The following is a 288,358-nucleotide window of genomic DNA, read 5'->3' on the forward strand; positions in this document are numbered from 1 at the left end:
TGGACTGTCTTATCCTCACTGTAAAATAACATCTGTTATACTCTATGTGCCCAAGCATAGATCTGAGAACACATTTTCACTAAAAGAGCCATAATTCATGTTGACTTGGTTATTTATCTTTTTGGCTCACCACCTTCTTAACCTGCAAGGTCAGAAATGAGTTCTCCTTTTTTTTCCCAGCCATCCCTTAGGGCTGCAAAGTGCAACGGGAGTCATCAATCAAGACACAAAAGGGAATGGAACTTTCCAGCCATGTTTTATGCTGAATGATACCTCTACTGGAGGATGTAAGATGAGAAATTAAGACATGTGAATGAGAAAACATTGTGGAAAGTGTTTGCAAATTTCCCTTAATTTTATCCATGGATGATCTCACCAGTTTAGATACTATGACGTCTTTGTGAAGTTGCTGCATTGCTGCATAATTTTAATGCAACACACACACGCTCACATATATATCTTCACATAGCTATAGATTCCAGTCCCATTAGTTTCTTATGGTCATTTCAAGTAAGAGTTGACACATCTAATGCAGAGTTTCCCAAACTCTACTCCTCCAGATTTTTTGGACTTCAGCTCCCACAATTCCTAACAGCGGGCAAGCTGACTGGGATTTCTGGGAGCTGAAGTCCAAAACATCTGAAGCACAATTTGAGAAATATTGATCTAATGAAAGGAACCCCGCTCGATGAAAATTATGTCGTGAGTATTTTGCAGCTCAGGGCGTAACCTTTCTGAAGGTACCAACTTTCATCTATCTGTCCTTGGAAACCAAGTAGGGTCAACCCCAGTTAGTACTTGGATGGGAGACCATGAAGGGATACCAGGTGCTGAAGATTGTATTTCAGAGGAAGGAACTGGCAAAACCATCTCTAAGTATTCCTTGTCTAAGAGAACCCTGCGAAATCCATTGGTTTGCCATAAGTTCACAAGTAATTTGAAAGTACCATATACACTTTATTGGTCTCTAACAAAACTCCTGGTTGTTTTCAGTCACAACTAAGTATATTTGCTAGTTATGGAAATGCAAGCGGAGTACCTCTTATCCAAAATTGTTGGGAGTAGAAACATTTTTGATTTCAGGTTCTTTCAGATTTTGGAATATTTGTATATGTATATATATATATACACACACACACACATAATTATGGGATCTTGGAGATGGAGCCCAAGTCCAGACATCAAATTCATGTATGTTTCTTACGTACCTTATACTCCAAGCCTGGAGGTAATTTTACACAACTTTTAAAATAATTTTGTGCATGAAACAAAGTTTGTGTTTGAAACATTGAAACATCAGAAAGCAAAGGTGTCACCATTTCAGCCACCCATATAGAAGATTTAGAAGTTTGAAGTATTTCAGATTTCGGAATTCCAGGTAAGGACTGTTTCCATATTTGTTTGCTTTTAATATTCTAAGCCAACTTCAACAAGCGTTTTTCAGAAAAGTGTCTACCAATTTCATAATTTATACCAGAAAATTAACATAGAATTTGCTGAAAGTCCCTCTGTGGAAATACTATTGAAATGTCAAGCATCCAAATGCCAGAAAATGGAACTGCTTATGTGAGGAATATCCTTGGAGGAGGCCTAAAGTAGCAGAGTTACTCATCAGCTTCATCACGGAGGTAGCTGGTTTTCACATGTATATCCCACAGAGTTCGGGGAAGCAGACATGGATGTGAGTTTCTTCAATTCATCCTCGAAACAAGTCAGGTTGAAAGAAGGTCACTGAATGAAGTTAGGTACATGAATGCAGAACTATCTAAATGCAACTATGCTATCTGAATTTAAATTCTCCTATTTGCTATCAAAATGCCTAGGTCAGCCCAAGATATTTCACTGCCTAAAAGCAAAGAGCAAGATGTTATCTCCCTCTCTTCTTCCACATAGAGAAGCCAGCTGAACTAGCAATTGAATCTTTAGCACTGGCGATTGGACAATATCCAAAAGGAAAGAAAAACTGGAGAGCATCCAACAAAAGCTACAGACAGAAAAGGGAAACAATTTAGCCAATGCTTGAGAATATCGATGAGGCAAAATGCATAGGGCTCTTAAGCTAATATGTGTACCATTTTCTAGTATCCTAAAACATGCCTTCTTTTTCTTTGGTGGGTAATATAACCTTTTCCACTATACCAGAGGCAGCTGAGTAGTTTAAATATCTTAAATGGTCTCCTTGGTTCCCAGTTTTCCTTTTATCAATGAGGGAAAATTGACAACTCAGAAATATTAGCTGGAGGGCTGCTATTGCTTACTAGTAAATGTATCCTAAGTCAGTCACCGCACCAACAGTAGCTGTCAAAAAACAAGTCATAAACTTGTTCATAAACTTCCTGCAGCCCCAGTAGCTTCATACCATCAACTATTAATTATTTATCCATTTTATAGGTTGGATGCTTGCTGTAGGGTTTTGTTTTACCTATTAGCATTAAGTATCACTGTACTGAAAAAGACATTTTCTCCCCAGGCTCTGTCCTAAGATGTGACAGTTGTTCGCTCATTCGTATCTGGTTTCGATGTCAAATTTAATCAATATCCTCTTCTTTTTTTGAATGAACATTTTTTCACAAAAGAAAAAAAAAATCAGACCTGAAACAATTCCCAGCCGATGACTTACCCTTTAGCTTATAGCTGAAACTTTTTGTGATATAGGACACAAATTACTTTTGGAGTGACAGCTGCTGATCGGGGAATCTTCTGTCTAGGCAGTTTATCACATTCCCACTGGCCATCAGCTTGTATCCTTCAACATATTGCTCCAGAGTCAATGTTATCCTTGAACACAGGAATCCAAACACAGCTACATACATGTTGAGCATTCCTTATCCAGAATACTGAAATCGAAATACCGTATATACTTGAATTTAAGCCGACTCAAATATAAGCCAAAGAACCTAATTTTACCACAAAAAACTGGGGAAAACTTATTGACTCAAGTATAAGATGTGGGTGGGAAATGCAGCTGCTACTGGTAAATTTCAAAAATAAAAATAGATACCGATAAAATTACATTAATTGAGGCATCAGTAGATTAAATGTTTTTGAATATTTACATAAAACTGAAATTCAAGATAATAATAAGACTTTAATAAGACAAGACTGTCCAACTCTGATTCCCTATATACTCGAGTATAAGCCAACTCGAATATAAACCAGCCAGGACCCTCACTCGAGTATAAGATGAGGGGGCTTTTTCAGCCCTAAAAAGAGCTGAAAAATTCATCTTATACTCAAGTATATTTAGTATTCTGAAATCCGAAATTGTCCACAAGGGTGGCTGAGATAGTGACACCTCAACTTTCTGATGGGTCAATTTACACACAAACTTTGTTTCATGCATAAAACTATTTCAGAATATTGTATAAAATTATATTCAGGCTAGATTTGGAAGGTAATATGAAACATAAATGAATGTTGCATATAGACCTGCGTTCCATCTCTAACCTACCTCATCATGTATGTATAGGCAGATACAGATACTCTGAAATCACCCCAAATCTAAAACTTCTGGTTCCAAGCATTTCAGCTAAGGAATATATTCAACCACTGCAACTTGCAGAAGGAAGCAGAAGGAAAGTCTTAATGAAATGAACAGCATCCAAATGATAGCAAATGGAGCTGCTGATATGAAGAATATCCTTGGAGGAGGCCTAAGATTGCTTATCATTTTCATCATTTTCACATGAAATTCTCACAGGGTAGTATACATAGCATAGGTTTCCTCATTTTATTATCACACTAGCTTAGGTACCCAGCATTGCCCAGGTTATTTGAAAAAGTCAGGTATTTACTTGTACAAAATGCATACGGTTATGGATTAACTACAACTGACATCATTCCAAGTTAACCCCCAGAAACTCCATCAGGACTTAAAGTTTGTTATGTTGGGCAAGTTTGCTCTGGATGCATCATTGGTGGGGTTCAGTATGCTCTCTGGCTGTAGGGTAAACTACAATTCCCACTAGGTGAGTCAGTCCCCTCAAATCTCTCCAGTAGGTTGAGTTAGACATGGGGGTTCTGTGTGCCAAGTTTGGTCCAGGTTGTGATATCTCAGGCACTTTTGGCCCCTGACCCTGTGGCCATTGCTGACCAGGACAAAGAAGACTTTGGTTTTCTCCCACGTAAGCAAGATTCAACTCCTTTCCAGATGCCTTCTATTGACATTTCCGAGCCAGCTCCAATTAAGGATGCCCTTGAAACAGTGCCGGCTCTCCCAGATTCTCCCGACGGGTTAGTGTTTGATCGAAGGGCTTTTTTGAAAACAGAGAGATTGCAGAGACAAAGCTTGAGGAGAAGCGCCAGATTAGCACAGCGTGGTGACTATGGCTAAGCTCAGTTCTCTTGGGAAGAATTAAGGAGTCAGGCACCTGGCTTGGGGGAGCTTATGAAGTTCAATAAAAGTATTGCTCTGGAAACTTTCCTTTGCGGTGTCAACGTTAATTCTTACTGAGAAGCATCATCGTCTCTAGCTCCTGAATTCCAAGCGGTCTGACGGTGCGCTTACTCCTGAGTAGACCGGGTGCTGGTCTACTTTCTTGTCCAAGTTTGGACTGCATTTCAGCTCCAGCACATCCAGCTCGTGTCTTGCCTTGAAATCTTGCTTTTGGACATTTACTCCAGAGAACTCATCTGTGCTACCTTGCTCCTTTTCCCCACTCAATACTCAAGCCAAATTTGAGTGTGTTTCGGTTTCTGGACTTTGGACCTTAATATTGGACATAAGACTTTCACTTATTGGACTAATTTTGATCTTTCCTGAAAGGTCAATTGCTTGTTCAACTTTTCTGCTTATTTTCTTTTGGAACTTTATTTGCTTCAATAAAGATATTATATTGTATTGGTCTCTGTGTTTTTTTTCAGTGCTCTCGCTGCCAGGGGTGTAACACAGGTCCATCATTGGTGAAGATAACAGTTTATCTGGTAATGGGTGAACTACAACTCCCAGAAAGGAATATCAGTTCCTCCCAAAACCCACCAGTAATCAAATAGGATGCCCGCTTTTATCTGTCTCTGCTTTATAATATTGGCCCGTTTCCTGAATTCTGCTTTCAAATCACTCCTGAGCTGTTTTGTTGTCTCAGTCTGAGACCTCTCTGCCCTTTCTTGGGACTGCAAGAGGCACGTGCAGCTGGGACCATGACAGGAAGAAGATTACATCTGATATTGAACAAACTGGGGTCAAGGACATTTTCTTCAATTTTTGGAGGGTGTTTTGGGGACATTAGCCGCACCTGCAACACAGTGTGTGTTATGTGTTATGTTTGTGCATGCTAAAATTAGGCAATTTAGAGATAAGACAGGATACATGATGGGAAACATCTTTAAATATCCACCTTGTACTTATCTTTAAATAGATTTTGTCAGAAATTGAACACTTGACTTACAAGAGCTTGGAGAAGGGAGAGAAAGAGGAGGAAGATAATACTAGACTAATACAGGTGCTCAAGGTTTTGTGCTTTTCAGAAGTAATTCAAGAGCTCTGCTTTAAGGAGACAATGGTATATGACCTCCAGTCCTTGTAAGCCCTTTTAAATGAATCCATTGGCTTGCTTTAATCTGTATTTGGTTGCATAATAGTCCCTATGCTATGATATATCTGTACACAGCACAAAAGAGGATAACTCCAGCGCTCCAGGTGCTTTGGGCAGTAATTCCTATAATCCTTTACTATTGGATATGATATCTACTGTTAATGGAAACTATAGGAAAAAACTTCTAGAGGGCCCAGATTACCATCTATGAAATAATGGAATCCTTTTCCACACACACATGCATGTGCACACTGGAATATAGGACTATCAGCCACAGATCATATTCATGCATACTGTATAACAATATAAATGTCAATGCATATTCCATTAGGTTGGCTGACACAGATCTTAAGAAAGTTACTATTTGGACTATAGTCTCCAAAGATTTCTAGTCTGTGCTGGCTGAGGCATTCTGACAGTTGCAGTCTGTAGCAGAGATCTTCTTGAAATTGGTGGATTGCAAACCTCTGTTGACATACCTGTACTGAGGACAACCGTGATCAAAGATGGAGCACAATAGCAAAAAACAAGTCATTCCTCATAATGCATAGCTTCCCAAGCTTTGGGCCTTCAAGTGTGTTGGACTTCAATTCCCAGAAATTCTAGCCAGCTGAAGTCCAAAACACCTGGAGGCACAAAGGTTGGGAACCACTGTCATAATCCATTGCTTCCAGAACTTAAATCATCTTGGTTATCCTTCCCTGGACATTTTTCAGCTCAGATCTGAGCCTGAATGTCCAGGTTTAGACTGTGCCAGGAGGGCATTTGCACAGTTAAAACTGGTGCATCAACTGTGCCCATCTCTTGATACACCAGATCTGGTTATGGCAACACATACCTTGATTATATTGTGTTTAGACTGTCATAAAACACTCTTCATGGGGCTACCTTTGGAAACACTTCAGAAACATCAGTGGATCCAAAATGACATGCCTAGGCCAAGTGCAAGGATCATGTCACTCTCCTATTAAAACAGCTTCACTGGCTTCTAGGCCATTTCCAGGGAGAATTCAGAGTGATGGTTTTGTTATTTAAAGCTCTATACTGTCTGTGCCTATGCTATTAGTCCTTTAAAGTCCTACACTGTTTGGGGCCAGGCTATCTTGTAGCTAAAATATCAGAAAAATTTACAAAACCAGCAGCAACAATAACAACAACAGTATGTACAGACATTATTCAAAACATCATTATAATTCCCTGATGAATATTATTCAGTAGCCCAGAAAAACAACAGATCAATGTTGATTTGGGCAGGATAACTCCACAAAGTCCTCCCCCTCTTCTCTGAAATGTTTTCCTGAGGCAACACTGCTGAGTTTTAAACCTTTTCACCATAGGTGCCTGAAAACAATCTACCCAGGCTATCAATTTTCATTCATTCTCAAATGGAGACAGGAATGTCAGCCAGAAAAGAACTAAACCCAAGCTTTAGCCACTCTGCTTCCACTGAATTATATGCATGCATGCGTTTTAGATGTGATTACTTTGTGTTTGCACTGACTTCCCTGGAAACATGTGCCTGAAAGATTCATGGGAAACTAGGATTCTTCATTCTGTGCAATATACACTGCTGAGAGATCACATTTGAATGAACTGCTGTGTGGCAGAACAAAATGAAAAATCATGTGGGTCCATGTAATGAGGATTCTGTTATTGTGGGTCTTATTATGAAATCAAGGGTAACCAACTGGTCTTTATATTGTTTTGGACTTTCTGCAGTGGAAACCTTCTTTCCAACTTCATTTTACCAAAGACTGGATTATTTTTACTAAAGTGATCATCACCTTTTGAAAAATTTCCAAACAACAGGAATGCAGAGTATTACACTTCTCAATAGATTCAGCCAAAATCAAAGTGCTGTAGTCTCTCCAAATTTGTGTTCTTCCTTGTGAATAATGTTTGAAATTTTGACTTTTCTCCCATATTGCTTGGCCACATATATCTTCAACTGTGAAGTATTGGAGGGTATGGAACTGGCTCTTGATGGATTTTGAAAGCAGGGTAAGTAAAGCTTTGGAAAATTCTGGATTACAGCTGCCATCATTTTCAACATGGGAGATATAAACAAGAAACTCCCCCAATCTCTGAGAAAAAGCAATTCAGTAATGTCTTTGTGATCTCCAGTAATGTATAAAGATTTGTACTTCCCTTCTTGTTTCTGGTCCATTTAACTGGTCCACTTTTGTGTGCTGCTGCTGCTTTATTGCAGTGAGCTTTTGGCATCTGTCGACTGTTGCATCGTACCATTTGCTAATGGGTTTTGGACGGCTCAATCTCTTTTCTAGATAGCCCATGGGTATTCAGAAGAAATACTGGGGCACAAACTTATTTTCCCTCTCCAATATTTTAAAGGCCAGGCGAGCTTTTATGTCTTCACATCATCGTCATCATTATTATTTCAGTGTCTGTGTTTGGGGTATGAGCGCTCCTTTATAATTGCCTCTCCTAGCTTCCCATTTCCAAAAAGTGTCCCCAGGCACACTTCTTTATTTTGCAAATAGGAGACAATAACCTGTATCAGACATTCTTGAAGTTTGGCAGTCTTATTTCCTGTCTCCCTTTTGCATTTAGACTGCACTTGTACCCAACAGGCATTTGTTTTCATACAGAGGGAATCAACTATAATGAGTTTGTGTATTTCCTCTCCTCTTATGTTCCATGTAATGACTGTATAAGTCAAAATAAAACAGTCAAGTGAAATTCCACAAAGGAGAAGATGACTGAAGTTCAGAACTGAGCTACCTAGACCCTACTTGGTATCAGGCAATTGGATAGATGTTGTCAGGTTGCCTTAAGAATTTATCAACTCTGAAAATGGGGCAGTATGCTAAGGTTTGGAAAAGTTAGTTGTTTTGAACTACAACTTCCAGAGTTCCCTGTCCATCAAACCAACTATCCAGACCTAGCTAGGAGACTGTGGAAATAATAATCCAAAGAAGTTTCAAACTTCCAAAAATAATGAAATTAATAACTATGTAAATGGCTTTTTCATGGCAAACAGCAGGCGTGGGGGGCAGCCCAGTGTGGAGCAAGATCCCATCTCCAGTTCCTGGATAAATATATTCTATTTCCCTTCTCTAATTTCTCATTTCTCCTTTATTTCTTTTAGGCTTACAATTTTTAGCTAAACATCTTTTTCTTTTCCCCTTATATCTTCTCTTCATTTCTCACCACACATTTGCTGTCACTTCTGTCCATCCCACATTATCTTCTCATGAAGGCATCTGGTTAGTCATTATGGGAACGCTGGACTAGATAGGCTTTGATCTGCCCCAGCAAGGGACTTATATTATTTAAACCCCTGTGTTCTTCTGCCAGATTCCTCCCTCCCAATGTATTTTTTTAAAAGTCATACACGCAAAGAACAGCTTTTAAAAAGACATCAATCAAATTGCTGTCTGTGTTTACAGCCTGGTGCCTAGCATACATAATTTCCAACTATATAGAAGTCCACTGCTATGCTGGCACTGGTGATGCTAACGAAGGATATTAATAGATGAAAATGGCCAGGACAGCAGAACGCTGCTCTCGTTCTCCATATTTCTTTCGCCTTCTATGCTGCATGGCATTCCATTGATTTCTCCTGGTGAGTTGCATTGATTTCCTTCCAATTAACTTCAAGGGAGAAAAATGGGCATTTTCATGTCACTCTTGGTACATTTCTTTTTCATATGAATAACAGAAGGTCAACCCTTCTAGGGAAATTGAAATTTCACAGCTTTTGGTAAATGAAACGAATATTAAGCATTACAGTCAGATAAGTGATTCATGTCTTTCTTTTCCAGCTTGGGTGTAAAAAACCCAAGAGTCCCACTGTGTTCAGTTGGACTTACATTCGGGTATTCACATTTACAATTACAGCCTTTCTGATCATGAACATACAGGTGATGTCATGGTTGCTTGCTCTGTCATTCCCATTGTATAGGTAAACTTGTTGATGCAAAATGTTTTGTACTTTTCCTCCAATCATTGACTGATGTTGCTGGGATTGCAGGCCAAAACAACACTGTCCTGATATAAAGTGCCCTGATAACAAACATTGTCAGATAACTAGTCTTAGAAATAAAAGTGCTATTGGTGGGTTGTTGTGAGTTTTCCGGTCTGTATGGCCATGTTCCAGGAGCATTCTCTCCTGACATTTCACCCACATATATGGCAGGCATCCTCAGAGGTTGTGAGGTCTGTTGGAAATTAGGCAAGTGGGGTTTATATATCTGTGGAAGGTCCAGGGTGGGAGAAAGAACTCATCTGTTTGAGGCAAGTATGATTGTTGCAATTGGCCCCCTTGATTAGCATTGAATAGCCTTGCAGCTTCAAACCCTGGCTACTTCCTGCCTGGAGTAATCCTTTGTTGGGAGGTGTTAGCCAGCCATGATTGTTTCCTGTCTGGAATTCCCCTCTTTTTTGAGTGTTGTTCTTTATTTAATGTCCTGATTTTAGAGTTCTTTTTAATACTGGTAGCCAGATTTTGTTCATCTTCATGGTTTCCTCCTTTCTGTTGAAATTGTCCACATGCTTATGGATTTCTATGGCTTCTCTGCATAGTCTGACATGGTGGTGGTTAGAGTGGTCCAGCTTGCCCTGAGTGGGTTGCATGTCCTCGCACAAGGTCTCAGAGGTGTTCTCAACTGTGTCTGGTGGTCCCTATGTAGACTTGTCCACAGCTGCATGGTATACACATGCATGGTATACATGCTCTCACTTCTAAGTGTGGGGTACCGTCTATCCCATCTGCTCATTCACATTTGTTTTCGGTGCATTGCTTTATGTCCCAATTTTTCAGAACAACATACAGCTTTGATGAAAAAATTTTGCTACTAATCATCATGATTTCACTCTACTTCAAATATCAGAGGTGGATTAAACTACAATGCTAAAACTATTTCAAATTTGGTAGATACAGTAGAGTCTCACTTATCCAAGCTAAACGGGCCGGCAGAACCTTGGATAAGCGAATATCTTGGATAATAAGGAGGGCTTAAGGAAAAGCCTATTAAACATCAAATTAGGTTATAATTTTACAAATTAAGCACCAAAACATCATGTTATACAACAAATTTGATAGCAAAAGTAGTTCAACATGCAGTAATGTTATGTTGTAATTACTGTATTTACCAATTTAGCACCAAAATATCACGATATATTGAAAACATTGACTACAAAAATGCATTGGATAATCCAGAACCTTGGATAAACGAGTCTTGGATAAGTGAGACTCTACTGTATATTTAGATTTTTAAAAGTCATATTTTTTCATTTCAGGAGTAACTTGAGAAACTGCAAGTCACTTCTGATGTGAGAGAATTGGCTGTCTGCAACATTTCCCAGGGCATGTTCAGATGTTTTGCCATCCTATGGGAGGCTTCTCTCATGTCCCCTCATGGGAAGCTGGAGCTGACAGATGGGAGCTCACCCTGTTCCCCAGATTCGAACCACCGACCTTTCAGTCAGCAGTTCTGTCGGCACAAGGGTTTAACCCATTGCACCACTGGGAGCTCCTGAAATGTCATATTAAGCCATATAGGTAAGTCATACAATTTTAAAGTATTGGCATTTTAATATGGTAGCTTATTTCAACTGTATATTATCTTTATTCCTACTAATCAGTTTGATTCATGTTCACCAAAGTAGTATTTGGCAGACAGTTTCACAGCTCATTTCTCCCTTTTTTCTCGGTTTCTAAAAGTCTCCAGTGAGGTCCCTGCCATACAGCTGTAGCTCCAAATACAGGTTATTTTTAAAAGGTTATCAGCATAATTATTTTTATGCTTTGAAATGTCAGTGCATCCATATGAAAAACGATGATCCCAGCACCATATATGGTAGATTCCTTTTTGAAGATGTCTCTGTGGAAGGTTTGCTCTTATCGAACAAGGATGACGATGTCCATTTCTGTCCATGAGGCTCAGTTCCACATGGCAACAGTGATAAAGCACAATTTCTTGCTTTTTTATTTATCACACATCAGATAACCCCCCCCCCCCCCAATTTCCAGCAATTCATATGCTCCAGTAGCTACAGAAAGGAAATGTGCGTGAAGAGAATAAGATGAAATGGAATAATGATGAGAAGGACTCACAGCAGATATAACTCTGGCATCTTACAATGGAAAGAAGAAGAAAAGTCCAGTTTGTTGTCTAGCATAGCCATGGTTTTGACACAACAATAAGGGAAGCTTAATCATCACAATAAAGTTACATTATTAATATTTATTATTAACATGCCCACAAATAGATAGTACCTTGAAGGTTATAGTCTATGTCTGACATCCAATTTCTCAGTTACAGTGCTCTAAATTGCTTTGTAGCTGCTTTGAATTCTAATGTGTAATTATCGTACTATGACTTTTTTGTCTGTGTCAGGAGCAACTTGAGAAACTACAAGTAGCTTCTGGTGTGAGAGAATTGGCTGTCTCTAAAGATGTTGCCGAGGGGATACCCAGATATTTTTGATGTTTTACCATCCTTTAGAGAGACACTTAATGGATTAAAAATGGAATCTTAAATTCCATTAATTCCATAGCATAGATGTACTTTACAGGGACCATGGTAGCGCAGCGGATTAAACCGCTAACTGCAGGAAATCTGCTGACTGAAGGGTTGGCAGGGTTGGGGTGAGCTCCTGATGTTAGCCCTAGCTTCTGCCTACCTAGCAGTTCAAAAGCATGCAATGCGAGTAGATCAATGGGTACTGCCTCGTCAGGAAGGTAAAAGGGCATGACATGCAGACATGCCAGCAACATGACTGGAGATGTCTACAGACAACAGGCTCCTCGGCATGGAAAAATTTAAAAAGAGCACCTTCTCATGGTTGGAGTTGAGTCTCGCCTCCAGATGCCGGAGATGAAAGAGGAGGCCTTTACCTACGTCTGTGTATTGTATGTCATTGTTGTTCACTGTGTAAAAGACATTGAATGTTTGCCTTATACATGTATACTGTAATCCGCTCTGAGTCCCTCCGGGGAGATAAAGCAGAATATAAACAAAGAGTATTATAATAATTATTAGAATAGTCAAAATGCTAGCAATATAAAACCATGTATGCCCAGAGATCTGTGTCAGCTTTGGCCAGCTGGTGGCCTATATAGGGGTTTTTTCATAAACTATTCCAGAGATTGCTCAGGGATTACAACAAATCCCAGGATTCCATAGTTAAAGTGGTGTCAGACTGCATTAATTCTACACCGTAAATGCACTCGTAGCTATGTCTCTTCTCCACGGCCCCACCACCCGGTCAATACAAATGTTGTGTACTGTCACAATACACCTTTATATGATCATAATTCAATTTATGATGACCTAATAACTTAACAGGAAGCCAGTCCTTATTTATTTGTTTAATCCTTAGTAAATGTTCTGTTTGGGCTGCAATATTTTAATTATTCAAGAAATTTCCTCAAATACTTATCTATGTCTTACAACACAGTTTTGTTTTAACATAACAGATTTAGCACTGCAGTAAGGATTCCTCTTTCAAAAGTTCCAGACTTCTACAAACTGAAACCACCCGATTACAGTTTTCCCTTGCAAACATGTTGAAGGTAATCTTAGAATTAATGGAAGACCTCCATCCCACAGCAGTTAGCAATGTGCAGCTGTTCGATCATTCTGGCCCACTTAATTTGCACTTTACTTTGATTAATGTCTCACAACCACAGCGTGTGCTTACAAACCTAACTTGTATTGCTAAGAAACCAATATTTTACTCCCTTTGTCTTAAGGCAAGATTTAATTCAACAGAGTCAAGTCAGAAATCGGTTTAGAATCAAACCCTCTGACCTTAACTAGTTTATGTGAGTCATGCCAGCTTTCTAACATCTTAACAGCTACAAAATTTAACTGTCATTCATGGTTTTTCCTCCTATGCTTATGCAAGAGAGGAAAACAGTGGGAGGAACTGCAAAGAAACCATAGTTCTATGGTAAGGCAAATGTTTGGCATGCCCCAGGTTCAGTCCTTAGCATCTCCAGTTTGAATATGAATTGTGTAGGAGGTGATGGGATAGACTCAGATCAAAAACCTAGTTAGTTAGGATAGGCTGCTGGTGGAGAGGAATACCATTAGTTTGGAGGCGTAATCTGGCCCACAAATGCATTCTCATTCATTTTAGCAGGGCTTTGGAAGTATGGGTGAACACCCAAACTCAGGACTAAACCAATGCCTTGCAACCTCAAACCAAGAAACTCTTGCTGGGCTCCCTCCCAATCACTGAATAGAAAAGACCCGTTCTGTGCCTTTGATGGGGATCTGATCATGTCAAGATGTGGGACCACATCCTCTGATATCACAGAACTTTTGGAGGGCTGCAGAAAGGAATTTCTCGCATCTAGTATGGCTTTCCATTCCTGTAGTGGACAATACCTGTTAGGGAGCAGGAAAGTGTTCATGAATCTGAGGGTGAGTTGGAATCTGAGAAGGAGACTTTACAAGTACCCACTTTTCAGGAGAGGCAAAAGGAAACAGAGCAGTTGTTCAGCTAGAATAGCTGCCAGAAATGCAGCTGAGTAATTAGGAACTGCCCTAGCAGCTGTGAGAGGACTCAGAGCTATAAAGCAGAAGCAGATGCAGCCAGCTCTTGCTGGTAACAAACTGACTCTAATGCCTTCGCTCTCCTTGTGCCTGCTTCAAGTCTGCATATGGGTTTATTGCTGTTTCTTTGTCTGAAGTAAGACTGCCATTTGATTTGGGAATTCACCAGAGACTAAGAACTGTGTTTACCCTAAGACTTCCTTGCTTCCTTTTGCATTATTCCACTGAGTGTGCTGTACTTTATGTTTTGCTAAAGTAAAGCAGTTTTCATTTACTTACCACAGTGTTTTAAGGCTGATCTTGAAAGACAAAACAGGACAATACCAGACTTCATGGATGCAAGAAATATGGAGACATTTGTCAAGAAATAAGAAGACTAGGACTTGGAAAGGCACCTATGATTTCCCAAAGCCTTTGGAGGGCCATGGAAATGAATCTGTCCTATCCATTTGTGGCTCTTCATTCTTGCAGTGGACAATACTGGACTCCATAGACACATGAAAGATGGAGACTCTAGTCAAAAAATTAGAAAATGTCTTGGAAGGCAATTCATGAAGGAACTAGGAAGGTGTAAGTATCCAGCATTGAATACCCAAATCTTTGGAATTGTATTCCTGATTTCTATGTATAGCTGTAAAGCTGAATAGTGAACAAAGCTAACAAGAGGAGAATCAATACATTTGAAATGTGATGTTTGGGGTAAATTCTATGGACACTGTGGACTACCAGAAATGAGTCCTACAGCAAATCAAACCCAAGCTCTTAAAGAAGCCAAAATTATCAAAATGAGGATATCATACTTTGGAGTTATCATGAAATGACAGATCCCATTAGAAAAAAACAATAACACTTGATAGAGTAGAAGGTAATAGGAAAAGAAGAATATTGCAGGTGGAATACAAATAATCAAGAAAACCACAAATGAGTGCGCAGGACCTGAGCAGAGCTGTTTGATGGCAAAGGTGCCTTGGAAGTGGCAAGTTGAAGCTGATTTAATGGCATTTATCAACAACAACTCTAGTTAGGATCAAATAGCAGGATTTCAGCCAATATGTTCATCCAACAAGGGTGAGAAATTGTACTGTGAATTGGAAACCTGGGCTAAGAGAGATATTGATTTCCCAAGGTAACTCTGCAAGTTCATGTATAGATTAGGTGTGTGGACATGAACTCAAGCTTTCTGTTATCTAGCAATTCAGTAAAGTAGAGAGAAATGGGCAAACTACAGCTCTCCAGGTGAAACGGAGTTCTCATTTTTTTCACTATTGGCTGGGCTGTTTAGGGCTAACAGGACATGAAGTCCAATAACATCTAAATGGCTGCATTTTCCTTACCTCTGCATTGAACCATACTTTTTGTAATGATGGGAAGAACAGAACAGTGGGTGAGAAAATAAGGTCTGGGAAATGTTTTATGGAGAAATTATGCAATGTGCACATGGCAGCACAATGTTTAATTGTGTTCCTGTCTCCCACAAGGTCATATTGTCAGCAAATCAAACAATAGTCTTTGGAGATATCTAAGAAGCTTTGCAGCTGCACTGAGATTACCCTGAGATGCTTTGTTATTTAAATGCTAATCTTTAGATACTTAAGGAAGTTATTATTAACTCTAATTGTATATTTTCCAAATGTTGAAATTACAGTTCTCCTCAACTGTTTGAATTATCAGAATTGAGAGTTGCTACCATTTATACCTTATCCACACCAGTGAACACCTTAAGAGAAGAAGCTTCCACCAAAGACGTATATATTGTTAGGGTTATTTTAAGTCAGTGGTTTTCAACCTGTGGATCCCCAGGTGTTTTGGTCTACAACTCCCAGAAATCCCAGCCAGTTTACCAGCTGTTAGGATTTCTAGGATTTGAAGGCCAAAACATCTGGGGACCCACAGGTTGAGAACCACTGTTTTAAGTAGATAGTGATGACTGTTGGGTGCATTTGGAATACAGATTGTTACAGTTTTCTCTTTAAAAGTCTCTCTTTCCCAATTTATTCATAATAATGATGTAATAATAATGAGGAAAACATCTAAATATTGCAAACTGTTGGTCTGCAATACAAAGCACTCTTCCCTCCCCCGCCTCATCATAATTTCAGCACCAACAAGAGAGCAGGAGGTGCAACACAAAGCAGAAGTTTAACTATGTAATATTCCCTTTCTCTATGTGTTACTGAAGTTACTTAGTCAGTTATGGATGAGGGAACAAGGCTCCTCTCTCCTCTTACAGCACAGTTATAAAGAGGAGTTTGAAAATCCAAAACTCTGGAACTGGATTTCACTTGGGGCATACACATCAATAACTCATGCTACACTTGCAGGCCCAAAAAGTCACAACAGATATATTCTGTTGATAGTGGCAGAGCTGTGCATACAAGATGTTCATCAATGCCGCAACTTTACCAGTTGAGCATTGCAGTCGTCCATTCTATACTTTCATTGTTGTTATACATTGTTTATCGTGCATTGCATACTGGTACGTAGCCATTGACATTTGCAGTCCAATGATGTTTTTCTGCATAGGGGTTGTGTAGTGCTGCTGCGGCATAGTTTACAAGTGGGTACGCCTACATGGAGTGAGACCATTATTTACTTTCTTGCCAGTGAGGACTACTGGCTGATAGCTCAACGGAGAACCAAATTTGCTCTGAATTTTACTCCAGATTGTGAAGAAGTCATTCAAGGTGCAAAACCTATTTTGGGTATATGGATCAGCTCCTTTGTTTTAATACTAAAACCTGGAGTGGAATCACTACCCCACTGTTGTGGAAGCCACCAGTTGCCACCGTGTCTTGCTAGGACCCTAATTCTTGATTTGCATAAAGATGGGTATTCACCTTCCATCCTCATAAACACACACTTGGCATTTAATAGGGACATGAGAACCACTGACCTATATGTCCAGATAAGCTGTATATTATGCTTCTTCCTTGCAGGACCTGAATTAACATGTTTCTATCTCTTGATTTTATTTTACTCTACATCATCCAATTATTCCCAAGCCACTTTCAGAATGAAGTTTTCAATTTACTTGACTACCATGATAGAAAACACCAAAGGCTGAAGATAACTACAGTTATCTAGCTAGCTGTTTTCATCTTGTAGATAATTGGTACAGGAAACTGTTCCTTCCTCAGCCAGAAATGAAAAATGCCATGCCGAAACTGTAGATGTGGGCATCACAAACGGCTGCTGGCAAAATTCATCATGGATAACTTCTTCTTTTTCCTATATGGAGCTGACCTAGGAGGAGAGAGAATTAAATTACTTGGACGGTTGCTTTTCTCATTTCAAAATGTTGTTTGTTCGCACTCTTGTATAACTCATACACCGTTGTCTGATTTCACAGCCTTTGAACTGCAGCTGCATTGGGAAATTTGGTCTAATTGTTTCTTTCAACCCTGACAAATAGCATTGCTTTGAAGATCCCCATCCCCACCTCCCAATGGAGGAAAAATATTCTTAATATAGTGCATATTTTTGCCTCCCAATGCAAATGTCACTTTTCAGATTCTTTTCCCTGCAGCTTCTGTTCACGCAGATTGCCAGCTAACTCCTGACCTTCGTGCCATCAAAAAGTCTTACAAGGTCCAGAGAGCATAAATTATTCTGATTTTTATTCAAGCTGCATTTCCAGCTATCAGGGAAATCAGAAGGGGAAAAATATCCAGCACATGTATTATTGCTTTTGCATTTAGTGCTCTCAGGGAGAATGTGCAATGTGCATCGGCTTTTATTTCTGATAACACCTTTCACATAACAAAGGCTAATCAAGGTGGTCAATTGCAACATTCACACTTTCCTCAAACAGACAAGAGTTCTTTCTTTCTCCCGCCCTGGACATTCCACAGATATACAAACCCACTTGCCTAGTTTCCAACAGACCTCACAACCTCTGAGGATGCCTGCCATAGATGTGGGTGAAACATCAGGAGATAATGCTTCTGGAACATGGTCATACAGCCCTGAAAACTCACAGCAACCCAATTAGAATCTTGACTTTTGGATTCTCCATGTCCCCCATTTTTCTCTCCAGTTTCCAACAACTGTGTGCTAAACCAAAATAGCTGGAAGGTTGCTCATTAGTCATTTTTATAGCATAGATAGACTTAATGTGTCATTGATTTATTTCCAGCAAAAGATAAAGAAGCTAGGAGGCAGGATCCAGAGCTGCTGATGGCTCTTGGGTCAGTGGGGCAACAAATCCATTTTTGGGTAAGAGGAGGCAAGTTAGTGGCTTCCCTTCCTTGCGACAGATGCAATGCTGTTCTATTTATGTTGGTGCATTAAGCAGAAAATCCCACAATTATTCCTTCACATCCTTGAAAATAAAAATATATGATAACAATGTAAAACATGAACAGTTAGCTACTTCCTAAGGCAGCCATCCCATGCTGCCTAATTATAGGTCCAGCTCTACTAGTTATTTGGAGATGAGTCAGAAGCTTAGAAATGAGAGCCAACCAATGAATAATGAGGAGCTGTAGGCCAGAAATAAGGGGTCAGTGGCAAGTATGGTTTCCATGCCTATTGAACAGCAACCCACTTTAGGTTCTTAGCCTATTTGGTCAGGAACTTGGATAGCTCTTTTAAGGTTATGAGTAAATGCTGGAATGGATTTGTTGCTTCTACTGACATGGAAGCCATCACTGTGAAGTAGGTGCTGGAAAACGATAGGCCCATCTATCCCTATACTCTGACTTGTAGGGGTTCTCCATAGTCTCAGACTGAAATAAGTCTTTCCTATCACCTGTTACATTACCCCTTGAGCTCGATTTGTTCAGGATTGAATTTATGGTCTTATTCATAGGAATTTTGGCTCCACCTTTCATGCTTCACTGTGAGAATTCAGAAGGAGGAAGAGTTATTACTAGTTGAAAAGACTGAGCAGATGGCTAAAGACCAGCTAAGCCCTACTTCTATTCAACTGATCAATTCAGGATCAGAAGAGCAAAGGGGAGAGGATTAGAAACCCCCAAATCCCAGGGAAAGCTGCAGGCTTAGATGTCTGCCTCAGTTCTGTGCCTCAGATGTGGTATGAGACTGTAGGAAAGAACCTGGGAAGAGCATAGATGATCTTAATCTATGCTTTTCCCAGGTTCTTTCCTAAAGTCTCATACCACATCTGATACATTTAACACTCTTGTTAAATGTAGTTGGAAATCTGGACATTTGTTGGATTTATTGGCTGGACATCTCTTCTAATAAAAGGAAAATAAGATTGTTGGTTCTTTGTTGAGAGCTACATCTCTCCTGGCACTCAACTCTTGGCATGTTCACCTTGTTTCTTGACAGATCTGTGACTTGTGCATTGCTAATGACTTGACTATGGCTAGCCTTTGAACATCTGGCTCTGTTTGATGGCCTTCTTGACTTCAGACTGGATGATGCCTGTGTTGACTCTTGTTCAAGCTTCCTTCTGAAAACATCTCACAGACTCTGGATACCTGAACTTTGTTAAAGCAGGACACAATCACTGAAGTATGAACTGCTAATAAGCCTGACTTTTGAAACTCCTCTTGTGTCCAGTGACTGCATTATGACAGACACAAGACAGCACTGTCTTTCCAATATGCTTTTTTCCAGCTCTCATTCCAGAAATCCCTTGGTACTGACCACTTTTAGAACTGGATGTAGGAATAAAGGTCAGATAGCGGGTTTCTTTCTTTCTGCTCTCTTCAAAGAAAGCTGTCACTTTTGAGAACTCTGTTTTGTCTCCAGCTGATCTTTTACAGAAGACTTTCTTAATTTGAAGTATCTGCTTGAAGGTTTTTGTCTTTCTGTGTTTTCCCAAGTTTCAATGGGAAGACAAAGAACTGGCTTCAAATACAACTGGAATAATGGACTGTACACCTGCTATAACTCTTACATTTTAAATTCAAATTACAATTTCAAATAAAAAATTGAAAGCATTAGATGCTAATAAAATGATCATCTCCTTTTATTGGCTTCTAAAATATGGATCCTTCTGAATGTTGTAAATTTAATTTTCTCGTCTCCTGGTACTGTAATAACTAGTGATTACATGACAATGGCTCAAGGCTAAACTACACACCACATTAAACTTGAGATCTTTAAGCTGAAATCTCACAGCATCTCAGCAATGCTGTTGTCTAACCATAGACTGGTTAAATTTCTCCTGCAGAATTTAATGTGGAAGCTCAAAGGAAGATGTTCTGAGTCTCCTGCAGGGAGAGAAGGGTGGGGTATAAATGTGGTAAATTGTTGTAGCCCAGCAGCAGTCACAGCAGTCAGGGGCTGATGGGTTCACTGATGACTTAGAGTCAGATGGGCTTGGGATTCATTCTGATGTAGGTCCTGGAATTCAGTCTAATTCAGGGCCAGAAAGTGAAACTGTTTTACATAGATACCGGCACAGATGCAGGGCTTGAGAATGTAATGGCCTCTGAACCTCAAGGCCAGTCATAGGAGTTGGAATCAGTCTAGCGAAAATGAATTGATGAGAAACTCTTATGGGAATGCACCTGATGTTACTAACCTAAGCCAGCAAACATGCCTGCAGATTAAAGGAAATAGATTCGTAGATCAACACAGCTTTGTGTGAAGCAGAAATTCCAGGGTAGATGTAATGCTTTCATTTCTGTTTATTAGGAGCTAACGGGCACTCTGATCTTCAGTTCAGGCAACGTAGCTTTCAAGTCACAGCCAGGCCTGGGTTTTCTAGTTCTTGCCTTGGTTTTGGGATTCAAGTATTCTGGGATTTTTCCATGTTCTTAATGTGTATCCTTGTTCAAGTTTTGCTTATGGAATTAAGCAGCATTTGGATTATGGGACTATTCTTGAACTGTCTTGCTTTTGGATTTACAAGATACAATTGATTGCTGACTTTTTGGATTCTACTCTTTGTTTCCTTTCCCTGCTTTGTACTATATATCTTTTGTGTGTTTTTGTATTAAACTGCTTGTCTCTACTCTGGACTCTTGTGTGATACTCTGGTCATAGGTGGCTCCAGGTCTGGGGTCTCATGTGATGTAAATAAAGACAGTGCAGAACTAAATCTGCTCATTGACTTAGACTCATAAAACCATCGCGCTGAAAAGGATTTCCAAGAGGCCAGTCCAACATTCAGCCAGTGAAGGAATCCATTGCTAGAGCATCCTTGAGAAGTAGCCATTTAACATCTCCAAGAAAGGAGAGTCTGACATTTTTTCTGGGTAGTCTGTTTCTCTGTTAAAGAGCTCTTATTATCAAGACATTCTCTTACTGTTTAATTCTCCTTCCTTGTAATTTGAATATAAAGGCTCCTTAGGATTTGGTAGGGTTTGGTTCCAGTAACCCCTGTGGATACCAAAGTATGCGGCAAGGTAATTTGGACCAAACCCCATTCCCCCGAATCCTCTCTGTGGGAGAATGATATATTGGACGTGCTTTGAAGAGCTAAGGCTGCTCTGCATGTAACATTTATGATTATTATATTCAGTATATTCAATTGCATGATGGAAATAATTTGGAGAATAGTTTACAAATGTCTCCTTTTGAGGCAACTGTTTCTATTTCCTAAAGACTCCCTACCATCACAATCACTATGATTTTATGTTCAACAAATGAAATGAATCTATATACTTTTTCTTCAGAACCAAAGATAAAACAGTTTGCATTAAACAACATGCACTTGAGCTTGTGAACTTAGCCTGAATTGAAAAGCAACACATTGATTGAACATTTCACAAATCCCACTCATTTGATCATATCTGTCCTCCATTAAACTCTAGGAGTAGAAGCATCAGATAAGATCCAAGATTATGAGTTGTCCATAGCTTTGCAAAGAAGGTCTTATTTCCCCAGGTTGAATTAGCACAGGCTTGTTCATGCCATTCTCTGCTTTCTTGTTACTCCGCCATATAATAAGCTTATTGGTGTCACTCCTGGTATTGCTAATGGGATTTTCTAGATAATGCTTCTGTTTGTCAAGATGAGAATAAGCTGTATTAGACAGTCTTGCTCAACTGGGCAGGAATCACATTTGCTGAAGTTCAAGCGGCTGGATATCTGAGCCTCGAATCTATTCTATTGTGGTCAACATTGTCTAGATCTAAGTGAGTTCTAACATGGCATCATCAACATGGTGTCAGTCAGCTAATGAGAAGAACTGGAATTCTTGATCAGACAAGGATAACAAAGATACAAAAGCTGTCAAAACAAAAGCAAGCAGATGATACATCACAGTTTGGAAGTCATAATTTACTTCCAATTTGTTACATTTTTGTAACATGACATGTCAAAAATCAGGTAATGGCAAAGCTCTTACATTGGGGTTGCCTAGCATAAATATCCTCAGCTTGGGTTGTACATTAATTGCACAAGGCAACCCTTGTATTGAGTGACAATGCTGGGCAACTATATTGGATGTGTTTACGTAAAGCTTTAGGGTATATACATTTAAATTGCAAATGCATTTGTCTGAGATTTCCATCTGAGCAAACCCACTTGTGACAAGAAAAGATAGAAACTTATAAAATTAAGAATGATGTAGCAAATATAGGAGAATATTTAGAATGGTGAAGAGAGTGATGCTGGGGAAAATGGAAGGGAAAAGGAAGAGGGGGCAACCAAGGGCAAGGTGGATGGATGGTATCCTTGAAGTGATTGGCTTGACCTTGAAGGAGCTGGGAGTGGCGACATTTGACAGGGAGCTCTGGCCTGAGCTGGTCCATAAGGTCATGAAGAGTCGGAAGCAACTGAACGAATAAACAATAACAAGCAAATACAGTAGAGTCTCACTTATCCAAGACTCGCTTATCCAAGGTCCTGGATTATCCAATGCATTTTTGTAGTCAATGTTTTCAACATACAGTAGAATCTCACTTATCCAACACTCGCTTATCCAACATTCTGGATTAACCAGCGCATTTTTGTAGTCAATGTTTACAATACATTGTGATATTTTGGTGCTAAATTCATAAATACACTAATTACTACATAGCATTACTGAGTATTGAACTACTTTTTCTGTCAAATTTGTTGTATGACATGATGCTTTGGTGCTTAATTTGTAAAATCATACCCTAATTTGATGTTTAATAGGCTTCTTCTTAATTTCTCCTTATTATCATGATGTTTTGGTGCTTAATTTGTAAAATCATAACCTAATTTAATGTTTAATATGTTTTTCTTTAATCCCTCCTTATTATCCAAGATATTTGTTTATCCAAGGTTCTGCTGGCCCGTTTAGCTTGGATAAGGGAGACTCTACTGTATAGATAAAGACACTGGCTGGAATCTTATATCAGGTGTTTAATTAGCTATAGAAAGGGGTCTTGTAGCACTTTTGAGACCTGACTAAGGGAAAGAAATTGGTAGCATCAGCATCCATAGATGTAGACCAGCAAAGTGGAAAATGGCATTGGGAGAAGTAGCTGGAGGCCAAATAAGCATGCCAATCAAAGACATGGGTTGCTTCCTCACAGTTCCAAAGCTTTGCTAGATGAATGGGAGGCCTTTTGATCTAGTGTAGTGGTTCCTAACCTGTGGGTCCCCAGGTGTTTTGGCCTACAACTCTCAGAAATCCCAGCCAGTTTACCAGCTGTTAAGATTTCCTGGAGTTGAAAGCCAAAACATCTGGGGACCCACAGGTTGGAACCACTGATCTAGTGGATCCGAACATGACCAAGTATGCTGCCAATCTTCTTCTTGTTGTTATTGTGTGTAGCTTCAAGTCATTTCTGATCTGTGGCAACCTCAAACTCAATCTGTTATAGATTTTTTTTCTTGACAAGGCTTGTTCAGAAGAGTTTGCCATTGACATCCTGTGTGACTTGGCCAAGTGGAGATTCAAACCCTGGTCTCCGGAGTCATAGCAGCACAAAGAGTGGGGCATCATAGATTTCCTGGGATCCCTGCCTGATTATGGTAATCATTGTCCCACCAACCCATCTCTTTGTAGTTGAAGAACAAGCAGTTACTTCTGACCAGTTGTACTTGTTGGTTAACTCCTCGACATAGCCACAGGGTTCACCCCAGTTTAAGGTTCTTCCCATGATCTCATAGCACCTTAACTTCCTTCATGTTTACAAGTTTCACTCAGTGCACTTTGCCCAGTCCATTGTATGATTTTATTGCTGTGTTTTATCATGTGCTTTATAATGACTGTGATTTTATTTTATGCTTTTTAATCTTAATTGTGTGTATTTGGTATTTGATACTCTGTATGATGGTTTTATATCTGTGAGCCGCCCCAAATCCGTCTGGGGAGATGGTGGTGGGGTATAAAAATAAAATTATTATTATTATTATTATTATTATTATTATTATTATTATTATTATTATGTGCCAAATCCAGTGGCCCTTCACTGTTGTACAACCATGGCCTTATTTGTTTTTCTCTGTGTTAAATTCTAGATGTTAATATCACTTATTTGAGGATAGTATTGCTCTTAGAACTTGGATCTCTTGCTGGCATTGCGGCTTGGCAGAATGCTCTCATGCAGAGATAATCACAAGGATATGTCATCAGACAATAACAATGTGTGTGTATGAGTATGCGTTACATTAATGTAGGCCAACATAAGCTGTTTCATGAAGCAAGGCTTGGTTCCTTGGCAACTAGATGTCAACAGCACAAAGGTTTCTGTCCATATGAAAAGTTTTATGACAAGGCGGCAGCAGAGGCGGTCCAACCATAAGGCGAAATAGGCATTTGCCTGTGGCGCCATCGTCCCGGGGGCACCATCGTCCTGGGAGGAGGGCACCACTCTCCACCTCCTTCTCCTTCGGGCCTTCCAGCGGCCGCGCTGGGCCTTCCGGCCAGCGCAGACCCACCTTCGCACCACGCAAGCCCACCTTTGGGTCCTTCAGAGATTGTGAGGTCTGTAGGAACTTGGAAGCTAGGTATGTGGGGTTTATATATCTGTAGAAGGTCCAGGGTGGGAGAAAGAACTTTTCTTTGAAGCAGGTGTGAATGTTATAATTAATCACCTTGATTAGCATTTAATGGCCCTGTGGCTTCAAGGCCTGGCTTCTTCTTGCCTGGGAGAATCTTTTTTTGGGAGGAGTTAGCTGTCCCTGATTGTTTACTGTCTGGATTTTTTCTGTTTTCAGAGTGTTGTTCTTTATTTATTGTCCTGATTTTAGAGGTTTTTTTTAATACTGAGGGCTATTTGGGTTATCTAAGTCCACACTGCCCTATATCCCTGTTCAATGTTTAGTGCTAAATTTGCAAATATAGTAATTCCTACATAACATTACCATGTATTGAACTGCTTTTTCTATTAATTTGTTGTAAAACATGATGTTTTGGTGCTTAATTTTTAAAATCATAATGTAATTTGATGTTTTATAGGCTTTTCCTTTATACTTCCTTATTATCCAACATTTTCGCTTATCCAACGCTTTTATTTTTCAGTGATTGGTTTGGGGGGCGCCAAAATTCTGTTCGCCTACACTTGAAAAATACCTAGGGCCGGCTCTGGGCGGTAGACAGGTCAGCCTACAAACACTGGGCCAATTGGCTTCCTAATTATCCATCACATTCTGGCTTCACCTCTGCTGCTCTTCAATCAAAGGGAAACAGAGGAAGGTTCAAGATGCATTTTTTCCTCTATTAAAGACAAGTGAACTTTAAAACTCTGCAGGCAATGAAAAGTTTGGGAGCCAAGTGCTGCAGGCACGGCCAATTAAAATACACTCTATCCAAGCTGACACAGCAACTCTCCGAACCTGATATATTTGTGGCTCGGTTTTAACCAAGGAAAATTGTAGAATCAAAGAGCTGGAAGAGACCGCCAAGGCCATACAGTCGAATCTTAAAGTGAACTTATCTCTTGACAAGAGGAGGGTTGTCATTGCCGTCCTCAAAGACTGAGCAGTTGTAATTTACCAAAGGTCACCCAATGGGTTTCCAATGTTGGCAAGGATTTGAACTTTGGTCTGCAGAGTAATATAGTCTAAACCAGGCATGGGCAAAATTGGTCCCTCCAGGTGTTTTGGATTCCAACTCCCACCATTCCTAACAGCCTCAGGCCCTTTCCTTTTCCCCCTCAGCCGCTTAAGCGGCTGAGGGGGAAAAGGAAAGGGCCTGAGGCTGTTAGGAATGGTGGGAGTTGGAGTCCAAAACACCTGGAAGGCTCAAGTTTGCCCATGCCTGATTTAAATCCTCACTAAGCCATGGAAATCCATTGGGCGGTCTTGAGCAATTCATGTTCTATCTAAAAAAGTACAGCCATGACATTAATGGCTTTTTTTTCAATATGTTAACTCATCATTCAAAGATTGATCCAAGAAACTTTCCTTGGATCAATCTTTGAATGATAAATTAACATATTAAAAAACCCATTAATGTCATGGCTGTACTGTAGTTGGGGCTAACAATAGGATGTAAGCTACTTTTTATCTTGTCATCCATTCCCCATCTTCCCAAGCCCATTTGGATGGTACATTAACAACAACAACAAAACAAAGATTTATGGTCCATTGCCTTATATCAATTCTTAGCCATCTTATAGCTTGCTAAAATACATTCTCAAGAACATCCCATTAGCGATCAAATATTTAAAGAGATATTGCCACCTACTGGTGGTGGTGCTTTTTACAAGTGTGTATGTGCCTTTAAGTTGATGGTAGACTTATGGCTACTCCATGCATTTCTTAGTGTTTTTAAAAGACAAGAAGTGGTTTGCTAGTGGCTTCCTCTGAAATGCAGCTTGAATTAAAACTCACCAATTGTCTTTGACTGGGGTTCAGAAGCAGTTCATGCCACTTCCAGGTTATTAGCTGAATTTCGACAGGATGACAACAGCGGTACCGTCATCTCCTCACCACAGCCATCCATTTGTTTGATGTCTCGCAGGCATTTTTCAATGTTGACCAAAAAGTGATGAGAAAAAAGAATTCCCCTTCTCTTTGCTGTGAATAAGCTGCCAAATGACTACCAGTAACTGGGGAGTCAAAACCCAGGCAGAATTGAGTCAAAGTCAAGATGCTTATTAAAAGCACACATTCAAAACTAAAGAGAGTCACATAATTCATAATATAAATCACACTCAAAGCAGAGGGACACTCATATAAGATCTGGCAGAAGCAAAAGGCGGGCAATGTAATTCTGCTGGAAGTTGTGAAATGATGGTCTCCAAGGAGAGGAAGAATTCCCAACATCTAAGTCTAATCATTACAAAGAGAAAACAATTCCAGTATGAATTCTTTGCACTGAAAAGTTAAATGTTTAAACAATTATGCTCTAGTTCTTAATATTACCAGTTCATTAAAGCAAAGCCTTTAAATAAGAGAGAGCCAGGTTTGAATGTTGAATTATAACTCTGGAGACCAGGGATCATTTTCCCATGTGACTTTGGAAATCCACTGAGTAACCTTGGGCAAGTCACCAACTCTCAGCCCCAGGAACCCCTGTGATAGGTTTTCTTATGAGTTGGGAATGACTTGAAGGTGCAAAACATCAACAGTTTTAGATAAAACCACCCCTTCAGAAATGTACATAGATTCTCCTTGGGAACATCTATGCACCTTGGGTTACTTGTCATAAAAGGTAAAGGTTTCCCCTGACGTTAAGTCCAGTCATGTCTGACTCTGCGGGTTCGTGCTCATCTCCATTTTTAAGCCGAAGAGCCGGCATTGTCCGTAGACACCTCCAAGGTCATGTGGCCGGCATGACTGCATGGAGCGCTGTTACCTTCCCGCCAGAGTGATACCTATTGATCTACTCACATTTGCATGTTTTCGAACTGCTAGGTTGGCAGAAGCTGGAGCGACAGCGGGCGCTCACTCCGATCTCGGGATTTGAACCTGGGACCTTTCGGTCTGCAAGTTCAGCAGCTCAGTGCTTTAACACACTTCGCCACTAGGGCTCCTTACTTGTCATATTTGCCATGTAAACCTTGGTTATCAAACCCTTAGGACAAATTGGTCATGGTTCCATTAAAACTTTTGCCAGAACAAATCAGCCTTCAGCTCCCAGCTGAAGAGAGCAGCAAAAAAAGTGAGATCACAGAAGCCTACAAGAGTCTGCTCTGTTTGGTTGCAGAAATAGCCCAGAAGGGCAGAGCTTTTACACCCAGCACTCCTGCTTTGAGTAACTTCTGGGCTACAGTATAAGAACTTCTGCCTCGAACCATCTTAGTCAGCAAACTGGGCATGGCTCCTTTCTAACTTCTACCCAAACAACCCAACACCCCTTCTTAGAGTTGGAGGACCTTAATATGGTAGTGCACACACTGGTAACCACAAGGTTGGACTTCTGCAATGGGCTTTACATTGGGCTACCTTTGTACCAATTTTGGAAACTCCAGCTGGTTCAAAATATGTCAGCCAGGTTGGTCACAGGCACATCCAGGAGTGAGCATATCACGCCTATACTAAAGTCACTCCACTGGTGAGAATTAGCTTCTGGGCAAGTATAAGGTGTTGGTTTTGACCTTTAAAGCCCTACATGGTTTGGGTCCAAGTTTCCTACAGAATGGCCTTCTCCCATACAATCCTCCCCTAACACCTCTGCAGGATGTTTCCTCCAACCAGCCAGAACTCAGCTGGCAACTGTCACTCAGAGGACCTTTCCATCAGCCGCCCCAAGACTGTGGAATGACCTGCCAGTAGAGCTCTGACAACTAAATGAGCTGTTGAAATTAAAAACCCATTTAAATACTTATCCCTTCCAGCAGGCTTACTCAGCCAGTTTTAATCACACATTTTAAACTTGTGTCTTATATTTAATCTTTGTTCTGTGTATTAATAAGTATTTTGTAGAAATACGTTTAATATGTTTATCTTGTAGAATGTTTTTAGGTGATTGTGTTTTTGTGATGTTGTAACCTGTCACGAGCCACAAGGAAAGGCAGATAAGAAAAAAACCCCCTATTATTATTAGGAATGTCCCTTGCTTTTCGGAGATGTTTGGCTTTGATGTTACAGCACAACCCAGAAGTGGACACAGTATTATTCCTGGTGAGACTTGATTAAAGCAGAACAGGTGGCATTATGACTTCCTTCGATCTAAACACTCCAGCGATGTGATGAGTGACATGATATAAAGAAAGACATCTTCCAGAAGCTAGGATTTAATATTGCCAGCCTGAGTAGGGAGGATTTTTCTCGACAGGTTTATGCCTATACTCACAACCAACGACATGACAAAGGAATGCCGAAACTTAAATCTTCTGTTAAATCTTCGTCTCAAAGGAATCCCACAGGGAACATTAAGGGTAACTTCCTTTGTTGCACACCAAACAGCACAATGCTCTTTCTTTGGGCAATTAATAACTCCCAGTTGGGTGGTGGCAGATCTGATTCACCGACTGATTAATGAAGAAGGAGAAAGATGAATTTCTATGAAGTTTTGACAGTTCAGAGAACATCTCTCTACTTACCAAAAATTCTGTCTCTTATGGATGGGGCCCCCCGCCACATCCTTGAAGTGTACATATTGTCTATTGCAACTGTACATATAGTAGAAGCTGGTAGCTTCTAGGTCATTGGGATGGTGAGTCCACTTTGGGTTTTAGTTTGGATTTTAATTATGCTCTCTAGAGTATTTAACCTATTCAGCATCTTGGATGGTTCCTTTAAGGCTAAACTCAGAGTGGGTTTACGTTAGACCCATCTGTTTCTACCACCTCTATATTTTGTTGGATTTTAGCTTCCATCAATGACATTGAACATGGCCAAAGCCACTTCAGATGCTTGCATGTAATTGCTATACATTATATGGTCATCTGCAGTTTGGCCCAGATAACTTTTATTGAAATGAATACCGGTAGTTCCATGATCCAGAACTTTTGAGTCTTGGAGTGTATATAATAGTGTCCCAAGTATGTGGTCTCACTGTCATTGCAGAAATAAGTATTTGATAAAATGATTTTAAAAAAAAAACTAGTCACAACCAGTGGTCCTTGCATGTCCAAGGAGGGAATTGCTGACTATTGTGTGGAGGGCTCTGAAGAACAAAGCCAATTCCATTTAAACAAGTGGTTCTCAACCACTAGCCCTGGAGATGTTTGGAACTTTAATGACCAGAATCCATATTTGTTTCTTGGAATTATGGCCAAAACATCTGGAGAGCTGAAAGTTGAGAGTTGTTGAGTGCCTGCCTATTGTTTCTGAGCAGAAAGTGGAACCTATCGCAAGGTGTTCTTGGCAAAATGAGTTTATTTTTCCTTCTCTGAGGCTGAGTGTGTGTGACTTATCCAAAGGCATCCAGTGGCTCAGAGAGGACTATATCCGTGGTCTCCAGAATCATATCTCAATGCTCAAACCATCATATCACAATGACGCAAAACCATAACTTGAAGGGAAATCTTGCTTCAGCTCCAAAACCTTTTCATCATTAGAAGGTAGTATGGCAGATTGAGGGTGCATCTGCACCAGGCATGGGCAAACTTTGGCCCTCTAGGTATTTTGGACTTCAACTCCCACAATTCCTAACAGCCTACCGGAGTTGAAGTCCAAAACACCTGGAGGGCCAAAGTTTGCCTATGCCTGACCTACACTGTAGAATAAATGCACATTTGACACCATTTTGATACCTATGGAATCCTGTGAGCTTTAGCTTGGTGAGGCACCAATGCTATGGTAGAGTAATTTTAGAAGGGGACTGATTAATTAAAATCACAGTGGATTTGTCCTGGCAGTATTGCAATCGGACTACACCGTGATACAGATGGAAGCATAATAGTATGCATATGAACCTCATTATCTAGTGGGAGAGCTTTGCCCTGTAAAATATATCAGAAATTTAAATGAAGCCTTCCAGATGTTTATAGACTTCAAATCCCATGCGCCCAGCCAATTTAGAATCATGGGACATTTATTCTTAAATCTTGAGCAGGGAAGAGGTTCTCAATCACTGCTTTAAATAGTAATAATTATCTCATATTATCTCAATTATATAAACCACTAGCTGTGCCCGGCCACGCGTTGCTGTGGCAAAGTAGTGGTGGTATTGGTTAAAAATTGTTGTGTAATTTTTATTTGACGTTATTTGCAATTTTTTATTAATTTTATTGTAAGTTATATTTTTATTTATTATATTTTATTATTTTCTTGTATTATTTTTAGTTATTTTCTGTAAATAGTATTTTATTGTATTAATTTTTAGTGTTTTTTATTATTTTTTATTGGGTTGCTAGGAGATCAAGTTGGAGGAGCTTAGCCTTCTAACTGGCAGCAATTGGATAAAAGCAATTATTCATCTCTCTCTAATTAGGACTTTATTTTTCTTTTCTTTTTGTTGTATCAACCTAGAGGCGTGGATGATGGGTTGTGTTGTCAAATTTCGAGGTTGGGGGGGGCTGTAGTTTTGTTGTTTTGTGGGTCGCCGTGATGCCATCACTCTTTTATATATATAGATGTATTTTCGCAGCCCCTATTTATTAAGGATGTTCCATTTTTTATGGAGTTTTTCATAGCATGGGGAAAATATAGCATTGAAAGCTTCATGTCTTTTCAATTTCAAACCAATATGAAAGAAGCTACTCTTGTGAAAAGAGAAAGCCGGCAAAGCAAAGACCTCCATCAACAGTGTCAGAAAAGCCCACTTTCCCTTCCGCAGCCTACGCAGCTCCAGCTAAATCAAGCAATAGCATCTTTCCATTTATTGCCAAACACTTATTGACAAGTCTGTTGACAGAATTGTGTGGTGAAGATGGAGAGGGAGAGCCTTACAAGATTTCAACAGAAATTGCTTTACAGCTGGCCATAGAGTTAAAAGTTTATTGCCTGCTATTTATTGTCTTTTGTCGTTGAGCCCATCACAGCCAAGAAGGGGAGCAGATAACTCTGCATTGACATCTCTCTCGAATAATCATCTAATCTGACAACAGAAGCTACATCAGAGACAAAACATAGCTTGCATCTACACTGCAGAATAAATGCAGTTTGACACCACTTCGATTGCCATGATTCAATGCTATGGAATCATGACAGCTGCCGTTTTAGAAGGTCTTTAGCCTTCTCTGCCCCAAAATCCTAGTGGTTCACCAATCTATGACTCCCAGGATTTCATAATATTGACCCATAGCAGTTAAAGTGATGTCAGACTTCATTAATTCTACAGTTTGGATGCAGCCTTGAGTCGGATACAGTGAGATGGTTGCTTTTCTTCTCCTGTTTTGATTGTGAATGCCCCTCATAATGTCTTTTGTGCTTTTCATCATTTGGCCCACTAAAAGTGTCACGGTCTTTGTTGATTTTGCTATTTTGCTGCATGGTAGGCTACCTCTGAATAGGATTTCTATGTTTGTTTCCCAAAGGAGAATCAACTCGTTATGCAGCCAGCAACAGATGTTCCCTCAAAGCATTTTTGAACGTTCTCTCTATTAGTTCTCCACTGATCTCCCTTTGAAAGCTTCATTTGCCATTGCTTTTCATTCCCTCTCATTAGTTGTTCGTGAGTGTACATTATGCTTGGTTCCTCTGGGCACAATGCTAGTCTTTGTCATGAATTGATTTGAAATGCAAGTTTTAAAAGGTTTGCTTGCTTCTTCATTTTTGTAAAAAAAAAAAATCACACTGCAAATGGAACAACAATACAATAACACTATGTCACACAATTTTTGTTCCTGGATTATAAATGTTATTTCCTAATTGGTTGTATCATAAAAACACAGGGAACGTTTATTAAACTGTAAAAACGTTGTTTTTGCAGGACATCCTGCAGCACATTTTGGTATAGATTTTCAATGAATATCCAATTGAGTTTCAACCAATTCAACATAGTATGTGGAAGCCACAAAAAATAAAGTTTCTGGAGTATAACAACTACTTTCAAAGTAGTTCAAATTGAACAATAACACTTTCAAACCACATTTTTTGTTACATAGTGTAATCAGTAGTAAAATTTTAAGAGAACTACCCCCCCCCCCGCAATAAAATACAAACAGACCACAATTGCAAATGATCATTTACACTGACATGTCATATAGAATATACATGCTAATCCTTTATATTGAGACATAATATCCATGATGCACTTTGCCACTAGTCTACAGCATATATGCATTGTATTGCACTTCATTGTGTAATGAATTTGCTCAAGTAGCACTGTTTTTGGATCACCTCACTGACATCATAACATATGCAGGTTTTTGTGCAAGGGGTCAACGTCCCAACAGCCTTTTGGCCACCTGTGGTCTGCATTCATTGGACTATAAATGGTAAAATATGGGTGTGGAATGTCCATTGAAATCACTAAAACATAAGCCACAAAACAAATAATCCCCAGTTAAATCTCTCAATATAATTTAAGCAAGCTCAGCTATACCCAATAATGATGTGATCCCTTGATGTGATTCAGTGCTCACAGATATCTTCTGCAAAGAAAAAAGCACCCCCCCATTCATTCCAGCTGAGGGGAGAAAGGCCCGTGTATTCTATGATGATGCTTATGAACGCCAACAAATATTGAAAAAAAAACTGATTTTGAGATGTTTGGGGACTGGAGTTGTCACATCTGGAACATGGCTGTATTTTACTTGCACATGCACAGCTGCAGAATTCATGCCTGTTGGCCATGATTAGAGAAATCTGGGTTTCAGCCTTCTTTATCTCTAATTTTGGCCCCAGGACAGAAAATCAAAAAGCCATGTTAAATAAGGAGTTTAATGTTAAGATAACATTTAAGATTTTAGAATATGTTATTCTGGGTACAAGCTGAGTGGTAGTGAGTGGTTAGTCTGGGCCATGATTTAGACACAAGTCTTCTAAGAGCCTCCTCCCACGACAATCCGACGGCTTATGGCACCAGGGAGAGTGTAGATGAAAAGCACCAGGAAGATAACCAGGATAAGCAGAATCAGGGCAATGATGATGTACTTCTTGTAATTTCTCCAGATGAGGTGGTACAGACACTTGAAAGGGTTCACAAACCAGGAGAAGGAGGTATCAGGCCGGCTGGGGAGAAAAAGAATTAGGAAAGGGGGAGAAACCAATGAGTGTTGGCAAAAGACATATATACCTGTATTAAAAAGCATTTGTTATTATCGTTTTAACCTTTGGAAAGTTACCAGAATTGCAGTTCTCCAAGTTTTCACTCTCATTGTAAACAAAGCTTATTAGTGTAGCATCAGATCAGACAACACAAAAGTTGTGTGCACATCAAGATCCCAAAACGTACTTGAGTTAGCAGTGCAGCATAATATGGTATAACCTTTTCTGGAGTTGTTCAGGAAAGAACTATCTTGGCTCAAAAACATGAGGATCATATAATTGGATCAAACCAAAAGTTCTATCAGTTGCCTGATCCATTACCCTGTTTCTAATACTATCATCCTTTGGGAATTTCAAAATGCATAAAGGCAACAGATCTTTCTAGTTATTTGTCCTCTGACTCTGGTATTCAGGAATGTAGTTAGGATCATCCCTATCATTAGTTCGAATGAGTCAGTGACCTCAAGAAGCAGATTCTGGGTATCCTAAAAAGGCAACTTTGCTATTATTTTATTTGTATTCCCAGAGATAGGGAAAGACAGTCTCATGTTCCAAAAGGGCTGGCTGTCCATCACTATGTCTGATGGCAACAGGCAGACTTACCGTACTCTGCTTCAAGGCAAAACAAGGCCTGTGTAGTTCGATATCCCATACATGGGGTATACATTGTAAATAGGGCTGGGCATGCTAGTCATGGCATTTGTGGGGAGGGTTTTCTGAGTAAAGCCACTGTTATATATCACCCAGTTTATATTCCTCCTCAATGCTTACCATAAGTCCCAGCAGGAGAGGAACCAAAGAAACACAAAACTTGTGCATGTGTGTGCTTCTATTTGATTCTTTAAGATGTGCATGCATGTGCATTTTTAAGATCTGGATGTGTGCCTTTTTAAAATTTATTGCTAGCTCAGAAAGGTAAGGCATTTTAATGTCATTCTGTTTTGAGTTTCCAGCATGAATGTTTATGAGGTATACTTTAGGGAAGACTCCCCCCCTCTATCTCATTTTTCTTGGACTCTAATTTAGTTAAGGTATGTGTATGCATTTCTGAGATAGTTTTTTTTTTAAATTCTTCTTCTTAGGTATATATTTCATCCAGCTGTTTTGGTTAAATAGCCACCCATTTTCAGTTGGGAAGAATTGTCTCTAAAGAGCAGTATGAAGTGTGTATAAACAATTTGGATCCACGTAATTTTATTCTTCAACTTTCACTAGCATGTTGTTGTGTGCCTCCAAGTTGATGGTTTTTTTTTTTTACTTATGATGATCCTAAACAACCCTGTCACATGATTTTCTGGAGATGAGAGCGTGTGACTCAACCCTAAGTTACACAAAAGTTTCCACGGCTGAGCAGGAAATCAAACCCTGGTCTTCAGAATCATAGTCCAACACTCAAACCCAGTGGTTTTTGTCTCTGAAATATTGCATTGCTTATTTGTCATGAATTTACAGGATTTTCTATTTAACAGCATTTTATATTCCCCCCTTTCCAATGATTCCACAATCCAATTTTAATATAGAAATGTAGTCACTAAATAATTTGGTAATCCTGGATTGATGAGATAAGGAAGAAAGATGTAAAGATTCAAACATCTTGTTTGTTTGGCAAAAAAACACACACACACACACACACAAGACACAGAAAAGTCATCACTGCTTAGATTTCCAATAGAAATGAATGGGAGGAATGGTGATTCCAAATCCAAATCATAATCCAGAGACAAAGTCTGGATTCAGATCATTCAAGTTCATGATCTATGGTGCTAATATGGGCTACATATCAGACCAAGAGGCTCATGCACAGCCCCAATGGTGTGTTACATCCTTGGAGAATGTTAGCTATTCTCCTTTCCAGGTTTTTGCAGATGAATAAATAAAACATGAAAATGAAAAGACTTTATCATGGCATACAATGGCTTCGTTTCCCCCTTTATGCTGATGTAGCTTCTAAATAAATGATAGGAAATGCCATCGAGGTCAGAAAGTATGAACTTAGATTTCTAAAATGCCTGAGGGAAATAAATTCATCAGACGGTACAATTTCTAACCATCTTGTTTTTATGAATGTGCTCATATAACCCTCAATTCAAATGATAATATAGGGATGCTGCATTCACATAGGATGGGATGGAGATGATACAATACATTTGGATAACCAAGAAGCTCCTCTCCAGCCATGAGATGGTAAATCCATTCTGGAGTGTGATTGTGAATGTTCAGGGAGCTATCCAAGGTACTGAATATACTTTATGTGTAGAATTTGGCATTTTGGACAGATTCTTCAAAGTTGAAGCATTCATCACGATACTGACATATAAATTAATAAATACCAGAAGTCACTGCTGCTCAATAATCTCCTCCAGACATTCCTGGATTTTGAGCAGATAGAACAGGGCAAATGTCAAGGACTAGGGTTGCATTAGCTACTTGGGGAATTTGGAGGGCTTTTCTCCTCCCCATCACAAACTACTAATTGTGTTTGGAATTTTTTTTGGGAAGTAAATGTTTGCCTCATCCCAAGTAAAAGGCAGGGTATGAATCCAATAAATCAGTTTTTGAAATGTCCCCTATGGGTCATGTACTAGAACAATTTTGCATGTTTTTGACTTGCTTTGGACCACATTAAATCCAGGAGAGGCTTTTCTACCCCAACATAATAACTTCCTCAACTTCTCCTGGGTCAAAGAAACACCTGAAGGGCAAAAACAAGAAGAAATTGCTTCTTTCTCTGGGGAAATCTGGGACCTCTTTACCGGAACCTGGATCATCCATGTATTAGTCACAGATCCTCAGGTCATAATGAAAACGGACACACAGCCAGCAAAGTTTACTCACTTGGGCTTTTCCAATGGTTCCGGCTCTTTACGAGCTTTGCCTACGGGATTCTTCTCAGCTTCCTCTGCAGTGACTAAATGAAATTCAGCTTCCACTTTGCCCTGGAGTGAGAAAGAACATCTTTTTCAATTCAGTGGATTTTCACACCTCTTAACAAGTCCTTAATCTACTGTAGTTGATGAACAATTCATTAAAACATTGGAACCACACACAAAAGTGAAACAATTAGATTTCTTTACTCATAAACATTATCTTTAGATGTAATTATAATAATATTAAGTATTGATCAGGAGACCTTCCTTCAGACAGGGTTTTAATTAGGGATAGATGAAAAAAATTACAATCCCTGATCTCACAAAGCAACGTTCAATTACGGTGAATCCTTGATATTTATTAGGGTTTGGCATTTGAAGTACTAAAAAGCAGCATGGATTAGAACACCTTTATGTTCAATGTATTGTTGAAGGCTTTCATGGTCGGAATCACTGGGTTGCTGTGAGTTTTTCGGACTATATGGCCATGTTCCAGAAGCATTCTCTCTTGAAATTTTGCCCACATCTATGTCAGGCATCCTCAGAGGTTGTAAAGTATACTGGAAACTAGGCAAGGGAGGTTTATATATATGTCGAAGGTCCAGGGTGGGAGAAAAAAACTCATGTCTGTTGGAGGCAAATGTGAATGTTGTAATTAATCACCTTGATTAGCATTTAATGGCCCTGAGGCTTCAAGGCCTGGCTTCTCCCTGCCTGGGAAAATCCTTTGTTGGGAGGTGTTAGCTGTCCCTAATTATTTCATGTCTGGAATTTCCCAGTTTTCAGAGTGTTGTTTCCTCCTTTCTGTTGAACTCTTATTGACTGCTTATTTATTCAAATATTTATTACACTTATTTCCTGCCTTACAGTCTTCAAAAAAGGTCAATTTAGTGCCTATGGCTCTTCTCCTCCATATTTTTTCTTAAGTTAGATCAGGTTGAAAAAGAGAGAAACTGTATCAAGATCACCAAATGGGCTTCATGGCTCATTGGCAATGTGAATCTTTAAAGTCCAAAGCCCAACATTGAAATGCACAACCACTACAAATCAATTGTTGCAATTGTATTAAAAGTGCATTGCAATAAAAAGGGACTTGGTAGTCCCCTTGAAACTGAGAGAAATAAGTTTGTAGTATAAGTTTTTGTAGACTGGCTCTATTTCATCAAAGACTTAAGTAAGGCTGCACAGAAGAATATCACATGGCTGATGATATCTTGGAATCTATATGGTAAAGAAACAAGATGACTAAGATTTATGGGGAGGCACTGATTCTTTGCTCAGCAACCACATTTTCTAGGCAGGGAATTGCAATCCTTCCCTGTCATATTTGAAATCTTAATTCTTTGCTTCAGGCTTCTGATATTTCGCAAACAGAGGTTTCCTCCATATTGGGGTGAAGTAGTACTTCAAATACATAGCATTTGAGATTTATTTTTAATATCCCCAAAGCGAATGGCAATCCCTTAGATGTATATTCAATCCACGTGTTTCTTCCCATTTCTTTTTGCTTGACTTTGCAATCTAATTAAGCAAAGCTATAAGAACTCTTAAGGAAATTACAGTGAGAAAAATAAATGCCAGAAGATTCAGTACGATGGGGCAGAGGACTCCCAGTTGTATATCCATGCAAAAAAACAGAGGTAGTTGCAAATTCTGGGCACATGATTTAATCATGATTTTTAAAGATGCTTCAGAAGTTAAGAAGAAAAAAAGTACAATACCCTGCATTGGTAGGATGGAAAGGAGGGGAGCAATGATATGACACTAGATGTTTTGAAAGACTGCAACTCCCATGAGCCCCAGCCAACATAAGCAATCATGAAGTATTGCACCGTCTGATATCATCTTTCCTCATAATTGCTCTAGACAGCATTGGAAATTGAATGTTTCTCTAAATGTCATGGATTGCAGCTCCCTATGTCTCTAGCAAGACCAGCCTATAGTGAAGAACTCTGGAAGTTGGAGTCTGACGACATTCAGACCCAAAACAACACAATTGCTCTAAAAATGAACAGTCAACAAATGTGCACAACTGGAGGTAGGGAGCATTAATTCTCAGGAAAATTTGGAAGGATTCCTCTCAAATCAAAATGCCCCTATGATGTGGGGGAGCATTTTCACTGTGTTTCTTGGGTTCCCTGGACCATTTTAGACCCAGGAGAGGTCTTTTTAATGAGAGAAAGTGACACACACACGGCAGAAGTTTACCAATATTTGTGCAAGTGGCTACAGTGTATAGACATGCATATTTCTCCATTACAGGTTATGGGATTTAAAGGCAAACACTTGAAGCACAGATATACATTTGTATTTCTTGTGTTACTTGGTCAAATTTGAAATTAAGAGGAATTGCATGGAAGAGATGCTTCAAGTCAAAACAGATAATCAGAAAAATACATTTTTCTAATGGAGGGCTGGAGGAGTAAATATTATGTGTCAGAAGACCACCTCATAATTTGTGTGATACTTGGCTCTTCACATCATTCATACTCTGCTGGAAGGTAGGTATCTTCTGTGTCAGTAGAAGTGAATGAGCTCCAGATTTTCTTCCAAACTTTGAAAAAGATTATCCAAAGTGCTGAATCCCGCTGTTCCAGTACCTTGAATAAACTCAAACCCAAAGGAGGTTCATCATCCCCAAGAACATGGAAGAAACCAGCTATCACTGCCTTTCTATATTTAAAATAATTTTAATATGTGTATTTGGTGCTTTGAATGAGATTGTCCTGTTTCTTGCAGGGGGTTGGACTGGATGGCCTGTGAGATCTCTTCCAATTCTACGATTCTATTCTATTCTATTTTTACAATATCGCACCCTGCACTTGCTCTATAAGCCTTATATTTCACCTGTCACATCAGCACTTTTAATCTTGTACCCATTACTCTGGCCCGGCCCAGTTTTATTGTGTTTTAGCGTAATGTTTACTGCTTGTTGTTTATACTGTTTTAATTGTTTTAATTTGCCTTTTGTTTTGTATTGTTATATTGTGTGTTGAGGCCTTGGCCTTTGTAAGCCGCATCGAGTCCTTCGGGAGATGCTAGCGGGGTACAAATAAAGTTTAATAATAATAATAATAATAATAATAATAATAATAATAATAATAATAATCAACCCACAAGGAGAGTCAGATAAGAAATAAAATTATCATCATCATCATCCTTGGTTATTATCAGCCTGAAATAATCTATTTCTAAAAGCAATCTTGGGTGATTTACCGTGAGTTCTCCAGCTTTGATGAAAGGCCACCAGCCTCTGACTCTCTTCTGCTGAAATATGGAAATCTTGTTCTCCTCGATGGTTGCAGTTACCATGCTTATGTCACAGCGCTTGGCTGTTTTGGCGGCTCGAGGAAAACCATTCAGGTTCATTTCAAGGGAGCCTGGGGGGGAATAAAACTTCCGCATCATTCAGATACCAACTAGGCAATGCAATGTTCCCAGAACAGCTCCCAGCTCAGATAAATTCACTGAAGCTCTAGTGCTTAGGAACATCATAATCTGCTTATACCGTCCTGTAATTGCTGTTACCACGATTAGCAGAGGATGAAGGATAACACATTCATAGGAGCTGACTGACTTGTTTCTGCTTGGGATGCCTCTTTAGGTAAGGATCAGAGTTTGGGAAAAGTTACTTTTTTGGATAACAGCTCATTGGCCTTGGGGAGTTATGTCCTTCAGAAAAAAATAGGAACTTTTCCAAACATGAACAAGTTTGACCTTGGTTACAGGAAAAGCTGTAGGTCAGTGGTAGGTCACATGAAAAATAGTCCCTGGCATCCCCGATCTCGGCAGGGAAAACTCTGGCATAAAATCCTGAAAATCCTGTGGTAGTCAATGTAAAAAATACTGAGCTGAAGGAAACCAGCTTCCTCTTCTTTATGACAATTCAATAAGTATTAATCTACCTGCTGAGTTAGGGTCAGGATGGCCTGAATTTCAGCATGCTGACTGGAGTGGAGAGATAGGGCATTTGCTTTTCCTTATTTCTCTGTGACTAAGCCTTGGAAAAACAGACCTAAAGGATCCAGGTATAATCCTCAAGTACTCTTAGGTAAATTCTTTTCAAGGGCAAAGATACAGCATCTCCTTCATCATAAAACCATTGTGTTTTCCTGGCTTTTGTTGGAACTTTCCTCATTTTAAGTCCTTGGTTACCAGCAATAAAAGTTTTAAGCAAAAAGCCTGGCAGCATTTTTGGTACCAACCTTTTGAATTTGGGGCTGCTCAGTATCTGGGAATTGTTATATTTCTCTAGGCACATACAATGTAGATGGTGAGATAATACATCTGCTCTAGATTATAGTCTGAACCTTAACAGAATTATATCCAAAATGGGTACAGCGTCTTGCATAGTTCCATTAAAGTTCAGACTAAAACTTATATTAGATTCACTACCTCAGTTGTAATGGATGCTGCCTGCATAGAGGAAGCAACCTGGAAAGCAACTGGAACACACTCTATTGAAGATGGCACTAAATAGGTGTTATCTGATTCCACTGGCACAATCTAGTGTCATATTGTAGATCCTACTCCCTTCCCCAGTGGCGAAGTGTGTTAAAGCGCTGAGCTGCTGAACTTGCAGGCCGAAAGGTCCCAGGTTCAAATCCCGGGAGCGGAATGAGCACCCGCTGTTAGCTCCAGCTCCTGCCAACCTAGCAGTTCGAAAACATGCAAATGTGAGTAGATCAATAGGTACTGCTCCGGCGGGAAGGTAACGGTGCTCCATGCAGTCATGCTGGCCACATGACCTTGGAGGTGTCTTTGGACAACGTCGGCTCTTCAGCTTAGAAATGGAGATGAGCACCAACCCCCAGAGTCAGACATGACTGGACTTAACGTCAGGGGGAAATCTTTACCCTTTACTTTGTATTCTCAGATTGCAAACAGAGTCTGGAAATTGCTGCCAAAATCAGCATCATAGAAAAATTGGCAAAAAAACTCTGCTGGCTTGGATTAAAATCCAATTAACTCTTCCCCTTGATCCAGAACTTACCCAGGAAGTCATCCGAAGACAGCCTTTCGAAGTCCCACACTTGAAGCACCAGCTCTGCTGGGATTTTGCGCTCTGTTTTATCCAAGGAAAAGATATTCTCCCTCTTGGAGACCACCATTTGCTTCTCAGCTGGGAGGTAATGGAATGGGAACACAAAGCGCCAGTTGAAGTTTCCTTCTCCGGTCAATGAGTTGTAATGAACATCTGTCTCCTGCTTATCATCTTCAAGGCCTTTCAACCACCTGTTGAAAAGCACCAAAGGATCAGATGGTGTTGGAAAGGGGACCTATGATAGGTAAACTGATCCTATCTCTCTTACAAGACAAATCACTATATCTATGCCTCAAACCAGAGTTTAAGGGAGAAATTGGAGCACAGTCAGTCTTCTAGGTTAGGGATGCAGGGTTCATGTGAAAGTGGAAAAAAACGTAAATAAAAATACTATTTTAAACCTGAGGGAACACTTCCCCTTATATTGCATTTACAATAGCTTAAGTTTTCCTGGAATTTCATGACAAACAGCAACATAAAAAACACCAAATAGGTTTGCAGCCCTGATAAAAAACACCCCTGAGTATAAATAGTTATTACACTGTAAAGTGTCTTCACAACTACAGGAATGAAATTATGTTTGCCTCTATTGCTTTGCTGCTTAGCACGTTTTGAAAAAGGTAACAAATTTTAAAACTAAAATGAGCATCTGAGCCTATATGACCGGTCCATCCCTGACTATAAAATGCTCTTTATAATGAAATAAAAGATGGTGTGGTTTGGAGGAGGAAACCGTTTTATGCAATAGCTACATGTCAGAATTTAATCATTCAACAGTTTTGTTATCACTCCTGGCACGGCTTAGATTTTACTACAACTGCAGAATGTAAGTAGTAGCAGACAAATTATGAGAACATGTTTCAAATTACAGCAAAATTGATCTTCAAACAGAGCTGTTCTCTACAAAGTAGGGCATATTGCCAACTTACGAGATACATATTCATCTTTAAATGGATTGTATGATGCAAAGTAATGTTCCATAATGAATGTTAGGAATGTTACCAAATTAGAGGATGGGCAGATAAACTCTGCTGGCCTCTAGTTTAAATCCAGGGGCTCATTCCCATTACACAATTACAGTCCTAAGGTTTATATTTCAGAATGCTTTTGTCCAAATACCTCAGATTCTAACTAATCTTCACAGTTAAACAAGGTCAACCTGGTTAGTACTTAGATGAGAAACAATCAATTAATAACAGGTGTTACAGGCTTCAGAGGAAGCAACTAGCAAAACCACCCTGCAAATCCCTTGCCTAATTAAACCCTATGAAATTCATGGGCCCACCATAAGTTGACAGGTGACTATAAGGCACATATTTACATGTTTCATACAGGGAGCTCTACCTGCCTCCCCAAACCACAAAGTTCAACAGGATGCAGCCTCAGGAATTAAAGTAAAACCATAGAACTGTAATTGTACAAAGGAAGGCTTATTAAAAATTCAACAAAGCCTTTCAAATGTCTCGATCATTTTAAGTATCAGAAACCAAAGTGATGTACAATGAAATATACAAAAACATGACAGGAAACAAATTAAAAAAAACAATGGCTTGACATAAGAGGGTAATTTTAACCATCTGTTGGAAGCTCATTAAGATGGAAGGTTACTGTCATGACTAACTTTTCAATAATTTTAAAGCATAGGTTCATTGTCATTTTTACTCAGCATTCACACACATGTACATGCATTCATGTTCATGCATCCAAATATTTCCATGTCCTTTCTCCCTCCTTGGAAAAGCACCTGCTTAGGCCAGGCCCTGCTTCCCTGCAGCCTGCCAACACATCGTTCCAAAACTCCTAAAATGCCAAAATGCCAAAACTTCTTCTTTCCTTAAGAACAATCTCAAGGATCAGACCCCTGTTTTCCATACAGCAGAACCTGACTCCCTGCAACATAAAATGACTCCAAAATTGTATTCTTTTCTCTTCCCAGGAGCTCAATCAATCAATCAAAAAAAAAATTATGGTTCAAAGACCCAATTTGCTCAGTGGTATAGGTGCACAAATGCAAACAGCCAGGAGCTGACACAGTATTTCTGGAAAGGCTTAGAATCACAGAATCATAGAGCTGGAAGACTCTATGGACCATCCTCAAGGGCCATCCAGTCCAACCCCCTGCTATGGAAGAACATTTAATTCAAGCTCTCCCAGCAGATGTCCATTCAACTTAGGTTGAAAAGCAAGATAGAATTGCATAGTGTCCCACTTTCCCCCCAATTGATGAGGCAACAGACCCACTGTTTTGCTCCCCTGCCTGCCCCAAACCCATCTATATATATAAAAGGGTAATGAAATTTCGGCCTAGGACAAAACAACAAAACTACACATCCCAGAAACACTAAACTTGGCAGCACAACCCCTCATCCATGCCTCTACGTTCATACAACAAAAAGAAAAGAAAAATAAAGTCATAATTAGGAGAGGAATAATTGTTTTTAACCAATTGCTGTCAGTTAGAAGGCTAAGCTCCGCCCACTTGGTCTCCTAGCAACCCACTCAGCCCAGGACACAGGCAGAGTTAGGCCTCACTTAGGCCTCTTCCACACTCCCTATAAAATACAGATTATCAGATTTGAACTGGATTATATGGCAGTGCAGACTCAAAGCCCTTCCACACAGCTATATAACCCATTTATAATCTTATATTATCTGCTTTGCACTGGATTATCTTGACTCCACACTGCCATATAATCCACTTCAGTGTGCATTTTATACAGCTGTGCAGAAGATACCTCATATAATCCAGTTCTAAGCAGATAATATAAGATACTTTATTTCCCATACCACCATACTTCGCCACAGCAACGCGTGGCCGGGCACACCTAGTCTTAGATAAATTAATTAAAAGAACAGTAACTCACACACTTTCTATATATTGAGCTTATGTATAAACTGGTCATGTCTAACTTCAGATTTCTGTTTTTTCACTCTTGGCAATGCAGGTCCTCATCTTCCCTGATTGCCAGTCCTGTGCCTGTTTAATTCTAGTCAGGGACCAACTTCCCGATGCGCCACAATGCCATGGCCACAGACTTGTCATCCATATTCACACAGAGGACTTGTTTAATACTACGGTGACTAATTTCTGATGGATGGCTGAGGTCATAAATTAATTCACCTGTCAATGAATAAATGGAGAGATTCACACACCGTGCCTGGGTCAACTTACCCTTTTACATAGATGTCGCTTGATTTTTGTCCTGTGAAGATATTCTCATCTTCCAAAATGACATCTTCAGTATTCCAGATGATTACTCTGAGTTCATAACTGAGTGGGGTTGGTAAGAGGGTTAGGAAAGAAGAAGAAAAAGGCCCCAAAATGAAATAAGATGTTACATTGGCAACATGTTGCAAGGTAATTTGTAGCCAAAGCTTTCAGGTTGCATTTGTGGAGACAAATTACAATACTACATTACATAAACATAATAAAAAATAAGTAGATTTTAGGAAACTGGAGCCATGTAATTTTTCTTTTTGATGTTTACAGTATATATAATGAATGCCTGAATCCTTCATAGTTTGTTTATGTGATGAAATGACTCAGGATATATCTATAGTGCAAGCATATATTCATTTCTAACTATTATAATGGTCCTACCATTATTGCTTGTGCAATGCTTCTGAAAAGTGTGTGAGATTTCCATAACTTTCTACATGTTCTTGAATTCCAGCTTCTATTATCTCTAACCACTGGCCACGCTGGCTGGGGTTGGAGTCCAAAAGGTAGTCTAGAAGGTTAAATGTTCTCCACTTGTGTTGTGAAACATCTTTGCACATTTTTCAAACTTAAGGTTTATGGCATTTGCTTAAAAGATGGCATCACATTTAAATGAGGTTGAGTCAATATTGGGTAAGGAAAAAATAATATTCTCTGTAGTCTCTCTGCCTGACTAGTCATTTTGATGACATTATTATTTCTGAGTTGCTGTGAGTTTTCCGGGCTGCATGAGCATGTTTCAGAATGTGATGTCTCATGGGCCTTGTAGTCCCGTTCCTAGTACTATGTTGGCAGACGAAGAGGAAAACATGGGATTTACACCGTTTCAGCCAGAAACGGAGCCCCTGCACCTGCAGGCTGTTTGCCCTCAAGAATCCAGCCAAACAAGCCTTGGGCAGAATTCTCCCCCGTTTTCTCGAAAGGACAATTATAATAGAGATAGAGGGGCGAGGGAGGCTAATCGCCACTCTCTCAGAATCGCTGCCAGACAATTAGATGATTAAGCCTGTTTCCCTTGGGAAATTCTAAGGAGTCATGCATCTGGACACAGTTTGGGTTTCACTTCTTGTTCTCCAGGGAAAGTGTTTCTTGGCGGGAAAACAAGATCCTATATAGGTGTTTTACCGCAAGGAGATCCTTGCGGAGTCAATTCGTCAGCTTGAGGAGTGAGATCGTGTGTGGACTACGCAACTCCAGTTCCTTGTTTCCAGGACCAAGTTCCAAGCCTGCCTTGTTCCCCGGACCTCGCCACGGACCTTGTTCTTGCTTCTTGTTGCCTCGTATCAAGTCTTGTTTGCCAAGAATCTAGTTTGTTTTCCAGCCTTGTTGTCAAGCTCCAATGGACTAAAGGACCTTGTCATTTCCCCACACTTTGCTCGGCAAAGTGTGTGTTTCGGTTATTGGATTATAACTTTGGACCTTAATATCTCCTATTGGACATTATTTTCCTGGACTATATTTGACCTTTCCTGAAAGGTCTATTTCTGAACTTTATTCTTCACTTGTTTTTATTGACTTTATATATTCCTTTAATAAAGATATTAGATTCTGGTCTCTGCGCATGGTTATTGGTGCTCTGCAGCCTGGGTCCTGACACAGAAGCTGCTTGCTGCCTGAGGGAATCCTTTGTTGGGAGGTGTTAGCTGGCCCTGATTGTTTCCTGCCTGGATTTCCCCTGTTTTCTGAGTGTTGTTCTTTATTTACTGTGCTGATTTTAGAGTCTTTTAATACTGATAGCCAGATTTTGTTCATTTTCATGGTTTCTTCCTTTCTGTTGAAATTGTCCACATGCTTGTGGAGTTCAGTGGCTTCTCTGTATAGTCTGACATGGTGGTTGTTAGAGTGGTCCAGCATTTCTGTGTTCTCAAATAATATGCTCTGTCCAGCTTGTCTTCTTTTTTGGTGTTTTCCTCCAGATGCAGCTGTGATGAGGGATAAATTCTAGGTCCTTTGCAGGAAGAATTGTCCTCATTAATGTATTCACCTTCAATTGCATTACTAGGCTCCTGACGGGTGCTTGATTAATCAAGATCACCTGTCTAAAAACATTACTCATACTGTAAACAGGATTTATTTTTTCTCAGTGTACCCAAAGCTGATTGGCTAATTGGTATCATGCTGTCATGCTCCTACTTATGTCATTCCTGATTAGTTGAGACAAGGAATGAAAAAGGAACTTTAACCAGGAAGGAAAAATGTGCCAAAGCATCCTCAAAAAAGGCAACAAACAGGACTGAAAGAAATTAATAATCTTAAGCACCTCTTACCCCAAGTACTAATTTCACTTCTTAAAACAAGAAAATATTTAGGTCACATGATAACATTTTACAAGTTGGGCTGGGAGTTTGATTTTTTTTTCTAATTTAACTTCTAATGCTATGAATCAAAGTTATGTATTTCTGTGGTTGGTATCTATTAAATATATAGATGTATTACTAGAAAACAGATTAATTTATAGCTTACATTAAAAACAAATTAAAGACCATAAAAGTGGTTCCTTAGAGCTTTTCATAATTCCTCAAAGACCAAGGCACAATTTATATATATATATACACACACACACACACACACACACACACACACACACATATACATATATTGGAAAAGCTGTCCTCAGACTGAAAATAATGGATATATTAAGTTTTCCTTCAAATTAATCCAGATTAAAAGATTGCTGTCTGAGGTCCTCTCTAAGCTAATTTTAAATGGGCCTTGAAATTTCCTTGGTTTTTATATCTGTATTCTCTGTAGTCTCTCTGCCCGACTAGTCATTTTGATGATGTTATTATTTCTGAGTTGCTGTGAGTTTTCCGGGCTGCATGAGCATGTTCCAGAAGCTGCTTGTTGCCTGAGGGAATCCTTTGTTGGGAGGTGTTAGCTGGCCCCTATTTTCTGAGTGTTGTTTTTTATTTACTGTTCTGATTTCAGAGTTTTATAATACTGGTAGGCAGATTTTGTTCATTTTCATGGTTTCCTCCTTTCTGTTGAAATTGTCCACATGCTTGTGGATTTCAATGGCTTCTCTGTGTAGTTTGACATGGTTGTTGTTAGAGTGGTCCAACATTTCTGTGTTTTTCCAATATACCTCACAACCTCTGAGGATGCCTGTCATAGATGTGGGCAAAACGTCAGGAGAGAATGCTTCTGGAACATGGCCATACAACCCAGAAAACTCACAGCAACCCAGAAATATTCATTCTTGCTCTTTTAAACAGTTCTTTCAGATTTGTGTGAAACAAACCCCTCTGCAGTATCTGTTGAATCAGATAGGAAAGAGGAATAAAATATGTTCAACGTCAGCTTTCAGACATCCGTGCGTGATATGCCTGATTTCAAAAATTATTGCAGGAGGTAGTTGCCTTTGTTATTAAGTGAATGCTTCATTTCCTCCCACCAGCCTTCGTAAAGTCATTATTTAAGTGACCTTTTATACTGGGATGCGCTCACATTTTAACATTGTTTTTTGATGAACAGACTGTGGGAGGTGCTTTTAAAAGACGCTGCACTTGTGCTTTTAAATTTAGAAAAGCTCATGTGGGAAATGCAAATCGCCTTGTGATTAACCACATGCAGTTTATTAGCTGGAAGTCAACAAATGCATATATAAATTTCATCCAAGGAGTGGGAAAGAGAACGTGCAACTATTTACCCTTTGGGTTTTCTGGGTGAAATGTCGACAGGTGGCCCTGGGAGAGGCATGTCCTTGGGAAACATGTCCACCCACATCTGCACACGACCCTTTGGGAAAGAAGACACACAGAATGGGGCTCAACTTAGTTTCAGAAATAATAGCATCAATTATTAGCCTCCCTACAGTTACTCTACAGGGGAGCAGATTTAGTCTGAAAATTAGAAGGAACTTCTAGATGAGGCAAACCAGCCCTCCAGGTGTTTTGGACTTTAACTCCCACAATTCCTAACAGCTGGAAGGCCAACATTTGCCTATGCCTGGTCTAGACAATAAGAGCAGTATGGCAATTATCTAGAAAGGCGATGAGTCTCCTTCTCTGGACGTATTCAAAAAGAGGTTGGGAAGCTATTGCTAAAGTTGCTTTAGCTGGAGATCCTTCACTGAGCAGTAAATTGGACTTCATGGTCCAAAAGGTCCCTTGCAAATCCATGATTTTATGGCTCTAGGACTATATCCCCTTCCATGAGCTGGTTCGGAGTCCTTTCCATGCATAGAAGGAGCCTTATCATTCATGGAAACTGGGGTACTAACTCAGAACCAAAAAGTGCAAAAGAAGACAGCTATTTGATTACATGTCCACGTATTAACTCAGGTTGAGACCTAAATCAAGTTGCTCGTTTCAACTCTTGTAAACCCACTGAAGCAATAGCTGAAATAGTAAATTGAGATTGGCAATGAGATCACTGTTATTGCTGTGTGCCTTCAAGTCATTTCTGACTTATAGCAACCCTAAGGTGAACCTATCATTGGGTTTTCTTGGCAAGATTTCTTCAGAATAAGTTTGCCACTGAGTTCCTTGTAGGGAATGTGGCTTGCCCAAGGTCACGCAGTGGCCTCCCATGGCTGAGTGGAGATTAGATTTAAGCCCTAGTTAAAGCTTCTATGATTGAAACAGAAATACAATACATTTAATTCTTGTGGGAACACACTACTTTGGTGAATACTGTCTACCTGCTTAGCCTGCTCTAGGTACTAACTGTGAAAGAACAATTTCCGGAACTTCTTATAGTCTTTAAACTGGATTTGGAGAGAACATAGATCTTCAAATAGTGGATGCTTCAAATAATAAAAGGTAGGTCTTTCAATAGAAGAATGTCCTCTATAAAGTAGGATGCAAGTCCAAACCAAGGACAGGGAAGAATTCATGTCTTGGCTTTTATGGGGGAAAGTAAGATGTGTGAAGAGAAAAAGATCATGTGCCACTAAGATGATCTTCAGGGTTTCCTTTTTCCCATTTTTCTCTGCTGGAGCATTTACCTGTTCCATGCCAGGCTTATCTTTATGGTAGAGAGGCCGTGTCTCAATGTGTTCAGGTACCAGTTTACAACCAACCCCTGGGATATCTTTCCAGGAACGTAAGACTTTCAGCGCAAGATGTTCATATGACTCTACTGGCTCCTCTGCAAGGAAGAGAAAAGAGAGTGCAACGTTGTCATAGATGGGTTGCCACATAATGGGACTATTTTATGTATTTGTGTCAGTTCAGAAAGAGGCTTATTAAAATCTGCATGAGCATGTCCATCTGTCTAGACCAGGCGTGGGCAAACTTTGACCCTCCAGGTGTTTTGGACTTCAAACACCTGGAGGGCCAAAGTTTGCCCATGCCTGGTCTAGAGTGCTTGGATTGTGTCCCCCTGCATGGCAGAATGGGGTTTGATTGGATGGTCCCTGGAAGTCTCTTCCAACACTAGGAGACTACGATTCTATAAAGATTATCCCAAAGAAATTGCGCAACAAAGATTACATACCAATCTATGAAAATGCCCAGGGAGCAATAAGTAAGTTCATGAAAAGATGTAATGTGATATATACAATATCATTCAAGAAATATACAGTGCCAACAAGCAATCAAAATCCATGGATATAATTATGTATGAATATCATTTGCTAAAACTGGAAGTGCATCCAGGTGTACATATGATTAGGGATGTAATCTATGCATGCTGCAGTATTTTGACTGAGATGCACACATCTTATATCCATTAAAAGCTTCATCTCCACCAATATTATCATGCAGCAGTGAGTGTTAACACCTTTTTAATGTAATTAGAGTTGGACTGAGGACACAGCCTATCAAGACTGCTAAGTGAGTCATTATCTTCCTTTTTAATGCTTCCATCCGTGCTCCTCCATAATCATTTACTCAGATACTCCTTAATGCTATTTACAACCTTAATGAAAAGCTCAGCAGCTGCTATCTTGAGGTTTTAAACCTCAGCAATATAAACACTGCTTTGGTTTTGGTTTAGTAAATGTTTGAAGTTTAGAAAGTTTTATAATTGCACTGAGAGAAGGACCTCTGGTCACCAGGAGCATTTGCTATCAACTCACTGAAATGTCACCGATGTTTACTGAAAAATGTAAAGTGATTCACAATGTCAACATGCAATGAAGTGTCATATCCCAAGAGACCTTATCTAATTGTAGTTTTCCATGTTTTGCAGAATATATCAGCCATATCTCAGAGCTGGGTAGAATTTTCACTTAATAAACAATATGGTTCCCATCTCAACCCAGATACTACATGAAACAAAATTCTCCTCCTCCATTAAATAATTATTTTGCCCACTCTTCATCATAGGGGACAGACTTGAAATCAGATATTTCATCCCAACACATTATCCTTGGGAAAACAGGGTCTCATTCAGTGTTCGGCATCATTCAGTGTTCAGCATCAAGGTCAAGAGCAGCACCAGATAACTATACAATCTGAGAGTACTTTAAGATAAATAAACAAATAAATCTGAAAATCCCAGATTTATTCTTGTACAGGCCGATCTTATTTTGGAAGCTATATTCTCATTCTGAAACATTCCCTGAAAAATCCCAGCATTATTAAGGCATGGATGTTTCATTCTTGCTCCTCAAGTTAATTTAAATTAACTCTGCATTTTCCAAAATGAAATTTATCTCTACTTGGCTGTTTGTATTCTCCCAGAACGAAGTAATAAATACAGCAATTGGTTTCAGGACACAGATTCAACATAGATCAAGCAAGGGAAACAAAATGATCCTAATGTTTAACTTGACTCGGTGGAAATGGGTGAAGGAATGGTTGCTTGCCTGTAATTGTGTTTCTTTGTGTGGTCATCCGTGAAATTCGCACTTACGGTGCTCACTGTGTAGGCGCAGAAAGTACCATAAGTGCAACTTTCACAGAGACCATGAAGAAGAAAACCAATTTCTGAAATGTTGCACGAGTCTAAATGTGAAACATGATGAGTGAGAAGGAGAACAAGTGTGGGAAAGTGAAAGATTCTTGGGGTATTTTGAGAAAAACTTTGGATACAGATTTAGGAATCTGCAGGTCATAAAAAGGCAATAAGAACTGTAAATACTTAATACTTCCAGGGACTTTCCCATCTTCGGGATGAGACCTGTAATGTTATGGAATCTGCTATCTTCTATCTGAATGTTAGAGTAGTCTCGATAAATAATGAATTTTAAATTATGTGAAATCATTTTTGGAAATATTTCTGTTAACCTTATTCAAATATAAGGCTAAATATTGAAATACTATAATTACAGTAACTGGTGAGCTAAATCTACCTCTTAAAGCCAGATGGACATGTGGTCCTATAGGTGTTTGTTTGCCTACATTTCCTATCCGCATTAACCAACATAGGTTGGATCTACACTGTTCTATATTCCAGAATCTGATCCCAGATTATCTGCTTTGAACTGGATTATATGAGTCTACACTGCCAGATAATCTCAGATATCAGATAATCTGGAATCAGATAATGGCAATAAATGCAGTGCTTTACAGGGTGATGAATATATTGATGGCATAGATACAGTATATGCTGTTGGTACTAAAGATGCTATTGACACTCCCCTGCCCCTTTCTATATACACATGTATGCATTTATGTTTGTACATATATATTCACAGCATACTTACCATTTTCATCTTCCTGGAATACTGTCTGCCCAGTAAAGACTTTATCCCCAATTTGTATCTTTCCAGGTTGCATGTAGGGCCCATTCAATTTGTTATCTTTGCAGAGCTTGGTTAGGATTTCTGTTGGCTTGGTGGCATCTCTCCAGGCATTATATCCTTCACTGGGAATTACAGGAGATGGCTTAGCATGGATGGATGAATATTCCTTATGGTGTTTGTGAAATACTAATGTTCCTTTCAGACTGGAGTGACTCAAAATGTCTACTATTGAGTTAAATTTGATTCTGATAAGATCTATGCCACCAGCATAGCTTTATCTAGCATCTACTGGTCTAGAAGTCTCTTAAAATTATGTGTACTGTTAATTTAATGGTTACTTATAGATTGTACCCACTCACATTTAATATTGATTCATATTGAAATAGAAACTTACATTTCGTATTGACTCTGCAACCCACAGGTAGCTCGATGCCGGCTGTAGAAACGGTTTTCCAAATCGATTTTGGTTTCTCCAATAAGATCATCTGAACCAATCAAGTCATAGTCATAGATCAGGACTGAAAGCAGGGACTCCTTCGGGAAAGTGGCCTGAATCTCAAACGACCTGATGGATAAAATGATGTCACTTGAATCATTATTTAGGCTGCAGTTCTGAACATACTTACTTCCAAATAGGTCCCACTGAAATCAATTATTTTTAAATAGAGTTAGCTATGACTGAAATATTACAAGTAATTAAGATGTTTCCAAATGAGCTTCAGTGTTTAACCCAAAACATCATCCCTGGGAGAAATTTCCCTGATGTCTCGGCATAACTATGATTAACAAAAGTCAGATTCAGATGGAGATGGTATATAGATGCTTCCAGGGAAAAGTAAAAGAAATATGGCTTTTTTATAGTTTTGTACATCAGTTCAACACTTTTCTTGGTGTCTGAAGTCAAATAAATGTATGCAGCCATCCTATTTTGCATATTATTTTGATGAGATGAGATACTCATAACCTTGAGGAAATAATTTGGATTTGTTTTCCCATTAACACATTTACAATGAATATCTCTCACAGTCCAGCACTCATTGCAGAAAACATAGCGGCACGTAACTTCATGCGACAAGTCTCAACAAAAACATACATTTCTCTTTTTTAAATGCTGTGATGATATTTATTTATTATTTTATTTGTATTTGTATCCCGCCCTTCTTACCCAATAGGGGACTCAGGGCGGCTTACAATAAAAGCATATATATATAAATAATACAGTACATTTCAAATCAATTAAAATTAAATTACGTTAGGCATTCATAAAAATACACATATAAATATACAATTGGCGTGTTTCGAGTCTAAAAAACTGGGTCTGTCTTTGAGTTCTAAAACACATAGTAGTAGTTGATGCTGCTATTACAGTAGAGTCTCACTTATCCAACATAAACGGGCCGGCAGAACGTTGGATAAGCGAATATGTTGGATAATAAGGAGGGATTAAGGAGAAACCTATTAAAAACCAAATTAGGTTATGATTTTACAAATTAAGCACCAAAACATCATGTTATACAACAAATTTGATAGAAGAAGTAGTTCAATACGAGTAATGCTACATAGTAATTACTGTATTTACGAATTTAGCACCAAAATATCATGATGTATTAAAAGCGTTGACTACAAAAAAGCATTGGATAATCCAGAACGTTGGATAAGCAAATGTTGGATAAGTGAGACTCTACTGTATATCCTTCAAGGACAGGGATGGGGAACATATACTTCTCCTTATGTTGTTGCACTGCAGTTCCCATCAAGGTAGCCAAGTTCAGGCTTGGAAGATGGGATCTGCAGAGAGTGATCATCCCACTGTAGCATTTCCACCACTAACCATCATTTATAGAAATCCCACTCAAATCCCCACTGCCGGCCTAGAGTTATTATCGCCACTCAGATTCTCAATGGATCCACTTTGGCTAGATTAGTATGCTACAACTCCAGTATCCATGGGTTTGGTATTCATGATTTCATCTACCTACATCAGATAAAATATATATTCTCTAGGAATTTTCTAGGTCTTCCAAGTGATTATATGTTATGCTTCTGATGGAAGTTAGCACAAAGGTGCACTAGCAATTTCCTAGGGCAGTGGTTCTCAACCTGTGGGTCCCCAGGTGTTTTGGTCTACAACTCCCAGAAATCCAAGCCAGTTTACCACTTATTAGGATTTCTGGGAGTTGAAGGCCAAAACATCTGGGGACCCACAGGTTGAGAACCACTGTCCTAGGGGATTTATCTCTGTAGGAATTTTGTAGGTCCTCCACACATAGCCTAGAATTTCTCTCAAAGGGTTTATCTCTCTTTCAATTAGAGCCTCCACTTCATCTTCCAAAACCCTCATCCTATCCAACACTCTCATCTTCATTATCACAATATCATCCCAGCAGCATCTCCCACATTCACTCACTCAATATGCAAAATCCATATGCAAAATGCACTCAACATTTGACACCTGTCACTCAATCTTCAGGCATGGTCTTAGCCATACTTAACTGTCTTGCACCATATATATACCTCAAACAATTTATGGCAAGGCAACAACATCTGGATAGTCACAGAGTTGCCCTGTATTGCCCTAGATAGTGGTAGGAATCCTTATGGCAATTATTATTGCTCAAGTCATAGTCATGACCAATTTTGTTGCATTTCTTAAACACTGTTAGTTTAATAAGCATCTTGAATCCCGTATAGATCAGTTTGCTTATATAAATATTTTCTGCAGACTACCTAGGATGAATCCTGAATGAAGGATGTCCTCCCTGGGGATCTTATTATGCTGGAGTTCCTGCATTCATATCTTCACCAGTAAATGGAATTAAAAAGCCAGGCATGCATTAACATTTTTTTCCATTTGGGGACATTAATTTGGAAATGTGGCTATGATATATGCTTCCTTATATTACTGAAAACACACCCAAGCCATGTTTCCTACCTATCTGGACCCTTGTTCCAATTCCAACTTTTAATACATTTATCTAATTTATATGTCAAGGAAGTTATGCAGCAAATATGATTGAAGAATATTAATACTGCACTCAGATTGACAAATTACTGCCTTGGCCATTAGCATTTGGGTTGAATAGTACAGTGGGAAAAAGGAATATTCCTGGTTCCCTACAAAATATCCACATTTCAGATATCTTGCTACATAGAGACGAAGTAGCAAAAACTAATTCCAGGCGATGCCTGAAGAGTATGAAAGCTGAATAAATTGCAATTAGAGGATGTGACACATTGTCAAGGTTTAATCAGCATTTTTAATAACATCTAAACAGACATGCATCAATGTTTAACAAATGTACTTTGTCCTGAATAATGGCAAGACAGACCAATTGATCATGCATGGAACATCACACAAATATCATTATACTGACCTTCCAAAAATTGGATTTAGCTGCTTGGGAATATAATTGTCTCGGTCTTTAATTTCTGTTTTCCCCAGTCTAAGTACAATGTAAGGGTCAGATTTGCCATCTGGATCTGCTGGACTCAGATTAAAAGCCTGTAGAAGCAGAAAACATAACTATTTAATAAGTGATGTAACTATTTAATAAGTATGTTAAAGCGCTGAGCTGCTGAACTTGCAGACCGAAAGGTCCCAGGTTCAAGTCCTGGGAGCGGAATGAGCGCCCGCTGTTAGCCCCAGCTCCTGCCAACCTAGCAGTTCGAAAACATGCAAATGTGAGTAGATCAATAGGTACGACTCCGGTGGGAAGGTAATGACGCTCCATACAGTCATGCTGGCCACATGACCTTGGAGGTGTCTACGGACAATGCCGGCTCTTCAGCTTAGAAATGGAGATGAGCACCAACCCCCAGAGTCGGTCACGGCTGGACTTAACATCAGGGGAAAACCTTTACCTTTACTAAGTGATAAACCCTTCCATTCAATATGGGGGACAAAAAACCCAGGACCTGAGAGCAGGTTCACATACAGACCAGTTGGTCCCGGGATTTCTGTCTGCAACATCCAAACTTGCTGCTTTGTTATAGGATTTTGAAGCCCACAAGATGGTCACAGCGGGGTGTCTACCAGAAATTTTGGAAGTTTTTAAAAATTTTAAATGTGCAGGTGTGAATATGCACATCGTTTGTACAAGTTTTAAAAATCCTGTACAACGTTAAAAATCCCATATTTTCCTACTGTAGGGACATACAGATTTGAATATCCGTATTTTCCAGCCAGAACCAGGATATTCCCGTAACTGAAAATCTCGCGTTTTTAGTGATTTGTAGCGATTCCTCCCATCTTTTCAGGGGATGTTGTTTGACCACCCTCCATTTTGAACTGGGAGCTCCTGCAATAAAGATACTGTGTGGATGGGCCTTCAGGTTGGTTTCCAGTACAATTAATATAGGCTGGGAAGAGGAAACACACATAGTATATTCTTCCTCTCCTTTGTTTTATCCAAAAAATACTCAGCCTTGCTGGCCATCTCTCTAAAAGAGATAACGAAATAGCAAATGATTCAGTTCAGAATATATGGAGAATGAAGATGTGCACCATTTTTATCTTTCCTGTTCTATTTGCATTTTCATTCTATATACAACCATTATGTTAAAATTTCAGCAGAAAGAGGAGGAAGAAGGACATTTTCAATTTCTTTCCCTCATTTCAACAGTAATATTCAAAATGGCACTTTGATTTCAATTGTGAGCATTAGATAACTCATTTTGGGCTGAAAGATTTCACTGCTTCACTTCTTTGTAATCTTTGAGCTGATTCTTATGTAAGGAATCATTTTTAAAAGGAATCCTGAATTATGTAGAAAGCTGCCATAGGGAATATACTTACTGCGACAATATATACTCTGATTAGAACTTTTACAGAGTGATTTGGAGGCAAGCCCTGGAGAATCCTCAGTTGGTTTCCATCTCCTGAGCAGCAATCTTCGGGACTTTTGTATATGCAGAAGCAGCCCTATTAGTATACAGAATGCATATAGTTACTAGCACCAATCCCAGATAAGAAAATGAAGGAAAACATTATGCATGCCCTTATCTCAAAAAGGAGTTGCATTCTATATATTAGACATCTGTTTCATTTCCTGGAAATGATTATATTGTCTAGTATTGCAAAGGCGTTCGACAATATGTTCAGTTTTCTAACAACTAAAATACTGCATTAATTGGGTCAGTTCAAAGGCACAGAGAAGTTGTACAAATCCTCAAGCATGTTGGCAGTTCTCATACTAAATTAACTGAAGTATTTTCAGATTAAAACCCTGTTGCCACATATCATGACTTAACAACACTAGGTATTTTGGTGTTGCAAATCTTATAATGCCTTACCATGGACTATACTGGGAATCATGTCTGATTATCAAACAAAAAACATCTGGAATTGCCCACTCCCTATAGTGTGCATTTGCATGCTAAGTTGACTGATAGCATTTCGCAAGATATTTTTACTCAGAAGCAGTTTTTGCAGCTCTTTCCTATGAAATATATCCAACAGCACCAGGTATTTACTGATATCATCTCATCCTAGTACATCCTAGTACAAGGTTAAACTCTTGTGCCAGCTGAACTGCTGACCTGAAGGCTGGGTTGCTGACCTGAAAGTTGCCAGTTTGAATCCACAAGACAGGGTGAGCTCCCATCTGTCAGCTCTAGCTTGTGGGCACATGAGAGAAACTTCCCAGCTAACACATCCGGGCATCCCCTGGGCAACATCTCTGTAGATGGCCAATTTTCTCACACCAGAAGTGACTTGCAGTATGTGCCCTAGTACTAACTAGGGCTGACTTTGCTTAGCTTCCAAAATCAGATTGGATCTGGTGCCTTTTATTAGGCCACCCTTCTTTAGATCTATCCATTCACTAGAACAATAATTGATGACACCAAAGCCTATGCCTAATAAATGGGCAACAAACCAGTTTTATTTCCCATTTGGATTTTAGTTGAAAGTGAATGAGCCTGCCCAAACTATTTCACATTATCTATAAGGTGCTAGTATCAGACTAACAGAGAAGTCTGTGAATGTGGATGTGAAAGAGGAATGAGGACCTCCAGCGACCAGCTTCCCCAGTTTTACCTCCTTTTCTACCAACTCTAATTCTTCAAATAGATGGATGAAATATCAAGAGACCTATACTATTTTTATTTTCCTTGATTTCTTCCATTAGTCTTTATATTTGATTATGCACAGCCTATTATAAGTAAAGACATTTATATATTTTACTAAGACTAAGCTTACTCTTTTGTATTTTGGATCCAGTGTGTGGGATGTGTGGGACTGGATGTTGTTCAGCTTCTGCCTTGCTAATTTGTAGTGAAATTCATTACTTTTCCTCACATTTTCCAAACAATGAAGACTGTCAATGAAGAATTCTAGTTGCAAATAGTTAATCTGCAACATATAGGTAACCATGCACTTCCCCACAAAGTATGCACACAAAATAAAACAGTAATGTGAATTTCCATGTAATACCTTAGAGTATTTAAACCACATTTAGCAGTACCTTAAATTTCCCTATTATCCTGTCCTCATAACTGCTGTGATCTTCATCTGTAGCTTTGCCCCGGAAGAGTTCAAATGTTTTCACCCAGTCTTCAAAATTATGAAATTCACTCTCCAGGTCTCCATCATAGACCTTTGGGGAAAAAATGACCATAACAATAATATTGCATAATCTCCAAAGAACTAGTTTGCACCAATAAAAACATAAGCAGAACATAAATTCTATTCATTAACTAACACAAATGAGTGGAAGCTACTATAATATTTTCTGCAAGCTCAATTAACATGGGTATGAGTTATACAATGCCATAGCAGTGCTGTAACAACCTAGCACAACAACACAAAGAAAGCTCAGTGAACAAAGCATCTACAACTGGGCATTATGTACACCTAAGAGGTGTATAAATGTCTTTGTAATGCCATCCTCAAGCTGTTTTGTTACACGGACCAGTAGCTGGATAGATCATTTACATTAACAGAAGTTGACAAGAAAGAGTAACTTGAGGTTACTATGTTTGTGCCCCTTGAAAGCCTAAGGAAATTTGACTCATATTCCACGTTACACACAAAACATTAAACTGATAAATTTTGTCTAATCTAGGTATTCTTTCATCCGGCTGTTCACATAATTTCTTCTATGTCTTCTCTTCTCATGCTTTTAAAAATGAATGCTATCAAAGAGACAACTCAACACAATGAGAAACTGTTTTCCTTTGCAATTAAACAACAAAGTAATTATGTGATTTTAAAGAATAGCTAGTTTTGATTGGAATAATATTTCAAGGACTCCATCCTACTTCATATGATGCCCAGTTTGGCATGCACTGACATTGCATTTAATGACGTGAACTAGATTTCATGAAAGCGTTTTAGTATTTAAAGTACACAAAACTCTCAGAAGAATACCACACTTTCGCCACTCACTGGGAACATTGTGCTTAATACCCTTCATCTACAGTTCCTTAAGCACTTGTGATTCTCTGAACCAGATTTCCAAATTAGCAGAAAAATCAAAGCTATCAGATTTGAAATCAGTAAAATTCTACCTCCATGGTGGCTAGATTTGCAGGCGCTAGTTTCACCGCCTTCTTGAGCAATTTATCTTTCTTCTTTTTGTCTGGCTCATCATCAATGCTTAATGCCACGTGGCCAGAAGTCTCCTTTGCTGTAAACATGAAAGGATGGGTTTAATAGTTTAATAATAGCTACATCAAAGAACAAATCGCAAGGCTTTATGACAAGCCTTACTGTCACACTCCCAAGGAGATTTCCAATATGGAAATTGAAAAATTCTAGCAGTTTTAATTACCTCTATCAACAATTTTTTTTAAAAAGATAACACAGTTCAATGAAATATTCTTGATTTTTACGCCTGTTTCTGGGATTATTTGAGGCGCTGATTCAGAAAGTTATATTGGATAGATCACATCTGCTCTAATTTCTTAGATATGGTTATCATGGTTTTCTGTATCTCAAAAACTAGAGCTGATAGGGCAAAATTGGTGCCATTTTTGGAATCAGCAGGCCAAATATACCCAAAAACAGAGCCAGCATTTGTGGTACTAAAACGTGTGTTGGTCAGTGTAATAAATCTTGCCTATTCAAGACTAAGGAGCTTATTGCATGAGGCAGATAAATCACAATTGCAGCACAACACAAATAAACTGTTAATTGCCTTCTTTTAGAACAGAAACGTCTTCCAACAATCTCCCATCAGGAGAGCAACAGAAGAGGAATAATATAGTGTGATAAGTCCTAATGTTATCCTGCTGTAATTGCAATGGGCTTGCCTTGTGTGATAAGGTCCTAAGCCACTCCAAAACACATTGGATTGAGGCAGGAAAACATTCTCGTTGGGAAGATCAGTTTCTTTTTCAGTAACTGTGAGTCACAGCTAAACTTAGAAGTTATGTCTGGCTATTCCTGCGCACTATGGTCAACTTTGTTCTCTCAGTTAGTCTATTAAGGTGCTACTACAAAATCCCTTTGCATACTGATATTCTGGGACAACATAGCAATGTTGTTCAATCATAAGATACATTCCTTGTGAGCATGAATAGCAGGAGGGGTATATCAAATACTTTAGTGCCCCCTGATAACTCATTCTTGAAACATAATCTTCTGACACTGAATATCAGCAAGGCAGAAGGATAACAGAACCACAGAACTGGAAGGAAACACAAGGGCCAACTAGTCCATCTTAAAGCAATCCTGAAAAAGGACCATCCAATCTCGGCTTAAAAAAAAAACTAAAAAAAAACGCCTCAAGGTTCTCTGAAGCATAAGGGTAGTTTTCTCATATTTCACTCTTTTTAAAATGTAAACCGATATTAATATATTTACATAGTGCCTAATTAGCTGGTGTTGCTTCTAGACAGAGCTGGAACAGGCCTTCACTCAAGATAGCATAAGCTTGGAATGTTAGTTTAAAAGAGTAAATTACTCACTGCCGCTGGGAAGTGATATGCTAATGTTGTTCCTTAAAATAGCTATTTCTTGCACTGCTTGTTGTTATTAAATATTAAATATTCTTTCAAAATTGTTGCCTTCTTAAAATGTACTCAAAAGGCCCAAAAGGATTCACTCAAATGAGCCCCAAAAGCAACATTTCAGGAGGAATAAGTAAACATGAATTGTAATTCCTTCCCGAAAAATAATAAGGCTGCCAGTTATGCCTTTTTTGCAAACTGTGGTGCATGACCAGTTCATAATAATTCCTGTGTGCATCTCCCAATTCACACAGGCTATGTATTAGTTTGCTTCTTCTTCTTTTTAAGACAGAAAGTAAGATCTTATCTGAAGCTGGCAGAATATAAAATCCCAAAAACACACTTACAAGAGGCCAGCTAGGAGGCAGAGTAGGAAAGCCTCCCAGAGCATCCCAATGGCTAATTGTTGGGCATTGGGGCTGGGGATCTGGAGCATTATCTTTGTGCTATTTGGCTAAACTATTGTACAAAGATGGATTAGATGCATCCTTGTATAATATCAGAAAAAGAAGTTACAGTAGTGTAAATCCCAGTTGTATTGATATAAGAACATAGAAAGTACAACCCATGAGCCTATGGTCCATCAAATTTACTTTAGTGACCCCAAAAACACTCGGAATCCTCCTTTTAAATTTTAAGTACAGTATTTATGGCAATTTTCACTCCTGTCTCAAGCTCAGACCCACCTAAATGTATTAAAACTTGCCAAAAGTTATCCCCAGATATTCTGATCCCTCCGGCCCCACCCCCAAAAAATACCTCATGTTTGGATATATACCAGTCAAAGTGGTGACCAAAAGGAATATCTCATATCAGTTCTGGTAATAATTTTGACTGAATTATAGCCGAAACCAGAGATATTTTTCTGCATCTCTGGACAGGTGCAGCCTGTGGGAAGATTGTGGGATCAACCCTTGGCACTAGGGTAAAGATAAAAGAGGACTCGAGACAGAAATATCATTACTATTTGCACACACTGAGATGTATCATGCAAAAATATGACCCACTAGGAAAGAAAATAATGCTGTACAAAGTAGACGTTAGTAGGAAAAATAGGGGGACCACACTAGAGATGGATAGATCCCATCAAGAAAACTGCAACTTGCAAGGTCTAAATGTGACTATTGACAGGATGACATGAAGATCTTTCATTCATAAGGCCGCTATAAGTCTAAATGTCAACTTTGTGAAGATTTGTAAAAGAGGTACCATGATGTGGTGAGTTGACTGGAAAGGGCGTGTGTCGACAGCTGATTGGCTGAGTTAGTTAGGAGCCAGAATTCCAATTGGCTGCTGTCTCTAGCTTGGTGCTGAGACAGTTTTAACTGCCACTTTCATCTCAGAGAGGGAAGAGAGAAGCGGACTGGAAACAGGTCAGTGTGATGTCCCCTGAACCCTTGGGCCGTGATCCTGCCTCCATTATGGACCAAAGTGACGAGGAAATGGGGTTTGTGCCGATTCAGCAAGACTCTGCCTCTTTCCAGATGCTCCCTATTGACAATTCTAGCCTACAGCTCATTAAAAAGGCCCTTGAACCGGAGCCTTCTCCCACCAGTTCCCCTCCCTTTGATAGACGGATGTTTTGGGAAATTAGTAGGTTTGAGAAAGCTGGCAGAAGAAGGAGCGCGCGATTAGCAGCTAGAGAATCTGCTGATTAACCTGTTTTCCCCTGAGAATTCTCAGGGAGGATCGCATCTGGATGAAGATGTTGTTTTAGCTCTTTTCCCTTGGGAAAAGAGCATTTGAACACCTGCTCTGTGGAAAGATTTGAAGTTCCTTAAAAGTTCTGTGCGCTGGCTAGCCAGCGCGGAGTCAACGTGTCAGTTGAAGGATTAACTTCACTTCCAGCCAAGTGTGGACCGCGTTTGGATCCACTACCTTCCAGCCTAGCTGTGCCATGCCTAGCCGTGTTTCCGTGCTTTGCCTAGCCGTGTTTCCTTGCCTTGCCGTGCCGTGAATCCAGCCTTGTCTTCAATTTCTTGCTTTTGAACTCTAGTAAAAGACTTGGATGTTTCCCCACTCAAACTGCCTGGAAGTTTGAGTGCGTTTTGGTTTTTTGGATTACAAACTTTAAACTCTAATATTAGACATTGGACAATATATTACTGGACTATATTTGACCTTTCCTAAAAGGTCTATTGATGAACTTTATCTTCTGCTTGTTTTTGTTTTATTTCTTCAATTCTTTAATAAAGATATTAGATTGTTTATTGGCCTCAGTGTATTGGTTTCCAGTGCTCTCGCAGCCAGGGGTGTCACAGTCAGGGAGGAAATGGCTGCCATACTCTCCAAAGCCTGATTATTTATAAGGCAAATGAGGCATATTTAAAGACTGTTTAAAGGGATTGCTTATTCCCTATGTTCTCTGTTTGAATTCAGAAAGACTGCTATATATATTGTTGCCCTTTTGAACTGAAGTAAAGATATTGTTACGTGTTATACAAGCCTGAGTGAAATTTTATTATACTGCAGAGTTTATCTTGATTCAGAAACTATGGTAAACCTTCTATTTATTTCTACAACCCCCAACAAACTTGAAGCCAGTTAACAACATAAATTTTCATACACATCACTTAATTAGAAGGAAAGGGCTTGAGGAAATGGTGGACTCTATGACATGGTAGCAGCTGAGCACCAAAATCCTATTTCGGATGGAAAGCAGAAATATCTTAAAAACAGAGACACAACATTGTTAAAGGGGTCCTCAGCTAGGTTACCCAGGCATTTCACTCATGCAAATTGGCTGCATAATTAGATTTCCAGCAAGCTCAACTGCACCAGTGATTTTAATAATTAAAATTCCACTCACTTGGAGCTTACAGTCTCATAATAAATTAGTTCATATATTTCCAGCATTCACCAAATTGTGGGATACTATCTGTGTATATGTATTTGAGCACCAAGCAACAGCATAAAGGTCAAATTATGTCATTGCTTAACCTGTAAATGTAGAAGGATAATTGTTTTCGGATGCCTCCTTCTAATCACGAAAACCTCCACAAAATTGTTTTCACAAATAAAAATAGCCTTTCTGTTTGCTAAAAGGGATATTTAGAATGCTGTTTACAATAAATTAGGGGGAAAACAGACTTTGCATGAATAGCTTCTCTAGGTAATGGGCCTTCCTTATTACTCTTGAAAGGCAATAAAAATGCAAAGATTTACTCACTGTTTCCAGGTTTTCCATCACTGAAGTCAAGCACCTTTGCCTTTCAAAATAGATAAAAATATAAATGGAGAATTACAAAGTTATAATTCAACCATGACTGCTTCAGTTTTGTGCATGTAATTATAATATTTCTGTTCTACCTTTGCAAACTTATGTCTGCAAAGTTGTTCACAAATTAGAAAATTAAAACAATAAAATATTAATCAGAGTTAGAAATGACTTCTGAAATTGGAAACAATAAATCTCAGCATAAAAGATTGCTTACATTCAGTGAAACGCAGCCTGGAATAATCAGGTCCTAAAGACCCTTATGGAAAACAGTAGGGTGTCCTGCATATATCCCAGACCATTTTTCTAAATGTCTGAAATTTCTGAAAGGCAGTTATTACTATTTTATGGAATACCATTAGCTCTGCACATTCATAATTAATTAAACATTCTCAGCGGGAAAAGAAAAAAGGAACGAAAGAGACTGGCCAGACAGGGAATCCTGAGGCATAATAAAGGGATGTGAAGTGTTATCCTTGGTTGACAAGTGTACAGAAACACATACGCACAAACATAGATGTGTGTAGGAGGCAAAATGTTATGGCATGCAATGTGCACAGTGTATGCCATGAAAAATTGCATAGAACACCAAATCCTTTACTTTGCATAGAGCTATTAGGATCCACATTCCTTACATTTGCTGGCCCTTCAATACACAAGTGTGTGTGTGTTCATTTTAATTCACTAATTCCCAAAATCTGATCTTCCAGGTATTTTGGACTCCAGTTTCCACAATCCCTGATCATTGGCCAAGATAGCTGAGGCTTCTGGGACTTTGAAAACTAGGCTTGTACATTTCCACTAAACCTTGATCCATTTCTGCTGGCCGGATATTGGTTGACCCCCATATCCATTTTCACACGACTCCCAAAAATGGGTGGGTAACTGGATAGCCGTTTTTGGTCCGTAGCAGAAGACTGTGGCTAGATCCAGCCAACTGGTGGCAATGGGGAACTTACTGTTGGGATTCATCCTGGACTACTCAAGTCTAAATGTAGTCAGATAGATGATAGAGTTAGATTGAGGGACTTTGCATCCCTTTGCCTTCCTGAATACACAAAGGCCTTCCAACTCACACCGCGTAAGTCTCACACTGCTGCAATTCTTTACTCTGCTATTTTAATGGGAATTTACCTCATAAAGAGGGTGATTAGAGCTTAACGGCTCTTCCATTCCCAACACTTATGAGGCTCCTCTTTCCGTTCCTGGGACCCTTTTCTTTTTCCTTCAAGGGAGCTTGGGTGTCAGCAATGGGGTTAAGAAAGCACCCTATCCAGCCCATTATGATGGGGGGACTTCCCACAGGCTCCCCTTCCATATCCTTCATTAAGACTGGATTAAAAACATCAGTTACTCTTTCTGCGATGCTGTTACTTCTGTTTGTAGAGGAGACCGGGTTTAATGCTTTGTTAAAGCTGTTTATTTTTACTCTAGAGAAGACAGGCTGCAGGCGCATGTGCTCTCTCCCTGCATACAGCCTTCCAAAGCATTTAAGGAGACTTTCCACTTCCCAGGGAAAAAAGAGCAATCAACCTGGAGCTCTCAGCCCAGGTTTCCTTAAAACCCCCTCTCTTTTTTCTCTACTGCAGGCACTGTCTAGAGTGGGCACACTTCAATCTCCGGGTTTAATGCTTCCTTAAAGCTGTTTCTACTTTCTACTCTAGAGGAGAGGTAACTACTGGTAGGTGTTAGTAGTTTTCAAAGAATGAGGGTTGTCTTTTTGTTTGCTGGGATCATTAATTATTATTGTTATCTTTTAGAAGTATTTGAAGGAGAGGACGGGAAGGAGCCCAAGCCCCAAATGCCTGTGTACACTCCACTCAGTTGTCCCGCATGTCTCCAACTCCCAGTCAGTCCCACTAAATAAAAAGAATCAAGAAAATAAAAAAGATTAAACTGTGGTGACAAATAGAGGAGAAGGAGATGAGATTGTCTGCCATGTGGTCCCAGTCTGGACATGAAACTGTGACGGCTGACCCCTTGCTGTTACGGGCACCCGAACAAATCGAAGAAGCTGGATTGGCTGAAGGAAACGGCTAAAAACAGATCCGGGCTCAAGCCTACTGAAAACTAGAGTTTGGGTATCACTGTTCTAGACCATTCCAACTATGTCACGATACATAGATCAATCTTTAAAGAATCAAGGTTTATCTTTGATTCTGCTCAACAGGTTCATTTACCTAAATTTCTGGAATCTGAGTGCAACTGATTCATTTTTGGTATCAGGGTAAAATTTACACATAATTCAAAGAAAATTTATCAAGGAAAGATATTTTCTAAATTGTCTGTAGACAATTTGCTGCATGAATAAGTAAAGCATTCTGGGATTTTAAGTTATCCCTATGACTCTGCTGTACAGAAATGAGAATTATGCAAACTATTGTCTTCCTCGGTTATATGAGGAAAAGGGGGAAATCTGGTGGTTATATATGCCCCAGTATTTTCACTTTATCTACAATACTATTGTTTATATAGCTTCTCCCCCACTAAAACAGTGCCACCCACGCACAACATAGAGTTCCGATGAGACTTGGGAAAAATCACCAATTTTGTAGAAATACCCTACACACCAATATTTAGGAAATAAAATGTTGTGGAGGGAACTAAACAAATGAGCTCAAATGAAGACAAAATGTATTCAACAATCATGAAACACTGAATATTGTGTGCAGGGAACAAGAACATCGGGATACAATGGAGGGAATGGCTGGATCCCTAAAAAGGAGCACCTCATGCTTTAAATTTTCAATTTGTAAAGATCACTGTAAAAAATGGGAGCAGATAACATTGGGTCCTTACCTTTTGTACTTTTTGGACAGAAGCATAATACTTGGACCACCAATCAATCACATTTTCAGCAGATTCATCAGCTATGGTTCTTTTTTTTCTCTTACTGGACCTCCGGGTTGATTTTCTTAAACCCTAGAAAGAAAAAGGCTGATGAGAATAGCTATGTTTGAATGCTTTGCTGTCCAGAGACAATCTTCTACCTCCAGACTTCTTCCAAAATCCTGCTGGGTTTCTAACCTACCTATGTGAGAGGAGCAGTTATTAATTAAAATCTATATCTAAAATATGATATGCAGCAGTGACATTCATAATGACATTCTGATGCAGTAAACGATAATGAGAAGCTCGCTAAAGAGGTGCTCCTATTTTAACATTTTACGTCTTGCTTCTAGCAGATTTTATTTAAAAATTGCATGCTTCACCCACCCACCCACCCACCCACCCACCCACCCACCCACCCACCCACCCTGTCTGTCTGTCTGTCTGTCTGTCTGTCTGTCTGTCTATCTATCTATCTATCTATCTATCTATCTATCTATCTATCTATCTATCTATCTATCTATCCATCCATCCATCCATCCATCCATCCATCCATCCATCCACTTGAATACAGCTCTTTTTTCTTTGGGGCATCTGAAGACGACACAGGCTGGAACATTTTGCCAACTAACTTAAGTTTTGGTTGTTAAATCTCTAATAAATACGTGTATTTTACTGACTAATTGCTTCCTTCTGGGATTCAGAACAATTTCCTTAAAAGTCTTATTTGTTTTTATCAGTAAATCACCTACAGATACATAGAAAAAATATAGCTGTATTTTAAAATCTCATAAACATTAGAAACAGGTGGTTTCCTTCCTAATTTTAGAAAGACTTTCCCAGGGCCTAAAACAGCTGGCGAAGGATGAATGTGGAAAAATTATGCTTCATTCTCCCTAACCAGTGTAAGGGCATTTATACTTTTTATAAATCAGTCAGTTTTTGTTTTCAATTTTTCGTTGGGTTGGATGCTTAAAACAGTTTGAGTAAAAGGGGCACCATGTTTTTCATACTTTGCTCATCCCTGGCCCAATGGAAAATGCAAAAATGTTCCAAGACGAGGAAACCAGCAATTTGTGACTTACTTTTTGTTTCTCATCTTTTGTAGCATCAAAGGGAGAAGATGGTGTAGATTTCAGCAAAGCAGGTGGCCTTGTCCCAAGTGCCGGAGCTGGAGCTGGTGCTGTTGCTATTTGTGGCTCAGGGGCTGCTAGGTCAGATGCCCCATGTTCCATATTGATGTAGACATGATCTGTTGGTGGCTGTGGAGGCTGAAGAGATTGAGCTGGAATTGATGTGGTTGTAACTGGAAATCAAAGACATACAATACAATATAATATACATCTAGCATACAATGGTTCCCATTGTTTAATAGTCATCCTCTCTGCCTATAGAATCCTGCCAATCATAATTCTGCAAGAGGCAATAAAGCAGTGGTTCCCAATCTTAGATTACCAGTTAAGGGCAATGGGGACTCCTTGGGGCATTGATTCATCCAAACAGTTATGGTTACCACTTTCAGTTGAGTCCAGGATTCTTTCTAAGCCCTTTCTGGAGATCCCCATATTCCTAGCGGTCTCCCTTACAAGGCTCGAGCCTTCTAAGCTACTGAGATCAGATGCAATTGGGTGTGTTCAGAGTGGTATAGCTGTTCGTTTTCAAAACTCTGTCTGCTGCTTCCCATATTTCTTGGAGCTTCTTGGAATTCAAGGTTATTCCATCTTGGAAGGATCAGAAAAATGTCTAGTTGTGTTCACTAGCCACATACATACCTAAAAAATCTTACCCTGAGATCTACTGGATCCTCTGGTAGATATATCTGAATATGGGAACACAGCTAGACATTTTTTTTTCAATCTCCCTCATTCTACTCTAGCAGCAGCATGAAATGCTATCACAGTGAAATGGTGAGTCCTGTGAGGGCTTAGGACACTGTGGAAGGTGAACAGAATACAAATCCCTGCACTGAACAATGTCGCATGTGTATTGTTTGCTTTCAAGGTGTTTCCAACTATTAGTAACCCTAAGGCGAACCCTTTCCAATGTTTTCTTGGCAAGATTTTTTCAGGGGAGGGTTGCCTCTGCCTTTCTCTGAGGCTGAGAATGTGTGACCTGCCCAAAGTTACTCACAGGGTTTCCATGGCCAGCCATGGATTTGAACCCTGTTCTCCAGAGTCGTGGTACAATGCACTAACCATTATACCACACTGGCTTTCATGTATTGACCTAACCATTTTAGCATGTGCATAAGATGCCAACAAATGTATAACCATCCATAAGTAGTGCCTCCTCTTGAATGTTTTTGGATGCAGGATGGACAACAGATTTAAGTTTCTTTTTCTCTTTGATTTTCCACCGCATCTGACATTAATTGACCTAACAAGATTATGAATATGCTGCCTCTCCAGAAGCCGAACCAGATCTGGATCACACCAGTTAGTCTGACTCAGCAGCTCTGCAGATCAGTTTCTCAGGCAGGAAACTTGCCCAGTATTACATCCTGAGAAACTTTCCAGCTGGAGAACACAGGAATGGAAATACTGGTGTTGCACAGGTATATAAATCTTGTGCTCGGCTGCTATATTTGAGGTGAGAGTCAATATGGTATAGTAATTTGAGTGTTGGACTATGTCTGGAGACTAGGGTCTGATTATCTGCTTAGCTATGGAAACCTATGGGGTGGCCTTAGACAAGTCACATATGATAGGAAAGGACTTGAAGGCACACAGCAACAACAGCAACAACAACATGTTTGGGATGAAGGTGCTCGACACTTCTCACCTTTATCGACTTCTATGATGTCGGCCTCTTTTGTTGGTGGAGCAGGCAGTTCTTTAGGCTTGAATAGGAACTGCTTCAGGCAGTTGATGGTGTGCGTCCCGACCAGAGTACTGCGGCCAAAGGCTCTCCAGTCCACAACGCAAATGCTAAGGGGTGGGTGCAGCAGCTCGTTTTCAGGCAGTTCCTACAGACCCAATAACAAGGCATTATTCCTCTACTTTGTGATGGCAAGAAATACACATACTTCTAAGAGACCACCAAACGCAGTGCCCAAACACGAGTCAAAGAACATGAAAGGCACTGTAGACTAATTCAACCAGAGAAATCAGCCATAGCAGAGCACTTGATGAACCAGCCTGGACACAGTATATTATTTGAGAACACAGAAATGCTGGACCACTCCAACAACTATCATGTCAGACTACACAGAGAAGCCATTGAAATCCACAAACATGTGGACAACTTCAACAGAAAGGAGGAAACCATGAAAATGAACAAAATCTGGCTACCAGTATTAAAAAAAACTCTAAAATCAAAACAGTAGATGGGAACCAACATTCTGAAGGAAGAGGAGCCCCAAGGACGGCTATTGACTGAACAAAGGATTCCCCCCAGGCAAGAGACAAAAACCTTTCCAATGCTAATTAGGGTGATTAACTGAAACTTAATGCTGGCTTCCCAGTGACAAAGGACTCTTGCCACACCCTGGACTCTCCACAGATATATATTTTTTCCTTTCCTAGTTTATCCATACCTCACAACCTCTGAGGATGCCTGCCATAGATGTGGGTGAAATGTCAGGAGAGAATACTTCTGGAACATGGTCACACAGCCCGAAAGACATACAACAACCCTATATCTTATTGAGTTCCTCTAAACTGGGTTGGGCAACTATGGAGGATAAGAAGTGAGTACACCACCAACTGCATTTCAATTTATTGGAAGTGATGTTATAGTGTTTTTCCCCTCCATTTTTGACAAAATTCATTTTTTGGAGATTGAGCAGGATTCTGGAGGAAGTAAACCATTATCTTTGCAGCCAGTTTCGACTGGTTTTGGCAAATCTTCAGGTGAAAGATTACCCTCAAATCAGCATTTTTGAAAATGAGGTTCTGTAGATTTTGCGATACCATTTTGGGGTCCCAATGGGCCACATTTTCCAGCCCCTGCTCTAAATCCATGCAAAATTCAGTTGTGGCTTTAAAATGTACAAAATTTGAAAACTATTAGAAGTCTTACTAAACTACCATCAAAATACCTGTAAAATTTTCTTTACATTTTTTATATTTATATCTTGGTCTTACATGTAGGGAATACACATTCAGATCTTCTGCAATGTTGCAACCTCACATGCCTGATATAATTAACTAAGAATGCAGCCAAGCATTAAGGAGAGCATGCATTCCTTGCAATTAATACATTGCTCCCGACCTAGCAATGGGATTTTCTCAGAAATACATGCCTCCAAAAAGAGTCTTGGAAATGAACCCTATCTTTATCAATGATTTAGCCATAAAACAAAGGACAACAAAAGCAAAATGCATAGATTAGCAAAATCCTATGCTATGGCAGTAATATGTCACCATTTGAGGATGCAAATTGCTAAATATATGCTAACTCGATTATTATTGTCAAGGTTGACACTAGGGCTGATTATTTTTGTATTTATTACACATATTTAAGACCTTCAAAATTCACCTAAAACCTAAGCAAAAATTATCTTAACCCTATCTATAAATTCACAAGTCTTATCACATCCCAAAGTTTATAACTTTTTTGCCCATAGACTTTTATGGAGAGTCACAAGAAACTAAGCCAGTTATATTGGGATTTTTATTTCCAGATTTGGTAAGTTCAAAATCCATGGGAAATCTAATCAATCTTAATTTCATCACAGGTCCCTTGGGATAAAAGACTTGTCACATCTTGAAAATCCCAAATTTCTGTATTTTCTTTGCCTGTATACTTTTATAGTGTAAAAAGTGAAGCAACAACCAATATATATATATTGGGAAATTATTTTTCACATCTGGGAAGTGTAGCTCTTCAATTTTCTGGAAATAACTATAGTTTGTCTACTTGAACACTTGAGAGGAGAATGTATTCATTTAAAATATCCCCTTATTTATACTTAGGTACTGTATTTTAGAACCTAATGACATTTGACATTAACGAACTGAATAGCTGCTGCGTTGTGGTATTTGATGGTTTTTAAAAAATTAAATATCAAATACCAAAAGGGTGATGATTTCTAACAGAACAGCATCACATTGGATGAGGGAGAATTTAAGACTTTTCTCCCCAGCTGTGATCTCACGGTTTCCCCATTAGTTTTAGAGACATTAGTTATAGGGACAAATTTCCTATTGTTGTCAATGGAAAGCTATTTCCGAATGCGAACTGCCATGCTCCCTTTTGTATTATGTATATGGTTGCATTACACTATGTAACAACATTTGAAAAAAAATCTGTTCCTGATTTGAAAGTGTTATTTCCTGTTTAATTGTATGGTACTTATTTTGAAAGTATTTGTTCTACTCCAGAAACTTCATTTTTGTGGCTGCTACAAACTAGGTTGAATTGGTTTAGACTCAATGAGTTATTAATTGAAAAACTATAGCAAAATATGCTGCAGGATGTCCCACAAAAAAAGTTTTTGCAGTTTAATAAACTTTTCCCATGATTTCATGATAGAACCAATTAAGAAATGACATGTATAAACCAGGAACAAAAATTGTGTTACATACTGCGTATGTGTTTATTCCCTTCAATGAAGGAGAGTATATTTATCCCACATTTATCTAGTGATCTCCATATCTGAGACAATATTTGAATCAATTTCTCTCCAGCCTCAATCTAATACTATTAATCACTGCATTGGGATTGATCTTGTGGTATTCCCTCATTGTATATCTTGAAATACCCAATGTCATGAAATACCCAACTGTACTTGACTGATGTTTCCTTTTTTAAAAAGGGTTCAGTTAGCAGTGAGTCATAGAAATATATATGTACCACTTCAAACCAGTCTCCCAGGATATTGAAATTAGGGTTGTTTTTGTAGCTTTGGATGACACATGACTTTACTCCTTTGCTGGCACATTCAATGAGAACTTGTGGACGATCCACCGAGAGCAGCTGCACTTTCTTCAATTCGCGAAGACCCCAGAAGAGAACCTGTAGCAGCAGAAATAGAAATAATACATCTATTTATAAGGCATTATATTGACACACATTGTTATTTTACAAGATTTAATGGATATATAATAGTACATGTATTAAAAATTTAAATAAATAACCTACTTCTAAAGATTTTGAGCAGGCATACAGCAATAAGAAAATATACAGCATCATACAACAGACAGAATCCATATGTGTGTGTACCTTCAAATTTATACAGAACTCATGAATTTTATAGGTTTTTTTTAAAGACAAGGAATATTCAGAGGTGGTTTTGCCAGTTCCTTCCTCTGAAATACAGCCTATAGCATCTGGAATATGCTGGTGGTCTCCCACCCAAGTACTAGTTAGAGCTGATCCTGCTTAGTTTTCCATAATCAGAGGGATTTTTAGGATATTCAGGTATTTACGCCTGAATCTAATCTATACATAGCCATCATAAAACAATATAAAACCAGCCATAAAACATAAAATACAAAGGAAGACATAAAATCAACAAACCATATCTATAAAATACAAGTGGTCAGATGCTTTTACCTATCCATTATCTGGCTAATATTTACACCAATTCTGCAGGAGAAGCTGGGTTTGTTATCCCCATATCGAGTAGATACTGGAAAGAGTGGATATGTCTTCCTAGTGATCATTCCCTGACTCTGGGGCTCCCACTTAAATGCACTTTGTATCAGTAAAGGACAACTGTTCTATTCCTATATGATTTAAAGAACTGACTGAAAGGGCTTTAAAGAATATGTTGCTTTACTGACCTTTCTCTTTGTGCTCTTAAAGGACTTGTTTTTAATGCTTCCAACTCACTAGATTTTGACTGCACTGCAACAGTATGTCTTAACATTTTAAATATATCTTTGTAGGGGATTATACTTGTATTTGTTTGTATCTTTGCAAGCTGCCCTGAGTCCCAGCCTTGAAGAACGATAGGGATTTAAATAAATGAAGAAAGGAAGAGAGAAAGAAGCTAGCAGCCTTATAGCATGATGTCCGCTCCAAGGACGTCTAGTGAGTTTAGGGTTTGGAGTAAGAAATGAAACAAATACTTTAAAAATAAAACATGTATATAAAATATATAATTTTGTGCAGAAAACAGTATTTTTTGCACAGAACATATATCAATGCACAAATATAATTTTAAGTGCAAAAATGCTGCTTTCTGCATAGAAAATCCTATAGTGGAGAACATATTCTGCATAAAATCCACATTTGGTTGTTTTGTGTTGGAAAAAAGAATTTTCTGTGCAGAAAATTTTCTGTGCATCATCTACCAATTCTCCATGGGTGTCGGATAACATAGGGTCTACTATATTTTGTTCTACCTTTTTCCCCCAGTGTGCAACTATATGTACATTTTTCACAGAAAAGTTCTGAACTGTAAATAAGTATTAAAACCTGGTTGGTTCTTATAATATGTCATTCAAGAAGAAAATTAGTATTAATTTGTATCCTGCTATCTAAGAGGATAGGAGCTCCTGGAGGTGCAGTGGATTAAACCGCTGAGCTGCTGAACTTGCTGACCGAAAGGTAGGCGGTTCAAATCTGGGGAGCGGGGTGAGCTCTCACTATTAGCTCCAGCTTCTGTCAACCCAGCAGTTCGGAAACATGCAAATATGAGTAGATCAATAGTTACCGCTCGGGCAGGAAGGTAACGGCACTCCATGCAGTCATGCCAGCCACATGACCTTGGAGGCGTGGACAGACAATGTCGGCTCTTCAGTTTAGAAATGGAGATGAGCACCAACCTCCAGAGTCGGACAAGACTGTTGTGTTAACTATTTTTTTTTATTTATTTACAGTATTTATATTCTGCCCTTCTCACCCTGGAGGGGACTCAGGGCGGATTACAATGAACATATATATGGCAAACATTCAATGCCATTCAGACAAACAACATACAGTATAGACAGACACAGAGGCATTTAGCATTCCAGCTTCACGATTCCAGCCACAGGGGGAGCTGTTGCTTCACCGTCCATTAGTGGCTATAATTCCTCATTCCTTTTCTGGCATGTTGCTGGCAGTTTTTTATGGTGTAAATTAGTTAAATTAGCCTCATGCATAAAGCTTACCTAAATTTTCCTACTTGACAGATGCAACTGTCTTTCGGGCTGCATAGGTCAACAGCAAGCCGGGCTATTTAATGGTCAGGGGCTTAACCCGACCCGGGCTTTGAACCCATTACCTCTCGGTCAGTAGTGATTTATTGCAGCTGGTATCCACCAAGATTTGGTGGTTGGACCACTAAGATTTAACCTCTCCCCAGTTTGAAATTATATATATATATATATATATAGTTTATTTTAAAAACTTAGGGAATATATACAAAAATAAAATATCTGCTCTTTTTTGTTCCCCCTCTATTTATATTAATAGAATAAAGATTATTGTGGCTGTAAATTCTTTTGCTGTTTTTAACTTCTTTCCCACCAAACCTTATCAGATATCTTTAATTTAAAAACTCCTTGTAACAAAACCTTTTGCTACAGCTATAACAAACAAATCCATTTCGTCTGTTATCTACTCCATCCTTCTAACATCTCAACAATTATTAATAGCTCAGAAAGTTAAGCTCATACTCAGTCAACTTCCCTAACTCCATTAATTTGTCCTTCACTTTCTTTTACAAGTCCACTGAAGATGGATATGAATTAGCTCCTAAAATGCACACTGCAAACATAGATAATTCTGAGATCCCCATATAGGCCCCCTATTACATTGGATGGCCCACATGTTATTGCCAAATTCAGCAATTAAGTCCGAAGTGGGTCCTAAGAGACGCTATTGCCAAGTTTACCTACCTTATAGGAGTGTTTTGAGGCTAAACTGGAATAATTCAAAAGTTCGGCACCATGGAAGAAGGCTGGTGTATCAATAGGCCAAGGAGCATCTATTGTCTTAAGTAATCTTAATGCACAGACAATATTTTAGCAATGGAAACATGGTTGCCACATAGCATTTTGTGATTATGTACTTTTTGTGTCTTAGAAGAACCATATCCCTCTTTATGAGCACATTAACACACTGTAGAATTAATGCAGTTTGACACCACTTTAACTCACATGGCTCAATATTATAGGAGTTATTGTTTGGTGAAGCACAAACACTCTTTGACAAAAAAGAAGAAGACCAAAATGCCTATAAAACTGTAACTCCCAAGATTCCATTGCATTCAGCCATGGCCATTAAAGTGGTGTCAAACTGCATTAATTCTAGGGTCTGGATCCATTCATAGATGTTATTACAGTGAAGAAGTATGAAAAACAGAAATCACCTTTTTTAAAGTTCCTGACTGCAAGTGGTTTGCATGTAGCCTCAAAGGAACAAAGAATCCTTAGCGAATGGTGCAAAGACAGAAAATTGAAAAATATTTTTTCCTAACTCACCTCCACCCGGTATTTACTTAAAACAGGTCTGATGTTGGCTGGAACTGGGTACATCAAACTGGCATCTGGACCATCTACAGGTGGGAGGCCTTGAGGACCAGAATCTGGGACCTGGGAAATACAAGAATATCTCCGCATTCATAAAAGGTGAATTCATAGAAGACAGTTACACTTAGGTGAAAGGTACCACTTTAGCTGTTCTTTGCCATTTAAATCCACATGAAAGGGCATAGGGTGCTCCTCCTGGATGTGGTAATAAAGTTTAGTCTATTGAAAGGTCATTGTGAATACACATCATGTGATGCTTTAGTCATAGTCTACCAAGTCACAGCAACTGCTCCTGACATAACGCCTACGGTTTTTAAGTGGTTGAACCATCTGTTGAACAGCAAAGATCCTGGAGTCTTTGGTGTATTCCTTATGTTTGCATTTGCTCTCACTAAAATTAGCCAGAAACTTTGATAGCATGAAAAAAGTAAAAAAAATTAGAGATCTATTCTGTTATGACTAAAACAAATCATAAACTCCTTGGAAAGACCTTGGCATATGTTACCAAATTACTTAAATCACATTACTGAGGCTAACAACCCAGAAAAAGGAATCTTATTTCAGGCTGCTCCAAGTGTTTCAAGGACTCATCACCATAAGCTATTCAGTTCTCTCCTTTAGAGTCACGTCTATGTCAATTAGTCATAAGGAAATTGGGGTGGGACTATCTTTATCTGTTCCAGCGTTTATAACCTATTATTTCAGAGAGAAAAAGAGATGATAAGTTACAAATGCTGTGTATTTTATGTATATATATGTATTTGATTGCCCTGAAGTCTCTTAACTTATGGTGGCTCCAAGAGTTCTATAGGGTTTTCTTAACAAGGAATACTCAGAGGTAGTTTTGCCAGTGTTGCACCCTAGCACTGGAACACCTCTTTCACCCAGCACCACACCAGAGTCCAATGATCCAATAAAATAATGTTTATTAAAGAAAGCATATAAAAAGGAGAAAGGGGCAAATCCAAAAGAGACAGTCAGGGTAAAAAATGCAATACACAAAAGAAGCCAGAGTTCAGTAGTAGTAATCCAAAAATGTCAGGTTAAACACTAAAACCAAGGAATCTAAAATCACAGAACAAATCCAAAGATATATCCATGAACATGAAAACAGGAACCTCTTCAAGGTAACTTCGCCAAAGGCATAAACAAGAACATGAAACGTAAATCTTGGTAATACAGGAACCATGAACTTGGAATTATGAACAGGAATCATGAACAGGAATTATGAACAGGAGACTGATCTCCTAATAGCAATGTTGTCTTCTCTGAAAGGCCTGAAACCCAAATCACTTAGTTTAAACCCACCAAGTCACCCATGACATCATGGCTAACACATCTGGACTTCAAGGTCTTATCACAAATCCTCTGAGAATGTCTAGTTTGCCTTCTTTCACGTCCTGCATTCTTAGGTCTAATCTGCACTCCCTTGAAAACTCTTTGGCTTCCCAAGGCCTTTTCTCAAGTTAATTGGTACTTTCATTTTCCCCTGTTGCCTGGGAACAATCTGAAGAATTCAAAACATCAGCCCTGTCTGTCTGCAGTTCTCCCTGAACACTCACAGACTCCTCATTTTGGAACCCATTATCCTTCTCATCCTCTGAACAATCAGAAAAATCCTCTGATACTTGTCAGACTACAACAGCCAGTTCCTTGCTTTGAAATAAATCCTACAGTATCATGTATTCACTGGTGGCCTACCATGCATTTAGGATCTTTAAGGTTGCAAGACTAAAATAATTCTAAAAAATAAGTTATGAAGAAGAAGCACTAAGGAAAGTAACATTAGCACAAAAACTTTCTGAAAAACAAGTGGAGTCATTTTAACCCAAATGAAATGGTTGTGTTGATCCCAGAACTTAATACATTTAGTTTTGGGGACTACATGTTGGTTATGACCTTCGGAGAGGTTCTGGATGTTGTAGCTCAAAAAAGTAATGTTACTAAGGTTTGGGTGCTGCACAGGGAGTTTGGGACATCCACATGGGAGGCTACTAAGTACGTTGATTGAAAGCTTTGAAGCTAAAGGAGAACCGCTGGAAGGAGTCAAAAGAGGATGTTCTAGGCTCAGCCTTGGATCTGCTGGATCCCTTTTGCATTCTTGACTGGGCTTCTTAATTTCATAACTTAAAATGTTTATATACATAATTTCATGTATGTAAAAGAATCATTGACAGTTGAAAGAACAGGGGGAAATTCCCCACCTCCCACCCTGTTCACAGTTAAGTTGTCAAAGCTTGAGATGTGACAGATTGCCTGTTATATAATTTTGTGCTCTCCTTTCCGCCTCTAGGGTTGCTTTTGTAAATCAGAATCAGAACTATAATATGGATGGACATCCGCAGGTCTGGATGCTGACTCTTCTCCTTAGCAATGCCCTAAGTGGACACATCTCCTTCTCCATAATAACATAATTTGATGGTTGCCCAACTTTTGTGGAGATTATTTTTCCATTCTAAACTTTTTAAAATACCTCTCTCAGTAAGTTGTCAGGAAAGGTTTAAACTCTGATACGTTAACATTTTAGGTCCCTTGTGGTTCACTGGAACATGGCATCTGAATTTAGTCCATGGGCTAAAGGTATTTTTCCACTTGTGAGCTGATAAATGAATATAATCTATTCATTGAAATAGGATTTATTAAGAACTAATTTAAAGAGGCCAGGTAAATGTTACTGTTTAGATATTCTGTAATTTTTATTAGGAGTTTCACCATTTCAAAACAGAATTGTATAGTTTGTTGCTGGTGCTGGTCTTAGATAATCAAATTTTCCCAGGTTCAAACTGTTTTGCTATGAATATTTTCAAAATACAATGTAATAAATAGTATCTAGATTGCTACTTGTAATTTTAACTAGATTAACGTCATTAAATCAATCAATGTGGTGAGCCAATACATTGGTAAATTCAAGTGATTCAATTTTTTTAAGGCAATGACTAACAATAACATTTAGGCCATTTTGCCTAGAAGGAAGGAGGACTGAATATGACAAATATACATTTATTGTGCAGAATTAAGATAATACCGAAAACATCTTTGGAAAACATCATATTGTTTCGGGTGAATAAAACTCCACTGGAGGAGGCAAAATAGTAATGACCAAAATTGTTATGTCAATATCATACTGCTAGAATGAATGTATAACATTCCTGATATTTTTAAATCCTATATGAATGTTGCTTTGTTAGAGAGTCACATGATTTATACAGGTTCTTTCTGATTCAGAAGATGATATAACAAGCCACTTATGGAGACAACAAATAATCTATTCCTTCAAATCATATAAACCACATCCATTGGTGGAGGCATAATCCAATTGGTACCACTCATAAATGGAAATATATGTAAAGCACTTCCAAGTTATAAAGTTAAGTTATTTCTCTTAGAAAGGTTAAGGAATTGAGCTGCATCCTTTGGGGACATATAAAACTTTGCATTTTCTGTTCCTATTAATTAAGTCCCATCTGTTTCTTATTGATTGTGATAAGGCCAACGGGAGCTTTTATAGATGCTTTTTAGACCTTGACAGAAACAAAAAGAACCAGCTAAATATATTGGTGAGCCACAGCAACATGGAGAGTAGTGATAGCACAACATAAAGTATGATTTATAGTTAGTATAAATCATGCTATGTGTAATCATCACTCACTGAGAAGAATGCCAAAGTAGTTGTAAGTAAAACGCAGAGAAAGGTCTTCCAGATTATTGCCCGTTCATAAAGTAGATAACAGTTAATTTGTAGAGATAACTGAATCCATTGAGTTTTGGTTCCAGTTACCTTTATTATTGTTCACTCAAAAATCTGTTTAACCTGACTTCCACATTAATTAACTTTAGTACACATTTCAAATATGTTCACTATTTTCTCGCCAAATACACAGTTCTAAGGGTGGACATCCCAAGGATATAGCGTGCCCCCTATGTCAGCACCAGAAGGACTTTCTGCACTGGAGCCCAGTCTTCATAGTGGAAATCTCCACTGACATTGCCCCTTCAATACTGGTCTTCTAGCAGCATAAAGGGGAAAAGAGGGGAGATGGAAGAGGCAGATAGAAGCTTCTAGCAGCCATAGTTGGGAGGGGGGATCTTTCCTCCAGACCAACACAAACCTTCCAGGATTTGAATATAGCGATTTCTCTGTCTCAGGCCCCTTCTACACAGCTGTATAAAATCCTCATTGAACTGGATTATATGGCAGTTTGGATTCAGATAATCCAATTCAAAACAGATATTGCGGATTATCTGCCTTGATATTCTGGGTTATATGGCTGTGTGCAAGGGCCCTCAGACACTCCTGAGCTGATGTTCATAAGAATGCCCTGCCCTGTGTATTATCTCTTAAAACATTCATTCTTAAACACAGTGTTCTAGATTGTTTGAATCAAGATTTGTTTTGATATATTGCAGAAGGGTGGCAGGGAGGAGGTAATTATGTTCCAAAGCTCATATTTGTCCAGATTTAGACAAGCCAGTTTGTAATGAAGTTTGCACAGAACAAATCGATCAATAACTAGGCTTGATCCAAGATTACTAAATTGACACTGGTAAAAATGTAAATGAGGAGTTGAGTGAAATAGAGTCTGGGGAGAAAGAGCAAGTAATTGTTTTCTGCATTGGGTGGCAGATGTGTGCTGATTCACACCAGAAGTTGTGCACATAATATTCACCCACAAAATCCTTTTGCTACAGGAGGAAGATGGAGAAATAGTGAAATAACTCTAATAGCTATACCTCCAACCACTAGGTGGTGCAGTTACATGACCTCAGTTATTAGGAAGGTTCTGTTTCTTGTTAACTTTGGAGGTAGGTACCCGTAAAGAGTGGCTTGATGAGCTATTTGCTTAACTTAACAATCAATTTGCAATTATCTCATAAAGTCAACTTTTCTTTTAAATGAAGAAGAATGTAAACATGTGTTTCCGATGGAAAATGTTCTGAACATTTGTATAATTTTACGTAGCACTATTTACAATAAAAAAACTTAAAAAAACTTTTCTTTTAAACAGCATTAGCTTCAGCATGCAAATATTACATCGTCATACTCCACCCTCATGCAAAAGTCAAACTGCAAATGTAGAGGGACAATGTATATGTGATGTACTATTTGTAAGGAGTATCTTCCTGTCTTTGTTGTTTTCAAACAAACAGGAAAAACACTCATAAGGAAACAATTCTAGGCTTACCTGAAGTAGCTCAAATGCAGCAAGGAGATCCCCTCCTGAAAGGTTTCCACAATACACTGGGTGGTAAGTAAGTTTAGGTGGCTCATATTTATCACCAGCCAATGTTGTTATTGGGGCAGCCACAGTAGAGCCTATATATTCTGATTTACCCTAGACATTACAAAAAAAAATAATAATGACATTTATCTGCACATTTTACCAGCTATCAAAATAACTTCAGTACAAACATTAGGCTACACAGGAGGGCTATTTAGAAACACTCCCATACCTCAAACATTTGTGCAGAAGAAGGAATTTCAACAGGTATGTTTTGCATGGCAACCACTTCCCCATCCCTTATGATCATGGACATAATAATATGTGAGTGCATGATGTTGCTGTGTACCTTCATGTCCTTTCTGACTTATCCAAAGGTGATGCTATCACAAGATTTTCTGGGTTCGAGAGTGTGTGATTTGCTCAGCGTCAACCAGTTGGTTTTCATGGCTGAACAGGGGTTCAAACCATGGTCTGTGGAGTCATAGTCCAAGAATATATACTAATATTCAAAAATGTTGCAAAACATGGCATTTTTTAGTATTGAGAAACACTGGGGAAAATCCTGGACAGACAAGAAACTCTGGAGTTCAGGAATTATTCTGCACAAAATTCAACATGATTGTGGTGTGTGGAAAGCAGCATTTCTTTGGAGAGAGATATGTCTACACTGAAATATTTCCTGGGCTGAAAATGTTGTTTTCTGCTCAGAAAATTCTGCAAATGGGGATTTATTCTGCCCAAAATTCATATGGAATAGAAAATAACATTTTCTGTGCAGGAAGTATTTCAGCATAGAAAAAGTATTTCTTACTATGCTCTGAAAATCCTCTTTCCTGAGCTGAAAATGCTATTTCCTATGCAAAATACCTTGTGCAAATTTTGTGCAGATAAATCCCAAATTACAAACAAAGTTTGAAAACCTTCTTGTTTTCTAAGTCTTATGGTCAGAAGAAAACTGCTAAAAACACTCATGTTAATTGTATAATGTGTCCATTAATGCTGTTCACTGTTAAAATCGGCCAACAATGTGATGGCACAGTGAAAAGGGTTTTTTTAAAAAATAATGTTTGCTACACATGTGGTATCACAGAAGGCTTTCAATCTGCATGTATATATGAACACACACACGCAACCAAAATTTAAAATTAATAAAAAGTGAGAAATTCTATTTACCACTGCATCATCATCATAGAGCTCTATAACAACAACTGGAGGAAACTCTGCAAATTCTTTCCCATCTCCATGAAGTACAATATTATTAAACAGCAGCATTTGGTTCCAAGTAGGAGACAAAGTCTGGTGAATGATCTGTTAGGATTGGAATTAAAACATCAGTCAAGCAACCCCAGTACTAGCAGAGTATGTAAGACACATTTATCCTCTAAGGATACAGTGAAGACGTTGAAAATAATTGTTTTAACTGAAGGTAGAATTGACACTCTCAGTAAAATAGCATACAGCCTCATTGCTCAAAATACTCTGTAGCTCTTATCAGTTTTCATTTCTATTTAGAGAAAGAATTGCAGAGTTACAGAACTATAGAGTTGGAAGGGATCCCTATAGGCATCTAGTTCCAACCACTGACTATGTGTGAATATCTGAGATATCTGAGAATTTGAGTAAGAATCCAGTGGTTCTCAACCTGTGGATCCCCTGATGTTTTGGCCTTCAACTCCCAGAAATACTAATAGCTGGTAAACTGGCTGGGATTTCTGGGAGTTGTGGGATGAAACACCTATAGACCCACAAGTTGAGAACCACTGATTTAGACGGTTTGCTGTGTTCATTAAACTTCTTGTGCCAACCTTTCATCTCACAGCATTGGGTTCGTTTCAACCTTACATGGCCAGGTAGGAGCAAAATATCTTCTTATATTTTACCAGGCAATTATCTCTTTGTGGGCCAATGGTTATTTGAGATATAGCTGGAAGTTATCTCATCCCACCCCCCAAAAAGCAACAACTTTTCTTCCTTTACTCTCTTACCTTTGTGGTCTGGCAGTGTGAAACAAAAGTTACTTTGGCAAAAGGATCCGAAAGCCCACTGGTATCAGCTGCAATGAGCCCTCTAGCCTGATACATGTGGGCTCTCAGCTGAAAGACATTTTTGGCTGCATGAAGAGAACAGAAAGAAGAATAGCATCATTTCCAGGGAGCCATAGTCACTCACCTTGTGACATTGTGAGTGAGATTGAATCACAGAGTTGAAAGTACAAACACATCTATTGCAACCCAATGCCAGTGCAGAAAATTGCACCATCCATAGTCTGCTTATGAACTTCTATTTAAGTAGTTTGCCACCTTCCTGATGGACAGCTTGTAGAGTCAGAAATTTCTTCCCAATGATATCTTAAAATCCCCTTTCAATTTGAACTGATCAGTGTATATGTAGAGAGAGGGGGAGAGGGAGATTGGTTCAAACAGAAAGGGGATTTTAAGGAATCATTGGAAAGATATATATCTCAATCAAAATGTTACTTTTACTCCTCTGGGTCTCTGATGACTCAGTCTGATAATCAATGCAAGAACTCAAAGTAAGGACCAGAAAGTATAATATTTGTTGACACAAATGGTAACACTTCTGCTTTGATCATATGCATGTGTATTCTGCAGTAAGAACACTGATTTGAATGGAACATCTTCCCAAATAAGTATTCAAGGAGAGGGTAATGCACTTTTAAAACATGGCTCTGTTCTCACAGGCTACAGCCATTCCTGAATTCAACATCTTCTCTTTTACTAAACATCCCAGCAGCCATGAAGACATAGTGGCTTTTGGAGAATACTGATGCATAAAAATGAATAAACGGAAAAGTGCTATAAGCCAAATCAGGACACGGTGCATCTGAGTATTATGTATTTGCTAGAAAATCTCCAACTCTAGATGGGCTCTCATGAAAACTGATAGCAAGAGATGGTCCTAACAGTAAGAGTTTAAAGGAGGAGTAGGTGGGATGTGCGATGTTGTTATATACAAGAAAGCACATCTCTGAAGTGCTGAGCTCAATATGTTCTCTGTTTATAAAAACTCTTTTCACACATTACAACAACAGCACAGTAAGGAGGCCATACAGATAGTTTACTGGTTTGCATTTCTTCCTCAAGGTTTAAAACATTTCTTACTTTTGTAGACCAGATTAACAGGTGGAGGAGGGCTGTGGTGTCCTGAACTTGCTGCCACTTCTGTTTCATATCCAACAGGTAGGTTGTCCAAAATAGTATGGGCATATTTGGTGGAGCCAAGCCAGAAATAGGTATCAACTTTTCCATTGACATTCCAGCCCGGAGGCCGTTTTCCTGGCAACTGAAAGAAGGCAGGAACAAGAAGAGCAGTTAAAAATAAGAGAAAACAGTTTATTCTGATTGAGTGTGTGTTTACATAAATACAGTAAGTGTTGAGATGGACAGAAACATTGCCTGGTTCGGACAATAGATGTTTTTGAAAGTCCTTTCCTCCTCAAGCTGTGAGGAGTGACAGAAGAAATGAAAAGAAAGCAAGTGGTGTAAATAAAATCCAACTATGACCTAGGTTTGTTGTTGCTGTTGTTCTGAGATTTCAACTTGTTTCTGGCTTAAGGCAAAACTGTCAGAAAATATTATTGGCCAGGTTTTTTTTTTTTTAAGGAATGGGTTATGATTGTCTTCCTGTAAGGCTGAGGGCAGTGCTACATTAACATTCAATGCATTGGCGGTAGGAGTGGGATTGCATCAGCCTGCATGCATTCATACAATGCACAAAGGCTGATGTGAGTTAATGAGGAGTAAGCTACTTAATGCGACTTTAACACAGGTTAAAGAGTCTAGATTGTGCTCCAGGTTTTGGAATTTCTCGTGTGTTGGAGCAATTGAGATGCCAATCTTGGATGCCAGATTGCTGAGCTCTCATCCATTGTGCCTCCCTCCTCCGAGCAAAAAGTAAGTTGTTTTACAGTAAGTTGTAGCAGGACCAATTGTATATGTGTTGAAGAAAAACCTTATGGTGGTAATTACTAGGTGCAGCTGGTAATGTAGGTCAACCAGCAATCTTGGGCTTCACCCAATAGGGTATAACTGTATGGGTTTTTAGAATACAGTTCTGGAGAGTTTTTCTCTCTGAGGAGATCTATGCTGAAAGGCTCTGCTCTGAGGAGCAGGTAGGAGAGAAGCTGTTAAACTGCTCTAAAGGAGGCTATGGTGGAATAGCTGTTTGCTCAAGGTTTATGTTTTGCTTTCTCATTTGACTTAAGATGAAGATGTCTTATTTTGTGTTACTTACAAAGACTATGTAAGGTTTTGTTTCTTTTTTGCACTGCTTGTTTTGTATACAATATTGCAATTTTGTGTTTCATCTCTGCTATCAAGAGTAAAGACTTTTCTGTTCATTCCTACTCTTGTCTGTGTGTCTTGTGCATGGGACGTGGCTAAGATCCGCATGCTGCGCAACAAATTCCACCCCCAAGTAGGAAATGGGGTCTTACTAGATGTCAGAGGTGTTTACTTCCTGGTTTATTTATTTATAGTATTTATATTCCGCCCTTCTTACCCCGAAGGGGACTCAGGGCGGATTACAATGAACACATATATGGCAAACATTCAATGCCAACAGACAAACAACATATATAGACAGACACAGAGGCATTTAACATTTTTTTCCAGCTTCACGATTCCGGCCACAGGGGGAGCTGTTGCTTCACTATCCACTAGTGGCTGTACTTCCTCATTCCTTTCCTCGTGTTATGCTGGCAGTTTTATGATGTTGTAAATTAGTTAAATTAGCCTCCCGCATAAAGCGTACCTAAATTTCCCTAATTGACAGATGCAACTGTCTTTCAGGGCTGCATAGGTCAACAGCAAGCTGGGCTATTTAATGGTCGGGGGCTTAACCCGACCCGGACTTCAAACTCATGACCTCTCAGTCAGTAGTGATTTATTGCAGCTGGTTACTAGCCAGCTGCGCCACAGCCCGGTTGGTCAAGCTACTTTGCTAAGTCACATGGCAGTAACCAGAAAGTAAGCAGCCAGGAGAGCAGGAAGTAAGTGGCCAGGTTAATCATGGCTGAGCAGTGGGGCCAGTTTCATCCTGGTTCAAAACTGCATTATGTACCTATGTAGAACCAATCTGAGAGAGTCTGACTTGCTTAAAGTAATCCAGTGGTGTTCCATGGCTAGTCTAACAACCTCATCAGACAGGCTCCTTTCCTTGTCCTACATCGCTTCCTCTCCTCTTTCCTGACAGAGCCCATTACACAACACACACCAACTTCTAGCCAGGCTCTGTCAAGAACAGGAGAGGAAGTGGCATTTGCCACTGCCACAACAACACGGGAGATTTCCTGTGTTGCTTTTAAAACAATGAGGAAGCTGGGTGACGATACTTCCTCCTCCATGTAATGAGGTTCCTGATAAGTCGCACAATGCAGGGCATGGAAGGACAGGTTCTCTACACCCCCTGCTGGGACCCCATGGATTCTCCATGATACATGACAAATCCATGGACCTTTGTAATAAGGTCGTTAGTCCAACACTCATATCCCTAAAAGGTAAAGGTTTCCCCTGACGTTAAGTCCAGTCATGTATGACTCTGGGGTGTGGTGCTCATCTCCATTTCTAAGCCGAAGAGCCGGCATTGTCTGTAGACACCTCCAAGTTCATGTGGCCAGCATGACTGCATGGAGTGCCGTTACCTTCCTACCGGAGCGGTACCTATTAATCTACTCACATTGGCATGTTTTCGAACTGCTAGGTTGGCAGGAGCTGGAGCTAACAGCGGCCGCTCCCGCCGCTCCCGGGATTTGAACCTGGGACCTTTCGGTCTGCAGCTCAGTGCTTTAACGCACTTTGCCACTGGGGCTCCATATCCCTACACAATGCTTTATCCATATGATCTCAATGCTTATCATATTTCCTTTCCGCATTGTCAGTGATCTAGAAGCCAATTACTTATATCAGGGGAACCCCATCAATGAATTTTTCAAAACAGAGTTTGGAAGCCTTTTTGGTTTATCGAGAGTTATTGACCTATAGAGATGGCCAGGAGCTACAATGAGGGCAGACTAAACTCCCTCTGGGCCACACCCATTGTAATTCTTTTTTTTTTCTTTCTCTCCATATCTCCCTTTCACTCCACATGAATAGTGTCTGATAATTACGCTTTCTTTATGGCAACTTAAAAAACAGCATGAGAAGGGAGGCGTAGCATAGATTTATCTGGCAGTCAAAATAGAACACCAGATGCAATGCTGTGCTGCTAAAAATGATTAGAAGGTTCTGAGACTTACTTTTAAGAAGTGGGTTTTAATCTTTCCACAGTGTTTTCCTCTCTGCTCGTTCACGGGGGAATAAAGCAAGTCTTTGGCCGGGATCCTTGCATACGCAACTCTTTTGTTGTTACTTAGCATCCAGATGAACACATCAGGCACTGTATGCTGGGGCTTGAGAAAAAAGACAAGACATCTGCTTTGAGCATCAAGGACTGTATTACGCTCATGAAAGATGTTTATTTCTTGGGAAATCAACATTTTTTTATTGTGTCAAGTGTAGGTGAATCAACAAACAAAACCTCAGCAATTTTGTGGAAACTTTTAGATTATCCTGAAAGTCAGAATAATTATTCAGCCCACTTTCAGAGCACGCTGCCTCAACTTTTCTACAGTAGTTGTTTATTCACTTATTTACCTCTATAATACCCTACCTTTCTCCCAAGATAAAATTAAAGATGGCAGTTATGACAGCTCAGAACAGAACAGAAACCCAATTCACACATTATAAATAAAGATAGGAAGGTAGGAAAAACAGTGTTATGTCTCATTTGCACATAATCGGATTTGGAAGATCAGAAAGAACTTCCGTAAGTGTCAACTTCATATGATAAAGAGTAATGGAAATGGGGTTCATGACCATTTAAAGAGAGACCCCTGCACAAATAGTTCTGTCTATACGATCTGTCTTAGACACCAACTTCACTTTTAAGTCAAGTCCAATCCTGGAACCTACAGTTTTGGACAGCCCTGCCAAAGTTTTATTTCCTCAGTATAAACTAGGTTCTGGGATCCTTTAACATCACAGATTTATAGTGTTATTATTCCACTTTAAAAACCACGGCTCCACTTTGTTGAATGAGGGGCCTTTAAAATTCTCAGCTTCACGAGTTTAATCAGAACCAAGTCCTTTTGATGTTTAAATGCATATGATCCGGATCTTATTAGTATTCCTGTTTTGAACAGATACATTAAATCAGTGGGATTTCCATAAGTTGACTTCTCTAATTGAGCCCACCAATGGGATTCAGGCCTTAAATTGCAATCTATAATATGTGGGTGTATTTTACTTTTCTTATTTTTCTTCATGTAGTCTTTCTTTTTCATATTCATGAATCTCTTTCCTGGGAGCAATTTAAAACAAACGTACTGCTTTGAAATACTAATTAAATCAATTTCATCAAATATTAAGTCCAACTGATGATCCCTCTAATTTGGTTGTTACAACTGTTTGCGTATTTCTTATGTAAACAAAACGGAAGGATCAGCAGGGCTAGGTGAATGCTGAGACTTGCAAATATACAAAAGTTCTATGTAGGATTTAAATAACCAGTGAGAGCAGCATGCTGAATACTTTGGAGAAAAATAATGGCAAATTGGGAAAGCAATCAAACTTGCAAATGAAGCCCAGGTTTATCTTCCAATTACTAGTCACAGCACAATACATACTGAATGCAAATTGCATAGGTGAGGGGAATCATGACTTATGAAAAAGAAGTCTTTTATTATTCTGCTATTGCAGTGTCCCCAACCTATTTTTCCCCCTAGGGACCACTTTGACCAGGGACCACTCTCCAACATTAGTACTAAAAGGGTTACTAATGTTGGTCAACTTTAGATTCGGTTTGGTTATTTGATGTGCTGATTCAGAAGATTGCATTGGATAGACCACATCAGCTCTAGTTTCTGATACAGAACATATGCCATCCAGTAGTCACCATCTGCTTGCCCACAGAAAACCGTATTTAATAATCTAGAGCTGATTTTCCCTACATGTTTCATGGACCTTATGGCCCACAGGCTAGGAACCACTGTACTATTGGGATGGCTGGGTGTTTCCATCTCTGTGCAATCAAAATTCTTACTGCAGAATTCATAGATTGTAGTAATCTTCCATATTTTTTCTAGTTTATCATTGATATCATTTCATTTCTAGTTGATATTATTGTTTCCAACAATAATACTTCAGTTTCCTTATAATTTTGACCTCAGCAATTTCTTTCAACATCATACTTATGGCTTTTCTTATCCTCTTAAGTTTTTAACAAGCCCAGTGTCTCCAGAAACAAGCTTGGAAGCCTTACCTCATCCACTAAAAAGCGGATATTTTCAATAAAATTCTGGGTTTCACGCATCATTTCGTCGAGGGGGATCTTCTTCTTTTGTTGTTGGATTATCCCTTTGGCATCTTTGGACATTGCCTCCTATCAAAACAAATAAACAGTGTGGTGCAAAGGCACTGACCATTGTTTCTTGCAATATTTGTTCCATATAATCCAACCCAGAACATAAAGGGAAGACAAATGGTTGCATTTTTTCTCCAGCTATTTTGGCAACATTCTCAAGTACCGGAGCTAAATGTTCTGCACCACTACCATCTGTCACAATGGAATAGATAAGATGTCAAAAAAGAATCTTATCTACCCATGTTTGTACCTCCATTTTTGCACAGCTGTTGAATTATTCACAGAGAAGAACTACAATACTTTGCTTTTTATCATCCCTCTTCATCACTTCGTTAACTCTGCAAACATGCAGAACTGGGACAGGGTTGTATGGATTCAGAATTTTTAAAATTAAGTTCTTATTGATATTATGATTACATTTGGAAATTATGTTGGATGAGGTTGCTTGGTTATCTTTCTTGTTCCTAATTTAATAAGAAGTTATGAACCACTTTGAGCAGAACAATGTAGAGAAGCAAGTAAAATGAAAATAATAGGTGCTATAACGAAAGGCAGATGTGCGTGCATAATTTGATGTCTTTTCATTAAGTTGCTTGACTCTCAGTCATACGCATTCGGCTGCATGAGCTGCCAAAACAGAAGAATAGGATTTGATATTTGAACAGAATGAATTCAAAATAGTCTGACTTCCCTAAGAAAGAGTGGATGGTGCAGCATGTGCTTTACCTGAAGAAGATCAAGTCCTAGTATCTGCTGGTAGATCAGGAAAAAATTCCTGCCAGAGACTGGAGATTTATTATCAACCTGTGCGGACACTAAACTCATGCTAAAATATAGTATTAGACTACAGCTTCCAGATTTTCTCACTCTTGACTATACTGGCAAAAACTGATGGAATGTCAGTTTTTCCCACCACCAAGCTAGAAGAATCAATATAGTTTTGTTTTTTGTTTTTTTGTGTCAGGAGCAACCGGAGTTGCTTCTGGAGTGAGAGAATTGGCCGTCTGCAAGAACGTTGCCCAGGGGATGCCCGGATGTTTTTTGATGTTTTACCATCCTTGTGGGAGGTTTCACTCATGTCCCCCCATGGAGCTGGAGCTGATAGAGGGAACTCATCCACGCTCTCCCCAGGTGGGATTCGAACCTGGCAGCCTTCAGGTCAGCAACCCAACCTTCAAGTCATGAGGCTTTTATCCCCTAGGCAATTGGAGGCTCCATATCAATATAGTGACCTTGAACAAGGCAGCTTCATATATTCCTAGGTACAGTGTTAACTAGATATGTCTTATTTTAGATGTTCTACCATGCTCCTTATCTTTAAACTTTGAAGAGTCACATCTATCTGTCCTATGTGACAAGATTGTACATTGCCACGTTAATCCATTGGCCAGTTTCAAACTATTTTTTTTTATTAATAGAAAGTTTAATGTATCAAAGTAGGAAAAGACCGAGCATGGAGACTTCATTTTTTTGAGCTATAACTCATATAGCCCTTCTGTCAATATGGTCAATTGATGGTTACTGTGGAATTATGAACGCTTGTGTGTGTAAGAACATGCAAACATACACTAAGCCCTCCACATTTCCTGGGGTAGCCCCCCCCCCAGTAGCTCCCCCCGCAAATGCTTAATTTTTAAAGCTATGAGAACACTTCTATGGGAATATTTAGATCCTCTAGTGTGACTTCATTGTCAACTTCTGCTGGAGCTGACTTAGAGATCCTAGGGAGGTGCTTTCTCTAGGAATTCTCCTCCACCTGCCATCTTCCCCTGCTGCCATGGCTCACCTTTTCCCAGTGGCACCTGCATTCTGCCGGGGGTGCGGAAAAGTGCCAGTCAATCAGTTTCAGCTTCCTTGGTTCACCCTGATTGGCTGCAGGTGGGTGGACCTCAGAGGGAACCTTTTCCCTCTGGTCTGCCTGACCCAACTGCTCTTCCAGGCTCAGTTGCCTGTGAGTTCTCACCCACCCACCATCCCTTCAAGTTACGGATGTCTCTTCTTTATGCATGATTTGTCACAACTTGGGGGCAGTTGACATGAGCCTTGGATCTGGTATCATGCCCATGTGCCATCCCAGTTTAGGGATTGGGTCTGTTCCTCACTTCTGGTTGGAGCTGTGGCTACACTGGGCACCCCAGATTGGTTTCAAACAGGAGCTTGCAGAGTACTCTTCCTGGACACCTGCTGTGGTTAGGTAGAGGCAATGGTTCAGGTGTCGTGACTCAATATTTCTGTGTATTTTGTGTCTTGTTGGCCTGAAGGACTTGTTGCCATTCCTACACAACTCTAGATAGGACTTTAAAAGATATTATTTGAAAGACTAAGAGATTCTCAGAGAGATGAACTGTCTAAGAATTTCTATGTCCTCCAGGGTACTTCCATGATTAACTTCCAGCAGAAGTTGATAAGTGTCACACTGGAACATCTAGAAATTCGAATAATCAAATTCACAAAAGTTAAACCCACCAATGTGGAAGGATGTGTGTGTGTGTACTCTCATTAATACACAAGGTATGAAAATATTACAATAAAAGACAGTCCTACCAAAGTTATACAATCTAATTCTGGGAGACAAAATAACTCTTCTAAGATCTCTCAGAAAGACCCAGTTTATGAATTACACGAACTTTGCCGATTCTCCTCAAATACTTAAGCGTTTCAGATAGTTATTTCCTGTGTGCTATTAAAATACCACTACCATCATTTGGGAGACAGAGTTAGTTCTGGTGCACAGACACAATGAGCTCACTCAATGAGGCATGTTTATAACACATTTCAGGAGGGAATCCAAGGAAATATCTCACATACCAGTTCTTGCTTACATAAAGTCAACCTCTTTTTGTCCAGAGCCGTCTGATTCATCAGTTTGGGCTTCTTTTCAGCATTTGCAATGAAGACTCTGGGAGGAAAACACAAAAGCATTTTATTTAAGTCAGGAAAAATTGATATCTTCTAATGATTGGTAATAATGCTCCCATAGCAAGTCCATTTATTAGTAGAATAGATGAGCCAGAAGATAGTAAGAGCTCAAACTCATAATAGTACCTTAAAATTGATGCCTCATTTATAGTTGTGAGAAGCATAGAGAAATAAAAATACAATTTGTATGGTAATATTTCAACATCGTATTAATTATTTGGGGGAATACGTAGCTACTTTGCATCTTATCCTACTGCACGCAAAAGAGATTTGAACGAGAGACCTCCTTTGCATGCATATTGACTTTCCAGAATTTTGCATAATATATTTCCAAAGTATGCCACCAATCATTCCCAGTGAATGTTACATCCTTCTGACAGCTCCAAAAACCAGCTTGGCAATCTATTAACAAATTGCTGGAAACTGAGCTAAGGAAACGGTACTGAAAATATGTCACTATGTAGTGTTAAAACTGAAGGCAACAACATTTTGCATTCATTACCAGATACAGAGTTAGAAAACCAATTATGAGATGCCTATAGATGTTCAAAAATATTGGTCATTCTGGTTGTTTGATGAACTGCAAAAATGGAAGAAATGTCACATTCACATCTATGTATCTGACCCCATTTATACTCTGTACTAGAGTTGTGTTTGGATTCTGTTTCCTCCTGTACCTGCGGCACATCTGGTTACCTTCAGGAGCATGAAATGGAAGGGCCCTCCCAATACAAAAACCCACCCGCAACAAAAGCAAGCAAGAGCCAATCTCGGCTCCTCCTCCTCTTTTTTGGCATCACAGTTACCTGCAGCTTAAATGCCTAAAATGACAGGAAGAGGAGCCTGGGGAACCCCCCCCCCCCCATAATGGGCCGATAGAAAACTGATCTTTTGGCACCCCAGAGTGAAAACAGACATCTGCCCTCCTGAATTTGGGGGGCTCCCAAAAAACAGATTGGGGCCCCCACCAAAAGCCGAGTCATGAAATGACTCAAAGTTTAACCAGATTGCACAACTCTACTCTCTACACTACTACCTAGATGTGAATGTGACATTCTTTCCATTTTTGTACTTCATCAAATTCTGTGATAACAGTTCTCAATTTAAAATATGATAATAGGTTTTAGCTGTATATTTTAACTTAAGATATATATATATATAAAACACACATTTTAGGGTAAAATGTGGACCACAATGCATAATTTAGAGTAAAATCCATAGAAGAATATGCATTTCTGTGGAGGAAATGAATTCAAGCATAATTTTTGCAGATTGATAAAGAAATGGGATAGAGTAGACCCATTAAAAAGTAATGTCAAATGAGCATGAAGTGAAAATAGACTGGTTTGTCTATTTCTAAGTATAGCTACTTCCATACTTGTCATCTGTCCCTTACTGGCCTTGTGGGAATTGCTGTCCATCTCTAATGTTCGCTCAGAGCTTTTTCTATAGATATTCTTACCTACTTTGGTTGATAAAATCAGTCAGAGTAGACCTCATTTTCTCTTCTGAAACCGTCTCAGAAACTTTAATTAAGTCTTTCACTTGTTCTAAACCTTCTTCCTAAAAGAGAGGGGAGCACGTGTTATATAAAAGTCATATAAATGTCACTCGAAGTAGCAAAGGAACTTTTAATTTTATGCAATTAATAAAGGGAAAGTCTTACTGAGTAATTAATATGAGCAATGAACAACAGTTGGTGCCAACTAACTGGCATGCATGACATGTTTCCAAGTGACAAGTTAATGTATCAGTTCCCAAGTTCACTCTAGACATAAAAGAATTCATTTTAATTAACCCAGAGGTCTGCTGTAAGTGGGTGTTTATTGCTAAGATCTTGTTATAATCTTACATCTTTTAATAGTAAATCATATTTTGGATTTTAAATGTGCTAAAGTAATATCTTATCCTGCTGTCCTTCTTTCCTGCTGTACAGTTTGCCATCCAATTGCCATATTGCTTTCTGAATTGCAGGACAGCTCCTTGGCCCCAATGGTAAGGTTGGGTTTTGAGCCACAAACTGCAAAGATATTAGCAGTGGCCTTGGTAAACTCATGTAATGGTCAGCCTAGATTTTTACTAGTATTTGTTTTGTTTTTTAATTGTATAGCTCTAACAAATTTTTATCTGAGTGCCATCTTGGGTCCCGCTTTGGGAGAATGGCTGCATTTTAATGAACCCAATGAGCCAGCATTGCCTTGAAAATTGAACCAATGTGGGCATCACTCCTTTTTCTTTAACCAGGTGTAGAAAACTCACATTGAATTCAACTCCTGTTAATTCATTTACCGTATATACTCGAGTATAAGCTGACCCGAATATAAGCCAAGGCACCTAATTTTACCACAAATAAACTGGGAAAACATTGACTCCAGTATAAGTCGAGGGTGGTAAATTTCAGAAAGAAAAATAGATACCAATAAAATTACATTAATTGAGGCATCAATAGGTTAAATGTTTTTGAATATTTACATAAAGCTCAAATTTAAGGTAAGACTGTCCAATTATGAGCAAATCATTATTCTCATCTTCTTCAATGTAAATGTGCTTATGTATCCTTTTAATAATAATAGAGTAAAATAATACATGTAATAATAATAATAATAATAATAACAATAATAAATACAGGAAAATAATACATGTAATAATAAATACAGGAAAATAGTAAATGCAATAATAATAATAATAATAATAATAATAATAATAATAATAATATCAGAGTAAAATAATACATGTAATAATAATAATAATAATAATAATAATAGAGTAAAATAAATGTAATACTAGCAACAATAATAGAGAAAAATAATAAATGTCATAATACCAATAATAATAGAGAAAAATAATAAATGTACCATATATTCTCGAGTATAAGCTGACCCAAATATAAGCCAATCAGGACCCTCACCTGAGTATAAGCCGAGGGGGGCTTTTTCAGTCTTAAAAAAGGGCTGAAAAACTAGGCTTATACTCAAGTATATACAGTACTTTGTTTTTATCCCTCCTTTCTCCCACTATAGTGATTCTCTTTTAATTATAAAGGGGGCCTCTTCTGTATTTGAAAAAAATCTGAGGTTAAAAGACGATGAAATTTCTTTTGTGGTCACTAGAAAGTATTTGGGACTATTTTGGAGCAAAAAAGAATTGAACTTGGGGAAACTGGGATTAATGTGGCCCATAGACCACCATTTGCCCACCCCGCTTTGTAATAAGGGACACTTGACAACTCTACATGAGTGGCAGCTAGTAGCTCCATGTCATTGGGGCAATAAATATATTGCAAGTTTTATTTCATATTTACAAGGAAATGTTTATATTAAGAAACTTAGCAAGTTCATTTAACAGTCAGCCTAAAACCAAGTATACATGGTGGCATGAAACCCACCTATTATCACTGGATGATGTCGGATATATGAATCATTTGCATAGCCAAATAACATTTTTTCCTCATATGCATGGCCTAAACTGCTTTTGAGTTCCTTTCATGTAGGGTTTGTAATGTCAATGAGCATGCAAGGTAATGTAGGTCATACCATAGAATTATTTAATTGGAAAAGACCATAAGGGCCATACAGTCCAACCCCTTGCCATGTAGGATTACACAATGAAAGTATTCCCTGCAGATGACCTTCCAGCCTTTGTTTAAAACCTCCAGAAAAGGGAATTCCATCACCCTCCAAGGCAGCATACTCCACCGTCAAACAGCTGTCACCTAAATTTATTCCTCATGTTAAGATGGAATTGCTTCCTCTCCAGCTTGAATCTATTGCCCTGGATCCCAGTTCATAGAGCAGGAGAAAACAAGCTTTCTTCCTCCTCAATGTGACATCCTTTCAGATATTTAAACATGGTTATCATGTCCCTTCTCAGACTTCTTTCCTTCAAGCTAAGCATACCAGCTCACTACGCTGTTCCCCATAAGGCTTGGCTTCCAAACCTTTGACCATTTTGGTTGCCCTTCTCTGGATCTTCCAGATTGTCAATGTCCTTTGCAACAACACTCTCAGAAAGATACCATGGCCCCAGCCCCCTGAGCCGAACATCCGAACATGGAGAAGCACAGCTTATACACCTGAATTCTCTCTCTCACGTACTGATAGGTCAGACTTACCAGAAGATCTGCCATTTTTTCAAGGATATTAGAGAAATATAGCCTGAACGTCTGGTCGCCCCAACTGCTTTTTATGTAGACACAGGGCTTTTTCTCATCATATGGTAAGTAACTGTAGTTTCTGTTGAAAGAGATAAGATTTCATCAATACCCTGGGAAATACTTCTGAAGCTTGAATCAAGGTCAAATTCCAACAAACAGCATTGACAAATTCAGTTTGATTCCACTTTTGATATGAACTTCCCAATATCTGAACATTCTATAATGGAAACTTATTCATGTTTCTTAAGCTCAGAGGTGGTTCCAGATTTGAAGGGTCAATCGGCTAAATATCCTCCAAATGAATCTTCTCTTTTATCAATGGAGCTAAGCAGGAATATTTGGGTTCAGTGGCAAGTGCTGCCAAGCCTGGGAAACCTCCAGCCAGGATTCTGAGAGTTGCAATCCCTCAAATGTAATTATTTAATTTATTTCTTTACAGTATTTATATTCCGGCCTTCTCACCCGGAAGGGGACTCAGGGCAGATCACAGTATATACATACGCGGCAATCATTCAGTGTTGTTTATACACTGACAAGACAGACAATAGAACATAGATAGAGGTAAATATAGGCTTTTCCCATCTTCAGCATCTTGGAAGCTTGTATTCAGTTCCGGCCTGGGGGGGGGGCATGCTGTCACTCCATCTCTTTGCCAAAGAGCTTTGTTAGTAAACTTCCTCCTTGATCAAATTGTCGGCATTTTTCTGGCATTTCCTAATGGGTGCCTTAAAATACCTCCACACTTTTAAGCAGTACTGATTTATCTACTCACATTTTTTGCTTTCAAACCGCTAGGTAGGCGGAAGCTGGGCTAAAGTCTAGGAGCTCACTCTGACTCAAGCTTTGAACTGTCAACCTTTTGATTGACAAGATTTACTGCAGCTGGTGTTTTAACTTGCTCTGCTAAAGCCCATTCTAAATTCTGCACTGGGAAACTATCTTGTGTTTAGATTCAACCTCCCCCTCCATCCTCTTCATCTTCAGAATTCCAGAAAGGAAATAAAAGTTAATAAAGACAATAAGACAGTGAGTCCTGTCAGGCAGCTGCCTGTGGATATTCAGTGCTAATGCTGACTCTGAAAATATCATTAATGAAACTTGGATTTCTAGGTCAAAGGGGAATCCCTTTCAAAACTTATTTTCCCTCACAAGTTAATTAAGATAAATACTGCTAAACCTTAACTGGAAGATTGCCGAGATCTGAGGTCTAGCAAGCAGAATATTTAAGGGTTTGTCTGCTTTGCAAGTTTATTCACATAACACTGGGTAATGCGAGTAGTGATGCAGTGAGATCTAAGGTCTTACAAACAGGCTCATATGCCAGCTAGAAGGTATAGAACTGGAATTAAAAACACACATTTACAGAATCATATTTACACTTGCTAATTAAAGTAGGTCTTAAGATACATTGTTTTAAGGATAGGATTTGATTAATACAAATGTGCAAGTTAAAGGCAGGTTTAGAGTCCAAAGTTATGGATTTTAATATGACCTATGGAAAGGTCGAGGGTCACTCCAGGGAAAGGGAAAAGCGTGGATGTTGTCTCACAAAAGGGGAGGTTCTTTTTTGGTTAAGAGTTAAGGTATAGTACTGTATCCACATTTACCCATAGATAATTTTGTGTGTGTGTGTGTGTGTGTGTGTGTGTGTATGATTTTTACACAATACTATAAAGTATATTAAGGCCCCATGGTAGCACTGAGCTGCTGAACTTGCTGGCCAAAAGGTTGGCGGTTCGAATCCGGGGAGCAGGATGAGCTCCCGCTGTTAGGTCCAACCTCTGCCAACCTAGCAGTTTGAAAACATGCAAATGTGAGTAGATCAATAGGTATCGCTTCTGCAGGAAGGTAACAGTGCTTCATGCAGTCATGCTGGCCACATGCCCTAGGAGAAGTCTATGGACAACACTGGCTCTTCAGCTTAGAAATTGAGATGAGCACCACCATCTAGAGTCAGACACGACTAGACTAAATGTCAGGGGAAACCTTTACCTTTGCCTTTTATAAAGTATATTGGGTACCTTCGGTTTATCCAAAAAGCTGTTCCTCAATTTTGCCAGTTGTTGCCTCCTTGTCTACCCATTCCAATCTTTAAGAGTGCTGTTTGTAATCTGTTTCTAAAGAAATCTGCATTGCCATTTTTTTAAATTGGAGCATAATTTGCTGCACTGTTCCAACAGTTTGAAGGGCTAATTTAATCTTTATTCACTTGTTTTTTCATAGAGTTATAACGTCATACTACAAAAGTGTCACTTTACTGATACACTACAGCATTATAATCCTTAAAAAATATAAAGAAAGATTAATTAAGTGAGGTTTTTTGCTTCTGATATGACTTGAAATTAAAAAGAAACTCTCTTGAGGATGGTGGGAATAAAAAACTGTCAAAACAACAGAAATGGGTTGCTGTGAATTTTCCGGGTTGTATGGCCATGTCCCAGAACACTCCTAGCAACCCAGTGATTCTGACTATGAAAGCCTTCGACGACAACAGAAATGTTTGGATATTTTTAAAGGCTGATAACTCCAGCAACAATTACTGCAGCCTTCCAACACATTGCCTGGAGGTGCCCTTTTACATTTAAGAACAATTGTTTGTGGCACATTGCTAGGGAAGAAGTGTTGACACAAAATACAGCAAGAGCATAGTTTCTCCACAGGCACCTGCAGATCCTGTGGCTATCCAGATATTTTTAGATCAAGCTTATCACTAGAACAGGCCATTGCCTTGAGAGCACACCACCTCTTTATGAAGTCACAGAAACATCCATAGGATTCAACAGTCTTCTTTTGCAATTGGATGAACTCAGGTTAATGAGACAGATAACATCAGTGGCAGCTTGCATTCTCTTCCCTGTTGATAGTTTTTCTTAAATCCTAACTTATCAATTCCTTGCTTTACATTTTTTTTGTGCTTCTTGCAAAACAAAATTCTTAAAGAAGAGGAAGTGAGCCAAAGGCCAGCTCGGTTGGAAGCTCTGCGAAATGCGTCATCCATCAGACACCGGGCTCTATGTGTTCATGCAAAGGTTTCTCTGCCAGCGTGTGCTGTTTGAGAGGGCCGTTTTCAAGGCAGTTTGGTCTGCAGTCAAAATGCTTTCCAGCTCTTAAATTGCTTTCCCTTTCAAGGTTTTCCCTTTAGATATGCTCCTATTTCTGGGGCTACTAATTCAGATTTTTTCCCTTGACTAATTAAAATTCATCATGTACATCAGTGCACTGCTTTATAAAACATACTAGGGAGACAAATTGAAGAAGGAGAAGTGATGGGGAGATGCTGACTTTTAATAGAAGGAAGACAGCTGCTATATTTGAAGAAGCCTACAAGACAATTATGGCACATTTGTGAATTTATAAAGTAATAGCATGCTGAGAGTGATGCTTTATCATGATGAAATAACAAGACTTCTGGGCATCTTCATCTTGCTAGGGAGGGTGCTTAGGCCCTTAAGTATTTTGAGGTAGGGATGGATGAATATTCAAAAATATTTCAAAAATTTACAACTCATTTTTGAGTTTTGTGAAACCCAATGAAAAAAATCCTGGAGCAGCCAGAATCTTCATAATTCAAAATGAATTCTGTATAAAAACACAGAAATGTTTTCCTATATTTTGTACAGAATTACTTATTTTGTGAATAATTCGCGCATGTGTGATTTGCATAGAAAACGGCCTACAAAAAAAGTCCAGTAGAAATCAGTAGTGAAACAAAGCATACTGAATGCAAAATATGTCTGCAAGTATGATTTTAATCCTTCACTAAAATTCTTGTCAAACAAAGCAAAGAGTAATTTTAGCAATTGTTTTACTGCTATTTTTTTCATGTCAGGAATGACTTGAGAAACTGCAAGTCACTTCTGGTGTGAGAGAATAGGCTGCCTGCAAGGATGTTGCCCAGGGGACTCCTGGATGTTTGATGTTTTACCATCCTTGTGGGAGGCTTCTCTCATGTCCCTGAATGAAGAGCTGGAGATGACAGAGAGAGCTCACCCGCTCTCCCCAGATTAAAACTGCCAACCTGTTGGCCAGCAGTCCTGCCAACATAAAGGATTAAACCATTGCACCACCACTATGAGAAGGTATTTGAAAACAAAGCCTATTTGCAATTCAGGATTAATTCTGTGCAATATTCACACATTGTTATCAACATCATCATCATCATCATTTATATACCACTTTTTTCTCTCTTAAAAAACTCAAAGCAATGACCAGTGGTAAAAATAATACAATATACAATTTAAAACCTAAAGACCATAAACATTAAGATAGAATTAAACATAGAACTATATAAAAACCATTAAAATCAATTAAAAATACCTCTAGTTGATTTGCATTAAAATTGCTTTTTATACATAGGAAATAATAATTCTGTGTAGAAATACTGTTGCTTGTCCAAAAAAGCAGTTTCTTATGCAAAACAACTGTATATGAATTTTGTGCAGAATTAATCCCAAATTGCAAATAGTTTAAAAATACCTTTGCATAGTGGTAAGAAAACTGCTAAAATTGCTCATTGAAAAGAAACATAGCGAAGAATTACATTACTATGCTGAAATTTGGCATTCAGTGTGCTTTGTTTCGCTATGGGTTTTAAAGTAAATTAACTTAATTTGTATGTCTGATTGCTGTCACATGTTTGTGTTGTTTGAAGGGAAAGGACTATAGTTCATGGACTATTCTCATCTTGTTTGATCCTCAGAAAGAGGGGAGGAAATCCTATTCTCACTGCTGCTGAACTCTTGTTAAACTACTCTAAATCAGCTCATAATCTACCAGCTGGCTACCTCTGGGGCAAAGCAGGATTTTGCTAAATTTCATGATACAAGTTCAGTTGACTTCAGGGAAAGAGATAAAATGCACAGCTCAAAACTGTTTTGCATCAAGTCTGGGGAGATATAATTTTAAATGAAAAGAATGTAAAGATTCAATTACACAGCCACCTATATAATGCTGCAGATTTTCCATTTTCTATTGTACCTTTTTATATCAGAACATCTGTCTGGAGAAAACATAAAAATCCTACATCTGGTTCTCTAAGATAATGGCCAAGCATCAACATTTCTTGTCACTATCACAAGGGAAAGTCTTCTGATTTCTTTTCAAGACACTGTCCTAAAAACCATTTCCCTTCCATTCTAGCATTGCTTAAATGTGATTGTGTTTTATATAGACAGACAGACAGACAGACATTAGAGACAGGTTTGAAACAAAAATCCCCGTGTTTTCTGTAGATTTTGTATCAAGTCTATAGAAGGCAGGCCTCTGCAAATATTTCATTCCAAATCTTCTAACCAACCTTTAGGAAATTAGGAGCATGTTATGTGTTTATGGTCTCCAGTCCCATCCTTTCCTTAATGGAAATTACTCTCCCCATTCCTAGAGTTGTAGCATTAGCAGCTAGTATTTTTTTTCTAAAGTTTTCCTGGAAATGGGGTTGGGGAAGTATGTAGGAACTTACACCTGTATGATGATCCCATTGACTACATTCTTATACAAGCCAGTACTCAATTCTTGGTCCTTTGGTCATGTTGAAATCCAAGTCCCACTAACTAGCCACAATGGTTTGGTAAACTTCAAGAACTCCTTGTCAGTTCAAGGAACCCCATTTCCTGGAATCAAACAGGGAAGAAGAGGCACATGCAAAACAGTACAAGTTTCAAAGCTCTACCTGTTTCCCTCAGTGATAAGCGGCTTCTCGGGATGTGTGGTGGATACCAATGGCACAGCAATGTCATGCGAAGCATCTCCAGTTCCCTCGTGCAACAATGGGGCACTTTCTTCCTCATCTCCTTCATGTCCTTTCTTTTTCGCTCCAGATCCTGGTGACACTCCATCAATAGCATTCCCATAATTCCCTAGAGATACAAAACAAAATTTACATATAAGAAATGAGGAATTACACAGATTTGAATTAGAGATAATGTGTTGGATTCAGTTATGGTTTTCTGTTCCCCTACCACACGTTTTCCTTTAAAGACTCTCATGAGAAACTTATGTGACTTATGTTAGTACAAATCTTACTCACTCACTCTCTGAATAATGGCAGATATTACCCCTAATCTTCTAGCTATTTTTGCGTGGTAGTTCCCATTATCACTCACCATTGGCTCTGCTTGCTGGGGTAATGGGATATGGAAACTAACATCATCTGGAAGGCATAGGTTCTTCATTCCCTGGTTAATTTATTTAGCTAGTTATATTATATTCTTCCAACACAAGAGTCAAGGCAGCTTGTCATTGCATGCCTTCAAGCCATTTCAAACTTATGGCAGCCCTAACACAGGATTATCCTGGCCAGACTTCCTCAAAGAGGGTTTGCCTTTGCTTTCTTCTAAGGCAAAGAGAGTGTGACTTGACTAAGACCTCTGTCATGTCCCACAGTTGATGGCAGTTGGTATAGTGGCATGCCTAGCAGTTGGTGGTAGTTAGTATATATAGTTCCTGGAAGTCTGGTGATGGTTAAAATAGTATCACGCTTAACAGAAATCCCAGCCAGTTTACCAGCTGTTAGGATTTCTGGGAGTTGAAGGCCAAAACATGTGGGGACCCACAAGTTGAGAACCACTGAATTAGACAGTTTTAACACAAACTGGGTGTTGCTTTGGTTAACCTGTGCCTGTATACCAACAGAGCCCTAGAACTTGACAACCTCCCAGTGGTTTCCCATGGTTGAGCATAGATCCAGGCCCTGGCCCCCAGTATCACAAGCTAATGCTCACTACAACACACTGACATTCCTCAAGATAGCTCGCAAACAAAGTGCAATTAATTAAACTTAAAAAAAACTCTGTTCATTGACACAAAACATCCTATTAAAAGTTCAATCTACTGCAACACATCAAAAAGCCTGCCCAAATAAAAAGGTGGAAGATCCATAACTTGGGAACAGAAGTGTTTCCTCCTGCCCTAACTCTCTGTAGTTTTAAACTGACAGAAACTGGAAATTATAAATTCCTTGTCCTCCTTTAAAGTAAGGAGATGGATGAATTCTTAGTAGGAAAAGGAGCCCTCTCTTTGTGCAAATACACAAAAGAAGCCTCTCCCAAGTCTCGGGTTTAAGCAAATATTGGGCATTGCCTTGTTTGTCTAAGAGGCCTTTCCCAATACACCCTGTTCTTCAGAAGAATCCTTCAGGTTCTCAAACACGTGCAAAGATAAGCCAGGGCTGTTACCCTGCACATAAACAGGAAAGGACAAAGTGATTAGGGTAAAAGAGGAGATTCCCTATAGCAACAGTCAGCCTTCACATTTTGCTGGGACACAGAACTCCCATGGAAGTAAAAACTGAATAAAACAATTTTTTATCTGACAGAACAATTTTCTAGGTCTTCCAGAATGACTCTGTAGTCAATTTCTGCTGGAGGTTGATCTCTGAATCATACAGAAGGACCTAGACATTTCTAGAGACATGTTTTCTCTAGGAATCTTTAGGTCCTCCAGCATTACTGGAGAATGTTGACCATTAAGTCACACTGGAAGACCCGAAGATTACTAGACAGAACCTTTCAATCAAATCCATGAGTAATCAGATCCTCAAAAAGGAATAGTCATAAATGTGGAGGGCTGACTACAAATGACCTGATGGACGTTCTCCATGTTTGCATTATGGTCCGAAATAGGCAATCGTGGCCTGAATACTATTGACAACCACCAAATAAAGTAGATCTACCGAATCAGTAGGATTAAATCCACAGGCTGGCACATCATTTCACCAAGTGACTCAATGTCATTACTCTGGAATCATCAATAGAATTCAGGGACACAATTTTAACTGGAATATGAACCTTAAGTCAACTTGATGGCAATATATCATAGTTTGCAACATTCTGTAGGTAAAATAAGTTAGCAACTAGTAACATGTAGGGCAGTGGTTCTCAACCTGTGGGTCCCCAGGTGTTTTGGCCTACAACTCCTATAAATCCCAGACAGTTTACCAACTATTAGGATTTCTAGAACTTGAAGGCCAAAACATCTGGAGACCCACAGGTTGAGAACCACTGATGTAGGGGAACCCTAACATGGCTTCACATGTGCCAACACAAAACATGCTTGCATTCAGTGTGCATCTACATTATAGAATGAATGCAATTTGATGGCACTTTAACAGTTATGGCTCAATGCTATGGTATGCTGGCAGTTGAAGTTCACAACATATTTATTATAATTATTATGATTATTTATACCTCGCTTTTTCTCTAAACAACAGTGGATTTTTGGTTCAATAGAAAGACTTGCTAATCTTTCCTGGTGCAGCTGGAAAAAGCCAATCCACTTTTATAGTTCATCTAACATATTTACATTTTAATTTTGTACCTTGCCCATTACTCTCTTCCTAGAGAGTAATTTGACAAAATACACTGGGTGTTGCTATACTTAAAAGAAAAAGCATAAAAATGTAGCATCTATGCTGTCCCCAAACAATCTATAGCTGATGTTTCACCAAAGGTCTGTCCTACACAAAGGACTTTGTTTTTTGGTTTACGTTTCTGTGTGACAGCATTCATCAAATTAGTATCTTACATCTAAAATAAACCCCCAAAATGTCAATAATTTTGTTATAATTATTTCAGTTTTCCTATAAATTTGTTTGAATACAATACTATAGAGAAAGGCTTTCCAAACCCACTTCAGATTTTGCTCGCTGTGAAATTTGGTGGTAATCTAGGGCATTTGTCGCAGCTTTGAGAAATTGCTGTGTTATTCATATATTTTCTGCATCTCTCAGCATTCCTACAGTTCAGCACCATTTATTTTCATCTTGAGTTTTGCTGCAGATATAATTTAGTGCCAATTCTAACCTCTGATGCACAACATTAGGTTAAACATGCATTAACACTGGTAACATACTTTTAGATTACTGTTCTGTCCATTTTGCTAGTATACACATAATTAGTTAAGCAAAGGGGCCTAAATTCTTTGCATATAGTATATCAATGTTTTAATCTATGTACCAGTATTTTAATTTTGTTGTACCCCACCTTGAGACAAAAAGATATCATTATTTTTATTATTGCTCCTTCAGTGACCTTAGAATGGCACAGGTCTATACCAGAGAAGTTGATCTTCCAGATAATATGACTCCAAATTGTTGAAAACTTTATGTCAACAGCATTAGGCACCTTGGGCAGTTGCTTCCATACAAGTGTAACATGTACATGGACAGGTGTGCCATTGTGTATCCTTGCCATTGCATTCTGCCCCATGGAAAACTGGGAGTTGTAGTTTACAGGGATTTTAGCCTTCTCTGCCAAAGAGTGCTGGTGCCTCCCCAAATTACAGCTCCAAGGATTCCATAGCATTAAACTATGACATTTAAGTGGAGTCAAACCACATTAATTCTACAACGTACAAGATCTACAAGATTTGTATCGAGGTTAGGCTCTTTTCAAGGCTTGCTTATCTATAATAGTCACTGTATTAGAATCCTCCTGTGTCAGCACGTGGTGAACATGAATGTTGTACATGTCTCTCAGCAGTACATCCTGCAGTTTACATTAATTCTCACAGCTAATTGCATTATTCATCAATGCACCAGATAAATGATCCACTACTATGTATGTTCCTCTCACCAGTGCACAACCTGAAGCCCCATCACCATGAAGATCCAACATCCTTCATCATCAATGATATTTACAGACATCCATGACATTAAAAGGCATAATGTCCGTTTTCCTCTCAAAGCATAGTCAAATAAACCAGAGTGATTGCAGTATCACTTTACAAACATTCAACCACATGTTTCATGAAGAAATGTATATACTTACCAAGAGAAACCTCAAAACTTATCGGTTTATCTCCAATCTTTCTATCAATCATTGTAGCTTCAAAAAATGCCCCGAAGAGAAGAAAGTCCTCAACTTGTTCTCCATGGATCTGATAAAAGGTAGAAAAAAACAAATCCCGTTTATTGTACACACTATTTTTTGCTCAGATTAAAAGAGACATCTTAATCATAGTTTCACCAATGACAATAATTTCTCATTAATGATTGATAATCTAGAAGCAACAATAACATTCTTGACTTTGTCAGGTCTTGGCAACATTACACCATAGCAAATAGTGTGATGTGGTCAAATTCCAATAGAAAGCCAGTATAGTATATTGGTTTGGGCACTGGACTATAAGTCTGGAGACCAAGGTTTAATTTCCCACTTAACCATGGAAACCCACTGAGTGATCATCATAAGTGTCACGACCCAGGCTGCAGAGCACCAATAACCATACACAGAGGCCAGAATCTATCTAATATCTTTATTGAAGGAATATATAAAGTTAATAAAAACAAGTGTAGAAAATAGTTCAGAATTAGACCTTTCAGGAAAGGTCAGAATTAGTCCAAAAAAGCAATGTCCAATAAGAAATATTAAGGTCCAAAGTTGTAATCCAATAACCGAAACACTCACTTTGCCAAGCAAAGTGAGGGGAGATGACAAGGTCCTTTAGTCCATGAAACTTGAGCGAGGCTAGGAAATAACTTGATACTTGAAACAAGGCTTGAACGTGGAACAAGGTAACTAAGAACAAGAACAAGGTCCGTGGAATAACTTGATAAATCCGTGGAACAAGGCAAGGATTGATCCTGGGAAACAAGGCAAAGCCCGTAGATAAACAAAGGCTGGGAAGCAAGGCGAAGGCTGGATAGCTAGGCAAGGCTTGAGCAGGAGCGAGGCTTGAATCGGAGCGTGCTGTCCAGACACAACTCGCTCCGTAGGCTGACGAATTGACTCCGCGAAGTTACTACGCGGGTAAAACACCTAAATAGAGTCTAGCTTTCCCGCCGAAGCAGTTCTCTGGGAATCAGAACCGAAAGCTAACTCTGAGACCAGATGTGAGACTCCCCAAAGATTCTCACGAGAAGCAGTCTTAATTGGCCACATTCTTAGCTGCAATCCTTGCACTCCTGCGCGAAGCTGAATCCAAACTTCTCTGTTGTTTACAAAACTCCCGGCGCAAGAATACGGGAGAAGTAGGCTCTGGGCTTGTTTGACATACTTCTGGGAGACAACTTTCTTGCAGGTGCAAGGTTCCCAGATCTGCCTGGGAAAGATCTGGCTGAGAGGAATCCAGTTCAGACTGGGAAGGTAAAAAACCCAAGTTTTCATCTTCCTCAGGAATTACAATGTCCTGAGCAGGACTACAAGGCCCATGGGTCATCACACTATCCCCCTCCTCAAGGCCCCTCCCAAACTTGGGCCCTCTCCCCGAGGCGCGAGGTCGTGGTTTGGTGGGATAGGTCTGATGAAAGCGACGGGTTAGATCAGGAGCATGGACTGTGGAGGCGTCTTCCCAAGAGCGTTCCTCAGGGCCAAATCCCACCCAGTCAATGAGATATTGTAGGCGGCGGCGGTGAAAGCGAGAATCCAAAATGTCCTCAACCTCGAACTCCTCCTCCCCATTCATCAAAACAGGAGGGGGGGCCGGTTGGTCTGTATCAGGACGCACACCATCCGCCGGAAGGAGCAGGGAACGGTGAAACACTGGGTGAATGCGCATTGAACGCGGAAGTTGGAGTTTGAAAGTCACGGGGTTTAATTGCGCCACCACTGGATAGGGACCAATGAAACGGGCATCTAACTTCCGGCAAGGGCGGTGGGAGGGCAGAAAGCGAGTGGACAGGAAAACCCGATCTCCTACCTTGATTTCGGGGCCCGGCTGGCGATGTTTGTCAGCGTGGCGTTTATAGTCCTCCTTGGCTTGATCCAGTTGCTGGAGCAAAAGTTGTTGCACCGCTGTGAGTTCCTGCAGCCAATCCTCTGCTGCGGGAACCTCTGAAGTTTCAATGACAGGGGGGAAGAAACGTGGATGGAAGCCGTAGTTTGCAAAGAACGGCGTTTCTTTTGTAGAAGCTTGAACTCCATTGTTGTAGGCAAACTCAGACAGTGGTAACAGAGAAGCCCAATTGTCCTGTTGATAGTTTACATAACAGCGAAGATATTGCTCCAAAGTGGCATTGGTGCGCTCCGTTTGCCCATCTGTTTGAGGATGATGAGCTGAAGATAAGCGAGAGTCTATGCCCAATAGTTTTTGTAGTGCCTTCCAAAAACGAGAGGTGAATTGAGATCCACGGTCTGTGACTAAGCTCTTGGGCAATCCATGTAGTCTGAAAACATGTTGAAGAAATAGATCCGCAGTTTCCTTGGCCGTGGGGAGGCCTTCGCAGGGAATGAAATGGGCTAACTTGGTGAATAGGTCCACCACCACTAAGATCGTGGTGAATCCACAGGAAGGTGGTAGGTCAGTGATGAAATCCGCGGAAATTATTTCCCATGGGCGAGATGGGGTAGGAAGGGGGTGTAAAAGCCCTGAGGGCTTCTCCCTTCGTATCTTGGAGCGCTGGCATACTGGGCAGGTGTTGACATATTTTTCCACATCCTTGCGGATCTTGGGCCACCAAAAATCCCTTAGGATCAAATGCATAGTTTTAAATAGTCCGAAGTGTCCTGCTGGTTTGCAGTCATGACACAGACGAAGCGCTTTTTCCCTGCCCGGTCCGGGTGGGATATAAACATGATTTCTATAGCAGAGCAGCCCATCTTTAAGCGAAAAGGGAAAATGCAGACCTTGGCGAAGTTGGTCCTGCGCCCAGGCATCTGCTTGCTGACTAGCCCTGATTTCTTGAGCACAGATGGGTCCTGGAGTAGGGGAAGTTGAACCAATGGGAATGGATTTGGTGTTCCCCACCGTGAGCGTGGCAAAGTTCTCAGGTTGTAGCAGTTGGGATTCAAAGGTCTCCTTGCGTCCTGCAGCGTATTCCGGTTTACGTGACAGGGCGTCTGCTTGCTTGGTTTGGGCTGGGGTCACATAATGGATCTGGAAGTTGAAACGTTCAAAGAATAAAGCCCAACGTTGCTGCCTCTGATTTAGTTTGCGGGCAGTTCTTAGATGTTCTAGATTACGATGATCAGTGTGGACTTCAATGGGAAATTTGGCCCCTTCTAGCCAATGTCTCCAAGTTTCAAAGGCTGCCTTTATGGCCAGTAGTTCTTTTTCCCAAATGGTGTAATTCCTCTCTGGTGTGGTTAGTTGACGAGAATAAAAGGCACAGGGGTGGAGGTGATCTCCCACCGGTTGTAAGAGTACAGCCCCAATTGCCACATCAGAGGCGTCCGCTTGCACCACAAAAGGGGTTCCAGGATTTGGGTGCTGTAGAATTGGCTGGGAGGTGAATAGTTTCTTTAGTTGCTGGAACCCTTTCTCTGCTTGATCAGTCCAGCGGAAAGGCTGCTTTCCACGGATGCAGCTAGTGATGGGGTCGGACCAGCGGGCAAAATCTGGAATGAACTTGCGGTAGTAGTTCGCGAACCCCAAGAAACGCTGCACCTCTTTCTTGTTAGTTGGCGCCCGCCATTCCAATACTGCTGAAACTTTGGCTGGATCCATGGAAAGCCCTAGAGGCGAGATGCGGTAACCAAGGAAATCTACCTCTTGTAGATCAAAAGCGCATTTTTCCAGCTTGGCATAAAGTCCATGATCCCGCAATCGTTGTAACACCATTTTGACGTGGTTCTCATGTTCTGATTGTGATCTGGAAAACACCAAAAAATCGTCCAGGTAGATTATCAAGAACCTGTCTAGATAGTCCTGAAAAATGTCATTGACAAAATGCTGGAACGTTGCGGGGGCTCCGCATAAACCGAAATTCATAACTCGGGACTCAAATAATCCGAATTTGGTCTGGAAGGCGGTCTTCCACTCGTCCCCTTCCCTGATGCGAACTAAGTTGTAAGCCCCCCGAAGATCCAGCTTGGTGTAAACCTTGGCTCCTCGAAGCCGATCCAGTAGATCCGAGATTAAGGGCAGGGGATAGCTGTTCCGCTTGGTGATATTGTTCAATGCTCTGTAGTCCACCACCAAGCGTAGTTCCCCTGACTTCTTCTTCACAAACATCACTGGGGAGGCGGCTGGGGATTGAGAGGGTCTGATGAATCCCTTGCGAAGGTTTGTCTCTAGGAATTCCCTGAGAGCTTCTTGCTCTGGTTCAGTCAGGGAGTAGAGATGCCCTCGCGGGATCGGGGCCCCCTCCGCCAAGTCAATGGCACAGTCATAAGGTCTATGTGGGGGTAATTTTTCGGCTTCTTTCTCATTGAATACATCCCAATACTCGGAGTACTTCTTTGGCAAGGTGATGATGGGCTCGGTGTCTGTGGCATGGCATACCTTGGCTACGAGGCAATGGTTTTGGCAATACGGTGAAGCAAACTGCAGTTCTCTGTTGGACCAGGAGATGTTAGGGTCGTGGAGAGTCAGCCATGGAATTCCCAAAATCACAGGGAAATGGGGGACCTCGGTAACAAAGAAGGAAATCTCTTCCATATGTTCCCTTATCCACATCCTGGTGGGTTCCGACCACTGACTTACGGGGCCCGTCTTGAGGGAACGGCCGTCTATGGCTTGCACCACACGGGCATTCTTGAAGTCATGATATTGTAATCCCAGAGAGTCGGCATACTCTCTATCGATGAAATTGTTGGTAGCTCCAGAGTCTATCATGGCGTGGATCATGACGGGTCCCCTTTTTGCTGACCATAATGTGACCACGAGAAGGAACAGGACCCCGGTTGGCGGCTCTTGGATGGATTTTTTGACCGGGTTGGCGAGCCTCTCTACACCCGGTCGTTGGCTTCCCCCGCCGGCTGTGTGCCAGTCGGCTCAGACGCCTTCGTCTCCGTGGAGGACGCCGCCGCAAGACGGGCGGCAGGCTTCCCTTTGGCTGGGCACTCTCTGGCGAAGTGGCCCCCGTTCCCGCAGTACCAGCAGAGGTTTAAGCGTTGACGACGGGCCTTCTCGGCGGCATCTAGTCTGGGACGCACATTGCCCAACTGCATCGGCACCTCCTCGCCTCCTCTGGGGTATGGGGTTGGCGGTGGGGGTCTCCACACCGGACGTGGCTGAACGCTGGCGGGAGCGGGGGGTTTTGCCCCGGCTCTACTGCCCTGGCCTCGAACCCACTGTTTCCTGTTGGCAATCATGACTTCAGCCCGTAAACATTGATCAATGAGTGCCTCGAGGGTCTGGGGAGGATCCACCTTGGAGATTTCTTCCAGCATTTCAATGTTGAGACCCTCCCGGAATTGTCCCCTGAGGGCTACATCGTTCCAGCCGGTGTTGTGGGCCAGCACTCGGAACTCGGCTATATACTGAGACATAGGTCTGTCTCCTTGGAAAAGGCGACGGAGTTTGTGACCGGCTGCCTCCAAATTGTCCTCGATTCCCCAAGTCTCCTTGAGGTGGTCCAAGAAGTGTTGCGCTGATCTTAGGTGTGGAGAGACTTGGTCGAACAGTGCCGTCGCCCAGCTGGCCGCTGGCCCGTCTAGAAGACTGTAAACCCATGCCACTTTGATGTCTTCTTGGGGAAACTCGGCAGCACGGGCCTCCAGATAAGCTTGACATTGGCGACGGAAGACATGAACCTTAGAAGCTTCTCCAGTAAACTTGGTTGGCAACGCCATGGCCGGAAGACGAACTCCGCGTTCCTTCAAACCCCTTATTTCTCCATCCTGTGCATTGAGCTTATCACGGATTCGGTCCACCTCTTCCTTGTCGATGGTGTAGGTAATCGGCTGGCCGCTCGGCCCAGGTACGACTCCGGTAGACATTCTGGCCGAGGTTAATTGGTGCTTAGGGTGGCGGAGTCAAACTGTCACGACCCAGGCTGCAGAGCACCAATAACCATACACAGAGGCCAGAATCTATCTAATATCTTTATTGAAGGAATATATAAAGTTAATAAAAACAAGTGTAGAAAATAGTTCAGAATTAGACCTTTCAGGAAAGGTCAGAATTAGTCCAAAAAAGCAATGTCCAATAAGAAATATTAAGGTCCAAAGTTGTAATCCAATAACCGAAACACTCACTTTGCCAAGCAAAGTGAGGGGAGATGACAAGGTCCTTTAGTCCATGAAACTTGAGCGAGGCTAGGAAATAACTTGATACTTGAAACAAGGCTTGAACGTGGAACAAGGTAACTAAGAACAAGAACAAGGTCCGTGGAATAACTTGATAAATCCGTGGAACAAGGCAAGGATTGATCCTGGGAAACAAGGCAAAGCCCGTAGATAAACAAAGGCTGGGAAGCAAGGCGAAGGCTGGATAGCTAGGCAAGGCTTGAGCAGGAGCGAGGCTTGAATCGGAGCGTGCTGTCCAGACACAACTCGCTCCGTAGGCTGACGAATTGACTCCGCGAAGTTACTACGCGGGTAAAACACCTAAATAGAGTCTAGCTTTCCCGCCGAAGCAGTTCTCTGGGAATCAGAACCGAAAGCTAACTCTGAGACCAGATGTGAGACTCCCCAAAGATTCTCACGAGAAGCAGTCTTAATTGGCCACATTCTTAGCTGCAATCCTTGCACTCCTGCGCGAAGCTGAATCCAAACTTCTCTGTTGTTTACAAAACTCCCGGCGCAAGAATACGGGAGAAGTAGGCTCTGGGCTTGTTTGACATACTTCTGGGAGACAACTTTCTTGCAGGTGCAAGGTTCCCAGATCTGCCTGGGAAAGATCTGGCTGAGAGGAATCCAGTTCAGACTGGGAAGGTAAAAAACCCAAGTTTTCATCTTCCTCAGGAATTACAATGTCCTGAGCAGGACTACAAGGCCCATGGGTCATCACAATAAGTCAGAAAAGAATTGAAGGCACACAACAACAACAACAACAACAACAACAACAACAACAACAACAACTATTAGAGGGAGGCCTGAAACACAGCTCCACTAAAAATTTAAAGATGATTCAAATCCATTTGATTGCCATGACTTTCCCAATAAATTCTGAACCATAGCCTGGTGTGGAAGTTGTGGTCTATCTGATAGAAAACCCCACAAATTCCCGATAGAAATATACATTTCAGGGTTTCTTGAGGGAAAGGCTATTCATGTCCTACAGCCTAAGAGCTTACTTTATAATTTAGCTCAGCACTTTAACAAATTACCTCTGGTGGGACATCAAAAGGCTCCACTTCTACATCTGTTGAGTTTGTTTTATCTGAAGGAGGAGACTTTCCATCTTCTGCCCCTTTGTCTTTCTCTTTTCCTGATCCTTTAGAGCCTTTGTCCTTGGAAGGCAGCTTGATGTCCTTGATGATCTTTGAAAACTTTGACTCATGGGCCCCTCCGGAAAGGATCTCCACCGCAAGTTCAATCAGAAGGCGTCCTCTGAAGGAAACGCCTTCCCCATAGCCTTCATTGAGCTCCTGGTGGTCATCCATTAAGCTGTGGTTCCTAGGCGAGCCATAGAGATTGATCCAAGCAGGCCCAAAGGTGGGCAAAAAACCTGAAAAAGATATACATGAAGGAATAACAGGAAAATATGCCCAATCTCAAGCAGACATACCTGGTTGTACACTATGCATATCAGTTGGTCACTTGAAGGGATATATTGCCCATTTAGTCATTACTATTTTATTCACATTAAATTAAGCCTTCATGTCAAAAGGACATTGCTCACCATGTATGTTTATTATGGGGAGCCAATGGGAATTATTACTTCAATAACATACTGATTTTCCTATCACATAAGCAACTACATGAAGCATTCCTACTGCCCATGCAGACATGGATAATTATATCCATAAACATAAGTTTTCCATATTCTGTTCACTTATCTGTGTGGTCCAACTTAGGAAATAGTGTTTGATTTTTGTGAAAGGTCCCAGCAAGGAGAGCCCTATGCTCAAAGCTATGTGTGTTTGCTTTTTCCTTCCTATATTATATCTGGTTACCTAAAATATATGCAAATGCTCAGAGTGGATGAATCTTTGCACTCAATGCACTTAGTGCCAAATGCTCTCCACTGGACTGAATTTGAGTGCTGAGAAACAAGTTAACTGTATAGACTACATGCTGGGGACTGTAGATCAAAAAGTGACATTTCTACATTCTGTCTGAAAAGCCCTGTCACAAAAAAAAAAAGCGGCAGAATTGAATGGAATCTTGTCCAATTAATGCCCATAAGATTATAATAACATGAGAAGAACTATACGGAACTGCTTTGGGAAGAGAAATGCTGCTTTTGGAATGCTCTGGAGAAAAATCATACTAAAAATAAAAATTGCATTCTTCCTATACCACTAAACCTGGGAAGTCTGCTCATTCTGCCTCCAGCTAAAGCAAAGTGAAGACAACTCTTCTGGGTCTTAGGGTCAATTTTATGCCTCTGGGAAATTCTATGAGCTGTTGCCCAAAACGATGCAAAACAACAATCAGAAGCAATCAGAAGCCCATTTCTAGATATGAAAAAATGTGGATTATTTTTACTTTTATAATAGCTAAAATATAATACCTGGAACTTTCCAAGAGGGACTATTCACATGTTTTATATAAAATGATGGTTCAGGAGAGTTGGGAATCTTAACCCTCAGGAGCTGAACATGGACCCATGGCTGTCCTTTGACCACCCTTGCTGTATAAATATAGGCATACCGCAGTTAACCAAGTGTCTAACAAAGAAGCTCCTTTTTTACAAAACCTTTTAATATATATCCAGCCCCTACTTTCCTTCCTGTATTCTTGCTACAAAGTTTTTAGTAGCATTGACATTTGAAGAACGGTGAAGTGAAGGAGAGGAGAAATACACATTTTCAGTGTTAAGTTGCAGCAGTATGTCCTTTTTGTGGTATATGTAGTATTTCCACATTATTTCTGCCTTTGATACCAACATTTCTTTATGGAGTACTACTCAAGTATACATCTCCTTCTTTAACAGAGCTATTAGCTAGCTAAACATCCTGTCCCAGTTTTTCTTCTTTTGGATCACCTCTTGTCTAACTATTCCAAGCATCATTCTCAAATAAGTATTACATTAGCTACAGGGGCTTAAGACAGGGAAGCACATGACATTCCTAAGCAACCATGCCGTCTCTTTATTAGAGCAAATTCAGCTGAAATGTTGATGGCAAAAATCAAGACAGACGTGTGGTGGGGGTTATGGTAGCTTGCAGCATTCCCTTTGTAGCACAGACATGTTGAATAGCTCCGGTTGTGTTTTGTTTGCAGTGAGGACAGGCAAAGTTACCTTTATCACCATCCTGTTCATTAGATATCTTCTTAATGTCTATGAAGTGAGTGGCTAAAGCCACATCATTCATGCTGCCTTCATCCCACACCTGGATTTTGACCCTTCGGCAAAGCGGAGGAAACATCTCCTTAAAGATAATTTGTTCGTGCCACACAGGATCGGCACAATTCTTCTGCACTGTGGTCCGTCCCTAAAATGAGGAAGCAAAGTTTTTTAGGGAATGTGATCCCAATCTCTAATCCAACTCCAGCATCCAGTGGTAATGGTATATAGATAGAACAAAAATTTTGCTTCTCATACATCATTTCTAAATGTTTTGTTTGTTTGCTAATTTGTTACAATGATACTAATATGTTCTTTCTCCAGTTAGCTGATGTGGCATGCCTACATGCATGGTTCTCCATCCACTTTTTTTTTACTTTATATTCATTTCAACCTTGTGAGGTAGATGAGGATGAAATTACCTCTGAGTTGGTGATGCAGTGTAAATCCAGTGTTGCTGTGTGCATGAAGAAATCTACAAGATACCCTACTGAAAGAGTCAAAGGGGAAATCATATGTAGGGCAGGTAGGCAAGATGACATTGGCCTAGAATAGGCATGGGCAATCTTTGGCCCTCCAGGTGTTTTGGACTTCAACTCTCCCAATTCTTAAAAGCTGGTAGGATATCAGGAATTGTGGGAGTTGAAGTCCAAAACATTGGAGGGCCAAAGTTTGCTCATGCCTGGCCTAGAATAACATAGCTGGAAGATTTTGTCTTTTGTTACAATTGCCAGAATCTTCAGTATGGTAGCTGGGAGATTTGGGGTCCCTTCTGAAGTCCCTTCTTCATATGTTGGACTGCAAATTTGTGTGAAGATATATTGTGGAATTCTGAGATTGGAATTGTCCATGCATAGTATTTCAAGTTTCTCTGAATGTGCATCAAGGTTGAACAGTAAATAATGATGATAAGAAGAGAACTTATTGGAAATGGGATGCTGGAGGAGAGTTTTGTGGATGCCATAGACTGTTAAAGACAAGCAATGGGTCTTAAAGTAAATCGAGCCTGAACTTTCATTACAAGCAAAGATCACTAAACTGTCATACTTTGGACATATCATGAGAAGATAGGACTCACTAGAAAATACAATAATACTTGGTAAAGTGGAAGACTACATTACAAGTGGGCCAAACCACCTCTGAACAAATCTTGCCAAGAAAATGCTGTGATAGCATCAACTATCAAGATTGAAACAACTACAAGGCACACAACAGCAAACAACAAGACTCATCAAAACCCAACAAGGCTCAATCAAGACTCAGTTGAGGAAACCATATCCCTGAGTTTGCAGGACATGAGCAGAGAGACTCAGAGGTCTCTCATTCATAGGATCACTCTAAGTTGAAGTTGTCTTGACAGCAATTAACAACAACAACACAGCATAACCAATGGGGAGGATTCATGATAAATCTTTCCCTGCAACCCTTTTAGGGTCACAGATGCCTCAGTGCTGCAGTACCATTTATACCAGTGGTTCTCAACCTGGGGTCCCCAAATGTTTTTGGCCTTCCACTCCCAGAAATCCTAACAGCTGGTAAACTAGCTGGGATTTCTGGGAGTTGTAGGCCAAAAACATCTGGGGACCCCAGGTTGAGAACCACTGATTTATGCCTGAGAGAAGAACGAAGAGGAAGGAAGAAACCTCTAGAGTGTGAAGACACAGTGGTTTCAAAATTTTACTTTCTTAGGCTCTCAAAATCTCCTAGCCATTAAGGCTACTGTTGTCCCAAAAATGTTACTTTTCCATGCTCAGATCAGAACTGAAGCATCAGTCCTGCTCTCATAGGAGTCACTAATAAAGTGGCAAACATCTTATAGTACTTAACCTCAATTATGAAATCATCTGCATTATCTATATTGAACTCATTATGGTGAAAACTCTGGATGGATTATCTTTTGTATAGCAAGCATGTCCTCTGAATGAAAATCTATTTAAAATTCAATTATCTAAGGTAGTATAATTAGTGATACTGCTAATGGCTGTGCTTTTTTGTTAGCCACTCTTATTAAAGAGTAAAACAGCCTTATTAACATTTAAATTGTCCTTGATTTTTCCTACGTGTGGCTCTTATCATTATTTTAGCTAATGATCACATTAGCTAAAGTAGAGTATGTTATATTTTGATAAAGAAAAGTTGAGCCTAATGTGTGCTCAAATTCCACCAGAACTCTCACATTTTCTTTAATATTGCCCACAAACTGCAAAACCCGATTTACAGAGACAAGATACAGTTGAGGGTCTCAGATCATGATTATTAATTGCCATCAAGTTGGCTTTGAATTATGGTGACCCCAAAAATGAGAGACTTCCCAGACATCTCCCATCAATACATTTGGTCAGGTTCTGCAAACTCAGGGCTATGGGGTCCTTGATTGAGCCTATTCACTTACAATACAGTCTTTCTCTTTTGCTACCACTTTACAGATTACCAAATATTATCGTTTCTAATGCAATGTTGTCTCATGTTATGTCCAAAATTATTTATTTATTTACAGTATTTATATTCCGCCCTTCTCACCCCGAAGGGGACTCAGGGCGGATCACATTATACACACATAGGGCAAATATTCAATGCCCATAAACACATCAAACAGAGACAGACAGACGCAGAGGCAATTTAACCTTCTCCTGAGGGGATGTTCGATTCTGGCCACAGGGGGGAGCAGCTGCTTCATCATCCACTCTGACGGCACTTCTTCATTCCAAGTCGTAAATTAGTTAAACTTGCCTTCCCACTTTTATAAGTGGTACCTTATTTCCTACTTGATAGATGCAACTATCTTTCGGGTTGCTAGGTCAGCAACGAGCAGGGGCTATTTTTTATTTTTTATTGACGGGTGCTCACCCCACTACGGGCTGGCCTCGAACTCATGACCTCATGGTCAGAGTGATTTATTGCAGCAGTCTGCTCAACAGCCTTCGCCACAGCCCGACGCAATCTTAGTTTCATCATATTAGCTTTAAGGGGGAGTCCAGATTTGATTTGTTGTGGGACCCATTAATTGTTCATTTTGGTGGTCCGTGATATTTATAAATCCCTCCTGCATCACATTTCAAATTAGTTGATTTTCTTGCTCTCAGCTTTTTTCATTCTCCAGCTTTGAAAATGCTACACAAAAAAATCACATGTACAATCAGCCCTCTACAGTAATATGTTCTCTCTGGGAAACTTGATGTCCTCCAGGATGATTCTACAGTCAACTTCCATCATACAGTGGAGGACCTAGAGATTCTTAGAAAAACTTTCTCTCATATTAAAAATAGTAGTTTTTTATTTGCACTTTCCCCATTTTTGCTTAGTGAATGTAGAGGGCTGGCTGTACTATGGAATGGATGGCCCCAACTTTGGTATTAAATTATATATCGAGACACTAAATAAAACAACATAGAACCCCAAACAACCTAAATTATAAGTTTGTACAATATATAGTCTTTGAAACAGCCATGAGACATTTCAAACATGACATAGGTTAAGGCCTCAGAACTTCTCTATCAAGCCCTGCAGACATGTAATAACAGAGAAGTAGTAAACACAGAATCTAAGTTATAATGAGGAGTGGAAAAAATAACATGGATCATGATCTCCAAAAGGGTCAGAGTTCTAAGAAGAAAAGAATTATTTTCTGTTTTAAGATCTAAGCTAAATCCTTCAGGAGAACACATTGGAATACAGATAGTTAGGTTCATACCCTATTCTACCAGAAAAGTGTGGGTTGAAGTTTACTGTTCACTCAAAAAACAAGACATCAATTTAAAATTTAAAAAATTACTTGGCTGGCAGTGGCACTATGAAGAAAATGAAAATTAATCACCAGGAAACAATATTTTTGAGAACTGGATAATATTGAGAACTTACCATTAGACCAGCAAACATGACCACTACATATGGATCCACAAGGTCCTTACTGTCCCCTATGAATGCTTTGGTGACGTTAGCCATGATACTTGAGTTCATTTTGGGAAGCCCCTCCGCTTTGTAGATTCTTACGTAAAATCTAGCCCAAGGCCTTTCGGATGGAAACCCTTTGGGAATCAAGAGGTTCCTGTAAAATAAAGAAAAGCCATTCTCGGAAGTGATTTCAAACAAACGTTTGATCAGACTATAGGCCCAGATAGAAAATATATCTGTTGCACTGTTAGTCATCATGGAAATGGGTTTTTAATGAACGGAACTCCCCTTTTCATTCATATCATGACCACAGAGTGATTTAACTCATTGCAATCCCCTCCGTGATCTCAATAAGGATCAGACTAGAAAGCCATATATACAAATGCTCACTGCATGAACAGCACTCCATTTAGTTTGTCCATATGTAATCACTGATACAGGAAATCTGAAAAAAGTATATTCACATTCCTGTACCAAACTATAACCATCAGGGTTTCCTGGAGACACAAACGCTGTTGCCATAGCAACATTTTTTTTTTCATATAGAAAGGTTAAAGTAGCAGGTTGTATTGACCCCTTTATTACAGGTTGAGTATCCCTTATCCAAAATACTTTTTGGATTTCAGGCCTTCGGTGAGACAGTCATTAATTAATCAGCCCCAGAAGGTTTTTAATAATCTATCCTGTATTTATTACGGTCTTACCATTTATGTGTTTTAAATGCAATTTTTTATCCTTGTATTGTTTTAACTGATATATTGTGTTACTGTTAAAAGGAGCTCCGGTGGCGAAGTGCGTTAAAGCACTGAGCTGGAGACCGAAAGGTCCCAGGTTCAAACACCGGGAGCGGCGTGAGCAGCCGCTGTTAGCTCCAGCTCCTGCCAACCTAGCAGTTCAAAAACATGCCAGTGTGAGTTGATCAATAGGTACCGCTCCGGTGGAAAGGTAACGGCGCTCCATGCAGTCATGCCAGCCACATGACCTTGGAGGTGTCTACAGACAACGCTGGCTCTTCGGCTTAGAAATTGAGATGAGCACCAACCCCCAGAGTCAGACATGACTGGACTTAATGTCAGGGGAAACCTTTACCTTTATTTTTTATATATTGTGATTTGTATTATGTTGCTTATATTTTGTCCTTATGTTGTTTGGGCCTCTGCCCCATGTAAGCCGCCCCGAGTCCCTGCAGGGAGATGGTGGCGGGGTATAAATAAAGTTTTATTATTATTATTATTTTGGAATATATGCACATAATGAGATCTCTTGGAGATGGGACCCAAGTCTAAACATGAAATTCCTTTATGTTTCATCTCATATCCTAAATGTAATCTTATGCACAATATTTTAAATAATTCTGCGCAGGAAACCAAATTCATGCACACTGAAGCATCAAAAGGTGTCATTATCTCCATGTGGACAATTTAGGATTTTGGAGTATTTTGGATTTTGGTATTCAAGATAGAGGGTGCCTAGCAAGTATAGGGCAAGATAATGAAATTTACTGCACATAAGCCATAATCCTGCAACATCCCCACAATGCAAAATAGTAGTTACTTACTATCATGACAACAGGCATCATCACACAAATGCTGGCATTGTGCAACACTTGGGCAGTGTGAAGCCACCAAATATCTGGGTGTGCAGTATAACTTCCTTCTCACAATGTTGTCTCTCCCTCTTTGTTTAATTAATTTTTACAGTAGTTTTCTGAAAGTGCTAGCTAATTAAAAATGTTTTTACAGCTAGGAGAAATGAAATGATGGCTTAGGCTTAGGGTTAGACATGTACAGGCTTTCTGCAAAAGGTAAGTCCTGAGACCATAGCAGGATTTGGGTCTATTGAGGTGGTTTGTCCATAAATAGCCCCTGGCAGCTTCATTGTGGGTGGTAGGGGTCCAGTAAAAATTATTGCATGGTGTTATGTGATAGGGACTGTCCCACTACTATCTCGGTTTCCCTCGCCATGCAATACAATCACCTATGTTGTCAAAGACTTTCATGGACGTAATCACTGGATTGCTGTGAGTTTTCCGGACTGTATGGCCATGTTCCAGCAGCATTCTCTCCATAGATGTGGGTGAAATGTCAGGAGAGAATGCTGCTGGAACATGGCCATACAGCTCAGAAAACTCAAAGCAACTCAATCACCTACGTGACTCATTCTGTGGCCATTTGCCTTGTCATCTATGCACAGAATGGAACTACCAGCCCTACAGAAAATAATTGAGTCATGAACATACGTCTCTATCTTTTCTTCTGCATCACTTGTTTTCTGGCCAGCTTGTATTATGTCTCCTTTCCCCGCAACACTGATATCACACTTCAGGTATCCCTTGGCTCCTGTCCTGATGTCAGCGGGGTCTGTGAGAAGGGCCCACTTGTCACAAAACTGATGACCTGGAAAAACATACAAACATAAGCAACTCACAGAGGAGTTCTTGCAAACTCTATCCTATGTAGGATATGTGTATTAGCCGTCAGCAAGTTACTGACTATAACTATTTGACCTGCCATACGAACAAAATTGCAAAACATCTGAGAAATAAATTAAGACTGTGCAATCAGGAAATCTGTCAGTTGTTAGAGGAAGCGGATCCCATTCAACTTCACAAATTAAAATGTCACGGTTTTGTAAATGGCAACATTTACATTTTGAACACTTTAGGGATGTTTCGGAGCTCACTCCAGCCTGGATATTTATGGTATTCATTCATACATATTTGTGTGTGTGTGTCAGCCCTTTCTCCACCTTTATAATGTCTATTTGCCCATCTACCTCTGCAAGATCTAAAACTAGTTTATTTAGTTTCTGGAAAACCTGACAGCAAACTCTTTCACTAGCATTCCTCTGCCAGCAGCAAGTAATGATGGAGAGCCATAATGGAGAAGTGCATAATATCATAACAGCATCATTGTGGATAAATTATGAGAGAGAACAAGATAAGGAAGGCAGACAAATGCCATTTTCTGCAGCAGGTGCATGTATGTGCATTACTACATGTAGCAATAGTTGGCTTTTCTAAGTGGCTGAATTTTGAGAAGGAAATTGTATTAGAGAACACACATCTATTGGACTTTCTAATAATGAAGACACTAGGCCTGAGTAAAATGCTTATAATAAACTCTTCTATCAAGGGCAATCCTTAAGTCAGAATTTGGTGTGGTTTTTTTTAATGTCAATACATATGTTCAGAAATCCTGTTTGTCGTCTGTGAGTGGCAATTTGGAAGACAATTCAATGTTTAAGACAGAAGGATCAAACCGAAAGTGTGTTGTCTTACCTGGTTGGTTGTATACTGTCCCCAGATCTACTTTAAAGGAGCCAATCAATATACTTCCTATCAGCTTGTTATGCATAACCTGTTAGAGGAAGAGAGATCACTTTTCCAAGTTTATTTCGTTTTCTTGTAAGTCTTAGAGTCTTTATTTTTAAAGTAATGGATTAAAGTAACAGAGAATTATGTTTTACTCATTATAAAATTTAACAGGAACTTGCTATTTTGAGAAGATACAATGTGCTCTCCTACTTGGAAAGGAAAATATTTGGATTCTCCTTTATCTGTCACTAAGAAATAGCAGTGAATTTGTTTATTTGTTGCACTAACAGGAGCAAAATACTGCCTGTTCTCTCTCTAGAAGAAGAAAACACTGTACATCGAAAAAAATCATCCCAAATTGCCTTTGAGCTTCCTGTGCAAAACGTTGCTTTGTGGAAATGAAATCAGCACAGAATACAATACCGAAGTGATATCCCAGCACACATTTGTGTTGATTTAAATTCCAGCCTTGGAATTTAAAGTCAGCCACTGACTTTATTTATTCATAAATGTGGTTTAGATTTCACCCACAGCAAAACAAATGATAGATTATTGCCTGGTGTGATGCATTTTGTTCTCACAGCACATCTATTTGTCCCATTATTTTCACTTTATTTTTCTGATGTACTTTATTCTCAGAGGGATGAAGCAGAGCCATGTATTTGGTTATCGCCACTATACTGAATGTTACTGATGTAATAACCTTAACTTGGGTTAAGATATCTAGACTTGGGTCTGCTATAAAAGCAGTCTGAAAAGTCTTACATCTACACAGCAGATTTAATGTACATTTGATATCACTTTAGTTGCCATGGCCCAATGCTATGTAATCCTGGGATGTGTGGTTTGGTGAGGCATCAGCTCTCTTTGGTAAAGAAAGCTAAAGACCCTGTAAAACTACAACTCACATGATTCCGTAGCATTGAGCTATGGCAATTAAAGTGGTGTCAAACTGCATTAATTATACAGTCACCTTTGTGACTTCCCAGGGAGGACTGGCTCAGTCTAGGAAAATCTAAACCACCTTCTACACTGCCATATAAAATCCAAATTATCTGCTTTGAACTGGAATATATGGTTTGTGTAGACTAATATAATCCAATTCAAAGAAGATTATGTGGATTATCTCCTTTAATAATCGGGATTATAAGGCAGTGTAGAAGGGGCCTGGGTCAATGTGTCTAGTTTATTTGACACTAATAATGTATACTGTGGTTAACATAGAAGACAAAAAAGTAATAGGGTTGTTGTATGTCTTTCGGGCTGTGTGGCCATGTTCTAGAAGTATTCTCTCCTGATGTTTCACCCACATCTATGGCAGGCATCCTCAGAGGTTGTGAGGTAAGGAGAGAATACTTCTAGAACATGGCCACACAGCCCGAAAGACATACAACAACACTGTGATCCCGGCCATGAAAGCCTTCGACAACACAAAAAAGTAATGTTTAAAAATGATTGAGCAAATCTTCCCTTTTATGTAATGTACTAATCACCCACATCTCTTTTTTGGTTGTTTTTCCCAGTGTCTCCTGTGCCAGAATAATCAATGTGTTTCTTCTTAATTAGGATGCGGATACTCACAGAAATCTTGATAATTTTGTCGAATAGATGAACTTGAGGTCCGATGAAGTCGAATACAAAATACTAAGGAACAAAAATGATAAGAACAAGAAACTACATTAAGCAAAATTAATAATCACTGCTATACAAATAATGGCAATTAACAGAGTGAAAAATATTGTATATACCCATATCCTTCTGTATGCTTTCAATCACAGGACAAATGGCTGCTATAACCAGGGGCTTGTCTACATTGGCAAAATAACCCAGGCTCACCTCAAAGGAAAGCCACAGTCAATTAATCTTAAATAGTTACTTAAATATATGTAACTAATAGTTACTTAAATATCTGTCAATGAAAGGACAGCAGAGAAGGGGGTTGCCCAACCTCCTTCAGAAGGCATTCAGCTGCCTTGGAATCACCACTAAAAGTGCATCAACATTGTAGAATTAATGCAGTTTGACACATCATTAACTATCATGGCTCAATGGTATGGAATCCTGGGATTTGTAGTTTGATCGATCACAAGCACTCTTTGGCAGAAAGGCCAAAGACTTTGTAAAACTACAACTCTTCTGATTCCATAGCATTGAGTCATGCCAGTTAAAATGATGGCAAACTAGAGTAATTCTGCAATGGAGATGCAACCTGAAACAACTGAGGAATTGAGCCTTTGAAAGGACACATTTCAACCATAACGATTTATTTTACCGCAAACACACAAACAAAAACCAGCTTTCAAATTCAATAGGGGCATAAAAGTGTTGCCTCAACAGAGCCCAATAAGCACAGTTGACTTACTTCATTGTAAAATGGTGAGTTGGTCCCTTCCTTGACTGTCGTCTGCTTCTTTTCGTCCCCAATTTCTATTATCACCACGGGATCTATATTCTCGCCTACAAGCTGCCGAGCCTCAATTATTGTTATGGCGATCTGTGTGGGCAAAAATGCATTCACGTGTAACTCCTTAACAGAACTAAAAGTGTACTGAAAAAAGTTTGGGTCATTTGTTAGAGATGACAACAGCCATGATACTGTACTTTACCTGATAATTCTGGGTTTTCACCTCTCCTTCGTGGATCTTCGCTCCTGCTTTTGCTCTGTTTATGTTTCAGAACAGAAGGACATGATGCATCAGCCTTTTGAACATTGTACTCTTTCATCTTTAATGACCATACTGACATTTAGCTTAGCATGTTTTCTCACTACTGACACCAACTTGATTTACAGCTGAAAGACATCCAGGAAAATAATACAGTCTAGAGAAAACTCCAAAGATTGATGGTAGAAATAAACAGGGAGCCAGCATGATGTAATGGTTCAACCACTGGAATACAACTTTACAGACTGGGATCGGGATATAAGAGGACCTTTTTGCCACACATTTTTCCTCTAGTAATGTGAATGAGCATGGATTTAGCGCTAACATCATTTAGCCACCTCTCCCCCCTTTTTAATCCGGTAACTTCCACATTTTGGGTGCTGTGTAGAAGGACCCTCAGATATCTGGGTTTAGGAAAAAACTTTTCCTGAATAATTAACTCAATTCTGAGAAAAACTAGGTTATACTTAATTGGTTGTACTAATGGATCAAATATGATAACTACATGTGTTCCAAGTCTTTAGGCATGGAGCATAGCTTCACAGCACATAAGTGTATAGTTTGTGTGTGAAAAGTCCTATTTTTGCCAAACAAATTTAGCTATTTTTCTATGTACATTCTTATTTGCTGCAATCCTATGTGTGGAAGAAAGAATTGAACTAGATCGTGAATCAATTGAACTAGATCTCAGGTGAGTCAGAGTGAATAAATAATATTATATCATTGTCAGTTTCTCGTTTGTTAAATGGAAAAATATTGACCTACCATGAAGGATTTTTGTGAGAATACACACCACAATGTATTGGAAGTGCTGTATAAATATTAAGACTCAAAACATAGACAAGAATGTAGAACGTAGAAATCTCTTATATCTGGGCCAATTATATGATTTGCCATGTTGGCTAGGAGATATAGCCCAAAAAAGCAACTTCTTCACATATTTTATAAGTCATCACCAGGCCCAGCCATTATGTATAGGAATTACAGGCCTGCCTTTTGAATAGCCTTACTAGTGTAACTTTTTTTCATGTGGGGACATGAGAGAAAGCTCCCATAAGGATGGCAAAACATCAAACATCTGGGCAATGTCCTTGCAGATGGCCAATTCTCTCACACCAGAAGAGACTTGCAGTTTCCCAAGTCACTGCTGACATGAAACATCATCATTATCATCATCATCATTCACCATGTGGGAGAAAAGTAGCATATAAATGCAGTAAATACTCGAGTATAAGCCTAGTTTTTCAGCCCTTTTTAGGGCTGAAAAAGCTCCCCTCGGCTGATACTCGAGTGAGGGTCCTGGCCGGCTTCTATTCAGATCAGTTTATACTTGAGTATATAGGTATTCAGAGTTGGACAGTCTTATCTTATTAAAGTCTTATTATTATCTTAAATTACAGTTTTATATAAATATTCAAAGACATTTAACCTACTGATGCCTCAAATAATGCAATTTTATTAATATCTATTTTATTTTTGAAATTGACCCATAGCTACTGCATTTCCCACCCTCGTCTTATACTCGAGATGAGTCAATAAGTTTTCCTAGTTTTTGTGATAAAATTAGGTGCCTCTGCTTATATTCGGGTCAGCTTATACTCGAGTATATATAGTCTCAATTGTCTTATCCTTTCTGTTTCCTAGAGTTGGATAGAACTGATTCTTGGTCAAGTATCCCTTTGATAGCCAATTCAAGACTCGCTTCAGACTCAAATATCAACAGCATAGCCCTCCCCACTTTCAAATGTAAAATACCACAAGAAAGTTCACCTTTTGGAGTTCAACAACCTAAAAAAGAATGCTAGGAATTTTATCTATTTGCTTGCTTGCTATCCAGACACATTTCTAACTCCACTTTATATTGCTGTGACTTCAGCATATGACAACTAGCATCGCATGTTTACTTTCTAGTTTCAGTAAAGTAATTTTAGAAAACACAGCCAATTTCCACTGAAAAAGCAGCTGTCTTTCTATAGAGAAAAGTGTAAACAACAGCAAGATAGTTGATCTCTTTTTCTTTAGAAGTGTCTATAACAATATCTGGCTGTTATATCTATCCATGATGGCATTCTTGTTGGCAAAGTCTAATCCTGGTTTGTCTCCCGTCATCACTCTCTCCACTTCTATACTTGTTTTCTGATGGCAATATTTTGAGTATGGAGCAAGAGATAAGCTTTCTCCAGCATATTGGCTTCTTGTCTTTGGCTGTGTCAACACCAAAAGCCATTCCTGAAGAAGAGAAGAGACTATGCACCCTTTTGTGATCCTGTAACACAATACCTCTTACTCCAAATGCCAGTGGTGCCAAAGCTACTGGTGGAGGCTGCGTCATCATACATCGTTTCTCCTTCTTCTCCATCTTGACCAGGAAGGACTTCTTGTTGGAGACTATCTGTGTCATCATGTTCACCTGAAGAAGAGACAAAGAAAGAAAGGATGAAATCAGTAGAGATCACTTCTAGGCGGGGAATCCCTTTTGCACCATGTGCCTTCTCTGCATGTTGTCTTTTTATTGACCAGGAAAGGCTTTTCTATTCTGATAGGTTTTCAGGAACTGACTTCTCTTTTTAAAAAAAGAAAGAATGTTAAATATGAACCACTGAAGTGTGTTTCAACTTCCAATCCAAGCATTTCTGTATCAGGGCTGGTAAGTGCCATCTTCTTATTTGCCTCAGACAGCAAAATGTCTTCGGCCGAAGATAAGTTATGGACATGTATATACCAATGCAAATAGTTTGAGCATCTCTTATCTGGAATTCTGAGAGCTAAAATACTGCAAAATCCCAAACTGCCCTCATAAGTGGCTGTCAGAAACCTTCGCTTTGCTTCATGCACAAAATTATTTTAGGATATTAATTAAAAGTATCTTCAGGCTATGTGCATAAGGTGTACATGAATTATAAATGAATGTCATGTTTAGACTTGGGTCCCATCTCCAAGATATCTCATTATGTTCATAAATGCAAATACTGTACAAATATTCCAAAATTCAAAAGAACCCAAAATCCATAACATTTCTGGTTCCAAACATTTTGCGTAAGGGATATTCAACCTATATTTGCAAATAGCATCTGCCTTCACAATATTTGTGTGCTCTCTTTGGAATAGTGTTATGAAACTCAATATAAGCATCAAATAAGGAGAGGGCTAATCTCAGTCCCTTTCAATGCTTCCTCTACCAAACTCTACAAACAGGGTCAGTAAAATGCAGACTATGAGCTTTGAAGTATCACAAAAGCCCAAACATCCCCATAAATTGAAATAATGTTTCCCCAAAATTCATTTATTTATCTTTCTACAATGGCAGTTTGGAAAATTCCTATAGTTGTAGAGATATGCCACAAAGTTTCATATTCTGGGAAATCTGGATTCCAAACTGCCTTAGAACTTCTACAGAGGAAAAATACAAAAAGTTTCCTTTCCTTTGTAGAGGATACAAAGAAAATAGGGCGCGCTAACAATTTCCCCCTACTGTTGTTGTAATTGAGTATGCCTTCATGGCAGAGGGTTGGACTGGATGGCTCTTGCGATGTCTTTCAGTCCTATTATTTTTTTGAAAGCACCATAGTTGGGGTTTGTATATCATTAGGACAAATGCCACATTTTATCTCCCTCACTTTATCTCTCACCTCTGAGGCACAACTGCCCTGTGACAACAGGGATGACGACAGCTCAGCCTCATTCTCACCCTCTATAATATTGATTTTGCAGGACTTACCCACTGCTCCTTTGTTTGCAATCGTTAACCCCTTGTCTGTTTTCTTCTTCTTCTTTAACTTTATTCCAGCAAATAACCCTTTCCTGCAAAATAAATAAATAAAACACATTAACAGCTATTGAAACAATAATATCTGGAGCAGAATGTTGCCATGTACATGCCCAGCTGGACCATGGTTACATTAATCCATGGATACAACCAAGCACCATTAAATTACCTTACTTCCAATCCAAGCGTACTGTCATGATCATTCATGCCATGCAACTATCAGCTCCCTGGTACTGACATAGAGCACATGGCCAATAGCCAAAAGGGAGGATCGGATGCTGCAAGGACACATGAACCAGCCATAAAAGTCAATTGCCCTGAGGTATGAGAAGGTGGGCTCTGGTATATGGGAAAGGGCAGGCACCAGGCATCAGAGATTTTGGATGTCTGATGACATCGTAGCTAAGGCCCTATATAGACAGGCAGTAGTGCTAGACTCTTGTATTCGAACAATAAAGATGTATCATCTAAACATCCAGGCGTCCCTTGGGCAACGTCCTTGCAGATGGCCAATTCTCTCACACCAGAAGTGGCTTGCAGTTTCTCAAGTTACTGCTGACATGAAAAAAAAATCTTCAGCCTCTGTGTGTCTTGGCGTATTCTTTCAAGAAAGAACTAAACCCATAGCAACACAGTTGGAGCAAAGAATCCTTACACATACTTGCATTGGAGGACCTAGAATATACCACTGAATGACCTGGAGGACCTAGCAAATTCCTAGCTTAGATGCAGATAGGTGAAACTGCAGGTATGGGTTACACAGTTATGAGAATATTACTGTACTTCATTGGGATTGGAACTGATAGCTGGAATCATCTTGGTTACTTATGCTGGTTTACACCAGCATCTTCTGGAGATGTTTCTCAAGAAGATATGCACTACCTCTTTCTGCAACAACAACACCCCCCCCCCCCCCAAGACAACACTAAACGCACAAAGAGACCTCTTTTTCATAACTCTGCTGGCGGATTTTTATACTTATTCTTTCTGGTGCTTCTCCCAGCTGCTCATGACAATTGCTCATAGCTTTACACTCCACCAGGGCTTTGGTCTATGAAACTGCTATTATAATAGATTGCTGCAGTACGTGTATAAAACTTTACATCCTTTTGTATTCATGCTGATATCTCCCCTGTAATTAATTCAGGAATAAAGGAATGTGATTAAATGGGGGTTAAACTAATTCAAATACCTCTATCATCATATTCTGCATAAAAGCATGGTTTTAATTTAGATTTCATTGAAACAATTTCATTTTTTTTTTGCTAACTCATGCCCAGATCTTATATTAGCATTCCTCTAGGTTATTTCAGATAGGTCCAATCTCCCAGATGTTGTTTAATTGTATCTGGCCTCTCTCCCTGCAATGAAATGACTGCTGATAGTAGTTTGGTTGAAAGTACAGTAGAGTCTCACTTATCCAACATAAACGGGCCGTCAGAACGTTGGATAAGCAAATACGTTGGATAATGAGGGATTAAGAAAAAGCCTATTAAACATCAAATTAGGTTATGATTTTATAAATTAAGCACCAAAACATCATGTTATACAACAAATTTGAAAGAAAAGGTAGTTCAATACGAAATAATGCTATGTAGAAATTACTGTATTTATGAATTTAGCACCAAAATATCATGATTTATTGAAAACATCGACTACAAAAATGCGTTGGATAATCCAGAATGTTGGATAAGTGAGTGTTGGATAAGTGAGACTCTACTGTAGCTTGGTTTCAATGTAAACCAGACAATAACCTGCTCTGATCTAGATCAAAAGCTAGAAGATATAATCGTCTTCCTAGAGATGGAATTTAATTAAATATCCTCCTCGCTTTCAAATATTCTATTTTACAATGAAAAATGTCTCCTTTATATGTTCTATTCCAAACTAACACATCTTACTGTCACCCCATTTAAGCCATTCACAAACTGTAAGTGATTGTCAAACGTTCAGAGATCTGAGAAGTACCTGTTAAGCAATTTCTAATGGATGATGCTCAGAAATGGGGAAAAATGCTAACCAATTTTGTGATGGTAGTAATTACCAAAAAGAAGGGAAATGGGACCATCACCTCACATCAAGAAAAGGGGTTTGGGTGCTGGGATCCTTAATATCCATTCAAAAACATAGTTGAAAGTATAAAGCTTCTTCCAAAAAGCATGATTTCTCCCTCAGTAGCCTCCATATCTTTCTTATGATTTCCATTTCAGTAGTCAAATTGATACATTTAATGTTTTTGATGCATGTTTGGAAAAGCTGGTGAGGTATATTTGCTACTTTCCTCTTTCCTGCCCACCAAAATACTCTGTCGGCAGCTGTAAACAAATAACTGCAACTCAACAATGAAAGGCTGCATTTCTCTAGCCGTCCTTCACCATCTTGATGCTGCTGAAGACCTCCACATTAGAGAGAATACAAGGAGGAAAGGGGAACTGAGAAGTAATAAAAAGCCATTGCAAAAAGGAACCATTATGTCAGAGGCTTTGCTAAATGATGTATGCCTATATTCCCTTTGAAATGAATGTCAGATACTAGAAAATGGCATTGAGAGAACACTGTTACATTCTGCCCTGCCTATGGACTTCCCAGAGACATCTTATTGATAACACAAGATGTTGAAGTAGAGGGGACTTTTGATGAGACTTTTGGTCCCATTACAACTGTGAGTTAAGATCTACAAATTCGATTATTGTACTTGCTACCATTGCTCTCGTATACGCAACTGAACAAATACATTCTCCCTAGACATTTATAGGTCTTCCAGGACCTATATTAGTATTAATTTTCACCAGAAATTGTCCACAGAATTGTGCTGGAGAACCTACAAATGCCTAGAAAAGTGTTCGTTCAGGTGAAAAAAGCCTTTGACATTTTCATTTATATTTGTGACCCTGTCGAGTGATTTCAAGCTACTACAAGAACCTTGGATTTGGAGCCTGGTGTGTCAAGGTCCCAAAGGATGAAATGAGACACAGACAGGTTAAGGCAAAATTCTCCTTTCGTGAAAAGAGGATGTTGGAAGAGTCTGCACTCCAAAGACTGACATAAGAGCAACGAATATACAGATTTATTTATAGTACTTTGACAGCTATTCAAAACAAAGATTTTGCCATGCCAGCTAAGTCAATGCCAGATAGGATCCACTCCTTGAAAGGACCACGAGTGCCATTCTTTGTTGCTGCTTATTGGCTCCAGTCATGGCAGGAAATTTAATAAACTGTCATTTGCTGAAGCTGAAGTCTAGTCCTCCCAGAAAAGGAGTGCTGGAGGAAAGGAATCTGGCTGAGATTTGATGGCCCTGTTCCTGGCTAGAATAGGATAAATGGGATTTGATCGACCATACAATGGGTGCTGAGGATGTTGGCACACTTTGAATGGGCTTCTTGTGAAAGGGGTCCGATTTGACAATGGAGATGAGAAAACATTCCAAGGGATAAGCTAAGATAATATCTGGAAAGAACCCTGTGGGTCTTCCAAAACCCAATATGTGTCTCCCATGACATTGTGAAGGAACTGGGGTTATTCCTAAACTAAATATTGGATCACGTCCTGAGGTGCAGACTGAGTATTTAGTACTTGTACAACTTGTGCCGAGTTCATTGAGAAGTCACCTGAAACTGGGGAAAAGTCATTGCGCACTTCATTACTGGCACTTATGGGAACATGAATTTTGGGGTTCAATTTGGGGTCGTAGTGTTTCAATAACCCTATCCACTATAAATGTGGAGAGACTACTGTATATATGCAACTTTTGAACTGATTTTATAATTTAGGCACAAACATAATACATTACAGCACAGCATAGTGGGAAGGATTGTGATTCAATGGCCTGCTCAGTGTCTGGATGCTCAAGGGACAATTTCAAAACCTGTTTTCTGTAAATTAGGATGCACCACCGCCTTAGTTGTGGATTCTTTCCCATTGTTCATAGCAAGAGCTGAAGGCATTTTCCCTTTGGCTGATACTTAAGACAGTGCTTAAAACTGATGACAGCTTAATAGGTTGGCAGTATCATTATGGAGTTGTTGCCATAATATATCATTAATATCAAATCCACCCACAGCAGAGACTGCAGGGTGCAAATAAGCAAATTGCTGATCAAAGGCACTGATTCCGGGTTTGCTGAGTGCTATCTCCCAGAGTGTTTTCTTTTTCAGTGACTGAAAGTTCATTTACAGAACCAAATGACATGTTTATGTGGGAAGAGCGCCCTGGATATATGCATCACAGAACCCCGCTTCTCTCTTGACAAGCAGCACAACAGTCTCTGGTGATTCTGTTACTTCTCAATTTGTGAAAGCGTGAAGAGTTATACCACTAATAGTTTCAAATATGAAGGTTAAACAGAGATATTCATGAAGCAGGGAGGGGAGTAAAACTCTTTTGCATCTCTGCACTCCAAAATAATCAATTCACAGGACCAAACTGAATGTGGAGACAGGGCTATAGAGAGCGGGACCAACTGTATCATTAAAGTAAGATGCACTCAGGCAGAAGATACTGCAACACAACAGAAAGAGTTGAAGGAGGAAGTGGTCTTCTGTCCTGTATCCCACAGCTAATACTACTACTACTACTACTACTACTACTACTACTACTGCTACTACTACTAATAATAATAACCAGTGCAGGTGGTCCCGGTGGTGATCGGCACATTGGGTGCTGTGCCAAAAGATCTCAGCCAGCATTTGGAAACAATAGACATTGACAAAATCATGATCTGCCAACTGCAAAAGGCCACCCTACTGGGATCTGCACGCATCATTCAAAAATACATCACACAGTCCTAGACACTTGGGAAGTGTTCGACTTGTGATTTTGTGATATGAAATCCAGCATATCTATCTTGTTTGCTGTGTCATAATAAAATAATAATAATAATAATTTTATTCTTATATCCTGCTCCATCTCCTCGAAGGGACTTGGGTGGCTTATATGGGGATCATGCCCAATAGTACAGCAATAAAACAACGACATAAAATACAATTCAATTACAATGAATTAATACATAAAAACATATAAAATATCATAAAACATAAGATGAACAACAACCAATAAACAATTGCCAAGCGCAATGGGAGTAGTTTGTCGCCTTCAGCTATGGCTGGATCTATGCTGCCATATAATCTAGTTTCAGAATACAGATTGACTGCATTGAACTGGATTATATTAGTCTACACTACTTTGTAATCCAATTCAATGCAGTTAATCTGCATTCTGAAACATATTTCTGCCTAAAACAGGTTTTTTCTTTTTCTTTCCTGAAAACTTAATGTGCTCTAACACTAATTATTTACAGACCTATATCAATGCATGGCCAACCTCACTGAGCAACAGTCTTCTAGAGTACAGTGCCATGTTCCTTGGCTATTGACAAAAAAATAAATTTTTAGCTTTTTATAATGGTGATACAATCGGGAAAGCAGCATGCTCACATATGTACAAGAAAGGAACCTGTTCCAAAACTGGTAGGTGCTTAGCAGTGAACACTTGACGTTTTATGTAACTTTCTTCAGCGTTCACCACCACAAAATGGCCATAGATGTACTGGCTTGCCATATTGCCATTCTGGATGGGAATTCTACATTTCTAGCCAAGCAGTTGGTTCACATTTTCTTTAGAAAGCCACATGCTAAACACCACCTCTCTTTGGGCCCCAACATAAGGCAAGGGGAAACGTTTAAAATGAGGTAGATTATGGAAGTAGAGAAGGACCACCTGCTCATAATATACCAATTGTTTCCCAGTGGAGAGGGAAGTTATTCACTCTTGCAATCAAGAAAGATATAAGTAAAGATTTATTTCCCTAGAAGAAAGCCAAGCTTGTAGATTAGAGTTTTCATTATAGCTAAAGACACTGAGCATCTGTTTAATCTCTGGACTGGGACTATAGTAAGAAACAGGTTCCTGATTGAACTTCTGGAAAAATCCATTTAGACAGGATGCAAGCCAAGCCGTTGCATTATTCTCTGAAAATGAGTCCGACTCAGTTTGATGGAGCCTCCTATACAGAGGGCTGTAAACAAGTACATAATTTCAAACAATACACCGGCAGCCACTAAGTATCCTCAAACCTTACCTCTCAGAAAATGGACTGCTCTCTGGGGGATCCATTTCCCTGGTGGATAGCTTCCTTCCAGGGCTTGCTTTTCATGTTCTGTGCAAACTTCTGACCTCGTATCTGTATTTGTGATTTATTTACTTCTAAGTGATGCATTAGTCAGAAACCTGCTGTTTGAGCAAACATTAGAGTTCCTTGGCTTGACTCAGATGCTAGCTCCAGCTTTTCAAATATTTGGTGCAAAATAAAAAGCTGAGATGATGCTCCACCCATTTGGGTTGTGATGTTTCACAAAATACAAGATTTGATTCCCTGCAAAAGTCCTGAAGGAATGCTGAGACACAACTGCTTATCAGGAGACAAGGAATCAGAAAGGAAGTTCTTTTTAGGAAGAACTAAAAGAGAGCAATGCTGTGGTCAACACTTTTCTTTAATGGTTGCTCATAAATCCTATTCAGCAAACATCTCTGAAATATTACCAGCTACTCCCTTATTTTAATTAGGATTCTCATTTATTTCCTCCTTTTACAGTGAAATAGCACTATAGAGAAAAGGACAATAATGGAAGAAAAGTAGTAAAGAGCATACAAACAGTAAAAGCCATCCAAGGATGTTCACTATAGAATTAATGCAGTTTGATATCACTTTTAATGCCAGGACAAAATGCTTTGGAATCATAGGAGGTGTAATTTTCCAAGGTCTTTAGCCTTTTCTGCCAAAGAGTTCTGTCTCCTCACCAAACTACAACTCTCAGGATTGCACAACTTTGAGCCATGGCAGTTGAAAGTGCTGTAAAACTGCATTAAGTCTACGTTGTATATTGTATTACATTTTAATGTGGTTTTCTGCCCTGTTGGTCCATTGTTTCATTGTGCAGTCAAGCTCACCCATACTCCTGGGGACCATGAATAGAGAAAAGCCTTTATGTGTGACAGTTTCCTCATATGGACTTCATGTTATTAAGGCACTCATACAGTGTGGCACACAACAAGAGAACTTAAATAATGAATAATTCAACACTCTTTCCACACATGGAAACAATAGCAGGAGTGGAAGCTGCAAAGAGGAAGCTTCTAATTAAACCTAAAGAAGTCCTTTAACTTCTTAACAGGACTTTTCCCACAGTGGAGCAACTGATGCTGAAGTAGAGCTTTATCTTCAGTCCCACTTTACTATGCCAGCAAGGTTTGCACAAAGCAACAACTAAAGCACTGATGTGCAATTACTTGGTAATTTGCAAGGTCTAAATAATTACCATGTAATAACTTTACTAATGTCCTCCTGCAAGCAACTGAGAAACCCATTTGTATGTCTTTTACTCCATCCCCAAATAACCTACTAAGCACATCAGTTCTAATGTCTTTTCCAGATTGTTTGCTTTGGAGGGACATTTACACAAAAGTATTAATTACTAAGTGATACCTTTGAATTTCGCAAGAGACATGAACTCAGCAGGGAGCCTAAGACCAGTCTTCGTTCTTCACTCACCTCTGCAATATAGGGATAGCAGTCCTGGGTTGCATCTACAATGTGGAATTGATTCAGTTTGACACCACTTTAATTGCTATGGCTCAATGTTATGAAATCATGGCAGTTGAAGTGGTGCCAAACTGCATTTTTTCTACAGTGGAGATGCAACCTTCGCCTATCTTACAGAGCAGTTGCTAATATACTACTAATAGAGTATACATGAAATTGCTTTTGTCCACTAAAAATGCTTTATAATAAATATTCCATATAAATGCTAGATATCATCATTTATCACACATTTACTCTAACACATGTATCTGCCAATGTGACCATGTGTCAAAACATACAAAGAGCAATCCTCTATTTGAAGTCTCTACCAAAAAAGGCATCCAGTCTGAGTTCATCACAAAACAAACACCATGTCAAGTGAGGATGAATACTGAAAGTGTCCATCCACAGTTAACATTTGAATAGCAGACTCAAGGTGTACAAAGTTCATCTGGGCACAGAGAGAAGTACTGTATACCTCATTTAATGTCTCTGACAAAGAAGATCCTTTTTACAAACACTTTTCACATTTAACCAGCCTCCTTGATTTCTTTCTAGACTCGCAGTGGTTCTCAACCTGTGGATCCCCAGATGTTCTGGCTTTCAGCTCCCAGAAATCATAACAGCTGGTAAACTTGCTAGGATTTCTGGGAGTTGTCAGCCAAAACACCTGAGGACTCACAGGTTGAGAACCACTGTGCAATGTAGCAAAGCTTAAGCTGGGAAAGAATGGGATTTGAGTGTAGTTGATCTGACTGTAGCTGTGTGCGCTTGCCTACAACTGGAAAGGTTAAGCAGCTGCTTCCATGTTGCCTTACTGAGTATGCATGGACAACAAAACAGAGAGAAAGGGGGAAAGTAGATTAGCCTACCTCAACAACTACCCACAAATTTTGCCAACACATGCTGAAATATTCTTCTTTTTCTGTGGCATAGGAATCCATCTCTATTCTTTTCATCTTATTTCTGCCCATTTTATTTTTTGTTAAATATGCAATGCCCATGAACACATCTGCTTTGTTAATTGAAGCGTAACCATTATTTCTACTTAAATTATAGTATCTATTTCCATATCATCACCAAATGCAATATTTATGCAAATCAGTGCTCTTTTTGCCCTCTTTTTAACTCACATATCTCATTGTCTTGAATGATGCATAAGTGACTTGCTTGAATGGATGAGGAGGTTATTTTCTAACATATGGGCCATTCTCTCTATTACCAGCTCCAGAAATGTGTTGCAACTACATTGCAATCTTCACGCTCACAAAGATGTTATGACAGAGAATTATTTCTTCGCTACAGGTGAAAAACAGATATCTGTGGAAATCTGTTCCATCTTTTGTCCTCCTGCTTTGGTGAGGTCTTTCATCTTTTAGGATAGGCACAAGAGAGCATTTTAATATCTGCATTCACACAGGACAAGAAGATATTACCTAAAATACAGTGCAGCTTGTAAAATTGGACCTCAGAAGAATGTATGTAGTTCGATTTAAGCATATTCATTGCAATTCCTTCCAAGGTACCTTGTGTTGCTTTATAAATAATGGTAGAAAATAGAGTGAGCCCTGCTGGGATTTAGTTCCAGGACCCTCCATGAATACTAACATTTATGGATGCTCAAGTCCTATTATATACAATGGTATAATAAAATGATGTCCCTTATACAGGCAATTCCCAAGTTAAACTACTTATCATTAAGAATGGGGGTGAGACAGCAGGAAGAAAAAGAAATCTACCCTCAAGAAGGGAAATTTACTCCCAGAAGAGTTATTATCATGGCAAAGAGGTCTCTGCTGAAGCTTTCTTTCCAATCCTTGTTTCTATAACAAGCCAATTTTTTCAAAATCCAATTATCAAAGGGAAGTAAAGTGAGGTGTAGTCTTCTGAACAGAGGCACAGTCAGCAAAATAAACACCACAGGGATGTTAAACTTTCCCTATGCTACCCAAAGCTTTAAAATGTACTTGTTCTGACTTATAGACCAATTTAACTTAAGAACAAACCTTCAGAACCTATCTTGTTTGTAACTTTGAGACTTCCTGTATAAACTGGAAAAATTAAGTTTTGCTTTTTGGATTTAAAAAAATATTTTAAAGCTAGAATGGTTGAATCCATAGATACAAAATCCATGGATAAGGAAGGCCGACTGTAACTTTATGTCAATACATTAATTAAAGAGTCTCATTCTGTCATGTTATTTTCCCTACTGCCCCTCTTTTAAAAACAGGTTATGTGTATACAAAGGTTGAACAGAAACTGTGCTCTATTTACAAAGGAGGTGTTTCATGAGACAGCATGATTAATGTAGGTGGGAACAGCATTCTAGCCACAAGTCATGAGCTATTTATCAGGACTGTGAAATTATAAGGCTTACGCAGGAAAAGGCGTTCCCATGGACCTGAAAAATGATTCCTGCCCAATCCCATTAATGATGGGGCAGAGACCTTCAGAAAATGAGTGATTCCAACATCCTTGTTCCTTTTTCTCTCGGTTAATTTGGGGAATTCTGTGAGTTATAGCTCAAAATGTAACATTTCTAAGCTCTGAGCAGCGGTTGGGAATAACAAGTATCCATATCTAGTACAGTTTGAAACACCAGGTGCTTTCCATTCCAGGACTACTGTGACAGCTAGTTGCTTCTATGTTACTGAGGGTATTAAACCTTTCCCACAAAATAAGCTCAACACCTTGGAGAGCTCCTTTAAAGTTTTGACAAAGGGCTCAACACTGGCTTAGCTCCTGGTGACACCCACAGAGGAGAAAGTATTTTCAGTGTGGAGTGATTATATGGGAAGCCATACCCATATAATTGAGACATACGAGGGCTGAATGAAAAGTAATGCCTTAATCTTCGTTACTTGGGTTTGGATGGGAATATTTTAATAAATCAAACGCAGAAATAATCCTTAGAATGTGCACTTTAACTACCACTATTCACTTTTCCACATAATCACCAGACAATTGGATACATTTCTGCCAATGATGAACAAGTTTTCTGTCATGGAAGAAGTCGACACTCTGTTTCCACAACCAGCATTTCACAGTACCCTCGTGCATGGATCTTCTGATAGCCAAACAAAGCAATAATGTGACCCACACGTTCTTGTGAAATGCCAATTATGCTTGAAATTTCTCTCTGAGTGATACGACAATCGTCCTGAATCAATCTGTCAACCTTTTGCTTGTGAAACCTGGTGGTTGCTGTCACAGGACATCTAATTCTTTGTTTGTCATGCAAGTCAGATGTTCCCACCTCAACATCTTTAAACTTACTCACCCAATGACACACAGTACTCACATCAACACAATCACCATAAACAGCTTGCATTCTCTGATGAATCTCCTTTGGGGTGACACTTTCTACTGTCAAGAATTCAATGATGCTTAAGTCACATTGACTGACTGACTGCGCAGGGTTCCATACTTTGAACTTTAACAACATAACAGTTCAATGCTAAGGCTTCCTGCCAAATGGAAGTGTAGAGGAGATTCTACTGAACAAGCCAGTACCTGCCGCAGACCAGTACTGCCATCTGTTGAGGAGTTACGAAGGTGGAGGCATTACTTTTCATTCAACCCTCAGTACATTATGCTTATATGCACCACAGAGGCTGGCTTCAAACTGGTTCAGGATCTGCAGTATCCAAGTCTTCACAGCTGTGGAGGATTTTTTTTTTTTTGCCTAATTTACTCATTCCAATGCAGATGTGTGCTCATCCCTTAATTGTTTTGGAAATGCAATGTGGTTTACGCTAAAGTATGCTGATGCACATTATGGGTTGTATTCTGGAATATCCCCCAACTTTGCTTATCACAAGTTAAAGCCTTTAATGTGTGTTGTTCTTCACACTTATGGCATGTGTCACCACATTCTCAAGTTGCCTTTGAACTGCATTATTATTTATTTTTTATTTATTTACAGCATTTATATTCCGCCCTTCTCACCCCGAAGGGGACTCAGAGCAGATCACATTACACATATTAGGCAAACATTCGATGCCTTTTAACATAGGACAAAGACAAACAACAACATAGCTCTGAGCGGGCCTCGAACTTATGACCTCCTGGTCAGTGATCCATTGCAGTTAATTGCAATGGCTTGCTCTCCCGTCTGCGCCACAGCCCCGGACTGTTGTTCATGTAGATGTGACCCCAAACCCAGGTGGATATGCCACCCTCACTGACAAAGGGGCCATCAGCTAATGCTACTGGTCTCCAGTCCCCAAAGGATAGGAAGTAGGTGAAACAACCCTGTAGCATTATTGCATTTTGATGCCACATTAATAGCTATGGCCTAATGCTATGGAACCATGGGAGTTGTAGTTCTTTAAGGTCTTGTCTGCTAAAGAGTGCTGGATCTTCACTAAAGCACAAATACAAGGATCTCATAGCATTGAACCATGGGACCTAAAGTGGTGTCAAACTGCATTAATTCTAGTGTAGATGCAGTCAGAGTAGTGGCAAGAGCACTTTTCTTTAACCAGGATGTTTTGGTACATTATCACAGAGGTAGAAAAAACATTTAACCAATGTCCTGTTTTAATAGAGATATGTTTATCTCTTGGTTTTGCTTTCTCTTTGGTCTTTTTTTTCCTAATTAGTGTCTTGTTGCCTTCCTAGAAAGGATGAGAAATTACTTTTAAAGAGCAGCATGTGAAGCAGAAAAGCTGAGGAGACCTTTGCGAAGAACTTTGGGGAGCAAATTAATTTTAGCTCTGCAAAAAGAACACTCTGTCAGGAAACAGAGAGAATGCTCTGATTAAAATTTTATTGAAAGATGTTGAATGGCCTTTGATTCATGTCTCTTCCCTCGGAGAAACACATTTTTTTTCTACCTGGTCTCAACCTGAGGCCTGCTTCTTTGCTCTTTTTGTGGCTCTGTCTTTTCTTTGCAAGTTGAGTCAGGCAGCAAACGATTCCCTTCTAAACAGAACAGCTGGAAATCTTTCAGTAAGGTGTTTTTATTTTATTTTTTTTTAAAAATGAACAAGATGTATATAAATGAAACAGACCTACTAACTTGGACATTGTTACTGACGCTGGAATTTTATTAACCTATCAATTGCACTGGTAATGTGCCAGCAGGGATCCAAAGAGATTATAGCAGAAATGGGTGGTAGAATATATGCAACAAATCAGATTTGCTGTAAGCGCCTCACTTGCACATTGTTGTCTTGCTGTGCTTAATGTACTGCTTAATAATATCATGGGATTTTGTGTATTGGTTAAATTTTGTGTGAAATGCAGTTACGTATTTTGCAGTGTCAACAACATGGTGCCACATTTACCCTGATAAATATTCAGTTTGGTAAAAAAAAAAAATTAGCCAATATTACACTAGCATTTGCGGCTTTTCGCTTTCCATAGGGGTCCCATGACCCTAACCATAGCTAATGTGGAGTCCTGACTGTACAATTGCTTTCATCTGTGTAGACAACCCCCTAGTCAGTTTAGGCAATGGGAGTTATAGTTCAGCAACTTCTTTAAGGGGTTCATACTCTCCAATGTTTCACAGATGAAAGATAGAATCATAGAGTTGGAAGAAGAGAGCCCGTGGGCCATCCAGTCCAACCCCCTGCCAAGAAGCAGGAAAATTACATTCAAAGCACTTTGACAGATGGCCATCCAGCCTCTGCTTAAAAGCCTCCAAAGAAAGAGCCTCCATCCCACTCCGGGGCAGAGAGTTCCACTGTCGAACAGCTCTCACAGTTAGGAAGTGAGATAAAACTTGTGTGGCCAAACAACATGGCATTTCAATTAACAGGGACTATACCATCAGTATGACACTTGAAACAAAATGCACACAGTCCCTGCAAAAGGGACCTAGGAGCCTGACGGGACCCCAAGCGAAGGATGAGTGGGAGTATGATGCAGCAGCAAAAAAGGCCAACGTGATTCTAGGCTGCATCAGTAAGAAGTCTGGTGTGGGAGTTGTAGTTCACCCACTCTGAAAAAGCATTATAAACAACACCAACGATGGATCTTTGTGGCGGTGGTGGTGCAATGGGTCAAACCCTTGTGCTGCTGAACTCCTGACCTGAAGGTTGGCAATTCGAATCTGTGGGACACGGTGAGCTCCTGCTGTTAGCCATAGCTCCTACCAACCTAGCAGTTCGAAAACATGCACATTTGAGTAGATAAATTGAATGTTTGCCTTTGTCTCTTTATATGCTGTAATCCGCTCCAGTCCCCTATGGGCTGGACGGGATGGCCTTTGGGGAGCTCTTCCAACTCTAATCCTCTGCCTATCTGTGCATATGGCCATCTGTTCGGCCTCCCTTTCTGCTTGGCAGATGAAATATGGGATAACAGAGGATTAATCAAGTCTCTCCGTGCAGCCTGTATTTTTCACTTTGTTCCAGAACATATGGATCAGATCATAGGCCTACCTAATCAGCCATTCAGTTCCCACATTGAACAGCCAAGTGCCCTGATATAAAGCCCTTAAGCAAGAAAGTCTTCATCACTGTTTCAGTACAACCAATACATTGAGAGTATTCCAGCAATGTTCAAACATGTTACCAAATTGTGATGCAGACGTTTTAGGTCACATATGCCAAATCCAGCTCACCACATCGTTTTATGTGGCCTACAAGGCTTTAAATGCCAGGAAAACATAGTTACATTTATACAGTCTTACAACCGGCTCTTTGAAGGCCACCATGAGGCTGGTGTGGCCCTTGGTGAAAAGCAATTTTACACCCTTGTTCTAGGTCATTGCCAAGCGTTGAAAATAAATTCAACATCTTCAAAGTTTTAACTTAACCCCAGGGGTATGGCTGCTGAGAAAATACTGCAAAGTGGTGGAACTTTCTCTTTAGTTTTCCCAAAGAAAGAATGTACGTAATCCCAGAGCTGAGATCAGACTGTTAAAAGTGGCTACTGACAGGACTGAGACCTGCCAATGAGAATTACTGGAGCAAACAAAGGCTGACCCAAACAAACATCTCTGGCATTTGTCAACACTTTTGAGTGTGGGATAGAGTGGTATTTGTTAACAGCTGTGATGCCTTGGTATGAAAAGACAAGAGCCCAAAGGGAATTCCCCATAGAAACATACGTCTTCTGAAAAGTTGTCTTTGCACTTGTTTTCTTATCTTTTTTTTTCTTTTTTTTCTTTTCTTTTTTTTTTTTTTTTTGCTTCATCAGGTAGGCCCAGTTCTCAGATTGTCAAAAGACAGCTCTGTAAGTAAGTCTACAAAAGTAATGTTGAATTTTAAAGAGGAGTGTAGGGTGCATCTGCAATGTAGAATTAATGCAGTTTGACCCCACTTTAGCTGCCATGATTCAAAGCTATAGAATCCTGTGAGTTGTAGTAATACAAGGTCTTGAGCCTTCTCTGCCAAAAGAGTGCTGGTGCTTCACCAGATAACAAGTCCCAGGATGCCACAGCACTGGCCCATGGCAATTAAAGTGGTGTCAAACTGCACTAATTCTACAGTGAAGATGTACCATAGACACTTTCATGTCTCAGCTCAAATATCTCAGTTTTCATTATTTTTTAATTCATGGAAGTCTTAAAAGGGGGGCAGAAGAAAAAGTATAAAAAGTCTCTCTACTAGGAACAGATATTATGGGATAAACAAAACATGCCTGGTTCCAAAATACTCCAATTAAAATGGGAAAGGACACAATGAAGACAGATGTACCATCTTCTACCCCAGTTATGTTTTTGTCCTGTTGTGTGCCCTCTTGTTTCCAACCTAAGGTTGACCTAAAGCAACCCTATTACAGGTTTTTCTTGTCAAGATTTGTTTAGTGGAGGTTTGCTATTACAGTACTTTCCTGAGAGAGTATGACTTGCCAAAGATCACTCAGTGGATTTTATCACCAACCAGGGATTGAAATCCTGGTCTCAAGAGTCGAAGTCGTCATCATCATCATCATCATCATCATCATTTAATTACTTATTAATTGCCCTCCATCCAAGATGCTCTAGGCGATTTACAATATAAAATTGTAAAGGATAAAAATACATACATACAAATATTGATAAAATTAACATAGATCAAAAGCTCTAGTAAAAATTCAGGTCTTGAGTGCTAGGGTAAAAGGCCCTAACTCACACATGGCTCTCACATAGGGCGGCAAGGCATTCCATAAGGCAGGGGCAGAAATAGAAAAAGCTCTGTGTCTGGTCCTTTCCAAGTGCACTTCTCTAGGACCCGGTACATAAAGTAAGTCGCGTTGAGATGGTCGTTGTGACCTCCGATGATGGGAGAAGGAGAGACGGTCCCTAAGGTACAATGGGCCCTGGCCGTAAAGAATTTTAAAGGTCAGAACTAGCATCTTATATAGACCACGGTAATCAGTTGGAAGCCAATGCAGATGCTGCAGCACTGGTGTTATATGGCATTTCATGGGTGTTCTTGTGAGTAGCTTGGCTGCCGCATTCTGAACAATACGGAGCTTTCGGGTCGTGGACATCGGAAGGCCAACATACAGGGCGTTGCAATAGTCCAGCCTAGATGTGACCGTGGCGTGGATGACTGTTGCCAGAGCCTCATCAGATGGATAAGGTGACAGTTGCCTCGCTTGTCGTAGATGGAAAAAGGCCTGTTTGCTGGCAGCAGCGACCTGAGCTTCCATTGTCAGCTGCAAATCTAAAACGACACCCAGGCTCTTAATGGTAGGTGAAGGAGATAGGGCAGCACCATGGAAGGTGGATAGCAAATGGGTCAGACCAATCGAGTGGCCATGCCAAAGAATCTCAGTCTTCGCCGGGTTCACCTTCAGTCTACTAGCACGTAGCCAGTTCGACAGAGCCTCCAGACATAAGGTGAAATTGTCTGGTATTGTCGTTGCTCCAGGCTCCAAGCGCAGAAGGAGTTGGGTGTCGTCCGCATATTGATAGCAATCTAGGCCGAAACTCCAAGCCAAACTAGCAAGGGGTCTAACGTAGATGTTGAAGAGAAGAGGGGAGAGAATTGCACCTTGGGGTACCCCACATAGGAGGGAAGATCTGTCAGAGAGTTGATCCATATACTCCACGCATTGGCTCTAGTTTCGGAGAAATGAGTTGAACCAATTGAGGCACTCTAACCACTTCACTGCACTGGCTCCATAGTAAAGTAACCAGTTAACAGCTAAAAGCTTGGCTTAATAAAAAAAAGTTTGCCCATTAGTAGGAGAAGGCTAGCCTAGCCTCCCAAGGGTGGGGTGCCACAATCTGCAGGCAATTATCAAGAACTCCCTCCTATGTGTTCTCAGCAAATATGCCTGTGACGGGTTGTAGGACCAAGGGAGAGCTCTACTGGCTTTGCATTGTAATGGATTGTGCTTGTTGGTGATCAAGAGGAGTTTTCCCTGAGACTAGATTAAATCCCTTTCAGGTCCAAGGAGGGAACAGCAATAGCCATTCCTTATTCCTGGGTCCAGGTTACTGGGACCAAAGCTGGGGTCTCAGTGACAGAAATACCAATGCATACCATGTGAATTTATAAACTGACATGAAATAGTAGCACTTACTGCTTGCCCAGCTTCAAGGAAGCAATCTATGTCCTTCCTCTTCAAAGAGTACTTCAGATACTCAATTTAAAAATGTTAGCCAAAAAACGTCAGCCAAAAAAACCCTGGGTCGACTTATGGATGGGTCAATGAGAATACCGAACCTTAATTCTTATCTACAAAGGAATTATTCCCTTTTCTGAATAGAGTCACAAAAGCTGATTGGCATTTCCTGGTGGCAAAAGCAAAGGCCGTCTCCCATATATAAACAAACGATGAATCAGCCATGGGAAAACAAGAAGCACTGTCTTCACTCCAGATTAGCTTCATGATGCCAGATAGACAACTCCTATTTGTTATATGGAGTAGTGATATTTATCATGATCAGGGTATAATTCCCAAACAGTTTGAATCATCACTCGCGGGAAGAAAATACAGGACCTCTAGAAAGAAAAATCAAGGCAGAGACAGAACAGGGATAAACACAACAAAAGAAAGTCAAAAATGAAAGCTGAACAAACAATGTATGTCTGAATAGTTAATACTACCCTATGGGAAGATATTCTATGTGAGAATAATAGGGGATTTAAAATAATAAATAAACAACAATTTGAGTTGACATGGGCATAGATATTAAAACCCATAGAAAAATGAGAAAAACGGAAAATTGCATCCTCGTTTGTGGTTGGGTTCAACTCCATTATCTCCAGAATGGGAAAACAAATAGTTAAGGATAATGGAGTTGTAGCCCTACAACATTTTGGGACCCAAAGTAGAAAACTATTAAACTCATGAAAATACATATGATTAAAATCAAGCACTGCACTGGTAAATTACAGCTTCATTTCTAAACCTTGTCACAAATAGCTGGCAGGTAAAAGAAGTTTTATGGATATGTTCCAGTTTCTAAGACTCGTTTCCACTTTAGCCTAAAGTCAATGCCCTTATTTAGAATGATAAAAGAGAGAAGGGAGGAAAAGAGGAGGAACTAACCACTAGGGAAACACAGACTGACAATTCTGCAATTCCAAAGAATGCCGCAAAAACACTGAAAATGCATTTGGCTTCAAGCTGTGACATTTGACAAAGCTCCACTTTACAGAATAGGTCTGAAAAGGAGTCTTTCATGCAGAAAAAGAAACCCAGAGGTTAGCCTTGAGACTGGAGTGCAGATAGAAATCATTCGTAAATACTTTTCATTGCATATATTTTAATTTTATTCTGTTTGTGTCACGACCCAGGCTGCAGAGCACCAATAACCATACACAGAGGCCAGAATCTATCTAATATCTTTATTAAGGAAATATGTAAAGTCAATAAAAATAAGTGTAGAATATAGTTCAGAAGAAGACCTTTCAGGAAAGGTCAATTATAGTCCAGGAAAACAATGTCCAATATAAAATATTAAGGTCCAAAGTTGTAATCCAATAACCGAAACACTCACTTTGCCAAGCAAAGTGAGGGGAGATGACAAGGTTCTTAGTCCAAGGAACTTGATGCAAGGCTAGGAAGTAAACTTGATTCTTGAAACACAAGGCTTGATACAAGGCAACAAGGAACGAGGAACAGGGACAAAATCCGTGGTAAATACTTGGCAAGGTCCTGGAAAGCAAGGCTGAGTCCTAGGAAGCAAGGCAAGGTCCGTGGAGCAAAACAAGGCTGGAAACAGGAACGAAGGCTTCGAAGCGGGAACGAAGGCTTGGAAGCGGGAACGAAGGCTTGGAAGCGGGAGTAGCGCTGTCCACACACAACCTACTCCAGTAGCTGACGAATTGACTCCGCAAGATTCCTACAGGGCAAAGAACCTAAATAGGGTCTCGTTTTCCCACCAAAGAACACTTCTCTGGGGAAACAGAACCGAAAGTCAATCTCTGTGTCCAGATGCATGACTCCCTAAAGTTTCTCATGGAAGCAGGCTTAATCAGCTGAATGCCTGGCTGCGATTCTCAGGCTTCTGCGATTAGCCTGTTGAACTCCTTTTTGTTGTTGATAATAATTACGGCGAGAAAATGGGGGAGATTTTGACTCAGGGCTTGTTTGGCAGATTTCTGGAAGACAAACCTCCTGCAGGTGCAAGGGCTCCAATTCTGGCTGGGAAAGTTCCAATTCTAGCTGAAACGGTGGAAAACCCAAGTTTTCCTCTTCATCTGTCACAACAGCGCTAGGAACGGGACTACATGGCCCATGAGTCATCACAGTTTGTGCATTCGTATCTTTGTGCTTTTGCCTTTGCTCACAAGCAGTAAATTGCTTCAGTAATCTTTCTGTCATTTTTCTTATTGTCGCCATAAGAATTTCAGTGTGTTTTTTGCCTATATGAGCTCCCATTTTTCAAGGATGTCTCCTTCTTCAACAAAGAACGAATATGTTCTTTGGCACTGTCGACATACCAAGGATTCTAGCAAAGTGTCCAAAGAGAGGTATAGAAACTCCAAGAAGCTTTGGATGTGAGAGTTGTGGATATGATGTCTGATTTTAAAATATCCTTTAACCTTCCCCAACCTCAGAGCCACAAGTGCTGTTGGGTTGCGAGTCCCCTTATCCCTAGTCCGCTGGGTCAAAACTAAACAGCACCAATCACTATGTTAAGAAAGTATAGTTGGCTGTCTGTATCCATAGCTTCTCCATCCATGAGTTCAACATAAGGTTGATATGGCCCTCAATGAAAATGAGTTTGCCACCTCTGATGGAGGTACTGATGGAGGAGTCAGATATCCTGGAGAGTCTCCTTTTTCATTCATGTGTACCTGTGCTGTGTGTGTGTGTGTTGTGTGTGAGTGTGGAAGTCCCACCTACAATGGGAGCTGAAGAGAAAGTCTTTGGAAAGTCAAAGGTGGGGAAGGGCAAGGTAAATCACTTCCTAATCAGCCACCAAATCTTGGGATGCCAATGCTGGTGACATCTGATAGAATTTGGAGGTCTTCCTCTCCTCATCACGAATAGATAAGGAGAAACCCCTAGTAAACCATTCCATACTTAAAGGTTTAAACATTAAGAAACCAAAACAGTGGGAAAAGATTTGTATCTTTCACCTTTCCAATTATGACCACTAGCTCTAAAGACCACAGCCACAATGTGTTTATTGTGATGTTATTAGCGAAAAATGCATATGGTTCTTCCTATTACAAAATTACTCTGTAGTACCACCTAGTGGCTCTAGAAAGATTACAAAACAAGCTTGCGATCCACTTAATAGTGCATTTTACTTATCCAGGAAAAATATACAGTAAGCCCTCATTTTTCATGGTGTTGGAGTGCAGGATCCCCATAAAATGGGAAAATTGCAAATTAAAAAAGAGATTGGGTTTCTGAGTTTTCCGGGCTGTGTGATCATGTTCCAGAAGCATTCTCTTCTGACATTTTGCCCACATCTATGGCAGATATCTGCAGAGATTCTGAGGTCTGTTGGAAACTACGCAAGTGGGGTTTATGTGTCTTTGGAATGTCCAAGGTGGGCAATAGCAACATTCACACTTGTCTCAAACAGACAAGAGTTCTTTCTCCCACCCTGGACATTCCACAGATAAATAAACCCCACTTGCCTAGTTTCTAACACCTCAAAACCTCTGAGGATGCCAGCCATAGATGTGGGTGAAGTATCATGAGAGAATGCTTCTGAAACATGGCCATACAGTCTGGAAAGCTCACAGCAACCCAGTGATTCCGGCCATGAAAACCTTCGACAACACAAAAAATAGATTGCTTTTCTTAATCTGAGATAACATCTTTCTAGGAATCTCCAAGCCATCCAGTGTAATTCTATAGTCAACTTCTGCACTGAAGGCCCTAGAGATTCCTAGAAAGAGCATGCGAATGAAAAATGGAAATAATAAAATATGCAAAAGCTAATCCTGCAGTGTAATTCTTTCTAGGTTTGTATTTTTATACAATACATTAGTTTACATGCATAGTCTGCAAATGTCTCCAATTGCCTCAACTTTTCAGTGATGCCTACTCTCTTTATCCTTTCCCCTAGCCTCTTTGACAAGAAGTGGCAAATTTGATCTTAATACAATAGTAGGGTCAGGGCCGGCCGGACATATTTTTTTATATAAAGCGGGGAGGGGAAATTGCGCCCCCCCCCGCCTCCTGCGCCCCGCCGGCGGGCCCCGCCTCCCGCACCCTGGCCCCGCCTCTCACGCTGCGTGAGAGGCGGGGCCAGGGCGTGGGGGGCGGGGCCAGGGTTGGCCCCGCCTCCCGCGCAGCTCAGCTTGCCAGTCTGGCCTTTTCCAGGGGGCCAGACTGCAGCAATGGTCCTTGCAGGCCACGATCGCGGCCTGCAAGGACCTTTGCTGCAGTCTGGCCCCCTGGAAAAGGCCAGGCCAGCGAGGCTGAGCTGCACGGGAGCCTCCCGTGCAGCTCACCCTGACCCCGCCTCTCACGCAGCGTGGGAGGCGGGGCCAGGGCGCCTAACGGCGCCCCCCCGGGCCTGCGCCCGAGGCGGCAGCCTCACGTGGTCTCCGTGTTGGGCCGGCCCTGAGTAGGGTCCAAATGTATTCTCAACCAAGAAAGGTTTTATCATCTTGAGGCTTCTGCTTTCAATTTTAATGCGTGCTTGCTTGAACAGATCTTATTATGGATCTTCAAGTTAAACAAGTCAGATGTTATCACAAAGCTTCTCTTCTCAAGAACTTATAAGACGAAAAAGACAACAGGATATGGAAATTCAGCTATGTACTAAGGATATCACGAAACAGCTCCCGTTACTGGTTTGAGGCATCTTTTTATAGTAATCACTCTATGTGCATGTCAACAGAGCACTGAAGTAGATGATAAAAGAAATGCCCAAAACAACGATGCAGAAAAAGATGAATAAATAAACCCATACCAGAAGCTTATCTTACCTTCAATATAGACATCACAAAGTTAGGCAGAACAATCCAACCTTTTGAGGTACTTTGAAAAGTGTACTTGCTTTTGATGTTTCTCTTTTCTGTCAAGCAAGTAGAAAATTGCTAACCAAGTATCTCCCACGAAGTGAATTCCACCAGGGTGAAATAAAATTCCTGGCAGGCCTTCTTTGCCCTAAGCTCTTTCGAAATCAAATTACCCAGTTTAATATCTCGGTTTTAGTTATAGCCTCAGAGAGGATGAAAAATCCATAGTCTTAGGAAAAGTTTCTTCTGGGCTCAAACGCTGTGAAATGAGCTTAACTACATTATCTAACCGATCAATTCAAAGTAAACTTAGCCAGCCTTCTTGAAGTTGAGACACTTCTGAAAGATCATCGTTGAAAAGCAAAAGCAACAGGATTGGTCAAGGAACCTAAACTCATTTGACATCTCCCTCATCCTTATGTTAACTACAATCTCCACAATACTGGGAGGGAAAAATGGATCTTCCCAGCCACAGTGTATTATTACATACCCTCCAATATTTCACAGGCGAAAAGCGGGACACATCTAGCCAGTTAACATCAAAATGTGGTAAGTTATTAATGGGGAAGGATGAACAAGTGAAAAAAAAAGGCTGCAGCAGTTTGCTTTTGCCTGAGCATACTGGGAAGGGCAACGTTCTGCCCTCTCCTTTCCTCTTGCCCCTGCTGAGTTGAGCTCAAAGCAATTGAAATATGCTGAGGATAAGAGGGAAGTGTGAGAAAAAAAACCTAGGATTTTATCACATTAGTCTGGCATCTTCCAGTAATTGCATTACTGAAGCAAACTGGAGCATAGCAGTGACATATAGGTTTGAAAATAATCACTATCACACCTGTCTGCAATTGTTGTGCCAATGTCCTTTGCTACTCCTCTCCTGGTCATCTCTTTTCCTATCTTGCAGCAATTGCATTGATGATGCAAACAGTAACATTCCAGTAACATGCCGGTTTGAAAATAATCACTATCCTACCTGTCGACAATCACACTACTGTACTCCCACCTTTTGCTACTCCTCTCCTGATTCCACACCTCCTCCGCTCTCTCCTTCTGTAGGCTTTTCAAATCTGATTTTTATATTCCCCATTCCTTTAAAGTGTAGAGAAACAGATGTGGGCCACATTCTATTTCTTATTCTCTATTGGAATACCCCTTACTCTGTTGGACAATCAAGGGAGGGATTAGGAAAGCAGTATTTCTGGGTAGGATGGAAAGAATTAAATTGGAGCTAATATAGCGAAACTGCCCTCTCCTTTCCCTGGGTCTCACTCTTCCATACATAAAACTATCCTCAGCCTGATTAAAAATAGCAAAGAATAGAATCACATGGAACACTGGTAGCTAATGATAGGTTTTTAGAATCAGTGAAAGGTACACTCCACCAATGATGTAAATGCAAAGCAGCAATGGAGGAAACATGATGTCATGTGATAAGTGCTATCGACATCACTATTATCCTGCTGTAATTGCGATTTACCAGCCTTGCATAATAAAGTCCCTAGATATATTAAAAGCATCTGAAAAAGTGGGTTGAATGTGTTAACTGGGGCTGTTTCTGCCAAACTGGGACATTTGGAGAGTTATTCTTATTGTAAACCAAGATAGGTGTGATGACTCATGGGCCATGTAGTCCCGTTCCTAGCGCTGTTGTGGCAGATGAAGAGGAAAACTTGGGTTTTCCACCATTTCAGCCAGAATTGGAACTTTCCCAGCCAGAACTGGAGCCCTTGCACCTGCAGGAGGATTGTCTTCCAGAAATCTGCCAAACAAGCCCTGAGTCAAAATCTCCCCCATTTTCTCGCCGTAGTTATTATCAACAACAAAAAGGAGTTCAACAGGCTAATCGCAGAAGCCTGAGAATCGCAGCCAGGCATTCAGCTGATTAAGACTGCTTTCATGAGAACCTTTAGGGAGTCATGCATCTGGACACAGAGATTGACTTTCAGTTCTGGTTCCCCAGAGAAGTGTTCTTTGGTGGGAAAGGGACCCTATTTAGGTTCCTTGCCCTGAAGGAATTTTGCGGAGTCAATTCGTCAGCAACTGGAGTAGGTTGTGTGTGGACAGCGCTACTCCCGTTTCCAAGCCTTCGTTCCTGTTTCCAAGCCTTCGTTCACGTTCCCAGCCTTGTTTTGCTTCACGGACCTTGCCTTGCTTTCCAGGACCTTGCCAAGTATTTACCACGGATCTTGTCCCTGTTCCTCGTACCTTGTTGCCTTGTATCAAGCCTTGTGTTCCAAGAATCAAGTTTACTTCCTAGCCTTACATCAAGTTCCTTGGACTAAGAACCTTGTCATCTCCCCTCACTTTGCCTGGCAAAGTGGGTGTTTCGGTTATTGGATTACAACTTTGGACCTTAATATTTCATATTGGACATTATTTCTTTGGACTAATTTTGACCTTTCCTGAAAGGTCTACTTCTGAACTATTTCCTACACTTGCTTTTATTAACTTTATATATTTCCTTAATAAAGATATTAGATAGATTCTGGCCTCTGTGTTTGGTTATTGGTGCTCTGCAGCCTGGGTCGTGACAATAGGTTGGAATGTCTAAAACAAAAGGCATCCTTTAAGTGGAGATATAAATAGGAGAGATTATTAATTCAGGTGATAGAAAGATAAATGATAGATAAATTGATAGATGAGAGAGGGGGGGGAGATCTTCTTGAATACTATTTAGGGGTGCTGCTATAAAGGTTGTCATGACAAGGAATCCTTTTATACATCATTATTGCACAACGGTTCCCCTTAATTGCCATTGTCACCTCCTATGGGATCTTAGGTTTTGAAATTTAGAAAATATCTGGAGTTGGGAATTCTGAATACCTCCCCCCCCCCCCCCAATTTCCAGGATTTTGCCACAGGAGTCAAGGTAGATTCATAGCATTATAATTCTGTAGTGTGAAAGGGTTTAAAGAATCTTTATGCCATTGCTCACACAGCCATATTCCAAACACCTTCCAAAGCTAGAGCAGCACCATTACCTGAGAAGACTGAAATTATTTAGCCCAGTGGTTCCTAACCTGTGGTCCATGGACCACCAGTGGTCCTCAAGAACTAAAATATGGTCCACAGCCTCACTGTTACAACAAGAGCGACTGTTCTCGCGAAACCCTCTTATAGTGCCAAGGCAATGGGGATGTTGGGAGGGGAGAGGCTGACTATTTATTTATTTATTTACAGCACTTATATTCCGCCCTTCTCACCCCGAAGGGGACTCAGGGCGGATCACATTACACATATAGGCAAACATTCAATGTCTTTTAACATAGAACAAAGACAAGACAAACAAGACTACCCACAAAGGGTGCGATAACAAGCCTCCTGACTGCTGCTTCTCCTCCTCCCTCCCCCTGAGCGGAGCCATTCCATGTGGCGCCTGGAAGTAGAGGCGCCTTGATGTCATGGTTTTTTGTCCTGTTCCTGGGGTTTTTTGGGGTGCTGATTCAGAAAATTGTGTTGGATAGACCACATTACTCTAGATTATTCAATATGGTTTTCTGTGGGCAAGCAGATGGTGACTACTGGATCAATATGTTCTATATATGAAACTAGAGCTGATGTGGTCTATCCTGTGCAATTTTCTGAATCAGTACCCCCAAATAACCAAACTGAATCTAAAGTGATTCGTAACCCTTTTGGTAGTAATGTTGGAGAGTGTTTTCTGGTCAAAGTGGTTCCTGATCAAGTGGTCCCTTGTCAAAGGGATCCCTGGTTTTTTTAAAAAAGGTTGGGAACCACTGACTTAGCCTGACTTGTAGAGGCCAATCCAGGATCTCATACTCCATCCAATCATCTGGTCCACTTTTTAAAAACTAGTGATGCATAAATTGCATCCAGAACTTTTGGACTGTACTGCTTTGCTAACTGAAGCATCTGCATTGTAGAACTAATGCAGTTTGACATCACTTTAACTGTTATAGGTCAATGCTATGGAATCATGGGGGTTGTAGCTTAATAAAGTCATTACCATTCTGTGCCCAAGAGTGCAAGTGCCTCTTCAAACTATAACACTCAGGATTCCATAGCATTGAACCATAGCAATTAAAGTAGTGTCAAACTACATTAATTCTACAGTGTAGATATACCTGTCCATAGCCTCTTTAGTGCAGAAAAAATATTTCCCCTTTGGGGGGAAAAAAACATCCATTTGCATCGTTACTAGCCTCATGGGCTGGATGATTCTGGTGTTGTGCTCCAAAAAGTGACATTTCCAACTTCTTCTCCCTGCTCCAAAACAGAAGGACTTCCCTGGAGGAAAATGTCTAGATTTTGCATAATACCATCCCATTTTTTTGCTGAGCCAAGAACTGATTGTCCTGAAACCCAGACTGGCAATTAAATGACATCGGTTTTTATGAGTTTAATTTTAAAACCAAAAACAAATAAACCCATTTGTTACAAAGTTAGTTTCCTTTTTCTAAAAGGAACAGCAGTTTGCAGACCTTCAGTATGGCTTGCATTTAATCAGAAGTAGGTCTGATTTCACTCTATGACCATATTATTGTATAGGGATCTGCAGTTCACCACATTTTGGACTACAAGTCTCAGCATTCTTCACCATTAGATAAATCAGCCAGAACTTCTGGGAGATGCAGTCCAACATCATCTGAAGGGCTGCTCTTTTCCTTTCCTTGTTTAATATAGGATTACCAGCCTGAACTAGTTTGAAAGTTTTTCCCTCCTCTTAAGGAACTTTTGAATTGATGTTTGGAATCAGATGTTTTTCACTCCTGATTAAAGCAAAACCCAGCCTTACACTCTCCAGTTTAAAAGACTATGTTTATCTACTCAGAAATACTTCCTGCTGCATAGTCTCCAACATTTTTCAGATGGAAATATTGACATCCAAGTGTGGTAACAATAGCAAAAGATACAATACAGTCCTCATGCCAAAAAGGGATACATTCCTTAACTTACCATGGATAACAGTGAATCTATGAAAATCAATGAGTTTTTCTGGAACTTACCATAAAGCCTCCCTAGAGGACCTAGAAAATTTCTAGAGATATATCCTCTAACACCATTCACCTGGAGGACATAGACAGTTCCTAGAAGGGACATATTTTGTTGGATGATTTTAGGTGAAACTGTGAGTACCTGTTCCATAGATATTGGGTTGTACAGTATTTATGAACAGTGTGCAGAAGTTAGGAAATACTGCTTCTTAGTGCATCTACACCACAAAATTAATATAGTTTGACACCACTTGAACTCTCATGGTCCCGTGGGAGCTGTAGTTTTATAAGGTCTTTAGTTCTCTCTGCTAAATGGTGCCACACTAAACTACAGTTTTCATGATTCCATACCAGTTAAAGTGGAGTCAAACCACATTAATTTTACAGTGTAGGTGCACCTTCAGAGACCATCCTTTGTTCATCTTAGTCCTCTTTGTTCTCTTTGTTGCATTCCTAAATGTAGTTTCTCTCTCCTCCACACTGTCAGATACCCCACATTCATTTGACAATCTTTGGCATGAACAAAGAAGCATAAACTTACTTTGGTTTGTCCATTTCCCTGTTCTCAAGACTTCCTTGGCAATGGGCTGCTGATAGCTGTGTCTTCTGAAACTAATCCAGAGGCATGTTGCTCTTCTGCTGCCACCAACTAAGGGATTTGCCGGTTGTTAACTTACTTAGATATCAACCAATCCAGGAGGGTGGGGCTGTTTAAACATACCGTTGCATTCAGGACTTTTCTCATTTGGCCCAGGAATACTCAAGATCATGCAGTTTAATGAGGCAGTGCAGAGAGGCTCTGGCATTTCCTTCTACTGGCATCATGCAGTAAGTAGGAATAACACATCCTTTTAGACAGCTCAGACTAAGTTCCCTGACAGTCTTACTTTGGTGTTGCCAGTAATGGTGGTTGTGTGCGCCTGTGTTAATCCACAGCAGCTTTTCATCATCATAGGTGATCACTTGTGGCCAAGTATGATTGTCTTCCAGAAGTAGTCTTGGCAATGGGTCTGTAAGTGACTGAAGAGACCTATTCTGGATCCAGCTGGTTTTTTGCAGTGAGAACGTACATTTCTCGATGGAAGGCTTTGCTTGACATGTCTTCCTCTTGGCACATTTCTCCCTTTCACCCTCTATTAGTGCCTCTTCAAAATTCACAAAGTTACTGTTGGTAACAGCCAACTCATCTTTAAATCTCTTTTGCTGTCCACTGACATTCCATTTTCCATTCTTGAGCTGAGAATAAAGTAACTGCTTTGGAAGATGGTGATCAGGCATATGGACACCGTGGTCGGTCCAGCAAAGTTGATGGTGGAGAATCATCGCTTCAATGCTAGTGGACTTTGCTTCTTCCAGAACAATGATGTTTGTCCACCTATCTATCTTCCCAAGAAACTTCCAAGATTTTTCAGAGGCAACGTTGACAGAATCTTTCCAGAACTTGAGAGTGATGTTGTAGACAGTCCATATTTTCCAGGTGTATAACAAGGTTGGAAGGACAATAGTATTATAAACCATCTTGGTATCCCTACAAATGTCCTCAAACACTCTCTGCTTCATTAAAAAAATTCTGTGCTCGCAAAGCTCAAATACTGTATTTCAGCATCAATGCCAACTTTTGTGGAGAGGTGGCTGCCTAGTTAGCGGAAATGTTCAACATTTTCTGGCATTGCAGACAGATTGGTGTTTGCTAGTAGACCAAGTTTTTCATATGCTTCTGTGAAGGTGTTGAAAGTAGCTTGTAGGTCTTCCTTAGAATGAGCACAGACTACATAATCTTCAGCATACTGGAGTTCTATGACAGAAGTTGTTGTGACCTTGGTTTTGGCTTTCAGTCTGCTGAGGTTAAATAGCTTGTCATCTGTCCGATAGATAATTTCCACGCTGTTAGGAAGCTTCCCATCAACAAGGTACAGTATCATAGTGATGAAGATGGATAATAAGGTTGAGGCAATAACACATCCCTGTTTGACACCTGATTCTACCTTAAATGGTTTACTTTGGGAGCCATTGCTGTCCAAGACTATTACCATCATGTCATCATGGAGGAGCCGCAAAGTATTCACAAATTTTTCAGGGCATCTGATTTTTCAGAGGATGATCCAGAGAGCTTTGGAATTCACCATGTCAAAGGCCTTTGCAAGGTCAATGAATGCCATGTGCAGAGGGTGATTTTATTCCCTGCATTTTTCTTGGATCTGTCATGCAGTGAGAATCATATCCACTGTTCCTCTGGAGGGGCGGAAGCCGTTCTGGGATTCTTGGAAGATGTCTCCTGAAATAGGTAGAAGGCAGTTTGCAAACAACTTTTTAGTCACTGATGCTGCAAGTTACACAGACTAACATCTGCAGAGTTTTTAAAAAGCCTTCCAAATGAAAGTACGCCACAATTCTGAGAAGAAATAAGCCATGTTTACTCAAGTTATGCCAGCTGACTTCATCTGCTGATCAAACACAACAGGAGATGCCAAGATGACAGGTGCTAGGCATGTCCATTAGCTCCAATTCATTCTGTGAAAACATATCCACTCATCTTTTATTGTATTATAAAGTCACCTGGGAGAAACTCTGCACCAAGTCTGGCAAACAAACAAATGGTTGCATAAAGGGATAAAGTGACAGAAAAGCATCTCCCAGTGTGAGACTTGCTTGGTGACCGCTATTGACAGCTAAGTGCCAAATAAATTTTGGAGGATATACTTGAAAAGAACAAAACTGTAATGCTAATCTATTGCAAAACATTGTATGGGGGATCTCTTGGCAGAACCAGCCAATGACAAGAAATCCCATCTGGGGAATCTGGTGGGAAGAGATTCAGCGTCTCAACAGAGATCAGTCAAGCAAGACAAACAGCCTGGAAGGAAAACTGGACAGACTACAAGATACTGAGCCAAAAGCCAGCACTCCCATGTTACACAATGCTCGAACTTGATGTTTTAAAGTAATACGCAAACAGGAAGCTTAGTATGTAATAATTTGGACTGCCATGCAGCTAAGGAACAAGCAAAATGAGGTGGGGTTTAAGCAAGATCAAATTTTAGTCTGCTAATCAGGGGGACAAAGATATAACCAAAAACCCTAGGTGGCACTGGTTGGGGATGACTGAGATCATAGTCCAGTATGTAAATAGGAAACCTGGGATACATCTACACCATAGAATTTATGCAGTTTGACACTTGTATAAAAATGTCATGACTCCATGCTATAGAATTATGGGAGTTGCAGTTTGGTGAGGCATCAGCACTATTTAGCAGAGAAGGACAAAGACTTTGTAAACCTGCATTAATTCTACAATGTACATGCACTTCTAGTTTGGGAAGGCTGCCCTAAGGTGCAGCTTCACTGTAGAATTAATGCAGTTTGACATCCCTCAATACTATGGAATCCTGAAAGATGTAGGTTTAGAAGATATTTAGCCTTCTGTGCAAAAGTGTGCTTCTGCCTCGTCAAACTACCAACCCCGGGATTCCATAACAGTGAGCCCTGGCAGTTAAAGTGGTTGCAAACTGCATTAATTCTACAGTGTTGAAATGTTATGGTGAAATTGGACTCCAAACTGTGAATTATATGAATTATGATACATGGCTCTACTGAGACATACAGCAAGTGCGCCTTTGTCCTATAGTAAGCCTTCATAAATTGGCCTGAAATGTTGTTCAACATACCCCGGACACCAGGCAACACTCCCTCAAACTATCATAATCCCTTCACAATGAACTAGGAGATGTGGGGGGAAAACACAATGAACTTGCACCATTGTTCCTGTTTTCACATGGTATGAACTGGGAACGTTTTTCTCTCCTATGCCCACAGCCAAACTTATCCCTGCAACACCTATTGAGAGGATCATCACCCAAACGCACCCATTGTTTATCTTGGATTAACCCATTGAGTCCATGGGAGCCAGGACATTAAACCCATTATTAATTGCAAAACTGCATTCCTTTCTGATTGCACCCCTCTTGGGGTTGAATCAATAAATGGTCAGACTGTTCAAAATAATTCAATGACAGTTTATTTGAGTTTACTGCCACAACAAAGACCAACCAAAAATGACGTCTGAGGGAATTCCAGACCAATAACAAAACAGATCCTAGTTGGATAGTTTCTGAGCCGATCAAGAACTAGCACGGGAATTTTGAATAGCTGTCAAATGTAATACTCTATGTTTGCAATTGCGGTATGTCAGTTCTTTGGAGTCCTTTCCCCACTGATGTCCTCTCTGGCCATGGAGAAAAACCTCTGATTTTGCCTTCCACCTGTCTGGTCTCTTTCAGTTTTCTGGGAAGCTAGACATGCCAGGGGCCCAAACCCACAGTTTTTGCGGTAGCTGAAATCACAACAGAAACACCCCTAGTGAAAGTAACAAGCTTTCCTAAAATAGGCAGTCTATGTGAGGATAATAGTAGTAAGTGAAGAGAGACATAGCCATGATTCCATGCCTGCCTATGCATCACTAGGGGACACTGGGATCAGATTATCTATGGTTTCATCTGTATAATTGCTCTCTAGGCTACTTGCTAGCTAAGACTGCTACAGCAAATATTAGAAAGGGCTCTTGTCCTGTAATGGGATTTTGAGGTAGTTTTTAATGTATTTTAATATTTGTATGTTTAATGACAAAAATGGTTTAAGTTGCTTTTAATGTTTATGGTCATATTTTAATGCATTTACATAGTTTTAATTTGCATTGTGTCATATTTTATTGGAAGCCACATTGAGTCCCTATATCGGGGAAAGGCAGGATAAAGTAATAAATAGATCAATTAATTGCTGCGTAGAAGAGGGAATTTCAGCAGGTGTTGCAAATAGATAGCAAGCAACATCTGTCAAAATTCCTTGCACAACAGTTAAGCATAAAGCAGTTTTCACAATGAAGAAATTCATTGCCAAAAGGAAAAGACATGTTTCTGTAAGTTTTTCAGGCTGCATGGCCATGTTCCAGAAGCATTATCTCCTGACGTTTCACCCATACCTATGGCAGGCATACATGTGAGGTTGCCTGCCATAGATGTGGGCAAAAAGTCAGGAGAGAATGCTTCTAGAACATGGCCATACAGCCCAGAAAACTCAAGCAACCCAGTGATTCTGTTTATGAAAGCCTTTGACAACACAGAAAGGGCATGGTTTGCTTCCTCTTCTTCCGCATTTGCTTCCTGAATTTCCTGGCATTTCTCCTATCAGCAACAGCTGTTTGCGTTTCTTAAGAAACTGGTTTAAAAGGCATGGGGACAGGTTGCTAGTTTTACTGACAATGAAAGCTTGAAAATGTGGTTTATATGTGGATGTTTTAATGCTGTTTTGGGTCCACAGATGTACAAAGGGAGTCTAGTTATGGAACTGCTAAAGAATCTCAGCCGATCTTATTTCACTTTAGAGGCAAGAAAATAAAGAAAAATAGTGATGAATTTCCTTCTTTCTGCTTTCTGCTCTGTTGCTTTAATACTATTAGGCTTGGTTTCACTTCCTCCCATTCCTCTTCCTTTTGCTGTATTCTTAATGTGTAGTTAGAAAGAACAAACCCCATTTTCTGGTATTTGTTTTTTCTTTAACTGTCTTTTAATTGAAGCCAGCCTTTTAAACAATTATTCCAAATGGCTGCTTCCATACTGATATACCCACAAATATTTCACTGAAGAAAACTGGGAAATGTGCGGTGAAGCCACATCAGATTGTGGCCACAATGGCAGAAGTTACTGATGAGGAAGAAAAGACAAAGTTGGAAAGGCTGCAGCAGCTTGCTGTTGCCTGAGTCTACAGGGAAGGGCTTCTTTCACCTTCCTCCTGTTCTGCCCCAGCTAACTGAACAGAAACTATGTTTGCCATTGAACTCAGTTTGCAGTAATTGCAAAAGAGATGAAGAAAAGAGGGAAAGTTGAAAGAGAAACTGGGACATTTTAAAAGCAGCCATAAAAGTGGGGAAACAATGGACTTAGGAATATATCTACTAAACCAGGACAGTTGGGGATGTATGTGCTTCCAAACATTCTTCCAAGTACCCTGCTTAGGTTTTAAAGGCCAAAGGTACCATCCCAGGCTCTTTACACATTATCCCAATGTAGCAAGACATCAGGCATCCATAATTCCACCCAGATCTGGTATACACCCCGTTTCACTTCATTTTCTGGGACATATTTAAATCTGCTCACTTTTAATAAGCTGTGATTCTGTACAAGACTAAAGAGGAAATAAGTAACAAAATTCCACTCAGTGACATGATTGTGAGATGAAGGGCCATCGTCCCTCTGACCACAATAAAAAATGTCATACCACATAACAATTCTTTCACAAATAAAATATTTTTATGAATTTAGTTGTTACTCACTTTGGATGCTGATATTCCCAGTGCAATTCCTTTTAGTGCTTTGCAAGGGACTTTTGTGTCCCATATCACATTTCCCTAATGAAAGACTTTGGCCCAACTCTTATTCCCCACAAATGTCTTAGTCACATATTGCAAAATCCCAAAGCAAGTTGTTGTGGGGAAGCGATGCAAAGGAAACAAATCTGAGACTATTTGTTAATTTAGAACACCAAATTTCTATAAAAGCAACTAATAATAATAATAATAATAATAATAATAATAATAATAATAATAATACACTTTATTTATATTCCGCTTTATCTCCCCGAAGGGACTCAGAGCAAACTACAGAAATACATTTAAGGTAAACATTCAATGCCTTCTACACAATGACATACAATATACAGACAAGGTAAAGGTCTTCCCCTTTTTTCAACTCTGGCGTCTGGAGGTGATGCTTAACTCCGGCCATGGAGAGGTGCTCTTGATCCATTTTTTCTATGCCAAAAAACTGGTTATCATAGACATCACCCATAATGTTGCTGGCATGTTTAGCATATCTGCATGGGGTACCCTTTTACCTTCCCACTGAGGCTGTACCTATTGATCTACTCGCATTGCATGTTTTCGAACTGCTAGGTTGGTGGAAGCTAGTTGGAAGCTAGTTGGAAGCTCACACCGACTCATGGCTTTGAACTGCCAACCCTCCAATCAACAGATTTCCTGCAGCTAGCAGTTTAACCCTCTGCGCTTTTGCGGCTTAAATTATAAAAGCATTACAGTATTACAACCCTCAGTTTTTGAAGCCTGTGTAATTAAACTGTTTTGTCCTGTTCAACTTTTGTTAAGAAAGTATTGTTGCATTGATATGTTTTCAGCCTCTGGGAATGCTATTTATTATAAAACTTAGATTCAGACAGTGCCAGTGGTGTCTGCAGTGAATAAAGATGGGAAGTGTCCAGTGGGGATAGAAGTTGCATGATATTTCACTTATCTACCTTGAGGGCATCTAGTAGGAGGTCCACACAGCAGTAAGACTGGAGGAGTCCTTCCATGGGTGCAAACAAAGGGAAACATTCCCTCTTGGTTAAAACAGTGAAATTTGTGAAAGTCTTCACATTGATGGCAGTGGAGATAGAGCTTCACACCCGATGGAGAAGTGGTGAATTGGTAAACCTTCACAGACACCTTTCCAACCCATATAATTTGAGAATGATGTAACAAGGAAGAGTTGGTGTTGTGAATTTTCAGTATCTCTTACCAAACTACAGTTCCCACCGTTCTTTAAAAGACATGTCACACAACCATCAAATTCCAAAGGACAGGTTGACTGGAAAATCCATATTAAGATTCTGTGGTTTAATCAATACGACTCCCCTAACTAATACAAATACTGCTACTCTGTAAATACTCACTCCCAGCTCTGCTCAGTAAGGTTATGTTTTCTTTTGATTATAAAGGCACAGACGTAGAGTTTGCAATTGTTCTGTTGCTTCTTTGGTGGATTTCTCATCTCAGGTAAAGTAAATGTTTACTGAAGGCAAAATTATCTCTGATTATCACATGGTATAATAAGAAATCAGTTAAATATACTGGAAGCATTTCAAAATCCTCAGCGGGCCAGTGTTTTGCTTAGTAACCAGCAAAAAATATTAACAATGGTAAAGCTTTTACTCTGATTCCTGTTTTGACCAGACTTACTGAATCAATGGGATTTGCCTATGCATTGAGTCACCATTCAACTATTGAGACAATGGGTCTATTGCAGTTGGGACTAACCAATAGGATTCCAGTTGCAGAATTAGTAGAGGTATGATGGTGAACACTGGTGTATGGAATGAGGGCAAAAGGAAGGGTTTCCACAGAGAAACACTTAGTGCTTAATGACTGGAAATAGCTATGATATGGAACATGATTATTTTCCATCTTCACCCAGATCTTGGAAAAGTTACTCTGACTCCAATATTTCCTCCAAAAATCCCACACATTCTAGACCTTTTAGAGTTCTACTTTTTTTCTGTAGTTCTTTGTCCAGACCCTCTTTGGTATCTCTCTGAAATTTTCAATCTCTGTTCATTGAAGCAAGGGTGTTCACTCCTGAGGGCAGGAAGGTAACACTAATTAAAATGGTAGACAGCCATCGTTCAAATGTGCATTTTGTATTCAGAAATTCTCTGGCATTGAAGACAGGGGATAGTGTCCTCATTTCCATAGAAATGAAAATAAAGTCTTGGACACTGATGAAGATTCAATTGCCCACAGTAGAGAAAGATGAATGGATTGCTCCCAAGATGAAAATTAAAACTTTTGTCCCATTTCTTTTGTGCTTTGCATTTTTAATGTGGTCATAAACAGACTCCTTTTGCCTTCCAATCTGCAGAGGCAAAATATCTTGTAGATAACACTCTTCTGCTAAATGGCAAAGTGTGTTGGCATTCTGTGAACTGGGTTCAAATCCTAACTGGTCTATACTCCACATTCAGGGAATGACTACAAGTCAAGGACAGAGAAAATGCAATGGGAATACACAATATTTTATGTTGAGTGTTTTGTTGAAGATTACAAGAAGATAACCATTTATTTTTCTGGTTACTGTCTTCAACTCTCCTTTCTGCGTTTTCTGGAGTATTCTCCCTGCAAACAATCAGTCTGCATTCCATGTTCACCAGAAAATAATGCTTGGAGTAATTTCTTACTGTAATTTGATACAGCAATACCCCTGTAACTGTAGGGTTCATATTCAGTTTCACTTACCCAATGTAGAGAAAATGGTCTATGAATTTTCTAGATCTTCCAGGCAATTCTATGGTATGTTTCCCCTAGAAATTTCTATAAAGCAGTGGTTCTCAACCTATGGGTCCCCAGATGTTTTGGCCTTCAACTCCCAGAAATCTTAACAGCTGGTAAACTGGCTGGGATTTCTAGGAGTTGTAGGCCAAAACACCTGGGGACTCACAAGTTGAGAACCACTGCTATAAAGTAACACTAGAGGACCTAGCACATTTCTAGAGAGGATACTTCTCTAGGAATGTCTAGGTCTTCCACAGCAATTCTACAGTATGCTAGGCAATTTAATGACATTTGGTCATGCCTGAATTTTCAGGTAACTGCGGTCAAGCTAGAAACATATCCCCCATTGCATGCCTGGAGTGAGGTACAATAACAAGGGTGTTCATGCTGGTATGTATCCGCTAATCTGCTCAGGCAGCTGACATGGAATTGTGCAATAAAGTTCTATACGTTGTTGGACTACAATTTCCATCACTCTCTGATGAAAGGAGTAATTAACCAACACTTGGAGTGCTGTATGTTCTCCTGCCCGGCCTTAGTACCTTCTGAAAAGGGGAAATTAAAAATTGGGGAAGATTTCCCATCTTGGCATATTTCATTCAGACTTGTACAGAAGTCAATTATGTCTATTACTTATATTGTTAATTCCAGAAGATCCAACATTTCCTCTCACCTAATACCAACCAACTGAATTAACTGCCTTGAAAACAAATAGAAGTGTCATTCTGTTCAAGTCATAAATGCAACACTGTTTTGCCAGGGAATCCCTTGAGTTTAATTTACAACACGAACATCCCATCCCTTTCTCCTACACACATATTTTTGAACATGGCAAAGTTGGTAAGTATCACGGTTGCTGCCAAAGTCTATTAGAGACAGAAGAATTTGGCAGGAGATCTTGCTGTTCTTCTTTCCCTCTTTACTTTTTTTTTTCTTTTGCTCTCTTCCTTCACTGTGATAACAACACTATGGGGAGAAAACTTGCTCTCCATTTCCCTCCCTCCTTTGTTGGAGAAGACATTGCAGACTTGATGGAAAAATCTCAAAAACAGTATCTAGTCCATAGGAAGCTCCACATCTATACATTAGTAAATTAGGCACATCTGTGGATTATTAAGTCTGTCAGACTCTACTAGTTCCTTCCAGTGAACCCTCTAAAATCCCATGCTACCTGCTGCTCACAGGTATAACTCTCAACATTGGTAGAAATTGAGCTCTATATTCTGTGTATGTATATTTAAATCAAATATATATATATATATACACACACACACACACACACACACACACACAATTTGTATATTATGTTCTTGAGGAATTTCAGGAATTTCTTTTCCTGAAAAAAACATCTAACCTGACATCCAATATTACCCTTATTTTGTTGATGTCTCCGAGATCAGCTTTTTCTTTCCTCTTTATCCTCTAACTTTGCAGTTTTTTAAAAATGCTTTGTTTGAAAGTTATAGGACTTCTTAGGAATTGGACTTCCTTGTTATTCCTTTGTGCATGCCAAAATTAGTTGCCTGTCCTGCCCCTTCTGTGGGGAAAAAACCCTGAGAGATCATAAAGGGCATGGGAACCATGCTCCTTGTTTTAAAACCAAACCTGGTACTGGGAGGCTTCCAGGAGGACTGAATCAATTTAAAAAGTGTTTTGGAACAGTCATCTTTCTTTAAAGTGATGTTGTTGCTGTGTACCTTCAAGTCATTTCCAACTTATGGTGACCCTAAAGCAAACCTATCAATTACAAGGTTTTCTCGACAATATTTGTTCAGAGGAAGTTTGGCATTGCTTTCCCTGGCGGCTGATTGTGACTTACTCAAGGTCACCCAGGTGGGATGAATCTACACTGCAGAATAAATGCAATTTAAAACCACTTTAACTGCCATGGCTCAGTGCTGAGGAATCATATGTTAGCTTCCATGATATGTCAGCTTCCAGGAATGCAAACCATTGAACCACGTCAGTGTTGAACTATGTCAACTCTATACTGTGCAGATGCAGCCTTAGTGGGCAATTCATCCTATGTTTTGCCAGTGTCCTGATCTAAAACTGAAAACATAGCTCCATATTGGTTCTCACAGTTATGTGCACACTTTTGATCATATAAATAGCACCTTGAAAAATAAAAAAGTCAGATTTTCTCTCCCTGACAGTCATAACAATAAGCAAATCACTGTCTCCAAAGATGTAATGATTTATATTTTGAATAAAGATCAAAAGCATAACTTTTAATAGACTATAACTCCCAGAATATAATATCCCATTAAGACTCTAGATATTAAGATGCCCTCTTTCAACATAGGGGACTCATGCTTCCTATGGGCTGAATCTCCGTAACTGCAGGATCTTTCCTGAATCCACCTCTGGGATTAGAAAACCATACTACCAAAAGCCAGTCATTGGGGAAAAAGAGCAGACGGGCACTACGTTGATCATATCCAGCTTGTGGGCTTCCCATAGACATCTGGACAGCCAGTCTGGGATGAAAGGACACTGACTCGTTGATTCAGCAAAGCCCTCCTTAACCTGGTCCTGATCTACCATTTGCCAAATGAAGCAACCACCTCCAGCAGCAAGTTTAGGTTGCCAGGACGTTGCCACTTACAGTTAGCCTGTGTATTCACTGCTGTTAGAGGCACAGGACCCTGGTAAAAGTGGAAAAACCAAGAATTTTGTAAGAGAACACTAATCTCCAGCCCTTCCAGTGCAACTCAATGGCCAATATTCACCTGAAGTTGATCTTAAAATTTGACTAAAGAAAAAGTGATTACAGAAACATTATTTCAAGGAATTTATTGGTCCACCAGTGCAACTTCTGTTGGAAGTAGTCTGTAGAGTTGCTCTGGAAGACCTAGAGATTATTGGAGAGAACATATTAACCAAATCCGTAAATCAGCAAATCTGCAAAAGATAAATCCCACAAATGTGGAGATCCAATTATACTTAAATGGTTATTGTTGAATTAAAAAAATTTTTTTTCAAGGAACAGCTGTGTGAAATTCTGGCTTCCCATGCAAAGTAACTTGGTTTTGTTTAGGCACCATTGCACCTTAAATTAGTTGGGTGTAGACCAGTGGTTCTCAACCTGTGGGTCCCCAGATGTTTTGGCCTTCAACTCCCAGAAATCCTGGGCTGGGAGTTGTAGGCCAAAAGACCCGTGGACCGACAGGATGAAAACCATTGCTGTAGACAGTCTGTTCTCCTCTTCTGCAAGAGGCACAATGTTTTGCACAGAACCATCAGCAAGCAGTCATCTGGGTGCACCAGGAAGCAAGTGTTCACCAGGACTGAATCAATCTGTGCCCAACATTAATATAGATTGAAGTTTGGCTGGGTCAGACTGTTTCCTGATCAATTGTTCTATTTTGCCTGAAACAATCTGCATGTCCCAGCAATTTCCAAAAAGAATTATGTGATATTTTAATTCTGAATGACTTCCTCTTTGGCTATTTTTTAAAATCACTTAATGTGGGAGCAGCTCAGATTATGACCAAAACATTTGCTATATTTAAACATTTATTTTTCTCCCTCTTCACATGATTTAACTGCCCTCCACACACCTTGCAAACGTCACTAGATAAGTTCCTTTGGTTATAATGCTACTAGGGACACATCTCCACTGTACGATAAATGCAGTTTGATGCCACTTAAATGACCATTGCTATGGAAACAAGGGAGATGTAGTTTTATAAGGCTATAGCCTTCTCTGCGAAAGAGTGCTGGTGCCTCAGCAATCTACAAATCCCAGGATTCCACAGCTTCGAACCATGGCATTCAAAGTGGCATCAAACTGCATTAATTCTACAATGTAGATGCAGCCTCTGCCTTCACTATAATGCTTGGATTGATTAATATTATTATTTATTAATATTATTATTTATTAAATCATCACAATAAAAGAGCACTGATTTTGAAAAAAGGGCCCTTCCTTTCAACCTAAATTCTGAGCATATAGAAAACAAGAAGAAAAAGAGGTAAAAGTGAGAAGGGAAAGCAATTGTTCTTAATGTTTGTTTAGTTATATTATATATACTTTTTCCTGTGAAAATGGCCCAGTCAAATGTTAATTTTGTTATCAAATTATCTGGATGCTTTCTGTAACTGGCTATTTTTCTCTCTTTCTTTCCTCTGTGTTATTAGTTGGGGAGAGCTAAGTTTTAGACGAAAAAGAGCTGATGCAATATCACATCACAAACTATTAGAAATTTATTTGCAGTTGCTACGCATAAGCAATCAACAATGGCATATGCAATAGGTGAAACCTAATTTAAAGGTTAGAAAGCTGCTTATAGAGATAAGCTCTCAGTTAAAATATTCTTGCAACCACATTTCTGTAGCCAGTACCATGTGATATGAGAAGGATTACATTTCTTAAATTTCACCCAATACAGGTCAAGAGAAAGACCTGTAAATTAGTAAATATTGTTAGCTCCATGTTGTTCTTTAAAGGACACCCTTAGGCCATCACCAGTAGAGAGAGAAATTGCACAGTGTTTTGACACCATTAGTTTTTGCAAAGAGGAAATGAGAAAACATTCTCCTCTGTGAAGTCTCAGCTTGTTTCCAGATGGTAAAAAAAACCCTCATGCACAATCTGCTCAAATACACCAGGCACCGTGAAAAACATTTAAAAACTGGAGGAAGGAGAGCATATTGTATAGTTCCTAAATGATTCCATTCTCTTTCCTTCAGAAATTGTATAACAATCTGTATACTGTTTCTAAAATATACTGTTCAATTTCGCTTTGAAAAGTCCAAATGCATCCATGGTAAAATTGGAAATATTACACCATGTAACACTATTCTTGTTCCTGGGTTATAAATTTCATTTCCTCGTTGGTTCTATCATAAAAACCATGGAAAAAGTTGATTGAACTGCAGAACTTTGTTTTTGCAGAACATCCTGCAGCACATTTTGCTATAGTTTTTCAATGAATATCTGACAGAAGCTCAAACAATTCACCATAGTTTGTGGCAGCCACAAAAATGAACTTTCTGGAGTATAACTACTAGTTTCAAAGTAAGTACTGCACAAGTAAACAGAAAATAATACTTTCAAACCAGGAAAAAGAACATTTTTCAAATTTTGTTACATAGTGGTATCTAACATAGCTTCCCCTCTAAATGTATTAAATTATAACTGCTCCCAATATCTCTGGGCGTGATGGAAGATGTAGTGAAGCACACAGAATCATGGAGCTGGAAGAGCCCACAAGGGCCATCCAGTCCAACCCCTTGCCATGCAGGAACAGACAATCAAAGCACCCCTGACAGATGTCCATCTAGCCACATTAGGAGAACATCTACTTGGCAATGACTAGATCACCCCTCAGGTCTTTAGCTGAAACCAGGTATCTTTGCAGATATCCTTGGTCAAATGCCACCTGGGATACTTGTTCTGGGTATCACAGTTCAAAGATATTGACAAGCTGGAGAACATCCAGAAAAGGAGGATGAAAATGGTGAAAGCAGCTGGGTATGTTTAGCCTGGAGAAGAGAAAGTTAAGAGGTGATGTGACAGCCATGTTGGCAGGGTTTATACAGCTCTGTGATAGGGCTCATGAGATCCTTCAGCAGGGCTTCTCTTTTGTAAGGGAATGGAAGGAGGGTTGAAAGATGGGAGTTAATTCATTATGCCTAAATACAGCACACTCTCCCCAATAACAAATGTTAAGCCACTACAGTCAACACTAAACCAGAATGTCTAATCCCAGTTCTTTATGCAGCCAGATCAATTGAGAGTTTCATATTGCTTGCTAATTCCAGGAGACAATATTGAATCCTTTGGTCCCTTTGATACAGGAATCATAGGGCCCTTCCACACAGCCCCATATCCCAGAATATCAAGGCAGAAAATCCCACATGATCTGAGTGTGGACTCAGACAACCCAATTGAAAGCAGATATTGAGGGATTTTCTACCTTGATGTTTTGGGATATAGGGCTGTGTGGAAGGGCCCATAGTTGGATGGGACCTCATAGGCCATCAAAACCAACTCCTGCTAAAGCATCCCCTACATGAAGCTGTCCAACCTCTTTCTGAAGACGTCCAAAGATGGAGACCCCACCTGTCTAGGCAATTTATCCCATCACTGAAACACTTACTATCAAGAAGTGCGTTCAGTTGAGACCTAAACTATAGCAGACTTTACAAGAGAAAGAACTAAAGGTCCTACATAAAGTATGAGTTCATGTCTCAGACACTGGAGTGTCTTGCCATTACATAGTGAGTAAAATTATAGTGTATTCCTTGGAAGCAGACCTGTGATTTATTTATTTTTCTGCACCATTTAGCAAACATCAAAGTGGAACTCTTTGCTTGATATTAGCCTTTTTGCGCCAAGCAAACCTGGGGGAAATAAAGTAATTAAGCTTACAGCAAATATGCCTACACCGCCATTCTATTTTCTTATGCTGATTACATAATTCTAGCTAGTCTCTAGTGCACAGAGGATTGTATTAGCTGTGGCTGATGACGTTCGTTGGACACTTTCAAGCTGAACCACGGTTCAATTAAACTGTGATTTTACTTGTAGGAGAGAGGGGAAATCTATTTATACACAGATTAATTACTTTGGATATTCAAGGAAGTAGAAACTTGTCTTTGTGCAATAGAGTGAATTAGATTAATATAAGGCCCCGAACTACCCATTCAGATCTTTTTAATTAAAGCTTACACACAACTAAATGCTTCTCAATGAATGTCAGAGAAAAGGCTTTTTAAAAAATGGAGCCATTTCTGATCTACAGCAGTGGATTTTATCCTTGATTCTCCACATGCTCTGGCTTTCAATTCTCAGAATTCATGACCATGAGCCATACAGGTAAGGACTTCTGGCAGATGAAGTCTGAAATATCTGGAGGACCAGATGTATCACTGACCCAAAGTACTGCTCAAAGCAGAGATGAGAAATATGTGACTGTTCAAATTTATGATCCTATAGCTTAGAAAGATGTGTTTTCCTTTATAGGATACTAGCTGTGCCCGGCCACGCGTTGCTGTGGCGAAGTATGGTGGTATGGGAAATAAAGTATTGAGGAATTGGTGATAGTTAAGGTAAAGGGTCCCCTGGGCTCAGTGGGTTGCTAGGAAACCAAGTGAGCGGAGCTTAGCCTTCTAACTGGCAGCAATTGGATAAAAACAATTATTCCTCTCCTTCTAATTAGGACTTTATTTTTCTTTTCTTTTTGTTGTATCAACCTAGAGGCATGGATGAGGGGTTGTGCTGTCAATTTTCGAGGTTGTGGGGTGTTTACTTTTGTTGTTTTGTCCACTGCCGTGATGCCATCACTCTTTTATATATATAGAAGAGGGATTTATGGGAAGAGCAGAGCAAGAGAGATGAGGCTTTTAAGTACTGGAAAGGAAAAGCAGATAATCTGGGATAAGATCCTGGGATATAGGACAGTGTAGAAGGGGCATCACATACTAATTACAGACAGACAGATAGTAAAGTCATAACTACATCATATTTTCCCAACCAAATTATTATTTTGACTCCAAAATGTCATCTACATATTGGTTGTGTGCAGCAAAAGCATAATGGAAATAATTCTGTAGAAGATTGCTCCTCTTTTTGGCTTGAACTGCCATTTTCTATGAAAATAGAAAGCCATCTGTGCAGGCTTTTAGAAATGCTACCAAAGAATTCTAGCAATGAAGATTAAAGGTGGGCTTTCAAATCTCATTCCAAAGCCTTTTGAAGCAGAAAGGTCTACTTTCTGGAAGATCAAAGATGCATGCACACACACGCAATGACTGAGAAGGCCTTCTCCCCAAATCTCATCTAAGCAAACTTTCACAACTGATATTCCTACAAAAGAGGACATATTTAGTTTGGGATTTTTTGTTTAGTTAAGATTATGCACATTCACGCTCTAATGAGTAACATATTATTTAAAACTCCCGACTGATCTTGCCTATGTTCTTGAGTGAGTTAGAAATCAAAATATAACGGGCAGGTTCCGCAAGAACATCCTTTACTGTAGGCTCTGTTTATTTTTCACCATCACTTTCCTCAGGAATTAAATGTGCTATCTCAATTTAAACTGATATCACAATTACCGTACATTATATTGGGTGAGTATTAAAACAGTAAAGGATGACATCTACAGGCAGAAAAGAACATTCCAAGTGCCATTTAAAAAAAATAGACAAACTAGTTTTTGTTATAGGTTGATCAATAGTGCTGTGTTTTCAAGCATGGCTTTTATAGAGAAATGGATTCGCCTCCGTTTGTAGGGTCAGATGCGCTCATGTTCCACTTACAACTTCATAATGTTTACCCACTAGGTGGCACAAAAGAGAGGTAAAAGTAAAGGTTTTCCCTTGACATTAAGTCTAGTTGTGTCCCACTGGGGATTGGTGTTCATCTCAATTTCTAAGCCAATGAGCAGGTATTGTCAGTAGACACCTCCAAGGACATGTAGCCGGCATGACTGCATGGAGTGCCATTACCTTCCCGCCGGAGCGGTACCTATTGATCTACTCACATTTCCATGTTTTCAAACTGCTAGGTTGGCAGAAGTTGGGGCTTACAGCGTGAGTTCACCCCGCTCCAATCCACTTAGTTGACTTTCCCAGCGACCTCACAGACGGCCACTTCACCTAGCAACAGCCAATCTGCTTCTCTACCTGTCTTTCCCAGCAACATCGCAGGGGGTCACTTCACCTAGCAACAGCCAGTATGCTTCACTGCCTCTTTCCCAGCAACATCACAGAGGCTACTTCACCTAGCAACAGGCAATATGTTTCTCTACCTGTCTTTCCCAGTGACATCACAGAGGGCCACTTCACCTAGCAACAGTCAATTTATTTCTCTACCCACCTTTCCCAGAAACATCACAGAAGACTTCACTTAGCAACAGTAATCTGCTTCACTGCCTCTTTCCCAGCAACAACAGAGAGCCATTTCACCTAGGAAGTCGATTTGCCTCTCTACCTGTCTTTCCCAGCGACATCACAGAGGGCCACTTCACCTAGCAACAGTAATCTGCTTCACTGCCACTTTCCCAGCAACAACAGAGAGCCATTTCACCTAGGAAGTCAATTTGCCTCTCTACCTGTCTTTCCCGGCGAAATCACAGAGGGCCACTTCACCTAGCAACAGTAATCTGCTTCACTGCCTCTTTCCCAGGGACATCAGAGGGCCACTTCACCTAGCAACAGCCAATCTGCTTCACTAGTAACATCATAGAGGGCTACTTCACTTAGCAAGGGTCAATTTGCTTCTCTACCTCTTTGTCAATGACACCACTGAGAGTCAATTTACCTAGCAACAGTCAATATGCTTCTCTGCCTGTCTTTCCCAGTGATATCCCAGAGGGCCACTTCACCCAGCAGCAGCCAATCCACTTTGTTGTTTTTGTTTCCCTTCTCTCTGGGTCTGAAAGGGGTGGTTCCCTTAGTTCGGACCTCTCAATTATTTTAAGCTGAGCAATGATGGGGCCTGTGTGCCAAATTTGGCCCAGATCCATCAAACCATGGAAGAGCCTTTCTGACACAAACCAACCAATCAGCCAAAATATACCTGCCAACTTGGACTTCTAAACATATTATTATGTCTGCCTATTACTTTATAATACCATAAACATCTCTATTAAAGCCCAGAGGAATAGATATAAGGGAAGGAGGCACAGATTCTCGGCTGAAGAATCCAGGCGAGGCGTGCTGACGTCACACAACCAAGCCCGCTTGCCGTCTGCAAAGCATCACGGGGTTCGTAGTCCCGCGAGGCAGAACAACCGGAAGTGACGTAGACAGAAAGGGGCGGGGCGGTGCCCCTAACGCGGAAGCGCGCCGTGAGGGAAGGAGAAGGAAGGGGGCGGGGCGGCGGAGGAGCGAAGTCCGGGCCCAGTCCGAAGCCGAGGCGGTTGTGAGAGAGGCCGCCACGTCCCCTTCCCTCCGAGGGCGCCTGCCATGAATGTGGACGTCGAGTTCCACATCCGCCACAACTACCCCTGGGCCCGCCTCCCCGCCAGCGTCAAGCAGGTACTGGCTGACCCCTCCCGGCACCCGTAAATAAGAGCGTGTGCTTTCCTCAGTAGATTGACCCCTCTGGCGACCTGTAGCCCTTTAAATGCTTCAGCCCTATGTGGCAAGCTTGGGCCCTGCAGGTGTTTTGGACTTCAACTCCCAGAATTCCTAACAGCCTCGGGGCCCTTTCATTTTTCCCCCTCAAAGAAAGGGGCCTGAGGCTGTTAGGAATTCTGAGAGTTGAAGTCCAAAACACCTGGAGGGCTTTATATAATGATAGGTATTACAAGAAGCAGTGCTTGACTATCAAGCAAAAAGTAGGTGCTAGAAATATAGAATCATAGAATCATAGAATAGTAGAGTTGGAAGAGACCACATGGGCCATCCAGTCCAACCCCCTACTAAGAAGCAGGAAATCGCATTCAAAGCACCCCCGACAGATGGCCATCCAGCCTCTGTTTAAAAGCCTCCAAGGAAGGAGCCTCCACCACGGCCCCGGGGAGAGAGTTCCACTGTCGAACAGCTCTCACAGTGAGAGAAATAATATATGAAAGCTGATCAGCACAACCTGGGGATCACAACCAGACAGAGTGAACACGTTGTAATGAAACACAGCCAATGGAATTTTGGCCTGCATAAGTAGGAGTCAAGTGTCTAGATCCAGGGAAGTCATGCTACCCCTCTTTTCTGCCTTGGTCAGACCACACCTGGAATACTGCATCCAATTCTGGGAACAGTTATTGAAGGGAGATGTTGACAAGCTGGAAGGTGTCCAGAGAAGGGCGACTAAATGATTAAGGGTCTGGAGAACAACCCCTATGAGGAGTGGCTTAAAGAACTGGGCATGTTTAGCCTGCAGGAAAAAAGGCTGAGAGGAGACATGATAGCCATTTATCAATATGTGAGGGGAAGAAGTCATAGGGAGGAGGGAGCAAGCTTGTTTTCTGTTGCCCTGGAGACTAGGATGCAGAAAATGGCTTCAAACTACAGAAAAGGAGATTCCACCTGATGATTAAGAAGAACTTTCTAATTGTGAGAGCTGTTCAGCAGTGGAACTCTCTACCTTGAAGTGTGGTGGAGGCTTTTAATAAGAGGCTTGGGTGGCCATCTATCGGGGGTGCTTTGAATGTGATTTTCCTGCTTCTTGGCAGGGGGTTGGACTGGGAGATCTCTTCCAACTCTATGATTCTATGACCTGATACCAGTTGTGAAGTAACAGCCAGTAATGAAAGAACCAAGGCATTGACACCTCCAGCCTATCATCTGTTCGGATATTGGTCAGCATGCCAATATCTTAAATCAAGAAATAGCTTCCTTAGATCTACAGAGATATTTGCAGGAACACCTCAGCAAGCGAGAGTCCAGAAGTGTCAGGCTAAAAGCCAGAACCTCAATCAGTGACTGATGCCAGATGAGAAACTCCCTCCTGGGCACACAGAAGTCTGGGCAACATAGGAGGTGCTGAACAGACTGCGCTCTGGCACCACTTGATGCACAGCCAACCTTAAGAAATGGGGCTACAGAGTGGAGTCCACAAGACCAAAAGGTGCAGAGGCAATCTTAAGAAATGGGGCTACAAAGTGGAGTCTGCGGCATGCAGGTGTGGAGAAAAATAAACCACAGACCACTTACTACAATGCAGTCTGAGGCCAGCCACATGCACAATGGAGGACCTTCTTACAATGACACCAGAGGCACTCGGAGACCATGGCATTTGTTTTTTCATACATAATAATTGTTTTCTTAATTCTCTTCTGACACAATAAATAAATACCACTAGTTCTGGAAGTTGTATATTACTTTCATGACACAACATAACAAAATTTGAAATATGTTCTGTTCCTGGTTTGAAAGTCTTATTTCCTATTTAATTGTGAGGTACTCATTTTGAAAGTAGTTGTTATACTGCAGAAACTTCGTTTTTGTGGCTGACAATAGTATTGTGATTTCCTTCAGTCTTGGCACTTTGTAATTTTCCCTTAATGAAAATATCGAATCATAGAATCATGAAGTTGGAAGACACTTTGTGGGCCACCCAGTCCAACCCTTTGCCAAGCAGGAAAATCATATTCAAAGCATTTTAACCTTTGTGCAGACAACAAAGTTTGATAATATTTTCCATTTTTTTGATATAACTAATTAGCAAATGACATTTATAACCCAGGAACAAAAATCGTGTTACATAGTGCTATCAGAAAATTTGCTGGGGAGCAAAATGGGAAAGGTGTTGTTGAGCTTATCTCTTACTTGCAAACTTCCCATTCGAGCCTCTGGTTGACCGCAAGACAGGCTGTTGAGCCAGAGCAGTGCTTCATGTTTTGTGCTGGGAGCAACATTATGGCCCCAACTGATAGTGACTTGAACTCTAAAATGCCCGAGTTCACATGCAGTTTCCATCCTTTCCAGCACCAAACCACTATCCTGCAAATTCTAGAACTCTTATTTATGTGGAGGAAATAAAGGCACGACTCTAGTTCAAGTTGTTGCACAGTTGTCCTAAGCAAATGTCTAGAACTCTTATTTATGTGGAGGAAGCATAAAAGGCCATTAAATTAAAAGAAAAACAAACAAATTGATTTGAGATATCTGCATGGAATTCAGGGTAACTAAAGTGTCCAACTTCATTGCAAAATCTATTCAGTGAGATTATATGAGAATCCATACAAAAATACTGATTTACCTGTGAAAGTAATAATTGTGCTTTGGATTTTTTTCACAGATTTCTTGCTACATTCATACAAAGAACAAAAAGACATTTTTGTATAACCTGTAATGTTAAAGGAACACTGAGCGGAATGGGGTGTTTGGAAGGAAAGTGGCCTCCCTTTTCTGTGCTCATGTGCTCTCTAGTTCACTCTGTTCTCACTCCACTTCTTCCTCTCTATGAGCAGGCTCTCCCCTCCTCATCGTCACCAATGGACCGTTGTCTATATTCGTATGTCATAATATATCACAATATATATATTTATATCCTGTATATGAAACCCCTAGAACCATAAGAAATGCAAAAAAAAAAAAAACCCCTTACTGTTAATAAGACATTCTTGAATTGCCCCCCTTAAAAACCAAATTGCCCCTCGTGAGGAATGTACCCCACATTGGGAACCACGGGGCTAAAGAGAGCTTTGTGCTGTTCCAGCATGGCTTCTTAAAGTTTTTATTTTGTCTATCTGTTCACTCTTTAATTTCATCCTTTCTAGGATGCTTCTAAGATAGCATGGATTTAAGCATGCACATTTATATAAACTAACAAACATAGTGTATACTTGTTTAAAGTTTGGTGAATTACCATAATTGCAGGCTGACTTTACATACAGTCCCATCCCCTTCCCCACAATCTCTATCTTGTGTTTGTTACACTTTTGCAATATTTGGTCTGGGTTTATTATCTTGCACATATTACTGCCTAGCGTACCATTTACTTCTGAGTTTGTACATGGCCCCTATAGTTGTTTTATTAGTAGCATTCAAAAGATAGCAATCATGGTTCCTGATCCCAGTAGTTTATTACTCTTTGCCACTGGACAATTATGTCCTGAAAACTATTGGTTGTGGTTACTGCTTCTTTTGGGCAAAATTGCACTTACAGTAATTGCCTTTGTCAACTGACAATTTTAAATTTAATACTTCTAATGTTATATATCAACCACGTTCCTGTTCCATTTGTTCATTGTTAGTCTTCACCACCAGCATTCAATTCATGTTGACATTGAGAAAAATTGAGGCAGTTTGGCAGTGATTATGATTGATACAATGCCCACTGTGATAGGGTCAATGTGAAGTTGTTGTTTCTTTTAATATTAAAGTGGTTTCCAATAAAGAAGGCTGTTTTAAGGGGAAATTGTGTGACATATTCAAAGGCTATGTCAGTTCATAAGCCAGCTGGTCTTTTCTGGGCACATGTTCTGTGGTAATGTAAAGAAAAATACAAAGAATACGACTTGTATGTAGTGCTTTGTGACAGGAGCTCTGTACTTTCTTTAGTTAATTATTTCTGTAACTGAGAAAACATTGCGTGTGTGCATGTAAAGTAAACTGAATAAATCTAACAATCTAAGGATACATTGCTAGATAAAACTCAGTGTAATGTAGACTATAAAGTCACCTTTTAGATGGAGAAAAACCAACTTCTTTAACACTCATGACTATTGTAAATTTCCACACAAACCACAGATCACTGATGACCATTAAGAGCTTTCTTCTGTGCACTTTTAAAACCTTGTTATATAGCTGCTACAGTTTGCAGCTTTGATCTGCAAGAAATGTTCGGTGTAGATCAGGCATGGGCAAACTCCAGCCCTCCAGGTGTTTTGGACTTCAACTCCCACAATTCCTAACAGCCAGTAGGCAATTAGGAATTGTAGGAGTTGAAGTCCAAAAAACCTGGAGGGCCAGAGTTTGCCCATGCCTGGTGTAAATGGAGCCTGTGATGGGGGACACAGGACCCATTGAAAATGAAAACATTACATTTTTTAAAAAAATGCTTTTGTTTTCTACTTGAGGGAACATGTCTCTAGGAATCTCTAGAACATCCAGCACAACCCTCTGGTTAATTTCTGCTTGATGTTGACTATAGAATTATAGTGGAGGACATAGATTCCTAGACAGAGCATTGTAATCAAATTTGAATAAATCAGATCCAAAAAATGCCAGCCCATAAATGTGGAGGACTACCTATGGAAGCTTCTACTTTCCTTCTTGCAACAACACAAGGGCAGAATGTAAATGAAGGATGGCTGTGATTTGTTTTCAGAATGCTAAACCAGGGTGGTACCAGCATGCTACCAGCAGGGCAGAGATAATGAGTTTATATGGAGGATATTTTCAAGTGCTTTTCTTGCAGCTATAAAGAAAACATCTATTTTACCATCTCTCTATGATCATTGGCCAAACTATGTTAAATACTGAGAGGTGCATCACTGAACATATTTACTCATAAGTAATTGTGATATTTACTTCCGAGCTTTGTGTCCTCAGGATCAGTGATTAATCTGTGAATAATACCAAGAAATTATGCAAAACTCGTTGTAATTCGACTAAATGAATGTTTCTTTATAGGGTCTTGGAAACTCACAGCGTGAATATGAGAAGCAGGTTGTGCTGTATAGTATCCGCAATCAACTACGGTACCGCAATAACTTAGGTGAGTGAAGCAATACAAAATGGGGAAAGAGGATTTGTTTAATGGGTGTTGCTACCCACAATAGTTGCATCAGATAAATGTGCTCACTTCTGCAATGACTAATGGAGAGTATCCTGATATGAAGAAGGGAGGAAACAACATCATGTGGATGTTTCTGAAATGGTATAAGGACAGCTAAGAAGTGTTTGATCTCCATCAAAATATATTTTACCATTGTAACAAGGAGGTCATAGAAATTGGTATCTTACCTTGAGTTGTAGAGATGAAATGAGATGAAAGTCTTATATGTTACCATTGTATTAAAAACAATCAAAATCATAAATATATTGGCATAGGTGAGATCTGTGTACTATTTTTCCTCCTAATATTTAATTCCACATTATATATTAGAATGTGAGTGCACACACAACTCAGACTGATGCAGGTTCCTGACCATTTCTTGTTGGTCTCGCTTTAAGAGTTTGGATCCTAGAAAAGTTTTCCTTATTTGTAAGAAGACACTTATTTTGAAAAATAGTCTTTCTGCAACTCTGTGATGTATTTCATTGCTACTTTTCTCCCCTTTTGATGGACTAGCAGTATACAGAGCATATTCCAAATCTCAGTGTAACTGGACTTGAAGTTTACATTGAATTTTTTGAGCCTTTCATTTAACATAAAAATCAAGATTTTGGCTAGTTTATGGGAGCTGTTGGTAAATGTACCATTGTTTCTTTTTTCTCTCAGTGAAGCATGTCAAGAAAGATGAACGCAAATACTATGAAGAGCTGCTAAAGTACAGTAGAGATCATCTCATGTTATACCCATACCACTTATCTGACATCATGGTGAAAGGTTTAAGGATAACACCCTTTTCATACTATACAGGAATAATGGAGGTGAGTTTCATGAGTGTATTGTGTTCTTGTAGCAATTCTTGCTAATGCAGCCCAACATAATGCCTGCCAAAATACAGTCACATGTCCATTACTGATAGCTTTTTGCCAGCATACTATTGTTAATAAGTATTTGGAAACACAATCTCCATCAAGCTGCCCTGGCAGTTGCACTTTGGGCTTATAGCTAAATGGTTCTTATGAAGGAACATCCAACCCTGTAAACAGCAGAAGGAGTCCTGCCCCCTTCCCCCCCAAGTTGAGGAAGCACTGCTGTGCATTACTTTCTTTTACTTTCACTTCCTCCACTGAAATAAAACAGTTTGTGTATTAGGAACTTGGTGTTCCTTCTTGAAAAATGAACGTTTTCTTGGTTTTGCAAAGGGAGGGAAAATATACCAGCTCTGGTGACTGCACATATTTCCCAATAGACCTGGTACTACAGCACAGCTTCACTTCTAATCCATATTGTTGGGGCAACCTAAAAAGCACATCCTCACTAAAGCTGTTTATAGGCTTCTAAAAGGATATTTGTTCTGAGTGACTCCTTTGCAATCTCGAAGTTGATTTCCAGCTTCTGGTTGAAATAAAGGCGTCTTTTGCACCAAAAATGACCTAGAGATGATTTAAAAAAATAATGCTAATGTCACTTCTGATTTTTTGACAAAGATACCTCCAATCAGAATGGGAGACAAAGGAGATTATCTTGGCAACTAAGGGTGCATAGACAACAGCTTCAGCCAAAAATTTTCTACCAAAAGATGAGATTTGTGGAACTTCTATGGGTCACAAATTTCCCTCTCCTGGATCTTGTATATCTAATGTGAGATTCTGCTGTTGGAAGGGATTGGAATTTATAACATTTGCTGTTGTTATTGTGTGCCTTCAAATCATTTTTGACATATGGCAACCCTTGGTAAAATTAGTTTTGGTGGGGATTGTCTTTGCCTTCCTCTGGGGCTGAGAGATTGGGACTTTCTCAAAGCCATGCAGTGGTTTTCTGTGATTCAAACCCTGGTCTCTAGAGTTGTAGTCCAATTCTCAAACCACTGCACCACATGTTTATAACTCTAGACTTGGTGATATCAAGAGAACAAAATAAAATCTCAGTAAGGTAAGGGTTTGGGTATGAAGTCAACAGCATTTGTACTGCTGAAAATCTATACACTGTTATGAAATAAGAAATTATAAGGAATTAAACTGACACTGCCTTTTTCCCTTTTCTTTATGAAGGATATAATGAATAGTGAAAAGAGCTATGATTCATTGCCCAATTTTACTGCTGCAGATTGTAAGTATGTGATTCCCTTCTGTTTCCATGTGCTAAGTAAGCATTCTTTCCAAAATCATTCTTTAAACATCTATTTGGTTTGAAAAGAACAGCTACATGATAGCCCTTTTTGAACATTTGTTTGAGAATATTTTGAAAGAATGATCAAATGTCTTATGTCTTAAAAAGAGAATGAAAGACTTCACAACAATTGTGGAACTAAAGTGCCAACCTGTCAAGTGACTTCTCTTTTGAATAATTGTTTGTTTTTCCAGCTGCAAGCCTTACTAATCACATTTAGATTGTTTCCATTGGGTTTGGCCCTCCAGATGTTTCGGACTGTGACTTCCACAGTCAGCCATGCTAGGTATGGCCATGGGAAACTGGTAGACCTAGAAAAACAAACAATAGAGTAAGATATGTAGGAATAATGTAATGCAAGAGTAGGAACCTCTTACATTACATTATTCCTATATATCTTACTCTATAAAACACAATACAGGCATGTCCAAAGTTGGCTTTTCCACTGATGTAAATGTGAATTGTTGATTGGCTTTCTGAAGCATTCTTCATATTACCTAAAGCAGGGGTCACAGATCATTCACGTCTTGGTTTTTTTATATGAAAATCTTCTCCCATTTTTCATTTCCTCATGTGCTGATCTGATACTTAATGCTCAGATCCTAGAACAAATTTTTAAGATAAGTGACTATCCTTTATTTTTTAAAGTCAATTTTTTGTTAAAGGTATGTGATGTCTGAAACCTTTTACAGCCTTTTTAAACTTTCCAAGCCATGGTACAATAATGTGTTTTGTACTGACTTTCCAGCCATCTTTGCAGTCGAGTGTAAAGTATTGGTACTGAGGAGAAATGTTGTGAATGCATGATGGGGCAGCTCCAAACAATATGCATCTTGTGGTGGTGGTTGTTGTTTTTAAAGAAACTTTATGAATGCTTCTAGCTAAATATCTTGTAATAGCAAATAATAGTAGATGCTTTCAGAACCAAAGTTTTTGGTGCCCACAAAGGCATTATGTAATTATTTCTCTCCCTTATTTGATTTCCCCCCCTTTTTTGGCAAGGATAAAGGTGGGAGCAATTAAAGACATCATCATTTGGAAAGAAGTCATACTTGTGTATTTCTAAAGTAATTTTATTTTAAGAAATGTAATATCCTCCCCACAGGCCTAAGACTCCTTGGCATAGGAAGAAACCAGTACATCGATTTAATGAACCAGTGTAGATCATCCAAAGTAAGCATTTCTCTTGGTTTCTCTTTGTGCTCTTCTCTGTTTAATGTCATGTTTTTGCCGTCTAATCTAGAGGTGTTTAACTTGACTTTAAAACAAAAGCATATTTTAAGAAGTCCATCTTATTCCTTAAAACTAAACTTCAAAACAGTTGTTCTGAACTTCTAGTTTTTAAACTCCAAAAGCAGTCCAATATGAAAATATGAGGTGTATGGGATAAACTAAACATAATCTGAGATTTACTACTCTTTTTCAAACCATCTGGATGTGCCCTTCATTGTCACTATATAATGGGGTATCATGGAAGAAGCAAAAACGTTAAGACCCAGAGCACTCAGAATTTTATATGCTAGAATCAATTCTTTAAATTGTGTGCATAGATTTAAAAGGTGACTCTACAGCTGTTAAAAGTTGCTGTTACAGGCAGCCAAAATTGGTTATCTTACGTCTAGTATATGTTTAGAGCTATACACTTAGTAATGGCATTCTCATCCCAGAATTCATTTACAAGAACCTAGCTTTGACATTACAGAAATACAAACGGTTATATATTCTTTTTTCTGTCTGAAATTAAACAAAGTACAGAACTATAGTATCTTTCAGTCAGTTTAAACATGCATGTTTTAAAAATGCACTGAAATAACATATTGCACATGATGGCTATTAAAGGTGAAAAAAACAGCTCCTCCTTCCCAGTGAGGATACACTTTGTTTTCATATTTTAAAAACCTTATTGCACTGTATTCAGAAAATAAGGGCATGTATTACTTGTTTCTCTGGGATAAGATATAAATTGGGTATTTTCTTGCTACCTCAATCTTAAATAGGTCATGTCAATTTTCAGAAATTTTTCAGAAGGAAAACTGCTCGCGATCTGCTCCCCATGAAGCCAGTAGAGATTGCTGTAGAGGCTTGGTGGGTGGTACAAGCTGGTTACATTACAGAGGATGACATAAAGGTATTGTCCCAGTAATTTTCTGTGTTTTAACAAACTTGAAAAGTCTCATCTTACCCTCAAGACCAGGAATTCCAAAAATATTTGCTGTTTACTATCACACAACTGCATTCTATATATGGAAACATCCTTCTGTCAATTACCCCTGGTTTCCTTGTAACAGCATTTTACTGATGCAAACATAGAGTAATCATTAAGTTAGTGGACCACTAACTTCAGTATCTAAAATAATGTGTCCAATATATGTTATAATGTCTTCAGCATCCAATGTTCAGCAATAAACTGCTTCTGAACAAGGAAGTCCCATCTTTATCTGCCAGGACTAATAGCCATTGATACATTTATACTCTCTGAACTAGTCTGATTACAAGGCAAAAGGAACTTGGAAAATATACTTTTGGGATTATGATACCCAGAATCCCCAGCCAATGTGGCTCATATCAACAGATGAATTCTGAGAGGCACAATCCCAAAAAAAGTAATCTGAAAAGAATTTCATTAAATAATACTGCAATATATTTTATTTGATTGATATCCAAAGTAAAGTACTTATTTTTATCAGTCCTTATCCCTCTGACAGTTGTTTTATTTAGGCAACTCAGAGTTATAGTATTACTGGATGTTATAGCAAAAGCCTTTTAACTGAAAGTTTTCTACTTGGTAGGTTCCCCAGTAGGCTTGTAAAATGAGTCTGAGGTATGCCGCTTTATCAGTCCAATCTAAATGCTCCCTGGAATAATAAAAAGACTTGTTTATTAATCAAGTATGTGATTTCATATAAACATTTCTTACTAGATTTGCACTACCTCTGAAAAAACTGCTATTGATAAGATCATTGATTCAGGTCCTCAGCTTTCTGGATCTCTGGACTACAATGTAGTTCACAGTAAGTTACCTTCTTTTCTTTTTAAATAGAAGAGCACTTTTTGCATGTTATAGTAGAGTTAGGGTGATAATTCTCCAAGCTTTTACTTGGGATGGTGGCTGTGCTCCAAACAGGTACTTAGGCTTTTGTGAGGGGCTTGCTGAAGAGGAGTGGAATTCCCCCTTTTGCTGTTTATGGGTCAGCTGGTCTCAGTGTTTTTTCAGAAACTTTGTTCAGCATGTTCCTCTGGCACAGGCTTTGTGGGCCCCAGTGGGTAGTGAAGGATTGCTTTCTTTCTTGTTTTGGTGAATCTCTACGTTTAGATCCTGTTTGTTGTTTATATAGATCAGGCATGGGCAAACCTTGGCCCTCCGGGTATTCTGAACTTCAACTTCCACAATTTCTAACGGCTGGTAGTTGAAATGCAAAATACCTGGAGAACTGAAGTTTGCACATGCCTGATTTAGATAAAATTTTAAATGTAGCTGTAGCTGTCTTGATAAACATTATAATCAAATATCTTGTTCCGAATCAGAGACCCTCTTCTCTGAACACAGGTATTTTGATGAAAAATATTATTCCCTTTCCTCAGCTCCTTTTATATTTTCTTCACTATTGCTTATTAGAAAAGAAATATATTAAATCAAGACATTTCCTAAGTCTTGAGGGTCATATGTGTCCTGGCACCATGTAGCACAATTTTTGTTCCTGGGTTATAAATGTCATTTCCTAATTGGTTCTACTATAAAACATGGGACATTTTTATTAAACTGCAAAAATGTTGTGGGAGGGATATCCTGCAGCACATTTTGCTGTAGGTTTTCAATGAATATCTCATCGAGTCTCAACCAATTCAACTGCTTCTGAACAGGGCAGTCACAAAATGAAGTTTCTGGAGTATAGCAACTACTTTCAAAGTAATTAAACAGGAAATAACACTTTCAAACCAGGAACAGAAAAAAATTCAAATTTTGTTACATGGTGTTATTAGTTATTGTATTCAGTGAGGCTTTGATATCTGTTCTACCCCCACACTATCTTAACTACTTGGAAGGTGAACTGGCTGTGCAGGGAACAGATCAAAGACAGTTGAATCAAACATGAATTTATTAACTGACAAGAATTTTAGATTTTTCCTCCTCCTGGGTGTCATTACAAAGTCTTTATGAGGTAAAGTCTTTGAGAGATGTATACAGTTCTAGCCGAACTGAGGCTCTTGAATCTTTATTTTTTCTTATTGTCTCTTTCTGATCTGGTATTCAACTGTCTCTAAGATAGTCTCAATATTTAACTCTGACTGGACTTGAATACAACTCTGACTGGATGTGCTATTTTGTAGATCCTCTGGCCTTCCTCTCTCTTCACCTTCCAGTCACAAAAGGCTGACTCTTCCAAGAACCAGAAGTGTTCTTGGAAGAGGCTCTGCTCCTGGGGGATTCTTAAAGGGGCAGGGCGACAGAGGTTTCAAAGGGAAAGAGACTGTCTACACTGACACCCCCCCCCCCCCAAAAAAAAACTGCACATAAAATATTAATCCCTCTAAAAAGGGCTTAACTAGGGGTAAACAATGAGAGTTCTTGCAGAGGCACATCAATATCCACTGCGATCTGGTTTCAGGACCCTCTTACCATAGATATTGGAATCTGAATATTCAAATCCCATTATATACAATGTTATAGTAAAATGATGTCTCTTATATAAAATGGCAAAATCAAGGTTTGCTTTCTAGAATTCATGGGTGTAGAATCCATGGATATGGAGAGCTGACTGTACATTACTTATTCATTTAACAAAAATGTCTTGTTACTCAAGAATTTAGTGGCAGGATAAGTGGTCAAGTTGAGTGTGAAACCTCTCAATGAAAAAGAGGCAGTTCAAGGTTCTTTTTACCTTTCCCTTATACTTCTTTTAGACTGCCAATCTTGTGCTAGTATTTTGCCTTTGACAGTATTCTCCATTTGCTTTGGGTTGCTTTCCCAAGCAACCTGACTTCAGGGAGACCTGCTCCTGATGTGCTGAAGCCTCTGCCAGTTTCATATGATCTGCATATTCTTAGCAATTTCATGCTTGAATTCATGTGGTCTGAGGCTGGTAACAGCCCCCATTGAGTTGGAACCAGGTCTTCTTGGGTCAGATTGCTTGGGAATGTAGCACAAAGTAGGTTGCAAATTCCATTAAAAACCGACGTTATTTCACATGCAGTTTTCTGACAGCTGCCTAATTCCATTAGTGTGACATAAAAGTATAATGTTAAAGAAGTTAGAGATAAAGATGATCATAATTTTGTAAATATACTTTTTCTCCTTCTGCTAGGCTTGTATAATAAGGGGTTTATTTACCTTGATGTACCAATATCAGATGACAGCTGCATAGCAGGTATGAGCATTTTTTATAGCAATTTCTGCATGATACCACATGAAATACAAAATTATCACACAATATTTATTTAACTTGCCACTATCTTCAGTTTTCCATTGTCATATTTAAAACTGTGTAGACATCTGTCTATATTTGGAAGTGCCTCCCATAACGTTTTTTAAAATGAAAACAAGTAAACAGGAAGCTCCTTTGTTTAAATATTTAGGTATTTTGATGCCTAGAGTAGCCTTTCAAGGATGCTGCAAATTGCTATTTAGAAAATGGCTGCAGACTTCAGAAGGAATTAGGTAGAAAATTTCTAACAATTCAGTAGTTTAGTATTGGTTAAAATCTGGAAGATAATAAATAAGTATATTTTGTTATAAAACAAAACAATATTAATATGTTTTTTCTTCAAAAGAACAATATTAATATGTTAAGACAAAATAAATTTCAGTAAGAGCACTTGCGTAAGTATCATACATGCAGATTTCGCTATTCTAGTGACTTAAAGAATTGCACACCTTCTAGATGGTACTGCAGATATAATATTGCTAAATTCTCATTTTGTAAAATATTGTTGTAGTAGAAAAAATATGAAATTTAGGACATCGCATTAACCCGAATGATTCTTCAGATTCTTCAGATTCTTTAAGACAGGAATGCAGGAGTAAGTCTTCATTTAGAACAGTGGTTCTCAACCTGTGGGTCCCCAGGTGTTTTGACCTACAACTCCCAGAAATCCCAGTCAGTTTACCATTAGGATTTCTGGGAGTTGAAGGCCAAAACATCTGGAGACCCACAGTTTGAGAACCACTAATTTTGAAAGAAAAATGCCTTTTTATCTCCTTATATCACAGCCTTAATATTCTTATACCCTTTTCATTTCAGTGCCTCCGCTTGAAGGTTTTGTTATGAACAGAGTTCAGGGTGATTATTTTGAAACTCTGCTATACAAGATATTTGTTTCAATTGATGAACACACAAATGTAGCAGAAGTAAGTCGTTCAGCACTTCTCTATAATGTGGAAACAAACATCCATAATTAATTCATAGTAAGAAAACATTCAAAATCCATTGTGAGAATAAATATATTCTGTTTTTATTGAATTGCTGATTCCTTGCCACCTTTTCATACCTTAAGAGTTTTACATTAGAATAGAGACCAGTGCATTTTGTGTTTGATCTTTACAATCTAGACAAATGGTACAAATCATTCATGCAGACATTGGGATCTGAGTCCATGATTCTCAAAGGAAATATTCCAAAGTATGAAACTAATTGGATCTGGAATTAACCCTCTATACCACAATAAGTGTGAGCACATAAGTGATGCTGTTTTTCTCCCTTGAAGAATTTCCACTTGTGATTTTGCTGCTGTTCAGAAAACTTTGCCTGAACATTCATGTATAGAATTTAGTTGAGGCTGCCTTCTGTATTAGGGAAAAGAGAGAAAGCATTCACAAATCTACTCCTTATATAAAAAGATATATAGGTGGAAAGATACTTAATAAACAGTATCTTTCCGCCTGTATATCTTTTTATGCGATCGTGGAGCAGAACAGACCGCAATGTCCTGCCTCATGTACAAGGGAAGAATTGTTTGAGGCTACAGACAATGAGGTCACTGTTGCCCGTTTTTGGTTAAAAGATATTTAGCCGCTTGTACTCCTTCTATTTTTATCAGTTTTATACTAAATTATGTAATGCTTTTGATATAATATAAATAAAACTTAATGAGCATGCAGTCACTGAGAAACTAGAGCATGTGGTCTTTAAGAGCATGGGGGCATGAATTTACAGCACAGATTTTGATAAGCATTTATCATGATGACATTGAAAAGTGCTTTGTGCTCAAACCATTGAATCTATCTAGCTCATTACCAGCCTGACAATAGCTGAGAAAGGTTTCAAGCAGGAGTCTTTCCTAGGGGTGTAGGAATTAACTTGGGACCATTCGTATACAAAGTGTGTCTACTAAAAGTGTGATATCATTTCATTTTCATCCTATCAGTAATTTTGGGATGATAATGTGGGGCTACTTTGCCGAAGTGCCATAACAATTATTGAGAAAAATATAGAGGATTTGAATATTTAGAGAAATTCTAAGTGCTGTTACTATGAAATAGTCTTAATGATGAGAAATACTACAATGTTTGCTTAGATATTTCTCTAATTTGCAACTCTGGTATATAAACATACCAAGCTGTCACATTGAATCAGATAATTTGTTTGATTTCTTCGACTAGTAGCAGCTAACAGTTTGAGCCAATCCACTTTTCCATCAGAGATCATTTTAATTAGAAATGCCAGTGATTGCTGAATGATAGAGCTTTGTCCCCACCCCAATAGAATGAAAACCTTGGAGCCTGTTAAATAGAATTGCTGTGATTCTGAAAAATCCAGAAAACCTCCATAGTTAGCATATTGAGGTGCATCTGTCTTTTAAAACTCAGTTAATCATTTGGCTGTTGGTTGTTCAAACAATTAATTTGAATTAAGATTGGAGTGCTAGGCCAATTGGCCAGACAGATGTCATCTCATTGACTAGCTGTCATTTGACTATTGTCAAACAACCTGTTTGGTTAAGATGGTATACTTTGAGTACAGTGATGGTGCTAATGGATTTCCTAGCTTTGATCAGTAAAATTATGACTAATCCTTATTTATTTTTGTATACTTTCAGCTTGCAAATGTCCTTGAGATAGACCTGTCATTAGTGAAGGTAAGCCTGTACTGGTCATTTAAAGACTTGGGGGAAGGGCATGTTTGTTCCTCTCTTTCAAAATTGTTAAAGCAAATTCCTGATGTGTGAATGTTGTCTTCCCTTCAGAATGCCGTTTCCATGTACTGTCGGTTAGGTTTTGCTCATAAAAAGGGCCAAGTTATCAATCTGGATAATCTTCATCCATCGTGGCGTAATGTCCCATCTATAAATAGGCTGAAGTAAGTACATGGGCAAATTCTTTCCTTAAAGGTGGACAACATTTGGAAAGTTACATATTAAATGTATAATCCTGTGCGCACTAACCTCTATGTAAATACCATTGAATCCAGAGGCACTTCTGGCTCATTAATAGAGCTAGGCTAAAAGGTTAACACTCACTCTGTTAAAGACAAATCTATCTTGAATATTTTCATTTACATTCCATATTATAATAATACACTGAAGTAAAAATAGCCTCACAAAACACATGTATGCCGTTCACTTTAATCACACTTAATAAAACATGTCTGCATTGAAAGCTGTAGTCAAATAATGTACTGAGCCAGTTAATTAAAGTTTCAGAATCATGGGCATAATCTAGAGGAAAAGAGGGGAAAATCTATAAAGCCTAGGATCTGTTACCTAAATCAGACTAGTTTTGTTAGGATTATGGAGACATGTGTCATTATACCGTATTCTGACATACAGAGCACTTCTGCATATTATTGTTGTGTATGTTATTTGGATCAGCTGCTAGAGAACAGCAGTAGAACTACGTTGTTGTTTCCCTCTTTTCCTAGTTGTAGGTTTGCTTTCAAAGAAATGTCTGGTTGGGAAAGAGAGTGCTAGACTAGGTAAATCCTTTTGGTCCTATGGCACATAGCATTTCTTACATCTCTTATTCCATTGTCAGAACTACTTTGGACCCGCAGAAGATGCTGTTATCCTGGGACAGTGGGGAAAGTAGGAGTCCTGTGCAGGAGGCTGGATCATCGGCAACAGATACAGACACAAACAGTCAGGATGACCAGGGTGAGCAGTAGAGAGCATCCCTCGCAAGTTAAGCAAATTACTGCATTCCTCCTTGTCGTCCGGTAGATCAATGCCATGAGATTGTGTGGTATGCATTGTAAGGTTTAAATCTAGTCTATCTGTTACAATTATCATTCAAAAATCAACTTGTAAGATTTTCCCTCCCCAGTGTTTTTTCCTTGCAGAGTTACCACAGTTTTCCAGTTCTCCATAATTTGTCTGGCTCTAGATCTGCAGGTCCTTCTGGGACATTGAGAGGTATATTCTAGCAGCATTTTCTCCTGACATTTGCCTGCATCTGTGGCTGGCCTCTTCAGAAGATCTTCTTTGTCTGGCATCTTCCTTTGAAAATTCCAGCCACCATTGCAGGCAAAACGTCAGGAAAAAATGCTGCTAGAACAGTCATGCAGTCAAGTAACCACACAACACCCCAGTGATTCCGGCCATGAAAGCTTTTGACAATACAATTAAAATTACATTTAAAACTCACCATCCCTCCAATATCCCACCCACACAAGTTTGTGTATTGATTCGCTCTTTGGTAGGTATCAAATATATAAACATGGATTTTTTTCTTTTCTCTTCTTCATAGGTGATACTGCCAGCATAAGCAGCTTGAGTTTGTCTAGCGGACACACGAAGCGCATAGCTTTCTTGTTTGATTCAACCCTTACTGCATTTTTAATGATGGGGAACCTCTCACCAGTAAGTCAAGTTGTTTAGCTTATAAAAATTTCAAAATCATTTAAAATAATCCTTAGTTTTGGGCAGGAAATGATGTTTGTAATAGAAATGTTTAGATATACCCAGTGTTTAAAGCAAACTTGCAATATTATTATTTTGAGTAATTATGTATAAAACGGGGTGTATTGCTGTCTGTATTCCTAATTCTTAATGATGAATACTAGATAGATGAACAAGGATGAATAACTAAACAACACCATCTTGCCTTCTTTACATACAGAATTTAAAAAGTCATGCCGTCACCATGTTTGAAGTTGGAAAACTGTCAGATGAGTCACTGGATAGTTTTCTTGTGGAGCTTGAAAAGGTAAAAGTAGGTTGGTCAGTATGGTTCATGTATGCATCCTATATAGTTTTGCTTTTCCACAGCACATGTACTTTTACAATAGTATCTTGCACTATTGGCGTCATAAGTTGTGATTCATAAAATCCAAAGAGCAATAACTTTCAGTATGTTGTCTCACAAGTTGGATATATTTTCCTTACCCTGATGCAACTTGATTAAAGCTCCAAGAACCCTAATAAAAACCTTTCATCATATGGATGCAGCTTCCAGGCCACATACTGACTGTCTCACATTAAGGTGGGCGAGTTATAGCCACCAGGTCCATTTTTTGTGACTGCCAGAGTTTAAAAATATTTTTAATTTAAAAATTCCCTCCAGATAATATGGGTGGCACATTTTTGTTCCCCGAGAGGCCTTTTTTAAAACAGGAAGGCCTCTCCTAGGCTTAAAATGGCCCAGCAGCAGAAAACGTCATGTTGCTAAGAGCGTTTTAGGCAAAAACAAACACATTGTGGGGTTGTAGCCTTCTAAGGTTTCCTAGAGGGCTATTTTTGCCATTCTGTTAATTATTGTAAGTTGTTATTTTATGTTACAGTAGAGTCTCGCTTATCCAACGTGAATGGGCCGGCAGAACATTGGATAAGCGAATATGTTGGATAATAAGGAGAGATTAAGGAAAAGCATATTAAACATCAAATTAGGTTATGATTTTACAAATTAAGCACCAAAACATCTTGTTATACAACAAATTTTACAGAAAAAGTAGTTCAATACACTGTAATGCTATGTAGTAATTACTGTATTTACGAATTTAGCACCAAAATATCACAATGTATTGAAATCATTGACTACAAAAATGCGTTGGATAATCCAGAGCGTTGGATAGGCGAGTGTTGGATAAGTGAGACTCTACTGTATTTGGTGTTGTTCATTGATGTGGGCAAACCTTCATGTATTTTATATGTTCTTTATTGCACTTTTGTTACCATGTAAACCACTCCAAGTCCCTTCTTGGGAGATAGTGGCAGGATATAAATAAAGTTGTTGTTGTTGTTGTTATTAACCTCCCCCAGTCACCCACTAAAGGCTAAAACCATTTTATTCAGGCAGCTTTTAAAAATGATGGTTTTTAAGATCAAGTCTTCAAATGACTTGTTGTGGGGTCCTGTGGTTTTTAATTTTCAATATGTTTTAATGGTTTTTAACTGGGATTTTTAAAATACTGTTTATATTTAATCTTATGTTAATGTTTGCTTATTTCTATATTTTACATTGTATGCTGATGCTTTTATGTTAAGCGGCTTTGAGTCTCCTACAGGAGAGATAAAGCAGGGTATTAATATTATTATTATTAACAACAACAACAACAACAACAGTAACACTCCCTTTGTTAAGGAAAACGCTGCGCTCCTCTTCCCCGCCTTTCCCCCCTTAGAAATCATGATGCAGTATTTCACCTTTTTCTGTATTCATCAGATTTTTAAAATAACTCTTTCGTTCCATTGTATCATGCAGACAGCAAAAATAATGCATGTATATAGACATTCTTAATTTTTTGTGCCTCTTGCCACTGGATATAGGTATATAAAATAGGTACAAAAATCAAACATTTACTAATAATAAATCAGCATGTGTATATATCTAGCTTATGATGAACTGCAATAATGCAGGCAGCATGGATATGAACTATGCTGGTTGTGAATTATGGGAATTGTGATCCAGCCGATTTGGATGGCATCAAGTTGGGAAAGACTGACCTAACAGCTTTCAGTTATTTTAAATACTGTTTACAATTCTTAAGCTATATTAATTCAAACACTAGAAATATGATACTGTTTATTACTTTGGCCAATTTTTTTTCTGTAGAGCTTTAAAACATCTGCAGTAACATAATTAATTCATTGGAATACTTTGTTATATCCTAATTCAATTTGCCATTCTCATAAACAGATTACAAAAAGTACACATTCCTGTCTCTCCTGTAGGTCCAGAGCACAGGGGAGGGTGAAGCACAAAGATACTTTGATCATGCTCTGACACTGCGAAACACAATACTCTTCCTGAGACACAACAAGGACCTGGTGGCTCAAGTTACTCAGCCTGAGCAGCCCAATAATGGTACAGTAAAAACATCTCCATTTTACTTGGAAGCTCTTTGCCTGTTTTTATGTGTTTGGTACTTCCTATTTTAACCTTTGCTAGCTTTGAAACAGAATTCCAAGCATATTTAATAAGTATAATGTTTGGGAGCAGAGATTTCATTGTCTTAGGCATCATATGGTCTAAAACAGGCATGAGCAAACTCCACCCCTCCAGGTGTTTTGGTCTTCAACTCCCACAATTCTTGACAGCCGGTAGTTTGTAAGGAATTGTGGATGCTGAAATCTGAAACACAAGGAGGGCCAAAGTTTGCCCATGCCTGGTCTAAAAGAAGTCACTTTTTTCAAACAAAATCGACTACATTGGTGTTTAGATCTAATGTTTGCAGATGAATTTATTGGAAAGAATGTCCCAAAGTATAGATGATACACATTAATTTAGTGTGCTGATTATGACCTATGAAACTCTATGTGGCTCAGATCAGAGCTATTTGGCAGATTGAATTTCCTTATAGGAACCAACTCAGGTTCTGAGATAATCAGGATAGGCCCTTCTCGTTGGCAACATCTAGAAATAATGCAATTTGACATTGCTTTAATTGCCATGGTTCAATGCCAACTACATCTCCCATATTTCCATAGCATTGAGTCATGGCAGACACAGTGAAGTCAAACTGCATTAATTCTACAGTGTAGATTGCATTCTTAGTCCACCACCACCGTTACTAACACAATGGGTGAAGGTGCAGAAGAGGACCTTTTCAGTGGCTGCCCCTAGATTCTGGAACACACAGTTTAACTTATTTTAGAATTATATTTCTAATTGAATTGTTTTACTCATTGACTTAGTTTAATTCTCTTTCAATTTTTACCTTTTATATGTTTTTAACTGCACCCTTTCTAAGTTGTTAGCCACTTTGTGTCCACTAAGGGTAAATAATAATAATAATAATAATAATAATAATAATAATAATACAACATTTGAAAATATATATGATATTTACATTCAGGTTTTCAGATTAAGTTCAAGGTGATTGCAAAAAAGTGATAAATATATAGATGCTTTGATATTTTTCTGTGAGATTGCACCATTCCCTTTACCCTTTATCCTAGAGGCAATATCTGCAAACCCCTCACCCCCATTGCATTTTGTGGGCAGGCAGGATCTGTTCAGATGTCTCTCAGTCCATTTTGGAACTACCTGCATATTACTTGTTCTTTGCTGCCAGCACCACCACCTCTTTCTCTCAATACCAGCGTAGATATATCAGTAATCCAAGCTGTCACTTAAAGTAAATTTTTTAAGATGATCAAGAGGCATTGCTTAATATGAGAGGCATGCCAAATTATTAATTGCAATGCCATAGGTGGGAAACAAACTAAAAGGGGAAATGCAGTGTCTTGAGTCAGCTCTGCCTCACATTTCAGTCCGGGGAAGAATATTTTGAAAGTACAAATAAAAGAAAGTAGATGCAAGATATCTGGGATTCCTTATTATCTTTGATCTTCTGAAAGGCTTGCTGAAACAACTAGGTGAACAAAAGGTCTGTTTACATCGCTTCCAGTCATACAACTCTTTGGTGGAAGAAAAATGTCCACTCAGTCCAAAAACCATCTCTACGTATTTATATTGTTATTATTGGAATTGCTTGAGCAGGTTCTTACAGGAGAAGGTTGTCTTTCAGGTGCCCTGGCCTCAAGCTCTTTAGTTGAGTGTCTTGAATTAAGGTCAGAATTCAATTGGGAGCCATTGAAGTTAGTATAAGATGTAATAGTCTGATTGGTCGGTATAGCTTTATTACACTCTTTGAACACAGCCCCGCTTAGAGCCATTTGCAATTTTCAAATAAGGGAAGGAATCAAGGCATGCTATATCTCTCTGACAAGATATAGCATTGCTCCTTTGTAAACCAGCAAGCTGAAGCTTTATTAAACACCAGGGAAGAGAGACCATCTAAATTTGTATTTTTCCCTCCATCTTTCCTGTGCCCCTTTCAGTTGTATATGTCCGTTCTCTATCTGTATTCCAAGTGGCTTTGACATTGTTGATGTAGGTTTCCCTTTGGATTTATTGCGCTGTGAGAGCTTGCTTGGCTTGGACCCTGCTACCTGCAGCCGGGTTTTGAACAAAAACTACACTCTTCTGGTTTCCATGGCACCTCTTACCAATGAAATCCGGCCCATCAGCAGCTGTACTCCCCAGGTGAGAAAGACCAAACATAGAATGGGGGGATTATTTCCATTCAGATCTACTATTTGTCAGTTTGAGATGACAACACCCTTATGTTCTATATTTTTGTCTTCCATCTGCCCTCACAAAAATATTTACTTTAAATCTTTTTGTTCCATCTTTCAGTAACAAAGCCTCAAAGGCTGTCCATAGCAGTCAGAACCAACACAACAACTTTAAACTACATCATGCCACTTTTATTTTAAAAAATCATTCAAAATAATGAACTGTCAACACAAAGATACTCTGAGATGATGCTGCCAAAACCTATTAATATTAGATAGCTCTAATGAATATGTTGAGAACATAGGAGACTAGACAGCCTATCTTCCAAAAAGGCATCGGAGAGTTTCAAACCAGATAGAAGTTGTAATGTTAGTTTAAGGGGAAATTGTATATTCCCTGCAAAATTGGTTCTGCTTCTATTACCTTGCTTCTCCATATCACCATTTCCTTCCACCCCATGATTTAAAAACAAACATCTTTACACATCAAAGGAACGTTGATGCCAAGATTTGTGTGCCTTTTTATTAGCCAAATAAAGACATTGCCACCACATGAATTCATGTATTACAATGATTCACCAGGAATTAAAGTACCCACACTTCCCAGATAACTCCATATATATCAACATTGAACATCTTCCTTGCTTTTTTGTTCATGACTTGCCAGCAGGGCAATGGAGTTGAAAGAATTAACTTTTGTGCTAGTAAATATGTTCAGAAGAGCACTGATGTGTTCATTCTTACTTCAGTGGAAGTTATTTCATTTGATGCTTTTCCTACTTTTTCCATAGCATATTGGGCCAGCCATTCCAGAAGTTAGCTCAGTATGGTTCAAGCTGTATATTTATCATATTACTGGTCAAGGACCTCCGTCCCTGTTGCTATCTAAAGGCACAAGACTTCGAAAACTTCCAGAGATCTTTCAGGTATGTGACCCACATTTGGAGAAAGTGAGAACCCTACATTATTGTACTGGTTTTACAGTACTAATTGCTCCTTCTGCCTTCGTATATGTATGAAATTGCCTAAAGAAAGCTGTTGGGCTGGAAATGCAAGGAATTCGAAATCTGAGGTAGAAGACCCTACATTTACCTCTGAGGCATTTGCAGATAATAAATAGGTATTATGACTCAAACTTTATTGAGCACAAGAAGCTATAATGCAGTAAATTCAGATGACTTTATAATAAGGGTTTACTATTTACCCTGATGGTGTGCCTCAGGCTATTATTTGATTTCATTCTTATGCTTCATAATTTTCTGAATCAATCTTTCAGAGGGCTATTGGATAATAAGGGTATAGATATATTGATAAGCAGAGGTATAGCAACTGGGGGTAAAGGGATTAGGGTATCCCCCAATTACAATAATTTAACTCTTTAGTTCAGTATTTTGTAATATCATTTCGATGTCCAAAGAAAAGACATGGTGTAGCCTGAACACTAACATTTCACATACTTAAAATTGTACATGTGCAAGGAAGCCTTTCCATTTATATATACTTTGTAGTACATCTGCAGCTGACTGAAAATTCATTCTTGACTTTGGCATGTGCTGACACTGTATACATTCAGCTCTTCATCAGAGAAAAGCAAATCAAGTAATTTTGACTTTCGAAAGTAAAATACCTGGAGAAATTTCAGTTATACAGGGTTTTAACAGGTTTGCACATTAGACTTGATGAATAGTTGAAGTCATATAATGTAATTGTGTAATTTAAATCAAGTTGGAATTTTGATATTTTCAGCTGTCCAGAACGTTAATTTAGCCTACAAGTCTTTTTGAAAAAGTTCAGTAAAAGCTGCACAATGTAAAGCGGAGATTGTTAGCTGAAGTGTATATTTAACTAGATCCTTGTTTCTGTATCCTAGGGTTATGACCGTTTATTAATAACATCTTGGGGCCATGATCCAGGAGTAGTCCCAACTTCAAATGTACTCACCATGTTGAACGATGCATTGACCCATTCGGCTGTTCTGATCCAGGTACGGGACATGGGGGGGTTCTGATAATTTTGTGACACAGAGTTTGCGGCAAGAAGGAGATATGTGTGGGCAATAAAACTAACATTCTTAATAGACAGGTTCCCTTTTCTGGTTGCAGTGTGTGTTATTTGGGTTGTGATCCTGTACTTGCTTATTTATCTGGAATTCCCATTGTACTCAGTAGAAAGGATGGCAGTCATGGCATCTTCAACATGTTCCACAGCTCATGATCCTCCTGGCAGTGGTTTTTTGTCTCATCTTAAAAGTTTAACGTGCCTTTGAAGCCTTGAGAGGGGTTTCAAAATTTTTCAAAATTAAGTTAACATTTTTATGACAAAATGAAAAGCTAGAGACTCCCAGAAGAATGTGGCTTCTATGCACTAACTCCTGTCTTTGTGTTTAGGGACACGGTGTTCATGGTATGGGGGAGACTGTCCACATGCCATTTCCATTTGATGAAACAGAACAGCAAGGAGGTAGCTATGCAATCCGAATTAGGATTCTTTTACTTGGATAGAATTTTTGCAACCTGAAAACATGTAATGCCCACAATAGTTAGAAGATAAGTGAAAAGTAACTAGACAGTTAGCAAGGTTCTCCTCCAAGGCTGAGGCAAATATCTCTCTTATCATCTGCTATTTCTTCCTTTTCTCACTGGAAATGAATTGTGGTTTTCTGCATGCAAAACACACCATGTGCCTTGCTTTGGCCTTTTCCTCCCTCATTTTTTCTGCCAGATTTGTACTTTGTCATGAAAACTCAGTACTCATAAACAAACATGACTTCTAAACAATAATTTTTGTCCATTGTTTCCAAAGAAATAATATAACCTAAACAAAATGAAAACATAAACTTAAGTCTGCAAAGCACAATAAACCCCTTAAATCAAAAATCAACATTGTTGTCAATTAACAATGAAGTCATCTTTTTTTAAAAAAACATTGCATTCTGCATCTTTATTTCTTAATGAAAAAAGTTAGTTTCTAGTTTCCTCTGCCACTGCAATGACTGTTTGACTTGTGGCTCTTGTTATTAATCTAATGTAAAGCAGCAATCTTTAATGTTTAGCTTTACTGTTAACCGTTTTATCATATCGGTGTTGTAATTTGATATTTTATTTTTTGGGATTGTGCCTAGATTTTTCTCGTCTCAACATGGGTGTTCATAAAGCACTGAAGATACTAAGGGAAAAGATGGATTTGCAGCATTTCTGCGGCTACATCACCATGTTGAACCCTTTCAGTCACCAAATAAACAGAAAGCCGAGTGATGCTTCTGATGGAAAAGGTGGGTCAATGATGAATCTGTGTGGCTTGACTGGGAATTTCTGGCATTTGAGCAGGGAAAGACAGCAGGAGTAAAGAAACTTGTGAGGCAAAATCCCAAAGGTCTTGTAATTTCAGTGTTTTCCCATAGTTTTCTGTGGTAGGGTAATCCCTTGTGCATAGAAATATCTCCGTATCTCTACCAAAGGAAACAATTGTTAATGGAGAAGCGGAGGCAATTTGTGGGGGGGGGGGGGGGGGCATCTTGAAGATAAAATGACGGCTACTCAATCATAGCTGGTATAATTTGTATGAATACTGATTTATTTTCCTTTAAGGTGAGCCAGAGCTGGCCCTGGGCTCAGATGTAAATGGAAGCACAGAATCATTCGAAATGGTCATTGAAGAGCCATCCATTGACAATGTGGCTAAACAAAGTCCAGAAGGTAATCTTTTAAAAATAGCCTGCATCTTATTTTTGGGTCAGAAGAATTGCCTTCACTGTTGTCGGTCCGATCTTACAGAAGGCTTATCTTTGAGCTACATCAGGGGTGTCAGAATCATTTTCATGGCGAGCCTTATGGTCGCCTTCAAAGGGCAGTGAATCCATGAACAGAGAATCTGTGGATACAGAGGGCCAACTATAATTATTTTTACATAGTGGTCAATGCTCTTTTGTTTTTACTCGGTTTGGATCCCCAGATGTTATTCTCCGTCGTGGCCCCCCGGCTTTGGAACTCGCTCCCTAGAGAGATCAGGCAGGCCCCTACCCTCCTCTCCTTCTGGAAGAGCCTAAAAACCTGGCTCTTCCAAAAGGCCTTTGATGATTAATTGTTGTGGGTTTGATTTATCTGCCCATTCTACAATAGCTCCATCGTTGATGCTTTGCCATTATTACATTGCACTTTATTGTCCATTTTAGCTGTGAAACTACCTCTCCCCATTTTGGAATATTCTGCACTTTGGCCTAGATCTGTGTATTAGTCTCTTGTTTTTAACATTTTATGCTGTATGTTGATTTTAATGACTGTTTTATTGATGCTGATGTTTTTATTGTTGGGATATTTGTTTTATTGTTTTGTTGTTGTTATTATATTGTTGTATCGGGCAAGGCCCCATGTAAGCTGCCCGAGTCCCTTCGGGGAGATGGGGCGGGGTATAAAAATAAAGTTGTTGTTGTTGTTGTTGTTGTTGTTGTTATTATTATTATTATTATTATGACAACTCTCATCACTTTTGATTATCCGCCCTGTAGACTGGGGATAATGGGAATTGCAGTCCAACAGCACTTGCAGCTCTGAGGTTGAGGAGAGGTTAAAGGACTTTTGTAGTTCAGCATCTGGAGGGCCACATAAAATGACACGGTGGACCCAATTCAGCCCATGGTTCTTGCATTTGACACATGTGGGCTACATAGGTAGTCCACACATGATGAACATATAAACTGAACCCTTATACATACATAGACTTGATGGTTAGAGTTTGGGGGTGGAGTGGGCTACAGAAAAAGGGAGGGTGATACTTCATACTAAAAAGATGCACAAGGCCAAAACTACTAATGACAGGAAATGAATATATTGCTAAGCTAAGTCTTGGCAAGGTTTTCTCTGCTTGAAATCATAGAACATGGAAACATACTTTTAGATAACCTACTTTTCATTTATAAGCAGCACAATTTTTTAAAGAAACCACTATTCTTTTGATTGCTTCACAAATGCTTCATTTTTCCTCATACAATGACAATTCTTTATTGGCGATGGACAAAACAATGAAGTATTGTTATAGGCTTGGTGTTCTTTGTATTTTATATTGAATGGGTTGGAAATATTAGAGGAGTTGGAAAGTGATAGGAGGGAATTATATTACACTACTGTCATGGACAGCAGTCCTTTGTTTGCTATTTTACTATTTAGAGATGTATCTTGAATTAGTACAGCTGTATGTTCATTTTCTGCACTTTCTAGTCATTACTCCATTTTGCACAGTGGCCCAGACCTCCGTTGCTGTGTTACAGAGTCAATCAAGTGGCTGCCATAATTTTAGGTTTTAATTCTATTGCATTGGTTTTATTGTGAGCTGCTTTGAGTATCTTTGTTAGAGAGAAAAAGCAGGATATAAATAATAATAATGTGTTATTTTTGTGGCCTTCCAGATGCTAGATTACAATTCCTATATTCCTTATCATTAGACATCATGACTAGAACTGATGTGAGTTGTGATCTGTTTTGTCAAAATAGTAGGGTTTGAATTTAGATACAAGACTTGTGCATATGATGCCTGGCTTTAAAATGTTCTTTAACTTTTCCCCGACCTCAGAGCCACAGGTGCTGTTGAGTTGCAATTTCCATCATGCCCAGTCCCATGGTGGATAATCAAAAGTGATGGGAATTGTTGTTCAATAACATCTGGGAATCCAAACTGAGTAAAAAATAGAGCATCGACCATTATGTAAAAAGAAAAAGTAGTTAGCTCTCTGTATCCAAGGATTCTCTGTCCATGGATTCAACAGCCTTTTGAAGGCAACCATAAGGCTAATGTGGTTCTCAATAAAAATAAGTTTGACATCTCTGAGTTAAGATATTAGCAACAGAATGGACACCACCTCTGTATAAGTGCTTCGGGCAGCACACTGGGGAGCATTGTACTTTTAATGAGGAAGTAGGAGCAGTAATATTTACACATGACACTAGATGCCTCTCAAGCTCAGACTTCTTAAATATTAGAGAATCCAAAAAGTAAAAATAACCTAAATGTTTCAAGACAAGGAATGTCCAACCCGATGTTTTTGATTACAATCAACACCCATGACCACTGATCATATTATTTGGGATAGTGAATTTTATAGTCCAGAACATAAAAGGCTAATACAGATTTCCAGCTCTTGGAAAATCCATAATGTCATTTTCACCTTGCCTCTTCTCTTAACAGTTCCCACTACAGAACTGGAATGGCTTCCCCTGGAATTGTGCTTCGGAATTCCACTTTTCAGCTCTGACCTAAATCGAAAGGTTTGCCGAAAAATTGCAAGCCATGGGCTGTGTAGCAGAGAGAGGTGAGATTTGTTTTATGATAGCATCCGGTCATAGATCATTGGTAGAGAAAACAAAATGTAGAAACTTACCTTGGTCACATAAATCATTTATATATCATTTTCATTTTTTGCTTCCTCTTTTGACAGCCTACAAAAACTGTTACATTCCAGTAGAAAACTTTCTCTACAGGTCCTTAGCTTTGTTCATTCATTCCAGGTAAATATATATGTATATAAAAATCACATACACATTATTTGCATTAGTATTTACTTAGAACTTTCTTTTGGGTGTAACTTTGTTTCAACATAGAAAAATAAACTTTTTTTTCTCAAAGTTCTTTGTAAGTCTCCTACAATGCTAAGTGGTGTTTTCTGAATGCGACCTGAGTGAAAAGTGTGTGATTCTTTGTTCCAATTGTCCATACAGTGCTTTGAGATTGTTCATAACTTCCTAAATATATATTTTTGGTGGTATAAGCAGAGTTGGACATTCCCAGAATCCCCTACTCACATAGAGTTTTATACATAGAATGAGCTGGGCTGGCGGGAGTTCTAGAAATTGTAGTCCAAAATGTCACTTTTTCCGAATCTTAAGTCTTTATCTGAAAGGCTGATCAGTCCCAGTTGGTATTGTTGAAGCTCTTTCTAGCCCTAACACCTTCTTTAGTTTTACCCCCTCTTATATTCCCCTTCCTATATTCTTCAGCTTTGCCCGTCTGCCTCATCTCTCTCAGTGGCACTGACTCATCCATACTGACATCACAGTTGAGCATCTCCTGCGTTCTGGACTTTGAAAGGCCTACTGTTACATCAGATGGCTTAATGAAGGTGCCAAGTGTCACTATCTCTTTGTGTGCTATGCACCTGACAAGGTTTAGAGTAGGGAGAGCATAGAAGTGCTTGATTCTTTTGCCATTAAAGAAATGGATGTAGTCCAATAAAAGAGAGGCTTACGACTTGGCATTTTTATTGGAAATTTCAAATTTGAACCTGTCCTCCCCAAATATTTTTATGTAACAAAATTGCTTAGACAGTCAGAGCAGTTTTGACTACTTTCAGTTACAATTTTGTTATCAGATGTGCTAGCTCAGTAGGCTTATGGGAACTGAAGTCCAAAACACCTGGAAGGCCAAAGTTTGCCCATGCCTGAGTTGGCCCATCTAGAGTAAAGCTTCTTAAAATATTGGGTTGGAACGCCAAATGGAATCATCATAACCAACATGTACCTCTCTGAGCTTTTCCTTCTCTCTTGTGCACACATCTCTTTCTACCGTTCCCTCTTTCTCTCTCATGTGTGCAAGTGTATGTGTCTCTCCCCTTCTCCATTCCTTCCATCCTTTATATACTTGGGGTCACATAAACATTTGTCAGATAAAGAAGGGGTTGTGAGTTGAAAAAGCTTAAGAAGCTCTGATCTGTAGCTGAGCTTCTTTAGCTATGGGTTGGGATCCCAAATGGGGTCACCATAACTGTATGTTGGGATTGCCATGTTGTTGTTTGGTTTTGATTTTTTGGTTGGTTTTTTTTGGGGGGGGGAATGGAATTCTCCATAACCTTTTTTGATATTTTATTATCTTTGGAAAGGGATGACCTTGTCAGAAGTCACAACCTTTTGAAAAATGATGTCATAACTTCTTGGTAAAAGTATGACCTGTTAGAGTCATAACCTTTTGGGAAAATGGCATTCACCAGCATTCATGTCTTCATATATATTCAGCAGAGTTTCAGAAGTGTTCTTTTTAGTTGCCCAAAAACATCCCTTAAAATATATTGGCCTTTAAATCATGTGCTCAAGAGACAAAAATAAGCAGAGTTCTTTAAAAGTAAGAAGTCACAAACTTCACTCACAAACTTCAGGTATTTAGCATACAGGTAATTTGTATATCAATCCAGTTACAAATAGATTTAAAATAGTTTCTCTGTGTAGGTAACACAGGGCATCTTACTTAGAATCAACAGTCCGTAGTCTAATGAAGTCTAATGGCTTCTGTACAGGATACTGTTCCTGCATTGAAGTCTGAAGCATACAGTTCTTACTGAAGTCTCTACGCATACTGTTCTAAAATGGAGTCTGAATCCTGAACAATTCCAGACCTGATCACATGGTCTGCAGCCCCTCCCACATCAAAGAGTTAAGCTAAAATTACATACCAATACACACATATACAATACAGTAAGCGATCTGAATTATATACACAACATATAACTAGTGGAGTCTTGAGAAGGTTGCTATTTCCAACAGTTTCTGTCCCACACATGTGCACACTTCTCTCTGCTTTCCCTTCTCTCTCTCCCTATCTCCCTCACACACATCTTCCTTTCTCTCTTTCATGCACATGTGTGTGTGTGTTTCCCTCCTTCCCTTCCCTCTCTCACATGTCCATGTGTTTCCCCTTCCCCATTCCCTCCATTAATTATATATGCGGGTTCGCTAAACACTTCTCTGATGAAAAGTGGTTTTGAGTCAAAAAAGCTTAAGACACTCTGATCTAGGGAATGCCAGTTTTTGTACCAGAGTGAAACCCAAAACTAGCTTGTAGTTTTGTTGAAATGATTTCCCCTTTCTTCCCTCCCCAGGAAAGCATTTCAACCATGGAGTTACTTTCAGAGGTGAATTTCTCTTCTACTACAAGCTTACTTTCACATCCGGCTTCTACCGACACAGGCGTTCCACTTCCTGCCAGGAATCTAATGTTCAAGGACGGTGTATTATCCGAATGGAACGGACGTTCTCCTTCCTCTGTCCTTATTGCATCCATGCCTCCGGAACACCTGAAATAGCTTTGAAGGCTCACCGTGTCTTGTTCACATCTTGCCTTTTTACTCCTGGTCACTGACTGCATTCAAGTTCCCAGTGCCAATCTTCTCAGAAGTGTAATGCTACTACAGCATGACCTCTGCAATGATAGTGTTATTAAAGTGTGTAGTGTTGCACTAAAGTTGGGGGAGACACGTCCTACCTGTTGATTTACTGCATGTCCTCCCACAACTTGGGTCTTCTTAGTTGTCAGCCTGTCTCTCTTTTTATCTCAAGACAATCGGTCCTTTATTTTATAATCGAAACACCCTTCATAGGCATTATGATGATTGGATTTCTAGGCTGTCGCAACAGATAAAGGCAATTTTATACATCAGTGATGCAGACCTTAAACTTGCTTTTTTTGTAATGTGGTAACATTTAAACAGTTTTTGACTTCAAAAAGGCACAAATGGTATTCAGACAGCCTAACAAAAATTCTGGGTATGGCATCAAAGAAGAAGTGGTATTAGCAAAGTAGTACTGACAGACAGAATAGCTATTTCCTATTTAAGAAAGATGACTGGGAGAGATTTATTTAGATATGTTGATACTATTTTCTAGATGGATTTAATCTCAGACTTAAAGTACCTCATGGGAAAACTTACATAGAACATAGACTACAGTGATTAGTTTCTGCTCAGTGGAACCTCACTTATGGGTATTATAGCAGAACTAAATGTGGTGCTGTCTAAACATAGGAGTCCTTTCTTCTTGGCTGTGTTCCTGCAATGTTGTCTTGTTGGCATATCTGTGTTGCATCTAAAAATTTAAATCTGAGAGCCTTTTGCTCCAGCCACCTTGTTGACCAAAATAAACTGAGACCCTGCTCACACATCCAATTCATAATAGGGTAGGCTCCACAAAATATGTTTGCAATAGTTTCTAGTCCATAATCTACCAGTTGTATGAATGCATCATCATGTGAAGAATTCATCTTTTGATTTGCTACTGCAAAGAGCTGCATCAGTTTCTCAAAACTGCATGTGTTTACGACCCCAAATTGATATTAGAGCTCTTGTAACACAGATGCTCGGGGGAAAAGGTTGTGTGAACAGGTTCCAGAAGTCAAATGCAAGACAAATTGGATTGGCTATGGAAGGCACTAGATTGCTGTCTGCCCAATAACTTGTAGTGCACAAGACCTGTTCCATGCTATAGGGCCTGCATAGAAGCAGTTTCAAGTTAATTATTTCCACTGGTGATTAACATAGTTATTAGAGAGTGTCAACATGCAAAAAGGGGTTGGATATATGTGTAGGAAAAGACAGATCGACTGAGGAATTGAAATACTTGGAGCTGAGATTTAACTAAACTCTTTAGGGCACAATCCACAGGGGAAGAGGTTGTCTTTGCACACTGAAAATAACAAGTTATGCAGCTGGCTCTCCTGTCTTGGATTGTTTCTATTTGTTTCAGTGGGCTAGGGCAAGAGAATTTACCAGTGGATTGTTGTTATGGCAAGTAGGGTGTTTCCTTGATTGCAGGCAAAGTTAATTGAAGATGATGGTGTTCTCATCTTTTCTAGATTTTATTAACATTCCCTTCCTAAAAGGGCAGGAGAAAAGTATGCAGTGTTTAACCGTTAGCTTTGTATAGTTTATATTACCTATGTGCTGCAGTCTGTCACTTCCAGGATCTTCTCAACAGCTGTGATGCGTTACATCACAGTTGTAAAAAAGTTATGAAGTAGAAGCTTTGGTGTCAAATCAGTGTGGGCTAAAACGTTTGATATCAGGGCTTTGGGAAAGGTGGAACAGGATGGTGTTTTTTCTCCTTTTAGATGCATGTTAGCACGATTTAATGCTATTTGGGGGACCAAGACCCCTGTTAGTATCTCAGAAACATTCACAATAGGATACAGTAATAGCAGGTATGTGAGTGTTGGGGGAAAAAAGGATTTCTTGTGCATATTTGTTTTCATTTGAAATGGATTCACTTGTTCTCCCTCTCTCTCACGTTTACGTTTTATTTCCTTTTCTAGTTATATAGAAATAGAATAATTCCCTTTTATCAATAGGTGTTTTTAGGCAGATTTCCCCTTTGTTTTTTTTATTGCTCCCTAAAATATGAGCAGGACTCTTAACTTCACCTGATGAAATAACTTGACTTGCACTCTATAGCTTCAGCTCTTCTGTCACATTGGAGACAGACTTGTGGTGGCTTTCTAATGAAAAGGAAAGTAAGTACAGCCCCAAATTTGGGCGTAGAATAAACTGTGTCCAATGAAGCTGGTCAAAGATTTTACATATAGCAAGTAAATGAAGGATGATACTTTCTAGGTGCACTATTAGGCATGCTCTCTGCCAGGAAATATATTTGGAGACAGAGCAAATGCAACCCGGTGGAACAGGAGACCAAAGGGATGTCTCAGAAGGGACAGGCTAAGGGTTGGATGTAGATTTGGACTGGTTGCAGTTCACAGCTATTTTAGGTGGTCTAAGACTGTTAAGCGAGGAGGATTTTTTGAAAAACAGAACTGACTTGCTCCTTTTTATTTAGTGACAACTCAATGGTAATTTATTAAATCAGATGTATAAGGCCGAGGATCATTTGAAGCCAGTAAATGCCAGCCACTTCTTCCAATATGAAAACAAAACATTGGGAGATCTATTACTTGTCCACACCCTTCTTGTGAAAGGCTTTACAGCGGTGGAGCAGGAAAGCAGCTGCAAAAACTTGTTCTCTCATTTATATAAACTCCAATATGGAGTTGTCTAGCGTTTCAGCAGAAAAGCCCTCATATGTAGGAAAGGCAGACTGTATTCCCACAAGATTCAATTGTAATTACACTTCTGGTTTCAGGACTCCATCTCAGCTTGCCCGCTTTTCCTTGACAAGTAGCCCTGAAACATCAGTAGAAGTACTGGTGGGAGCAGTACACTATCCTCTATCTAGATCAGGCATGGGCAAGCTTTGGCCCTCCAGGTGTTTTGGACTTCAACTCCCACAATTCCTAACAGTCTCGGGTCCCTTCCTTTTCCCTCTCATCCGCTTAAGCGAAGGAAGGGGCCTGAAGCTGTTAGGAATTGTGGGAGTTAAAGTCCAAAACACCCAGAGGGCCAAGGTTTGCCCATGCCTGATCTAGATGATGGTTTAAATCTCCAAATGGCAGTGCCCTTCTTGCTAATGCCATCATAATCCATGCTTAAAGTGGAAGCTTGAGCAGAAAATGCTCATGGCTCTATGCCATACTGGCTAAATTACAATGTTTTGAGGGTGAGGTGGAGAACAGAAATCATTCCAAGCTAAACTTCTGCCTCACTCTTGGAAAAAAATCCCTTTCATTGTGAAAACTGAAGATGAAGAATGGTTGCTTTACCATCCCATCCATCACTTATCCTTTCTGCCATTTCTGCTATAATTCATCTGTGACATGAAATCTAAATTACTTAAATATACTGTGAACTGAAATTCAACCTGTATTCAACCAAAAAACTTTTTAAAGTAATCTTATTTCTTTATACATTTTTAATTACTCAGCAGTTTTTTTAATTGTCAAGAATCAAGTTTGTCATGTTTTAGGCTTTAACATTTCATAGTTCATCTGCTTCATACTTAAAGTGTACTTTGCTGCTTGAAGTTGGGAGTAAAGCATTCAGGAATAGTATTTGAACTGGACTAGGCTTGAAAGATTTGGGAGTTTTTTTTTTTCAAGAGCAGTTTGTTCAAGATGGCCCTTCTTCATATGTATTTTCTCCTTTGCCCCTTTTTCTAATTTCCTAGCAACTTGAATTCTTTCAATAGTGCTCTTATTTCTCTGTATTTCTTTCTGCAATGTTTCTAATGCCACTTGTATCTTTTGAAAAAAAAAAGGTTTTAAAATGTGGGAGTCTGACAACTGTAAAGCAACCCAGTTGCTTTGTTTCTAGTCTGACGTTGATAGTATACAGTGAAATGTATAAAACCTTGTATTCACTTAAATTATTGGAACATGTAACATATATGTTTACAGAATAAAACTGTGTTGCTGGTCAGGACCTTTGCTAAAATGGTTTGCTTTTTTCTATAAACCAAAAATCCTTACAGCCCTTGTATTCCTATATGCTTGTCATATGTAGGATTATTCCAAAAACTTAATGTTTCCACTAACTACGTTGAAAAACATTGTGTTTCCTGTGAGGCTCATATGCTATATGTCTGAGGTAGGCAACTGTGGCCCTAGATATTTTTGGCCTAACATTTCCATTTTTCCTTGAACTGGGCCTGAAAATCACTTAGCAACCAGTTAGTATTGGAGCAATATTGAACTGTCATGAGAAGTCAAAATGACTACACTCACCAGATCTCTTAACAAGCTCTGTTTTCTTGCTAGAAGCCAGAATAATAAAAAGGAGGCTATTGTTCTTTGGACATGTGAGGCAACATGACTCAATGGAAAAGATGATACTACTTGGAAAAACAGAAGGTTGTAGGAAAAGAGGAAGACCAATGCATTGACTCAATAAAGGATGCCACGGCCCTGAATCTGCAAGACCTAAGCAAGACTGATGATTCTATTTGGCAAATTGATGCCAAACAACAAATGCTTTCAATGTGCACCAGTTAGTGGGCTACACGGGAATCCAACCCTGCAAGCATAGTTCTCCGCATGGAATGTACATTGTTTTCTTAAGTCTCTGACAAACTCCATGCAGCTCAACAAACTGTTGGTCTCTGATCAGAACTAATGGTGATTAATGATTTAAGACAAAGCACAGTAAATCTGCCTCTTGGCCTTAACTTCACAGTCTTTAAACTGGTGTTATATTACTTGGCTAGATCTTTGGCTCTTTTTTGAAAATATATGGTGTTTTATTCCTCCTTGGCAAACATCTCTGTCAGTTAATTCTTCTTCATAGCAGCTGAGATACTTACACATGACTTTGTCCTTGGATTTGATGGTCTTTGTGGTTCTGCAGCACTCCTGAAAAGGAGGTAGGTGGAAAATGCTCCTTTTTGCTTTCCGTAAGAGAGAGGGAAATTGTTTCAACTCCTCAGCAGGCCAGCAGGACTTTTACTTAAAATGTGGGGTACCTCTGCAATACAATTAATAGATTCTTTGCGCTCATAAACAAAGGAGAAGCATACTTATCCCATCATCTATCATGGGGAATTAGTTGCTTTGGACTCTCAAGATGATACCAAAACCATCAAATTACCTAAAATGTTTTAATTCTAGCTAAGAACTGGTGCCTGAACTTTGCATTTCCCTTTCATCCATCTATACATATATAAATGTAATGTGCATAATTAGGACCAAGTTAACAACAAAACCACTGGGCCAAATCACACCAAATTTGGCCACAATACTCATCACTTTCCAAGGAGTGACCTTGCAGCTTCAAAGCCTGGTTACTTCATACTTAGGGGAATCCTCTCTAGGCCACCTTGAATGCCACAAGGAAAACCCCACTTAGGACTACGCCACAGCAATGCATGGCTAGGCACAGGTAGTACCTATCTAATTTCCCTTGTGTGCCAAGTCTTTTATCTGGTAAACCCAGGGGCTGGGGCTTTCTTGGCCACATATCTTGCTTTTTCACATAAGAAAAGTCCCTGTAGCACAGACTTGCCTAATCAGCTGGTCAATCAATACCTAAGGCTACATTAACTGAACACCCGTACCTTCAAACACGGTTACCATCTGTTTGCTTTTCTGATAAGAACAATTAGCCACACCTATGAATGCAGGGTGGGAATCATTTACTTAGGGGAGTTTTGTGTCAAATTCCAGTATTAATGACAGCAGGGACTGCACTGCAAATATACACCACATTGCTTCTATAAATAACATTGGCACACAGCATCATTTTGAGGGATCCATGTGTCCCATCAGAGTCTATTGACAAGTTTTCTCTTCAGCTTTGTACCATTTGCAAAGAGAGACGCGACTAATGGAACGTTACAGGATTCTGTTTGGGACCAGTGATATAATATTCAACATCTTTATCAATGACTTGGACAATGGAATACAGGCATGATTATCAAATTTGCAGATGACTCCATATTGGGAAAGAGGATCAGAATTCAAAAAAATGACCTTAACAGATGAGAGGGCTGGGCCAAAACTAACAAAATGAATTTCAACAAAGAGAAATGTTAGCTATTACACTAATGCAGAAAAATAAAATGCACAGATAGGATGAACAATACCCAGCTTGAAAGAGTACATGTGAAAGAGATCTAGGAAACTCCGTAGACAACAAAGCTGAGTCACTAGTGGAATGTAGCAGATAAAAAACAATGTGATTCTAGGCTTCATCAATATGAGCATAGTGTCTATCGAGAGAATTAATAGCCCCACTCGATCCTGCTTTGGTCAGACCTCACCTGGAATAATACTGTGTCCAGTTCCGGGTTCTACAATTCAAGAAGGATATAGATACGTTGGAACATGTCCATAGAAGGATGACCAAAATGGTTAAAGGTCTGGATACCACGAATCCCTATGAGAAGCATCTTAGGAAGTGAAGATTAAGCTAGGAAAGATTTTTACATGGCTGTTCTTCCCACCCTTCTCATGCCATAAGAACAATTATGAAACTATACAAAAGCCTTGGGCCACTGGATCAGTGCAAATGTTTTGGGACAATAATTCCCATAATCCGTTGCCATTGGCCATCTTGCTTACGGAACTGCAGACCAAAATAATGGGCAAGTTGCTGTCTGCAAGGGATCAGGACATGAGATCTACTCTCTGAAACTTCAAAAAATGATCCCTAATATGCCCCCAATGGCACCGTGTGTTAAAGTGCTTAGCTGCTGAACTTGCAGACCGAAAGGTCGCAGGTTCGAATCCGAGGAGCAGAGTTGAGCGCCCGCTGTTAATTCCAGCTTCTGCCAACCTAGCAGTTCGAAAGCATGCAAATGTGAGTAGATCAATAGGTACTGCTCTGGCAGGAAGGTAATGGCGCTCCATGCAATCATGCCAGCCACATGACCATGGAGGTGTCTACGGACAACGGCGGCTCTTCGGCTTAGAAATGGAAATGAGCACCAACCCCCAGAGTCGGACACGACAGGACTTAATGTCAGGGGAAACCCTTTACCTTTACTAATATCTTATTTCAGGATTTCACATTTAGAAGGCATCTGATTTTGGAAGCTAAACTGATCAGTACTTGGATGAGGGATCACTCAAGAAATTTCAAGTTCTGTAGGCTATATTTCAGAGAAAGACAAATCACTTGGGCATATCCCTTGGCTAAGAAAGCCCCATGAAATTTATGGGGTTATCATAAATCAGCTGGTGACTTGAAGGAAAATATATACCAACAACATCGTATTTAAGCTCAGTTCTCCAGTAACTGCATAATTTATGCGACATATCTTGGAATGGTTATTTTCACAGACTAGAGGATGCTGCAAAGCTTTGTCCCAAAAAAGTAATTTGTCCAAAGTTTAGGACAGGCGTAGACACGGTGCATTCATGGTTGTCCCCATAACCCCTCAACGACCCCAGATCCACCATTGAAAAAATAGGTGGTCACCACCAAACTGCTCTAGATATTCTAAAACACATCCTTTCCCTATAAACCTAAAAATATTTTTAAAATGAATAGGAGCCTTCACCTGAGAAGGCATGCTTCCCAGATGGACTAAAGTATCCCTGTCTGTTGACCCTCTGCTGCTGCCCTTTTGCAAGATGAAATCTAGAAGCCACTAGAAGGCTGAATGGTTTGTAAGTCTGTGTCTTTAATAAAAGGATGGTATCTTTAATTAAACAATCCCATGTGGGGTGGTGTCAGAGGTTATTTATTAATCCCGGAACTACTGAAGCATAAAACATGAATATTAACAGATTCTTATCAGACTGAAGAATAAAGCACTGGAGTCCTAAGGAAAAATGGGTAGCTCCCATGTAAGTAGTCCTCTCTCTCATTTCTCTTTCATCATCTAAGACTTTCATATTGTGACCTAAAGGTCCATTTTTCATGTTTGCAACAGAAATAAACTACAGCAAGAAATGGGTTTATCCAGTTGGGTTGGCCCCATATTGGCTCCTTTGTTATTTCAGATTACTCTTGTGTGCCTATGGCAACCCTAAGGCGAACCTATCACAGGACTTTCTTAGAGTATATGACTTCAGCTGGGGTCAAATGATTGGGTTTTTATAGCCAAGCAGGGATTTGAACCCTGGTCTCCAGAGTCATAATCCAACACTCAAACTGCTGGCTGGCTCTAAAAGCATCAAAAGTGAGATTACATTAACAATGTTTTCTTTATTAAAAGACATTACAGTATCAGTAACTTTAATATCCTTTAAAATTGTACTTTTGAAGGCTTTCATGGCCGGAATCACTGGGTTGCTGTAAGTTTTCCAGGTTGTATGGCCATGTTCGAGAAGCATTCTCTCCTGATGTTTCGCCCACATCTATGGCAGACAACCTCTAAGGATGCCTGCCATAGATGTGGGCGAAACATCAGGAAAGAATGCTTCTGGAACATGGCCAGACAGCCTGGAAAACTCACAGCAATTCATCCTTTAAAATTACTATAAAATGGGTTTCTGTTTTATTTCAACAGTCCATTGATTCAAATCAACTAGAAACCTTTAAATGGTGAAACAGAACCATGGAAAAAATGAGTTGGACTTGTACTCTTTTTCTCTAAAGGCCACAACTTGAATTAATGGTTGGCATTAGCAAGGAAGCAGATTTCAACTAAACACTTCATTTTTGTTTGTTTATTTAATTTAACAATAAAAATACAAATGACAACGATGACAATAAAGGAAGGCTACAGAGGGGATATTAATATTGTTTTGGAAGCTACCTCCAGATATCAGTTTTCAGCCATTTCCCTTGCAAGCTGGGTTTAAATGAACCAAGCTGCTGTATTTTTGGACTATATTTTGAAGCAATATAGGAGATTTTTGAACATTTTTTGGCTTTTTAAAATGTAAGGAAGTTAGAAGTTGGGACTGGACACGCCAAAAAGGGGGTAGGGTTGGTATGGGGTCCATAGGCTTCACTTTTTCCCCATTGTTTTAACCACTACACACACTGGCTCTCTACTGACTGGTTGCTCTATGAATCATCCCACATTTATACTGTTAATAGATTACACTGAAACCAACCATTTTTTTCAACTAATTATACTCTCAAGGCCAGACCACTCAGGTGAGTTTTGCTCACTGAAATCCCCTCTCCTGTTGCAATGAATGATTCATGACACTTGAGTCAAAGAACAAAATCATGCAAGCCTTAGTTTGCCTGAGCTAATCTTTTGGGTATCTATCGAAACTTGTAAAGGAGACAGAAACTATATCTGCTGTGCTTCTTGTATCGGGAACTTCCTGGTTGACATACTGATATCTTTCTAATAGTATTGTACTTGTCATAGGTTTTCCTCTCCAGGTTGTATGTAATGTTGTTGGAGTTGGTTGGCACATATAGTATATATGTGCCAACATCAACTGAGATCCTTTTCCTCCATGGGCCAAGGATCCTATTCTCAGTTGGCTGCTCTCGCATTTTGTCACCCTCTTGACTGCACTAACCTCCACTTCATATTTTCTCAATTGTCCAGATTTATCAGAAACTGATCCAATTCATCCTATGTTGTCCCACCTTTGTTGCTGATTAAAAAATATCCCTGTTTCTCTCCTTCAGCTCTTTCCCCATTCATCCTCAGCTTCCTTTAATTGTTGCAAACTGAATTCAAAACGTATAATGAATTTACACTCAGTTCAACAGAGGGAGTGAAGAGAAAAGAGGAAATCTTGCCATTCCCAGTAGATTTAGGCAAAAGCAAACTGCTGCCATTACTCCTGCTGTAGGAGTTCTCTCTCATTAATAACTTTGGCCGCCTTGCCTGATTGTCATTGTGAAATGTTGTTCACTCCTATGAAAGCCATTCACTTTTATAAAGGAAAAACAATGTTCCAAGCTTGGAAAAGGTAATTTCTTGGACATTCATTACGGTTTTCCCAAGCTCTGTAGGTCAGTATTCTCTACTTTGATTGGCAACGACTCTCCGGGATCTGAAAAACAGAGTTCAGCCTTCCCCATTTTTTGGTCATCCATCCTTCTAAAAGCATCCAGCTACCATAGAATTTATTTATTTATTCATTTATGGTATTTATATTCTTCCCTTCTCACCCCGAAGGGGACTCAAGGCAGATCGCAATGTACATATACATGGGAAACATTCAATGCCATTAGACAAACGATATATATAGACAACCACATATAGATAGACACAGAGGCAATTTAACATTCCAGCTTCTGGCTTCCTGAGGCCACAGGGAGAGCTGCTGCTTCATCATCCCCTGTGACACCGAGTCCTTGATGGAGTACTTCATCATCTTCCGCATGCTGCTGGAGATTTTATGGCGTTGTACATTAGTTAAATTAGCCTCCCTGCATAAGCAGTACCTAAATTCCTACTTGACAGATACAACTGTCTTTCGGCTGCCTAGGTCAACAGCATCTAGACTATTAATGGTCAGGAGCTTACTCCGATCCAGGTTGGCTTCGAACTCATGACCTCTTGGTCAGTAGTGGTTTATTGCAGCTGCTACTAGCCTCTGGTGGCTCAGTGTGTTAAAGCGCTGAGCTGCTGAACTTGCAGACCGAAAGGTCCCAGGTTCAAACCCAGGGAGCGGAGTGAGCGGCCGCTGTTAGCTGCAGCTTCTGCCAACCTAGCAGTTCGAAAACATGCAAATGTGAGTAGATCAATAGGTACCACTTCGGCGGGAAGGTAATGGCGGTCCATGCAGTCATGTGGCCACATGACCTTGGAGGTGTCTACGGACAACGCTGGCTCTTCGGCTTAGAAATGGAGATGAACACCAACCTCCATAGTCAGACATGACTGGACTTAACATCAGGGGAAACCTTTACCTTCGCCTACTAGCCTGGTGGAGTATTTAGAGTATTTATACCCAGCTCTTCAGCCACAAATCTCCTAGGATGCACCTGCACTTTGAATTCATGCAATTTGACATCAGTTTAACTCAGTGATTCTCAACCTGGGGTCCCCAGATGTTTTGGGCCTACAATTCCCAGAAATCCCAGCCAGTTTTCCCGCTGTTAGGATTTCTGGGAGTTGAAGGCCAAAAACATCTGGGGACCCCAGGTTGAGAACCACTGGACTTTAATTGCGATGGCTCACTTCTATGGAATCATTGGATTTGTAGTTTGTTGAAGTACCAGTGCTCCTTTGAGATCAGGGCAATGGCGGTTGGGAAGGAGGGAAAGTCTGTCACCTGCTTCTTTGCTGAAGCATGATGGAGGTGGAGCAAGACCTTCCATTCATCCCAACTTCTTCTCCTTCTCTCCCTCCAAGGCCAGGCAGTGACAGCTTGGATGGAGGAGAAAGCCTGTAATCCGATTCCCTGCCTGGGCATAATGGAACTGTGTCTCTTCTCTCTCTTTCCAAGGTTGGGCAAGGGGATAGATTTGGGGATTTGTAGCTCCCCAAAAGTGACATCCCCAGGCTCTCTGCACATACAACTGAATAATTTTCTTTCTATTTTTGTTCCTCTTCTAGACAAAGTCTAAGCAACGGCAACATGATTTTAATGCTGAACGGGATGCCAAGAAACTACACAAAGCTTGCAAAGGATTGGGTAAGAAGGATCCCATTTGTCCTGCTTCACAAGGACCATATACATAAGTACAGTAGAGTCTCACTTATCCAACAGAAACGGGCCGGCAGAATGTTGGATAAGCGAATATGTTGGATAATAAGGAGGAATTAAGGAAAAGCCTATTAAACATCAAATTAGACTATGATTTTACAAATTAAGCACCAAAACATCATGTTTTACAACAAATTTGACAGAAAAAGTAGTTCAATATGCAGTAATGCTATGTAGTAATTACTGTATTTACGAATTTAGCACATCACAATTTATTGAAAACATTGACTACAAAAACATTGAATACTAAAAGGCAGATTGCATTGGATAATCCAGAACGTTGGCTAAGCGAATGTTGGATAAGTGAGACTCTACTGTACCTGTGTTGGATTGGGCATATAAATCTGCCTTGCCAAATCATACCAAGTGGGCATCTAGGTTGGTAAAATGTTTGTGCTGGCAGAACAAACCACAACCTGATCTCGGATGCTGATTCTGAGTCTCCGCTTTTCAAGGGACATTTCCAGGCAGGTAATAAGGATAGAAATTCTCCAAATTTAGGAAGCTAAGGTCCTGGTAAGGAAAGAGAGATGTGCAAATCTTCAGCTCAGCTTGGAAAGTATCAGCTTACTACAATTTTAAAGACATTTGTTTAGATGCTACAATTTATGAAGACTCTTTAGGGGGATTTGTATATTCACTACATATTCAGCTTTCTCCTTCTATAGCAGTCATTGTGGTGCCAGAGCTCACCCTCTGCTCTGCCAAAGAAAAAGGTGTGTATATATGCTTTCAAGTCTCTGTTGATTTATGGCAACCCAATGAATTTTTTCTTGAGCAAAAAATATTCAGGAATGGTTTTGCCAGTTCCTTCCCCTGAAATATTGCATACAATACCTGGTATTTGTTGAAGTCTCTCATCGAAGTACAGTAGAGACTCACTTATCCAGCATTCACTTATCCAACGTTCTGGATTATCCAACACATTTGTGTAGTCAATGTTTTCAATACATCATGATATTTTGGTGCTACATTCATAAATACAGTAATTACTACATAGCATTACTGCGTATTGAACTACTTTTTTCTGTCAAATTTGTTGTATAACATGATGTTTTGGTGCTTAATTTGTAAAATCATAATCTAATTTGATGTTTAATAGGTTTTTCCTTAATTCTTCATTATCCAACATATTTGCTTATCCAACGTTCTGCCGGCCCGTTTATGTTGGATAAGTGAGACTCTACTGTACTATCTAAGGCCGGTGCTTTCAGGTTTGTTTGTGTGTTTTGAATTCCATATGACAAGCAAATGACTAAATTCATTTCTCTGTGACATTCATTAAAAGGTAGCAATAAACCTTCTGGTTTCAGAGCAAGATAACTGGTTGTGACTTCACTCTTCCTGTTTTACAGGAAAGAGTCCTCACCACGTTTTTGATTTGCTTTTTTTCTCTTTCAGGGACAGATGAACAGGTGATTATTGAGATCCTGTCCTACCGGTCATCAGACCAGAGGCAACAAATAAAACAGAAGTACAAAACCCTTTATCACAAGGTAAATAGATAAGGCTGAGTATCCCTTTTTTTGGGGCCACAGTGGTGCAGTGAGTTAAACCACTGAGCTGCAGAACTTGTGACCGGAAGGTCAGCGGCTCAAATCCGCAGGACATGGTGAGCTCCCATTGTTAGCCCCAGCTTTTGCCAACCCAGCTGTTTGCAAATATGCAAATGTAAGTACATCAATAGGTACCGCTTTGGTGGAAAGATAACAGCGCTCTATGCAGTCATGCTGGCCACATGACGTTGGAGGTGTCTACGGACAACGTCGGCTCTTCGGCTTAGAAATTGAGATGAGCATCATCGCCAGAATCGGACACAACTAGACTTGATGTCAAGGGGAAACCTTTACCTTATCTCTTATTTGGAATTCCAAAATACTCCAGAATTGTCTCCATGAATGAATGAAATAGTGACACCTTTGCACATAGTTTGCTTCATGAATAAAATTGTTTAAAAGATTGTATGTGAAATTCACAATCTTCAAGCTGTGTATATGTGGAGTGTATATGAAATATAAATGAATTTTGTGTTTGACTTCAATCCTATTTCCAAGGTATCTCATTATGCATAAAACTGCTATGACTCAGTGCTATGGAATTCTAGGATTTGTAGTTTAGTGAGATGTCAGTACTCTTTGGCAGATATGGCCAAAGAATAAAACCACAGCTCTTGTGATTTCACAGCATTTATTTATTTATTTATTTATTTATTTATTTATTTATTTACAGTATTTATATTCCGCCCTTCTCACCCCGAAGGGGACTCAGGGCGGATCACATTATAACACACATAGGGCAAACATTCAATGCCCATAAACACATCAAACAGAGACTGAGAGACACACGTAGAGGCAAGTTAACCTTCTTCTGAGGGGATGTTCGATTCTGGCCACAGGGGGGAGCAGCTGCTTCATCATCCACACTGACGGCACTTCCTCATTCCAGGTCGTAAATTAGTTAATCTTGCCTCCCCACTTTATAAGTGGTACCTTATCTCCTACTTGATAGATGCAACTATCTTTCGGGTTGCTAGGTCAGCAACGAGCAGGGGCTATTTTTTATTTTTAATTGACGGGTGCTCACCCCGCCACGGGCTGGCCTCGAACTCATGACCTCATGGTCAGAGTGATTTAAGGCAGCTGCTCAACAGCTGCGCCACAGCCCGGCCCCATTGAGCCAATGCAGTTAAAGTGGTGTCAAACTACATTCAATTTAAAGTGGAGATGCACCCTTGGTCCTAACCTGCTGCACCAGTCCTGCTATTCGTCCTCCTTTTTCACTCAACCAACACAAGAAATCTTCACCAGTGTCTTTGAGTGATTGTTTTGGAGGTCTTTTGAAACAAGGTTATTTCCTAGGAGCTGGAAGAAGTGCTAAAAAGAGATCTGAGCGGGAATTTTGAAAAGGCAGCCTTGGCCCTCCTGGACCAGCCCTGGGAATATGATGCCAAGCAGCTCCGGAAGGCAATGAAAGGAGTAGGAACCGATGAAGCCTTGCTGATTGAGATCCTTTGCACACGGACCAACCAGGTAAGGACTCACCTGTGTTCCTGCCCTTTAAGAAAAAGCCAGTGTAGCACAAGGCTTAAGGTCCTAGACTGGGACTTAGGAGATCTAGTTTCAAGTCCACACTGAGTCATGAAACACACCGAATAACCCTGTGCTAGTCATTCACTCATCACTCAACCTACTTCACAAGGTTGTTGTGAGGATGAAATCCTACAAGTGTTTTGGACTTCAGCTCCAGAAATCCCAGCCAGCTTACCAGCTGTTAGGTATTGTGGGAACTGAAGTCCAAAATATCTGGAGAACAAACTTTGAGAAACATTGCTCTAAAATATAGGCTACAGCACCTGGTATTCATTGGTGGCCTCTTATCCAAGTACTAACCAGGGCTGATCCCGCTTAGCTTTCAAGATCACATGGAATGTGAAACTTTTGGGATATTTAGACCTATTTTCTGTGCTCTTCTCATTTTAATAAAGCAGAAAGGGCTGTTAAGATTCTTAAGGTTTTAATTTTATTTTGGACAGAACTTAGGAAGGTGGCTTTTTCAACTATAGCACCCAGCATTCACTCAGCCATCTTTCTAGAAAATTCTGGGAGATGTGATCCAAATGATAACTTTTCCCACTTGCAATGAAAGGCAGGCAACTTGTATAGAAGAATCAGCAATGTCATCCATTCTCTTCTGCAAATGCCTGTCTCAGATCCCAAGCTCTTAATTTTCTTTCCTTGTCTCCAAAATAGCAATTTCACCCAAAGGAAGTGTATAAAATGACCATGACTGATCCAATTTGGACTACCTAAACCATCGCTGATCACACTAAGACAAATCTTATTTTGCCATTAAAGTATGAATGATGTGTTTGTAGAAACAAAAGGGCATTATTGAACTTTTTGCTTATTTTTCCTTTTCTTTGCCACAGCAAATTGTAGCCATAAAGGAGGCTTACCAAAAGAGTAAGTATCATTTTATTCCAAAAAACACTCCTTAAATTGAAAAGTCTCAGCACCAGGCATTTATAAAAAGTTAAGGTCTGTCTTCCTTTAGTTTTCGATAGGGATTTGGAATCTGATGTCAAAAGTGATACCAGCGGGTCACTGAGGAAAATACTTCTTTCTGTGCTCAAGGTAAGATTTTGAACTAGATTTCTTACATTGGAAATAGCTAGAGCAGAATCCCCTTCTTTCATAGCTCAAGATTTCACAACATTATCTTACCGAAGACTTCTTATTTTAACCTAACATTGGAAGATGTGTTTTCCCAGCCCACTATCTTTCTAGTACTGATGCTGCTTTAAAAAAGCAACCTAGTTATATAAAGCGAAAAGAGAAAAGGCATAGTGGGCAAGCATAAGGCTAGAAACACCATGCAGGGAACTTGGAATTTTGCAAGCAATGTAGGTCAATCAATCATGGAGTGGGGGGGGGGGCACCACTTTTTTTGAGCAATATTGGACAATATGCTCTAGAGGGCAGCAAAAAAGCATACTGTGCTTTGTGTTGTCAAAGGCTTTCATGGCCGGAATCATTGGGTTGCTGTGAGTTTGGCTATGTTCCAGAAGCATTCTCTCCTGATGTTTCACCCACAGGCAGGAAGCAGCCAGGCTTTGAAGCTGCAAGGCTATTCAATGCAACATTCACATTGCCTCCAACAGACAAGAGTTCATTCTTCCACCCTGGACCTTCCAGATATATAAGCCCCACTTGCCTAGTTTCCAACAGACATCACAACCTCTGAGGATGCCTGCCATAGATGTGGGTGAAACGTCAGGAGAGAATGCTTCTGGCAAATGACCATACAGCCCGGAAAACTCACAGCAACCCAAGAATGATACTGTTCCATTAATGGGGTGGAGGCCACAAGAGGGCGCTAGAGAAAGGAGGATACAGTGTATAACTACTAAAATAACATATAAATATTAAAATAAATATCGTGTCCCTACTTCGTGGATTTTCACTTATTGCGGGTGGTCATGGAACCTAACCCCCACAATAAGTGAAGGAACACTGTAGTCCATTTTTCAGGGGTGGAGGGTAACAATTTCCTCCTGTTTTCCTGTTATTCCCCCCACCCATGTCCCCGTCGTGGAAATAACCCTCGTTTGTAAAATGAGAAGGGGAATAACCAGCGAAAATGGGGGAAATTGTTTTTCTCATTCAATCTCCCCCCCATAAAATGGACTGTCCTTCTCTCTCTAGCGCCCTCTTGTGGCCTTTGCTAATGGAACAGTAAAAGGTAAAGGTAAAGGTTTCCCCTGACACTAAGTCCAGTCGTGACCGACTCTGGGGGTTGGTGCTCATTTCTAAGCCAAAGAGTCGGCGTTGTCCTTAGACACCTCCAAGGTCATGTGGCCGGCATGACTGCATGGAGTGCTGTTACCTTCCTGACGGAGCGGTACCTATTGATCTACTCACATTTGCATGTTTTCAAACTGCTAGGTTGGCAGGAGCTGGGGCTAACAGCAGGCACTAATGACCTTGGAGGTGTCTACGGACAACGCTGGCTCTTCTGCTTAGAAATGGAGATGAGCACCAACCCCCAGAGTTAGACATGACTGGACTTTACCTGACCATAACGTCAGAGGAAACCTTTACCTTTACCTATGGAAGAGCCTATAGAAAATACCATTTACTAACCATGATGTCCTCATGTTTTCATGCTATCCTCCATTGCAATGCACGTTGGGGCAATCTAGGAACCATAGCCTTTGTGGGCAAAAGCAATGCTTCTGAGCTCTTTGCTGTTGTCTTGCCTGCTGCAGAAGAGTTGGGTTTGTGGCTGATTATTGTGACTGTATGCCACCATTTTCCACATATATTTTATTTATTTATGTATTTATTTACAGCATTTATATTCCGCCCTTCTCACCTCGAAGGGGACTCAGGGCGGATCACATTACACATATAGGCAAACATTCAATGCCTTTTTAACATAGAACAAAGACAAACAAACATAGGCTCCGGGCCTCCTGGTCAGAGTGATTCATTGCAGTGACTGATTGCAGCTGCTCTCCAGCCTGCGCCACATTATTTGCTAGCATCGCTACTGTTACATTTATTTACCCATCACTATGGTGGCTCGCATTCACTATTTTTTAAAAAGAGCAGTGAACCCCAAATACTCATTTTTATTCAAGCATTAGAAGTGCAATTGGAGATGATGGAAAACAGAGGTCTGAGGGTGGCGTGGAGCCCCTCCGTTTCTTATTCTAGAAATCAAATACTGAGGAATGTTAAAACGGCTTATGTGTAGCCTAACCAAAAAGGTTTCTGTGGTAGCAGGAGAACAATCAGTTCACTTGTTTCTTCTCCCCATTTACACAATATCATCTTCTCCAGGCTAACAGGGATCAAGGCGTGGAGATCAATGAAACCCTGGCCCAGAATGATGCCAAGGATCTCTATGAAGTAAGTGTGACTCCAGAGCAATATCAGACATGAATGTGTAGCATGAGAGTATTGAAGCAAGCGCATAAAGCAAGCAGACCTATCCCCCAAACCAGTTTCAACAGTATCCTAAAATGCTAAACCATCCACCCCTATGGTTTTTAGCCCAGAACTTGGTCAAATTGTACTATAGCTGGCAAAAGAAGGAGTTCCTCCTTCGCTTTTACAACTGGATACACCAAGTACCCATCAGTTCCCCTGAAGCAACTTAATCAAATTCTCTTTAACAGTTTATTCAATTGGGTTATCTCGGTTCCAAATCTGAAAACTACAATTAGTTCTAAACAAGGCAGCTGGATTGTTTTCTAGGAGTGAGCATATTATATCAATTTTAAAATTGCTTCCCTAGCTGCCAATTAGTTTCCAGAAGAAGGTTGTTCGCTTCAAAGACTTACTTGGTTTGTTTCCAGGTTACCAATGGGATCACCTTCAGACACACTCTAAAATTAGACAAAATGGGAAAAATATGGACTATTAAGTTAAAGGAAATCTAATACCTTGACCTTAGAGGAAACTTTCACCCTATCCAAGAATTCTGGGAGGACACTATGGTCAACATCTGCTGAAATCTACATTCAAGGACCTAGAGATTCCTAGAGAAGTGTTATCTCTAGGCATGATTGGGGGAAGTTGATCATAAAGTCATGCTAGAAGACTAAGAGAATCCTAGAGAGAACATGTTTAATAAAATCTGTAAATAATCCAATCCACAAAAGTCAAAACTGCAATGCGGAGAGACAATTGTAAATACTAAAAGTCCTACTCAGTGCCCATTAAGATAGCCTACTGCCATCAAGGTTGGTTAAGTGATAGATGTCCTCCCATACTCCCTATATGTTGAAGAAAAATTCAACTGCCAGTCCAGTTGGTGCTGGAAAGGATCTTTTCCTCAGATGGCAAAATGCCTTGGGCTCATCATGTCCCATTGACACCCCCTCAGACAAATATTTAACACACATTTGTCTTCAGGTGGGTCAAGGATATGAGTTGTCATTTTTGCAAGGTCTTTAGCCTCTTCTGCCAAAAAGTGCTGGTGCCTCACCAAATTACAAAGTCCAGGATTTCATAGCACTGAGCCATTGCAGTTAAAATGGTGTTGAGCTGCATTAAATCTGCAGTGTAGATGCACCCAAAGAGAGATTAAAATGTGCACTCTTCAGATGCTGTTAGCTTCTAAATCATGGCAACTCTAGTCTGGATAGCCAATGGTGAGAAACGTTGAGACTTGCAGGCCAACAATATTTGGATTGCCACATAGTTCCTATCCCTAACATAGCATCAGCAAGTATGTGATCTTATAATGACAATCTCCAATCTCTGAGGCAGGAGAAGGCCGTTGGGGGACAGATGAACTGGCTTTCAATGATGTCTTGGCAACGAGAAACTATGGGCAGCTGAGAGCAACCTTTGAAGCCTACAAGAATGTGAGTATACTTTCTTCATTGTGGCAGATGTTCCTTCATAATGCATTGATCCACACATCCCAAAGTCAACAACTGGTGCCCTTTCTTCCATGCTTAGACATAATTTTTCAACCAATAATCCTAGGATTCAAGAGATCACTAGGACTGAGAGATCATGATGGGGGCAAAAGAATGTCTTTGAGTCATTGATAATCATTTTTATTCAGGGGTTCCTTGAGAACTAAGAAGGTAAAGATAGCCTGGCATAAGACATTGAAACATCAAAATAAAGATACAACATGGAGAAGGTGGGCATTGTACATTGACTTGCCCAAGAGAAGTGTTAGCACAGACATGTCAAAACTGTTGAAAAGCCTATAACCAGGAGGGCGGGGGGCATCCATACTACGCAATTAATCCACTTCTTCACTTTAAATGCTATGGCAACATCCTATGGAATCCTGGAAGATGGAGTTTGACTGCAGCATTTTGAATTCGCACCCAAGGCACTGGAACCTCACCAAATTACACCTCCTGGATTCCATAAATTAGAACCATGGTAGTTAGTGGAAGGATAGTGCTTTAATTGAGTAGTGTGAATGAGCTCCAGAACAAGTCATACTCCCACACAGATGGATGGCACTGCGAATCCAGATGTTACTTGGATACCAAAATCATATCCTGACTACTCAACCCTTATTCACGATAAGACATATTGTAGGTATCTCATGCAGTTCTGTTTCTGAAGCTCAACTGTGTGGTAGACAGGGATGTAAAAACATATATACTCTAATAAATCTCATATGCATTAGTCCGATGCTGGCAAAATCTAAGAAAAAATTATGTCCATGCTACATGGCATCTTGGTATTACGTAATATATAAAAAGCTATAATATTTATTTTAATATATATTACAGCTGACTGGGAAAGACATTGATGATGCTATAAAGAGTGAAACTTCTGGAGACCTCAAGAAGGCATATCTAACAATTGGTAAGACCATTAAAAAAATCTTCACCGTGGTCAATAAATGACTAGAAGTGTCAATGCTGTATTAAAGAATGAGTATGTGGACAACATGGCCTAGATATCCGAAGTCACCAGATCATGTCTGATTTTGGAAACTAAGCAGGGTCAGCCCTGGTTAATCCTTGAATGGGAGACCACCAATTAATACTAAGTGCTGTAGGCTATATTTCAGAGGAATAAATTGGTATAATCATCTCCAAATATTTCTTGTCTTAAGAAAACCCTGCAAAAATTCATTATTCAGATGAACTTAATTTTTTTGATTCCCCACCAGCAAATTATGGAAATTATAGGCCATATAAGACACTCAACCTCTGGTTTCTACCCTCTCCTTGACACAACTGTAAAAACCATGTAATGTCCTCTTGTTTGGTTCTGTTTTTAAAGTAAACTGTGCTCGGGATTGCCAAGGCTATTTTGCTGGTTGTCTCTACAATTCCATGAAGGGTCTTGGGACTGACGAAGAAACTTTAATTCGCATCCTGGTTACACGGTCTGAGGTAAGCCATTTGGAGACCAAAATCTTAAAACTCAATGGTGTCTAATAGAATCATATTTATGTGTTTAACTTTCCAGGATCTGACTATTCACAAACTTGGTTAATGCATTTTGTCAAGGAATCTCTAGATTCTCCAAAACATCTTTATGGTTAACTTCCACCAAAGGCTGGAGGATTTAGAGATTCCTAGACAAAACACTAATGTAGACATTTGTAGCTTCTCCTACACAATTCGATGGTCAATATCCAGTGGAAGTTGACTATAGAGTCAATGTATTGTCAAAGTGTTAATCTGGAGAACATAGAAACTTCTCAAAAAGTGTTCTCTCTTGTTTAAAAAAAATAATTTGCATTTTGTCCACTTTCATGGGGATTCTGTACTCCTAACCTCAATGAATGTGGAGTGCTTGCTGTATTTGTGACATTTATATCACTCTTTTGTAGTGGAGGGACAGAAAACATCATTCATAAAGTATGTATGTAGGACATCCGTTCTCAACGTGGTATTCTCCAGATGTTTTGCACTACTATTTCCAGCAGACCCAGTTAACATGAGAAATGGTCATGGCAGCTGAAACCTAAAACAATTAGAAGATGCCAGGTTGGGGAAGTCTGTCCTAAGGCTACATAGATTAATTCCTCACTTGTTCAGTGAATGCATGAGTGAATAATGGAAACTATTTTCTGATACTGATGTATATATTGGCCATGCTCTCTGACCTAGCCTGTCTTTCACACTAAAGCCATGGGTAAAGGAGTGAGAGCTAGGTCCCAAGTCTTACTTATTATCCATGTGCACACTCCTCTCTCAAACATAATTAAAACTGAGTTGCTGTGGGTTTTCTGGGCTGTATGGCCGGGCTGTGGCGCAGGCTGTTGAGCAACCAGCTGCAACAAATAACTCTGACCAAGAGGTCATGAGTTCGAGGCCAGCTCGGAGCCCCGTGTTTGTCTTGTCTTTGTTCTATGTTAAGGCATTGAATGTTTGCCTTATATGTGTAATGTGATCCACCCTGAGTCCCCTTCGGGGTGAGAAGGGCAGAATATAAATACTGTAAATAAATAAATAAATGTTTCAGAAACATTCTCTCTTGACGTTTCGCCCACATCTATGGTAGGCATCCTCAGAGGTTGTGAGGTCAAAACAGTGGTTCTCCAGATGTTTTGGCCTTCAACTCCCAGAAAATGTAACATCTGGTAAACTGGCTGGGATTTTTGGGAGTGTAGGCCAAAACACCCTGGGACCCACAGGTTGAGAACCACTGATCAAAAGCAATAATTAAAATAGGTTTTCCTCTTGCTACCCTGGAACAGAAAGGAACAGCTGTGTCCAAATAGTCAAAAGCCTTCCAAAGTTTAACAGAAAGTCAAAGACTTACTGCTGCCTAGATAATGTCCTCACAAATTACCTGAAGGCACCAGATTCCACATGATCTTGGAAGCTAAGCAAGGTGCATCATGGGTATACTTGGATGGGGACCATTAAGGAATAGCAAGTGCTGCAAACGATACTTCTAAGAGAAAATGACAAGCCTCTGAGTATTGCTTGCCTTTAAGAACCCTATGGAAAGCATGGGTCCCATAAGTCAGCAGGTGACTTGAGGGCCCACATACATACCAGATGGTATTACAACCTTGCATTGCTCTCAACCTTATTTTAAAAAAAAACTGTGAGTGACAGACATGGGATTGAAATGACTTTTCTTCTGCTGACATTGTTTTTCCACCATGGTCTTTCTAGACCTCCTAACATGTTCCTATGTCTTTGTTTTAAGATTGATCTTCAATCAATTAAGGAAAAGTTCCATCAAATGTATAATAAGTCTTTGGTTGAGACCATTGAATCTGACACATCTGGAGATTTTAAAAAGTTGCTGGTCGCACTGCTGCACTAAGTTCTTGTCAAAAGGAAAGAATCCTCAATGAATGAGTTCTAGTTTCCAGAAACCAGAAAATTCAGTGGAATTTACCCAAATGTGACTTATTAACAATTGATTGAGTGGAGCAGCTTGAGTCTGAACTCACAATAGGATTCAAGTTTCATGTTTTTCGAAAGTAACATTTTTCAACTCAGCTTGTTTCATATATAAAACAGTGTTACTATTTGGATCATTCTGTCAAGAAATGCTGGGGCTCTGTAAGTGTCAGATTTATGACAAGGTTTCACCTTACATTTCATCATGTCGTTATCTTTTTTTAAAACTGTCACATTTCTTTGTGCATGACAAGAGAGTACTCAAGTCCTAGTTGTTGCTAATTGAATTCGGCACCAGCAACTTGCTATGATAAAAATGGAAGAGTGCTTGTGTTTGCTTATTATTTCATAAACACATTTGGTGACTCCTTTGTCTGAATGGCAACTAAACCCAACATACAAACAAAGCTGAATTTTACTCATTTATTTGGAATCTGTCTACCAACCCGAACCTTCAAACCAGATGGCTACGTAATTCATTGCTGAAAATGAAATGCATCACCACACAGAGGATTCACGTTTGTATAAAATGTACCTATGCATATATAAAATTGCTATCATTTTAATAGAGATATAATACCTCATAGCAGGACAGACTGAGTCTTTTTTCCATCTGCTGTTCAGGTGTGTTGATGGGCAATTGCCAGAGCTGTAGTAAAATGAGAGCATTGCCCCCCTATAAAAATTGTATCTTTTCCATGAAAGTTTCCTTCAATCCCCAAATTTTTAGTACAGCAAAAACTTTACATTAAACTGAATGTTTAGAAATACAGGCTGGCATCCAATCCCACAATTATGATATTGTCAGCTGCTCTTACAATAGCCTAGCTGCTAGGAAGTCCCATTTATAGTCACAAATGTCCAAATGTGACCCCCTAAAACCTATCTTCACAGCCCGACAGCATTCTGGGACTGGACCACTTGGAAGTGAAAAGAAGAATCCTGGGTGGCTGCTACATAATAGACATCACCCTGATCCCAATTTACTGATAAGCAGCTGCTGGGATCAACTTGAATCTGTTCCTCTGTCTATTGAGAAACTGCTACCTGACACTCCCACCAACTTCTGTGAGCTTTCTTTAGTGCAACTGGCAGGAAAAGGACCCACCATGAATCCCCTTCACACTCTAAATTGCTTGTCCAGTTTGGGATAGGAACCACAGGCAAGCATTTCTCCATCAACAGGGGAATTGACCCCTGTCTATCACAGTGACTGCTTACATAGATTTTGAACCAGGGATTGCATAGGGACTGTGAAGATGTATCAGTGATAAATGCCTAACTATAGATAAGTGTGAGTTAAATATTCAGACAAGCAGTTGGCACAGGACCCTGTGGGGTCTCTCCAACTGCTTGTTTTCAAGGCACCTAACCAGTGATAGTGTGCTGCAGGCATTAATTGCCAGTGCCCTGATTTCCAACACCGCTAACACTATGGTCAAGGATCTATTAGGCTTCAAAGGAAGATGGAGGATAGAATCATAGAATCATAGGGTTGGAAGAGACCTCATGGGCCATCCAATCCAACCCCCTGCCGAGAAACAGGAAATCACATTCAAATCAGTTGTAGTGAAGAAATACAGATAAGAAAATCCGTACTGGAGAAAAGCTCTGCAAACCACGCCTGACTGCTCTCTGGAAACTATGATGGCTTAGCTGAAACTATTGTGTTTTGGCCACATCACAAGAAGACATGACTCACTAGAAAAGATCACAATGCTTGGTAAAGTGGGAGGCATTAGGGAAAGAAGACCCTATTTCAGATGGATGGATTAATCCAGTCAAGGATGTCAAGTTTCCTTGGACGTTATCAGATGGAAATGGGTTTCTGCTTTCCTGTATATGTGCTATGGTTCTGAGATTTTGGAGAATTGCTCTCGTGAGAGTTCAAACTTGGTTCTACTTCTTCTATGCCCCATTGCTTTCACCTTCTTTCTCCTTGCTTGGAAATATTGCCATATTTGTAGAAAAAGTGGCACAGCTTGTAGCCTCTAAGATTGAGTGCCATCATCATAGTTATGATGTTGATGCAGCATTTTGACCACAGTTTCAAAATCAAAAGAAAATGGGACAGTCTGCTGTTGTGGCTCAAGCACTGCACTACAGTGCTAGAGACCATGATTGGATTTCTACTCAGCCATGGAAACCCAGTGAGTGTCCTTTGAGTGAGTCACATACTCTAACTGCAGAAGTCACCAGTCAAAGTGTCACCATAAGTTGGGGGTGACTTTAGTGCACACAGCAATAAAAATCCCAACAATTTCCAAGGGAATGCAAGCATAAGTGTGTAAACCATGTTCAGTATCTCAAAACTGCTATGTTAGATATTTCAGGATTGAAGGACAATTCATGGCTGGGGGACAGAATTCTTGTGAGTGTCAAACCCCATAGCTAGCTTCCCTCTTCATTCACTCCTGGCAGCTGCCACCTTCCTCGTTTTTCCTGGTTAATTTGATTGTTTCTCTTTGAACTAGATATTAACTGGTTAAAGAAAGGAATGTCTTCTCTAAGTTGAAAACATGGTTAATGTGGTTAACCATTCCATTTTGAAACAATATATAATCCCCTGGGAAACAAAGAGTCCAAAAACCAGAAAGATCAACAGTCAATCAATGCAGGGCATGTAATGTAAGAACCAGCCTCTCCGTATATTTAGACACCAAACCTTCAGTGCCTGCTGCACATATGACAGTAATGGGAAACTAATTTCAGTGGGACCTGCAGGCAAGGAACGTGAGGGCAGAGTTTGCCTATCTTCAGCTTTTGTTCCATGCTTATTTATAAATGCTATAAAAATGCGGAGGAGATAGTGGATTTAAAATAACTTTAGCAGATGACTCTTTTAAGGTGGGTTGTTGCTTTTTTTAACGCTAAGGCAATGAGCTATCTCCAGCATTGCATTGCACACATGGAAATTACTTTGCGCGATGTTCCCTTCCTCCACTCTGCATCCCGCTGGTCCCTGCAATTTGTAAAGTTGGAACTAAATCTCCATGTGGAGCACAAATCAGAGGCAGTGATGGTATTCCTGAGAAAGTAATTTGGTATGGCTGAAAACTACATTTTGTGTCATTTCTTAGGGTGCAGTGGATGGAGTGGTTTGGTTCTAGTCACTCCTCTGTTATGATTCATTGTGTTCTCATTAAAAGGTCGAAGATTCCATCCCATAGGTAAAGGTAAAGGTTTCCCCTGACATTAAGTCCAGTCATGTCTGACTCTGGGGGTTTGGTGCTCATCTGCATTTCTAAGCCGAAGAGCCAGCGTTGTCCGTAGATACCTCCAATGTCATGTGGCTGGCATGACTGCATGGAGTGCTGTTACTTTCCCACCATAGCAGTACCTATTGATCTACTCACATTTGCATGTTTTCGAGCTGCTAGGTTGGCAGAAGCTGGAGCTAACAGCGGGAGCTCATTCCGCTCCCAGGATTTGAACCTGCGGCCTTTCGGTCTGCAAGTTCAGCAGCTCAGTGCTTTAACACACTTTGCCACCGGGGCTCCTTCCCTCCATACCCTCCAACATTTCCCATGTGAGATCAAACGACACCGGTCAAGGTGTCAAATTGCAGCATTCACACGTACCTCAAGCAGACAAGAGTTCTTTCCCCACCCTGGACATTCCACAGATATATAAACTTCACTTACTTAGTTTCCAACAGACCTCACAACCTCTGAGGATGCCTGTCATAGATGTGGGTGAAACATTATGACAGAATGCTTCTGGAACATGGGCCATACAGCCCGGAAAACTCACAACAACCCATTGGTTAAGTTGTAAATGAGAGAGAATACAGGATTTGCTTTTTCTTGAGTCTTCTAGGAAGGGCAAGATTCTGACCTCCTCCCACTGAGTTAATTGCATGCATACTATTTTTGCATTTTGAACTCAGTTTGCAGCAATTGACGGATCACTTACTTACTTCTGCCAAACTGGGACAACTGGAGAGTATGCTATCCAGTCTAGTTTACTTCCAACAGTAACCAACAAGGTGTCTCTTGAAGCTAAACAAGTAGAAGCATAGATCAATTCCATGTCTTTTGTGTAGATGGTGTCACTCCTAAGCTGAATTTCTGTCCTCTTTAGTTAAAACAGAAACAGGGTGGGAAAGACCTCTCTCCTAGAGAGTTATCATGCTGGGTAAGAGATTTAGGGGTTGCTCTGTAAAATGTATCTTGTTCAACTTTTGTATTACAATAGGGGGACAAATAATGTTGATAAGCATCTTACTCAGTTGCCAAAACCCTTCTACAAAAAAGCGAGGGAGTTTAAGAGCGTGATGTATTGAAAATAAATTCCATAAGCTAATAAAAAGGCTAACCTACTATCAGTGTTAGATTGAACAGCTAAGTTTTAATTCTGTATTTTAATGAGTCCCACGTTGATTTGAGCAATTTCTCCAATATCTCATAGTTCCCATCATGATAGATATGACCACCATGTCTAATGACAATTATAATAAATTTTATAAAGGACAACCATCTCTCTTACTGAATTCTACTCACAAATTCTGCATCCTGTTATAATTTCCATTTGGCTATGGAAAAGCTATTGCAAATCACTCTTCCTAGGTTAGTTTCAATGTGGGCCCAATGTCATATTGTTTCCTAGTATAAAGGGCAAAAACTCCATTGCATCCACATGGAATCCAACTGCGCTGACAGAAAGATTGACATCTTTCAATTGCATTTGAGGACAGAAACCTCTGGCACCTTTTATTGCTTCCTACTCTCTTGCAACATCTGCTGTCTGAGGTGGACAGCTCACTTTGCCCCATTGCAGGGCTAGTGATGGATAAAATAGGAATAGATAACAATAATAATACTATGCTTTTGGATTTAACACAGCTCCAATTTTCTCTTTGGAGTGACCACAAAGAATCTCCGTTCATCACAGTGTAGTGTGCTTCCAAGTAAACATGTTTCCAAGTAAATATGCACAGAGCCAAGTTTCATAAATGATAGGTCACAGTACGGGTCAGTAGAGGAAAGCATCTCATTTCCCATTCTATTCTGACACCATTGGGATTTTATCACACTAGCCTGTAGTCTTGTTGCAATAATATCACATAAGCACATAGAAATATATTGCTTTAGTGCTTCCTGCCCATGTTTGTCCTACCCCGTTGTGGCGTTCTCCACAAGGCCACCTTCTACTTCACAATAGCAGAACTGCAACAGAAAGAAATTATTGCACAACAAAGAGTGGCAGAACAACAAAAGATGTATCACCAAATATAGTACTAAAGTCAGAAAAAATATAGTTTGGAAACCACTTCAAATCTTACTATTTCATGTGTTTTAAGAACATGTGGGAAAGAGAGCTATGAATTGGTTCCATCCCCACAAAGCCCTCTATTACCCAGACAGGAATAGCTGAAGAACAAACCTACACATTGAATTCACCTAAACTGGTCCATGTGACCATGGATCTTATGTGAAATTATTAATTCAGCATAGAATCCCAAATCTGGAATACATGTAGGTTTTTCCTTCCCACATCTGTTCAACGTGCGAAATGCAACAGTGGAACCTGAGGGGAAGCAAAAGGCAGTTGAGGGCAATGTATGCAGTCCTATATTATTTACCAGCTGTGCCCTGCCACGCGTTGCTGTGGCCCATTGGAATTGCACTGAATAGCTCCGGTTTTGGGGGTTTTTTAGGCCCTGTGGAGGTTCGTGACGTGATATTTTGTGGTTTCAACCTCAAGGCATGGATGATGGATTGTGTTGTGAAATTTCGAGGTTGGGGGTGTTTAGTTTTGTTGTTTTGCTCGGTGCCAGGATTCCATCAATCTTTTATATATATAGATTATTTAACATGGGCATGGAAGACTGGATGAAACTAATTTTCCTATTTAACCTAAGAATAAATTGGTATGCTTGGGGCTGATGGGAATTGGGGTTAAAAGCCACAGGTTCCCCAAGTTCTTCTTCAGCATATGGAGAAATATTTTCTGAAAAGGACTCTTCTCACTTTGGAATCCAGGAAAAAGGGGCATCTGATACACATACATCCCTTAAGCCTACGCACTGTTGTATCGGTTGTTCATTAATCCCCAACATTTTGCACACTTTGGCCAAGCAACATCAAACTGTGGTGAAGATGGTAAATGTTACTGATAAGGAGAAACGTTCAGGATAGGACAGATGGAGCAGCAGCACTTTGCTTTTGCCAGATACAACTGGGAAGGACAAGATTATACGTCATTCCTTCTCTCCTCTCTGCTGCTGAGCTGAATACAAACTAATTTTGCACTTTGAACTCAGTTGTAGAATTTGAAGTAAGCTGAGGAAAAAAGGGAAGAAGTGGGAGGAGGAGAGAGAAACTGGGGTGCTTTAAAACAGCTGAAAAAGTAGAGTGACTGAGAATCAAATAGGACCCTCCCTTCCAAATTTGGGCAGTTTGGTGGGTACAAATGGAGATGTAGAAGCAAATTACTCAAGAGCCAGGCATTCACAGTAGAAACAGCAGCAGCACTCTGAGATCATCTAACCTAGATACTATCAAAGTAGAGTCTCGGTTGTGGAAGTACAACTAAACTGCAACATAGGCAAAAGAGAAACTAAATTTAAAAGTTAAGCATGATGGTTGGAATCTGAATTGTTTCCTAAAAATAACAGCACGATGCCTCAGGGAATAAATGAGAGTGAAGCAAGTGAAGGTTAAATTTCCACATCTCTACAATTATTTGCAAGAGAGCCACAGCTCCAGTAGAAATCTGAAAATTCTTCATGTTTTTGGGGAAGTAAATCCAAAAACGGAAGCATCCAAAGCCATAAGTTCTACCACATGCTTATAGTGTGGCTTAATATTCCAGCATGTCCCTCAAACCCAACACAGATAAATGGATTCAAACTGCAGGAAAAGAGACTCCACCAAAACATTAGGAAGAACTTCCTGGTGGTAAGATCTGTTTAGCAGTGGAATATGCTGCCTTAGAGTGTGGTGGAGTCTCCTTCTCTGGAGGTCCTCAAGCAGAAGCTGGATGGCCATCTATCGAGACTGCTTTGCTGTGTATACTTCCAAGGCAAAAGGTTGGACAGGATGGTTCTTGTGGTCTCTTCCAACTCTCTTTCTATGGCTATTCTAGCCATTCCATGGCTAATGACTAGACCATGGAAAGCATCCATACAATCTTCCTCATGTGTTCATTGAGAATGTGAGAACTGGGTGCAGTTGCACTTGACAGTCTCATTACTATTATTTATTTATTATTTATTTACAGCATTTATATTCCGCCCTTCTCACCCCAAAGGGGACTCAGGGTGGATCACATTACACATATAGGCAAACATTCAATGCCTTTTAACATAGAACAAAGACAAGACAAACATAGGCTCCAAGCGGGCCTCGAACTCATGACCTCCTGGTCAGAGTGATTGCAGTGATTCATTGCAGCTGCTCTCCAGCCTGCGCCACAGCCCGAGCCTACACTGTGTTGAAGCACCAATTGACCACAATCCAATGCATCAGCAGTCTTTAATGTGAGTAGAAGGAGACCCATTAGCCTGGGTTTCATTAGCTTAGATCTGAGCCACTATGACCCCATTACATTACGTTTAAGGTCACAGAGATCCAATGCATATGCACTAAGAATTATGGCCATTGAGCAGACTTACATTGGAGCATGGCCAACAGACTTATAACAGAGGTGATATGATTACTCCTCTTGTTTTCCCCTCTAAGTTATTATTTGAAGTTATAGAACAGTATAGTTTGCACGTAAAGCAACATTCATCTAAGGAATGTTAGCGTAAAATAAGCTCTACCAAAAATATCCCTGTTTGGAAATCAGATCTTAAACAGTATTGACCCAAAAAAAGGTTGAAATCTGTCTCAACCCCTTCTTGTGTTCAGCTTCCTTTATGCTTTCCAGTGAAAATTGCCAGTTTGCTTCATTTTTTTTCAGCATTGTGCCTGGGACTGGAATTAAAAAAAATAAAGTCCATTCATTTTACAAATATCTTAGCTAGCATTTATTATAAGTGTTCATCAGAGCCCTTTGGCCTGCACATGAAATCCAGGCATGTGATACAAGAGAGAAACAGATCCTGGCTTTGCGTTTACTCAGATTCTCAGACATGTTCTAAAATTGTACCGAAGAAAGAAACACTATCCCCGATTGTGGCCACTGGTTCATTTGCACCATTGATTGACTGTGTGCCCTCTTCTCACCCTACAGCAGCTCTCAGCAGGATGTAATTCAAGCAAGTTTACTGGCAATTGGACAAATGGGGCTCAGAATGCAAGCAGGGGATACGTATGAATCGTCAATAGTCCAGAACATAAAGTTTTGAAAAACCCAATGATAATCTCCACCACCACAGTGAGAACCATCAATACCAATTCCCACTTTGCTGTCTGGCCATAGGCAAAAGCCAGCAATGTGTACAACTCTCTACTCCAGAAATCATCCCAAGAAAGCCATATAATAGGTTGACCTTAGGGTTTCTATACATTGGAAACAAATGGAAGGGAGTTGGCTGTGTTTAGATTAAAGAGGAAAAGTCAAGAGGGGGTATGATGCCATATTGAAGTATCTAAAAAGATGCCACATTGAGGAGGGGGCTTGTTTTCTGCTGCTCTGGATGAGGCCAAATTTAGACTAGGGCCGCAGATCTAGAGGGTCCATGCCTGGCAAGCATTAAACTAACAGCCCAAAGTTCCAGATTTGAGAATGCGCTCACAAGAGTGAAGACAAGCAACAGAAGTTTCATACAATCTGGCCAGAAAGGATGCACATACGGCTGATGCCAAAATGTACAAGCATACTATGCAATACAGATATCAGTTAACTGTTTTATTTAAACAGTTAACTGCTATTCAAACTTCCCGCTCTGTTTGTTTCCCATTCTGATTGGTCAGCAGAGAGACCAGCCTGAAGCAGCACCCTGATTGACATTGCCGTCTCTGCCAGGATTTCCCTGGCAGAAAGGAGAAGATGGAGAAGGACTGACCTGGGAAAAGCAATCAGCTGTTAGGAGGCAGCTCTATCGAGAGGAAATGAACCTTGGAGAAGTCTATTGTCTATATCAGGATATATAAATGAGTCCTTAATTAATTTTAATTGTTTTAGTCTCTAATGAGGATGAAATTTCTTTGGGAAAAACAAGGGCGCGGGATCCTGACCAAAAGGCGATGATCTTCTGTAATTAAGCCAAAGAAGTTTAAGAAGTGTATATATTTAGAGTCTCTGTTTCCACAGCCAGCCATCTCTCAGCCCAGTTGAAACAATCACCTGAGCTAGTACCAGACAGCGATATCAGATTAGGAACGGAAGCCGCCTACTGATCCAGATGTGTATATAATGGCTTTTATTGCCACTTTTGTCCAGGGTACCTGCCCAGCTCAAATATTCAGGAAATTCCCCATTGGGTTCAGCAAGAAGGTGATGATTCTTGTGGCAGAAATCATATTATTTAATATAGATTTAATACATTTAAGGGTAAAGCAGGGAGCAAAGGATATAAAATAGGAAAAGAGTTACATTTTATTAAAGGGTTGGTGAACAATAACGTCTTTGAATGAGATTCGCTGCAGATCCTGTCCATATGTGCACTGATACAAAATGGTAAGTGTCAATATGATTTCTCACAATGTCTGGACTGATGTATCAGCAACCATATTTAAATACCTAAAGTTTTTACCAGTGCTTTCCTACTGAAATCAATAGAAACACGGGAGGTGGGGGATCTTACCATTTACTGGATAATGCCACAGACTTTTTCAGTCATCCAGCAGGCTCTCATTTGTAAAGAGACAACGGAGAGATTATTATATCCAGGTGGATTTATTTATTTAGCCCTTTATTTAGATTTCCTTTCCTGCCCAAGTTCCAAAGTTTGCAATATACAACTTTTTCCTCATTTTATCAACATTCCTGTCAGAAGACCTCAGCTGGAAATTACTTCCCTTTGGCCACCCAGAGTGTTCATGGCCGGGTGAGGATTGCATCCAAGACACTGTGAAAATATCAGGACGCAGTAAGAGTACAGTATATCTGAAAGGGTAATAACTATAGATGGAAATTAATCGTGTCACTATGGATATTTTCACTCAAAATGATGAAACAAAATTCTGGAGAATCTGGTCTTCTCATTATCACTGCGCACCTGGAGCTTTGCCCATTTTACCAGCACTTTGACTAAGAAGAAACAAAGCAGGAAGCAACGGTTAATCTACATGGAACTAAGGCTGGATCCAATAATCCAATTCAAAGCAGATAATCTGGATTCTGAAACTGGACTATATAGCAGTGTAGATGGGACCTAAGAGGAGAATAATTAGATTGCAGACATCTTCTTGTGGTTGATCAGCCAGGGTCCGAATCTTATTGATAGTTCCAACTTCCAACCCAATCAGAAGACTGAATCAATGGGATTTATTTATGCATGGAGACACTTTCATTAGCTGATTCCAGTGGTGTCCAATCTTTGGTCCTCCAGGTGTTTGGGATTCCAACTCCTAGAAGCCCTGGCCAGCTTATCTAATGCTCAGGAATTCTGGAGCTGAAGTCCAAAACATAGGCTGGACACCGCTGCGACCTATTCCAGTTGGGACTAACCAGTAAGATTCAAGGCTAAGACTCTGGAATTGTGTCTTATCATTGTATGTAAACACCGCCAACTCTGACATTGACCATTTTAAAAAGACTAATTCTGATTCTTTAGCAGGAATTACTAGTATCTGCTCCTCATTCAAGAGCCAACATCTGAATGATAACTATAGATAACCAGAGATCAGTCATGGAAGCCCATTGTATGACCTTGGGCAAGCCACACTCTCTCAGCCTCAAAGGAAGGCAATGCCAAATGCCCTTTGAACAAATCTTGCCAAGAAAGTAAGGGTCACAATAAGTTGAAGAAAGTAGGCTAAAGCCTACAAAAGTTAATGCTACCAACTTCTTTCTCCCAGTCGCTAAAGTTCTACAAGATCCCTTTCCAGACTCATACAGCTATATTTTGGGATTCATCTGTTAATTATGAATAGTGGAAAGCTAATGATAATACAGTAGAGTCTCACTTATCCAACATAAATGGGTTGGTCGAATGTTGGATAAGCGAATATGTTGGATAATAAGGAGAAGCCTATTAAACATCAAATTAGGTTACGATTTTACAAATTAAGCACCAAAACATCATGTTATACAACAAATTTGACAGAAAAAGTAGTTCAATATGCAATAATGTTATGTTGTAATTACTGTTTTTACGAATTTAGCACCAAAATATCATGATGTATTGAAAACATTACTCAAATTGGCAAAAGCATATGTTCGCCATCCCATATGGATCCAACAGTGAGACAACAAAAATATTCTGCAAGGTCCACATCCTTACCCTAAAGAGTGAAGGCAGCCAAAGGAAGATCAGGTTTCCAAATGAAGATTGCTGTGAATTCATTAGTACACTTGGTAATATTTTGTTGGATAGCTTCTTGCATCATGATTTCACATTTTCTTTACCAGGCATTATCCCTGGATCAATAATTCTGCATACAAATGAGACCTATAGCATTAAAGTACATTGGTAACATGTGATATCTATAGAAGAAATCACTGTCTTTCCTGAGGAAGACTTCTCATAATCCAAAAACATCTCCAAAAAAGTAATAAAATTACTAATAAAAAATAAAAATCCCCAAATATCTCCATTTCATGAGAGACAAAGCCATAATTATAAACAGCCTTCTGGTGAAGATTGGCACAGCTAGACATCAAGGGAACCCAGGCCATTGAGACATCTAGGTCAAAGTTCAGAAGAGGTTTGCTGGAGTGAGACCTGGACAAGATGCCTGACTCAAGTGGTCTCGTGGTTCAAATGAGTACAGTTCATGACACAGTATAACGTTGCAGATGGCAAGTACGGTATCAAAATATATTATATCACATGAGCGGATCTCATGCAATACTCGTCCAGACATTTAGGTTGGGGTGAGAAAAAAAGCTTATGGAAATCTACAGTTACCTTTGCATAAGTTTTCCCCCCAATTGAACAGCCATGGAGAATGCTCACTTTTTATAGCTAGGTCATCAAGTTCCTATTTATAAGCCTCTGTTTAATAATTAGGAGAAGACACAACAAGCTAGATTACACCTATTTGTCCAAAGGACGTATCTGATCTTCAAAGCCTAAGAATACAGAATGCAAAGCAGATGCGCCTTAAGTATAAATGGAGGAGCCCCCAGTGGCACAATGGGTTAAATCCTTGTGCTGCCAGGACTGCTGACCGACAGGTTGGTGGTTAGAATCTGGGGAGAGTGGGTGAGCTCTCTCTGTCAGCTCCAGCAGGGACATGAGAGAAGCCTCTCACAAGGATGGTAAAACATCAAAAACATCCGGGTGTCCCCTGGACAATGTCCTTGCAGACAGCCAATTCTCTCACACCAGAAGCCAATTGCAGTTTCTCAAATCAGTCCTAACACACACAAAAAGTGTAGATGAAAAACGTGAAAATCTCCGCTCTCCATCCATCTAGCTCTTTAGACTTTGATTGAATTATATTGTACAGTAGAGTCTCACTTATCCAAGCCTTGCTTATCCAAGCTTCTGGATAATCCAAGCCATTTTTGTAGTCAATGTTTTCAATATATCATGATATTTTGGTGCTAAATTCGTAAATACAGTAATTACAACATAACATTACTGTGTATCAAACTAATTTTTCTGTCAAATTTGTTTTATAACATGTTTTGGTGCTTAATTTGTAAAATCATAACCTAATTTGATGTTTAATAGGCTTTTCCTTAATCCCTCCTTATTATCCAAGATATTTGCTTATCCAAACTTCTGCGGGCCCGTTTAGCTTGGATAACTGAGACTTTACTGTACTTAAAACAAAGGATAGTCGCCTTCTACTGTATAAAGCAGGGGCAGCTTATATCCCATGGTACATAATAATATTTGACACCAATTTAACTGCCATGTGCTGTGGAATCATGGAAGCTGTAGTTTAGTGAGGCATCAGCACTCTTTTAATGAAGTTTGGCACCACTTGAACGGCCATGGCTCCATGCTATAGAATCCTGGGAGCTACAGTTTTACAAGATCTTTAGCCTTTTCTGCCAAACTGTGTTGGTGCCTCACCAAACTCCAAACCCCTGGATTCCATAGCATTGAGCTATGGCTGGTAAAGCACTATCAAAGGCCCCTACTTTGCCCACTTTCCACAAGGAACTAAAAACCTGGTGGTTCCGGCAGGGTTTTGAACAAGATCAGTCTCATTATTCAACAAAGCAGACCCTGCTCTGTACATTAATTGCCTTTTGGCCCTATGATATGCTGTACAAGTTTTAGCTATTCCTTAAAATGGACCATGTCAACCCGGCTCGACTACTGATCCCCAATCCCTAGATGGAATGTTCTGATTGTAACTATGTCTATTTTAACTGAATTGTTTTGCCTTGCTATGATGTTGTTTATTATGTCTGTTGTGTTAAGTTGTTGTATGTTGTTTTTGACAATTGACTGTTTTGCACACGTTGGAAACCGCCCTGAGTCCTCTCGAGGAGATAGAGAGGTATATAAATAAAGTTTGTTATTGTTGTTGTTGTTGTTGTTAAAGTGTATCAATTCTACAGTGTGGGTGCACCCTGGGCAAAGGAGGACATATGATAAGCCTATTCTAACATGATAAGGGCTTCGTTCCAGTTTTTAAGGAAATGCCACCAGTTTCAGTAGTTTGGTTGTCTTCTTTAAATACATAAACAGATCTGCCCATGCCCACCAGACAGAACAAATTATTAAATTATAGTTTTATTAGGCTGATCGGACAAAGCAAGAAAGTTCTAGACGTTTACGACTGTTTACAATCTTAGAACTACTGGTTCATGTCAGGGCTCCGTAGCTGTTTTGAGCCTGGGCTTTTGTAAGCGCCCTGTCCTTCATTTTCACGTCTATTTTTGCATGTAAACATTTGCCAGAAAAACACCCTTGGGGCATGCTCAGTCGAGCAGCGCTCTGTTCACCTCCTTGTTGCAGAAAGCAACTGGAGAGTCACATGCGACAACACAGTGAAAAGTACATGGGCAACTATTCTTAGTCCAGGAATGTATACAGTGCCTGGTTTCGATCCCTCGTGAACCAGCCTTCGGAGAACTGTGACAGCACCTTGACACTAAACAAATCCAGAAATCACCCCCAATGAACCTTTCACCACAGAAAGCACAATCTTGAGAGCTTTAATTAATAGCTTTTATTCTTTTTTCTTCTTTTAAAAGTCCTCTTATGCATGATCTAGCCATGGAAAGGCTCAGCAGGGAATAAACAAGCCAAAGCGACCGAAGGCAGGGGAGGAATAAGGTAAACATTATCCGTCACAATTTTCACTGTGAATGTGTGCAATTAGGTCTGAGAGTTTTGTCTACTATGTGTATTTGTCCCCTTCAGTGTATTCAAAGTATGCAGAATAGGTGGTTTAATTTGTTAGCAGCTGTTCCTCTTTCTCAAGAGTTGCAGAGACTTATTTTTTAAAATAACAAAACCTTAAAGAGTTGCTTTTTGAAAAACGCAAAAGGCATTTGGTCTATATTGTCAGTGATGTGTTTGTTAGGTATGGAATGCTATGGAACTGTGGACAATGCCAGACATTTGCATCAAGTAAAGTTCTTGTTATTCATTGATATGAAAGCAAAAGCAACTTGGGGTAAATATATATTGTATACCATTTTCCCCCTCCTAAAGATTCCTTAGCAGTGGAGTTGTGCTTATCATTGCCAGAATTGCATTCTTTGGGAATGACTAAAGAGGAGGGGAGGGGACTGAGAAAAAAGATACTAAACTATAAGAATTTGACTGAAAAATCTAATATCCATAGAGATGTTTATTGTGAATAAATTGTTTGCTTTGGGCTCAGTTCAGTAATCATCAGTATGGTAATTTTGCACAATCTATTTCAAATGATTTTTTGAAAGCTCTATATTTTACTGATCAAGCTGTCATACATGAGTATCCCCAGAAGTCCTAGTTAATACTTGGCTAATTGTATAAAATAACATGTTGAATGCCATTTTCTTCATTTGTGTGGTCTCTTGGGTTTTTTAAAATTTTTGCACTAAATGGACACTATTTTGAAAAACCATTAAATTGTCATCCTTGCAGACAAGTATTTTGGGGGAGAAACCCACACAACCACTGAGAATTCATACTTGGCTGCTGTTGACATCTTTTTGGTTCTGCTATGGAAGACAAGACCTCACAAGACCTCCACTTCAAAGACCAAGATTTCTCCAACGAACTGCTAAAGCAGCTAAATGTTTTACGGCAAAACCGAATTCTAACTGATGTTGTCCTCTGTACAAGCGACATTGAAATTCCTTGCCATAGAAACGTTCTTGCCTCAAGTAGTCCATACTTCAAGGCCATGTTTTGCAACAACTTTAAGGAGAGCCACCAGGAAACGGTCAATCTCCAGGGCATAGATTCAGGCATTCTCCATTGTATTATACTTTATGTCTACACTGGAGAGATAGTCATAACAACAGAAAATGTTTTCCATTTAATGGAGGCAGCTTCCATGCTTCAGTATACAAAACTGTTTGAGGCTTGTTCGGCCTACCTCCAGGACCGGCTTACCCCTGAAAACTGCCTCAGTTTGATTAGGCTTTCCGAAATCTTGCATTGTGACACTCTCAATAAGAAAGCCAAAGCAGTGGCTCTGAAATATTTCCCTGAAGTAGCCACTTCTGAAGACCTGAAGGAGTTATGTGCCTTGGAGTTGATAGAATATCTTGGGGATGATGAGTTATGTGGAGAGGAGGAACAAGTTTTTGAGGCTCTCATGACTTGGGTAAGGCATGACCTCCAAGCAAGGCAAAGCTACATTCAAGACTTGTTCAAGAAGGTACGGCTTCAGTATGTCCATCCAACCTTCTTCTTCCACTTCATCGCCAACAACTCTCTCATTCAGTCATCCCCTGCTTGTAGAGTTATGCTGGACCTGGCAAACAAGCAGATGTTTTCTTTATATAGCATCAGTGCTCCTGAGGTCAAACCCATGTGGCATGTTCCTCGGAGATATTCCTATCAGGAGTTCCTCCTCTTGGTTGGTGGCCGCAAAGACAACCAACAGACAACCAAAGATGTCTTGCTGTATGATGAGAAGACAGGCCAATGGTTGAGCCTTGCCAAATATCCATTGGCTCTTTACAAGGCCTCTGCCGTGAGCCTCCACAGCAACATTTACCTCCTTGGAGGCATTCCCATAAGCAATGGGAAGAACCAAGTCAGTAACCATGTCTATATCTTCTCACTCAGACTTAACCAGTGGAGGCTGATTGAACCCATGCTGGTTCCACGCTATTCCCACAGGAGTGTCGCCTATAAAAACTACATCTTTGCCATTGGAGGCATTGGAGAAACCCAAGACATCTTAAATTCCATGGAAAGGTATGACAGCATCTACAGTGTTTGGGAACATGTGGCAAACATGCCGGTCGCTGTTCTTCATCCAGCGGTGTCTGCCAAAGACCAAAGAATCTACCTCTTTGGAGGAGAGGACATGATACAAAACCCTGTCCGTTTAATACAGGCAAGTCCTAAATTTCACCATGTCACCTGTTCTATGTCAGCTGTGTATTTCTGGAATTGTGAGACTGTGGATGAATAAAAAATTTAAAGTTTGGCAAAATAGGTAGTTTTACTATAGCCTAAAACCAAACAAAATGCCAAAATGAAGGATAATTTTATTTCTTCACAGTTTTAGAAGCCCAGAAAATGGCATAGAGCAGTTAGGGCCTAAATACCAGAGCCTATCCAATCTAAATTAAATAGGGTCTGTCCTGGTCAATACTTGGATGACAGACTCTACCACCCCCAAAAGTGGTGTAGGGTTTATTTCAGAGGAATGAACAAGCAAAACCTTAAGAAAATCCTATGAAATTTATGAAGTTGCAAGAAGCTGTAGGTGAACTTGAAGACACATACACATATACACAAAATGGGCAACTGCCGAGTTTATGCTGATCGCTTTCAGTCCTACAATTTGTAGGTCAAAACCTTAAATAGGATCCAGGAGTTAAACAGTTTAGCCTAGGAAGCAGGAGGGTAAGAAGTTCAGCAAAGGTCAGAAAACCAGCCAAGGAGGCAAGATATAAGACTCCACAGGCAGCTATTAGTTTTTAAACTACTAAACAAAACCTTAGTTGACCGTGAGACAAACATATTGTCTTGATTAGTTGCATTTTGGAAATAATAGGTATAAAGGTAGTGGCAGAAGGTCATGAGGAATAGAGGCAATTAGAGTGTTAGAGATGCCAATCTTAATAAAATATTCATGGGAAATCTCTGTTTCATATAACAGAATAGTATTGCCAAGTGTTGTGAAACCAGATGTCAAACAGATGTTTCCAGAAATAAATTGTAGGACCCTTAGAGTTTATGGCTGTTTTGTGATTTAAGCTACTGCTATGTAAAGCTTAAACATTACCAGTCCTCTGGGTCAAATACTTTCACACTATGCTACATGGAGTGGTTGATAATAATCTAAGGACAGCCGGTAATTTAGATGTTTCTAAATGTGTAGTAAATGGAGCAAAAATATATGTGCTCCTCATTCTAGCTTCAGATGTACACAAATAATATGTGAACATGAGAGGGATTGTACTAGAACATGCATCAGAACTCGTTCCATAAGTCTCCTTAAATGAATCAAGATAAGGAAATTTTTGTTCCTATTTTGACAATGGAGTTTGCTAGAAATTGTATTGCTAGAATTTTGTATTGCTAGAAATATTCCACCCAAATCTAAAAATCCATATCACCTCTTCTGTATTTCCCAGGTCTACCACGTGTCTAGGAACATGTGGTTTCGAATGGAGACAAGGATGGTGAAGAACGTCTGTGCGCCAGCAGCTTTGATTGGTGACAGGATTTATATTGTTGGAGGTAACATTTATTTACATCTTTGTAAATTATCTTCCAGGCTAGAATTATTTCTCTACCACTGTCAATCTAGTAAATACCGCATAAATATTGTGGAGTGTCTTAAAACTAGGTGACTTGTTTTGTGCATCTTCAAGGTAGAACAAAGATTAGGAGTACAACTCACCATTTATTTCCTTCTATCATAACAGAGACTAGGGATATATTCCTCTCCTTTTTTAAGTTTTGTCTGAAAATGATAGATATTTTAAGGATGAATTAACCAGAAAACAAGTTGTCCACACCAAACTAGTCCTTTGAGATATTACAGAATACTTCCATAGACATGTACATACTTTCAAGCATAAATTTTATATTACAGTATTATAGGCCTTTCTGGCTCCTGCAGTGTGATTCTATGACATGTGCCTGGACAAAGTATAGTCAAAATATAGTGTTCACTATATCACTGTGATTTCAGATATCCATGGGGATTCTGGAAGTATGTCCTCTGTGTATACGGAGCCTGTATCACTCAACAGGCTCCTCCAGTCTTCCAGAAAGGCTTTTTGAGCATGTGAACAGCTGCTGGTGTATCTTGGGAAAACTAAGTGGATGGAAGAAACCTCTTCCAAGATCAGTTGTTATGACTACGTCCTAACCCCACTCTTTTAGTATGTTTGAGTCTGGAAAAAACTCCTATCTCCCATTTGGATTTTGTCGGTTTGACTTTCAAATAATACTGGGCGCTAGTGACTCCGATCTTGGTTTTAAACCAAAATGTAGAGCCAATATCCTCTATACTGAACCCTTGGTTGTTGTTTGCCTTCAAGTCATTTCTACATATGTTGAGCCTAAGGTGGGCCTATCATTTGATTTTCTGGACTCAGAGTTTGTGACTCTTCTAAGGCCATCCAGTTCATTTCCAGTGCTGAGCAGGGAATCGAACCCTGGCCTTCAGAGTAGTAGTCCAAAGCTGAAACCACTACACCACACAGTGCCTCTACTGTGCTGTACTGTGCTACTCTACAAATAGGTAAAGGTAAAGGTTTCCCCTGATGTTAAGTCCAGTTGTTTCCGACTCTGGGGGTTGGCGCTCATCTCCATTTCTAGGCCAAAGAGCCGCCGTTGTCCATAGACACCTCCAAGGTCATGTGGCTGGCATGACTGCATAGACGGCCGTTACCTTCCCACCAGAGCAGTACCTATTGATTTACTCACATTTTTGCATGTTTTCTAACTGCTATGTTGGCAGAGGCTGGGGCTAACAGCAGGCACTCATTCTGCTCCCTGGATTCGAATCTGCGACCTTTTGGTCCGCAAGTTCAGCAGCTCAGCGCTTTAACACACTTTGCCACCGGAGGCTCTGCAAATAAGTTCACCCTAAATTAATTTTACAACTCAGAATCTATACATTACACCTCATAGGCTCCAAAGGGTCTAGATGTGGTCCCATGATCTGAGCATCCTCATTCTTACCACTATCTAGAGCAGTGGTTCTCAACCTGTGGGTCCCCAGGTGTTTTGGCCCACAACTCCCAGAAAACCCAGCCAGTTTACCAGCTGTTAGGATTTCTGGCAGTTGAAAGCCAAAATATCTGGGGGCCCACAGGTTGAGAACCACTGACCTAGAACTATAATTCCCCCCAAAGTATCATCAACTCAATCAAAAATAAATCAATATGTAGAACTGACACAGATTACAGCATGGATACAGCAAACTAAAAATGAACCACATTGCCTATGGGGAAGAAATCCTAAACTATGAGGACACCAGACATGAGAAAGAAGACTTTTAAAATCTTGAAATGTATCTGTTCTGAATCAATGTGGCAGTAATTCAGCTGACAAGCTTAAGGCATAAGCGTTTTGGTTTACTTAACAAAGCACACAAACATTTCATCTAATTTCAAACATAATTCATTCTCTTTTAAAGTGGAGAGATTTATGGCCTATAAGTTTTCATTTACCAAATAAGTATGTCATAACATCATCCATTTGTTCCTGGCTTATCAGCAACTGGGACTGAAGAATTACAATAATAACAAACAGATTTTGTGTGTTTTTCTTGAAAAAAGTGCATGCAATGTATTCCAAGACTCTTTTGCGGGGTTTGCATCAAAACAAAGCATTGCTTGTTGGCCCAAGTGATGGGACTCTTGGTTTTAATTAAACAGTGTCTTGCTTTTTGTTGTTATCACCTACTGTCTCAACTTATATGAGTTCTGAGTTGCATGATAAAATAACTAGTAATAACGGTGACTATGGCTCTATATGTGTTTTTCTCATTCACAATTCCTCTTCTCCCCTAGGGTACACCAGACGAGTAATTGCTTATGATACAAAGGTCAATAAATTTGTCAAGTGTGCAGATATGAAGGAGAGGAGGATGCATCATGGAGCCACGGTCATCAATGAGAAGCTCTATGTGACAGGAGGTCGCTGCCTTACCATTGACAATGCCATCGAAGACTCTGATTCACTGGATTGCTATGACCCCAGGCTGGACACTTGGGTTTCCAAGGGGCGACTGCCACACAAACTCTTTGACCATGGATGTCTGGCACTACAGTGTGTCCCTTACGCCAAGCTCTGCGAGAGCAGAACAGAAGGAAAATGAGTCTTCCTTTCTCAGTGCAAAAGGCCCAGGTTACTAACCATTTGGAAAATGCTGGTAGAGTCTCATAATGGGAGGCCTCAAAAAAGATCTGCAAATAGGATATGCAAGTCTCTGGTTCCAGGTCCCATGTCTTGTTCTGTTATGAGGAAGAAGTGAGGGGTTTACCTAGGTTGGCAAATTTGGAGTGAAATTAATGGATGGCAAATGGCTTCTCGTTTCATTATATAATTTTTATATTTTTTAACTTTAAGGTGATCATTTAAATGTTCTATCTCAAACATCAAATGTACTGTATTCTCTCTCTAACCTTCTGTGGACATTCCTCTCAACTCCAAATTCTGAGAAGCTGTGACAGATAAAGCAAGATCAGACATCGGCAACAGATTTAATGTTGATTCTGTTAGGTCTATGATCTTAAATCTAAGTATTCTTGCTTTCTGAGAATTCTTTTCTCCTTCAAACAATGGAAAGAGCTGGGCTTTTCATATTCCATTTATTAAGGGAAGGTAGAGCATCACTCCATACCATGGATCCCTTCCTTGGATGAGCCTGTTTGACATTGGTAGCTTACCCCAGATGTGATATGATAGTTGGGCATTGGTAGGCTATGGTTGACATTAGTAGCTTACGCCAGATGTGATATGATAGTTGGGCATTGGTAGGCCATGGTTGACATTAGTAGCTTACCCCAGATGTGATATGACAGTTGGGCATTGGTAGGCCATGGTTGACATTAGTAGCTTACGCCAGATGTGATATGATAGTTCGGCATTGGTAGGCCATGGTTGACATTAGTAGCTTACCCCAGATGTGATATGACAGTTGGGCATTGGTAGGCCATGGTTGACATTAGTAGCTTACGCCAGATGTGATATGACAGTTGGGCATTGGTAGGCCATGGTTGACATTAGTAGCTTACCCCAGATGTGATATGATAGCTGGGCATCAGTAGGCCATGGTCCCACTCTACCAGGAAGAAAGAGTTGGTAGGCTTTGGCATAGAGGGAAAGTGAAAGACAGGGAACAGCTTGAGATATACTCCAACTTGAAGGCATTAGCCATCTCTGCTATAAAAGAAGAAGTGGTAGGTTCTGGAAGAGAATCATAGAATCATAGAGTCATAGAATAGTAGAGTTGGAAGAGACCTCATGGGCCATCCAGTCCAACCCCCTGCCAAGAACCAGGAAATCGCATTCAAAGCACCCCCGACAGATGGCCATCCAGCCTCTGTTTAAAAGCTTCCAAAGAAGGAGCCTCCACAACAATGAAGAACAATGACAGCTTGTGATCAGATTCAGGAACAATAGATATGTTGAGCTGAGAAAGATGGTGGGAGATGAGGATGTCAGAAGATAGTGAGGCTAGCCTCATGTCAGGAGTCTATTTGTTCTGTTCCTTGCCTCACGTTTCTGTCTTTTTCTTTTCCGCTGTGGGGTTTAAGGTTTTCACTTTACTTCACCAGGAGTTACTAAGTAGGTGAGGTGTTATGACTAGGTTCCTTGTGCCTCCAAGACATTTCCAACTCATGGCAACCCTATCACCATCAGGCGTTCATACGCAGGGATGGATCTAAGCGTGTTGTTTTCTTTATGCTATAACGTGTTTATAATTTTAATGCACTTCCCATTTCCTTTTGCCTAATCAGACCTGACAGAATTATGAAATAAATAGATGCAAAGATAAACATGTATTCCAGCTTTGCCACTCTCCTTTTTTCTCTCCTTCTCTCCTTCCTTCCTTCCCTCTCTGTTTGGTCTTGACATTCAATAATGAGGATACAAGGGGAGTCAAAATCAATGTGAGGTTTGAAGTAAATTATGAATGGAGAGTTATTTATCACTATTATTTAGCATCAAACTCCAAAAGAGCTCAGTACTAGGGTACCAGACTGCCAGAAGGCACATCTTCATCTTCAGAAGATCTTATGAACCTTGACTTATGATATCAAGATCTCTAGGATTTCAGTCAGAAATCTCATTGGTTGAAGGTTAGATATAGCCCGGTGAGCTTTATCTTGATAGTGATAATTCAGTCTTGTAACTCTTACAAAATGAATGAAATAATAAGAGAGTACAATATGGTTACTCCATCACAACCCGAGGTAACATATTCCATTGTTAAACAGATCTTGATACCCGAAAGTCCTTCCTAATGGTTAGGTAGAATCTCTTTTCCTGCAGTTTGAATCCATTGCTTTGTTCTAGTCTCTGGAGCAGCAGAAAGCAAGTTTGCTCCATTTTCAAATATTAAACACATTTATCACATCACCTCTTCATCTTCATTCCTTCAATTTAAGCATATCCATATGGTAGAAATTATAATAAGTAGAAGTAATAGAATTGAGAAAGCTTCATTTTACAATGTTATGTGAATGATGGGAGGGTGGGGGAATATAGATCTGGAAATAGATGATGTGACAAGACAATTGTATTACATTGGAAATAAATATATATATTTGTTAGGTAAAGATAAAGGTATTCACCTGACATTAAGTCTAGTTGTGTCCACTCTGGGCGTTGGTACTCATCTCCATTTCTAAGCCGAAGAGCCAGTGTTGTCCATAGACACCTCCAAGGTCATGCGGCCGGCAGGACTGCATAGAGCACCGTTAAATCATATCCTAGTTTTTAAATCACATCCTGCAAAAAAGCAATACATATATTTGTTACTCGTTACTAAAGTATTGCTTTTTTGCAGGATATGATTTAAAAACAAATTACAGTAGAGTCTCACTTATCCAACGTTCTGGATTATCCAACGCATTTTTGTAGTCAGTGTTTTCAATACATCGTGATATTCTGGTGCTAAATTCATAAATACAATAATTACTGCATAGCATTACTGCGTATTGAACTACTTTTTCTGACAAATTTGTTGTATAACATGATGTTTTGGTGCTTAATTTGTAAAATCATATCCTAATTTGATGTTTAATAGGCTTTCCCTTAATCCCTCCTTATTATCCAACATATTCACTTATCCAACATTCTGCCGGCCCATTTGTGTTGGATAGGTGAGACTCTACTGTACAAAGATCCCAAAATGTGTAACTGTGTCCTGCAAAAAAGCAACACATTAGTAACAAGTAACAAAAGGCATTGCTTTTTTACCAGTGTATATAATGTGAGACCAGAAATTGCTGAATTAGATTCTATCCACCTCCACTGGGTAGCAAGACATGGTAAGAATGTGTCTGTTTTGTATTATTATGACATTATGAGTTATGTAAACAGCACCCTGAAAACACTAAAAAGCACAGAGGGTACTGTGCCACAGAGTTTGTGACTGTGTTTCATATTCCAGAAGATAAACATCAGTGGGGAAGCTACTGGAAACTACAGATCAGGTGAGACCATTTTGTTCCTGCTCATGCTTTATTTGTGTATACACACAGAGAGACCAATTCATGGCTTACATTTCTTCTTCTTCCTAGAACATGATTAGGAAACAGACCTTGGAAATGGAGCTATGGAAATTAACATCAGGATTGCACAAATATGGATGGATTAAGTTCTCAATGACTCACTTAGTTCTCTAGGAGACGTTAAGCAGAACATCCTAAGACACGTTCTGAGGAGATACATTCACATTGTCATCATCAAAATAATCAACATCAACTCATATATTCACTGAAAGAAAACATGTTTAGTTGTTAATTTCAAGTTCAATATAAAATAATTTCAATTTTATTCCATTGTGAGATGAGCTTTCTATGACTGGACAACTGGAATTTCCCAAGAGCAGGAAAAGTTTATTTTGCTGGGAATAGGATTTTAGCATTTAAAGAAATATGCAGATTGTAGATAATTCAGTATAGTAATAGTATAAACGAAACAAGTTTAACATTTTCCCTTTATTTTAAAGGCATTTCTCCCTGGGTGGGAGTTTCAGTGTCAGTTTACATTTGAAATTTGTTGAGATAGAGTAGATCGGACCTACCTTACAGCCTGAATTATTTCTGTCATTTCAGTAATCTGATCCATTCATCCCCATTCTATTCCTTTTTGCCTTACTCTCTGCTATATAGTTACAGCACACAGTCAACAAAATTAACACATAGACTATGAGCTGAAAAATAATATCAGTGATATAACTTAATTATAACATAAAAGTAAAACCCTGATACTACATGTTGAGCATCTCTTGCCCAGAATTCCAAAATACTCCAAAATCTAAAATCGAATGTCCACATCCTTGGCTGAAATAGCGATCTCTTTGTTTTCTGATGGTTCAAGGTGCATAAACTTTTATTCATGCACAAAATTATAAAATTACCTTCACACTTTGTTTACAAGGTCTGTGTGAAACATATATGGATTTCATGTTTAGAGTTAGATCCCATCTCCAAGCTATCTCATAATGTAGTCGCAGTTTATGCAAATACGGGTACCTCAAAAATCCAGATCCAAAACACTTTTGGTCCCAAGCATTTCAGATACAGGATACTCAACTTGTACTATTAATCCAAGGGGACATGACACTATAGAATTAATTCTGTTTGACTCCGCTTTAACTGCCATGGCTCAATGCTATGGAGTTATATTTTGGTGAGGCACCAGCACTTTTGGCAGAGAAGGCCAAAGACTTTGCAAAACTGTAACTCTCATGATTCCATAGCATTGAGCCATGGTTAAAGAGCATTCATTCCACAATGTAGATGCATCCCCAAGACATTATCCCTGAAGTAACACAATAAATGCTATAAAAAACAAAGAAACTGGGTGGCAAATTCTACCTCCAGGAAAGTGCAGTGTGGGAAGGAAGCAGACAGTACCTAACTGCTGGTGGTCACTTATCAAATATTAAACTCTTATAAATAAGCCATTTTATCCCCTTTTGTCTGAAAATTAACAGGGATCATCCTCAAACTTGTTCCTCATATACTTTCAGATTCCAGATTAATTGAGCTGTTTTCCTTCACAAAAGGCTATAACTTTGCCCTATAAATTAAGCAAATATCTTTGTTTTGAAATTATTTTTAAATAAAGCATAGCTTTATTAAAAGAGTACAGTATCTCGTTGATGCCACTAGTATATCTACAGCCTGTTTTTGCTGAACAGTCTGTGACTCATCCATGTAAATAGTGAATGGAATGATTACATAGCTAGAAAGCCGATGTAAACAGAAGAAGGAGCAAATCCAAATGGTGGGCACAGTTTAGATAGGAAACACAGAATGTGCAGGAGAGCTGGGTTTACTATTTTGAAAAGGTTTCCTTTCATAAGATTTCACAAAAATCTTGTCATTCTGTGGATAGGAAACCAATAAATGTTCCATTTGGAGGAGAACTAGGACTGCAATGACCAAAATCTCCCAACAACTAGTCTGCAAGTTGTAGGAACTTCTGAGATTTTGAGTCCAAAAGAACAGCAGGCCTTTGAGTTTGAACTTTGGAGACGGGGCTCGGTTAGAACTCCCTGGCTGATAAAACTAAGCACCACATCACATTACAAATCCCAGACAGATGTAGCCATGACAGTTAAAGTAGCATCCCATTTTGATACTACTTTAACGGTCATGGCAACATTTAAGACACACTTGCAACGGGTGGTGTTGGAGACCCCCTGGCTTGTCTTACTGGGGGATTTCAACATCTACTCAGAAACTATTTTGTCAGGAGCAGCTTAGGACTTCATCCACCAAGAAAACCATGGGGCTGTATGGTTTTATCTGGTGCCACCCATACAAACTCTGGACCTGGTTATCTGTTATGGGCAGGATGACAGCATCATGGGGTGCACACAATATGGGGTGTAGACAAGACGGAAATACTAGGGCTGATCAAGGTATTGGGTTGCAACCTGTGCTGGATGGGGTCACACTCCCTGTTCCGTCCCCCAGGACGATGGTTTGCCTTACTTATTGGTCGTTTGTTTGTTTTCCCTCCTTTGCAAAAGCCCAGGAAAGGTGGCTTGAAGTCTGCAAGAGCTGGCTGCAGTTTTCTTTGCAATGATTGGTCAAAGAGTACAACATCTTAGGACCGCCCTTTTTACCAGGGTCTAGTCTCCATTTTAGAGTTTCATTCTGGCTATAGTCTTCCAACGTGCTGGAGCTGTGCAAGGCTAACTGGGACAAATCATCCTCAAAACCAGGCCAATCTAAGCCTATCCAAATTAGATAAGTATTGAATTATACTGATCTGGAATAGGAAATCTAGTTAGAGGAGCAGGGTTATTCCATCGCTTCTAGAACTAATCTTTGCTGTAAAGATAGGGAAGGAAAGAGTTTCTCCTTCTAATATAGACAGCGTGATTAGGGTATAGTGGTTTTATAATCACCTTTGCCTTCTGGAACCAGGGATAATTCTGCAACTAAAACCTATGGAAATTTGTTTCATTTTCTGTAACTTTAAGATCTGTGCCAGGTTTACAACCTTGTATGAATAAACATCCTTTTTTGAAGTTTTCCAGACTCAGTCGTTCAATATCTTTAGGACAGCTTATAGGGATTTGCAGTTCGCCCGGATAAAGGACGGCACGTTTCAGCTTTATAGTTTTTTTATTGTCTGGCGAACGGCACAGTTTTGAGGACGATCAGCGGTTTTTCCGCTTCAGCTAGCTTGCACGGCCATAGAGACTTTGATTTTGTGGTCTGTTGCAGTGAAAGCTTGCTGCCAGGCCGAAAGGCAAGTGAGAGAGTGGGGCTCCATTTCTTCAGCCTCTGCAGTATCCTGCTCTTCAGCTTGCGTGTGTGCGCGTAGCCCTGCGGCTGTTTCTGCAATTGCACGGCTGTGCAAAACCCAGCAATCTACCCCGAGCTCCTTCGGTGGCAGGCATCGAGCCGCGGAGCTCCAGCAGTAGGTCCTGGGCTTACACGGAGGTGGTGAGTCCAGAAGCGCTCGGCCGGGACGGTCGCCTGGCGGTGGTGACCTGCCTCATTGTCCTGCGGTGGTGACCTGCCTCATCGTCCTGCGGTGGTGACCTGCATCATCGTCCTGCGGTGGTGACCTGCCTCATCGTCCTGCGGTGGTGACCTGCCTCATCGACCTGCGGTGGTGACCTGCATCATCGTCCTGCGGTGGTGACCTGCCTCATCGTCCTGCGGTGGTGACCTGCCTCATCGACCTGCGGTGGTGACCTCCCTTCACAGCGGGGAGGAGGCGTCTTTTCTCTCCTCCTTTCCAAAGCCAGCCTCGGTGCTCCTTCGGCGGCAGGCCTCGAGCCGCAGAGCACGAGGTGCTTGAAAATTTGGCGAAGTCGCCATTTTGGCAGTTTACGTCACTCGGGCAAGGGAGGTATCAAGTGGCAAGTTGCTGTCAGTTGGCATTTTGCAGCTTGCCCACCAAAGTCTGGCGCCAAAGGTCACAATCTTTGTAAAGTATAGTTACTTAGTGATATATATTGCTATGGTTAAGTGCTGTGAATTGTATTATATATTGAATTTGCCTTTGTTGTAAATTTACTTGCTATTAAGAATACATAATGTCTATGCAATTTCAAGATGATGCAGATGGTATACCTCCTTCTGAGGCTGAAAGTAGGAATGAAAGGCCCCAAAGGATAAAGCACCCTTCAGCCAAGATGCTAGCCCATCTAATAGATGAAAAGGAGCTCCTCCATGTGAGGTTAGGTTCGGCATGGGAGCGAATTGTAACATTAATGGACAGAATTGAGAGCTTGGGTATTACAAGGGTGCCATCCATATTACAGACAGACCTTGAAGAGACCTTCGGTATTTGGAGGGGTTTGGTGTCTAAGATAGTCCAGGTCCTCGAGCGCATTAACGCCAAGGATTCAGAGTTAGAAATAGTGAGTGTCTTAGCTGACACTAATGAGAAAGAAAATAAGGTGAGGGCAATTCTAGATGCCTTGGAATTTAGTTCTCCATCTGTTAATCTAAGGTCTGAGCCAAAAGGAAATCAGTCTTCCTTATGCAGCCATGAGACCAATCTTTTAAAATCACCTGCTGTGGCACTTAGTCTTAAGTCCAACCGCTCTAGCCAGGTATCTAAACTAAGGGAGTGTGCATCATCTAAACATAGCCACTCTAGCAAGTCTTCTGCTGCTGGGAGTGCCATCTCTTCCCTAGCTGCCTTGCACATTAAGGAGGCTGCACGTCTAGAGCTAAAGAGCAAGGTAGCGGGGGCGGAGGCTGATGCTAAGGCAGCTGATCTCACCCTTCCCTTTAAAGAAGAAGAGCAACGACTGCAAATAGAACAGGCCCGTAGACAAAGCGAAATGCAAATGGAACAGGCCCAAAGGCAAGGTGAAATAGAAATGCTTAGAATAAGGATGGATGCTACTGCCAAAAAGGTAAGGGCTGAGACTTTGGCCAAGGCCCTAATTGAGCCACTCACAGAAGAAAATGTAAGTCAGTTGCCGAAGCAGGACCCTTCTTCCAAGGTGCTTGTGCATCTTAATAGCTTAAACAGCCAGTTTTCGGATGAGGAACAGGAAGACTTCTCTCCTTACCCAGAGCAGGGCCCCAAAGTCACTTTTGAGTTTCCTGCAGAGCAGAGCGTCATAGCGGGGAGCTCACCCTTGCCCGAGCTACCTGTGCCTCCTGCTAAATCCCTAGGTCAGTCAATCAGGGCCTCAAGGCCAAGTGCTAGTTGGCCCTTACAGACAGCTGCACAGGGAGCCACCGATTCGTCAGTGGTCGATGTCATCCCTCCAAGAGGCCAAAGGTTGACGCAAGGTGCACGGTGGGAGTCCACTCCACAACAGCAAACTCCTCAATTGTTCCCTTCGACGCCAGAGTCCCAGCTTGTCTCCATCATCAGAAGCCCCAGAAGAGATCTTAAGGACAAGGGTGTCGAAAAGTTTTCGGACAAGCCTGAGGAATTTCTTCTCTGGAAGGCCACCTTCCAGAGAGCAATCAGAGACTTAAAGTTATTGCCTGAGGAAGAACTGACTCTTCTGGCTGCATGGTTGGGCCCAGCCTCATCCTCACAAGTTAAGAAGATCTACGCAGCCCACGTAGCCGATCCCGACAAAGCCCTGGAAAAGGCCTGGGCCAGGTTGCAGCAGAGGTATGGGGCCAGCACAGAGATTGAAGCATCTCTTATGGACAAGCTCCAAAGGTTCCCAGCTTTGAAACTCAAAGACTTCAAACTCTTGTGGGACCTCAGCGATCTCCTTACGGAATTAGAGTCGGCCAAGGAGAATCCAGAACTGCCCGGTTTGAAGTGCCTCGATCAGCACCTGTCCCAGAGGCAGATCTTGACCAAGCTGCCCTTCACTTTGCAAGAACGCTGGGGACAGGAGGTCTTCAACTACAAGGAGGCCCACTCCCAGGCATACCCTCCATTTTCTCATTTGGTCCAGTTCATCACCAGGGCGGCCAGAGAAAGGAATGATCCGCAGACGGGCCTCCCCACCTTATACCAAGGGACCCAGCCAGAGAAGGCACCTAAAGTGGAGAAAAAACCATCCAGAGAGGCCAAAAGACCGGTTAGTGTTAAGGCTGTTGAAACTCAGCACAGGGCCAACGAATCCAAGTCAGAGGTGAAGGAGGTGCTCTGCCCCATTCACCAAAAGCCTCACAGTTTGGCCAACTGCCGGGAATTTGGCAAGAAGCCTTATAAAGAAAGACAACAGATTGTTCAGAAGCTGGGCATATGTTTTAGGTGCTGTGGAGCTACTCCTCACTTTGCATCCAACTGCAAAGAGGATGTCAAATGCGCAAGGTGTAACAGCCTTAAGCATTGCACCGCGATGCACAACTCTGACGCTGTCTCCTGCGCCAAAGGGGACACGTCTTCCAAAGAAGGGTCATCTACTGAAGCCACCAACATGCAGACCGCGTCACGGATGCAGGAGGATGCTCCATCGGTCGCCTGTACTGAACTATGCTCTGACGTGCACCAGTTCAGAGTCTGCCATCCCATCTGCCTAGCAGATGTGTATCCAGCCAGAAGACCTTGGCTTAAAAAGAGACTTTACGTGGCTTTGGATTCACAAAGCGACGCCTCCCTGGCGACTCCAGAGTTTTTCCAACTGTTTGACATAAAAACCCAGACGGTCGACTACACCATGTCCACCTGTGTAGGGAAGAAGAAGTTGCAGGGTCGCATAGCATCCGGCTTTGTTGTCTCCTCTTGTGACCAGGAGAGACTGTTCGAGTTACCAGACCTCATTGAGTGTTCCTCTATTCCCCGGAACAAAAGGCAGATTGTCACCAGAGAAGTCGTGGAAGCCCATCCTCACTTGCGAAAGCTGAAGAACGCCTTACCTGCTTTCCGTCCAGATGTGGACATTGCCCTTCTGCTTGGTGCGGACTGTCCGAACTTGTTCTATGTGAACGACCAAGTTAAGGGACCTCCAGGGGCGCCCATTGCTCAGCTGCTACCACTAGGCTGGACAGTTACAGGCCCAGTGTGCATAAATAGGATGCACCCTCCATCGTCGGTGGGCACTCGTCAAGCGCACGTGCTTCAAGGCAGTCGCCCCACACTAATGCATAGCTGTTTGAGTCATATCTCGGTCTATTGTCAGGGGATAACACCAGAGTATTCTTCCATCTTTGAAGTCTCCGAAAGGGATGAAACTACAGCGCTTTCCAAGGATGAACAGAGGTTTTTAGAGATCATGAACTCTCAAGTTTCCCGGAGTCCCGAGGGAAATTGGATAGCCCCTCTGCCTTTTAAAGTAGAAAAACCCACTTTGCCAAACAACAGGCATGTGACAGAAAAAAGACTCTGGTCACTGAAGAAGATAGGATGGGATCAAGAGCTGACCCCATCGATGAAAGCAGCTTGGGCAAATTGGACTTCTCAAGCTGAAGGACTGGAAACCATCGCAGTTCCCAGACAATTTGCGCCCTGTAAGGTAATGATAGAACCCACCACAGAACTTCACATCTTCTGTGACGCATCTGAGCGAGCTATAGCAGCTGTGGCATACATGCGACAAAAGGACAGAGATTTTTGTCACGCAGGATTCATCATGGCAAAGGCTAAAATAGCTCCTATGGGAACTTCAATACCCCGGCTGGAATTGTGTGCAGCAGTTCTTGCTGTCCAGCTCTGGCGCATCATCCAGCAAGAGATAGGAGACTTGTTTCAAGATGTCCATTTCCACACGGACAGTACAGTTGTGCTTGGTTACATCAACAACACAACCAAAAGATTCAAGGTGTATGTGGCTAATAGAATCAACAACATTCTATCCAGTTCTACGCCTAGCCAGTGGCACCACGTCGCCACCAGCAACAACCCAGCTGACATCGCTTCCAGAGGAGCTTCAACTCAACGAGTGTTAAGTTCAAGTTGGCTGACAGGCCCCAGATGCTTGACCGAAGTCAATTTTCCATCAGCCTTTTCTCCCACCGATATTACAGAATTGCCCGAGTCCGTTCCAGAGGTGAAAGTTTGCAAGATGACCACAGAAATCAAGATGGGCCAAAGATCTTGCCTGGAACCACACCGTTTTGAATGTTTTTCGGAGTGGCACAGTCTTCTTAGAGCAGTTGCTAGGCTTATACATCGTTTAGCTTGCAAAGATAGTGAGCCTTTACAGGTCCAGGATATGATAAAGGCTAAGAGCGTCATATTCAAGTCAGTACAGAGATCTGCTTTCAAGCAGGAAATAGCTAGGCTAGAGCAAGGGCTCAACATCCCTAATCAAAGTCTTCTAAATGAGTTAAACCCATTTTTAGACAAGGAGGGTATTTTGAGAGTTGGAGGAAGGTTAGCCAAAGCTAAACTCAAGGCGTGCATAAAAAACCCCATCATCATACCCCCTAATAGTCACACTGCATTGCTGCTCGTTCGGCATCACCATGAAAGGATCCATCATCAGGGTAGAACTCTAACTGAGGCAGCCCTTAGAAATGAAGGTCTGTGGGTAGTTAATGCCAAAAGGTTGGTCAACAGTTGTATTTTCAAATGTGTTAAATGCAGGCGCCTTAGGCGAAACTGTCAAAGTCAGTTGATGTCAGAACTACCTCAGGATAGGACTTTGACAGACCCACCCTTTTCCCATGTGGGAATCGATGTGTTTGGTCCTTGGGAGGTTGTCACTAGGAAAACCAGGGGTGGTGTTGTAAATAACAAGAGGTGGGCAGTTTTGTTTACTTGTTTAGTAATACGAGCTGTCCATATAGAAGTCATAGAAGGGATGGACACTTCATCATTTTTAAACGCATTAAAAAGGTTCATAGCCCTCAGAGGGCCAATTAAGTCAATTCGGTCGGACTGTGGCACCAATTTTGTAGGTGCGACCAAAGAACTCAATTGTGTGTCTAGGTTTGGGAGAGACCCAAAGGTTCAGAACTTTACGAATACTGAACAAATTATGTGGACTTTCAATGTTCCTCACGCCTCCCACATGGGTGGTGTTTGGGAGAGGATGATTGGTATTAGTCGCAAAATCCTTAATGCCATGCTTTTGAGTCATAGGTCATTGACGCATGATGTTTTGGTGACACTTATGGCGGAAGTTACCGCAATTATCAACAACCGGCCGCTGGTTCCCCTTACCAGTGACCCTGAGAACTTACAACCACTGACTCCTGCACTTATTTTGACACAAAAGGTGCCAGGATGGAAGGACATCATGTTGCCAGTTCCGGACGGAACTCACCGTGCCCTGTGGAAACAGGTGCAGTCCTTGGCCAACCACTTTTGGAAAAGGTGGAAAGCTGAGTACTTAAGCCAGCTTCAAGCTAGAAGAATCTGGCAAAGCCCACAGGACAACATTGAGGTTAACAACGTTGTGTTGTTAAAGGACAAAGACTTGCCCCGCCATGCGTGGCCCATGGGCATTGTATTAAAGACCTTTCCTTGCCCGGACGGTAAGGTCAGGAAAGTTCAATTAAAGACTTGCAACAGAGACAAAGTGTCCATTTTGGACAGACCAATTAGTGACCTCGTGTTGCTTATTGGAGATGTTTAAAGTTCTAGTGTTTGTATTGTCATATGTGCAAAGGTGTTTGTATGTTTTTGAGTGGTAAATTCCCACATCCTGGGAATTTAAGCGGGGAGTGTTCCGTCCCCCAGGACGATGGTTTGCCTTACTTATTGGTCGTTTGTTTGTTTTCCCTCCTTTGCAAAAGCCCAGGAAAGGTGGCTTGAAGTCTGCAAGAGCTGGCTGCAGTTTTCTTTGCAATGATTGGTCAAAGAGTACAACATCTTAGGACCGCCCTTTTTACCAGGGTCTAGTCTCCATTTTAGAGTTTCATTCTGGCTATAGTCTTCCAACGTGCTGGAGCTGTGCAAGGCTAACTGGGACAAATCATCCTCAAAACCAGGCCAATCTAAGCCTATCCAAATTAGATAAGTATTGAATTATACTGATCTGGAATAGGAAATCTAGTTAGAGGAGCAGGGTTATTCCATCGCTTCTAGAACTAATCTTTGCTGTAAAGATAGGGAAGGAAAGAGTTTCTCCTTCTAATATAGACAGCGTGATTAGGGTATAGTGGTTTTATAATCACCTTTGCCTTCTGGAACCAGGGATAATTCTGCAACTAAAACCTATGGAAATTTGTTTCATTTTCTGTAACTTTAAGATCTGTGCCAGGTTTACAACCTTGTATGAATAAACATCCTTTTTTGAAGTTTTCCAGACTCAGTCGTTCAATATCTTTAGGACAGCTTATAGGGATTTGCAGTTCGCCCGGATAAAGGACGGCACGTTTCAGCTTTATAGTTTTTTTATTGTCTGGCGAACGGCACACTCCCGCTGAAGGCGCAGGTCCGCAGTCTGGGGGTCCTCCTGGATTCATCTCTGGCGCTTGACGCCCAGGTGTTGGCGGTGGCTGGGAAGACTTTTGCACAATTAAAACTTGAGCGCCAGCTGCAACCATACCTCAAGAAGTTTGACTTGGCCACAGTGGTCCATGCCTTAGTTATATCCAGACTGGATTACTGCAATGTTCTCTATGTGGGGCTGCCCCTGAAGACGGCCTGGAAACTTCAACTGGTTCAAAGATCAGCAGCCAGATTTCTAACTGGAGCCTGCTATAGGGAGCACACAATGCCCCTATTAAAGCAGCTCCACTGGCTGCCGATAAACTGCCGGGCCCAATTCAAGGTGCAGGTTTTAACCTATAAAGCCCTATATGGCTCGGGCCCTATTTATTTATTTATTTACAGTATTTATATTCCGCCCTCCTCACCCCGAAGGGGACTCAGAGCGGATCACATTATACACACATAAGGCAAACATTCAATGCCCATAAACACATCAAACAGAGACCGAGACAGACGGACGCAGAGGCAATTTAACCTTCTTCTGAGGGGATGTTCGATTCTGGCCACAGGGGGGAGCAGCTGCTTCATCATCCACTCTGATGGCACTTCCTCATTCCAAGTCATAAATTAGTTAAACTTGCCTCCCCACTTTTTTATAAGTGGTACCTTATTTCCTACTTGATAAATGCAACTATCTTTCGGGTTGCTAGGTCAGCAACGAGCAGGGGCTATTTTTTATTTTTAATTGATGGGTGCTCACTCCGCCACGGGCTGGCCTTGAACTCATGACCTCATGGTCAGAGTGATTTATTGCAGCTGCTCAACAGCCTGCGCCACAGCCCGGCCCTACCTATCTCCGTGATCGCATCTCATCCTATGAGCCAGTGCGGACCTTGAGATCATCCGGGGAGGCTCTCCTTGCGCTCCCACCACTGTCTCAAGTGCAGCTGGTGGGAATGAGGGAACGAGCCTTCTCGGCAGTGGCCCCCCGGCTCTGGAATGCATTGCCAAAAGAGATCAGGCAATCTTCTACATTATCCAATTTCCGTAAGGAACTGAAGACCTGGTGGTGCCGGCAGGTTTTTGAGTAATTACATTGGAATACCACGGATCTGGGCCTGAATATATTGCACAAGATTTATCTAGCCTACAATGATACATTTTAATATATTGGGTTTATGGTTCCCGTCCCCTTGATCAGGTTGTGTAAGTGTTGTTTATTGCTATATAATTGTATTGTTTTACCTTGCTTAATAATGTGTTATTATGTTGTTATGTAATGTATGTGTGGTTTTTATGATTGGAAACCACCCTGAGTCCCATCTGGGAGATAAGGCGGTATATAAATAAAGTTTTATTATTATTATATTATAATAATTAGAGAAATTTTCAGTAGCTCTAATCTCATGGATTGATCATTACCTGGTGGATTTTAGACTCACTGGAAATCAAAGCCTCTTCAGAGATGGGAAGGTCCAGTTAAGATGTTCCAACCTAGGAGATTTATGAATCCAAATGAACTGCTGATAGCTCTTGGAGAGTTTCCTGTTGCCTTGGCAGGCAATCCTTTCAAAGCTCTGGCTAATGTCTAGAATTGGGAAATGGCGAAGTGGTGAACGTGATTGTCCCTGACCTTTTTAGATGCCTTGGTGGGGAAATGATGGTGGTGGTGAGACTGCGCTGGCACTTTCATCTGTCTGTGGAACGACCCTCAACTTATCCACGAGTCATATCAAAATCTATGATTTTAGCCACATATTTTGCTCTTGAATTATACATGAAGTCGACTCACACATATGAGTATGCAGGCAATCCCCAAGTTACAAACATCTGACCTATAAATGACTAATAGTTAAGAACGGGGCTGAGATCATAGAAAGTGAGAAAAACCTCCCCCTCAGAAGGGAAATTCACTCCTGAAAGAGTTATCATGGAGAAAAGACGTCTCCACTGAAGCTTCATCACCAATCTTTATAGGGAGCTGCGGTGGCACAATGGGTTAAACCCTTGTGCCGGCTGAACTGCTGACCTGAAGGTTGGGTTGCTGACCTGAAGGTTGCCAGTTCGAATCCATGAGAGGTGATGAACTCCCATCTGTCAGCTCTAGCTTGCAGGGACATGAGAGAAGTCTCCCAGCAGGATGGTAATACATCCAGACATCTGCTGGGCAATATCTCTGTAGACAGCCAATTCTCTCACACCAGAAGCAACTTGCAGTATGTTCTCAAGTAGCTTCTAACACGATTAAAAAAGAAAAATCAATATTTGTTTCCACAACAAGCCAAATGTTTCAAAATCCAATCATCACAGGGACAGAAAGTGAAGGGAAATCTTCTGAACAGGTGGCACAGACACAAAACAAACACCACAGGGTTGTTAACCCTCCCTATGCTCTCTATCTCTCTATCTCTCTCTCTCTCTCTCTATCTATCTATCTATCTATCTATCTATATGGCTGGTGTACCTATTCTGACTTACATACAAATTCAATTTAAGAACAAACCTACAGCTCATATCTTGTGCGTAACTTGGGGATGCCTGTATATGGTAATCTTGGCACCTCTTTCTCCTGTATTATTGGAAAAATGCAATAAATAAATGCATCATTTTTAAAGCGCCTTTATTCCCTGGGCTGCAGTAGATTTTAGACTGAGCTGAACTCCAACTGTCTGGGTGAATCGTACCTTGCTGTCAATAGCAATTAACGGTGACTTTTGTGTTTGCAATCCATACTTTGAGGAAATTAACTGATCTGTTTTATATTTAGAGGGTCAGAGCAAAGCAATGCCATGTGACTGTCTTAGCAGTGATCACAACAAGGTGTTGTCGGAGGGAGGGAAGTGAGCAATTGCTCCTCGGTAATTCCCTGAGAGATAGCAATGGGAAGAGATGGAAAATGTTACGAAGCACAGCCAGAATGTACGGCAACAGGTGGCCTTGCTGCCAATGCCCCCAGACAAACTCCCTGGAGAGTATTCAAGTCTTTGGTTGACTCCAGGATTGTCATGACAGCGGCTCATGGGAGTCAGCAAGTTGCAAAGAGGAATGTAAACAGCTCAGGGAAGGCTGAGCAATGTGGAGGGTAAATCACATCTCTGGCCCATGGCTTTGGCAGATCTGGCAGGAACCAAGTGCTCATCGGAAGAGTGATAATGAAACACAAGGTGCACAGTGTCCATCAGAAAGTTGTCTTGGAATTTGTTTTGCTTCCCTTCTCTGAAGCATCAGGGACAAATTAGACTGGATGCTAATTACATAAATTAAGTTAACGTGTGTTTTCTTTGGTCCATAAAAATAGGAAAATCTACAGATGCATCTAGACTGTAAAATGAATGCTGTTTGGCACCACTTTAACTAGCATAGGCCAATGCTATGAAATTCTGAGAGCTGTAGCTTGGCAAGGAAGAGAAGATCTTTGTAAAAGTACAACTGCCATGATTCCATGGCACTAAACCACAGCAGTTAAAGTGGTATCAAATTGCATTCATTCTACAGTATAGATGCACCCTGCACAGAGCTCAGAGTGCAATACACTTTTTTTTAATGTACATTATTTATGGTACAATTATGCTAAAAGATGAACTACTGCTGGTAATTAACCTAATTGCAATGTATTACTTTCAAGCTCTATTTTGGGACACTACCGCTCCCAATGTCCCTCCTGGCCAGTACTATAGTCCAAAAATGGCATTTTCTAAGGAATGTATAAACTTGTTTCAAATGTATCCTGAAGGCAGCTACTATCTCGTGCCCCTTGTTTGCATAAGCTCCTGGGAATGGAGATCACTGTACAATTAACTAAAACTCCCTCCAATGATCTCCTAAACCAGATTATATCAGACCCTTTTGTGTATGTGAGACAGATGATCTTTTTGTCACGAAGATGAGCTTAAGATGTTTACCTGTTTAACTAGAGCTAGAGGCTTTTCATTCTCATGGAAGAGAAGGTTAAACAAATATGAATACATTAAGGTAAAGGTAAAGGTTTCCCCTGACGTTAAGTCCAGTCATGTCTGACTCTGGGGGTTGGTGCTCATCTCCATTTCTAAGCCGAAGAACCGGCATTGTCCATAGACACCTCCAAGGTCATGTGGCCGGCATGACTGCATGGAGTGCCGTTACCTTCCCGCCAGAGCTGTACCTATTGATCTACTCACATTGACATGTTTTCGAACTGCTAGGTTGGCAGATGAATAAATTAGTCCTCTGAATATGCAACCAAGCCCCTGATCATTTGGGATTGTCACCATTTGTCTACAGAACTAGACATTTAAGTCAGTCAAAGAATCATCTGTATACCCACATCATCACTTCCCCTCTCAGGAGGCATCTCTGCAATGGGCTAGACATTTAAACACTCCAATCGCCAGCTGTTCTTCTTTCTGTCATGGGAATCTCCTCCACTTGTCAATGATGTCAGAGAAACCTCCGACCAATCTTTGAATGGAGCCTAGCTGGCATTGTTTCTCAGCCAATCAGGAGGAGGCATGGGAATTTAAATAGCTATCAAAACTGTACAAAATGACTTGCATTTTTCTGTAAATTTATTCTTTACATTTGAAGTGTTTGCTGGTACCTGCATACCTTTGGGCCAAACTTAATAAACCTCTGTAGCTTTGCCTTCAACTCAGAGTGTTTGGTATCTGTCCTGGCTGATCTGGTTTAGCAGAAGCTCACCAGGCATGGACCTCTCTATCCTCGGTCTTAGCTGAAATCTCAACAATATCATATCTTTTTTCCCATCACTCTGTGTCTTTCCCCATCTTTTACCAGCTTTTCCCCACTTTCTCAGGTTTGTAGTTGGGTAATACCCAACACCTGAAGACAGAATACTGGCTCTGTTTCCACAGCACATGGAAATGGAACCTGAATTCTGTCTAATGAAGTCCTTTAGATGGATTAGAATCACTCAGGTACTGGAATTATTCAAATGTCAAGGTGATGCTCAAAGAGTTTTGTAGTAAAGTAGGAAGTCTGACTCTGATTCATATAAGGCACATCAAATGGCATTTTTGTGGCTCTTGTGTCATATAGGTTCCTTAGACCCTCACAAAAGCAAAGAAAAAATGTGTGAATTCCTCCTCCTCAAATCTTGAAAGAAAAGCAATCCGGTTTTCAAATATGGTATAACATTATAATGAAAAACTCACCACCCCCAAAAGAGCCCAAACATTTCTGAGAAACAGAGGTGGATTTTCCACTTGAAACCACAACTGTTTTTGTTGGGACTTCCAAATGAGTACATTAAAGAGATGGATTATAATTTTGGCTGTGAGATTGCTGTATGCTCTCAACAAATGAAGAAATGTCACAAATTGATAAATTGTCCCCTTTGAATAAAGATTGGAAATTAATTTGATCCCTTATAAAGTAGAAATAAGGAATAAAAACACTCATAGGGTTTGAAGGTTTGTTTGATTTTAAAGTTCAAACTTTAATTAAATAGTAATGAGACATTTACTGTACTTTCATACTGATATATTTGGTTTGAAATATGAGAAATTTTTAATCTATTTTTTCGTTGCATGTGTGGGTTGGCTATAAGGAAAATTAGCAATTGTTTTTGCTGGGCTCCCTGTATTTGCTCCTTTTTATTATTCCTTTATCAAATTTTATACATGTAATGCTATATTATGTTGTTGTTCAGGCTTGTCCCTGTGTAAGCCGCCCCGAGTCCCTTTGGGGAGATGGTGGCGGCATATAAGAATAAAGTTTGTTTATTTATTTATTATTTCCTTTTCTTTTATTTTAGTGTTCCTTAGTAATTACAGTATTTGTATTGCACGTGTCATTCGAATATAATAAAGATATTTTTAAAAGCAAAGCAAAAATAGATTTTCAACTTCTCCCTTTAGGACAGGGAATTTTTGTCAGTCTGTGTAATTCCTGGATCTGTTAGCATTGCTAAAAAGAAACAAAGGACCCAGTTTTAGAGAAAGAGACAAAGAATCAAACCTATTTCTGATGATGTTGGGTCACATTCCTTGATTTACACCAACTCCAAAAGCATTGCCTCTTGTTTTGAGTACATTTTGTATTTGGCTCAATGTTTTGTTCTGTTTCTCCCCTTAACTTTGAAGATGTTCCTGATCTGGAGGGTATTTCCTTTCCCATTAAATGTTTTGAGTAATCAAGACATAAATCCTTTTTAAAATGCTGTATAACATTGTCAGTTGAGCAAGGTAGGCGTGGAAGGAGAGGTCAACATTCACTGAGACAAGAAATAAAACTTTGTTTTCATTCCCAATGAAAAGACTATTGTTTTCCCATTATGCCACCACATCAGGTATTTGTGATGTGGTGAAAGAAAACAGCACATTGATGACACTTTGTCTATGAATAAATTTGATGGATCTCCCCTGTGTGTGGAATAACAGGAGAAACCAAAGTACATCAGAGGAATCATCCTGGTTATGTTGTGGGCTGGACTGGGTTCTTGTTGGTATGAGACCCTAAAAATATGCAGCAAATTTAAGAAGATCAAAGGCAAGACCCTTCTATAATTTCTTAAAGGCCATCAGTGATTCAGTGCTTCTACATCACTCTGGCTCAATAAGCTTATATTCTATAAACTGGTACACTCCTCTCTTTGAAACCATCTAAAAGTTGGCTGTTGCTGTTCTACATCAACCTTATTATATGTTTGTTGGCTAGTTATCTCCTTCAGAACCATTAGTCATCCGCTATAAAGTATAATTACCTTGGATATGAACCATGACCTTTCTGTGCGCCTAGTGCCTTATTGATGTTTAATATGAACTGGTGGAATCAGACATCAGAGGATAAGTCAACATAGTATGCATCCGGAAAAGATAGAGAGGCCTTTTCATATCAGCAACAACAGCAGAGTCTTCTGTTCTGTATCTGCAAACAAAACGCAAGGAAAGCAATCAGGTTGTACACAAACATCATTCAAGTACGGAACGTTACAGGAACCATGTGACTTTGGAGACTTGGGCAAGCAAAGGCCAAGAGCGATCATGGAATGGGTCCAGCAGCTGCCGGCTGAAAAGCTCAACAGTTCAAGACAGAACACATGCAAGAACAAGTCAAGAGAATAGAGTTAATTTCATATATGGAATAGAATTAAACACCAGCTTCTCATCACTCAAGAAGATGAGAGGGTGCAGATCTAGGTTGCAAACAACGGCAAGTCCAGGGCAGTCTGGAACAAAATGTTTTCATGAAACTCATTCTTATTAGACAAAGGAAATCATTCATTAAGCACAGGAACATACAGCTCTTTTGGCCTTGCTATCTGCATCTGGTAGTGACCAGGAGCAACACATTTACATGCACACACATGAGCATAGATGCACACTTACATCCCCACAAAATATTCACCCAAACATTTACAGTAGAGTCTCACTTATCCAAGCTAAACGGGCCAACAGAATATCTTGGATAATAAGGAGGGATTAAGGAAAAGCCTATTAAACATCAAATTAGGTTATGATTTTACAAATTAAGCACAAAAACTTCATGTTATACAACAAATTTGACAGAAAAAGTAGTTCAATACGCAGTAATGTTATGTTGTAATTACTGTATTTACGAATTTAGCAGCAAAATATCACGATATATTGAAAACATTGACTACAAAAATGGCTTGGATAAGCGAGGCTTGGATAAGTGAGACTCTACTGTAATTTGTTATTGAGGCATTACTTAACTGTGTTGTTGAAAGCTTTCATGGCCAGAATCACTGGGTTGCTGTGAGTTTTCCGGGCTGTATGGTCATGTTCCAGAAGCATTCTCTCCTAACATTTCACCCACATCTATGGCAGGCATCCTCAGAGGTTGTGAGGTCTGTTGGAAACTAGGCAAGTGGGGTTTATATATCTGTGGAATGTCCAGGGTGGGAGAAAGAATTCTTGTCTGCTTGAGGCAAGTGTGAATGTTGCAACTGGTCACCTTGAGTCAATGCTAATCAAAGTCATTAAATACTAATCAAGGCCATACAGCCCAGAAAGCTCACAGCAACCCAATTACTTAACTAATTTTTGTTCCTTCAGTGAAAATGTACAGACACTTAGCAGCCTAATAAAAAACTGGCAACAAAAAACTCCACACTCCATGAATGCCATTCACCATCAATGCCACTCACATAACTAGAACAGTTGTAACATAACACAATGTTGCAGAAGGACCTACTTGACCATCACACACTACCCACGGCACGTGCAATTACAGCAGCAGGTCAAATATAAGTGCCTCCCACAACTAAACAGAAAATATATGGAAGACAATGTGTAGCAATCAGTGGAATCCAAACAAAGCCATTGTGGGGGGAAATACTGCATTGCCAAAGAAACAAAAAAGGCTCTTGCTTGGCAAAATATTTACTGTCTTGGCCACCTTTGAGCAAACATATGAAGTACAGCTGAACAGATTTGTATGCAGATACACAAGCACAAGAAAGATATAAGTAATTTACAATGGTGCCAGTCCTATACACACACACTTGGGAGAACGCTGCACTGAACTCAATAAGTATGACTTACTTTTGGGTAAACATGCAAGAATCATAGAGTTGGAAGAAATTACAAGGACCATCTGATAGTCCAGTTCTACGATTTTACCCAAAATATAAATGTAGGAAAAGTGTTAGGATCCTATGATTAGGATCTGCCATGCTTTCTATACCGTATTCGTGTTGTGGCATCATATTATTACTTCATGTATTCAGTACTGCTTGAAGTAACAATATGATATAACAGCATAAATAGAAGGTCAACTCAGTTGCACAATGTTCCAAATACAGTTACGATTTTAATCAAAGCACATATATGGTGAAAATGGCCCCAAATGACAGGCTCCCTCAGCTTCAGAGGAAGGCAAAGGCAAACCAGTTCTGAACGAAAGCCCCACGATAGGTTCACCTTAAGGTCACCATAAGTCAGAAACAACGGGAATGCACGCAGCACACCCAATCCATTTCAGTGCCATAAATTCTTCATTGTATATCTGGAAGATGATATGCCCCCTACAAATCTGTAAAGATTTACCGTATTAACGTCTTGCTCATATGCAAGCCTTAATATCCCTGTGACAGGAAGAACATCATATGGTTATTAGAAAAACAGTGCAATTCCTGCCAAATGTAGAGGCTTTTTGGCAGGTATAGAGAGGCCCTTAAAGTGGGATTTGGTAGGAGCTATAGCTGTGCTTATCAGAGTTAATAAAATATCCATACAATGTTATTTCTATCCCGATTTCCCCCCCCTAAAAATCTAGTATTAACCACAAGTGTTAGTACTTTATACTCTCATCCAGTGGGTAGTTCTTTTTCCCCATCCCAGGAGTTTTTGATACATGTCTATATCCATTGTCTACTTTCCTCTTACTACTGCATTTCTTCAATTCTAAGATATCCTAAATTGTAAGACACAAAAATTTCAGTATCACCAACAGGAAAAAGGCTTTATTTCAATATATAAAAGTACCTGTGGTTCTAAGATTCACGCTGTTTTTACAAATGTTTATATGTAGCAAAAATTGTGTCTTAGAATCAAATATTTTTGAAATGTATTTATCACAGAGATTTCTTGCTGACTTTATTCTTACATTTTGTATCTAGTTACCATTTTATTAAATCATAGATTCACAGAGTTAGAATCTGCTCCAGTTTTAATCTGTGGCGCAGCTGGCTAGTAACCAGCTGCAATAAATCACTACTGACCGAGAGGTCATGAGTTCAAAGCCCGGGTCGGGTTAAGCCCCCGACCATTAAAATACCCCGGCTTGCTGTTGACCCATGCAGCCCCGAAAGACAGTTGCATCTATCAAGTAGGGAAATTTAGGTACGCTTTATGCAGGAGGCTAATTTAAGTAATTTACAACTTCATAAAACTGCCAGCAAAACACGAGGAAAGGAATGAGGAAGTACAGCCACTAGTGGACAGTGAAGCAACAGCTCCCCCTGTGGTCGGAATCGTGAAGCTGGAAAAAAAATGTTAAATGCCTCTGTGTCTGTCTATATATGTTGTTTGTCTGTTGGCATTGAATGTTTGCCATATATGTGTTCATTGTAATCCGCCCTGAGTCCCCTTCGGGGTGAGAAGGGTGGAATATAAATACTGTAAATAAATAAATAAAGGAGCAATCCAAGGTGATCAGTCAATTTTGGGAGATAGGGTTCAGCACCTTGGGAGCACCTTTAAAATTTAATTATAATAATAGGACTTCATCCCACGCAATCAGTAAAGCGCTGGGGATTGTTGTTTTTCCCTTAAGCTTTGCAACATCCTGTCTGGAAATTAAATGAATGATTTTCCTACTGCTATTGACAGTTTTATCTATTTCTACATGGGGAATTTAAAATGAAGTCGATTGCCAATTTAGGAATTGCCAGGAAAAACACACTTTAGAAACAGCAAAATAGTTGAAACCCACAGTACAAGCTTACATTGTGTGTTGGGCTCCATTGGTAGCTGTTTCTTAAACGTGTAAAAACTCTTATTTTATTATGTGTGATGAAGTCCATGAATTCATAGGATCTCAACCCATCGGGGGGGGGGGGGGGGGGGGGGGAGAGAGAGCAGGGGAAAATGTCTCCTTTTCATGGCATTTTATGGGTTTCTATCTTTAAAGAAGATGAAGAATTTATTCACTCCCATCACCCAAGATTGCCTCCTCCCGCTTCTAGCTCAGCCATCCACCTAATTCCTATCACACAGGTAGGCGATGTCCGTCCCCCCCCCCCGCCCCCCGCTTCAAGGATACTAACACAGTTTTTAAAACAGGCATCCTTTTTGAAACATCACCCTCCTTGGAGTCATTTGTCCTCAAGACCCTTCCACTAAAGGAGAGCTAAGACAACCTTTTTAAACACTTCTTTCAGAGGGACCCAAACTGCCTGAAGGAAGATGAGCAGACTGCCCACAAGAATGCCCACATTTTAAACTCACTAAAACCCCCCTAAATTGGAGAAATCTGCAAGTTTCCATCCCACCTTAAAATTAGTGCTTTTGGTCATTTCCATGCGAATGAGGAGCTTTGGAGTAGATTGCTCCCAGCCTCCAAAAACCTCAGTTTTTACACACTTCAGAAATGGAGTCCCAGGGGAACTGATGGCAAGTACTCTTGTGTTCTTTGAAAAACTTTGTGGGACTAAGTCTTTAAAATGTCTTTAAAGTGTGTAGGAACAGGGGAAAGCTAGCATCTGATGAAGTCCATAGAGCTGGAAGAAACACCATAAGTGCCATCCCATCCAGATGGGCATCCAGGCTCTGTTTTAAAATCTTCAGAGAAGGAGATTCTGCTTTGAGTCTCCTGCTGGAGAGATAAAGTGGGATATAAATAAATATAATAAATAAATAAATATCCTCCTGTTAGGGATTCCTCTTCTTCAGAAGAGGAAGGGGAGCAGGAAAGTGTTCATGAATCTGAGTGTGAGTTGGAATCTGAGGAAGAGATTTTGCAAGTACCCACTTTTCAGGAGAGGCTAAAGGAATAGAGCAGAGACATCATTCAGCTAGGATAGCTGCCAGAAATGCAGCTGAGTAATTAGGAACTGCCCTAGCAGCTGTGAGGGGACCCAGGGCTATAAAGCAGAAGCAGGTGCAGCCAGCTCTTGATGGTAACAAACTGACTCTAATGCCTTCGCTCCCCTGGTGCCTGCTCCAAGTCTGCATCTGGATTTATTGCTGTTTCTTTGTCTGAAGTAAGACTGCTATTTGATTTGGAACTGTATCAGAGACTAAGAACTGCATTTGCCTTAAGACTTCCTTGCTTTCTTTTGCATTATTCCACTGAGTGTGCTGTACTTTATGTTTTGCTGAAGTAAAGCAGCTTTCATTTACTTACCACAGTGTCTTAAGGATGTTCTTGCAAGACAAAACAGGACACCTCCAAAGCAACGTATTCCACTATCAAGCAGCTCTTACCACCAGGAAGTTCTTCCTATTGTTTAGATGGAATCTCTTTTCCTGCAGCTTGTATCCAGTGCTCCATGTCTTAATTTCTAGACCAGCAGAAAACAAGCTTCTTAATGTGACGTCCTTTCAAATATTTAAATATGGCAGTCATGTCCCATCTCAATCTTTGCTTCTTCAAGGCAAACATACACACCTGCCTAAGCCATCCCTCATAGGGACTATTTTCAAGAACTTGTACCATTCTGTTCACCCTTCTCAGGACATATTCCAGTTTGTCGATTTCTTCTTGAATGATGGTGTCAGGGGTAGATTGCCTGCTATTACTGATGTGCCAATGTACTCATGAATACAAAACATGAGTGGTTTGTTGAAGCAGCAATCAGGCATAAGCAATTGCTGTATTTGCTCATGGAATCATGAGAGTCAAGTGATTCATGGGAGATATTAGCAAATAAGAGTGAGTTCCTTAAATATAGTTCATTGATTTCTCCTCCTTTGCATTTCCCATCTACAGAAAATACTAGGTTACCTGGTCTTGTGGCAGTGCTTGACCAAATGGGTAACACAACAAATCTCAGACATTGTTGACCCCTGCATAGTTACTACAGCTGCTGCTTTATTTGTCCTGCTCCTTTTGTGCTCCTCAAACATTGTTGTGCAAGAACAGTGTGTTCAACCCAAGAAAGGCACCTGGCAAGCACACACTCCTTGGAGGAAGATTAGAGGAGTCCATTACAATTAGCAGTAGGGCCAGACATCAAAGCTTACATCCAAGTTGAACTGCCCCATATGTCAAGGATATTTGGATCTAGGGTCGGGATTTGGGGATGATTCTGAATGCCATGGATTTCTTCTGCCTTGCATGTCCCACATGTGTGACCTTCCAAGTACTGGAAAAGCATCTGAAGGCAAATGCTTGATTAACATCCTGACATTAAACAAAATATGTAGAAGAACAGAAATCCCTCCCCTGCTTCCTAGTTGCTTCTCCCTAAACAATTGGTCCATTGGTTTCACACAGGAACCTCCAAACCATAGATATATTTGTGAAGACTGGAGGCACATCTACGCTGTACAATTAATGCAGATTAACACAATTTTAACTATCATGGCTCAGGATTCTGGAATCATGGGAGCTGTAATTTGACAAGGTGTTTTTCTTTCTCTCCATGATCTCCAATAGAAGCTATTGCAGACCAAGCATCAGTACCAGTCATAGCCTAAGAACTTTGGTTTAAACTCTGCATCCAAGAAGTATCTTGTAATGAGAGCACTATGCTATGTTTGTTTTATTTTGGCCAAACCACAATGTTATCCTAAGGATCTAAGTGATCTGGATCCAGTGGGAAACAATGCTTGCCATATGTAGAAAGGAGGAGCCCCCCCCCTTTCAGATTGTCAATTGTCTTTTTCAGCCAGAAAAAAAGAAAATCTGAGAACAGCTAAAGTGATTTCCAGAGCTCAACTCTACTGATCTCACCAAAGAGCCTGCCTCTGAGTACAGCAAAGCTTTGTAATTTATGCCAGAGGTGAGCTCCCAAAATAGAAAGGAAAATGAGAAATCAGAGACTTGTTTTGCTTGCTTCTCCTTAAAGCCTTAGCATCAGGAAGCTTAGGTGGGGGTGGGGGACTTACTCCATACCTCTTAGATAATAATATAGTATATACACACTCCAAGGTGCTCTGGAGACCTTCAAATATCAGGATCTGTATCTTCAAAAGTAAACTTCCCACTTTGTTTGGTGGAAGGTCCTCCATAGAGTCATATTGGAAGGCTTCGAGGTTTCTAGACAGAAGATTTTCATTAAAATCCAAGAATAACCAATTCTGCAAAAGTCAAAACTGCAAATGAGGAGAGGTGAATGAAAGTAGCTCTGGTTATAGATATGTAAAAATATTCCTATGTTGGCTCTTCAAACTTTGGAAAGTTTGAAACTTCAAATTTCCTAAAACTATGGTGTGATTTCAGATGCCCTGGCTGATATGGCATGAACTGAGTGCAAGATGCAGGTGTTTTTCTTATTCCAGAACATCTGAACTTTGCGATTTACTCTGGAAGATAATTAGTTCCAGACAAAGAAATCTCCTTTTGTGTAACTTTGGAAAGTTTAAAATTAGTAGGTGGGGAAGCCTCTTCGCAGAAAAGAAATCCAAACCTTGAAGGGGACAATGTTTTCAGTTAAAGGAGCCCTACATGAAGCGCATGTGGTCCTGGAAAATAAACTCTTGACCAAGGTAACACATGTGAATTAAGAAACCGCAAATAGATTGCAGCTGAGCAAACAGCTGAATTGTTAAGCTCCCAAGCTCATGGTAACAGCACATAGGTATCACAACACAACAGTGTGACTTACAACTGTCACGTCCTGTGTAGGCAAATATTCTTCAGTATTGCTTCTTGCTGTCCCATTGCAGAACCATGAGAAATTACACAGGAAGCAGGGGACAGGAACATGTCAAAATCAACAGGACTTTAATACACACGTGCAAGCTCCTCTGTTGGGGACCCTGCTTTGGAGGCACAGTGTTTGCAGATTTAATTAAAACCTCATCTTTCTCCTAGTTAGGGACCCAAAGCAAGTTGATGTATTAGGCTTGGCACCATTGTTTGGTGAGGACAAAGCAGGGCTATCAGACTGAAAACTGGAGTAGGTTCCTGGATCTTTAAGGGCTGTGTGGCAGATAGGATTTCATCAGGTGTTGCTTATCATGCAACCAGATATAGGAATTGTCTCTTGTTTTCACTCTGGCTTGTTTTCACTAAGGCATGGCATCTCTTATGTTCGGCTATCAGCCAGTATGCAAACGCCTTAAATCAAGAAACAGCTTCCTAAGATCCACAGAGATACTCGCAGGAACACCTCAGCAAGCGAGAGTCCAAAAGTGGCAGGTTAAAACCTGGAAGCTCAATCTAAGACTGATACCAGATGAGAAACTCCCTCCTGAGCACACAGAAGAATGGGCAGCTTGGAAGGCGCTGAACAGATTGCGCTCTGTCACCACGAGATGCAAATCCAATCTTAGGAAATGGGGCTACAAAGTGGAGTCCACAACATGTGAGTGTGGAGATGAGCAAACCACAGATTACTTACTACAATGCAACTTGAGCCCCGCCACATGCACAATGGAGGACCTTCTCACAGTGACACCAGAGGCACTCCAAGTGGCCAGCTTCTGGTCAAAGGAAATCTAGTACAATGCCATGTTTTTAAGTGTGTGCTTTTAAATACATTATAACTGTATACGTCTCCTTCTCTGGAGCTTTTTAATCAAAACTCTCCATCTATCAGGGGAGCTTTGATTGTATGTTTCTGCAGGTCAGAATGGGGTTGCACTGGATGCCCCTTCAATTCTCTTCCAGCTCTATGCTTCTATGAGATTTTTTTACACTTCATTGTGAACTGCCATGTTCTGGTTTAGCACTAGCTGGTCTTTTCCAGAATGGAGTAATATTTCTGAAATCCAAAGTTGGCCACCCTGAGTTTGCCACAACCAGATCCACAGAATCTGCAAAATTTCCCTTAACATCCCTTTTCTGTGTGCATAATTTTCTTAGGTATGCACATTTTTATAAGCGACTTTCCCTAATATGCTCTGTTTTGTTCACATGTGTCTGCAATATACTTATATTTGCAAACAATTGTTGAGCCAGCAGCTTCAGAGAAGCACGTTCAAAGATAGTTGTGTTCTAATCCACATATTAGTCCAGGAAATGCTAATTAGGTTAGTTTTCTTTAAAATCCTGGTCAAATGACATTGATTATTCTACATGTGCTTCATGTAGGGCTGAATTAGCAAATATGGGTTTCTAGTGGCATTTGGGAACATATCTATGCTTCAAAGTGAAGCCTATACTGTCACTATCTCTACATACATGAGTATGTCTGTATAATAGCTGTATTACAGATTGAGTTTTGGATTTTTTAAAAAGAAAATGGCATAGCTGTATTTGCATACACGCACAAAGTGAGATATCTTGAAAATGGGACACAAGTCTAAAAATGAAATTCACTTATGTTTCATATACATCTTAAACACATATCCTGATGGTAATTTTATATACAATATTTTTAATAGTTTTGTGCAGGAAACCAAGTTTGAATACAGTGAACTATCAGAAAGCAAAGCTGTCACGATCTCAGCCACCCATGGGAACAATTTTGAATTTTGGGGTATTTTGGATTTCAGAATTCCACATAAGGGATGAAGTCCATAATGTTCCTCTGTCTTTTACTTGACTGCAAACTGCACCGTGTGGTTGGGTAAAAGAAGAGCCTCATAAACTTCACTTTGATGCTACATTCCTGGCCCAGCGTTCTGTCAGCTATGAGAGCAAAAGAATGTATATTTCAGGAATGCAGACTGGCTGGAAAATGTTTTCAAAAGCCAAAGTGTTCTTACCAAAGCATTCTAAATTAAAAATCGGAACCCACTAATATTAATTAGCCAGCAATTGTGGAATGTTTAAATTCAGCACCGTGTCAAAAATCCTGCGGAAGTTTATCAAATGTCTTTAAAGCACCACAAATCTGACTTGCTTCAAAACAGTTTAACTGTATTACCTGCTCTCAGTGAACCCTGTCAATTGTATGTGAGTGACAAGAATAGCAGGATCCCCAGTGATATCCAAGGGATTTTCAAAGTTAATCTACCAGAAATATTTATTTATTTGTATTTATCGTGTCAGAAGCAAATTGAGGATATAGTTATAATGTATTTAAAAACACAAACAAAGTTTAAAATTTGGCATTATACTAGATTTCCTTTGACCAGAAGCTGGCTACTTGGAGTGCCCCTGGTGTCACTATGAGAACGTCCATTGTGCATGTAGCGGGGCTCAGGTTGCATTGTAGTAAGTACTCTGTGGTTTGCTCTTCTCCACACTTGCATGTCGTGGACTCCACTTTATAGCCCCGTTTCCGAAGATTGGCTCTACATTTCATGGTGCCAGAGCGCAGTCCATTCAACACCTTCCAAGTCGCCCAGTCTTCTGTGTGCCAAGGGGGGAGTTTCTCATCTGGTATCAGCCATGGATTGAGGTTCCGGGTTTTAGTCTAACAGTTTTGGACTCTCGCTTGCTGAGGTGTTCTTGCAAGTATCTCTGTGGATCTTAGGAAGCTGTTTCTTGGCATGCCGGCTGATGTCCGAATAGAGGATGAGCCAAAGATGTCAATGCCTTGGACCTTTCATTGTTGGTTGCTACTTCCCGACAGATGTTAGGTGGTGCAATACCGGCGAAACAGTATAATTTCTCCATCGGTGTAGAGCCTAGGCATCCTGTGATAATGTGTCATGTCTCATTAAGGGCCACATCCACTGTTTTAATGTGGTGAGATGTAATCCACACTGGGCATGTGTATTCAGCAGCAAAGTAGCAAAGCCCAAAAGCAGATGTCTTCACTGTATCTGATTGTGATCCCCAGGTTGGGCCAGGCAACTTTCATATGAAATTATTTCTAGTACCCACTTTTGCTTGATCGTCAAGCAGTGCTTCTTACAAGTTAGAGCATGGTCCAGAGTAACCTCCAGGTATTTTGGTGTGCTGCAATGTTCCAGTGGTAAGAAGTTAGAAGATGCAATACAAAAAAGGTAGATATTTTGACTATAAAGAGGACAGCAGTGTTGGGGCAGGAAGTGTTAAATAGGGCTTTCTGTTTTCTATTTCTTAACTTCCCTATCTTCTATGCTTCTACATACTCTATACCAGGCATGGGCAAACTTCAGCCCTCCAGGTGTTTTGGACTACAGCTCCCACAATTCCTAACAGCCTACTGTTAGACCACATCAGCTTTAGTTTCAGATACAGAACATATGCCATCCCGTAGTCTCCATCTGCTCACCCAGACATCCATATTTAATTATCTAGAGGTGATGTGATCTATCCAATGAAATTTTCTGAATCAGCACCCCAAATAACCCCAGGATCAGGCCTAAAAACAAAGACGCCAAGAATTATTTTTTTTGGTTGAGCTGTGTTATTATTCGTAATAATAACGGTGAGTCTGCAAACCATATCTTAGTTCTTGCAGACCACTGGTGGTCCACAGACCACAGGTTGGGAACCACTGTTTTAAACCCATTGGTGGTACAATCCATGGATACAGAACACGGAGGCCAGCTTCATGAACTCCAGCACTTGAGCTCTCTAGCAGAGAAGCCTAAGTACTTGTGAAACTACAAATCCCATGATGCAACAGGATGCGGCCATCACACTTGACATGACACTGAACTACTAAATTGGATAATGTAGACAGATTCCTACTGGAAAGAAGAAAATGACTAATCCCCACCACACACACACACACACACACAAGCGCATAAGACTGATCATGAGATGAACAAATGATATATAGCAAAGTATTCAATTAAAGATGTAAAATACTATTGTGGTTAAACACAGTCTGTCTTCACTTGTGAGTAGGCATTGGCAGCATAATTAAGTCTGAAGTTTTAATCACAGATATTATTAGAATAATTTTCACTTGCACTGCATCCAAATGATGTCCCAAGGCTGACAGGATTGTATAAATTCTGGAGGAACTTGGAAGTGGATGAGGGGAAGAGGACCCCAAGCAAAGTTTGTCCCCCTTGATCATTTTTATATATATATATATATATATATATATATATATATATATATATTCACCTCATCTGCTATATATAAAAATCACCATGGCTGACTTTGATTCGCACAGCCTTTCTGTAACTGGTGCTCTCTCCAAGGGGGTTTGCACTACAACTTCCACATCATCTGACCATCACTAACTAGAGCTTGTGGGATCTATAGTCAAAGCCATCTGAAGGTTATGAGGTTTGGGAAGGCTGCCTTAAAGCACCAGTGTTTCTCTCTAAAAGGATTGAAATAAGAAATAAGACACATGTAACAGTGTGGTATTTGCTTTGATCAAGAACTGGAACCTTTAACAAGATGTTATAGCAATTCCTCAGCTGATCCTCAGCACTCTGAGCATCTTATTCCAACAACACATTTATACCACTCTGATACCACTTTAACATCCATGGTTCTATCCTTGGAGTTGTAGCTTCATGAGAAACTTTGACATTGTTGTCAGAGAACTCTGCATCTGTCATTCAAGGAATTGCCCAAGAGGTTTTAAGTCCATTCACCAAACTACATTTGCAGGTTGAGTATTTCAAAATATTCTGAAATTGTCCACATGAGTGTAATGACACTTTCTGATGGTTCAACTTAGACAAACTTTATTTCATGCCTCAAATTATTAAAAATATGTATAATATTACCATTAGGCTCTGTGTCCCCATGGCTGAACAGGGCTTCGAACCCTTTTCTCCAGAGTTGTGGTCTAATACTCAAACACTACATCACGCTGACTCTCAAGTGATGGGCATTTATCTTTTTAAAACATGTTGCCATTTTGTGTTTTTAACAGAAGTATTTGTTTTTGATATTAAGATGTAGGCTTTAGGTCCCATGTCAAAAGAAAAGCTGGATAGGAAATATACAAGCTAATAAAAACACATTTTTACCCTGCCCTTTAGCTAAAAAGCTTACAAAGAGTTAATTTGACAGTCCCTGACCAGAGGCTACAAAATGAATAGGACAAGACACACAAGAGTAAAGTTATGGGGAAAGAAGATGGACGTGTTGAAACTAAGAATAAGGTTCAGGCCAAAAAGCTGCATTGCTCACAGATAATAGAGGAGTTAAGACAAATAAGATGACTTAATTCACCGGGAGGCTTATGTTACTTCAACAACCAGGTATATCCCTGTGATCCTGTGCAGACAGGTTTGCCTGCATATTTCCAAGTGTAAGGATGATAACGTCATTGTTTTACTTGAAACAGGATCTGAAGGTGATGGTAACCTTGCCCTACCAACAAGGCAGGTGAGTATAGCAAATGTCAGAATCCCACCTGTATTAGCAAGATGTTCTTTCCCTCACAGGCAACTCATCCCACAAGTTTTTACCCAGTCAGAAGTGAACCAAGGGTACAAGTTGCAATGTATTTGAAAACACAAGCACAAACACATTTTTTAAAACAGCAGCAGCAGCAGCAGCAACAACAACAGCAACAGCAGCAACAACAACTTGGCATGATACCAAATGTCCTTTGCCCAGTAGCTGGCCACTTGGAGTGCCTCTGGTGTTGTTGTAAGAAGGTCCTCCGTTGTGCATGTGGCAGGGCTCAGACACGTAGTATGCCCTCTGGTATTTCTCAGATTAAAGCAAAAATCTATGTAGCCAAGCAACATGGAGTTACAAAAGCTATTAATGAATGCTGCATTTTGTTTTTGCCTAAGCCTACTGGGAAATCTCTCCTGTTCTCTGTCCTTTCCCAAGGTAGAAACTAACTTTTTGGTTTGAACTTAGTTTGCAACAAGTGATGTTAGCTAAGATCAAGGGGAGAGAAGTGAGAGAAGGAGTCAAAAACTGGGGCTGACTGCCTCCTGACTGCCGCTTCTCCCCCTCCTCCCTCTCCCCGAGAGGAGTAATTCCATGTGGCACCTGGAAGTGGAAATGCCTTGGTTTCTTCACTTTTAGACCTGTTCCTGGGGTTATTTGGGGTGCTGATTCAGAAAATTGCATTGGATAGACTACATCAGCTCTAGATGATATATAGTTTTCTGTGGGTGAGCAAATGGCGACTAATGGATGGCATATGTTCTGTATCAGAAGCCAGAGCTGATGTGGTCTATCCAATGCAGTTTTCTGAATCAGCACCCCAAATAACCAACCAAATCTAAAGTTGACCAATATTGATGTATCTTGCTTCTGGGAACCAACCATTAAACCCATTGAACTTAAGCCAATTCCCTTCCATCTCTCCCTCTTTTTCTTCACTTCTTTTCCTTCCCTTCATCTCCTCCTTGTTTTACTTCACAAATATCTCACTTTAACCTCAATAGAAGATACATATTCAGCTAACAAATAAACAGTGTCCTGAAAGCAACCAAGCAAGATGATCCCGGTTATTGTTAGCTGCCATCAAGTCAACTCCAACTTATAGTGACTGTCTCCTAGGGTTTTCATAGCAAGATTTATTCAGAGGAGGTTTGCCATTGTCTTCTATTGTGCCAAGAGAGTGTGACCTTCCCAAGGCCATCCTGTTGTGGCTGAGGAAGGATTCAAATCCTGGTGAAATACTCAAACCAGTATACCATGCTGACTCCCGTTCAGTCAAATTTATGCAATTTTAAATTCCTACTGAATTTGGAGACAGCATGTTAAGAATGTGCTTCAGCAAAATAAAATGATTACCTCTAGGTGAATCATGCCAAAAATATAAATTTACAAAATATGTCATTACACCTAGAAAGCTGTTAACTGCCAGTATTTCTGGAACACAGGACAGATTTTCATTCAAGTAGTTTCTATTTATTTTCAATGGAAAATACTCACGTTTGCCACTGAGATCATAGATTACATACCTAGGAAGTCTTGGCATCAGGAAATATATACACACAGTGGGCAGGTTTTGTTCCATCTAGGAATTAAAATAACATAACAGGAGTTGATAAGAAATTCATTGTAACCGTCAGAGGACAATCAGCTCCTTGCTTAATAAACTAAAAACCTGTTTGTTCTGTTCCTTTGCTTTTAAAAGCCAGTCCTATAGAAAATAGCAAAGGATAAATAAATACATCCTATGACGGGGATCATATGACCGCAAACAACTTACATAACTTCAAAATACACAATGAAGACACTGAAATAGTTCAGCATTTCCATACCTGAGGTAATTAATCAGAGTGGCAACTGTAGGAAAAAAACCAGAAGAAGACTAGACATGCATCTACGCTGTAGAACTAATACAGTTTGACTCCCATGGCTCAATGATGGGCATTGAGTTTTACAAAGTTTTTCACTTTCTCTACCAAAGAGTGATGGTGCCTCACCAAACTGCAAGTCCCAGTTGTGTGTGTGTTCATTCACTCAGTCGTCTCCGACTCTTCTCTCTCTTCTTCTTCTTCTTCAATCTTCTTCAATCGCACAGTTGTTTCTGACTCTTCGTGACCTCATGGACCAGTCCACGCCAGAGCTCCCTGTTGGCCGTCGCCATCCCTAGTTCCTTCAAGTTCAAGCCAGTCACTTCAAGGATACCATCCATCCATCTTGCCCTTGGTTGGCCTCTCTTCCTTTTTCCTTCCATTTTCCCCAGCATCATGATGTTTTCCAAACTTTCCTGTCTTCTCATGATATGGCCAAAATACTTCAGCTTTGCCTCTAGTATCCTTCCATCCAGTGAGCAGTTGAGCATTATTTCCTGGAGAATGGACTGGTTGGATCTTCTTGCGGTCCAAGGCACTCTCAGGATTTTCCTCCAGCACCAGAGTTCAAAAGCATCTATCTTCCTTTGCTCAGCCTTCCTTATGGTCCAGCTCTCGCATCCATAGATTACTATGGGGAATACCATTGCTTTCACTATGCGGACCTTCATTGCCAGTGTGATGTCTAGGCTTTCACTATTTTATTGAGGTTGGTCATTGCTCTCCTCCCAAGAAGTAAACGTCTTCTGATTTCCTGGCTGCAATCTGCATCTGCAGTGATCTTCGCACCTAGAAATATAAAGTCTGTGTCCTTCTATTTGCCAGTTATCAATCAGTCTGGTTGCCATGATCTTGGTTTTCTTGATGTTTAACTGCAACCCAGCTTTTGCACTTTCTTCCTTAACCTTGGAGATAAGACTCCTCAGTTCCTCCTCGCTTTCAGCCATCAGAGTGGTATCATCTGCATACTTAAGGTTGTTAATGTTTCTTCCAGCAATTTTAACTCCAACCTTGGATTCGTCAGGCCCTGAACGTTGCATGATGTGTTCTGTGTACAAGTTGAATAGGGAGGGTGAAAGTATACAGCCCCAGTTTGCTATGCTTAAAAGTGTTATGTTGGCTAAACTGTTGGCTAAATTACTTATACAGAATTCAATCCAATCTGTGAGTTTACTTTGGGATAGCTTCACATAACATCCATCCCAATTCTCCAAGTCAGAGCATTACAGAAATATAATTAAAATACTGTAGAATCAAATTGTTATAATGCCATAGGGTGAAAGAGTTCATCTCTCTTATTTTCCCAAGTTTGCAAGAAGGAAGGATGAGTCACCTTTAGGTCTTCCTGGTCCATTCACAAAAAAGAACAGTTCTGATAGCCATCAGTTAGTACACAAGTCTCTCCAGGCAAAAAGTCAATACCTATTTTCCCTCTCCCTTAAGCAATCCTCCTCCCTAGAGCTTGAGACAATTGCAACTTCAGAATCCCTTTCTGGCCCTGTTGCCTGAGAGGCCATTCTCTGGGTGATGGAGTCCTAAAAAGTAACATATCCAAAATCTGTTCTTGTTCACCATCATTAACCGGAGACCTTTATTATCAGTCAACAAATTAGAAGGCATCCTTTAGAGCTCTAAGCACCTAACCATACCCATATATATATTTAATAAATCGTATGTGTATGCCTCGAAGTTCCCAACTAATTTATAACAATCCCGTGAATTTCATGGGGTTTTCTTAGTCAACGAACACTCAGTGGTGGTTTTGCAGTTCCTTCCTTTGAAATATAGCCTTACAGTATTGCTTGACTATCCCCCATCCAAGTACCAAACAGAGCTAATCCTACTTAACTTTCTAAATCAGACAGAATCTGGTACTAGTACTTTCCTTAGTGTTGCTAAATGAAATACAAGATAGGGCTCCTTTGATCTTTAATGCTAGGTTAGAATTTGGATTTTTAGCACCTGACAAACAAATTCGGAGATTCCCTCTTCTTCACAGATCACAAGATCTACTGTGTATTTCACCCAGCAATTCTTCCTGCTCTCCAGAGCCTAGTTGATGCTGGGCAATTACAAAATTAAAAGCGAGCATTGATACCAAATGAGGATTTTTTTAAAAATGACTCAGGAGAAGACAAGGGGAATCCGTTTTCTCCATTCACTTGCTGGAGATACAAACCCGAAACCCATTCAGTCTGCACAATTAGAGTACAGTTGGCCCTCGACATTTGCAGGTTTGACTTTTGACAATTCAAATATTCACTTATTTGAATTCAAT

At 39.9% G+C, this 288,358-nt stretch overlaps 4 protein-coding genes across 5 annotated transcripts; 3 read left to right on the plus strand and 1 right to left on the minus strand.

The window, feature by feature from the left end:
- Positions 1–32,584: 32,584 nt before the first annotated feature.
- Positions 32,585–158,321, minus strand: fer1l6 (fer-1 like family member 6). The gene is made up of 41 exons (XM_062979329.1): positions 157,919–158,321; positions 130,472–130,554; positions 129,034–129,163; positions 126,697–126,751; positions 126,453–126,584; positions 125,672–125,734; positions 124,055–124,133; positions 123,014–123,170; positions 120,742–120,928; positions 116,839–117,031; positions 114,758–115,098; positions 107,595–107,703; positions 103,499–103,685; positions 97,789–97,909; positions 95,140–95,240; positions 93,567–93,657; positions 90,657–90,776; positions 88,594–88,746; positions 85,460–85,640; positions 84,323–84,447; positions 83,511–83,645; positions 82,299–82,448; positions 77,068–77,178; positions 73,508–73,669; positions 70,493–70,676; positions 68,797–69,017; positions 67,682–67,804; positions 64,835–64,874; positions 60,223–60,341; positions 59,178–59,309; positions 57,509–57,634; positions 56,088–56,215; positions 53,108–53,278; positions 52,675–52,835; positions 50,029–50,171; positions 48,730–48,818; positions 45,033–45,131; positions 41,810–42,051; positions 40,033–40,196; positions 36,785–36,885; positions 32,585–33,913 (listed from the first exon to the last, which is right to left on the minus strand). The coding sequence occupies exons 1-41, from the start codon at positions 157,930–157,932 to the stop codon at positions 33,724–33,726; spliced, it is 5,613 nt and encodes a 1,870-aa protein (XP_062835399.1). The 5' UTR covers positions 157,933–158,321; the 3' UTR covers positions 32,585–33,723.
- A 17,934-nt stretch (positions 158,322–176,255) lies between these two features.
- On the plus strand, positions 176,256–211,326 carry fam91a1 (family with sequence similarity 91 member A1). Of its 2 annotated transcripts, XM_003219411.4 has the most exons (24): positions 176,256–176,464; positions 181,508–181,592; positions 182,319–182,470; positions 183,701–183,758; positions 184,924–184,991; positions 185,833–185,946; positions 186,739–186,829; positions 189,122–189,184; positions 190,058–190,164; positions 191,853–191,891; positions 192,000–192,112; positions 192,787–192,905; positions 193,498–193,610; positions 193,870–193,956; positions 195,921–196,053; positions 198,089–198,237; positions 199,061–199,195; positions 200,140–200,253; positions 200,657–200,729; positions 201,391–201,540; positions 201,857–201,964; positions 204,447–204,570; positions 204,697–204,766; positions 207,127–211,326. In XM_003219411.4, the coding sequence occupies exons 1-24, from the start codon at positions 176,393–176,395 to the stop codon at positions 207,328–207,330; spliced, it is 2,541 nt and encodes an 846-aa protein (XP_003219459.1). In that variant the 5' UTR covers positions 176,256–176,392; the 3' UTR covers positions 207,331–211,326. The 2 variants fall into 2 exon arrangements, with proteins under 2 accessions (XP_003219459.1, XP_062836118.1); XM_062980048.1 differs by lacking the exon at positions 204,697–204,766 and having other exon boundaries at positions 207,127–207,296.
- A 3,755-nt stretch (positions 211,327–215,081) lies between these two features.
- Positions 215,082–230,702, plus strand: anxa13 (annexin A13). The gene is made up of 11 exons (XM_003219400.4): positions 215,082–215,189; positions 218,825–218,903; positions 220,377–220,471; positions 221,834–222,004; positions 222,904–222,937; positions 223,029–223,108; positions 225,320–225,388; positions 226,750–226,851; positions 227,749–227,824; positions 228,248–228,360; positions 230,135–230,702. The coding sequence occupies exons 1-11, from the start codon at positions 215,175–215,177 to the stop codon at positions 230,252–230,254; spliced, it is 954 nt and encodes a 317-aa protein (XP_003219448.2). The 5' UTR covers positions 215,082–215,174; the 3' UTR covers positions 230,255–230,702.
- Positions 230,703–244,261: 13,559 nt separating this feature from the next.
- On the plus strand, positions 244,262–252,501 carry klhl38 (kelch like family member 38). The gene is made up of 4 exons (XM_003219412.4): positions 244,262–244,633; positions 245,432–246,860; positions 248,110–248,215; positions 250,504–252,501. The coding sequence occupies exons 2-4, from the start codon at positions 245,511–245,513 to the stop codon at positions 250,809–250,811; spliced, it is 1,764 nt and encodes a 587-aa protein (XP_003219460.2). The 5' UTR covers positions 244,262–244,633; positions 245,432–245,510; the 3' UTR covers positions 250,812–252,501.
- Positions 252,502–288,358: the final 35,857 nt, after the last annotated feature.

Source organism: Anolis carolinensis, chromosome 4 (genome assembly GCF_035594765.1).
Source record: "Anolis carolinensis isolate JA03-04 chromosome 4, rAnoCar3.1.pri, whole genome shotgun sequence".
NCBI lineage: Eukaryota > Metazoa > Chordata > Lepidosauria > Squamata > Dactyloidae > Anolis > Anolis carolinensis.

What these genes read in the sequence shown, in the direction of transcription:
- fer1l6 (XM_062979329.1), bottom strand. An exon ending in ACTGGCATTTGGAGTAAGAG is followed by an intron (nt 126,752 to 129,033) that starts GTATTGTGTTAC and finishes AAACATAAACAG; the next exon opens with AGCAAAAGCAGGAGCGAAGA. An exon ending in TCAAAGCTGGAGAACTCACG is followed by an intron (nt 36,886 to 40,032) that starts GTAAATCACCCA and finishes TTCTCACTCCAG; the next exon opens with GGCAAAGTGGAAGCTGAATT.
- klhl38 (XM_003219412.4), top strand. Translation starts at nt 245,511, where the DNA reads ATGGAAGACAAGACCTCACAAGACCTCCACTTCAAAGACCAAGATTTC. An exon ending in ACCCTGTCCGTTTAATACAG is followed by an intron (nt 246,861 to 248,109) that starts GCAAGTCCTAAA and finishes TGTATTTCCCAG; the next exon opens with GTCTACCACGTGTCTAGGAA. An exon ending in CAGGATTTATATTGTTGGAG is followed by an intron (nt 248,216 to 250,503) that starts GTAACATTTATT and finishes CTTCTCCCCTAG; the next exon opens with GGTACACCAGACGAGTAATT.
- fam91a1 (XM_003219411.4), top strand. Translation starts at nt 176,393, where the DNA reads ATGAATGTGGACGTCGAGTTCCACATCCGCCACAACTACCCCTGGGCC. An exon ending in ACCAGTGTAGATCATCCAAA is followed by an intron (nt 184,992 to 185,832) that starts GTAAGCATTTCT and finishes GTCAATTTTCAG; the next exon opens with AAATTTTTCAGAAGGAAAAC. An exon ending in TGATGGGGAACCTCTCACCA is followed by an intron (nt 193,611 to 193,869) that starts GTAAGTCAAGTT and finishes CTTTACATACAG; the next exon opens with AATTTAAAAAGTCATGCCGT.
- anxa13 (XM_003219400.4), top strand. An exon ending in TTTGCACACGGACCAACCAG is followed by an intron (nt 222,005 to 222,903) that starts GTAAGGACTCAC and finishes TCTTTGCCACAG; the next exon opens with CAAATTGTAGCCATAAAGGA. An exon ending in GAAGGCATATCTAACAATTG is followed by an intron (nt 227,825 to 228,247) that starts GTAAGACCATTA and finishes CTGTTTTTAAAG; the next exon opens with TAAACTGTGCTCGGGATTGC.